The sequence below is a fragment of the Anas platyrhynchos genome, chromosome 12 (genome assembly GCF_047663525.1).
Source record: "Anas platyrhynchos isolate ZD024472 breed Pekin duck chromosome 12, IASCAAS_PekinDuck_T2T, whole genome shotgun sequence".
Taxonomy (NCBI): domain Eukaryota; kingdom Metazoa; phylum Chordata; class Aves; order Anseriformes; family Anatidae; genus Anas; species Anas platyrhynchos.
Window position 1 is genome coordinate 408569 of NC_092598.1, and position 288358 is coordinate 696926.

Here is a 288358-nt window from a genome sequence, read left to right on the forward strand (position 1 = left end):
GATCAGTTGAAGTTCAGAGTTCGTTTCGCCATACTGCATTCTCCCTTCTCTCTGCAGCTCTCATCATCTCTCTTCACGTGCAACGTTACTCTCATCTCTCACCAGCCCACCATGACATTTTTTCCCCCTCAAAGGGAGGTGATTTTACCTTCTGTTACTTCATCACCCTTCTTACCCACAAACCTAAAATCATGGAACATGCTGCAACGTACTTGACTTGGGGTGATACGTAGCAAGGATCTTGCCTCCCTTTCACAAGCTGTTAGCGGGATACAAAGGTCTATTCTTGACCTGTTCTCATCTCTTTTGTTGAAGAATTCAATACTATGCTTATGTCCTTCTAGTTCAACCCCACTAGGCCAACAGGACGCATCACTTCATGACATAACTCACTGACCCAGGCTTTGACACACTTTTCTGTTCCATACTCCCTATTTTATTTTATTTTTCTTTCTCTCCTTCAGCTGTCTTTATTTCCCATTTCCAGGACCCAGACAAAGCACACTCCAGCACTCATATCTCCAGATATTCTTCTCCATTCCTGACTTTCCTCTTTCTACCCAGGTGTTTTGGTGGATTTTATGTTGCTTGAAAAACCAGCTCTGCTGAACCTAAAGATCCTTACTTCCACTTGTCTTCTGTAGCTTCATTACTTCCAAAGGCTGTGGAGTTGCAGGAGAAAACTGCCCTGGGAGAGGGTTAAAATTTTCTCAAAACCCACAAATTTTCTCAAAACACTGCTTCCCATTTGGCAGCTCTGAATGTATCTTATTCAATGTATATATTAGACCATTCTCATAGATTCAGGTTTTAAATATAGCAAATATACCTGTGCTTCATATATTGTGTTATATATGCTCCCCATGTACATTGAGAAGGGTTTATTTTACTTTAATGGACTCGTTTAAGCAATATTTGTCATCCGGAAGCCTGCGAGTGAGACTATTGCTTAGCACATTCCTTCTGCCTGCCCTGTGAGATATATGGCCAGAGGATGCTCCTGAAGCACCTGGCACGTGTCCCACGGAGCCATTGACTCCCAGCAGAGCACATGGAAGCAAGTGCTCTGTTTGCTGAAGTGATGTATGGCTGTCATCTCACCTGTTAGCTTTAACACCACGATCCTTGATCACTGAAAATAGTTTAGAGTTTATCTTGCATTTCCCTCCATCCCAAAGCAGTGACTCTTGAACATGTTGCACCCTTCATCCAAAGTCAGGCTGGCATTTCACTATGGGTTTAATCTATTATACCAAAGGAGGAGGGGGGGGACATCCTGCCTTCCTCCTCCTGCATGTTCCTGCCATCTCCCCTGTGACACTAACCCGCAGCAGTTCTCACCCAGGCTACCTCTCTTCTCAATCTCATGCTGCAGCTGAAGGAGCACCAATACCAGCACAAGGTAGCTGAAGGATCAAAAGTTAAAGGCTAGGAAGGAAAGATGAGAGGGATGGAATTTTTCTGCTTATTGTGGAAGGTTATCTATGTTTAAATAGCTCCAGAAACTGCACCCTTAGGTCCTGAAGAAGGGCTCTATAGCAAAGACTGTGAATATTTAAGTGTTTACATGATGAGGACAGGAATCAACTAACTTGAACAATTCACAACTACAAGACAATACTGTCCACAACACCTGATTAGATCATGGATGGAATTACTGCAAAGGCACTTGTGCTTTATGATATGAAAGTTCTTTGTTTATTCTGAAACAAGAAAATTAGAAAGAACATTTGGCAGTGGACAGACTACCTTATAACTACCCACGGAAGAATTTTTCTGCATCTTGTTGAAAAAGATCATGACTAAGTAAGTTTTCATCTTTACTGGGGACTTTGAGAAACTCCAGCAGAGCTTCAGCTAGTCTTGTTTGGAAATTAAACCCTAGCTGGTTCCAGGGAGTAGAGGCTCATGTGCAGTGTGACAGGGCTCTGGATGCCTATCATCATGGAGAACATCTGAGACCCTCTTTTAACAGACAGTAACTCAGTAAACATCACTGAATTTGTATTTGGTAACAAACACAGTGCTATTATATAAAACCTTCCAAATTGAAAATGACCAATGTGCTTTTCGGAGCTATCAAAGATACGTCACCTATACTTGCTAGAAAGAAGAGAGATTTTTAAAAGCTGCTGTTAAAGCCCACTATCCCCTCCTCCCTTTTAAACCAAAGAAAAGCATATAAAAGACAGAGGAAAAACAGGTAGCTCAGATAATCTATATCTTCAGTCTCTGAAAAAGTCTTACCAAACTTATGCTATGGTTTGATATGCCATTGTTTCACTTAGCCACTGAAGTTTTAGAGGTTTCTATGTCTAGGGTTATGCCAGACTCATGAAATACAAATCAAAGTAATATGAGGGGTAAAGCAAAGATAAGGTGAGAGAAAATATTTAAAGCTTTAGCTGTCCCCATGTACTAACAGTAACTTCCCCTTCCTTTTGGCTACAGAGAACAGGGAACAGTAATGCAATAGTAAATGCAGGATTCTAGTCAAGGACTATGGGTGGCCATATGAAAATGCTTCTTCCTCACCTAACTACCAGAGAAGAAATTCCTAGAAAACAGTTGCCAATTCTCCCTGCAACATACACATTTAAAAATATTCTTCGGAATTGTAATTATATCTTTGCTTATTATAGAAATAATCCAGCTGCCCAAATGCCTTGTCTTAGTACAAATAATTCTTTCAACTTAAAGATGCCCAGATTTTAATAGTGTTTTTTGTCTCAAGCCTTGGTTTATTTTACATTTAGTCCAATATACAAGGTCAAACTAGGCTTGTGCTACTCTGCCCTTGTCACAGAACAAAGAAAGGGGTTAGCATAATTAATATGTCTCAGCTTACAGTGATAGTCATTAGAAGTTAGTGCAACTTGCCTCAGACTGTTGAGAGTCATGCCATAGGCCACATAATCTCAGTACTCTTGGGACAAAACATACAAAGGCCTAAAATTGGCCTCTCCCTGCAACCTTGCAAAAAGATGTCTCTGAGCTCTCTGAAAATACATGATACGAAAGAATAATCTAGGGTGGAAAGGACCTCCAGAGGTCACCTTGTTTAACCCTCTCCTCAAAGCAGGTCTAATCAGATCAGGTTACTCAGGAACTTGTCCGTATACCTTCAGCTTTGTACCTGAAAATGCCAATAAAAATCTACATATAAAAAAATCACAACATAAACGATTACTCTTAACTGGAAAAAGCACGTCTGCTAACACTTAAAGACAGATGGACCAGAGAGCCTGCAAAAGAACCCCAGGGGTCTACAGACTACAGGTTCAGAGCAGCTAATCTAACCTACCTGCTATTTAAATCATTAATTCTTAAACATAGAAAACAGATTATTCCTTTCCCCTTGGCAGAAGCTTCTTCATATTTGAAAGATGTTGTCATATCAACCTCCTCTACTGCTATTATAAAATTTGCACGTAAGAGCCAATAGAACAAGACAGAAAACAGTTTGGCATGCTGCCTTTTGTACTTTTGCTGATTCATCTTTTTAGAAGTATCACACAAGCAACCATTCTAGAAGTAATATTGCATTAGCACCAAAAGCTTTCCAATGTTGATTCCTGGCCTCCATTTACTTTCATAAATAAATGCAGAGGATCAGGTTGTTATATTATTATCAAACACCATGGAAGACTGGTCCAAAATAGCACTTCCCATCTAGCAAAGGGCTCCCACAGTTTCATTCATGCCTAAGAAATAATCCATTCTGTTTGTACAAGCATGCTGAAATGACTTGCTCTTGAGAGGTGAGATGGATTCCTAAAGAGTCTGACCCTTTGTGATTCATAGTCAACAGATGCTCTTGAACAAAGGCAGGTCAGGTGGTAATCCCCTCTATTTTGTCTGTAGCAAAAAAGCAACATGAGACACATCAAGAGTTTGCATTGAATTTCTGTAGCAAGTACTTTCCTATCTCCAGTAGGATAGCAGCTTGTGAAGTTGAGCACAGGTTCATATCTGAGAATGGAGAAAGCAGACATCAGACTGCAGTACAGTTATGTCTGGCCTGGTTTTAACAACTTGCAAAAAGGTATTTTCCTTCAGTATCAAGTAACTAAGCAAGCAGTACATTGCCTTTGAAGACACAGTCTTGTACATCTACTAAAGGTCAAAAGGCTTGGCTCTTACTTGGAACTCTGTTGCATGCTTTCTTTATGACTTGGATCTATCACCTGAGGGTTTAAGGAAGAACAAAGAACTTGAGTAAAATTGGAGCATTTGTCAGCCACATAATGGAAATTCTTGAAGGTATATTATTTACTATGTTTAGAAAATCAAAGAAACGGTGGAAAGAGTTATAAATAAGCAAAATAACACTAAATCATCCCAGAATGAAGAATAAATGACTAGCCAGTAGATGCTGTCAGGAACTCAGCAAGCGTAAGGAAACAGAGATACACTTTCAACTATCCCAAAACCAATGCCTGTGCACCCTAGAGGGAACCTACTGCTCATAGCATTGGGGTTTGTGGACTTGCCCTACACAGCATCTTGCCTGCCACTGCTGGAGACTGAATACTGGAATAGATGGAACATACAGGGCATTTCTTATGTTGTTCCTGTTTTTAAAAGTGACTGATATGGCTGAGTTGTTCAAAAGATTACGCTTCCTAAATTCTTATCTAACTTATTTTTAGTGCCAAAGCAACATAATACAGAACTGTGTTTTGAAGCTGTAACTCAAAAAGGTAAGCCTACAAGTGCATAAAACTAGCTTCTCTATTAGTATCATGACAGGCAAAATTCTCATTACTACCCAGTATGTCTCCCATCTCTACAGTTAGCATCTTCAGTTGACAAATTATATACATTTAATTTTTTTTGTTTGGTTTCAGTTCTTAATTTTATAAAATACATGTATGTTCTTTGCAACTTCTATTCCTTTTTCATAATAGCTTTAGGATTAGAGTAGGTAGACATATCTTGAAAATCAGCAGGTAGATAAAGCATTTACATTTATGTACAATATATTGGGATTCAGCTAGGGCAGAAGGATACATTGCAATTTGAGTCTGTGTAGATGAGGAGAAGGGTGCTTTGAAACAGGCTTGTTCCTTTCATGCTCTAAACGGAAGCAAATGGCATTGAATATCCCAACCGGATATAAAGAACTTGTCTACTGAGTATAGCACAAAGTCTCTATAGGAACCTGGAATGCTGTAAAAGACAGGCTGAGGTGCTACGTTACATTTAAAACACTGAGGATTTTAAAAAAAAAAAACAGTTCCATGCAACTCTACTGCATGGTGTCTTCATTTTTCACTGCTGCACACTTGCATGTACATTCTCTCTCCTGGTAGCTATTCTCTTCTAGTTCAGGGTAGAAGAGAGAAAGCAATTTCTTTTAAGGTCCACCAATAAAAACAGCCAACCACAGAAATACCAACAGGATTAATATTAAAGCAGGGAAGATAAATACTCAAAGCTCAGAATGATGAAGACAAGCTGTGTGCATACATTACTATCCCTTCACATAAATCTCAATTATTTCCTCAAGTCCTCAGCCTTATTCCCTGCTTGTGCTGGATGGCTGGCAAGGAACAAACCCATGTTCCACATCTGAGTGCCAATTCTGTCCGCAATGAGACAGCTGTAAGCCAGGGTGACAGAACAGGCAAGGAGAGCAGTGCAGCCCTTCTCCTGCACCTTGGATGTCAATGAGCATTTTGCCAGCAACTATAATGGGAACAAGACTGGTCCAAGATGGGATCAGTGAACACATAATTAGGTTCTGAATGAATGGGAACTCCTTCATATATAGGAATATATATTTGGACTGCAAAGTTAACTGCAACCTTAGTGTATTTTAGCATGTTTTCCATTATACACAACAATGTGAAGGTAGATGAAAAGTCTATGCATTAGCCTAATTCATCATGCATTTTCAGCTGCATCCTCTGCACAGTGCCTATTAATTCTTCAGCCAATACTTACTGTAATATGCCCAGACTTCAGGAACATAAAACAAACAAGCAAAAAGAGAAACACACAAAGAAAACCAAGCCAGTAGTGAATAGTTTCATCCTCCACTCTATTGTGGAATAACACATTCCTTCCCACCAAAATTAGTTCATTGCCTCAACTCAGTAAAATCCAGTTTCAGGCCAAAAAATGGACTTTCTACAAGAGTATCAAATCTCAATTCCAAATTCAGAATTGTATATTTAAAACACAGTTTATGTTCTCCTTTAATATATTCCAACAGTAACAGCTCTGGCTTCATCTCGAACTCCAAACAAGAAAGAAAGACAAAGTACACAATATGCTTTGTGTGAGGTGAAAATTTAAGTTTGTAGCAGTTTGCACATTTAGTATACTGTAATCACTTCTAAACAGGTTGGTTCTTGCTGGAATTCCCTTATTTTTATTTCTGCTATAGCAAACATAGAAGGTCTGGGTAAATGCTCTGTGCCTCCTTCCAACTTCTGCAGAGTATCTGGAAACGTAGAGAGAGCAGAGCATCTGCAGTGGTAGATGGTTTAACCCTGGTAAGCAACTGAGCACCACACAGCTGCTTGCTGACTCCCCATCCCATCCCAGCTGGATGGGGGGACAAGATTCAGAAGGGCAAAAATTAGAAAACCTGTAGTTTGAGATAAAGACAGTTTAATAGGGAAAGGAAAGGAAAGGAAAAAAGCGGTGCAGAATACAACTGCTCACCACCAGCTCACCAATGCCCAGCCAGACTCTGAACAGCAACAGTTCCACTGGCTAACTCCACCATTTTATTGTTCAGCATAACACCATATGGTATCAGATATCCCTTTGGCCAGTTGGGATCATCTGTCCTGGTTCTGTCCCTCCCGGCTTCTTGCGCACCCCCAGCCTCCTCACTGGCAGGGCAGCATGAGAAGCTGAAAAGTCCTTGATTCTGAGTAAGCATTGCTCTGCAACACCTAAAACATCAGTACATTATCAGCACTATTTGCATTACAAATCCAAAACATAACACCATATGATCTACCATATTATGAAGTAAATTAACTCTCAACCAAAAAAGGACATCCTCCAAACCTCCTGCAACTACAAGTACAGAAGCCCTAGTTAAAGTTGCAGGCTGGGACCAGACACTTCAGCTCCATCTCACTGGAAACAATGACAGAAACCCAGTAAAGGAGATAGTTGCTTAATGAAAAAGTCTTGTTCTCAAACTCCACACACTACACAGCTAAGCTGAAGCACACTTCCAGTGAGAAAATGTGCAACACCCCAAACACCACACTGCTTTTAAAGGAGAATGAACGCAAGCCCTCTTTATACACATCTCTCTCTTCTTCCCCTTGCTGCTATTTATGTTTCACTCCATTTCACATCTTGCCTTGAGGAACAATATTTAGATCCCCATGGGTGCTGGAGATAGCTGAGGGGATTTGCACAGTCCAAGGGCTCCAGACCTTGGTTAGCAGTGACCCCGTGGCCAACCTGCCCAGGCGCTGCTGCCCAGCGGGGCTGCTGCTAGGGCAGACCGCGCAGCGTGCCGTGGGCCGCCGGGCAGCCAGATCCGCGCTGGGAGGTGGCGCAGGCTCCGGGCTGGCTCCGCAGGCCAGTTCCTCTGCCTGCTGACAGCCAGCTTGGGAGCATGGGACGGGGCCCGGTCCGGCTGCCCCCGTCTCTGTCCCAGGCTGTGTCCCGTCGATTCCTGCCCCTGCTTCACGCTGCCGGGCACTGCTGGGCCTCCTGCTGCTGCTGTGCCTTGTGCCTCGCACACCCCAGCCTGCCCCACACCCTCACACAAGGCCTCGTCGCTCCTGTGAGGCTGCCCTCAGCAAGCACTGCCAGCCATCTCCCACCAGCAGCTCTGTCTTTCTGATCCCTTTCCCATGTATTTTCAGCTTCCCTGGGCTGCCATGTTATGGGTCCATTAGGTTACAAACAAACTTTTACTGAACACAAGCAGGGCACACACATAGAGAGCTCCATAAAGCCAATGGGCAGTACGGTAAACAACATACTTCATCTGCACACTGCCTTCAGCTTGTCCTCCTTTGGAAAATTCCCTCTGCATAAAATTTTCCCCACTCCTACTGATCACTGTTTTAAATTAAAAGTTATTTTAAAGGATGTGATTTTAATGAGTACAAGGCTCAGACCAGAAATACTGTATTTCTTTCTCCTGAGTGATGAAGTATGCACTTGGACTCTCTGCATTGATTTCTAATCTGCCATTTCATGCTCTGCCAGTGAGCCCTGTAAAGCAGGCTCATTCAGCTGTCCCATGAAGGTTTCTGTAAGTAAGAATAGTTAAGGCTAGTTAGGGCAAAAGGGAGGAACTGGCTATCAGAGTCACAACCCTTAATCAGCCTACAGCTCTTCATCGTAACAGACTGGAGTAATAATAATAATAACGAGAGAAAATCTGTATGGACTTTCATAAAGAAGGAACTCAAAGTGGAGTTCTGCTCCTCAGGAAGCACACAGCCCCTCCTCCCTTTTCCAGGGAGGGCAGAATGATAGAGAGGCAGGAAATTAAAATGGCAAGGATCTTCTGATAAGAAATGCAAAATCACGGGGGCCATCATGAGTAGACCCATACACAGGTACACTCCTGAGTACACATAGATTTTGTCTTATTTACCACATGCACCAGACCCATGGCAGGATAGCAAGCCTATTCTTGTCTCCCAAGAACCTGTGTTCCAGAATGTCCTTCAGTACAGGCATACTGCGTTCGCCAACTAGTGCAGCAATTATACTCCCTTTGATCAAAACTTGTTTTAGATTTCCATTGAGAAATGTCTATGATTAAAGTGACAAAGATCTTCCTTTCCCACATGCAAAGGAGACTTTTATTATTTGCTTCTATAAGGTAAAGTCTGGGTTTTTCATTTCAGGCACCTTTGGTTCAGAGATCAAGAATCATATTCTCCTTTTCTTAAATAAAGACGCATCAGCAATTTAATTTCCATGTATTCTGATGAGCCATGTCAGGTGCACACACCACCTTATCTGGGCCTGGCTGTCTGCAGTGCCATCAGTGCAGATGCTGTTACCCAGCTCTCAGCCACCCTCACACCACCCACCACTATCATTTTTGTGGAGCCAGAAATATTCTCTAGATTCATCCACTGCTGTAAAGTCAGAGCTGTAAAGTCAGATCTTTTCCTTCTTTAAATGTGACTAGCTATTTACTCCCTAACAATTCTGCTTCAGAGCTGATTTAGCATTTTTATTGGAATGTGAAAGCTCTTAAAAGAAGAAAAAAATCTAATCAGGCAGAAGAGATAGAAAACTTGCTGAATTTTTTCTCCCCCCTTTGCACCCCTTCAATCCTATCAAAAGCACATCTTCCATTCATTGCTTCCCGATGTCATTATGACAAGCGGCTACAAATCAATAGCAGAAGCAAAGGCAGGCCTAGCCCGCACTCACCAAGTGATAAAGATTCACTCTCAACCCCGATTTGCTAATAGCACATAATAGCAGCCATTGGCGCCCCGCATTAAATCATACATTTCACTCTGCGTTTATTATGGGATTTTTAAAACTCCTCACCAAATTGGATTTTCTCGACGGTCTCTAATTTCCACATTTATCATTTAAAATTAAACTCCTCTGTGGGGAGGGGGTTGGGAAAAGGGGAAGGAAGAGAGAAGTCGTGCAGTTCTGTATTTTCCTCCTTTTTTATGAAAACCCATAAATAATCCCAGGTATCATTGCCATCAGCTCTGAAGTTTTATATATATAAAATACCAGAACTTAGGATAGAATGGTTTTAGGACTCTGCTTACCTTCATGCAGCTCTGCAAAAGAAGAGGAAATTAAAGAGGAACCAATAAAGAAACAGATTTTAAGTAGGAAATCCAATAAACAAAATAGACAATGTAAACTGGTATGAAAAGCGTTAAGGAAAATTACTGTGGATTTCTTCAGCTGCAAGAGCTAAGTAGCAAGGATAAAATGGACCAAAAAGACTTAAACAAACAAACAAACAAAGCCTTATCATCTCTTCCAATTTGCAGGAAATTAATTTGAGAAATGAAGTGAAAACTTAAGAACAAACTCATCTTCTAAAGCAGATTTTTCTTAAAACTAATTCCCTTGTGACGAGGACCAATAAAGACAGGTGATATTCCTGAAACCATTGTTCTTTGAAATTTATTATTTCATCCCATTCATCCTACAGGCATTATCACGTATAAGCCTACTGGTCAGAGAGTTATGTTTAACCGTGTCTGTAGGAGCATACACAAGTTTTTAAGAGAGAGACTTCAGCATGAGGCAAAGATGGCTTGTGTTTTGGTAACCACTGGCCATGCAGACAGTGGAGTCTAAATGTCCCAGTTACGCCCACTGGAACCAATCAACTGGAGTTTTCATAGCTCAGGTCAGTATAAGCAAATGGTATTTCCTACGGAAGTTCAGCTTCTAGTGAAGGCACATGTGCAGATGCTGGTTAGTCATCTGATTACACCTGATCATTTTAAGTAAACGAAAGTGTTGTGTTTCCTTTAGATGATGCCCCAACTGAAAAGAACCACCTATTTGGAGGACCAAAATTTATTTCAGCCTTGTAAAGCTGACAAAAAAAAAAAAAAGATGTCATAATAATGGCAAAAGTGAGTTAAAAAAATATGCCCAAGGTGCTTTGGCTTGAGGAAGGTACAGATAAGGTACTGGTGGTTTTGAAGAGAGGACAGGGTCACTAAAGGCTTTGTCTGACAGAATGGTGTAATGTGGGACCATAAGCAACATCAAGGTGAAGAAACCATGCATACAGCTTTGGGTGTTTTTCTTGATGCTTTGTTTGGTATATTCAAGAAATGATTACTGTGGCTAGTGCCAGAAGAGGTGTTAGAGTACTTTGCTGAGCTTCTCCAGACACTCTTTGAAGCTAGGTCTGAGAGGTGCTGACTGCATGCAGAGACCGGGAGTTCAAGCTTTTCAGCCCTTCCCTTGTCCAAAGTGACTTCTTTACCTACTCAGCAGAGCAAGAATGATTTTGCAGCTGTACAGAAATAGTGCAACAGACTGTTTTTCAGACGTGGAGACTTGGAGATCATCATTCAATTGGTGCTTTGGTTCTGAAGCATAAAGCCAGTTTTCAATGCTACATGTAAATAAGCCCATTTACTGAACCCCAGAAAAGAACAAATATGACTACTTACAACTTTCTACTGTAGAGGAGCCAAAGTAAAACAGTATGAGAGAGATACAGAACCCCTCTGCTGCTCTGGAGAGAGGATGAAAGGGATGCAAACATGCCTGCAACCTGAATGGAATCTACTGCTTATGATTCCAGTTTGAAGTATGCAAGAAGCACAGACACTATGAGAAATTTTGATGGGCGGACTCTCAAAGAACTTCCTGCTTTATGAGATGATATGAATGATACAAATCCTGGGGTTTCAGTAAACAGAGATCTGTATCAGAACAGAAATTATCAGGTAACATTTTCTGTCTTCCCCCCAGTCTGCTCACATTACAACAGTTGCAGAGTTCAGCAACCGTGTGTCACAGTTACTGATCTTAGACCAAGCACAGCTCTGCTCACTTTGAGAGTATCAAAGCCCATGTTTTTCCACCTGTGTCAGCCCTGAAAGAAGCATCCAGATCCCAGACTATTTGAAGCACTTTACATTAAGAAAGGAATTCGAGTTCAACGTGAACAAAGGTAAGAAGGTAAGTGACTTCTAAAATAGAAGGTGATGTGATAATGGCATGGTGAATTAGGCTTTCACTTATCCAACTACGAGATGCGAACTCTATCAACCCACTGTCTAATATCCAGTTAGTAAAGGCACCCTAATTCACAAACTATGTAGTTTAAGAGCTCTAGAGATAATATTCCTTATAAGGCATTACCAGTTCAGCTGCTGCGCATCATCAACCATATCACAAGCAACACTCCCAACAACTTTTAGCCTTTTTGCGGCTGCATTGAATCCCAGCTGAATGCAGGAGCTGCTTTTGTTTACTTTAAAATTATCTTCTCTTAATACTTTTGATAATAGTTACAAAATTCCGGATCCTCTCCTTTTAACTGTTCTGTTACGTAAGCATCAGCTGTACTACCAGGGGTTGGAAAGTGGAAGTGCTCCTGAGCACTAGTCACCTCTTACAAAGTAAAAGAACATCATAGCTTGATTTTTCCCTCCTTGAAAGTGCTGATAACTTTCAAGGAATACAGTGGTTACTGGTTTAGAACCTGCATATTGGCCACCACTCAACTTAAGAAGCCACAATTGGATCTCTGGTATCTTCACAGGAAGAAATGTCAAAACATGAGTCTGGCAAATGCAAAACCAAATCACAACGTTCTTTCACAAGAGACATCTGTTTAAAGTTAGAACATCAGTAAGAGTTAATTTAGGCACAGAACAGAGGGAAAGAATGAAATGTTTTAGGTGAAGAGCTTTTTTTTTTTTTTTTTTTTTTTTTAAAAAACTTCAGACATCCCATACAGTAAACAGCAGAGACAGACATCTCCCTTCACATTAAGTAATTTGAAGGATATGCCGGGGTCCCTTTTTTTTTTCCTCTCTTTGTCTACTTTTTCTGTGGCATTGCCTATTCAGATTGAGGCTTTCTGTCACTATTTCATTACTTTTCAGTTCCACGTCAACATTCAGACATATGAACAGTCCCCAGGTATTGGTCTCTCTGGAAGACAGTTTTGCATATATATCCTTCCAATGCCTCTCATGGATAGCCGTACTGTTTCTTACTGCTCTAGAGTCTGAAACATCCTGTGGGTTTATTGATTCACCTAACCACGTTAGTGATTCACACTAACGCCACTGATCTTTAGCTTTTGCATTCTTCCTGACTAGTGCATCAAAAGTGGAAGTATGCGACACATTACTCTCCAACTGATCTGCAAGGTTTTAATACCACATAGTCCAAGTTCCCCCACAGCCACCATCTTTCCTTTAGCTGCAGCTGAGAGAAAAGCATCCTGAACTCAGTAACCTGAATTATAAGAGTAATTCTGCAGCTCTTGAATAGACCATGCACAATGACTTCACAAAATGGTTGCTTCCATCCTGGTCAGAGATTGACTTCCTGTGCAGGGAAATTGCCTACCAAGGACAATCGAGTCAAGAACTATCCTGCACATTCTGATCTCTGCCACTGCAGGAATACAGATTGGCAGTTACTTGTAAACACCTCACATAAGGAGGAGTTCTTCAAATGGACAGCAAGGTCTACAGGATACCCAGAAGTAAAATGATTCAGAAAAGCAATGACACAGAAACATGGTTTCAACAGTTCTGATGGTTAGGAAATCATACCCTGGGTTAGCACTTTTGTGGTAAGAATATGACAATAAAACGGGAATCTCATTTCCATGTTATAATTAGCAGAACTTGTAGATATTCATCTACAGAGAGACTAAGCAAATTTATCTCTGCATGTGTGAACAACAGCATGGACAAGGTCACCTTTCAGCTTGAAGGCTGTTGTTCAACTGGGTCTGAACTCTACCTGACCCACTTTTGCACAGATTTTTGCAGTTCCTGCTGGAGTAAACATTGATCACAAACTTTTTCTCCACAGGAATTATTTCCCCTATGAAACTTCCCAAACTAGAGTCAGTACATTTTGTTTTAAACTACTTTGTTGAGACACTTCACATTAAGAAATGATATTTACTACAGTATTTCATGCATGTTTTGCAGTAATAAAACAAACTTTTACATGAGCTACCTGTATGAACCAAAAAAAATAATTTATGGCATTAATTGGTACTGCAACAAATCCTGCATTATAATCAGTCACAGCTACCATGGAATGGCAAGTGATCTATGTCCAAGCCCTGTACTGCCATGTTCATACATCCCAGATGATCAACATCAGGCTGCACAGGGATGTCTTGCACTTTTTTCTGTTGGCACTAAGACACATCATAAAAGAAACTGAATAATCACTGGGCTGGTGTTACAGCCCAAGGGTCAAAGTAGTATCTGGAACATAAAATGGTGACGTTCAAGCCATTACTCCAATGAACACTGAACGACTTCCAGAAATGATGTGGCTGGCATTAAAACAGACTGCAAGAAGCTTGTTCAGGATAGCCAGCTCACTGATAGCCATGGCACTCGTGCAGGATGCGCGAGGCAGCAGCACCAGCCCCTGAGGCTGGAAGCAGGCAGGCACAGGCTCTGGCAACACAGAGGAGAGGCAAGCCAAGGCAGCACTTGGGTTCTTTTAAATCTTCTTTGCACGATGCCTCTTCTTCATCCCCCACTTCCCAAAAGAAACTCCCTCCCTCTGCTCCTCAGGTGCACGCTTGTCACTGCATAAGGCTTCTTCAAAGGTGCCCAACACCACCAGAGTGTTTTCTCAAACTTGGTCCTGGAAAAAGGTCCTCAAAAAGGTCCTGAAAACATACAGGAAATGCAAAACTGTTGTGTAGGCACATAGATTTTACAATACAAAATAAAACATAGCTAAAAATATCAGAATCTTAATGCTTTCAAAGCCAAAAAGCAAGGAGCCTTTCCAAAATAACTCATGACTTAAAAAAGCTTAGGGTCAGCAAAAATGTAGGATGGTGAAAGCTCCCCAAAGCTTGCTCTTATACTTATTTTGCCACAGTGAGTAAAGGATTTAGCTAAAACAAATAAAATAGAATTCCCACAAGTTGCCTTCTAATGCTCCCGCTTACGGTATCAGTGGGACATGATGCAGCAGCCAACTCTGCCAGTGTCCCCTTTGGGAGAAACAGAAAAGATTAAAGAACACAGAAGTTGTAACATGCTTTTATTTTCCTACCTCATTTGAGTGAGTGGTGACAAAGTATTTCCTTGTACCTTATGAAAAGAAAAATTCTGAAGCAAGTCTATCATTAGCCACATGCCCTCAAAAACTTGATAAATCGGTACACAGTGGGATCTATACCAGGTGTTCTAGGCCAGCAAGCAGAGTCTGAGACCAAATGTCATCGAAAACATTGGTGGCACAGAGGACTGAGTTTAACTTTCACACAGTGGCATGCTCTGTGATACTCATTAGCTTCTAACATTTCTGTGCATGATCTCAAGGATTGGAATTTAAAACACAAATAATCAACCACCCAGAGGCTGAGAGGATGCTAAGATTCTGTATCCTCTTCTGTGGAAGAAGGACAGCTGAGAGACTTAAACTAGCACACCTTGGCTCTAGTTAAACCAAGAATTAGACGGAGGGCATTTTCAGCAACATGTCCTCAGTGTTATAATTTGTTTCTTTCATTCTGTCAGTGCTCAAACTTGTTGACCTTCCAATCATACTTGCCCTTTCTATCCTCATCTTCGCTTTCAGGGAGGATAGTGGTTTTATTACAGGGCAATTGGGAGTGTTCTTAGTATAGTCATTTGTCTGAGGCAGTTACTGCATTACTGTTACTGATCAAACAGTAACAGGGAGCCAGGACTCAGGTTAAGTGGCATTCCTACTTTTGGAATGCTGAAGGCCAAACAGAGGCACATTATCAGAGCTACGAAAAAATGCCTGCAAATTGAAAGAACTCTGTGTACTGACTGCCTGCAGGTTCCAGCTGGGACAAGTCTCAATATTAAATGCATTTATACTAAATGTAAAGAATCTAAAGCAACATTTATGCTTTCTGAGTAACATGAGAAGGCAAACAATGTAAGGAACGGGTCTAAAGTGTGTAAGTATCTGCTGAAGTGATAGCTCCTGCGATGCATAAATGTAAATTGATTCACTGCTGTCTTCCTAATATAAAACTCTATATTAAGCTCCTAAACAGCTAAAAGACAGAACTACTTTAAAAACACTTATTCAAATAAGCCAGACTCACTTCTGAGTACAGTACAGTACTTCTGACCAGTACAAATTTTAGATTTTATCTAGAACATTTATTTGTTTTTAATTCAGTGAAAAAGGTACCAGTCAATAAGGATCACCTGCATTTCCACATCATGCATTGCAAGAAAAAAGGTATGAAAGATCTCATCCAAACACTGTGTCACTGTGCTAATGCTATGCCCAAATAAGCTCTGTCAAGCAGAAGAGTATATTAGTACAGGTTGAACACTCCAATAATACCACTGCGTGGCTTTCAATCACCTTAAAGAGCATGCATGCTTGCTCAAGTCCTCCTGCAATATACCTGGTAGACAAGAGCACACAGGAGCTATTCTCACGCTGTAACAATAGACAGATAGAAATGAAGACCCGTACCTTTAAATTTCTTAAGCATTAAATCTGTGATGCAGTCCTGCAATTATATCAAGTTATTCTGCCAACATGAATCTCAGAGATACATATCCAAACCAGCAAAGCTGATTAGTAGTGTGGGAGCTCCCTGCATGCTCCTTCAAAACACAATTAAAAAGAGTTTTATTCAGAGTAACACAGGGGTTATAGGGTCAGAAGAGTTTCCATTTCAAAAGGCAGCAGGATACAAACTAGCAGGAAGGGGAAAGTAAATTATCCAGATTTGTGCTAGAAATAGCATGGGTTTTGAAGGGAATTGAAGCTGGGCTTCAATTTCTTACCAAAATTTTATCTTACCATTTCTAAAGAAAGCAAAATAAATCAGTGCAAAGATAAACCCTTTTATGTTGAGACAGTGAATAACTATTGTCCCACCTACAAGTGCAGATTCTGCCATCTTGCCTTGGGCTTCCCCATCAATTCCCACAAAGAACAGATAATAATCCTTTTGACTTTCTACATTTTAAAATTTGTTTGTTCACGTGCTTAAACAGACATTGGTGTTAACAAGAGTCCAAGCATGTTATTGTGAATGCTTCCATAGGACTGAAAGGAATCTGAACCTGGAGATATAAGAAAATATACAAAGTTAATGGACTCATGCCCAATTTGCTAAGAACTCTGTTGTCCTGTCTTGCATGCAGCTGTTCTCTTGTGTGGTCAGCTTCAGCTCCATGTGTTTTCTTACTGTTGTGCTCTGTAAAAGAACCACACCTTTCTTAAACCAGCTCACACCAATTTCTGCAATGCACCTCAGACTAGTTCTTACTGGTCTATGAAATTCTAGTTTAAAAGGAACATCCCACATTCAGAGTAACTTGGTGGATGCTAGCTAAGAGACAAGCAGTAATATTTAGCAGGAAGTAATCCTGTAGTGAATATGTTACTTGCCTTTTATATATATGTGTGTGTGTGTGTGTATATATGTGTGTGTATATATATATATTAATTATTTCATGAAATTAATACATAAAACTTTGTACCAGCTTTTGAGCTACTCACTTCAACTTAAAGAAAGGTTTCATTTCAGTAACACCAATAAGCCTCAACTCAAACCACAAGAAGCACGGTATTCTTGGATAAGGTCGCAAAATACAGTGCCTGTGTCCTTTTCCTTAGCCTTGCCATTTCAGCACGCCAGAGACACATATTCAGATGCTCGACTACTTACTGGTGCCTGTATGAGACCTGGCCAAGTTGCAACAGAACAGACTAGCTGAGCTTAAGTGACAGCCTTTGTTCTTAATTTCTTGGAATTTGTCAGGCACAGTGAGACAAACTGGATTTTGTATTTAATTTCACGAAACCTTCCCCCCAACTCCTGTCCTGCAGCCTACAACTATTGCTTTTCCCACGCTTACTTCCTGAGCTCTGGCCCATGGGAAAGAGAACAAGAGGCAAAATGTTTACAAGCCACAAACTTGTCAGGAACTGCACACTTCCAAAGGTTTAGTAGCAATGTTCCTTCTCTGTCTTACTGATATTGGAGATCCTCAAAAGTTTTGATTTTTAATAGTACCAAATCAGCTTATTTTTCAGACCAACTAACGGAGACACACACATCCAGTGGCTGCCTGTAGGGCCACACAATGTTTTTCACCCAAAGAACAGAGGCCATCATAAATAACACTAAAACCTTTGTGAAGATGACTGTCCTCTCCACAGCTTACAGCCTAGAGGCTTCATTATTGCATTGACCATAATTCAATTCATCCCTTCCTAAAAGGTCTATTTCTGCAACCAACCCCCACCCTTGAAAATACGTTCAACTAATAATTTCCGATTAATGCAGTCAATTACTAACTCTCCCCCAGCCCCTTACTATCACCTGATTGGGCTAGAATGGAAAGGAAGCCGCAACTAACCAGGGAGGAATAGAAGTAGGGGTAAAATAGCAATAAAAAGTAATTACATAAAAATGCTAAACATATTACATCTGTTAGTTTTCTTAGCCCAGTGGGCTTGACAATTCCAGGTTTTTGCCATTGTCCACGCTCAGACAGACAAGAATAAGAGAAACAGGGAAAGGATCTTTCAATAAGATTATTAAATCAGTGCATGAAAAATAAGTCGTCATTACATTGCAAAAAAGGGAGAGAGAAACTCACTGAAATTTCTTTCTGCAGATTTGCCTTTGTGATCTGCAAGGTGCTGTTCTCCTGCTTACACTCTGTTACCCTGGCAACGTACTCCTGTAAAATAAAGATTATTAAAGCGCATATGATTATTTGGCCGCACAGTGAATGAGGCAGCCGCTTCTGAAATTCCTTATCAGAGAAATTCAATTTTAGGCCAAATTGTGTTTTCACTGCCTCTCAGCTTCTCCCTCCCCCCTGCAATACCAATAAAACCATCATCTCCCCAGCTGTACATGATATTTTGTCACTAACTCTTTCATGCCTTTCCTTTCCTATTCCAGGTTTTATTTTTATTCTGTCAAAGCAGAATGCTTTTCCCAATTTGTAGACTATTTTCTTCTTTACATTTTTCTTTTTCTTTTTTTTTTTCCTGTCAGCTTCAGCTTTTTCTTCCTTGTGCATGCAGCTAACATCAGTCAGCAACCTCATTGTGCTCTACAACAGCAGCAGCGAGAAAAGACAACCCTTCTCCAGTCCATACTGGGTATGCTAGTGTCAGATCTGTGGCTGGAGGAGCTCGAAAGATGAGGATGGAGTTCGGAGGGGTTGTCCGAAGTGTCAGAAAGACACCACTGCCCTTTCTACCCACACACTTCCTCAGGGATCCAAATCTGCTTTAGAGGTCTTGGCTGCCTCTGCCCGCAGTTTGTCTCAAAGGCATCTTTGGAGAGCTGGTGGCCAGCCCATGGAAATTTGTGACTAATGTTTTTTTTCGCATCAGTTGCTAGCAACAGAGCTCTGTTGCAAACCACTGCCGAAGGTGCAGGAGCCCTCAGCTCCCCACAGACGAAACCAGCAGGCCGCCTTCGCAAGGCGCTGCGTTTGCACGGCTTCGGCAGCGAGCGTTCCTCAGCACCGGAGAGCTCACAGACAAAGAGCCCTTCCTAACTACCTCCCAGGCACGTACGCCGCCGAACACAAAGCGCCGTGCGCAGACACCGCCGCCACGTTATTTCGACGCCCTGCGCGGGTTACAAAGCAAACGCGGGGGCGGCGCCCGGGGGCGACCCCCGCCGCCGGCCGGAGCCGGGCCCGGGCCCCTGCCCGCAGCGCGGGGCCGGGCGGCGCAGCAGGGGGCGCTGCCGCCCCGCCGCCGGGGAGCGCCGCGGGCCCCGCGGAGCCGCCCGCGCCGCGCGGCCGGGGCCAGGCCCGGGGGGCTCGGGGCCAGCGCGGCCCCGGCGCCCGCGGAAGGCGAGGGGCGGGCGGCCCGGCCCGCCGCCGGCAGCCTCCCAGCGCCACCGAGAAGGGAGGCGAGAGCACGGCTGGATGAAAGGCGACGAAGCGCAGGGCTCTCGTTTGAGAGGCCGCACAAATTAACTCCGAATTGCTGCCAGAGAAAAGGGGAAAGAACGGGCGCTGGAAGGCACCGGACTTGTTGCTGCACTCCATCTTGCTTTAGCGTGGCACCTCTCCCGTAGCATCTCCTGAAAGCTATCCCCTTTCACAGCACCGCGGCGTTTAGTGTCTTTTCTTTCTCTCCTGCAGTTTAATTAAAAAACAATGAACCGTTTAAGTAGATGAATGAGAAATAGAAAACTGAATTCCTCTGTTGAAACGCCCGATCTGTGTTTTGTTAGCACGGGGGGAGCGCAGAGGAGCACGAGGAACCGGCTCCAGTCCCTTGGCTCCCCGCGAAGCTGGGGGCTAAAATTAACATGAAGGTAAACGCATCTGATTCACTATGCACAAGGGATTCTGCTTCTTCAGGTAGTATTAAAAAATTACATCGACTCCTGAAAGGAAATGAAATTGCTTCTTTTAATATTGAAGCTGTAATTGTTCCTATTTTTCCTCAATGTTTAATAACTGTGAGCCTAAGCAACTAACAGTCTTTGTGCAACTATTACTGGGCAACTACACCGCGGCTGGGATGATAAAAAATTTCTGAAGGCAGTACAGTAAAGATGAAAGTGATTCTTAGAGCTAACATTTTCTTTACTTTTTAAGATGGTACAGAGAGGAGGCACAATTACACCAGATTTAGAAGATCTGAATTCAAGCCATGACCTACTGAAGCTTCCCATATCTCAGCTTCTCCTCCCCGTCTTAAAGCAAGGGGGATAGCTATTGCCTACCTTGCAGATAATTGCAAGGATAAATACCTCAGAGGCTGAGAGTTAGCTGATAAAACAGAAAAATGCCTAGTATTGTCAACACAATGTACCCCAAATGTGGCCTCCAGTTTTGTTATATTTGGCGGAAGATAACTATAATCAATAATAAGAAGAGGACAGGAAAGGAGACCAAAAGGCAACAAGTAGATTTCAACAGAAATAACATACAAAGATCCCAGTTCTATAAAGCTAATGATTTAAAATAGATAATACAGTAATACAAGCATGCAGAAAAAGCTTAACAACAGTTATAAAGACCAGACCAGAGGTCTCATCTTGGGTCTGATGGTGGACAAAAGCAGGAATCCTACAAGGAGTACAGGCAATAGGACAACATATATGATACATTCCCCAGGTCCTTTTAAAGGCTTCCTCTGTTGCTCACAATTTCCCAAACCAGGGATGGTATCTCCATACACTAAAATGATGGAGAAGAAAAAAAAATAGTGAAAAGCATTATAAGAGGTAGAACAATTAAATACAATTTATTAAAAGAGTGAAAACCAATGTTCTTATCTAATATCCCTGCAAGAAGTTGACATGACCCCAAAATAATATTTCATTGGGTATCTCCACTGCATAGGTGCAATGGAAAAAGGATGCTGAGAACCCATCTAGAAGCATACAGTGCTAGTACTACTGTCTGGTCTCTCTTACAAAAGAGGGCAGTCTTCCAAACTAAAAACACTGGACATACAACATTGCTGACTTACACTTTTGGCCTTTTCAAATTGTTTTCCTTCTCTCAGTGACACATAACACTACTTCCTTGGCTCACATTGTTTCAAAGAACTGGTAAAAATACCACTTCTCTGTCAACAGGCTTTCCAGTACACTGGAGTTCCAGAATGAGTGATAGAATTAAATAGCTTACAGTCAAGAAAACCACTTTTAACAGGATATTCAGAACATAAACTGTACTACTTGTATTTCTGAGATGAAATAAATTCAACTTATAAAACTACAATGGGATACAAAATCGGCTACAAAGCTGATACAGATTACAGTTTTTTGGTGCTTGTGTACCTGTGGATCACCTCTGGATCACCTGAAGCAAATTACATTAGCAGTTATTTAGGAACTGGAGTTAGGAAAAAGTCTCCTATAGATTAAGGAAACTATACCATGGAAATAAGAGAATCTGTTAAGGATTTAGGGAAAATGGACAAACAGTTGACTGTAAAGTCTCTGAGTGCCTATGTTTCTAGTGTCTGAACTTTTAAAAGGACACTGGAAAATTGGAGACAGTGAAGAGAAGACCCATAAAAATAATTTCAGAACTGGAATAACTGCCTCAGAATGAGAGACTTAAGGAGCTCAATCTGTTTAGTTTATTAAAAAGATCAAGAGATGGCTTGATTACGATGTATAAGTACCTTCAAAGGGAGAAAATACCAGGTCCTAAAGGGCTCTTTAATCTAACTGAGAAAGGCATAACAAGAACCAATTGCTGGAAGCTGAAGCCAGACCAGTTTAAATTAGAAATAAGGCACAGAGTTTTATAGTGAGAATGATTAGACATTAAAAAAGCTACCCTATCAAAGGAAGGAGTATTATTCATCTTTTAATATCTTCAAATCAAGACAGGATGCCTTTCAGTAAAGTAAGCTTGAGTTTTAAAAAAATGGCTTAATACAAGGGTAACTGAGTGATAGTTAATGACTTATCATAGATAAGGAAAGCCCTAGCATCTTAATTTGGATTGAAGGCTTGAAATTTGGCAGCATATAGCTTTGGCAACAGGTACACGCCATTTGCACTGTGTAAGAAAAACTGCCTACATCTGGCTATATTATTAGCCTCAGAGAAATATCAGATTGCATATGCCAATCAGAGATCTGATAGTTTAAAAATTGATATCACTTCTCATTATTTAGTACATTCCATCTCCTGAGAAGGCCACGTGCTGACCAGACCCATACCAATATCACTATAAACAAGCCTGCTGAAGCCCAGGGCCACAAGTATGAAACCATAAATGTAAATTAAGTTTCTGCATGATCACGTGGATTGGCTGTAGCTACCAGCTATAGTTAAAAAATACAATGCCAGCCATTGGATATGGAACTGGCTGCATTTTATTCCCTTTGCTGGGGATGGATGTTCCAGGACTCCCATTTGCCTGAACTTTCAAACTAATTCTAAGACCAAGTTGCTTGTGAGCAGTACTAGTTTCCTTCCAATACCTGAGCATAACCTGTTAATAAGTTTTTAGACTTCCAACCAAGCCACTTTTCTCAAGAATGCTACTGTTACCCTAGACTGGGCATACACATTGCTACAACAGTCTAAAATGTTTAATCCATCCTGGTGTAACCACCCAGCAGCTGTTTTTCTCAAAGCTAGAGCCATGTCACTAACTTCATTTCATAGTATCAGGGACAAAATTCACTAACAACTTGTGCTAGCGTACTAATTGGTTCATGCAAACCAGGAGTGAATAATTCTTGAGATGTTCAGGCTGTTGTCTGGGGTAGCAACAGATCAGTCAGTGGTAATGACAGAGGTATATTTGAATATTCTCTGTTGAAGTAAACTTAATCCTCTTGTACTTTGCCAACAGCCCTCAGACAGCTAACAGGTTAGGCGAAGAAAAATGCATTTATCAGTAAAGATACACCCTGACAGATCTAGATATTCCATGCTTAAACATTCAGGTATTGGAAAGGAGGGTGTTAGCAAGCATAACTACACATCCATTGCTAATAACCAGCAAAGAAATACAAGAAACCAGAAAAACAAAGTACGATAGTGTGTTATTTAAGTATAGAGGAGTTGCAGATTTAAAGAAGACTCAAATATACCCTAGTATAGATGAGGAAGAGTTCTTGCACTTGCATGATGATATAAGGAGTACAGAACTTCCCAGGAGCACTTTTTTTTTTTTTTTAACATTATTTTCTATCTTTTCATTGTAATCCCTCTCAAAAGGTTAACAGTCTTCAGGATTCTCATTATAGAAGTAAGATATAACAGCCTGGTCCTCTGAAGTTCCCCTTGCAGTCAATTACCCAGACACAGGAATATGGATGCTTCAGCTTTGGGTCTAAGGCATGCTACTGCAATTTCTAGCACTCTTGTGAAGACACACAGAATGCATACACTACTGAAAGTGGGGATGTTTGACAAGTGTTCCTTATACCGATGTGGAAACAGGTGTCTTGATGAACAAGAGGTACAAATCAATTTCTATCTTCACAGCAAGATGTTTACTGGCAGAATCATTGTGCTGAATGTGATCTTCACAATCAAAGCATCAGCTTTCCTAAGTGTAGACTGGGTGTCCGTTCTCCTTCATTCCTCTTTGGATACCTACTATCAGAGATTTGCTCCCTGTATGGCAAATGACTGTATCCTATTGGCTCCAGTGTCTACTGAGAGCATACCTCTTTTTGAAAAAGGATTTAGTGAGCAGATGCCTACGAAATGAATGGAGTAGAAAGATTTCAAGAAGGCACTGTGAAGCAGGACATCCCCAGTTTTGGTATACAAGACTGATGCATCCATTACTGATTGACACTTCTGGCAATTGTGAATTATCACAGTGAGTGAATAAAGAAGGAGATAGCATAGAAGAGAGCGAGACGTTGGTGGCATTTGAATGTGCCTTCTAGCACGAGTCTCAGATGTAATCCACATGCAAAGATGACAAATCCACTAATACAGTCTCCATTGAGTGCAATACAAGACATTTGCCCAAATGAAAAAGAACAGAGCTTCCTCACCCAGCTCACCCCAAAAAGCAGGCAAGATCATTCCCAAATCTCTGAAGTGGTTTGGGATACCTTAAAAGAAAAACATTTCATCTCACCCTAGAATTAAACTGAGAAAGCCAATAAGAAGGCAGATCTGTCACAACAGATTGCATGTCCATGAACACCTGAGTCAAGATGAACTTCTCCCATAAATAGCAATACTAGAGGTAAGATATGCTGCTTGAGAGCAGTCCAGAGAGATCTTCTGAGGATCCAAGTTATTGAGAAGAAGAAATGTTGATGAGAAGGCCAAGGTGAGATAAGAGAAGCCAAGACATCTACTTTTAGTGATGGAAATAGAATGAGATTTCAAATACTTTTTCCCTCACAGCACTTAGTCATGGGGTCTTTGGTGAAAGTTTGGTGAAAGCCCTAGATTGCCTCAACTATATGTAGAATTGCACTGCAAAAGTCAACCTTGTCAAATAGTTGTTATACTTCATCTGTTCTCAGTTTCATAAGAGATTTTGAGAAAGTTTTAATTAGGCTTAAAATTGCTTCTGTTTAATTGGGTTGCATTTGGAAGTGCTGCCAGGTATGAGACACCTAAGAGAATCAGAAGATTTTAATGTCTATAGCAGAACTCTCAAAGACAGTCCACTGAGAAAATAAGCATTGTCATAGACAAAAACGAAGGCAACACAATATAATTAAACACTAAGAAAACTGCAGCAAGAAGGATCAGTACCAATGTTTTTACTGTATTGGGGCACTTACTGTTCCAGTCTCATCTCGTGATGACTAAATTCCTTCTTTGAGAAGCATGGAGGAGTTACTTGCAGGAATGGTAAAAGGAAATTCTTGCATGGTAGCAGTGAGTGCAGGGATCTGGAGAAATGCATCTGTATCCATGTTGTCTGATAAGAATCTAAATAAAACCTGCTGTCATGACAATAGTACTGCCCCAAGAGCCTGTGATGAAGCCAACTGTGGGGAGAGAGAGAAGGGCTCAATAAATACTCAGAATTTCTTTTGTGCTGAGCATGATATAAGATATGGAGCTGTGCCAAAGAAACACTTGGTGCTAGATGCCAAACCATCAGTCTGCTTCAGCTTTGGCAGCACCTGACTCCTGAAAGCAAGTTGCTGAAGGTGAAAAAGAATGGGACCAGTTCCAAGTCTACCACTTAGGCTTATCACCAGACAACCAGAGCCAGAGTTTTCTGAAGCAGTGCCAGGCACCCAGACTCAACACTCTTGAGCTTCTGAAGAAAGCCTTGAAGTCTGGGAGGCCTCCATGCAAGTAACTGGTGTACTGGGTCTGGCTGGGATGGAGTTAACTTTCCCTGCAGCAGCCCATACAGTGCTGTGCTCTGCACGTGTCACTAGAACAGCACTGGTATCGTACCAGTATGTGCAATACTGGCACATACAAATACTGGAGTGAGTGTGGTTGTGGTGTTCAGTGGCCTAGCAAGGTAAAACCACCACAACTGGGAGCTAGAAAGTAGAATGGGATCAAGACCTTCTGTCCCCAGTTTCTCTGCAGATTGGTTCTAGGGACACTTACCAGGTGAAGGAACGTATGATAATAATAGCATTATTTTATGAAGTCTCATTGCCACAAGATTTAGATGCAACTTCAGTTGAGAGAGAATCTCACGGTTAGCATGACCAAGACACACTTACTCAATGACTGCACTCCAGAATTCTCACACCAAGACAGAATCTGCGCTTCAACAAAGTTAAGAGAAAACTTTGAAATAGATATTAGTTGTGCCATGGTTTTACCATAGTCTGAAACGTTTGTTAGGCATATGACAATTCCATTTTCAGGGCTAAACTATTTTACATCTTCTAATCCAATTTCAGTTAACTCAGTCAATGAATGGCCCTTCTACCATTTACTTCACACTCCTATCATGATAGGTCTTATTAAAACTTGATAATGAAGGATATTACCTGATATCTGAGATATATTTTCCTTCTTGCATTATGATCATAATACATTTCATTTGCATTCCTTAGGCCCTGTCCAAAGCAATTCTTCTCCATGGTTTCTGCTTATGCTCTTCAGATGCTTGTGGACAAGTATAACACTCTTCATGTATTTTGCCAAGATAAATATATCTAATTCTTCACATATTTCCACATAAATCATTACTTCCAGCCCTTAAACACAGCTTTACTCAGGAAAATTACTTTAGAAATGATGTTGCCGAGATCCACGGTTACTAATCTCACAGCAACTGTTCCATTATTTTTTCTAACTGCCAGTGCTTTGTACTAGCAAATTATACATATATTTTTTTTCTGTGCACTCTTAAGTAGCAGCATGAAGAAAATCTTAGGTTTGTAGTATCAAACATACATTTTCTTTATTCACACTCTTTAGCTCCTTCTGAATTTACTTTTGCTATCTTCCATGCAAAAATTAATACAAAAATCATTGAGAAATTTGCATACACACAATGTCACTATTGTCATCTCTGACCTGTACGTGTCAAACAACAATTGATTAGAAACTAGTATTTTATTTTTGGTATCACACCTAGTATATATCAAGTGTTTAAAAATTCTTCCTGTGAGTGCAAAACTCATGATCTTTAATGAAATGCAAGCAAGCTGATATTTTCAGTGGGTTTCACATGACTGTGATTGAGCAGGCTTAATTGTGTTGAAGATACAGTAACAGAATAAATCCAGCCTGGCCAATCCTAACTTACAGGAACAAGACACCTTAAACATGTTATTTTACTTCAAGTAGATAAACTCATCAAAATTTTACTGAAAATTTTACTTGTGTTATCAACACAGAGTACTTATCAAATGTTGATGCAAAAAGCCCAAAGGAGCATGTGTAAACTGACTTCTTCAGACAAAATCAAGACGACGACCTGAAGTAATTTAATATGGACACTAGGAGAAAAATTTACTAGAAACACTCTTCCAATGATGAACATATTCAACTGACAAAAATCACATATGCACTTGGAAAGGAACAAAAGAACATAAAAGAAATGCCATACAGACTATGAAGACGACTATCAGAAGACTCAGCAAGACAAATAAAATAAGTATCAGACAAACTGTATACCTTCATTTCAGTTTTGTCATAAATACCAGGACCTTAGTATGTTTGGAAAAGAACATGTGAGAGGAATTTTTAAGAGGAACATACTGAATATTTTCATATTTGATGTTAATATATTGGATATTTTCAATAGACCCAGTACATCAATTCACAGACCTACAGTGTTTAACTAATTTAAGAAGAAAATCAAACCCCAAAGTGTGCAAATTTAAGTGAATTACAAAGCTTTAAAAAACACTTGAAGTCCTTTAAGATTCCTAGTAACTAGTCACCGTTCTACTTGCTGCTGAGCACTGACCAGTGATAGTTTGTATGCTTCAGCAGGCATCTAACTGGTAATGCTAATATATATAAACACACAAAAAAGCTAGTTAGTGACTCCTCCTGAGGAATACATTTTGAATAAGCTTTTCTAAGATTAAAAAAATAAAAGAAAGTAAATAAAAACTAAAAGTGTACCCACCAAAGCTGAGATGTGTGCAAACAAAGAATACAGTCCTCCAAGAAGTGCACTATTATTTCCCATAGTAAGATCTGTACATTGAAAGCAATGCTAATACGAAAAAACATCAAAGTTGCAGTTTATTACGCCTCAATGATCTCCAGAGTAAATTTGCTTAGTGTGCAAACTGAAAGATGATTTTCTCACCTTCTAGCTATGAAAAGCTGAAACTAATTCTGTGTTCTCTGGCCACTCATGATACAGTCTCTACAATCAAAACATAATTAACAACATTGCTGTTGCTACTGATGAATAAGCTAGAAAAGTATCTACCTCCCTCTTACCTAACACTAATTTTGCAAGGAGAAAAGGGAGAGTGAAAGGCAAGAACAAAAGTGTTTTGAGGTCGAAGTAGGCAATTGCCATATCATTCAATAAGGAAGCCACTTTCTAAGTATGATTATAGTTAGAAAAAGAACTTCACTAAGGAAAAACAAAGGTCCCATCCACCTTTCAAACTTTCCTGGTTTTAAACTTGACAAATAGATAGCATTCTCTCTTATTATTGACTCAGTCTTGTTCTGAAAGGCAAATGTTATGACTGTAGCACTGAATACAGCTTCCATAGCAATAATGGCACAGAATATATTTTAAAAATAAGGTTAAGGCAAAGGGAATTGATGATGCTATTACTAACATCTACAAGAGTCTATGAGCAAACCGATGAAAAGGGAGACCAACAAGTAGAAACAGCTTTGAAAATATCCCCTACTCATGCTCAGACTTTAAATTAATAGCAGCTAAAACAAATTATAGAACCTTTCCCCATTTTTCTTAACATTTCTTCCTCAGTTTTGTTTATGAATTCAACCTCTTCTGTCCTCCCAAAATTTGAAAAACAAAGCACAAACAAAGGAAGATACATTCTCCTCCTCTCCTCTAGAATAGCACAAGCTATTCTCAACATCAGGTCAATAACAACGAAACTAGGAGAAAGCTTTTCAATATTAATTTTTTTTAAGTTAGTCCAATTAAAGATAACACCTTCAAACTCCCTTAAGCTGCATTTTCCAGGGATTTTAAAACATTGGATGCAAAATGCTGATGATGGAAGAAGCTGAAAGCTAGCTGCCAAGCTTTGCCAGGAGTAAAAACTTTGTCCCTAGGGAATTGGCTAGCAATTGGCCACATGATCCAATGTTACACCAACCTTTGTCCTATTCCAAGGGCTTCCTTTAATCCAATTGTTTAGATACAGCTTGATATTATTATCCCAGATCTCATTACCACATTGCAGAAGAACGGACTTTAAGTCCTGAATCAAGAAAGAAATACAGACTACAAAACAATCAATTCCGATATTGGCTAAACCAAAGAACTCTACTAACAGACACTCATCCTTACTTGGAGTGAAGGGTGGACAAGAGTGATGGAAAAGTGTCCATATACTATCAAAAAAAACAAAGAAAAAATCCAGAGTTCCTCTCCTGCTCCAAGCTTTTTAGGCATGGTTTGTACTTCCATGTGAAAGAAACAGGGCCAGTGTCAAGACCATATTCAGAGACCTATGCATTTCTATTGCAGCTGCAGACAATGTGCCACAAAAAAGCTTACTAATAGGTGTTCCACTTTCAGTAGTCTCTGTTAAGCAATTATTTGTTGTCCCCAGGTTATTACATTTACATTTCTAACTGTTAAAACATTGTCTAGAGCTATATTCCGCATCTTCAATTTGAGGGGCAAGCTCAATATTTTCTCTTCCTGAATAATTAGAGTTGTAATCTAATTTAGCAGGAAAGCAGAAAACAAGATAAAAATCTCAACACATTAGTAACTGTGCATACTATTTCTCAGACTTACCATTCTACACAGTGATTTCTCAGAGTCACAGGCTACAGAAAGTGTTGCACAAAAATGCATTAATATTTCTCTCTCTTGATTTTTAGGACTACTATATTATGATAAATCTTGATTATGATTCTACGGGAAGTATCAAAAGACTGTTACAACATCCATCATCAAAAGAGATGTCTGAGCCCTAAAAAGTTGAAGTCTTGAAGACAAAAACAGAAATACATTAATTTTCTCATTTAGATGAAATTCAAATAAAATCTTAAATTAAAAAACAAAGCCAGAGCTGAAGTTGGGCCCTGAGACTGCAAAACTTGATAGAATGTGGAATGAAGGGCAGGAAAAAGTTAAAAAAAAGTATTCTAGCTGGTAATTCAAACCAGACTTAGCATATGAAAGGGCATTCTTTATGTAGACTTAATGGTGAGAGAAATCATGGATTTACTAAAATCTGTTTAGTGATGTTTCATGACATACAGTATATATAACATGTTGCATAAGACTTAAAACCACTGACAATATTAGCCAAGCTATTAAAGCTAGAAAAAAGTATGAAAGGCATGCAGCAGAAATAAAAGTTCACTGAAACTCTTGGAGAGAACTGTTTGGATGTTGCATCTGCACCTCAGTGAGGGAGGGAACAGAAGAAAGGTCTAGTTCTCCCAGTGTAGTAAAGGGACCTCCTATTCCTAAAACTCTTTTTCCTTGGAGCAGAAATACCATCACTAGCTTGAGACAGGAGAAAAGACACTCTTTTCATTCCAAAGACAAAATACAGATTCAGAGTGCCCCCAGGAACACTCGAATGCTCAACCATTCCCCATAGACTGTTAGACAGGTATCAGTTATTTTTCTGAATATCCATCCTTCTAGACCCCATTTCATGCTTCCTGAATCAGAGAGATTTTTACTTATTAGTCCTTAATGAATTATTTGTCATTTTTAGCCACTGTTGAACCCATGTAAACTTGTAGCACCCATAACTGCAGAGTTCTGCAGCTTAATCACACAGCATGAAGAACCACCTCCTTATGTTTGTCTTGAACCTCACACCTTGTTTTATTTGATGTTCCCTAGGTCTTACAATAGCATAAGTGGGTAATCATTTCCTATTCATCTTCCCCATGCAACTAACGGATTATACTTCGCCATCATTCCCTTCTCTACACCCTCAGTCACCCATAAAATGTTCTAGGCCCAGAAGTGTCACGTTCTTAAATTCAAGGGACAAATCTTACACAACAGCTCTGAAACTACAAGTTTGGTGCAGCAGTAACCATTGATCGTAGTGACAGTGAAAGGATACCTCAGGGTAATACAGGGTTAAGTACATTCTGCTAATGAATATTTATAATCTAACTCAAAACCAATGGAGGTTGCTAGCAAAAAGACTGATAAATCTTAGATGGTTTGCCAACTGAGATTGAAGCAATGCCAAAAAATATGCTTGCTTATCCAATATATCTAAAACAGTTCAGTACTTTTTTTTTCCCCCCCAAAAAAAAGATGCTCTGGAGTTGTTTCCCTTCTTTGAAAGAGTAGCAAAATGCAAGAGTCACAAAGCAAAAATTATGCACAGGTATGCAGAGCTCCTCAATAGCACCCTTAAAAAAAAAAAATCTTTAAGAAGTCCCACCCACCCCCCCCCTTTTTTTTTTTTTTTTTTTTTTTTTTTTTACAGAAATACATGCAGAAGACCAAAGTAAAGAATTTTGGATCTTAATAACCTGAAGTCAAGGAAGAAAATACATAACCTTACACTTTCCACAGGAGTATTATTCAGTTTTCACTTTAGTGACTCAGCAGCAACTTTGAAAGTCTCGAATACCTGTCAGTATATATCAAAACACTTAATCTTTGCAACCAAATCTATAAGCATGCTACAACTCCACTAGCCATTTGTCCAGTTAAAAGACAGTGACTTTAAAATTGTATCCTCATTTGGGACTGTACTCAAACAATGCAGCATAGATTTTCACAGATGCTCAGGAAAGCTATGGATCAGAAGTGCTGTAACCTGGAACTTTCCACACCAGCAGTGTCATGCAAGGCTAGATGGAAGACACAGATTTCTAGAGATCAAATGGGGATGCCTCCCTCATAGCTGAAATTGTGCTGTGGACCAGATTATCCCATTAGTCCTCCCATGTGGGAAAATGTACATTTCCCTCCCCCCATAAGAAGAACAAAGACCATTGATTTTTCTGTTTATAGAGAAGGAAAGGAACAAAACAACTCATGCAAAACCCTCAGTCTTAAATAAGGGATTTTTAGATAAGCGCTTTTTTCCCCCTTGAAACAGTTGCATCTCAGACTGTGAAGCCTGAATATTCTCTAACTCATGCCTGTGTCAGTGCAGTGACTTCAGTGGCAGTCTCAGTTATAGAAACTTCTTTTCTGGAGGAGGATGTCTGGCATTGAACACTGACCATCAGAACTGGCTGTTTAACTGACAGAGGCCACAAAGCTTTAATACATTATCTGATTTATACTGCTATTCATATCTATCAAACTATTTACAGTAAGGAAAAAAATATTTACAGTAAGGAAAAAAGTATTTTGGTAGTTTCTTGGATGCACAGAGAGTCTCTGTAGCATCCTGACTAACAACAAATATATTTTACCGTAATTGAAGCAACTATTTGGTGCAAGTATGAAAGGAATTGCTGAACAGTTTCCTCAGTTACTGTGCGAGAGACCTGATAAAGCAGCAGATTTTGTGAAACATGCATTTAGAGAGCCTGCAAAGAAGTACAGCTTCAAATAAGTAACTTTTTTTTTTTTTGGCAATTCATCTCATAATGCTGAGCATGATGCCAAAAGTCATTGCAATAGTACATTAGGTCCTGTAGGATTCATCTCTGGAAGTGGACAACAGGTGTACCACGTGGTAGCATTCTATGCTTACGTAGAAGAAAAAATTCACCATTTCCCAACACCTGCTTTGAGATGAGGACTATTATACTTCAAAATATTCTACTACTGAAACAGCTGTGTAACCCAGGATATTTAAGGATTACTTGCACCAAGTTTTAATTTAGGTTAATTTAATTCCTCATTAATTTGGGGAACTTGATCTGTTTGCAAAGGGTGGCACAGACACGCCACAAGTGTTTACTCCAGGATAAAAATATTTTGTTTAGTCTGAATATGACTCTCTAGCAGCTTACTAGATTTATCTGGATCGTTTGCAAAGTTTATTGAAAAGTACACATAATAAACTCAGCAAAAAAAATCCTCATACAAGACTACTGTTCACTAAACAGAAATGCCAATATTCTACATGCTAACAGCCCCAACTGAAGCAGTTTATTTAAACAGGAGGAATTAACTTCAGGGCAGCTGGTCTCCTGAATGTCAATAGGCAGTAACTCAGACTTTTTTTTGGTGTTACAGTTCAGGAAAATGAATCTTTGAAAGCAGAAGACAGAATGAAATTGAACACACTAGCCATTAATGGATGGATTCTAATACCAATTATTGAAGGTAATTCTAATATTTGTCTTTCAGAATATGGACTTCTCACAGAAGTTGTACAGGGAAGTATACCAGCAGTCACAAAAAGATTATAAGTAAGCTTTTTTTTTTCCCCACCTCTTTTAAATAAGCAGGAAAACCAGATGTAAAAGAGCAACTCCTGATCCTCAGTTACCTGCCTCCTATAAAACAAACAAAAAATAACCTCCCCTCAAAGCCACGTCCACAGATCTGTGAGGATCTGTAAGCTGGAAGAAAGTTGCTTCAAAGCCTGAGGAGTATGATTAAGAGAAACTAGACAGGAAGAGTACACAGGCATTTTTCATTCAGTTAACATACCATCCACCTTGAAATTAAAGGCTCCAAACCTTTACAAAAAGATAATTCTATACAGATTTTGCCACTGCATTGCAAAGCAAATACTTGTGTTAACTCAGCCTTATGACTTGAAGTCATGGTCCTATGCCCCAGATTGGAAATGGAATAGTCATAACACTGCATTTTCTTCTTCTGTGTCAGTACCAAGGGAATATTACAAGATCTCAAGCATTATAATTTTTGGCACTGTAGACTTTCCTTAATATTTTCATATTCAGCCTGATGCATCTCAGTGTTATGACACAATGAAAGGGACAAGGACTAACCCAACAAGCAAGGCTGTCTTCAGTCCACAACAAAGGACTGAAATCGCTTTTTTGGAAAAAAAAATGGAACCAAGTCAAAACAAATAGAAAAAATATTGGCAAGTGATTTTCTTGTGAGCACTTAAAGTACAGGTTGAGCAGTTGTGCAACCACTATTTTGCAATTGCAGAAGTAAGTTTGAGTTGATATTTGTATTTGGCTAAAATAAAACTATATATTTAAAGGATAAATACAAGCATTGCTCTACATTGCAACATATTAAAGAGATATTACCTCAATAAATAACATTTATTAAAATTAGAAGATAATTGATGTTCAAACAAAACCCAAAAGCAAACAAAACTAGAAGTAAAAGCATTAGTGTGTTAGAACTGCTTTCCTGCATGAGGTACAGGAAAAACTTATGCCTGTTTTACTGATCTGTTAGTGTTGAAATCTCAAGAAACAGTTTTGGATAAATTCAAATAAATTTACTTCCTCTTTCGCCAAACAAGCCCAAGCAGTAAAAAATAATAAAAAAAAGCTGAATTGCTTGAGATAAGTATTTCAGACTAACCATAACATTAGGTGGGAAAAAGATTTCAGTTATCAATTTTGATTTTGAGTTTGGAATTGTATCAAGTGCTCTTCTTCTACTTTTGGATATAAAAAATGAATAGAAGTGATTTTTTGCATGAACAATCTTTCCAAAAAGCTACAATTGTTTTGGCAGATTACACACACACTATTCATCTATGTGGAATACTCTCCCATTAAGTGGGACAAATAGAGATTCTACTGTAAATTCCTTCAGAGGAATTGCAGAGTAAGCATTCATGTCATAGCCACAATGGGAGATAAGTATCTGATCTGAAATTTCAGCACTGTGGTGGTTAAAACAGTGAGAGAAAAACAACATTGTTTTGCACTTAGAAACCTGTTTCTAATCAGCTGAGCTACTCCTATGGGGTCAAATAAAAATGATTAGCTTATTAAAAGCATAGCTTTGCTATTTAATAAGCAAAAATGATTGAAAATTCTGTTCCAGATCCTGATAATTTTAGTGTTTCTAGTTAAGCCTGCAAAATTGCATTCATTATTAGTGTCTAGATTCATTAACAATTCAATTTATAGATATTAATGCTTATAATGCATGCTTCGCTTGCCAAAACTTGAAGAGAAATTGTTTCAATTAGCTTTCATGGATCATGAATCCTACCGGCTGGGTATTTTTAGACAAAAGATACAAACACATCCCCAAGCAATGCTAATGCACAGCTGGGATTCGTATGTAAGGTCAGCTAACAGTTTAAAAGGAAAAACAGTAAATGAGTTTTACACGGAAGAGTTAGACAGGAACAGAACCAATCAAATATTTGTAAGTCTTACTACTCTAATAAAAGTCAGGATTCTCTGCTTTTTCTGCTGTATTTTTAGAAAGTCAGTCCAGGAATATACAAACTAGTGACTAGGTTAAAGAATTTTTTCAGCATGTGACTAAGACATATTAGATATACATACAGGCCCAAGGCAAATTGTTCAATTCTCATTTTCATGCAAACTATACAATTAAAATCAGTAAAGATGCAGACATAACCAAGAACAGTATTTCACTCAACTCTGTTCTTCTTTCCATAGTCACTTACAGTCAAGCAGAGGCAACTAAAACCTAAACATTTTTTCGCTACACATGCCAAATAAAGGAGCCACAAGATGAATACTCTCTGAATAAAATATTCAGTAGTTGAGCTGACTAGGTTGGCAGTTCAAGAATATTATGACCACTGCTATGACCACGTGAACAGAAGGCTTGGAAGCAGGAAAGCCTTCTTCCAGTTATGCCACACCAGGAAGAGTTGAGCTCTACCAAACACTCAGATCTTGCTCAATTCATTGAAGCACTGTGCATGAACCAAGGAAAGTATGCAGCCTCAGGATAGAGATTACTGATTTTATCTGGGCACTTAAAGGAAAAGCACCCAGAATTGCTTACGTCCAAATGCTGGACTTTATTAATATAAAAAAGTTACTATAAAAATTGGCTTTTACTATTGCCAGTAAACCACTACCCTTCCTTCTCCTCTTCTAACACTGTTAAACACCGACTGGAAATGGCTGAGATTTTAAATGCAGCTGCTACATAGAAGGTATCACAAGGTACATCAGATGTCTCTGAAGTCAGGGCAAATCCTTGAAGACAAACAGATCTGTTGTTCCTTCTTCCTGAATACATGGTTACATGGCATGAGGACTTCGGTCAAGTAAAAGCCCACAGTCCATTAACTGCTATACAGCACCATAACTTCTTATTCTTGAAGATCTACTTCTGAAATTAGGCTATCTTCCAATCCTTACAGATATTAAGCCCTCTGTGATTATTTATAGAACTTAACATGCAAATACAATGAAAAGGTGCTGGCTTGGCTTTTATTTTCCATTTTGGTGGTTCATATCCATTTCTGTAGGCAATGTCTCTCAAAATGCTGTAGGTATTTCTAGTTCACCCTTCCAGCAATGGAGGAAGAAGGAAAAAAAGGCCTTTGAAATATAAACAGTGTAGCTAAGGAACAATCTGCTTTTGACTCAGTCTTCCTTTGACTCATGCCCATGTTATTTGTCTCCAAAACAGGTTTATGAAAGATGTATTCAGGATCAGGAAAGATTCAAAGAAAATTAGTATTTCTGCAAACAGATAACTTTGATTTGTCTCTCTCCTCTCTGTGAAAAAGGTTAATAAAATTCTAGGAATATTGAAAATAATCAGTGTTTTATCCAATCAGCCTGAAAACCATTCCTCCATAAAGCTGGTCTTCATTTCAAAAGTGTTTAGACTATACAGATCAAATCGTTTCTTTTGAGATAGCTTATTTTGTTTAGGGAGCAGCACTCCGTGGAATATCACCCTAATGGTTGACTGCAAAGGGGTCTCAATCATTTTCCTGCTAGGCTTGAGCAAGTCTAATCCACCTTCATTTGTAGGGCAGCATGTCAGGCCCACAATAAATTTTTCCCCAGTGAAGTGGGAGCATCTGCTTCACTGGAATTTTTCTGCAGAGACAAGCAATTAAGAAAAACATTAAGACTAACAACACAGAAGTTAGCTGGAGCTCAGTCTACATGCCAAGACTGTTAACAGCTTGCCCACAGCTCAAGACAGCTTCAGGGCCACCTGTCTTACAAATATGCCTTTACTATTAAAAAAATAGCGTAGTTAGGACTTGAGTAAAGGTAACCTTATTATAACTCAAGAGAAGGCAAAAGCAAGTAATCTGTCTTCTGCAGTTGAGCTTCACCATAAATTTGCCAGTGCATTAATAGATCATGGATCACACTCTTAGTTTGAACCATACTGCTACTGAAGCCTTGCAAGGTACAAAAAGCTGCCATAGTGAAAATCAGGATCTTCTCACAGATTCAAAAACAAAGGTTGGATGTGGTCTTTTGGACATGGTTTACTAGGTGATATTGGTGGTAGGGGGATGATTGAATCAGATTATCTTGGAGGTCTCTTTCAACCTTAACAATTCTATGATTCTAAAGTATAATCTAAACCACTGTGTTTAATGATCTGATGTCTGTCCTCATCAACATCAAGGAAAAAAAGGAATAAGCGCACAAACCTGAACTTGTACTACCCATGTTCACAAATTCATTACTTTACACTATAGCTTGAATGGTCTGTTAAAAAAAGTCAACTAATTTAATAAGCAAACTGCCTCAAAAATACATCAGAAATGAAACGATAGTGCTAGCCTTCCTGCCAACAGCTGTGGTCAGCAATGAAATCATTAGCAATACCACATTACTATTCGAGACCATAATTCATTTGGTTTAGAAAGTCCACAGAGGCCTGACTTGCTTTGCCATGAAAAACTGAGAGCAAGCAGATTCCAATTACGAGAAGATCCTGTTCTTTACCTCCCCCACTTCCTACACACATGCTTTCATATATCTTTTACCAACCTCTAAAAAGTCTGATTATTTGACTATGTGCCCAATCTATCACCCAAAGACCTCTCTCCCATGTTCATCCCTACATTGGCAAACCTCTAAGTATTTTCAGATTGATGAAGACAATGGTACAACTAAATAGATGTGTAGGCTACACTGATTATAAATAATTAGGTTGTGTTTCTCTGTGGCACAGGCTTTGCTAAACTTAGCACATCCTGCAGGGTATTTGGCTCATCTGATACTGTCCTTTTAGAGGCAAAGTCAGCATGCCTAGTAGCCAGCAAGACGTGAACCACTGTCGGAAAGCAGAAGCTTGCACGGAAAAAGTACTCAGGTCTGAACCAGCACAAATCAAAAGGCAAAGTACAGCAAAAAAGAAGAAATTAATCACCTGAAGTCAGTTAGCTAGTTTTCAGAAAGCATCTGTTTCTTCAGGTGCAGATGCATCTTTAAACATACATACATTTATATATATAGCTGGCCTTTAGACCTTCACTGTTTGCACATATCACATGAACCAATGACAGTGTCATGTAGGAACATCTAGTCAAAATAGAATGTCAGGAGTTACCTAATTACAGAACAGCTGAGGTCTCTCACCTGTTCTTCTGTAGCATTCAAACCTGGTAACTGCTCTGTAATTGTGCACTGTTGCCCTCTTTGAATCACACTAGAGCATCAAGTTTTCAGAAATCCTCAGGGTTACATGTACACATATGAAGAAGTACATAAAAATAACAGAAGGCATTACGGCATTTCAGTGTTGGTAGATTATCAACCTCTGATCTTTGGATGATTACTAAAAGGAGGTAGAAAAGTCAAAGAAAAGCAAGAGTATTAGCAGACTTAACTTGAATAATCAGGGTTTTGCAGATGTGTTCTGTTCTGAAAATTGAATGCACAATCAGAAAAAGGGCTAAGGGACTGTTCATTATTACAGAGATTTTTACTTTTAGTACCGTACACTTTGTAAGGACAACAGTACTTCCCAGATTTTGTCTTTGTTCTCTTAAATGCAGTAAGACAGTCACTTCTAAATTTTGATTTTAATCAAAATACATGTTTTCTTATTCTTTGTTAATATAAGAACATTTTAATTGTATTCTTAAAGATTAATACTTAGACAGGAGAACATGGTACACCTGTAGCATGCAGATTGGAAAAATACACGATGGCATGTAGCTTCTTTCTCCAGAGAACGTTTATGCAAGAAAAAAGCAATAAAGAAGAACAAGCTGCTTTTCAGAGTCAGACACTGAATCTATCCATGATGGATAGTTTTCTAAAAGCAGACATTTACATTTTCAGGTGCTCCTTTAAATATGAACTATTTTTTCTTATATGCTTAAAGATCTAAAAAACATGAATTAAAAATATTAATTAGCAAAGTGAAAAGAGCAGAGCTCTGGAAAAGTGTCAAGGATCAAGAAAACATGGAACACTTAATTTGGACAAATAGAGGAGAGTTTGATGGAATAGAATCATGAAATCTGAAGATAATTAACACAAAAGCATTCATAAAAATACATTTCTTTCAGTCATTTCAAAGAACATCTCCAAACCACAGTTTTATTTAAATGTGGTAAAACAACAAACTATTTACCATTAGTTTAGTTAGTTGGAAGATCCTGCTTGAAGTTACATACTTTATTTTTAATTTTTAATTTGTTTTTCTTTAATTTTCTCAGGGAATGTTTGTTGTTTTTTGTTGTTGTCATTGTTCTTAATTACATCCCTGATACACAGGACATTTCCTACCAAAGGAAACACAGTAGGAGAGTTAGTTTCCTAACAAAGGAAGCAAACTTGCAAATTCTCCAACACGCCTCCCTTATCTTCTATATCCCCTTATAGCAGATTAAGGATCTAAAGATCTAAAATAATTCTAGATAGTAAGATTTTCATTGCAGTGCTAAATCTCATTTTTCAACCTTTACAAGAAATTCTTATCTGTATTTCCTATCCCTACTTGTAAGCACACCAGCATGAGCAGATACAGTCAAACCTAGCATCTTATGATATTGATGTCTCATATTTAGAGTTTTGTATAACACCACTCTGTAGCTGACCTGGAAGCTAATTGGATAAGCACACTGAGAAAGGAAAATAACTCTGTACTGTTAGATGATGTTTAGATTCAGCATTTTAACTTGTGCATGTGTTTTTAGGTTTTGCATGTCCACTGAGAACACTGAAAAAAATGCACAGACAAGGAAACCAATTTTGTGTGTTGTTTTGTGTTTTAAAATGAACTCATTCCCTGAGCAAGCCTAGATAATAAGATCATTAAAGGCAAAGGTGTGTGCAAATGCTCCCAAATAAGCAAAAGAAGTGTATGGAGGGTTCCCTGAAGTTCTATGTCAAGAAAACCAGGGTGTGTCAAATTGAACTCATAATTGGGCCATCGTGTTCTGACTTCGCCTCAGTTTCCAGATGTTCTTCAGATGGCCTCAAGATGTTAGTAAATCTACAGCTCTTTTCAATTGTCTAGCCCTGAAGTGAGTAACCGAACTGGGGTCTACATATGAAAGCAACTATACAATTCCGTTTGTCTTATTTTGAGCAGATGGGAAACCAGCACACATCCATAGCTGTTAAGTACCCAGAAGCAGAATAAAAACTAACAAAAATAAATTAGGAACTTATGTTACAAGCAGCTTGTCCTGCTCCCTTAGAAATCCTTGCATAAGCTTCTTCCAATCTATCAGCATTATCCCAGGCTTGTCTAGTTCTCATGCAATCTCACATTGTCACCAACTAAACACTTCCCTTTCACCAGCCAGCTCACAAAAAATGAGGCAAAGCTGAAAGCTATTGGCATGTAAAACACACTAATGTATTCAACAATAAAAAAGGAGCAATATTGCATGAAAGGGGGTTAAACCAAATGACTAAGTGCCCCAAACTACTCTGTCTAATGAGTAAAGTCATTGAGGGACAACTCCATGTACTCCAAGTACTATAGATGCAACAAAACTATTGATCAATCTACAGAAGACCTGTGAAGTTACACACGCATGCACTTTGATTTATCTTCCCCCATTACTGCAAATGATCAGCAAGAGCTACCACAAGTAAACAAAATACAAGTCATCCCCACTGAATAGAGAATACAGAACTAGATTGAAAGCTGTAGCCTGAAAATCTTCCAGTACCTGCAAAACATCAACAAACTAAAGTGCTGTGACACTTGAAAGGAGCGATCAGAGCTGGAAGGTGTTTCTGCGATGCCTACCTCACACAGGAAGGGTACTAATTTGTGTTCTCCAAAACCACACTTCATAGTAGACTTTAGACTGATTTCTGCAGCTTGACATGAGACATTTCACAAGCAATGAGTCCTTTATATCTCAGGACACAAGTTTCTGCTCAGGGTGTCCACAGATTTAACATCTCCAAAAAAATACAGGTATCCAAAATTTTTCACTTCTATCTGTACTCATCTCGAACACACGATAGCTTAATGGTTAAGAATAAGAAAGATATTTATAGAGAGTCAGAAGGATCAGATTTCCAGTGACAGAGCTAGAAACAAGATTAAAAGTAATTAAGAATTGCATATAGTATGCTTAAAACAAAAAGATTACCTTCAGTTTACCTCCGCAAGAATTCCTACTGTGCTTTGTTAGCTACAAGCTGTAAACTGAGTCCAGAGATTCACCCCATCTTCCACATGACCATTTCAGACCACAAGTGTTTAAAGCTCACTGGGACAGTGACATACCTTGCCCTCTCCAATCCAGACATCTTTTCTCATCCACCACATTTTAAATTTAGTTCTCGTTTGTTTTCTTAATCCAGTAAGAATGGAGCTTTTATGATTTACCTCTTCTTATGTCACAATTAGTATTTATATTAGCCAAAAAATCAGAACAGCTGTGACATTCAAGACACAGATGCAAGTACTTACCTTCAGTATTCAGAAGATTCCTGAGTATTGAATTTCTCCTCTCAGCTCAGTTTCTAAGGGAAAACAGTCTCCTGTATTGCAGCTTCAATCATCTCTTCCTTCCACAGACACCTAGGACAGTTTAAAAATATTTCTTAGACTTGAAATATTACACAGCAATTTAATATTTTTCCTATTTTGTTTTCTTATGGAAAGCAGGTGTAAGTTTTAGACATACCAATAACACAGAACATTGGTAATGAGGAACTTATGCATGTAACTTTTCCGCTACCAACACCACCTTTGTCAATTTTAGGTGATCTTAGCATCAGAACACCACGTTTCATTATGTTAATTATCCTATCTTGCAGTTGCTAGATCACACTACCTTTGTTCACTGCAGAGAAAACAAATGGCCCAATTCCAGACATTCTCCAGTTCTGTAACAATAGCTATTTAAAATAGTAGTGAAGTCTTACATTCCCTTCCTCATCTTTATCTCATTGTGGTTGTTCTGCAGAGAAGATAAAATCTGCATTTTTACATTTAGCCACACATACAAGCTCAGTCAGAAAAGGCCTGTATTAAAATCGTGTTAGTGCCCCTGAAGTGTCTGAACACAGGGTGGGGGTGGAGGATTGGGGCAAAACCTCAAATATCCAATTTTCACCTGAACAATGCAAGGCAACACACTTCAACATGTCAATAAGTTTACAAAATCAAACAGAAGTTGAGAAACACTCCAAGGTTCCCTGTACTACCCCAGTTAATTTTCTTTGGTCATTTACACAACACTGCTGTGCAAGACTTCTGTCTCATTCAGCTCACAGTGCTAACACAAAAGGTTTTCTAATGCATAAAGCATTGGGCTAGAAACCTCAAAAAAGCATACTTTTTAACTGCTATGTCACAATTCCTTGTAAAAAATTAGTTGAAACCATAATGTATATAAAGGAATTAAATTTAAACTGTACCAGAACCTCAATATTGTGCTAATAAGTTATCAATTCTTTGAGGAAAAACAAATATTTTTACATTTCAACTCAGGATACAAAAAAAAAAGCTTCAAAACAAAGAAAACCCTGCTTTTTGATAATCAAAGTAAACTTTGATCATTAAATTGTTTATACAAAAATGATTCATAACAAAGTTGATTTTTCTTTCAAAAATGGAGCATGGGCAGTGATGACTTCTCTTTCCGTCTTCATTTCCTCCTGTCACACTAAACACTTGTGTGATTCAATAAAATGAAATTATATTTGGTAAAGAGCATTTACCACCAAAAACTGTTTCCTTTCCTTGAACATCTTTCATGCTTTCTAAACTCAGTGATTGGTTTTGAAGCCTTCGAACTTTTGCCTCTGATCCTATGGCTACACATTTCCCTCCCACCCTTTTAAAACCCCACCACCTATTTAACACTATTAAGTACAGCTGACTTCACTTTTGCATCTTATTTTTTGCAGGAGCAGACAGGGGGACAGTGGTTACAGTAATAAGGTTTATATAGTGAGAAGATGATGGAAAACAGAGATGGATTAGGCACAGAGGAAGGACATGGAAGGACATAAGCTGGACTGGTAGAGGGAAATGTTAGTCAGCACAAAGGTAACTAACACCCCTCGTTTTCACTATCAGCAAAATACTTTGCCCATTTCTTCCCCAAATGCTTCGTGCTTTTCCATTGCATTGCCCTTTATGCAAAAGCTTCCTCAGGCTGATCTTTAGACTATGTCACTTTCCCTTTTCAAGGATCTTCAACGCATACTGCTACAATGATGATGACAAGAATCAGCTGAAGGGCAACTAGCAGAAATTGTTATTTGGCACACTTTTACAAAAGAACAACAGCAAATGCACACAAAAATTAGCAAATACATTAATTCAAGATGTCAGATATCTGGCAAAACAATCAGGCTCAGTTTATGGAAAAGGCAATGGGACTACAAGTGCCCTATGTCACACCAGAGTCTCAGTGCTAAGACTTCTGTGCTCCACCCAAGAGATCACTTTTTGGTATACAAAACCAGGTACAAGCCCATGCAACACTACATGCTTGGGGCAGAGTGGCTCAAAAGCTGCTACCCAGAAAAAAAGGGATCTGGGGGTGTTGGTCGATGCTCACCTGAACATGATCCAGCAGTGTGCCCAGGTGGCCAAGAAGGCCAACAGCATCCTGGCTTGTGTCAGGAGTAGCGCAACCAGCAGGAGCAGGGAGGTGATCATCCCCCTGTGCTCTGCTCTGGTGAGGCCACACCTCGAGTGCTGTGTTCAGCTTTGGGCCCCTCAGTACATGAAAGACATTGAGGTCCTGGGACATGTCCAGAGAAGGGCTACAAAGCTGATGAAGGGTCTAGAACACAAGCCCTGTGAGGAGCGGCTGAGGGCACTGGGGTTGTTTGGTCTGGAGAAGAGGAGGCTCAGGGCAGACCTCATTGCCCTCTGCAACTACCTGAAAGGAAGGTGTGGGGAGCTGAGGGTCAGCCTCTCCACGCAGGTAACTAGAAATAGGACAAGAGGGAATGGCCTCAAGTTGCGCCAGGGAAGGTTTAAGTTGGAAATTAGGAGAAATTTCTTCTCAGAAAGCATAGTCAGCCATCGGAACAGGTTGCCGAGGGATGTGGTAGAGTCACCATCCCTGGGGCTGCTTAAGGAAAGGTTCGACCTGGTGCTTAGGGATATGGTTTAGTGGGTGACACTGGTGATGGGGAGTGGTTGGATCAGGTGATCTTGGGGGTCTTTTCCAACCCTAATGATTCTCTGATTCTAATACGACAAGCTGCATCAGCTTCACTGGAAAGATGAGCTGCACCTGGTCCAACTATTTATCTCCTCACACCACAAGAAGACAACAAATTACCTTCCTCTAGTTATTTAGAAAGGCTCAACTGCCACTCTCCCACCCCACAGGCAAAAATAAAAACAAAAAAAGAGCATTCTCAGCAGTTGTTAACAGCATGAGATGTCTGAAAAGAAAGCAACTTCATACCTCCTTGGGATTCCAGACCAAGAGACAAAGCATAGGTGTTGAAAATAGATGGGAAAAGGAGGAAGAGGAGGATTCTGAAGGTCAAGAGAATCAGATAAACTGTCATGAGAAGGAAAAGTTCTGAGTATCTCATGAGCACCATAACTTCATGTCTGATCCTCTGTTTTTTCCTCCTGTGGTAAGCTTGGCAGGCCCCTTCCATCACGGAGATCTTTTGTGCATTTTGGAAAAAAACAGAGTGGGATAATCCAAATATATCTACAGAAATGCTCCAAGTATCCCAAACAAGAAAGGGTCAATTTTAGAATTCCTAAGCAGCTGAATATTAAGCCTATTTTCAATATTTTATTTTATTCTAAACTAAGGAAAAATTTCACTTGATAGATTCCTATCTCAGAAAATCATTGATCCTGACATGATCAGAAATCCAATTTTTACCTTGTCTCAAAGGCTGGAAATTTGCAGCTTGCAGTAAATAATAAAAATTGTGTACATGAATTACTGCTTAGTTTAAAAAAACAAAACCAAACCAAAGCCACCTCCCCCCCCCAAAAAAAAAAAATAAAAGGCCCAACAACCCTCTGTCTGCCCTTCTACTCTCACAAACCCACACCCATGCTCAAGAGGCAGGGCAGGCTCCTTGCTGGTATTTGAACTTAGTAAAAGGAAGCCACTTCCTCATTAAGACATACCCAACTATGGTAATAATATGGAGAGCCAAAAGTAGTAACAGATTTATTATTACCACAGTGTGGAAATAATTTTTTTTTTTCTGTTACTCAATCCAGTTAATTATCCATGCAAAGTAAAGTTATTCCTGGCAGCCACAGAGACAAAACTAACTTCAATAACTCTGGGAGTAGAACAGTTGTTACGCAGGAGAAGAAACTAAATAGTTCAGTAAATTAGCCCAAACAAGATACACAGTGGGATTGGTCCCTAGTGATTCAAAATACCAAACTCAATGCTTTTAGGCTTATTGTACTTTTTATTTAATAGTGACATATCTGATCTGGGGCTGCATGATATCCCAAAGACAGTACAAAGATGCTTTTTTTTTTTCTCCTTCGGAGAGTGCCCTGAGGGTAACAGGAAGGATTACTGAAAGCTTCAAGCCATTCAGGTCCCACAAGTATCCCTGAGATCTGGACTTTCACTTAAGCAACAAAGCACAACCAGCAAGGAATTTGTGGTGGTTGCTGAATATTTGGACTGGTATTACAAAGCACAGCACTAAATGGTTCAATAGCCCAACATTTTCCTGGAAAAGCAGAGTATGATTTTACTGAGGTGAGGACCACGCTCAAATTGCAGCATCTCCTTGATACTACCAGCCTCAGCACAGCTGAGCCCAAAATACCCACAGCTCCCCCTTGTCCTAGGACAGGGCACTCTTCTTGTCCTAGCAGGTGTCCCCACACTCAGGTTTTGCCTAAGAAAAAAACAGTACCTATTACAAATGGAAGGAGAAATCCCACCAAACCCCCCAAACCTACAAAAAGAGCACACACAGCAACGGCTGAAAGCACAAAAACCAAGTGTTTGTTTTGACTGTCCACAGGCACTGTGATTATATAAACAATGAACAACAGGAACACAAATGAACACTATGGGAAAAGAACCCCCTCACATTTTTTCACTGTAGTAAAGCACAGACCACCAAGAACAGTTTGACTCAAATACCCAGCATCAGTTCCCACACGAGAGCTGTTATTGTTGGCTTCAACACCCAAGTCCAACAAGAACAGTAAGAACATGCATTCTGCTAGTGTTTGAATAACCCTTGCCAACAAATTGATCCCACAGCAGCAAGGCTGTAGGAGATGGTTGCAAAAAATTAAGTGAGAGGTGGGGCAGGGGGGAGGCACACGCAGCACTCCTCTTTTAGCATAACTCTTCAGTGGGAGCTCTTTATTTGCTTATTTTAAATGTGTTTTTTTTTTTTTCCTCTTAAAGAAAAAAAGGAAAGGGCATTGGTTAGCATCTGTAATTTACATCCAAGGGAGACACAACTGCCAGAGAAATACAGATTCCACAGATGTTAACCCATAGGACAGCCCAAATTAAGCAAATCTCTAAATAAGGTCTGGGAGGCACTTTCTGAAGAAAAGCAGCATTTTTCCAAAGTAGGCAATTACAGCTGTCAGCTTAACCCCAGTCCAGCAGACAACCTTCTATATTTACCTGGTTACCCTACAATAAATCCATCCCTTCTATAGGTAAAAAGGATAAACTGATAATTGAGACAGGGAAAAAATCGCTGGTGCCTTTTGTGTTTGACTTCAGTTCTCTGTCTGAGATAATGTTTTAAAATACCAAAATGTGCTCAACTAAAACCAGAAAACCAAGCTCCTCACCAGCCCACAAAACTAATTCCTTGCAGCAGTCGAGCAGACAATGCTCCCAATGCATTCATCGGCTGACAGCCTGGGTTGCAGTCGAGCTGACAGAGCCGCAGTGCTCCAAGGGCTTGAGCTTGTAGTTCCGCACCGCATCGTACTGTCACCACTACCTCAGAACCAGCTTCGGCATGTCCTGCACAATGGGGTTATAATCCACACCTCTGGATCAGTTTCATTGTCACTTTTCAAACTGCCAAGGAAGCAAATCTGCAGAAAACATACATGGAATTGTAATTTCATTCTTACATGAACATTTCTTCTCTAGGAAATAGATATGGCTTCCTTCTCCAGAAACCGGTCATAGCATCAAAGACAGTACTGACTTTCAGTCATTCTTTTTGGGTGTATCTTCATTCTTTTCTACCCCTTGAGCACATTCACCTGTTTGGTACATTAGCTCATGCGGCCCATGCATATACCCTGTGCCACAAATGCAAAGAAAACAGAACAGAGTGAATGATTAAAAATATACTAAGTTTATAATTTTGTTTTAAATTGGTATGCCCCAGTATAGCCTGTTCCCTGAAGAGATTTCACCCTTTCAAACTTTTCAGTCCTTTACAGACTCTTAATATTAAATGGGACTCTGTATCTTTAATTGTTGAAGTGATTTTCCATCTCGCACAAGTAAACCTTTTCCATAGTACAGTCTCTTTTTAAGTTATAAATAAAACACCCAACTATTTTCTTTTTCCCACAGACGAGAACATTAAAACATTGACATTTTAATCTGTTCTATACAAGAGTGAGTTGTGTCAGCACACTGCTTCCAGCTACAACAACAGAAAAACCCAAGTTTAATTAAAGACAGAGTAGAGAAGCTGCATTGTGGTGTCTGAACCACAAAGCTGCATTGCACAGTCTCTTGCGCACTCATGATCTTTGGGATCAGTTTCCTCTCGGATAACTGCTTGGCAGACAAGAGATGAGTGAAAGGAAAGGGAAAGGAAGACAAGAAACAAACAGCTTTCTGCAGAGGGGGAAAGAGAAAGGTGAGACCATATCCTGAGATTCATAAGCATTACAAATTTAATCCAGAAAACAGTGAAAGCATGGCACAGACACCCTTATCACAAAAACATACCAGAAGTCAATCACATTCACATCAGCCTTGCCAGTTCAATGCTAGGACTCCTGCTGATCTGTGCTTTAAGGCTGAACTGATACACATTTCTGCTGACAAGTTCCACTGAGGTTCTCTTTTTAAGAACAAAACTACAAAATTCTGGGTTTCTACTCCCAGATAAGCAGCAGAATATGCAAGAGACCCTGCCTGCAAGGCAGCACCCAACCTCTTCCAGTGGACATCCTCCAACAATTCGCCAGTCCAGCTGCCTCGGGTACAGGTGCCTTGTCCTGTGATGGAGAAGGAATGCTGACGAGAACAGAGCAGTTCCCTTGCCATCTCCTGCCTCAGGTTGCCACTGCCCATGCTCATTGCTGTAAAGGCAACAAGTAATGGGAGGCTGAGGCAAGCAGGGCTGTCCAGCACGAAGAAGAGGACAGCTGTCAAGCTATTTCTGTCTTTGACTACCTAGAGGGCAGTTACAGAGAAGAGTGAGTCAGACTCTACCTTCAAGCAGCTTAGAGAAAGGACTAGAACAAAAGCTATTGTCCAGGAAATATGATGTATATACAAAGAAAAGTTTTACCATACTGAGCGTGGTCAGAGTGGAACAAGTTGCAGAGGTAGGCTGTGCAGCCTTCAGCTGTGGAGATGCTGAAAAGCCACAAGGATGCCCCGAGATGTCTGACGTAACCTCAGCAGCCTTGCTCCGAGCAGGAAGCTGCACCACACATCCTCCAAAGGAACTTTCCACCAAAAGGATTTTAAGATTGTATAACAAGTCTGCCTCTCATGCACCTGCCACTATGAGGAAAATGGAAGCAGGTAGTCAATGAGCAAGTAAACTCCAATAACAAATGATGCATGACACTACAGATTGAGAAAATATGCCTTTAAGACTCACATACCATCTGCATTTAGACTGCACATGCTAGTATTTCCCAGTTATTGTAGCATCAGAATTCTTCACAGGCACTTAAAACGACTTTTATCATAGACCATGGCCTTAAGCAGCCCTAGGGCACTTATATTTCCAAGTCAAAAGTCTCACTTCAGTGTTAAAGTTTTAACACAAGTATAAAAAATAAGTCAGACTTCTTAAATTGTTAGCTACACAATGCTTGAAACCTTTGGAAATTAAAAACAAAACAGTATCTGAGAGCTGCATCTGATATCTTTTCCTGACCTATACTTGGCATCTTTCAATAGCCATCAGTTGGATGAGAACTTCTCCTTCCAAACTGCAAATGCATTCAGACTACAGTTTTTCCTTGCCCAATCAGGAAGGCACAAACATTGAGCCATTTAATATGGTTTCATTATGTTACCTAAGAAGAGGTGTTATTTCATATTTAATACACGCATGTTAAAAACACTACAAACAAGAATATCAAGAGCAAGATGGACCATTTTCTGCACCACTTTAAAAGTGGGACTCATCCTTTCTACTGACTTAACTGTGTTAGCATTTCACATCCAAATTCCCTTTCCAAGTACCTAGAGTTCTTAGTAACATACCCATTTACTCTTTACCATGTCAGTTTGCAACATTGCCACTTACTGAAAGAGATTCAGTCTCTAGGAATATTCTCAAATGTTTGATCGCATGCTCTTAAAACGTCAGTTCTAAAGCAGAAGGACAACAGTTTAGGCTGGCTGGTGTCCCTGAAGGAGACAAAGTGAACAATAGTGGTGTGAATAGCAACAAAATGGAAAGTGCATATGAAACTGAAAAACAGGCAAAACCAGGAGAAAAATCATAGTAAGACTGTTCTTTACTACAAGGATCAGTATCTAATAGTGTTTGCAAAACTCCATGACAGTCTATTTTCAATTAAATGAAGCTATATTCTGAAAATAAACCTGGAGTGTAACACATACAACTAAAACTATACTACAAGCCACAGGCAAGTTATTTGTCTTCCCAACTTCAGAAGAGAAGTTTTTCAGCTGGCAGGCTGAATAAATAAAAATATAAATAAAGATGTACAAGGGGGAGGAAACAAATATCAATTCACCTCAAAATTTTATGGTTGTTAAGCAAAATTGTTTCCAGCGCTATCTTTTCAACAGAATAGGAAATATATGTATATCAATGAAAATATGGCCAGCTGCTCAACAATAAAACCACCACCACCACAAAACAACAGCCACCCAACCCCAGAACAAAAAAACACTACAACCCAGCTCTGAGAACACCTAGAGAACAGCCAAATTTTCAAACTTGGCATGCTGGAGGCAAGTTGACTGCCAAGCTTCTTTGAAAGCGTGGCCCAGTTTTGTTCCCAGGCCTTTGAAGATACAGCCACGTGGACTGCAATCCTGTCTGACAATAATGCCTTTTCTGTTTGTACATGTACCAACTACCAAAAATGCACCTGTGTCATGCAAAAGGAACATTAAATCTTATCTTGCAGGGGATCTATGTTGAGAGTGTGGAAGTTTGCTTATACACATGCTCTCTGTAAATGAGCTTGTTTCACTATATTCCTATTTTCAAGCATGTCTATAATTTGTGTCAACTTCACAATTTTTCCTGCAGAAAACCACCCTGATATAAAACTGAGATTTTTGAAAGTTAGATTGTGAAGGAATCTCCAAAAATGCTTTCCCCATCTTCTTCTCCAGAGAAAGAAAATCCTGAGAAAGTCAGTGATTCCAAGTAGAGACTTCAGAAGTCTCCTTTCAGACAATCAAAAGCAGGATTTTCCAACCCTGCAGCTGTAGTTCATTAGATCCGCCATGGACCGTGAAAGCCACTTGCCAATAGTGTCGAAAGACTATTACTCATTTCAATCTCTGTGAAGAGGACAGCTCTCTGACAAAGCATTAGTGAAAAACACAGAGTTTGGGGCTCTGACTGGAACAGCTAAGCACACAGACGGAAGTTCAGTACTGAACACGAAGCTGAATTTCAAAGGCAGATTGCTGTCCCAGCAATTTACTTTTAGAGATCGGAGCTCCCATCTAGATTAAAGATGGGAAAATAGAGGGGAAATATTTTGGAAATAAAAATAAGATTGCCTTGGGGATAATAATCATACCATACAACCTGGCATATTCCTGAATAGCAAGTTTTCTGCACCTCTTAGGGTCTTGCTAATATCTGCAACTGACAGAAAAAGGACATAAAAAATAAAAAGACAGGTCAAATCATCTAATAATTTCTCACAATCCAGTAGAGAAATTAATCAGAACTATTAAGAAATTTCTCTGAAATACGTAAAAATAACAAGGGAGCCTAGAAAACACTAGTTTTGTCACTTTCATGAACTAAATTGCTGCATAAATAATCACAAGAGTAAGATCTCCTAAACATCTCTTAAACATAATACATACCTGGATCAGCTTGGCCCACTTAAGCATTTGGCTAGCAGATACTACAGTTGTGGGTGCAGTATCAGAACGCAAACACATATTCCCCTTTTAGTTGGTTACAATAACGTAACCCTTTCTAATACTTTTCTGAGTGAGTTTTCCATTTCTCTTTTAATGCTTACAGTAGCACTCCAGACATTTTCATAACAGACTCCTCAGTTCCAGGCAGTATTATGCCTGTGGTCAGACATCACACAGCGAGTTGTACATCTCTCTCAGAAGGTAAGTATGCCTGATGTCCAGGTCATTACTACCATAGACCATACCTATAAATATTCCAACAGCCATCCCTGAGTACATAAAATCTAGTATCCTGTATGCAATAGTGGCTAGGAAGAATTGCCAGAAATCCAGCATTCAAACTAGAGATCAGATGACAATCTCTCCATTAGAGTCTGTTAATCAAACAAACACCCCACCCAAAGCCTCTAGATATTAGTATAAAATGTAAAGCAACAAGAAAGGCTTAACAGAAAGCATTCTCTACTCATCCCTGTGAATCAATAATCCACTTCATACAGTTCACTTGTATTCAATTTTGAAAACTATGTTTTTACAGATTACCAGAAAGAACTCAAATAATTTTCATTCCTAATATACACCTTACTTTAGAGAAGAAAGTTTACAGGAAGTTGTAATAAATCATGATGCATACACAGCAAACAGCAAAATCTAATCAAATTACATAAGAAAATATTTTCTCAGGATTCCAGAAAAGTGGCAGATTATATCTTACAGGGGACATGTATTGCAACATAAGCAATATTGTGCTCATAATGAAGTTGACTTTTCCACAGTGTTTTTCTCTCATTTAAATATGTTCTCTGAAAAGGACTGACAGCATGGCCAAAGAGACAGTATTTTTGCAGCTTAGATAAGCATCAGTTTCCTCTCTGCGTGGGAAAGTACTTTAGGAAAAACCTTTGAAGAGTCTGATGTCACAAAAGCTACCTTAAATGACCTTGTATACACTTTATTAAAAAGCCAAACTCCATAGTACAGAAATGAGTAGCAAGCAATGATTGCTGTTACTGTACAACTGCATATCAAAGAGAATCCTTTCCAACAGGATGCCAGAAAAAAAGGCATTCAACAGTGAATTTTATGAGAGAAGGATAAAAAAAACAGGTAGTTCAACAGATTCCTGAAATCCCAGTAGTGGTCAATAAATCGACTTCTGCTTCACATTATATGAAGAGGCTGTACTTAGCAAATCACTCTGTAAGCTGCCTCAATAACAGCACTCCTGCTATCAAGTTTACTTGCAATGATTCCAACAAAGAAATTAATTTCTTAGATGACAAGAAAAGGTTATCTAGAATGGGGAAGACACAGGAGACAAAAATTTCCACTAATAAAACAAATATCAGACTCTGAACTGAATTCGAAGTGTGTTTTTTTTTTTTCCCCTCACTGAAAGACTTGAAATCCCTACAGCCCAAACACCAGAGCTACAAAGAAAACATCCCACAAACTGCAGTTCTAAAAATACAAGAAAAGCATAACGAACTAGCTCTTTTTCCACTATGTGATTCACTAAGGCATCCCCTGCATACTATTCCTCAGGCAAGGCCCATAACAAGAAATATACCTATACTGCAATCAAAGCTCTAGACTTAAAAGCAAGCCTCACTTAGAGCTACTGCTTGATTTACTCCTCCTCAATAAGTTTAGTACAACATAAGGAAAGCCCTACACTAAGAACTTTCCAGATTTTAGCATATGCCCTTATCGCAAGTTGCAACGTAAAGGTGTTTCTCAAGACTATAGCAAATAAAAAACCACACACCATCCTAGTCTCATCTTACTAGTTTTATTGAGCTGCTTATTCCTGAGAGACATTCAACAGGTATCCATCACCCATCTTATTTTCCATTTGAGTTACCACATTTATTTTTCATAAATCTTTCCACAAAGGGACACCATTTTACACTGTGACACCCTTTATTCCTCTTACTATATCACTCAACCTTCAGTTATTGTTCTCCTCAGGCTTGTCTTAAGAAAATATGAAAATAAAATTTTGATCTATGAGCAAAACTACTCGTGTTTTATATGCATCTCCAAAGGAAGTCTATTATAAACATAAAATCTGATGTTTTCTTAAGTCATACTAAAAAGTGGACTACCTACCTGCATTGCCAAGAGATAGACTCCCGTTGAGTTCTCAAAGCAATTAAATCATTCTGACATCTAAGAACTACATGATCTAGATATTGGTATCAAACAATTAGCCTCTATGCTAGATGGATTGATTACACTTTATTTGCATGATCAATTTCTATAGATTTAGTTTTAGCCGTAAAGATTAACATCAAAATATTAATCTAACAAACCAAAGCAATGTAGTCCATCTGAAATAACTCAGGGAAATTTAGGCCCTCGGCTTCTATCCTACCTTTGACTAGCCATAGATGCCAAAAACAATGATAAGGCCTTCAAGATCAAAATGGAAAACTTAATGCTGTCTATTTGTCCTGTTAAACTGGGGAAATCTAGGAAGCCTCATACTGATAAGGAATAATGCAAACTTAAGTCCCACAGGAAGTTACATGACTCTGCTAGATCATTTACAAATTGAGTAACTTGAACTGGGTCAAATGGGAAAGAGTTAAGATCTAGGTTTCAATTTCCATGATTAGACAAAAAGAACTTGTCTGAAGAGCTGTTTGGATCATTAATACTCATTTTTCGTGTCTTGGAAAACACAATAAATTTGAGAGGTCAGGGAGAAACAGTTACTTTTCTTAAAGGAGATCTGGTGATTTGAGTAACTATAATCTGGTCTGTCTGACACTGTTTTCAGAGTAACAGAATGACCAATGCAGGCTCTAGGTAAGAAAGAACTGGAGAGAGTAATTCATGTCATAATAGTAATGACATGAATTTTCATGAGAAACATTCTTGGACTAGCTTGATTTTTTAATTATAAGTTTATTGTTAATTAATAGCACAGATATAACATTTTTGTAAGGCGGTTGACTTGATGAAAAATGACATTTGATTAAGAAACTCAAAAATCAACATGACACATCAAGTGGGTTAGAGACTGATAGCCCTCAAAATGTAATTGCAGATGAGGATAAACACTAAATAAGAGTTTCCAGTTTGTATCAATTAAATACGAAAAAAAGAGAACAGGTTTTTTATCCCACCTTCAAGAGCTTGACCCTATATTATTCAGCAGTTTTGTCAATGCACGAAGGAAAAGTATAAGACTATTGCCGAACAAATTTACAGATTATGGAGTAATAAAAACAAGGATCAGTGACTGAAAGCCATTTAGTTTTCCTTGGTAAAGAAGCGTCAAGCAAAGATCATAGTTTTTAATATAGCTAAATGTAAGAAAACATGTCTAAGCTAAACTTACCGGCTCGTAGCCTATCCTGAAAGCAGGTATTCTAAAAGGTCATTGTAGAAAAACATTCAAAGGCAGCTTCACTGAGATACCGTGGGTAAACAGGACTATGGTGATAATTTTACTTCCAAATATCCTCCAAAGCTAAAATTACACAAGTGAGGCTTAGTCAGAAAACAGCACACAACAGCTGGCAGCGGGTAGGGCCCCTTGCTGCAGAGAAGATGAGAAAGGACCTGGCAGGCTGGCATGGGGAATAATCAACAACATAAGTCCAGCAGGCTCTCTGCTCTCTTACTTCTCTACAGAAGGGTTTGGGCTTCTTCCACCCAACCAGAACGTTACCTTGGACAAAACTCAAGCACCTGGAGGACAACTGGGAAGCCATTATGATGAGCATCTTGACTCTCGTCATACACATATGCAATCTCTTCTGCTTCTCCCCTTTGTACGTTGCCTTTGCAGATAACGCACTGTATTAACATTGCTTTTTCCTGAAATAAATATTAAAAAGCTGTAGTTATGTGGAGCTACTTACATGTGGTACAACTAAACATTTTGCCTTCTTCAAAGGAAGAAAATTCCACCATAAAGTTGTACAGCTTTTTTGATCCAATGTACAGAAATACCACTTAACACTATGCTGTTCTCCACCTGTTACAAAGCCTAAACAACACTCACATCCCACCCAGCTGCTGACAATCCCATATCAGGAATGAAACATACCAACTGCATCCAGCACATGCATTTCTTTGGTTTGATCATAAACATATAGAGAGAAAGAAAAAAAGCCTCAGAAGACTTGCCTAGTATCTCTCCATATCAGTACCATGCTCTTTCAGCTGAACCATCCATCTTTATAGATAACGTATTTAATACATCACACACCAGCTCAACAACTGAAGATCTGAAACAATGACAGAAGGAGCATATGAAATTCACAGGAACACATAAGGACTATGATAAAGCTGAGGAATTGCATCCATGGCTCCAGATTCCCAAGCTATGACTTCAACACTCCTATCTAAACCAGATCCACCACGAATTCCCAGAATCGAGGTCAGACACACAGAGGGGATTCCTCAAGTTCCCACCCGGCAGTGGTTGTCAGTAGCAGATACAGCTGAACCACGATAACTGACCAGCTGTAGTTTTAACCATCTTCAAACCAGGTACAGCATTACTTTAGTTGTGATTAAACACTAGCTCCAATACTTTCTGTAGCAGAAATCTCCCTTTAGTGCTATTAAGAAGCTCTTGTTTTACCACAACACAACCATCTAGGCATCTCCAAATCAAGTTCTTCTGAATACAGACAACCTGCCTGCGAGCTGGGATCCAGCTCCAATGAAGACATTTGTGGTTTTCCTATCTACCACCTGCCTCCCTCCGACATCAATATACAGCTTCAAAGTCCAAAGGGACACTCAAACAAAGCTGGAGGGACAGACAGGAATCAATGGCAAAACAAAACCAAATAGCTTTCAAATGATTTTTGACTTTTTAAAAGTGGAGAGTTCTTATTTTTAGACTGCATACAAGTAGCTCAAGGTGCTTTTTCTTTCGTCCCCATGACAGTAGTTAAGTGAATACACCTGCCTCGCCTTGCTCCCTTCTGATGGTAAACAGAAGGTCTTGCATTTAAGTTACAACATGGAATACTTCAGAGCAGCCCTCTGCCAAAATGGCACATTTCTGAGGGATGCAAAGGTATTCAATAAAAAGCTTTTAAAGGCATATTTTTAAACTTGCAGCAGGAAAGCTTTTCTGTGTCAAGACAGTAATTCTTTTAACAGCATTGATCAAAATGTCATTCTTTTATGAGTGTACAATACCTTTTAATGGCATACAACAAGCCATTAGGGTTATACACCTCCGTACAGCAGACAGCTTACTGGAAAAATGGGAACACTGGCCAAGATACAGTCACTAGCCTTTATGTTTCTAATAAGGTAGTTCCTTTCATTTGCCCCAGCTCTATTTCACCCTAATACCCACAAGTAAAATGATCCAAAAATTAAGTTGAACTTCTTATCACTTCCACTAAACTATTCTTTCTGCTGTAACCCACATATTTTCCCCTAAGAAACACCCGTTAAAAACACAGGGAATATTCTGGCTTTCTAGAACTGGATTCTCTCAACAAGGTCATATCCACTTCTTTCCTTTCCTCACCAGTGATCCTACTTATCCCCACATCAGCACTGACTGAGGAATCAAAGGTGGTTGAATTCCACATGATAGTTTTGATTTTCAGAAAGAGGAAAAAGAAACCACGCGCCCTTTCCGTACACTCTGAGGCTTGGGACAGACTCTGTCTACAAATCATCCAGTTCTTTTCAAGTGCACCAACACTTCCAAAAGGGTAAGAGCACAGGCGATTGCATTTGCTCTGCTTGAATGGAAGGCAAGCACAGACTCCAGATGCATTCAGCAGCACTTTATAGACTTATTTTAGTTACAAATATCAACAGGAAAGTGAATGCTTTCTGTCAGCCCACCTTCAGTGTTTTTTACATTAAGAGTAGAAGAATATTTACAGGATTTAATTGGTAATGTTAATTGAGCAGTGCCAGCACCAGAAGTACTTCATTTCACCCTCTGAAATACAAGTGGATAACATCAAGACTTCTCGGCTACTTTTGAAAGCATACCTGAGGGGCTGGTATAAGCAAATGAAAAGCAATTTCAAATTTAAACAAGGAAAATTGATGAGAAATAGAAAACAAGAAATGTAAGGCTATATAGAGCAAAAGCTGGTGTGATTTTAATTTCAATTAGGAAAAATTTAAGGGGCTACTTGTCCCTCTCTAACCTATTCAGCTCAGAAGTGGGACAGTGGCTGTTGTGCCTGTGACTTCCAGTTATCAGACTGTCATGCTGAGGTCTTTGCAGCCACGTGTACAACTCAAAATCAAAGCTAAATTTTCATACAATCTTTAAACAAACTCAGAACAATTTATGCTACGTAAGAAGCCATTATCTCAGGCAATACCACAAAGCCAACTGTGCTTATATCTGCCCCGCGTTCATTATTAATGAGAGTCAGACACGAGGAGGTCTCCCCGGAGAACTACCAGGTCACCCACAGAGAGCGCGGCTCTGCCGGGCGGCTCCGCGATGCTGCAGGCGAGCTGCCCGCGCTGCGCTGCGGTAGCGGGCTCAGCACGCTGCAAAGCACAAACTGAACACGGCGAGAGCCGCGGGGCCGGGACGCGGCTGGGAGCAGGGCAGCCAGCCCCAGGAAACCCCCGGGGCAGGGAGGGAGCCCGAACGGGCCCCTCGCGAGGTCAGCCCCTCGGCTGCCCGTAACCCAGGGGGAGCCCCGAGCACCGCCAGGACCCGGCCCCGCGGCCGCCGCCGCTCGAACGGGCGCGCCAAGCGCTCCCCGCAGCCCGCCCCCTATTGACAGCGGCGCTACCCAATCCCTGCGAGGGAGGCGCGAAGCCCCGCCCCGAGGCGCCGGGCAGCCAATCAACGCCCGCCAAGGGCGGGGACGGTGCCGGCTGCGACCACCCCCTCTCCTTCCCGCGCGCGACGCCCCACGAGCCCGAAGGGTCCCGGAGGCGTTGATGAACGTGAGCGTTGTCCAACCGGAGCTCGGCATCGGGCCCGTGCGTGCGGGCGATTGGACAGCGGAGGGAAGGGGCGGGGCTGCAAAAAAGCTCAATGGAAGCGCGTGGAGCGTCCGTTGCCATGGCGACGGCCGGGCCGGGCCCCGCGCCCCGGCCTCCAGGGGCGGCTCCGGCGGTGCCCGCGACCGAGCCGGGCCGGGCTGATCCGGGCCGGGCCGGGCTGATCCGGGCCGGGCTGGGCTGATCCCAGCCGCGCCGTGCCGGGCCGGGCCGGGCCGTACGGTGCCCTGCCGTACAGTACCTTAGGAAAAAAAAAAAAAGTAATTTACAGACAAATACTAAATCATAGGAAGCAAATGAGCTGCAAGGCTGTCCCGGCACTCTGGGTAGAGAAGCAGGGAATGAATCAAGCTTGCAGGAATCCTAAGGGCATAAATAATGACAAAGCGGTTCCTTCCAGCCAGAGATCCTTGCTAGAAGGATGACATTTTGCTTGGCTGGGGGAGTACTGGCAATGATGGAACAGAGAGTGAGAAAAAAAAAGCACTGGTCTGTGATCTTTATCGAGAAAAAAACAACGGAAATTCACTTCCGTTTCCTTCACTGGAACAGATACATGACAGCAAAACGAGAGAATGCCTGGAACTTTGTCTTCTGTTTGAAGAGAAATTAAGGAAAACAAACGTTTTTGTAATAAAAATGTAATATCCTTTCTTGGACTTTCTAATCAAAACAGCTTTATAAACTATGTGCGCATGCATACTAACCCTGCACTAATCACACTAGCCTCAGGCATACGAGATGCTTATGAAATAACAGGGCAGCTCCTACTGCACAAAAACTTCTTATTTATTTATTTATTACTTTGTCTAGCTCATCAGAAGAAAGCCCTGAGCTCAATGTACCATCACCACCACTGCATGAAAAACAAACAAACAAATAAAAAACATAAAAAGGAGCTCAACTATAAAATGTTCTTGTACCCAAGTATATGAATCACATACAAGATTGTACGCCTAGGATAACATTGTACTGGGCATGGAGGTCCAGTTCCCGATTCCTTTTCCAGACTAGGATATCATTTTAATGTGTGAAATCCAGTGAGGTACAAATAAGAGTACTGTGGGAATTAGAGCACCCCTATGGCCGCTGTTGGGCACTGGTCGTTACAATAAAATTTCATAATAATTTCCACTGCACTGCAGTTCTTTTTGTATCATTTGCAACTTTCCAACAACTTTATAACCAAAACTTTCCTATCTTGAAAAATATCTTCAGAAAGTTTTTCTTTTGATATTCCTTCAGCTGAAATATACAGGGGTCAAAAACTTGAAATTAGGCACAGCAGTGATCCTCACTGAAAAGTAAAACATTCCTTTACATAGTTTGGCTTTGATTTGCCATTCATGAGTGTATGAAATTCAGACTGTTTTTAATAAGCTGATTACGACAGTCAGGGACATCTGCTGCTATTTGTAGCTGATGTAGCTAACGCCTCAGTCAGGAAAAATCCTTTTCTTTCTCCTTCAAGGACACATTAATTTGACCAAGTCTGCAGAAATGCACCATGGGCGTGTCCTGTTCTGGTCACCTAGTGCCTGATGTCAACCCTGCAGTGTCCAAGCATGGGTGTAAGGAAGCCCACCAGAGACCGACTCCCAGTTTATTTTATTGCGACTAATAGACTCAGACCCATCGCAGTTTGGAATCAAGCCAAGGCCTGAAGCTGGAATTGCTTCCTAGTAAGTGATTTGCTCCAGTCAGTGAATCGAGAGAAGACTTCCATCTGTGTCCTCATAGACCTACAGTCCTGGCAATGTTAATAAAATAGACCCTTACCAAGGAGAAGTGGCAGGAGGCCAGGACAATGCATCAAAACCATCTTTCCTGGAGAGCGTGGTCCAACAGGTTGCCAGCGGGCGTTGCACCTCTACCTGCCTGCCAGCCGCGCCTCTGACAGTCCTGCAGCGACCGCAGCAAGCTGCCAGATGAACTTGTGAGCTGGTGACACAGTTCCACGTGCCAGCAGTAATCTGCCCATGCACAGTGCTGGCTATTCGCCACACAGTGCATGACTCCACTGCCACAGGGTGCCCTCACTGAGGCATAACAGGTTGGTGGAGCTCATTTGTGGCATGTGCTCACAGCTGCAACAGCTTCACACGTATGGACCGCAACACGTGGGCCCATAGCTGGAAACACGCAGCACTGCAAGGCATGGGAGGCTGGTCCCAGGTGGTGGCCAGAAGAGCAGTGAGTCCGCAGGTGGGTAGTGCAAGGGAGCACTTAGGCCAGGTCAGGAGGGGGCATGCTTTGAGCACTTCTCCCCCCATCCCATCCATCTACCCCTAGTGCTCCAGGATGTTTCCAGACATCCCCTCAAACTCCATTAGAAAATACTTCATTACGAAAATAGCAGAGCTCCACAGCTGAACACTCACGATGAGAAATGCTATGAAGTCAAGACTGTACGCGCAGCCCTTAACTGTGCTCCTTGCATGTCTGCACCATAACAAGAGGAGCGATCCCTCAGCTCACACACAATAGTTTGTAGTCTTTTTAATCTTTTCTATAACTTGTTTGTAAGACACCTTATAGTGCTGTCTGCCATGCAATGTAGCCCAGACAAAGGGCCCATTAAAGCAATTTATATGAGAAATATGCAGTAAATCACAGACAGACAACATGCAACTCGTGAAGTAACAGAACAGAATAATAGTGAGGATAAGCTAATACAGTCAGGATTTTAGAATTACACTACCGTGTTAACCACTGTAACGGTAGTAACAACAGCACTTATGTTTCAGTGGTACAACTCTCTGAAAATTAAAGAAGAAGAAAAAAATGAAAAAGAAATAAATGTAAAACAACTCCCCAAATGTAATAAAGTTAAATGGTTTGTTTCTGACAGCATACTGTTATTTTATATCAATGCAAGGAGATATTTTTTCCTCCAGGTTTGACTGTTGCTTGCGTATTGGCGGCATGTAGGGTCCCTGTCATGGGTCTGGCTTCCACTGCATTCCATGGGGTGCCAGCAGAGAGGTTGCTGCTGAGGGCAGTGAGCCCTCGTGCTGTGAGCTGAGCATGAGCTGAGCTGTGTTTGGGGTGAGATTGAAAGTTGTAATTTCAAACATTGAAGTGATCTTGTCAGTTTCCTTCTGCTTTCTGGGGAGCAGTGGAATAAAGAAGAAAGTTTGCTGTGATTCCTGTGAGGTGTGAGACAGTAACTAATTACTAGAGAAGATGAGATGCAGCCCTGTGATTCCCTGGAATATCTGCTAAACCTCAGGACAGTTTGTATATGTTTGAGCCCCTCCTCTACAAAGAAAAGATAAACAGAATGAAAGACAGCAAGCAGCAGCTCTGAGTAGTAACTGGTCTCAGAGTTAATCCAGAACCTGGTAAATAAAGCTGCAGACAGTTAATAAATTAGATGAATAAAGCCTAGAAATAATATTTTACAGTAGGATTAGTTCATCTAGAGGGTACCTGGTGAACTCATAGGAAGTGTGGGGAGAGACGTAAAGAAGACACTAAATTACCTTCAGCTCTTTAAATTATTTCTGCAGATCCTATTACAGGCGAGAAAGGAGAAATGGCTGCAGAACAAATCATATGAATTCCTGTATCCAGCAGTCCGACAGTCCCTTAAAAAAAAGAGAGAGAGAGAGCAAACGCAAGCGTGTGGTAGAAGCAATAAAAGATGCATTTGTGCCCCATTTATCACCATGTCATCTTCAGACGCATGCAGATATTGCTTAGCAGAGCGGGGGACAGGTAAGGATTACCACAGCCCCATGAGCTCTGCTGGGCAGCCCCCCTTGGCCCTGTTACTGCTCAGCTCATTGGAGGCAGGACAGGACCGGGAGGGCCAGTACAGTGCAAATGGCACCAGCCAAAGCATGCCTTTTTTACAAAAAATTGCAAGCCCTGAGCTGCAGAATGCCCATACCACCTCACCTGCTTGAGCAGCCACTGCAGAGGCAGCAAGGTGAGAATGCTCTTGCAGCAGGTGCCGTGTGCAGGCAAGCACAGGGAATCAAGAGCAGGACTTAAGTGTTTTATATCAAGTCCTCAAGACTAATTGCTTCAGCAAATATAGCAGAGCTTGGAGACCTTCCTCCTGCTTCTCATCTTTGTGCTTTGGCTGGCAGGGCCTGGCACCCCTTCACATACCTGACCCTGCTACAGAGCGGCAGGCAGGGCCTTCTGCAGTGTGGGTGGACACAGCACACGATTATAATGGTGTGCTGTGGCCCTAAGAGTGGGGAGGGTTGCTTGAAAACTGAATGTATTCTTGGGCGTCGGTAGCTGTTGCCTGGACTTAGCCACAGGAACGAGCTCTCCTTGACCAGCAGCCGGCCTGATCTGACAGCCCCAAGCACTGAGACTGGGCTGGAGATACAGCCACTGGGTTAGTCCCAAAGTGTAAAGGAGGGCAGCACACATGCCTAAGCTGTTAGCTAACACACCACTACTCACACCGAAGCATGCAATGAGTGCATTTTAATCCCAAAATACCAGACGTAAAGGCTCAGCCACCATAGACTCAAACTTGCCTGCAGGACAGCACTGGTCTCTGGAAAGCCATGGAGGGGGCAAGGGGATGCAAAGCCACTGTGATAGCATCCAGAAGAAGGCCCTACTCTTCTGCACCAGTTCTTCAAGTCCTTGTGTTTCCAGTAAAGGTCTGTGCACATTTCCAGACTGTGCTGCTAGTACCTCATGGTATTTTAGAGCCTCATGGTATTTTTTTTTTATGAGAGTGATTTACTGCACCTGAGAATTATATTATTTCTCAATGTCATGTCCTGCTTCATGGGACATTGATGCTCTGTCTTGTTCCTTCAGTGATCTCTCAGGTCTTCAGCAGTTTAACTGTATGTCCAGTGCAATAGACAAAGTGATCCACCTTCACCTGCATCTCTTACACCCCCACACTCCCACAATTGCCTTTGGAAAATAATTACAGCACGGAAGCTGATCCTGTTAGATTAAGACAAATTAAGAATCTAATATATAGGTTTGCTGTCAGGTTCTCAGGGTCAGGGGTCGATACAGTATATTGCAATGAGGCTATAGGTTACTCCTGCCCCAATATTTTATCATAATAAACCAAATGGGGATGAAACACCCAGCAGTAGCCCATAAATCTATTAGCTGTGAACTGTCAATGTCCCATATACCAGGGTAATTTGTTAATTCAGAGCTGGGTCTCTTTTTTCACTAGACCTTGTAAACTCCTTTCTGAAACATCAATAAACCATCTGCTTTGACTTGTTAATCAAACGACTTTATTCAGTCCAAAGCAATTTTTTCCTAATAAAAACAGAGTATTTATCTCCATGGCTATAAAAGAGGATTGTTTTCAACTGTTCACTTATAGTTAAGAAGCACATTTAGTTTGGATTGATTTCCAATGCTTCGGTCATATCTTGTCACTTCCCATTTCTTACACACAGCATCTCAGTTTAGCTCCTTAGCAGGGAAAGCACAACCTGACCCAGTGCTGGGAGTGGCACTGGAGGAACATCGGCCAGCAGCCAAAAAGGTCATGGAAATCAAACTTTAAAAAGCTAAACACATGCAGCAGTCCATAGCAATGCCACCTGCAGTGCTCCCCGTCCCCTCTGGCTTTCAAGTTGCCCCCAGCTTTCTCCCAGTCTCTAAGCAGACTTCCCTGCAGCCACACCCTCTGCTCCCTCTGTGCAGGGATATTCCTATCTCCTCCCCAGCCAGCCCAGGATTTTACTCAGGAAAACCTCCCCAAGCCTCCCATGCCCTCTTGGTGCAAGTACTGCCGATGTTCTCCCAGCAAAAACAAGGCAAGAGCCCCACCGGCCACATCTCTGCAGCAGCTGGTGGGGAGCGGTGCTGCAAAAGGGCAGGGTGCCGAGGTCTGTGGTGTGTGCGAAGAGCTGCACCCTGGCAGCAGCACCAGGAGGCCACCGGCAGCGCTCACATCTGAATTCACGCCTTCATTCCCCTCTCTGGAAGCATGGGGGTGGGGATGGGAATAGGGGAAATCCATTAGGATGCTGTTACCAAAGCATGCAATTCCCTGGTGCAGCTCAGAGGGGGGATGATGGGCAGTGGACGTGGGAACAAGGAGAGGATGCATTAGAGAAGGAAAGCACGTGTTTGGTCTGGCCAGTTGTTTTCTTTCCTCCAGCAGTGTGTCACATCTGCAGCAGGAGCTGATGAGTTTGAGCAGCCCTCCAGCACCCTGCAGCACAGTGCTCACACAGCCAGATGAGGGCCACAGCCAGCCCAGCCCTGAGCCTCCCCTGAAGCGGGATGGTGCTGGTTCCTGAGCCCTCCTGGGCACCAACACGACGTGGACCAGCCTTGTTGTGTCCACAGGGCTCAGGGAACTCTTTGCAGCAACCCTTCAGGTCCAGCGTGGTGAATGGAAGGCATTTCACACAGCTGTGGCCGTAATACACAGGCTGAATCCTGGACCCTCCTTGGGCATCCCTGTGCTCATGCTTCAGGGCTGAGACAGGCACGGAAGGGCAGCATCCTGCCCCATCCTTGCACCGGTGCCTGGCTGGCACAGTGGGACATGGACAGGCCTCAGGAGTGCCGGGGGCATGAGAGTTTCTTGTCAACGCACATCACTCAGGCACAGCTCCAAGGACTCTTGCTGGTCCCCCCGACCACCGACATGTGTCAGGCTGGGACACAGAGCCCTGTGTCTGCAGCAGCAGCTCCCTCTTCTCTCTGCTGTGCTCAGCACAACTGAGCCGTCTCCCTCTTCCTCCTCTGCCCTGTGCCGCCTGCTCACCCCTCGGCCGCCCTGGGAAGCAGAACCTCCCTCGTGTGGACGGTGCCTGCGCCAGGAGCGGAGCCCCAGGAGGAGGCCTGGGAGGCCGCAGGGACTGCCAGCCCCGTGCTGCCCGCTGGGGCACCAGCATGGCCGGAGGGGACCTGCACTCAGCGAGGGCTTTTCTTGGGGGTCGCTATGCACGGAGGCTGCACGCCGCTCAGAGAGGAAAATACTGATTTGCTTTGGGCAGAAAACACTGCAAGCTGGCAGCTGATTTTCTGAGCATAGTTTCTGGTGTTTTCTCTCCAGCAAGTCCGGCAGGAATGGCCTCATGGTGCTCCTCTGCCGCCCTTGCCAAGGAGCCCACCAGCTCCCTGCAGCCTGCCTCTCCCGGCAGCTCCAAGGAAGCGGTGGGAAGCCCTCTCCCTGAGCCTAACCAGAGCCCTCCCTGTCAAGCGCCTTCCGCTGCAGACTGAGAAGTCGCAGATCTTCCGCCCGACGCCTCCCTCGCCAGTGCCTTGTACTGAGCATGGGAGGCATTTTCTGTGAGCGCGGGGTCAGAGCAGCGGCCCTGGCTGGGTGCATGGCCTGCCTCTGCCACTGGGGCAGCCTCGTCCCCTCGCCCAGCAGGGCCCGCATGCCCTGTCCTGGGGTGCGGGCTGTCCCTCTGCGTGCCTCGCCACTGCGCCATGCCGGAACCACCATGGAACCACTACAGCTGCCTGGCCTGGCCCTCACTCAGGGCCACACAGCACCAGTGCCCAGGCGTCACCCGCCAACGTGCCACCCAAGGCACGAGGGGGTCCTCGTGGCGTGGCACCAGGGCTGCCACACTGCCGGGGGCTCCCACACGGCCACAGCTGTCCCACAACCCGGAGCACGGTGTGGCCTTGGGGATGCCAGCACTGACACCCATGGCCCCGGCAGCAGGAGGGACATGGAATTTGCAGCAAGCTGCCAGAGGAGAGGGAAGGCAGGCCATGGCCATGGCTGGCTCACCCAGGGCGGGGGCGGCTGAGGGCGCTGGGCCCCCCGCAGCGCGCTGGGTCATGGCTGCGGCTCCGCACCAGCCGCATGCTCTCCCCGGGTTGTGCAAATCAGGAGCCCCCCAGCTCCAATCGGAGCACCCCGTGGGGGGGAAGGGGCAGAGAAACAAAGTCATTTATATAATGTGTCTCCCTGCTGAGCCCCTAATGGCTGGCGCTTTTGTTCTGCAGTGGCTGCCTGTCTGTGATGGGCAGGAAGCCGCAGTCTCCCTTTGTTCCACGGCCTTATTCAGCAATTTAGATCCATCATAAAAATCAAATATGCATGTTGCAATCGCCTTGCGTACAACAGCTTCAATTTTCGCCTTCTTTAATTTGAACTCCATGGGAGAAGGAGGCAGAGCCAGGGAGCAAGGGGCAGCAGGAGATGCGCTTTGTGTTTTTGTTCAGCGGACTGTCAAAATAAGGAGTAATGAAAATACAGAATTTTTATCTTTTCCTTGTTACTTACAAAACTACATAGAAGTCTTTAATAAAGCTCCCTAGTAGAAGGATGGCCTGTTTGGGGAGCAGCCTGCATGTCCCCCATTCCGGGCACGATGAGCTCAGTGGGGCTGGCAGGCTGTGATTGTGGCTGGGGCTGGTGACAAAGCTGCCAGGACACACGTGGCCGAGTCATTGTGCCATGTCTCTCTGCTCTCAGGGACATTTTCCACAATAACAAGATATTCTTCCATTGCTGAAAGCAAACTTAGATCTTTTTAAAAAGTCGCCAGCACCTCCAAGCACTGCTTTGCTAGGTGCTGGTGATTTTGCTTCCATGGCACTGGCAGGGGTGGCTGTGTATCAAGGCGCTCGCCTGGCCCCATCCCAGAGGAGTGCGTACCCACGCTGGTGGCAGGCTCTGGCACAGGGCTGGGACTGACCTCCCCAGGGCCCAGCAGCAGCTGGAGAGGACAGGCTGCTTTGCCTGGACACAGGCTGGAGGGAACCCCATTGCCACGGCTGACTGGGCATGGTGACGTCTGGCAGTGTTGCAGTGCTGGAGTTGGCACTGGTGGCTCAGGGGGCTGGGAGGTGTGCACTGAGTGCATGACTGTGTGGGCTTGTGCACGTGTGTGCCTGGCCAGGCCGGCAGCAGTTTGGTAGTGAATCCCTTCCCCCATGCTGAGAAAAGGCCCTTTTTTGCTGTGACAATTCAATATAATTGAAAGTTTGCTTAGGAAAGAGAGTCTTTTTAACTGAACATGCTCACAGCTGAATCGATATGAATTATACGGCACAGAAGATGCCTAGGGTATTAAAACATTAATTAAGTAACATCATGCTACCATCTAACCAACAGCACAATACCATTTATAGGTACCGCTATCTTTTCTCTGGGGCGCAGTGTGAAGTCTCTCTTCCATCACAGCAGAGGCCGCGGGAGAGCTGGAGCTCCGCTGGCAGCAGCTCCTCCACAGCTTGGGCTCCCTCGGGGGGGCTGCATCTGCCTGTGGCCAGCGGAGACGGGGGCACAGCCGGGTGCCCCCAGCCCAGGCTTTGCCTCTAGTTTCTGTGCTGTGCCCGCGCCCCACTGGTGGCAGGGGAGGGCGGCCTTGTCCCACCAGGGACCAAGCATGGATACAGCAGGGATGAGCCGCTGGGGCCAGTGCTGTGCAGCCTGGCGGGGAGCCACGTCCTCGGCCAGGGATGGTGGCAGCACCTCGGCACTGAGCTGCCCCGGGAGAGCCCGTGCAGCCGTCAGATTAGCTCACCGCATCAGCCTGGGGAAGTAATGCACCGATTCTGCAATATACCAAAATAGAAAGTCATTGGAGTGAAATCAGTGTCTTCACCACATCCCCTCTGGCAGAGCGTTAATTAAAATGACTCTCTAGTGCTTTAGATCATCAGGTGTACATTGTTAACGAGCTTGGAGGAGAGAATGGGCTCCACATTTGTAGTTTAAGTACTGATGGAGTTAACCCTTCACCACTGCTGGCACAGCCTGAGCCTGGTGGCAGTTTCTCAGAGCATCTGTCTGCATTAGACAAGCCAGCTTTCCTAGCAGACTTCACATGTCATTTAGCAAAGAGGTTAATGCAGGACCCTGCTCAGTTCGGCAGGGACCTGGCTGCAGAAGTGACATGGCCAGATCTGCTGCTCTTGGGAGAGACAGGGGGTGTCCATGCTGTTCGTGGGCTGCTGCGACAGTGAGGGCTGCAGGGCCAGTCCCTCTCTGTCCATCCGTGTCCTCCTCCCCCCCCCATACTCCTGTGATGCACCGGGCTCCTGCAGCAAAGGCAGAAGGGCAGGCACTTCCTCATGGTCTCGCTGGGAGTTTGCAGGGTTTGGGGGTTTCTTTTGGTCTTGCTTGAGTCCCTGGGATCAGCCTCTTTGTGTCCAAGACACATCTACAAATGCAGCCCTTCTGTCACTTGGTGGCACTGAGCTTTGTCCTTGCTGCCTCACCTGGAGCCTGGGTCCATGGTGGGGACTGCCTGGGCCACTTCCCCAGCACAGCTGAGCCCTGTACAGATGGCAAAGTCCCCTCTTCTCCTCTGTGAACAACAGCAAACTGCAAGCTGTACTGGAAGGTGGAAGCATCCTCCAGACAGCAACTCTGCTCAAAACACATCTGCAATATTTTTGTCTTGAGCACACAAGTGATCATTGTTCTGCTTTTATTATTATTATTTTTCTTTGGGCCTGTTTTAGTGTACTAGAAAGAGCTAAGTCTCTTTCTTGTCTTTAAGGTGATGGCAGTGAAAGGTTATTAAAAAAAATCACTCCCAGTCTCCTCTTACCAGAATCACAGCATGGAAAAACCTTTTTATTTCTGTCAGAGGTTTGCACAATTTCAGCTGATGCACTACTCTAAACAGATAGGCACTCGCAGTGGTTTTTAGTTTGCGGCTTGTGCAGCTACTAGCCATTTACACCTTTCTGAGCATTAGAGAGATGCACTCTCAAGCATAGCTGTTTTTAACTGGAATTCAACCTAGGAATAAATAGCAATGTTACATAATAAACTTACAAAACTGCAGGTCTCTGTACAACACTGAAGTCATTAACGCGGTACAGTGCAAACACCAGTGGAAGGGTAGTGCTGGTGACCCCGTTCCTGCTGCAGTCCCATCTGTTTGTAGAAAATGCAGAATGGATTTTTTCCATTAGAAAACAACAGCAACAAAACAAAAACCCCACAACAAATCAGCCGGGAGGCCATCCAGATCCCCACCTCACAGCAGAGGGGAAATGCAATACCCAAGCCTGGGACAGGAGCAGGCAGCCCGGTGGCAGGGAGGAGCAGGCCCTGTGCCAGTGGCTTGGCTGCTGCCTGCAGGGATGGGAAACTGTGGCTGAGTCAGGGGGCTTGGCCTTCCCTCGGGCAGGGGGGAAGAGGAGGAACCTCTGCACCTGAACACCCCCCTCTGCTCAGTGTCTGCTCTTTGAAGTTGTTGGTTTGCAGCCATATCACTGCTAAATGCCTGGGCTCAATGCTTTTGTACCTGGGCTCTGAGCCAGGCGATAAATCCCAATAAATTCAGCCTGGCTGTACCACACCAGACCTGCTCTTCCCAAAACATGCTTAGGTTTTGTTCAGAAGTTTTTTTTTTTTTTTTTTTTTTTTAACAAATATGAAGCTAGCTAACAAATATGCACACTTCATAACTTGATTTGTGGAATAGATACGTAGCCTGCCAGACTGTGTCTCCTGAAATACTGCAGCTCCATGTGCCAGAAACGTAGGCTATCCTCAAAGAGCCCTGCGCACTTACTAGTGGAAAACCCAGCCAAGCTCTTCTATAGACCTTCTGAATGGAAATTATTTGACAAGGAAAAATGTGCAAGCAACATTGAGCCATTACACAAAGCTACAAAAGCCCCAAAGGCTGCGCACTACACAGTCAGTATGATTTTGTTGCTGTTGATGGCTTTGGGGTGCTGAGCTGAAGGGCGCATTCGAGTGCACTTGCTCTTGCTCTCTCAGAGCCTGGAGGAGCGGCACCTCCTGCTCCCAGGGCTGCGTGCTTGGGCTAAGTCCTGGATGTCTTGGTTAGGTTAGACTGTACTGCTAGGAGTCATTGGGGGCTTGGCAATTTTGACCTGCTTTATTTCATAATTCATGTATTTTTGGTGCCTGAATCTCTTTTTTTTTTTTTTTTCATTTTCTTTTTCATGAAGGCGCATCAGCAACCCTATTATTGAACTTAGTGGCTTGCAAGTCAATGTGCTGACCTCATTAATTAAAGAACACCCCCATGTCCTCACTAGCTGCAAGATTTCCTCCCTGCAACCTCCTTGCTCTGGCTGAGCTGCACTCTGCAGCTCCGGGCTCCCGCTCCCCCAGGCAGAGGAAGCCCCTCGCTGCGAAGGCAGCAGCAGACCATCCAAGGACACCCACACTAAACACACTTCTCATCCCACCTGTTTTTTTTTTTTTTTTTTTTTTTTTTAATTATTTATTGCTGCAGTTATAAATTAGAGATGAATGGTAGCCCCTGAGGCTCTCTCTTGGATGTGGCCCTTACTAATGAATTTCAAACATTTTCTGCTGCAAGGGGCAAATTTTGGTAAAAGAAATGTGCTTTTAACAGTCGGCAGTTTCAAAAGTGTTTGTCCCTGCTCAAGCTCTGCTCTGGAGATAGAGGTACCACAAGCAAAGGTAGGAGCAGTGAATCAGCTACTCACCTTTCTTACCTTCGTCTCCTTTTGGTTTAATCGGTAGAAGACAGATGGTGATTCTAGTTCACTTCTAGTCTACAGGTTTCAAGATGACCTCAACTCCTACGGGCATCATGCTTTCCCTTTAACCATTAATTACAGCAGTATGCCCAGAATTCTTACACAATCATTTAGTAAAATTGAATGCACTTATAATGTCTTTTTCATACACAATGCATCCCAAAGCCATAATATGAATTGCGCTATTTGGCTCATTACTTCCACGTTCGCATTAATTCACAGCATCAGCCCAAGCACTTCCACACTGGCGGGCCCTCGGACACCCAGGTGCTTCGGGGAGAAAGCGGATGCGCGTGTGCCTGTGCATGTACCGGCACGGCACGAGGGCTTGTGCACACGTACACGCGGCTCCGTGCGAGCACCCGCCTGTCGGCGTGGGTGCGCGGCCTCAGGTGGACGCACGAGTCCCGCCGTGCCGCGCGCCGCTCACCCACCCGACGCAGACCCTGCACCGCACAAGCGGGGACATTGGAGACGAGAGCTTTTGCTCATTTTTTTTTTTTTTTTTTTAATGTATCACAATGAGCAGGAAACATACGTGATGAAATATTTCCAAAGGAGTATATTCAATTACCATCTACAGTCAACTCAACTATGACAACAAAGTCTTTTGTGACAAATCTTTTTAAAGTTTTGAAAGTTCCATGTGGTTTCTGTTTCTGTTAGTCTCCATGTATTTTGGTACAGTTCGAGATCAGCATTGTTACAGTAACAAAAAAAGCTAACAAGACTACATTATAGAAAAACACCAAGAACATCATTTTTGGTTTCACTTGCTCTATTTTTTGTACATTGCAAAGGCTGTTCATATCCCTCTTCACCTCATTTATGCTTTCTGTTCTACCCAAACTCGCCCCCCAGAAATAAAAACAAAAAAAATAGTCAAAGCTTTGTGATTCACAGTGGGCAGTATCTCAGCGCCAATAAACCAACCAACCAACCAACCAACCAGCCAACCAACCAACCAACCAACCAACCCAATTTCTGCTTCTATTTAAAAGTTTTTTTTTTTTTTTTCTAAAGCAAAATATATTTCCACGAACACCGAGTGTGCTGGCCGTGCCGGTGCCTCCCTCGCCAGCTCCCGCCCCGCCTGCCCAGCGGGCGCGGGTGGCCCCAACACGCCTTACGCCTTACTTTATTCTCAGTTGTATGAAACTTTGGCCATCTTCACCACTTAAAAAAGCTTTTTATTAAAAATAAAACAGAAACCCGCTCAATGCTAAGTTTAAAATCTTTTCCTCATGCCCTGCTTGCCCCGCTCTGCCCGGCCCCTGGCCTTCCGACCTTAGCTGACAAGGGCAGATCTCAAAAAGGCCCCGCGGGGCCGCCCCTGCTCCCACCGTGGCTCTGCGGGCGCGGGGCTGGGACGCGGGGTCCCATGGGGCCGCCGGGCGGGGGGCGTCCAGTCCCAGCCGTCGGCCTCGGGCAGCCGGGAACGGCGCATCCCGCGGCCATCCCACCCCATAGCGCGGGGACTGCGAGAGGAGGAGGCAACCTCGCACTGGAAGTCTCTAGAAACATTTACAAAAAATACAAGGAAATGAATTTATAAAACCTTTTAGTGGGTGGGAAGGAGGAGGGGGAAGAAGGAGAGGGAAATTGCACTATGACCAAGCAATATAATTAAAAAAACAAAAACAAAACAAAACCAACAAAACAAAAGGATTTCAAAGAGACCTCGCAGAATTTGACAGATAAAGCTAGTGTTAAATTGTTAACTTGTATCACATAATCAAAAAACAGAACAAACAGAAAAATTTCTATATGATACAGACAGAGTAACATACAACAGTTAAATGGCAAAAAATATATATATATATATATTTCATAGAATTACAAACAAGATAAAATAATGGAAAAACAAAACTGTACAACTTTAGAATTTAAAAAATGTTCATCTCAAACACGGGGAGAAATACAAGAACTTTTGTTAAAAGAAAACAGTTTGTTAAAACAGCAAACGCATTTTGTGTACTTGTTTTCATTTTTGACACCTTATGCTACAACTGGATACTGGTAGGAATATTAGATGGTACTCTCTTTAGTATCGTCTACTTAAAAAACAATTAAAAAAGGAATTTGCACTGTGCATTAGCCTAGTTAGAAATATGTACAACAGTTCAGGATCTAGTCTTTCATCAAACTAAAACCAAAAATCTGTAAAAATAAAAGAGTCCCGCTAAAAAATGAAACCCACGTTCGTCTCTCAGGATGCTCCAGTCTCTTGCAGAGTCGATGAGCGGCTTCAGCCCTGGGAGGAGAAGCCCGAAGGCGGCGGGAGGAACCTGCGTTCACAGTCTTCGAAGTTCCCTTTGAAGCAGGAGGAGGATGAGGATGACAGGGAGAAGGCTCTCACACTTTCGGGGAAGAGGAAACGGGGGGGAAAGGAGACCGTTTCTGTTGACATTTGGCTACGGAAGTGAAAGCAAGCATCTATTTGTCTCCAGAATCTACATTTTAGCAGCACAAAGTTTTCCTTTCAAAGTCCAGACCACAAAAGACGTGTGAGTGCGTGCGTGCGTGTGTGCGTGTATGTCGGCGTGTTTTCCACAAACAGGAGCACAGAGATCAACGTAAGCACAAACGCCTCACAGAGAGCCTCTTTCTGTGCATCGCTAGCTGCGTCTCTGGGCACTCACTGCTCAGGCTGCCTAGCACAGGGACACAACTTCAGAACTGAAACCTGCCTTTTGGTATGCTGGATTTTCATTAAGAGTTGTCTCTCTGCTTGCAGAAGAAGCACAGATAACAACCTGGGTACTTTTTTTATTCTTTATTTAAACTTAGACTTGTTTGTTTAAATCAGAAACAAATTCTCAAGTAAAAAGAATCCTTTTTGCTCATTCTGCACCAGTGGTGAAAGGGTATGTCTTTGGATTTTATTTAAAGCATGAATTTTCTTTAGAGAAAAAAAATGTAACAAAAACTTTTTTTTTTCTTTTTTTCAAAAGAAGGAACAGAGTGCAGCCTAATTACACAAACAGAAACAAATGCTTATAGTTAGGAACAGAGTCTTTGAAGCATTTACAAAATGAGGAAAAGAAGAGGAAAAAAAAAAAAGGAAAAATGGAAAATAAGAAAGAGATAAGTGCACAAGGGTAACAGACATAGGTAAATTGTATGTATACGCCTTAAAAAGTTTCAAACCCCCAACAAAAAATATTCTGCAAGGGATCCTACTGACCCCCCAAAACCCTTTGAACTTCTTTCTTTAGTTTTTATAAAATAATTATGCAACCACCCTCTAAGAAATGAAGGTAGCAACCATAAGTGGAAGATTACAGGATGGGGAAAACGGGGAGTAAAGGTACAAAGGGGAGAAAAGCTTAGGCGAGTCAATGGATTGCAATCTATCTGGCTAGGAATGAACAAGACAACATCAAATGAGAAGCCGTCAGCTGGACCATACAAAAGCTAAATGTACACAAAAGGGTTTTTTCTTTTAAATCTACCATACTGCTTCAGTTCATTTCCAATGCAACAATCTACTCAACACCAAAAATGGTCATATCTATCATAAATACAGAAAGTCAGTTGTTTTAAAACTTATTTTTTTAAGCTCCGAGTCCTCAACACTCTTTGTGGTTTATTTTTTTCTGAAAAGTGGGAGTGCTTAACTTTTCCCCTTGAAATTGGCTTCAGCAGAAAAGCTACCCTTAGAATCCCCGAAAAGCTAAAGCAGTTCACATTGATTTTCTCTTGAATACTTTCTGCCCATTTTAAATTAACAAAAAAACAAACAAACGAACAAAAAAAAAAAAAAGAAAACAAAAACAAAAAACCCAACCTTTTCTGGAACGAAAACGAAACAAAACAAAAAACCCAAAAACAAACAAAAGAAATTATATATATATATATAAAACAATGATTCTGAAAACAGAACAAAGTGTGAGCGATTGACCTGAGAATAAAAAGACATTACATTTCTTTTTTCTTTTAGCAAGCCATTGGTATCTGAATGCTAAGATAGCAAGAAATTTAAAACTGTAACAAGGTGGGCTGCTTTCCCATACAGTGCATGCCGGCCTCTGCTGTGCTATCGACGTGGGGCGTTATTGAAAAGGGGCAATATACAAGGGGCTTAAGCTCCGAAGACAGTAAGGAGGCAGCACGGGCTTTCGTCTCCCAGACCAACAGTACCTTCGAAAGGACAAATGTAACAGATTTTTTTTTTTTTTAAGTTTTATTTTATTAAAAGGAAAGGAAAAAAGAAATGTAAAACCCACCGGCATCGTTATATGGGAAAACAACCCACGCTTTTTCTTTTTTCTTTTTTCTTTTTTTGGTTAGAAGCTTTGGAATTGCAGTTAGTCTATTTTTGAAATTGGTTTGTTATTAACTTTTTTATTTAAATTTTCATTGTTCATCTTCAAAGCTTACAATCTGAAGGTGTCCATTCCTACGCTAGCTAGACCACTGTCCTTAGGGCAGCCGGGGTCCCGGGGCCCCTCCGCCGGGCTCGCCGGTCCATCTGACTTTTGGCTAAGATCCGTGTCAGACTCCTCCGAATAGTCGTCTGTTGGCATCGAGGGCTGAACCCCTGAGGTGCTGCATGAACTTGAGGTAACCGTTGAAGATGAGGAGAGAGGAGGGAAAGGCGGCGGCGGCGGCTTCCCCGGCGGGGCGCGGGGGGCTGCCGGGGGCCAGGGCTTTCTGGAGGCGTGGGGGGAAGCCGGGGGAGGCCGGGGGGGCGGGGGGCTGTCGTTTGAGTGAGCGGCCGACTGCGAGGTAGATGCGGTGCTGGGGTCGGGGGGGCAGGCAGAGTGAGGTAATAGACTGGGGTGCTCTTTGGCGTTTCTTGCTGCTCTTGTGATTGTTCGGTGTTTGTGCGGGGCTGACTCGAGATGCTGACTGAGGGCTTCGTCCCCACACACCGTGCTCTCGCACGCCACGCACTGGTACGAGCCGCTGCCCTGGCCGCTGCCGGTGGGCACGTGAAGCACCATCTCTTGCAGGTTCGCCATGGACTGGCCGAAGAAGCAGAGGGACTTCAGGTGGTCGCTGGCCGCCTCCTGGTCGCCGAAGCCCGCCTGGCACTTGCGGCAGACCAGCTTGTACTGCACCTTCGGGACGATGAAGGGGTCGCAGAGGGAGTCCGCGCCCTTGCCTTCCGCTTCGGGCTCTTCTGGGGGTTTGGGCAGGAGGGGGGACACCTCGCGGGGTGCATTCTTCTGCTCTTCTTGCTTGGGGGGTTCTTTGGCAGGGTCTTTGTCCGGGGTGGCAGCCCCCGTGGGGACGGGGGTTTGGCTTCCTTTGGGCTGCTGCGCTTTCTGCTGCTGCTGCTGCTGCTGCTGCTGCTGCTGCGCTTGCCGCTGCTGCTGCTGCAATGCCTCCTGCAGACTCTGCTGGTATTGCTGGTACTGCTGCAGCAGGGAGCCGGGGGACAGCCCCAGCAGCGCCTGCGACAGTGCAGGGCTGTAGGGGAAGAGCCCCTCCATCCCGTACATGGGCTGCAGGTACCCGCTCTGCAGGGCGCCAGGGATCTGCGGGGCGTAGTAGGGGGAAAACCCGGGGACGAAGTAGGGCAGGAACTGGCTCGTCAGCAAGGTGGTGGGGTCCGAATTCAGGGCGGCCTGCAGTGCCTGCAGCTGGGCAGGCTCCACCGCATACTCCATGGCAGGCAGCGGGGCCGAGAGGGCACCTGCCGGCGCCTCCCCCTTCTCCTTCTTGGGCCCCGGCAGGGGGTCCCCCTTCCCCTTGGGTGCCTTTTCCTTCTCTTTTGCCTTCTCGCTCTCCTTCTCCTTGCGCTGCGGCGGGGGCGGCTGCTGCTGCTGCGGCTGTGGGGTTGTTGCCGGCGGCTGCTGCGGGGCCACGGCCGCCGTGGCTTGTGCCGGAGTGGGCGAGCTCAGAGCGGCCGGGGGCTGCTTATTTGGTAATCCAGAGGTGGGGAGTCCGGGCGAAGGGACGCTTGTGCTGGGTAGGCCCATCAGGTTGGGTTTGGGAGAAGTTAAAGCTGCAAGAGGGAGGAGAGAGAGGTGAGGAGTCAGTGCAGGGCAGGTGGCAAGCACGAAGCAGGGTGACCCCAGGACACCCCACGAGTGCCCCTGCACGCCCTTCTCCAGTGACTGTGGCAGGGACAGTGACACCAGCCCCGTGCTGCACGGCTCACGTTGGGGCACCTGGGCACCAGCCCCGCTTCCCCTGGGCACGGGGATGCCCACACCCCCCGGTGCCCGTCAGCCCTGTCACCCACGGCCACGCAGTGCCGGCTGCCCGTGCTGCTTCGGGTGAGGTGGTGTTACCATCTGCCATTTCACATAACCTAGTTAGTGCTGGATTATGAAAATACTTAACATGTATGCGAAGGAGTAGGGCAGGGGAAATGGAAAGGAGGAAGGTGGGGAATGCCAGAGGGGTGCAGAAAAGGGATGTGTTCCTCATCCTGTTCTCTCCTAGTTTATCAGCTTGCTCTTCCCCAGGGAAGAGCCGCAGCTGCCAACTTCTGTGTGCTCCTAATGCTTGGCAAAATCGACTGCTCTCTAGTTGGAAAACACTGGCTAAGGAGATGTCCTACAAAGAGCTACCATGGATAAAGCCTGATGTGCCCCTCGGTACTCCAGATCCTTGCACTGCCCCTTATCGGGTGAGGACAGACGGACAGACATCTGCCATGACCCACCAGTGGCGAGCTGCTGAGGAGCTCCCGCGGCTCAGGGCGAGAGCAGCCGGCAGCCACGGGGCTGTTTTCCCCCTGCAGATGGCAGAGGGACACCCGAGTGACCTCAGGGCTGGGGCAGCTGAGGGCATTTGGTGAGGGAACAAAGCGGATGTGTGGGAAGGCTGATGAGGAGCCTGAGGTGGCTCAAGGGTAGAAGGAGCTTTGGAGAAGGGCAGCTGGGTGAGAGCTGGTGCTGAGAGCGGAGGCACCCGGGGCAGGGGGCTGGCGTGTGGGAACCCAGGTGGCTCCTGGAGAAGCAGCTGGGCTTCCCCGGCAAGCTGCCGCTCTGGGTGCCCACTTTCCCTTCATGTGGCTGGAAGCAAGGCAGCCCAAACACGTCTCTCTTGTGATGCACAGGTGCAGGGTGACAGCAAACCAGAAAATACTGCCTTTTCGAAAATGAGTCAGTTATTCACAACCTGCTCTAGGTGGCCCTGCCTGAGCAGGGTGTTTGGACCAGGTGACCCCCAGAGGTTCTTTTCAACCTAATTTATTCTGTGATTCTGTAAACCAAAGAGAGAAAACCTCCACGTATCACAGACAGCTGAACAGATGCAAATGTCCTGAAGAAACTTACTCAACACAAACAATGCACCTGGCTTTCTTGTGTAAGTTCAGCCAGACTTTCTAGCTGTTGTCCCCTGTACAGTGGAGTTATCCCAGTCCCCTGGGCTCGTTCTCTTTAGATCAAACTTCATTCCTTTCCTGGAATATAGCTCATTCAGTAACCATGGGTGTCACTGAATTTGTACTGCTCAGAATACAGCAAAGGAACGACCTTCTTGCAGCATCATATTTTGAGTAGCAGTTGGCAGCAAAGTGGGGCACAGCAGTCTCCAAATCCTGGCTGCACTACACCCTAGTATAAACAGTTCATTTGGCTATGGTGTTGCATTCACCCCCTGGCTTTGGAGACCTGCACGCAGAGCTGGACAAAACTGATGTGGCTCTGCAGAGGACAGCCTGGTAAAGGAAGCGAGCAGCAGGGCTTGAGGAAGAGGCAGGATAAGAGCCCTGGAGAATTCAGTGATGACTGAAGCAAAGCCCTTCTGAGACCTGCAACTGCTCTTGATGCTGTATTGAGACAATAGTGATTTGTAAAGGTATGAAGTGAGCCTCGACGCAGCAGCCTTATAGATTTCAGATAAGGGGATATTATGGATAGATGCCATTGAAACTGATGTTCCCTAGTTGAACAGTCCCTGAGAGGTTCAAGCACAGGAGCAGCAGCTAATTCATAACATTCCTGGATGCACAGCCTTATCTGTTTCGACAGGCTTTGAGCTGAGATGGCCTGACCTTTGGAGCTTTATCTAAAGGCCACAAATAGTCTGTTTGACTTTCTAAATAGCTTAGTCCTGCCTAGGCAGTCACTGATTACTCTCAACATTCATAGTATGTAGCCCCATCTCCCCAAGACACATACTGATCTCTGGAGAAAAATAAAGGCAACATATATATTGAAGCACAAAAAAGTAATTTTAGATCTTGTTATAAACTTGGGGTACTAAGTAAAGAGCATAGAGCTGATCTGTGATAGGCTGACAATGTAATTTGCCAAAGTAATCATTTTGGCTTACTTCTGGCCACTGAACCAAGATCTGTTGGAAAGAAATAGCATGAAAATGTCCTGGCACAAAGATCCCCATCAGGCACATGCCTAAGACTACACTCAGGGAGCAGGAATGGGCAGCAGCCCCAGACAGAAGAGTATCTCACAGCAACTGTTTTTAAAGATGGCTTAATTACAATGGACTGTCCTACACCCATTGTCAGGAACTATTTTATCTACTCGGGGTGGGGTGGGGGTGGAAAGAATTCTGTAACTATGCAAAAAAGCCTTGCAGAGGCCCTAACTCCTAGTAGAAAACTTTTCTAGATAAACTTACTCTGATCTCTTCTGCTTCTGACATGAACACCAGCAACCACACTACAATGTAATCCCCATGCTGGTCCAGGGGAGAGAAGGATCTTGACTCCAAGAGTATGGATCATATTTGGAAAGACCAGAACCCAACTCTTGTCCATTTGCCAGTGGAAGATACTTCAGAGATGAATAGTTGTGGAGAAAAAGGTGAACAGAGCCATTTCCCAGGGGATAGAAGGATGCCTGACTTGAGTCATGGGTCTTTAATGCTCTCTTTAGGATATTATACCCAATGTCATTGTAACAACATACTAACTTCAGGTTCTAGTGATGTGATTTATACCGAACAACTCTGCAACCAGCCTCCCTTGCAAATGTCAGATAATCTGTTCCAAGTTCCACCTAACTGCTCAAGCCAGCTATTTTTTTTTAACTAAGATTTTGATTTGCTTATCCGAAGATTTACCTCCTGCATGACAAATGAAGGAGGCAATTCGATTAATATGACACTATCATGTTACCTGGCAGCATCAGCACTCAGTTCTTCTATCTGTTGAAAAAAGAACTTACAAAATGGCCTGCTGACAAAAAGCATCAGAAAGTCTTTTTGAAGACTGCTATCACTCCAGTTTCTGAATAAGAAGCCAGGAAGATGCTTAGATAATATTTATACTTTATACCAAGGATTACAACTTATCATTAGCCAATTAGTTCAGTACACTTAGAGAAAGTTATTGTTTCTGGACACAGCCTAATGGTGTTACAGCAGTATCAGTGCAGTATAGAAAACAAAGGTGCATACTGGCATATGCTGTAGCAGGACCAGGCACGACGGCATTTTCCATCTGAGACAGACTCAGCCTGTTGCTGAGACAGGACACTAGAATCAGTTCTTGGGATATCTTTGCAAATGCAGAGTGGCCCTGGTGAGAGGCAACTTGAACAGGTATCATCAAGTAAACAGAGAAGTCTGCCAACTGAAAGCAGGTCTGCTAGAGAACACCAATTAGCTCTGTCACGAGTTGCAATTCAGATGAAAGCATATCCTTGGGATGCCACAGATGCAGCAGGGGTGAAATAATCCTTGAATCAACTTTTCTAGGTCTAGTGTACTGAATAGTACCTTCTACTGATAGTATTTGCTACACATCGTATGCTTTCCAGCCCGCCATCAGGTACAAGGGAAAAGAGCATCCAATATGTGGAATTAGGCCATCCAAAGGACTATGCCAAATTTCACTGTTATGTAGTATTGTTAAGAAATATCCTACTAAAACACAAATTAGATTTATCCTACAACTACGCTGTTTTTGGTTGGGAAGGTATTTTCAGACAGTTCCCAGCTCATAGCTCAAAAACAACCCACCACCCCATCAGGATTTGTCCTGGAGTTCACTATAAGGGCATTACATAAAGATGCTCCAGATTCTGTCACCACTACTACCAGGCACATTACATTTTCCCTGGAAACAGTTCAGAATTACTGAAAACTTGTGATGGCATTGCATAAACTGAATTTAATATCAAAAGGAAAGATATAATGAACAATGCATTCAGTATATTAGTCCTTTTCATGTTCTATTTGATAAATCCTCTATTTTCCATTTCCTTGAAAGTGCATCAGAATTTTAAGTCTGTGCTAGCAAAACATAGATATGCAACATTGCTGTATTTCAGATTTTGCTAGAAAAATGAATTCAGGAATTAAAGATAAAACACCTGATGCCTATTTGCTCTCACGTAAACATGCTTAACTAAAGGGCCAAGTATCCTATTACTGGTCACTCTGAAGGGAACGTCCACTTGTGCTAAAGATGCATCAGGTTAAGCTGTGTTTCTGGGTAGTGTGATAACATCCATACCCACCTGTGTTGGATGGAGTGAAGCCTGGTAAGGATGGGCTGTTGAGGCCTGGGAGCAAGACTGGAGGGATGCCCTGTAGTGCTGGGTACGCAGCAGGAAGGTTAAGAGCTTGCAGAGGGGTGTTATCAAACATGCCCTGCTGTTGAGCTGCCAGACCAAGAACCTCATTGGCTTTTTTGATCCGGTCCAGCTCCTGCTGAGCCATCAACTGACGTACAGTAGCAGGGTCAAAATACTCCTTTTCCTTATCCAACTGGCTTCCAATGGTTTCTTTAACTTTGGAGATATGCTGTTGAGAGAAGATATGGTCACGTACAGACAGTCGAGCGCTGTACTTGATGCCACACAAAGTGCACTCTGTTTTGGGTCCCTCATAACTTGTTTGGTTTATACCAAAATGCTTGGCCATGCTGAGTTTGGACTTCTTCTCCTTTGCCCGAGCATTTTGGAACCAGACCTGAACAACTCTCTTTGGCAGTCCAATGTCATTGCCCAAGACCTCACACTCCAGCATGGTAGGTGTCCTGTAGTCATTAAAGCACGACTTAAGAACTTTTAGCTGGAGATTAGTCATCTGAGTGCGAAAGCGTTTCTGTCCGGGCCGATCCCCACTCTCCCCAGACTTGCTGGCTGAACCACTTGCACCAGGGCTGGGAGAGCAGGGATCTGCAAGGCTGGATGTTTCACTATAGTCCACAGTACCTTCATTATCGTACTCTTTGCTGTAAAAGCTGGGAGCTGGGCTGACCAGGCCAGAAGACAGACGATCTTCATATTCAGACATTGCTATCATGGCAGCTTTTGTGAGACCTTCACTGGGTCCTGATGCAGATTTGGTTTCAGTTGCAATCCCTGTTGCGCTATCGTTGTCTGCATTCCCTTCATCTCCTGTTGTAGTGTCTGTGATTGCAGTGTTGACAGAAGAGCAGTCATCATTGTCCAGCTTTGTCTGGTCAAAGCTCAGGTTGACCGAGGACATGGAGGGACTCTCAAAGTCTTCTATCCCTTCCACCTTGATGGAGGATGGACTCAGCAGAGTCCGAGGTGACAGTTCCATGCTCTTGTTCACTGGGGAGAGAGGAACACTCTGACCATCACTACTAGTTGGTGGCATGTGGGAAAAGCTTGCTCCATCAAAGATGTCTCCCTTCATCTGGAGTCCCCCATCGCAATCTAAGAGCATAGCAGACAGCGTCAAGTTGTATCCGGCTCTCTTGGCCTCATGCCAGTGGCGGGATCGGATGTGAGCTTCAAGAGCTGTCTTTGCTTTAAAGAGAGCCCTGCAGAATGGACAACGTCTATGGGCTTGGGCAGGCCCTACAGCTCTGAACTGTCCCTTCCTTTCCCGCGCACGGGTGTTCTGAAACCAAACTTGCACAACACGTTTCTTCAAGCCCACTTCATGTGCAATGTGATCCAACATTTTCCGTGTTGGGTTGGAGTCTAGCAAGTATTTCTGATAAAGAATTTCCAGCTGCTCTGGGGTAATTGTTGTCCTTAGACGTTTATCCCTTTGAGGTTCTTCTCCTCCAGTCCCACTGTCATTTTCTCCAGGGCTTGCGCTGGCCTTTTCCTCCAGCTTTCTCTTCAGTGTGTTCATTGTGGATGTTGGAGTTGATGGAGAAGTAGCGGAGCTTGCTGGAATCTGTGGTAATGTACCAGATAGCAGCTGGCTCGCAAGTAGTGGATTACTGGGATCAAAAAGCATGAAAGGCATATCCAGCGTTCTGTCCAGGAACGGGGGGTGAATAAACTGGTTTTGTGCACTCAGAAAATGAAGCTGCTGATGCTCCTGCCAATGCTCAAAGGAAGGAAATGCCAGCTTACACTGGTCACACTGGTATGGGATTAGCTGAGGAGGTAGGTTTGCCAGCTGTTGAGGGGTGGATGTGTGGATGGGTTTGAGGGAGAGATGTGACAGCTGAGATGGACTTGGGCTCGACTGTGACAAAGAACACTGAGGGGGCTGAGGAGGGGGAGGTGGCTGTTGTAATGAAGAGGGGGAGGATAACTGTGAAATCTTTTGGTGTGCTGAATTTGTCTTTTGTTCTCCTTGGTCCTGTTGCTGCTGAGACTCTTGCTTTGGTTGCACTTGCTTCTCTTGAGTTTGGTTTTGCTGTGTACTTGGAGGTTCAGACTGCTTTGGTTTCTCATCTGTAGCTTCTACTTTAGAGCTATAGGTGGAGGAATCGTCTGCCTCTGCTGTGAGCTGCAGAAAAGCTGAGGAGGTTGCATTAGCTGAAGATGTAGGTGTGCTGTAAGCTTGTGAGGGCATTGGTGTGCTGCAGGAGGAACTGGTTGGAGTCAAGAGCTCCATTGCATCCATAGAGTCTTCATTCTGGCTATCATCCTGTCCGTCTTCATCCTCATCTTTGTAACAAAGCTTTTTCTGGTGTTTAATGAGATCAAAAATGCGCTGAAAAACTAGGCTGCACTTTTTACATTGGTAGTTCAAGTTGCTTGTTCTAATGTATCTGTCATTTGTGAGCTCCCGCCGTTCTCCATCTTTGCCTTCTCCCTGATTCTCATAGTTTTTCCTAGCCTTTTGACGGGCATTCTGGAACCACACCACTATGACACGTGTTGGCAGGTTCAGCAAGTTAGAAAGCTGCTCAAATTCATCATCCTTTGGATAAGCATTGGCATCAAAGAAGTCCTGCAGGACTCTGAGTTGGTAGTCAGTAAAGCGTGTCCGGGAGGATCGCTTGCTTCCCCAGTACTCCTGCTTTTGAGGTTCTGGAGAAGGAGGCCGTGAGTCGATCTTCAGCTCTTCCAGGCTGGTAATGGGAGGATTACTGAAATTGTACGGGGAATCCTTGTTGCGCTGGCGTTCTTTGAAAAGAGTGTTTCTAAACCAGTGCTTGATCACTTTCTGGGGTAACCCAGATTTGTCCGCCATCTCTTTGATCTGTTCCTCACTTGGGGAATTGTTAATATCAAAATACTGCCGAAGAACTCTGAGCTGGTCATCAGTGATCCGTGTCCGTGGCCTCTTGTTCTGCTGCTGCTGGAGAAGGCTGGGGTTGAGCTGATGCTGGTATAACTGGGCCAAGTCTGCAGGCAGAGGGTCTACAGGACCAAGCTGGGGTGGCAGCTGAGCAGGTAATGTTTGTAGTGGCATGGTTTGCATCATAAGTGGTGAAAAGATGGGGAGCTCCATTGGCATGGAGAGCTGAGTGAGTGGCACAGATGGCTGGGCTGGTGCAATCGTAGGAGAGGTAATTGGTGGGGCAGAAGTAGGAATGGTAGGAGTAGAAGCTGGCTGAGGAGGTGCTGGAGGGAGTGGAGGTGGGGGCGGTGGAGGTGGTGGTGGTGGCTCTGGGGTCTGAGGCCGCAGCGGGTACAGTTTGTCATAGTGTTCTCTGTACTGTTTGGCAAATCTCTCTAACTGCTTAAAGGGAAAGTAATGTTGGTGAACATGCTCTTGGTGGCTCTTCAGGATGAGGATATTTGAAAAGAACTTGCCACATGTATCACACTCTAGCTTTTCCAAGTTCTCACCTTGCTCTGTCTTCCCATTTTTCTTCTGCACCTTCTGCTTGTTTTCATTATACTGAATGACAAGCTCAAAGCCAAAATTTTCTAGCAAGGCTTTTGTGGCATTCCCTCTTGCATCAGATGCAATACGTGGAGGCAGTAAAGAGGGCTCTGAATTGCTGCCTGGTACAAAGTCCTTCTTGTCTTTGGGCTTTAAGTTATCAGGCAAAGACTCCTTAGATGCTGCATTATTGTCTCCCCTCTCTGCACTTTCCCTTTCCCGTGGGGTTTCTTTTTCTTTCTCCTTCACTACAGATTTATTCTTCTTCTCTGGGTGCTGGCTCTGCTGTATAAGGACATGAGGTTGTGACAAGGACAGCTGACCTTGCTGCTGTTGTAAGAGCTGTGGATGGCTCTGCTGAGGGAGCTGAACTTGGGCCTTCAGGTCCTCCAGCAAACTCGGACCTGTGCCAGTCAGTGTTAGAGCACCACTGGTGACAGGCAAGCTGACTTCTGGATTGAGCTGGAACTCGGCACTGGGGATGTAGAAAGGAAACAGAAGATGCTGCTGTTGTTGAAGCTGCAGAAGGGTCTCAGTGGTCATTGGAAAGTGCGGCAAAAGTGCTGGGTTGAATAGCTGAGATTGCAGGAGAGCAGCTTGTTGCTGCAGTTCTTGTTGCAGGTGCGCCTGGACTTGAGCCTGGGCCTGTGCCAAGGTCTGAGCTTGTTGCTGCTGCTGTTGCTGCTGCTGCTGCTGCTGCTGCTGTTGCTGTTGCTGCTGCTGCTGCTGCTGCTGCTGCCTGGATGCAATCATGTCTGCCAGCTTCTTTCGGTTTACCTCTTTGGGCTCAGAAGGGGAGGAGATACTAGTGCTAACTGGGTTACCTATGGGAGCAATTCCCAAGCTGTCGCTGGATACCTGGTTGAGCAGGCTGGGAATGGGAGTTGTGCCCGAATTACTTGTGTTGGTAGTTGTGAAAGTGTTATTGTTGTTAGTGCTCACTGGACTTGGTGTGGATGAACCCAAAGAGAGACTGCTGCTGCTGCTATTGCCAGCTCCGTTACTACTGCCACTGCCCCCAGCTGCCTCTAGCTTGGCAGCGCGAGCCTTGGTTTGGTGCAGGACAGACCTCATGTGGATCTCCAAGGTAGAGCTCTGGCTGTAGGCCACGTTACAGGTGTTACACTTAAAGGGTTTGTTGTCTGGGCTGCTAGTAGGTTCAGGCTGCCCAGTAGCAGACTCTTGGAGGGCTCTTTTCAGTTTATGCAGATGAGAAACTGAATTGTAATGGACCAGGAGAATGTTCTTTTGCGTGAAAGATTCCTTGCAGACTGTGCATTTGTAAGGGCGAGATGGATCTAAGAATTTCTCCATAGTGAAGTTAGGGCCCTTCCTGAAGGGTAAGGCTCGTTTTGGTTCTGAGCCAGAGTCCTCTTGTACTGACCCCGAATCACTACCTGTTGGGCTCTGCTTATCTTCCAAGTCGCTCTCTTCCTCCTTATCTTCCTCAACTATTATAGTGTGGTCTTCTGCAAGCGAAGGATCGCCCATAGCAAGAAGGTCCCCGTTGACCAAAAGACCACCATACAGCTGCTGAATGTCAGCCTCACTCAGCTCCAGATGGCTGGTTTCCAAGTGCTTCTTCAAGGCCTGGAAGGTTCGGAAGCTGCGCTGGCAGAGGCAGCACATGGTGGCCGCTCGGATAACATGGTACTGCGAGTGGAGCTGCAGCTTCTCGATGGTTTTGAATGCCAGGCTGCACTGGTTGCAACGGTACTTGTAGACGTGGCGATCAGACACTGGCAGCTGCGGCCGCTTTGCGTGAACTTCATTGAAATGTGTCTGCAGGGCTGCTGAGCTCTTGAACACCTGGTTGCACCCCTTCTTCCAGCAGAGGAAACCGGAGTCGTCCCGGGCAGAGCTCTGATCAGCTGCAACAGGTTTGGGATCGCTGCTGTGCTCAGCACCTTCTGATGGCAAAACGCTCTTTCCTGAGTCCTCAGAGATCTCTGTGAAAACAAAACCACAACAAAACTGGAAATTACACCAGTGCACAAGGGCTGATCAACACCAATTTTTGCCCCAACTAGGTCAGTTTTTTTCTCTCTGCAAGACAAATAGGTATTTCCAACATTTCTCCTCTACCTTCACTCATTTATTTTAATACCAGCCCATTAACCCTCATCATGGCCCATTACATAAACCTACACAATTTACTTTCTTGTTCACTTTGAGTATCTGAGAATCATTCACACATACACATTCCCTTACTACATTTCTCACCTTTAATTCTCCCTTTTAAGCAAAGGCTGTCCAGCCACCTATCTGTCTTTGCTGTTTTTCTTTGATATCCTGCCTAATTTCCAGCAAGATTTCTCCAACCAAACGTAATATTTGAGTCTTGGTCCCAACAAAGCTAAAAACAGGAATGAAATTCAGGTCCTGCTAGCAGCAGTTCAAAGGAAGTTGTTTGAGGGAGGAAGGGAGAAGAAAGAACAAGCACTCAGTGCACTGCCGCTTTTCCGGGGCCTAACAGCACAGTTCTGCCAGAAGAGTGTGGTAAGGGTGGAGGCCAAAGAGGGGATCCCAGTGTCCAGTAAAGCACTACCTTTCCTGCCTATGCCAGTGCTGTCCCACCAGCATCACTGCCTAGGGGCTGTCTGCCTGAAAGGAAGCAATGGTTGTCTTCGTTACCACATTCCCTACAGACTTTCCAGAAGGGCATGGAAGGAAGACCAACATTGTTTCCCTGCTGAGTTTAAGATCAGACACTTATGCTCGTGCAGAATGACGTTCTTGGGATGTTCTCACATCACACTACAAAGCCAGGACTAAACAGCCATTGATTTACACCCATGCCTTCATAACACAGCATGGCAATGAACAAGGCAGAGGAGGTTTGGGCTGGATAAGCACTGCAGCTGCTGAAACCTCCCCAGTGTACGTACTTGAGCTATGATGGCAGCAGAGGTGTTAGTACAGTCTGTGGCCAGCAGCAGCAACCCTTGTGGTTTCTCTACCAATTCTCTAAGCCCTCTTACCACGTCTCTTTTTTGCTGCTCCCATCTGGTCTTCTCCTTTGCAAGGAGAATTTCCACAATTTCCTTGTGAATTGCAATGGTGTGAGAGCTGTGCTCATCAGCTCTGCCCCCCTGCAGAGACACCGGGGGCACTGTTTGTGGTGCAGGTAAGGGAAGACTGCTCTGCCGTGTGCTGGCCAACTGTGGTCCTCAGGACATAGCTGGGTATGTGGAGATTGCCCACGAGATGTCCCTAGACGCAGTCCCCAGCCAGGTGACAGGAGCTGGGGGACTGGTGGGACCTCACTGACCCGCACTCACCAGGCTGCTTCCCCAGCTCCTCGGTGGTGGAGTTCCCATCTTTCTCTGGAGTGGCTGCTGGCAGAAACATGCTGCTGGGCATCATCACCTCAGGTGTTGTCACCTGGAGACGGGGAAGTAGGGATGTAGGGAAAAGAAAAGCACAAGGAAATATTTTTAACATCTTCAGTAGCAAAATTAGACACCAGTATTGTAAAGTCAGAGGCGTCACTTTTCATAGCTCACTGAAGACTCATGTTTATTAGACAAAGCTCACATCAGTCAAAAGTGTTTCTACAGTTACATTCTGGACATAATTAGCAGTGCACACTTGAAGAATAATCTTATTATTAATATTTTTCCTTTATGTAGAATTCAGACTTTGATCACTGACAATGTTTTGTCATGGGCTGTGAAACTTCTTGTGCAACCAATTAGGTAGATAAGTTGAAAGGCCCACCTTAAGCTGCTGAAAACATAATAAGGCCCCTAATTAAATCATACCTCGTAAAGTACACTGTAATCTTGAACTAGGGAGCATTGCAGCACTGTTTTCAAAGTGTATCGATGCAGGAAAAGGAGGGGCATGAGAAAGAAAAGTACAAATAAGGAGAGAGGTGACAAAGGAAAGGATGAATAAGGAAAGACTAAAAAGACAGCAAATTGTCTGTGAAATGAAAAGCTATTGGTAACCCTTTCCTTGCTCTGACTGCTGTGTTTCCTTCGCCTCTCTTCAAGTGTTTGTCTAGAACCTGCACCATCATTACCACTGCAGTACTTGAGTACCAACATTTTTGAAGAGCTGGAGATTTTGTGTGCTTCAGCTAGAGATGCTCCTTGAAAGAGTCAAATGCTTACACTCATCTTTTTCTGGAAAACCACGCTTCTTTGAGTTTATCCAGTCATACACACCAAGTACAAACCACCTAGCTAGCAGGCTGTGTGTGGCTGTTATCGGATGTGGGACAAGGAATGCCCTTTTAACCTTCATGGTCAGTATCTCACAACAACTGAAAAGCTGCCCCACAGTCGTTGTCTCAGACAAACCCGTGTCACTGTGACCATTCGTGCTGTATTCAAGCGCATGGTGCCAGAACTGGTTACGTGCCTGCGGCAAGCAAAGGCATCCCCACAGCTCCGCCTGCTCCCCTGCTGCTGGTGCTCAAGGAGCGTGCCCTCTCACCAGCGTGATGGCACTTGGAGAAACAGAAACCAACGCTGACTTGCAACGCTTACAGTGCTTGTGCTCCCAACCTCTGACTGCTGGAAGAGTGACACAGAAACAAGCACTCCTAGACAGGTATGTTCCTAAGCAAAACAAGCCTCTCTGTCCTTCTGCCAGACACTAAGAGGGCATCTGAACCGTGGATTTCAGAAGAGCGTGAGTGAGGCTGTTACCTGCACGCATGATAGCTTGCTTTCTGCAAAGTCAGGGACCACGACTCTGGCCGAACTGCATGAGATATTAACAAATCCATGGTGAAGCTGCAGCTGAAACCCTGTAAGCCTCTGTGCAGGACATGAAACCTTCTTTATCGACACACATGTCAAATCCAAACTGACACAGACTAGACCTTGGTTTAAGTGAATGAAAGCAAAAGCAGCTCAGAAACAAAGGTTCACATGAGTGGCTGCAGACATCCAAACTGTACCAAAGGGAGATGCTGAGCTACCTTGGTTTATGTGGAGGGCAGGTGCACGAAGGTAAGCACCGAGTCCTACAGACATCTGCAGGAGAGGCAGCTGACACTGATAAATCACGAGGAAGGAAGCTGAGCACAGCAAATTCGTTCCACCTTCTACTTTAACCAGGAGCATCTGACGGCTATGGGTGGTCAGGAGATGAGAAAGGTCACTGGTTCATTCACAGTGGTGGGGCTCTGAGGAGGGGGCCGGGCAGGGATGCTGAGGAGGAAAAGCATGAAGGAACTGTCCCTCTCAGCCTTGTCAGCAGGGAGAGTGCTTTCCTAGGATCTTTAGGAATTATGAAAAATAAATCACGAGAAATTAAAAAAAACCCCAACAGAGTAGAAAAAGAATAAAATTATCTAACACCTCAGCTGCACATCATTATAGAAAACTGTGGTCTTTTTATACGCATTACAGTAAGGCAGCCATCCCCACTACCAGACTCAGTACGACGGATCAGTAATTGTTTTCATACACTTTAATTAGAAAAACTCAGATGGCTATGAATAATAATGGAAAAGAGAGACTTTTGCACTTGAAAGGTTGAAGTCAATCAAGTGTGAATGACGGCAAAAAAGAAAAAAAAAAGACACCAATTCATCAGGCCTCTGTTGTCTCGCCGCGTCTTTAATCATAATTCCTGATTGGGATTCAAGAAGGCAGTAAGCAGCGGTTCTTTGTCTGCCTTCACCTTCCGTCAATTAACTCTCCCCGAAATATAATCATCAACCTCACATGCTCCTCTGCATCTTAATCTGGGTCTCCAAACCAATAAGTCCTGCCCTATATGTGTTTAAGTAATTACCTTTATCTACCTGCATCTCCACAGCCACAGTTCTCAACCTACTTCTACCCCCCCCCCTCCACAAAACGAAAGAAAAACCTATGACTGTGGTACATTAAGTTGCTACAGACACAAAATCCCAAAAGGCAAAAAGAAAAAGGCTTGGAGAAAAGTATGGGAAACTAGAAATTCTGGGTATGGATATAGGGCTGTTGCCTATGCAAGCAGTCCAGACAGCCATACAGGGCTACCCCTGCAAAGCACAACCTTGAAAATAGGGCAACTGATCTGGACCCTGCTTTCATTCTGTACCCATTCAGCACCACGCAGGTTTCTCCTGGAAGTGCTGCCCCTCTCTTCCATGCCGCTTCCTGGGCAGGATGACTGTTTCTTCATCCTCACGGTCCACCAACCAAGCAGAGAGCAGAGACAAAGAACAGAGAAAATGGGCTGCTCATCTCAAATTGTTTTGCATTTATACTGAATTCCAGACTCCCAGCTTTGAACTATTTGCCCTTTTACACTGCAAACCTGTTGGAGTATATACCTTGTATATGCTTCCTTGTATCTGCAGAAAATGCCTCCCATCTTGTTGCTGCTTTTAATATAAACAAATAACAGGAGTACTGAGGCAACAGGAAGGTTTAGGAGGGCATGGTCACCTGACAGATAAACGAGGAGTGGTGCTCTAAAACACAGCATTTTGTACTTCAGATGTATTTAAACGGCATTAACTGTTCTGGTGATAGAGAGGAACGTGTTTACCTTGAGCACTGTCTGTGTTAGCTCGTACAGTCGTTAAGTGCTCTCTACCTCCCTCTCACCTGAGCAGGCAATACCTGGGATGTAATCCTGGCACCCATCCTTGACTGCTCTAAGCCTGCATCTCTGGGCTTAGATTTCTCTTCAAGACCAACTGTTTCACAACAGCAACAAGTCAGCCAATTTGAACTGTTACTAAAAAAACAATCCTACAAATGTAACCGAGACGAATGTGATTTGTCTTCTTCCCTTCCACCTGTACATACTCTTTTTGCTCTGTTTAGTATTAAACTGTATTCCCTTTGCAGCTGCAGCCATGATATTCTGGCCCACAAGCCACCAGCAAAGCTTTCCAGCTTTCCCTCGCAGCCAGGTGTTACAATCCACGTCCATGCACGGCCCCGCAGCGCTCGGCCCGCACCGCCTGCTCGTGCAGCCCCCGTCTCGCCCAGGCCGAGCAGTGCGACCGCACGGAACGCAAACGGTCCCCTCGGACTGCATCACTCCTTCATCTTTCTGACCAAATGAAACTGAGGGATGGGGAAGGATCAGTGGCTCACCCTTATCTGCTCTTTCTGACAGCCCAGTGACTGGATACAGATATAACGATTGGGTCCTGTTTATCAGTACTTGGACAGCTGGAGGGGTACCCCCAGGAAGGCGCGGAAGCCCTGACGCTGAGCAAGCATTTGCTCTGAGCACTGCCTCTGACAGCAGCACAGAACCAACCAAGTCCCTGCCCCATTCGCCGCACCAGGGAACCCGTCCCCCCTCCCAAAACATCTCCTTGCAGCTTGCACTGGGCTTGGGAGTGCTGGCCCGAGGGCTTTGCTGCAGAGAAGGCAGTTACCTGCCTCAGAGGGTGGATGGTTGTTGGAACAAACTACTGTGCCTCCAAGAACCCCACCCTTCAGATGAAATTCAGGTCCCTTTGAGAAGATAAAGTTCCTTGGGTGAAGAGATCTACCTACATGCTTGGAAACCCCAAATCGATGTCCTGTTCTTTAAATAATGAAGTCCAGTGACTTTTCACAAAAACAAAACAAAACAAAAAACCAACAAGGATGGACACACTGTGTCTCCTTCCTCCTGGTCTCATGAACACCTTCAGCAGATGGCATATGCTCTGACACGTACCATCAGCAGCAGACCTACCTGTCACTGGTTTGGGGGACAAAATGCAAGTTCATTCCTCACAGGTGGCAACTGCCAGCAGTGACAAGCATGCCTCCTGCTACGACCGCATCTACGGTATTTTTAAGACAATGAACTGCAGAGCAGCTTAGCGGCACAGGCCTGAGGCTCAGAGCTGCATCACTCCTGCACTGGCCCCAGCAGCGTGACACAGGCATATTCTTGTCACGTCCAAAAAATTAATCTTCGGATGGCGTGAATAACCAGCTCCCTTTACACACTGGATCTGCCTTCTCTTACTTTCCTCAGGACAAAGTGAGACAATATGTGGACAGTCCATGTGGTTCCTCTGTAAATGGCCCAAGAGTGCTGAAATCGTGTGGCTTTGAAAAGAAAATCTCCAGAAGGGGTCTGAGGAGATACATTACTATCCCTATGTCCATGCAACCTAGGGGGAAATACACATGCGATGCAAGGTTCCCGAACCAGACAAAGGAGGTAATTTCCATTACAAAGAGAGAGAGAGGGTGCTGGAGTGAAAAGCTTCATTAGACTCAGAGAGGCAAAGCGATGGCAGTATACCAAGGTCACTTCTAATTTAGACCATCTAATTGGCAAACATGGCTCCAAATGGCTATCATCTCACAGGGCTCAGAATTAATGAAGCCCGATTATTTTCATTACCTTCATCCGAGATGGAGAATGAGACACAGAGTGAGAGGGAAAGGGGGGAGTAAGAGGGGGCGAGAAGGAGGGAGAGAGAAAAATTGAATGACAGCAGAAGGGAGAGCAATAAGAAAAGACAATAGGAAAGAGGAAAAAATGTACAGATAGCACGAGGGAGAAGTGGGGATGGCAGGGATGGGAAAGAATTACTCTTAAAGCAAGGGAGAAGAGAAGAAGATGAAAAGGCAGCCGAGAAGACGCCTTAAACCGAGGAAGAGAAAACTGACAACAGAAATGATGAGAGAGGAATGTGCAGAACGATAAAGGAGGCAGGGGGAGGAGGGAGCGCTCCCGCCACCGGAGGCTCTTGGGAAGCCGTCCCTTCTCCTGGTTTGAGCCCATCAGTCTTGTCAATCGACTATGCAGGCGAACTGCACTTCACCCTCATTAAGGGGCTCTCTGCTGAAGCGGCGCGGGCCCAGGACTAGCGAAGAGGCTGCTATGTGGGAAGATGGCGATCGGACCTGTTCGGAGCGGCTGCAACGCCACATAAACAAACTTGGCCTCGTTTGTTCGCCGGCCCTGTGAATCGGCAGCAGCAGGAGATGGGGAGGGACAGGCGAGAGCAGCCTGCAGCACGGTGCCAAGCAGCAGCCCCTGCCCCACCAGGGCCTTCCCTGGCCCCCTGCCTCATGGGGGATCACTGGAGCCCTGCCGGGCCCTGCCCCAGTGGCAGGGCTGGCGGGAGGACCCGCTCCCCGAGCTGCGGCTGCTCCCCATGGGACAGCCATCGGGGCTGCTTGTTGATATGAAAAGGAAGGGGCACGAACCACACAGATATGAGATGCTGAGCATAAGCAAGCAGCCGTTTCCATGGCAACAGACATATTAGACACTGCAGGTTCCTGAAAGGCGTCTGATAAGGTATTATTAACTGGAGCCTCCTCCAAATGCCGAGTGCAAAGACACTGTGTCGAAAGGGACCTGGCTCCCATTTACTGGGCTCCAATTCACTCTCAGTGGCACCAAGACCCAATTCCCATGTCAGGCTGAGACAAGAATCTAGAATACGCAAAATTAGGAACATTTGATGCTGCCACATTCTGCACAAGCTGTACTGATTTCACCAAATATTTGTCATGTAATACAAAGAAGAGCCATCTTCTTGCCCCACACGCAACTTGATTTGAGGCAGGAGGGGCAGTCTTCCTACCCAGACATAACTCTGGGTACCAAAGCAAACAGCTACCCAGGGCTGAGGGCAGTGGTAAGATGGAATAAAAAAGGAACAAGTGAGATGGTGAGCTCCACGGATAAGCCAAACTCCACATTTCTCAATAGAAGTTCTGCATGCTGCAGCAGCAGAAGGAGGTCCCACTCCAGCACAGAAGATGCAATGACCTAAGAAAACTGTCCTTCATACTACAGCAGTTGTTTTGGTCATGTCCTCTGGGAGGTGCCCCTAAGCTCCTGAACAAGTGACTTCTGTCGGTCTCTCTGGACCCTGGAGGACATACATCTGTGTAGGTGAAGTGGTTGCACTAGTTCAACTGTGCCAGTTTCTGGACTGTGAGCTCTGCAGACAGCCTGACTCAAACAAACCATCTGCATACCAGTACCGTGCATACCCTTAAGCAAACCGGTTGCGTGTGCTGGCATGGGAAAGGCGATCAGCTTCTTTTTACCGCTTTTATAAGGTCAGAATGCCTTCCATCAATTTAGTAAGAAGCTAACAAGATTTGATCGAATTCTCAGAAGCTACTTGCACACTTAAGCACCATCAGTTAAAACAGAGGTAGGTCTCAGAGGCCCGGGCCTTTGTGACAGGACAGTTACTTAACCTAGATGCATGTAGTCGGCCAGCAGAGCAGGGCTTCACCCGTACTCGAGCCTATGAGTATGGCCAGCTTTTAAGTGTTAGTGAGCTGCTGTTGCTCTTTTCTCAGAAAATCTCTGAATATTTTGTTATTCAGAGAGTGATGGGATCTGTCAGCTTGGCTGGATTTTTACATGTTTTCAGCTGTACTGCCCACTTGGGTACACAAAGCTCTTCCGGGCAGCTGCAAGTGCTTGGTCAGACAGTGGCCACTGCAACCTTCGGCATGCATCTTTGGCTGCATCTTCGGCTCCTGCAGAGCATGACAGGCCAAAGACAAAGGGCAGAAAAATGAAAGGACAGGTAACTCATAAAGCAAAGAGGGAAGATGAAAAGCACAAAGGTGTTTAAGAAGGAGACACAAGAGGACTGGAAGGGTGATAGAAAGAGAAGAGCAAAGAACGGTAACAGAAAAACTGGGTAACACTGCATGTGCTTGCTCAGACGATGCTACAGAAGGGGAGCTGACAAGAAAATGAGTAGTGTGACAAACATATTATTGTCCTCCATGATCAGGAATCAGCAAAGAAGGGAAAAACAGGCAGAAATGGGGTTCAGGAAAAAATAATCACAAAGAGGAAGAACTGTCAGGAATTAAAATAAACACTTCTTATACTTGGCAACAAGTTCTTAAATGCAGACACAACCTTGCCTTGAAGATTATAACAACAACAACAAAAAAAGTGTAGAAAACTGACAATACATCTGATTTGTGAATTTAGAAGGGTTTTTGAAAATGTGCCTTATTAATTCTACCTGTATCTTAGACTGACACTAACAAATGGAAAGGCACACTCATGTGAAACCCATGAAAAAGGAATTCATGAAAGAGACATTTTGGGACTCAAAATATTATTTACTGGAGCAAGCACATCAGTGCTGGAGAATGTGGTAAGCCTTTTATGAGCATGTCTGTGTCGTGATGGTATGTACAGGTCTTACAGAAGAGGTTTGGCAATTATTCATACTATCCCATGTGTGCACCAGTACCTGAGAGAGATCCTCCGTCAGCAGTGCTGAGGTAAAACAAGCCAGAGCACAAAACCAGTTCTCACAAATGGCAACTTGAACGCTGCACTGCAGATTTACTACTGTTCACCAAGTACTAGCTCTTAAGCCAAATTTTGGTCTCTCAGAGACAGCACTGAAGAAGGATTCCCAAGCTAGATGCTAAAATAATGACACAGGGCAACAAAAGCTTCATGCAAACATGTTAGTGCTGAACCACAATGTGTTGTCTGAAGTTTCCGCTCCATGTCAGAAGCTGCACTAGCAGTAACAATCACAACCTCCCCCAGGCACAATGTTGTTTGACAAACTTCTAGAAGCGGAGTTGTTACAGATTTTGAGATCTATATGAAGACAGTTAACTTTATTCAGTGGTCTTTCACTCCACACTTCGGTGGCGTAACGTCCTACTTCAGAGAATTTTAACTGCGTATTCTTAAATTTTAGTTTAAAACCAGGTATTTCAAAACATTTTAAAGATGGCACTTGAAACAGTAGCTGTAATATTCAACAATACCCCAGTAGCTGTAATATTCAACAATACCCCAAGGTTTCACCTTCCTTGGGTCAGCATTGATGCATCCCTTGCTTGTTACCCTGAACGAAGTGACTTGTTACAGAACAAAAGCATTGCCATTTTGGATGGAGTGATTTCTCACTGGAATAACAGATTCAGTCTATCTCATGTGACCGTAACAATGATCCTCATTAAGTGAACAAAGTGCAGAACATGGGCTGCACAACAGGACTATCTCCCCAGCACAATGTGAAAGTGCCAAGGGAAGCTACTCTATTGGTTCTTAAAATCATATTTTAAGCAGAAACCTGATACCTAATTTCCTGTAATGTTACCTTAATCACCCTGGCTGTCCTCAGAAGTGCTAATCAACAAATGAGCACCTTCTTTCTCTGCAACTGGACCAGCACAGCGCATCAGCTGCTGCATCTCCCAGAAGCTTCTGTGCAAAATGCAGTCCCATGCAACGATGTCAGTAGCTAAAGGAAATCATGTTTATTTCAATCTCTTCACAAGGAAATTACTCAGCACTCCATTATTGCCAGTTTCCACAGTGCTCACGCACAGACAAGCTAAACTCTGGAGATGAAACGTGCAGGGATGGGAAAAAAATAAATGACAGAGTGCAGACAGATGAGGGAGCTGCCCACAGCGGCCCACTACAGCGAACTTAGCCTGTGCAGGTCAGGCCATGCCTTCACTCCTCATATTTCCTAGGAAGGCAGCAGACATGCTTCACTACGCAGCGACTTACCGTCATGATGAGCTTCTCAACGCAGTCAGGGGACACACTGTGCAGATGAGTGAGGTGCAGCTGCAGATGGATCTTGTTATTCAGCATGTCCTGGCAGAGCGGGCAGCGGAGCATGGGCTGCACTGAGTGCTGGGTCATGGCGTGCACCCGCAGCCGATTCACATCGGTGTTACTGTACTTGCAGTATGGGCACTGGTACATCTGCAGAACAAGACAAGGAATTGTGCAATTGTTACGGCAGCTGCTTTCCTCCTTCCATTAGATTTCAAGAATTTGATGCCTTCTCCTACAGCCAGTTATCACCTTTCACCCTCCTTCTTTTCTTTTATTCTTTGCTTTTGGCACATACAAAACAAATTGCCTACTTGTAGATGCACAAAAAGCTGTGTTCTTCTTTCTTACCTGCTCTGATTTGGTCTCCTCTGAAGTTTTTGACCATTTAAAGGAGAGAGGTGACTCAGAGCTGCTGGGAAATGATATTCGTTTAGAGGATGCTGGAGGCTCCGTCAGCTCCTTCTCTGCCTGGCTGGCTGGTGCTGCAACAAGAAGAGATTTACATCAGGACATCCCCAAAGAGGCTTAAGTTGGATGAAGACAGCATTTCCACTTACACTGCTTCTCTTTCTTGAAACACAAGCCACAGAGCTGGGGGAAAATGAGTATGTGCACTAACTTATATCCTACAAAGCATGCCTGGACAAAAAAAGTTCCTTCTTGATTATCTTCCACAGAAAGGGAACTGTGTAATTTACAGCTAGAAGCAGAGAAATCACAGCTACTTATGTGGGTTGCTTACAGCCTGTTAGGCACAGAAGAGATTTTTCCCGTGTTTACATCTGACACACAAATGCTTGACCAGATGTGAAGGCTGATGTGTCATTTCCATGAACAGTCAGACAGATGAGACAAAGCAAAATTCACGCTCCTAGCTCTGAACACCTGAAGTTTTGCATATAAACAGTCTGGGAAGTGTTTGCTGTGGCTGTCGACACAATGGCCTTGCAGTCCATGGTGGACGTGGTGGCATGTTGTCCCAGAAGGACAGCACTGGCTAGCTCGGCCCATGCACTCGTCTGAAGGTACTCCCTAGCGAGCGGTCCCCGCGGCAGACTGCCAGCAGGACCCAGCCTGCAGCCAGGGCAGGACAGGATCCGGACAACGACATGCTGCAACCAGCTGAGGAAAGGCCACTGGATTTGAGCAAAACAAAAAGAGGCAAAGGAGCCCAGAAGTCAACATAAAAACACTTTGCAAGTTGAGGCACTCCGAGAACACACATCCCTGACCTTTACCCCTCCCCCGAACCCTGGTAGCCTGGAGTACATAAATTTGTGGGACATCTATTATTTAAAAACTGTAAGGACAAGTATATTATACACAGCCCCCGTCTCCTCCTCCCTGAACACACATTCATAACAGTACTTTAATCTGTCTCGAATCGACTTCAAACCCATTTCGCCCTTAATGGGAGTTATTCATTTTCACTTGAAAGGTAATATATGACAGCTGGATATTTAATATGATGGATTGGCTGCCGATTAACAAGGCACTGTAGCATTCTTAGACCAGTCCCCCCATACTCTTCTCCCTTTCTCTTATTCTCTTTGTGAACTCACTGGTATCTGCACCTTGTTTCAGAAGATGCAGCCTGAGTAAAATCCTGTTAAACTGCTTCCTTCCCAAAGATCCTTCCATTTTCTGACACAAGATTTATTTCAGAAGGTACCACATCACAGTAAGAAATACACATTCACATTTCTAACCTCCTCCCCTGCCAGACCTCACCTCTAAATGTTCAGTCAAATAGAAGCAAACTAACTTCCAGGAAACAAAAGACAGGTACTGCACGTGGATAACAACATCGTTAGAGGGAGGCAGGGAGAGGAGGAGCTCTAGTAATACTCAATTTCTCCTAGAAGACTTGGCCATGCCAAAGCCTGCTTAGCAGTGATTTCCTTCCCTGGAGTTCTGTGGTGCTGCATGCTTGGTATTTTATCCCTGCCTTGTTACACAGCCACCATGCAGCCGCAAACCTGGGCAATGTCTGAAACCAAAAGCACAGGACCCCACTGTGCTGCCAATTCTGTTAAAAAGTCCAAACCTTGGGTTTCTTTGTGTAAATCAAGCCTGTGATGCAAGGACTTATGGATGCTGTAACGCAGATCCTACTCTGCTCTCTGTGCAGAATGACAGGCTTTCATTCAGGTCAAATCTGCTGGCTGAGCCCGAAACTTTCATGGGGCTGAGAACTGAAAAGTCACTGAAAATGTCTACAGAACCCAAACCGGCCTTCTTTGCTTCCTACTAATAAAAATATCCTTGGAGTGTGAAAAACACAGCTCCACCCCAGACCCGTCAAGGAAGGCAGAGGCCATTGCCACAAGCCAGCTCCGTGTCTGGCCGTGGACCACCCTGCTTTACATGCCCTGCCTGAGCTCTGCATGATATGAGTGGCCCCAGTAAGGCGGTCAGCTGCTGCTGCTGCTGCTGCTGACCTTGTCTGCTCCTGGGGGGACCTCGAACAGGGACACGCCAGCCCCCACCAGGCAGCTGGGTGTTGGGACCAGCACACGGAGACCCGGGGCCTGCCGGCACGCAGCCACGGGAGCTCTGCTCCTGCCCCACATCAGGCTGGTGCTAGAGCACTTGTGTCTCCTATGTGCTATGGGCATGTCTCTCTGAGGTTTTTATACGTCAAATGCCACTTCAAACCCTTGGTGCCAACTGCTCTGCAGAAGTACCAAGGAGTGCTGCAGTGAGCCATGCTAGCACCAACAGCTCTGCAGCAGCGGCAGGGGACACAAGGGATGACAGGAGAAATCTCTGGTAACGTATATGGGTAACCTTCCCAAATAAAGGATGAAAACACTCCCAGTTTTGGAAATGGAGTGAGAACCACTAGAAAACTGCAAAACTGCATTAAAAAAAATCTGACCTCCTAAGGCTCAAGCTTTGGCAACTTACAAAACCTCTGGTGGCCCCATCAGCGCTAGGACCTGTGTAGTGCACAGCAAGGTACAAGGAGCTCAGGGAGCCCCTTGTCCTTATTCTGTGCCACCAGCTTCATTGTGCACCATTTCTAGCAACTCACTGATGTGATGTTTTCAGGTGCAGTCACTAAATTTAGTAACCCAACTGCAGACAATTACCCTGTAGTTGCTGAACACTACCTATAACCTCTAAAATCATGACTGTATTTTCCTATTTCCTTCCTGCTGGGAAACAGCCTGCTTAGAATTAGGGAAAAGTAAAAGGCAGTTAAAATTTACTTTTATTTTCTGTCTCCAAAGTGCCCACTTTTACTAAGTGCACTTCATCTGTCCCATAACTTTAATCCTTCAAAATCAGAATTATAAATGATTGTCCAGCCCCCAGAAAAACTGTTTTGTTCCGAAAAACACATACTGAATATTCCTTCTAAGTATGATTTTTTGAGTTGACAGCTCAAATGGGAATTTTAACTCCGAGACCAAAGTTTACTGTTGATAAACAGCCAAATACACTAAGTGACACATTCAGTCCACATCACAGATCAGAGGAATTAAGAACTCTCTTCTATCTGGAGAAACGAGGACACGCTGCTCCCACCCGCTCTGCAGACGCGCTGCGGCTGCCTGCCAGCTCGCCGGCAGCTGTGTGGGGCCTTTGCACCCCTGCCTGCAGTGGACTGGATGGACCAAATGTCCCGGACTGAGGATGTCAAAAAGGCTTTGCCTCCAACCGCAGCTCAGCACTGGAGAAGGTGGAGCACGGTGTCTGTGCCCTAATTGTGTGAGATGAGGCTTACAGGTAAAGGCCTTGCAGCAAAGAAGGAATTTGTGCTTAAGGTATGATGTGTGACAATTTACCAACTAGTACTTTTATTCTTTTGACTCTTTGAGTGGATTTAGCTCAGACTGGCTGACCTCAGAAGAAAATCTGCATTTCTCAACAAATGCACTTGAAAGCCAAGTGCAGCAGGACAGTGCTGCTGCAAGCACACTGCCCCACCGGGGCACTCTACAGAGCCTACTCTTCCCATGCTTCCTCAGGAACCTCTGCTTTTCAGCAGAGAAAACCTCCCAGGTGTTATTTCATAGATGAAATGGGATCCTTTCTTTTGCAAGGTCCAGAGGTAAAAATGTAAGTGTCCCAAAAAGCTGACTGCTCTCGATCCTGGTGGACAGGGAGTCACCACCCCCAACACCCAGCCATCAGATTCTTTCAGCTAAAGTACCACTGACAGCCCCTTCATCTAAACTTCCATCTCCCAACCCAGCAACATAATGGAGAAGCCAATTAAATGATTATTAATTCATGCTGCTTTCCGTAAGCCAGAGGTTCTCATCTCCCTGCATTCCGTAAACCAGCCTGCCACTTGCCCTAGAAATTTACAGTGGGGTTTCTGCTATCTCCATTGATTTAAAAAGCAACACCCTCCCCCACATCCAGCCTACTGAAAAATCTCTCCTCCTCCTAAGTTCAGCAGCCAGTCTGGGAAAAAGTTTTCGACTGGACTGGGGAGCTGTTTTCACCGACCGATGGAAAATAAAATTCCATATTTGGTGGCGCCTCCCTCCCCAGAGCTCTCCCTGACGTTTTCTTGGAGCTCCTACTCAGCATCACGAGCCTCTGGGCCAGACAGACCTGCCTCCCGCGTCTGGACACCCCCGTGGCTGGAAATGCCACAGTGACAAGCGTCGCCACGGCGCAGGCCTCGCCGAGGAGCATCCTTAAAACGGCTCTTGCTTTCCTCTGGGAACTCTGAGAACAGAGAGGATTATTTTATCTGTTCTATGCTCGCATGGCCTTCACCTTCTTATCTGTGTAGAACGAGCGATGGGAAGGCCAGGCCCTGTGGTCCGGACCTATCTCCACAGCACGACGAGTGGCAGCCCAGGAGCCTGGAGTGAAGCTGCACCGTGCTTCAGGCTCAGCCTTCCCCTCAGACAGCTGCTATCCAGCAGAAACACAACTGGCATTAATACGGCAAGAATAAATATGAGAAAGTAACTCCACCGAGAGACCCCAGTGACACAAAAGCTGTGAGAGCACAGCTCAGGCTTCCCAGAAACAGCATTTTGGTGTATAACACTGCTACAGTGCTGCCTGTTTGTTACTTCTTGTGTTAATAATATATGGTTGAATGTTTCTCTCTGAAACGCTGTCTGTTTACATTCTTTATTCCCTGAAGGTACCATTCGTTCTAATAAGATGTTGTAGCCATACTAACAGGACTCTATATTGCCTGTTGCTCTACAGTATTTTTTCAAACCTGTGTTTGATAAATAACGTGATTGTATGATAGACAGAAGTAAATACACAGAGATTTGCAAGCACACTTTTGTACCCAGACCTTTATTGTTGCCTTTCGGAAGTATGGCCCTGAAAATGGCCAAGTAATTTGTTTTTCTAATGCTGTGTCATACCTTGCAGCTTGCAGTAAGCTTGAACAACTGAATTATTATAAAATATTCATATGACAGTACCCAGGAGCCCAAGCCACCACAGAACTCCTCAGCACAAACACGGGGCGCCCAGAAAACGTGGTGCAAGGTGCCAAGCAGCACAAGCACACATGGAGGGGACGTGGAGACACCTTGTCTGCCATCACGACCACCACAGACCTTCCCCACTGCCCTGCAGATCAGCAGAGAAGCTCTTGCTCCCCTTGGCATCACACCTGGAGGCTCCTGAAGGACCTGCTCTGTAAGCTGCTCTACAAGGTGCTAGCTTGTGAGCAAAGAACAAAGGTGATGGAGGAGAGAAAGTGGTCTGCACCAGCTGGGTGAGAGATAGTGGAGCAACAACACAAATAGCCAAGTTATGGATCAGTCCCAAAGGTTACAGGGAACCTGACTGTGACCCAGGGAGTAGATCGTAGGAAATCACCCTAACTCACGCACAGCAAGACCCCACGTTTGCAAAGTGGTACCCTAAAACACTGAACTTTTTCTTCCAGGAACGATGTCGAAGACTACATGCTTAGAACTGTGGGAAATCATGTTTGTTTGTTTTAAATTACAAAGGAAACAAGAGATAATCTTTTATATTTACTGATTTTTATGGTTCTTGAACCAGCTATCAATCTGTGTGAATATTACTGTCCAATTGAAATGAATAAATACTCCAACTAACCTACCATGTGAGTCCATATCAACTAATTTAATAAAATCAATGTGTTGAGCTTGGGAAATGGTACAAACAACAGTAATTTTAGTAACTCCTTAAACGCAGCAAGGGAGGGATGAACAGTACTGCCAGGCAGCACAGTTACTGCGGCGAGCAGGAACTACCAGCGAGGAAAGAGTGTGAACGCAGAGCGGAGGCTCCAGTGACGCAGGCACAGACTCCACTTGCTGAAGAACCAAAAGTATCTGAAAACAGCAAAGCAAAGTGGGAAGGAGAAAGAGGAGGCACAGACAGCCCTGTTTATGGCAGTGCTTTGAAAGGCTCCTCTACGACACAGCAGCTTCGGAAAACAGCAGAACCATTCATCCATCAGCACTGCTGAGATGGCCCCTCAGAGCTCCCTCGTCTGTGCTCAGATCCAAGGCAGTGTGGGCTGTTGCATGAGCAGGTTTTCCTGTGTTCTGTCACTGCTGGGAAAGGAGCAACCGTGCTTTGCAGTGGTAAACACACGTGGAGGTGCTTTCAGGATTAACAACTGGCAAAGGCAGCTGTGAGCCTGCAGGGGCAGCTCACTTTTAGGGTCAAGATGCACCATTTGTCCCAGCTAGAAGCCACTCTCTGTTCCACTAGTACCAGATTGGTAATTTTGCTGCTTGTTATTTTTTAAGTAGCCATACTTTGCTAGTATAAACACAAAGAGAAAGTTCAAAAGAGGCACAAAAATGATAACGCTGATTGCGAGGTAGAATGAAAGATGCCACGCAGGTGGCAAAGCACAGCAGCTCCCGGCTCGGCCATCCCCTGCAGCAAGGTGTGAACGCTGCCTGGTGGAGCAAGCCCGGGGCACAGCCAGGGCGGAGGCGCACAAGGCAGCCGAGCCATAGAGGTTTCACCAAGGCTGGGCACCCGGTTTGCCCCTTTCCTTCTCCCCTGGGTGTTTCTGCTCAAGCTCTGCTACCTGTGGCTCAGCTCACCCAGCGCTCAGAGGCATGTGGCTGGGGCGTGCAGTGCCAGCGAGGTTGGTGCCCCTGCATGCACCCTGCTGTGCCATGCCATGCCTTCTTGTGCCGTGCTGTGCCCTTCTGTGCCATGCCCCTCTGTGCTGTGCTGTGCCAGGATGGCACAAGGGACATGTGGTGGCTGAGCTGGCTCCAGCTGCCAGGCCTTGCAGAGCATCCTCGCGCCTGGCCCCGCGGCAGGGCCAGAAATATGGGGCACTGCTGGTGCCATGGAGCAGAGCCACCACTGAGCCATCACCTCGCCTCTGCTTCCATAAAAAGATTAGAAAAACAGCATCTGCTGGCAGTGCTAGAGCCAAGGGCTGCCCAGGTCTGAACCCTATGCACGTGACTTGGGGACAGTTTCCAAACGTGCCCTGACACTGAGACACCAGGCCTTGATCCTTTTCCTCAGTTTGAGCTAGCACCCAGGAGCCATTTGTGCTTTGTAAATCCTCAGGAAAAATCACAATTACTTCGAGTCTCTCCATCCCCATTTTAGGTTTCCTGTGCACATAAGCTAGGGTCGAGAGATGCTCCATCACGTCCTCCTGCTCTGTCCCCCTGGCTCTCTTCCTTTTCTTTGCCCTGGTCCTACTGAACATTCCAGCCATTAAGTGATCAAAATCAGCCATATATTAAAAAAAAAAACAAAACAACAAACTGAACACCCCCTCCAAAGAGTATGGGGGGAGGGGCAGTAATATATTTCCGTCAGGATGTGCCTGACCTGTTTTTTTCAATTTCAGTAATTAGAAAGGCAGTGGGCCTGTAGGAATTATTCATAAACTGCAGGAGCTGTGCAGTATACATTTATGTTAAACATGTCAAATCCGATTGAAATCATGCCTGCCAGCACCATACTCCATAAACACACTTTTCTGCAACAATTTCCCAGCTCTCGGCAGCCCATTAATACCTCCTTTAATAGCAATCTACCACGGATTCGAATCAGGGACGCTCCATTGCACTAATTGCTCTGTGTTAGGTGAGCATCATGGATTTAAAAAAAAAAATCATTAAAAAAAATAAAAGCCCTTCAGGCTAGTCCTCCAGAAATATTTCATTTCAATCCATATTTTAAGTAGAGTTTGTTTCTTGTTTATCTGAGAAAAAAAAAATCTGATATTCTACATCTATACAAATGAGAGTGCATTAAGAAAGTCTCTTTCATAGCTGGGTCACTGCAGATTGAAGTGCTTCTCGCTAGTTAAAAAATACATATAAGCCTCACCCTAAACCTTAAAAGTCTCACACTCATCTACACTGGTCTGATTCAGGCTTCAGCTAGAAACCGATGCATTGAATACTAATCATTTACTTTTTGACTTTAAAATGGAGTCAGGAATAGCCATGATTTCTTTCATCTTTGCTGGCTTGCTTGCAATAAATTGCATGTTAGTCATGATGAGATAATTTCGAAAGCTCAGACACTACAAAGAGCATCCCCCTGCTCCAGCACGGAGGTGGGCAGGTTCCTTGAGCAGAAGGAGGAAAGCAGCCTGAGGAGCGAGGGGCTGCCCTGCACTGTGCTAAGAAACTGCTTAATCCCACTACCGGAGAGAGAGCAAAGAGAGAGCAAACAGGTCTGTCCAGAACCAGGAAACATAAGCCATTTTGTCTACATGGAGTACTTCAGGAGGCACAGAACAGTTTTAGTTTCCACGAAGCGCTGCTGCTGCCTGTTTCAACTTCAAGGGAACACAGGCAGCATGTGCACTCCTGAAATCAATCTGCACTGCGCTCTGGCCAACTCTTTCAGGAGCTATGGAGATGTATGTGAGAAGCTAGTAAAAGGAATTCTTATTTGAGATGGAGTTTTCCTCATGTATAATTTAATGGAAAATATTACCTAAAAATGTTTTTGCTTAAGAATATTCTGTTCTAAAATAAGTACAAAAATGAATTGATGAATTTATTTTGCAGCTGAAACATTTTGGCAAATTTACAATGAAAGCAGAGGTTTTTCCTTTCAGTGCAAACACCAATACCAGTACAGCCTGCCACATACATATGTATGCACTGTAAAGCAGTCAAACAAACCTGACTCATCACTCGCTCGTCCATGCCAAAGGAGCTTGGGCAGACATACAAACCATTTTGTTAGAGATCTCACTGAGAAAGTGGAAAAATGACCATGCTTGTACGCAGTTAGGAAACTGAGGCACAAAAGGTGAGTAAATTGCTGAGGAACGTAATGATCAAATTGCTGCACGATGAACAGAAAACAGGTCTATCAACCTCCACTTCAACACACTGCTCACTGGCTTTGAGCCCGCACTCCTTTCTCACCTATCTCCCACTTCCACAGAACTGCAGTGCTCAAAGGCACCTCTAAAGGTCAGCCAGCCCATCCAAAGCAGGATAAACTGTGCCTGCTTCATTCCTGACAGCAGCTCGTCTAATCTTCTTGAAAGACCTCTGAGGAACCTTCCCAGAAAATCTACTCCAGTGCTTCACAAACTGTGCCAGATTTTTTTAAAGTATTATCTAACCTCAACCTTTCTCCCTTCAATGTAAGGCCATTACTTTTTGTTGTCTATATCCCGAACGTGGAGAACAAATTATTTCCTTCCTTTCAGAAGCATTTTATGCACAAGAAGACTTATCTAGTACTCCCCTTTGGTCTTGTCTTTTTGGGTCAAATAAGCCTGTTTATTCCACTTTCTCCTCACAGATGATGTTATGCAGACTATGCTCTTAATTCATGCTGTTCAGGTTTTCTGAAATTGCTCCTCAACTTTCTTGACACCCCCAAGCTCAGAAGTGGGCACAGTCCTCCAGAAGAAGGTTTCCAGCGCTGAGGAAGTGCACCTATTCTGTAATATTTTTATCTATGGCATAATACTTGAGCTTCTTTTTGAGAATGTCCTGAACAGCAGTTCCAGACTCCTTCCTAAGGAGAAGACAGAAGATGCTGACTGCACCAAGGCCTTCTTCACACAGAAGGAAATTGGGTCGTGTTGACATGATTTGCTCTTGACAAATCTGTGTCGACTGTTACTCATCTCATTATCTTCCAGTCAGTACTTACAAACAGTTGTTTGGTCAATTCCCAGGAAAATCTGGGGCAAATGAAGCTGGCAGGTGTGCGGTTCCCCAGCCACTCCTCTATTTAAAGATAAGTACCGTGTCTGTCCCCTCACGGTACCTCCCCCGTTTTCTGTGAATTCACAGGAGAGAGCAGCTGACAGATCTGGGGTTGTTTTAGTCGCTTCCTCAAAACACTTGAGCATGAAGCAGCAGGTCACTGGTATGAAAACATTTATCTGAAGTAAAAAACACTTTGCAGCCTCTTCCTTCGCAGCTGGAGGACAAGCTCTCCCCGCAGCATCACCAACACAGCTGCTCGGGTCCCTCACGCAGTCGGCACATTTAGTCAGACTGAACCCAAAGAAGGAGGCATGTTCTTCAGTTTTCTTGACATCATGGTTGATAGCCTCCCAGCTGCTGAGCTGCAGACTAACTCCTTCCTTGCAGTCTCTTACAGCAAGGCAGCATTTGAGTGCTTCCTTGATATTCCTATTTTCCTCCCTGGTTACATCTCAATGTGTGCCACAGCATTTTGATATTCCTGTACACGTGGACACTGTTCTGTGGTTGTCACGACTAACCTGACCTAGTTTCTGTTCCCTTTCATGTCTGAGGTCCACGAGGACAGGACAACATGGCCATGTGCTACCGGAGCTTGAAAGCAGAAAGAATGCAAGGCTGAGGTGTGGTGGCTGTTTTCAAAGCCACTGTACATAAACAATTTCAGAAATTCTTTTGCTTTCAATTTCAGGGATAGTGTTGTTATGTATTTGAAAGCAGGACCTGAATTCAACAAAACCATGTGCATGAACCTTGCTGAGGCTGTACACTTTGGACTTGCAATGGCTCTGGACACTGTCCAGAGCTCTGTAGGCTTACATACACATCAGCTGAGGCTACATTTTCCATTGTGTTAAGCTGTCCATTTCTTATCTGCCATTTGACTGACAAACACCAAAAATGAGTTATAAATTTCACAGGCAGAAGGAAGAAATAAGACATTCACATATAGATTTTCCGGATGAAGTGGTGTTTATAAAATAAGTTTTCATTTTTCCTTACATGATTTTCACATGTAAGAATAATCCTTTCACATAGATCAGTTTTTGCAAGTGCTTCAGATTTGGACTAAGAGCCCTACTTACCCTGTAAGAGATTTAATAAACATACGAGGCTTGCTTCTTTCTGTGACACTTCACAAAGTGTGCTTTTACTTAGAATTACATAATCCCACACAACAAAAAACTAAAAATCACCTACAGCCAAGTAAAGTTTGCATCTCTGGGTTGAAGAATGGATCTGTGGTGGGGAACGACAGAAAGAGCAAACTCAGCGAGTGCCATCTAGACTGAGAACCTGAACTTCAACAAGTATTAAGGCACAGCTTGCTCTCTTCACCAGTTTTGACACATCTTCTAACGCTCAAGATTAAAAGTGTATTAAGGTGAAATAGCACGTTTCATTCTTCTGAAGACTGTGCAAGCTGAAGTGTCTGGCTGTGGCTCGCTAAGAAGCAACCACAAACATGGCAAGAGAACGCTGACTGGAAGAAGGGTCTCTGTGCAGCTTAAGAGAGGCCTTGTACCAAACATCAGAAGTCTGCAAACCTACTTGGCTACAATGCTGAAAAAGAAAAGAGCAGTCAGAACTGCTCAGTCCTGGGTCAACCAAAATGACTACTGCCACCTGTGCTTCTATTTCTGCACCTACGCTGAAACAGCCAGAAAGTATCAGCTAGGGAGGAGAATGGCCCTCACCAGAGGAGGACAACCTTGAAGCTTCTTTTTGCTCAAAGGCAAGAATATTAAAAATAATCTTCCCTTTGCTCCTGCAAGATAGCAACTATCGTCTGGGAAAGACAGAGTAACCGAGTATCTTAAAACTGAAGTGAAATGTTTGCCAGGATTTTGCAAAGGGAAACCTTTCAGATTTCTCTAAAACAACATAAGGATTATTCAGCATCTGCAATTTCAGTTTCAGGTTGTCATGATTCCAGCAGAAAACAAGCAGTTGGCAGAGCACAAGCACAGAGTCTTTGCTCGTCTTTTCAGCATCGAAACCTTGCTACCAGAGCTAGGACTATGATGGAGAAGCAGGCTGACAATCTCTCAAGTCTTTACAACAGGGTGGGCTTTCATGACATACATTTAATCCAGCCTAAGCACTGTGCTGCCAACAGGGCCAGTCCCTTTCTTCCTGCTCCACTCCCAGCTGCAGATTCCCCCTGCCCGTTTCAGCTCCAGCACCACGTGGGTACAGGCGAGCTCTGACCCTCGAGCCCAGGGCTGGCAGCAGGGATGCACGAGCATGGCTCGAGCTCCCTGAGTGTGTCATGGAGCTACGCCCCAAGGCTTTGCAGGGGGCAGCATGTATGTCATGCTGACAGCACTAAGCAGCATGGTCATTTAAGGGAAGATTCCTTTTAGACTACTGCTCTACAACTTCCCATCTTCTTTTCCTGGATTGAAAGTGAAAGAGGGACCAAAACCCACCTGTCCATTTACTCTGGTCCTTGTCTCCTCCGCTCTCTTGCTCCTTGGCAGGCTCTTCAGCATCAACGGCTGTTTCATTGGGCCCTTCCACATCTTCAATGGCTTCTTCTGAGAAACAAGAAGCAGAAAGAGTAACATAAAAAAGAAAGTCAAAACGGAAGAGCAATTAACTGCCATTGAGGAACAGAGCAACAGCCAAAGCTGGAGCACAAGCGTTGAGCTGCAGGGATTGCTGTCACCCAGCATTCTCCCAATGACTACCTACTCGCTGGTTAAGAGGGAAACTACGGATGAAAAAACTGAGAGATGAAGTGAAGATCCTGACCTACCTCTGCCACTTATACCGATATCCCCTGCAGTGTAAGGTACAGCAAAATAATTGCCAGGTGCAGGAAGGATCTACCCAGCCATGCTATGGATTAGGGAACTGTTGAGGTCTGACTGGTGCCTCCAGCACCTTCGGACTCATCCTTCCCCCTCATCCCCAGCTCAAGCTCTTTGGACCAAATAGCACAGCACAGTGCTGAACCTGACCACCGAGACCCCCACAACCACTGCAGAAGCAACACGACGCGCTTCTGCTCAGACAAAGCAAGGAGCAGCAGACATGGCCCTGACACAAGGCACGGGAGGAAGATGCTGAGGTGTCTGATTTTCATCCCAGCCACAGGAAGGGTTTGAGCACGCATGTGCTATCAGTACTGGTGCAAAAGCATGAAGGAAAAAAATATACTCAGTGCTGAAGTGAAGTGCTGAAAGCTTGGAACAAAACACAAAGTGCCACTGCCCCAGCCGTGAACAAAAGCACTGGTGTGCTGCGGCTGCACGGGGCATGTCGACACGGCTCGGTGCAGCTCCACGCACAGCCACCCTCGTTAGGTAGGATACTGGGAGTGAGACAGCTGTAGCTGCCAGACCTCTCACACCAGGGTATAACGACTACATTATCATGTCATATCTTGGGTATTTATGTATAGTGCAAGCAGCTCGACAGCTACCATGTAATTGACGGGGGCTACATCAACAGTGGGAAGAAAGGGTACTTTTAAGTCATTATATCCTCTTTTAGGCAGGACAGTTCATAATTTTAACTTGCATTATCTGGTCATGCTATATCCAAGGCTATTGTAAGGTTTTATCTGAACTACGTAACTAGTTAAAGCACTCCCCCCGCCCCCCCCCAAGCCTCCTCCTAACAAAGACAGGGCTAGAAATCAGTTTAAAACATATATTAGGAGACTGCAGATACTCAGCAGTGCACTTGGAGAATGTGGAAACTTAAATGAAGGAGGAACTTGAAAAGCATCAGAGATCAGCAGTGATTTATACTCTACCCCTTTCACTTTTTGAACAGCTAAAAGCTCCTGAGAGCCGCAGGGACCCCAATGGTCTGCTGGGGAAGCAGGACCCCAGACTAAGGAGTGTGACGGGTGGCAGCTCTAGGGAGACATCTAACATGCAGATAAATGCAAATTATCGGTGCAGAGGTGAGGTGAGCAGTCTACCTCATGAGATGAAGTCAAGTTTGCAGGATAAGGGCTGTGAAGCCATCAGCTGGATTCCCATTTCGGAAGGTAACATTCCAATCCCCCCCTGCAGAAAGCCAGCCCCCAGCCCCACCTCGCCGCCCCCCGAGCGCGGGGCGATGCCGCTCGTTTGGCTGCGGCAGCCCCCCCGCTGCAAAACCTTGGCCCGGCTCAGCCCCCCCGGTGCCCCCGGCCCTCCGGGACAACAAAGGGCGCCCGGCGGCGGCACTGCCGGCTGCGACCCGGAGGTGTCAGCATCGGCATGGCAGCACGGGGCCGGCGCTGCCTGCCCGGCTCCAGCACTGTCTGGGCTCTAACCCGAGCATGTGGAAATAATACACGGCTTCCAGCGCACTGTCTGGTTCGAGGGAAATGAAATCGGACATTCAAAGGCAGTTACGCCATCTGTCTTTATACCATCATCATCAGCAGCGAGGGGAAAAAATAGCTCCTTGGAATGGATGGAAGCCCGGGCTGACGGTAACCGGAAAAATGTGAGCTATGAATACCAATAAAGATAGAAAAGGATTAAAAAACAAGGCTACAAATGGCAAATCCTCCTGCCCTGCTCGGTGTGCAGCCCCCTCGCCCACAGGCACAGCCTGCCGGACCCGCCAGCCACCAGCACCGAGCCGAGCCCGTGGTCCTGCCAGGGATGCAACCTCCCTCCCTGCCTCCCTGCCTCCTTGGCCCAAACACCTCTGCTCTGGGCAGGCAGGCTGCAAGAAAGCACGTGCATGCTCCCAGAGCTTTTCCTCCCCCCTCTGGTCTAAGCACATCTTTTCTGAAGGGTGTTTTTCTAAAGCAGAACGGGAGGGGAACAGAGCACAAGATGAACCTGCCCCGGGAGGTTTGTTCAGGCTCCGTATCAGGAGGGAAAGCTCCGCACACCGCTGCCTTGGCTGCTCGCTGCCAGGCCCTCGCTGAGGACAACCACCATCCTCCTCTCTTGCTCCTGACCCTGGCCCAGCCGGGGGCTCCTGCAGCCAGCAGCTGCCTGGCGCGGAGCCTTGGGGCAGGGGCAGCGCTAACTGCTGGCTGCCTCCTGATGCTCTCCCAGCAGCCGTTTGGATGGCTGGGTGCAGCTTTGCTCGCTGTGCTCAGCCTAACTTGTCTCGCAGCCCTCAGTGTGTGATGGTCGGGACAGAGTCCTGCCCCACAGCACTCAGCCTCCAGGAGACTGCACACCACGTACGAGCGTGTGATCTGATCTGACCCAGCTTTTAACGACGAGATCCTCCAACACTGGAAATAAAGTGCAGCAGGACTCGTGCTCCCGAAAGCTCTGTGCCCACACAGCCACGGTGTCCCCCGATGGCAGCTCTGCAGCTGCTGAGTTCAGCTCCAGCACCAGGGCTCTGAGCGGGCAGCGGGTCTGGGCAGCAAACACGTGCGAACTGCATCTGCCTTTCTTCGGGGTGTATTTCTGAGAGGACAAGGCCAGCAGCACCTCTGGCAGGGAAAGGTCTGTTTTTCTCCTTGATCCGCTGTGCACGCAGCACAGAGTTTTTGAGCTCCATTTTCCTGTTTTAATCGTCTGCAAATCCACACAGCACGTTGCTCCCATGCTGCATTCAAGCAGAGTTTGAGTCTTTTACCTATGTCTGAAGAGCCCCATAGGACACTCCTTCAGATGAGCAGCAAGAGTACCTCATGGCCAACTCCTGCAGGCCGAATGGTCAGCAAGACATGGAAATTTATTTCCAAATAACTGTGATTCTTTTGTTACTGTCTGACCACACCAGCCTGAGCCTGTAAATACTGCTTGTTAGGACTGATTCACCTTGCAGCTTGACTCTGCTTTGCTTAAGGAGATTGATAAGGACTCCACAGTCACTTGGTGATTAAAAAGTACTCAACTCATAGTACATCCTACAAAGCATCCCAAGTATGTCCTACAAAGCATCCCAGACTGAGCTGGTTCCCAGGGGGTGCGATATCCCTGCAGCATTTCAGAAGCATGCTGGAGTCTCTGACCAGGACCTAGAGCCTGGTGGGGGCACTGAACGCAGAGGGGTGCAGGTCCTTCGTGAAGGATGCTTTGTAGGAGGCAATGGGGCTGACTCCTGACCTGGAAGGGTCTCTGGAAGGCCAGAGATGCTATTCCAGCCCCTGCACAGAGGATGTAGGGGCCAGATTGGTATCCCTGGTTTCCATAAACTCCAGCTATGCATGATTTATGAGTTCATGGAGGGTAAGTGGGCTTCATCCTCTGCGAGCAACTCACCAGGGCAGGCACAAGAGCTGTTGCTATGGGATTTGCATGAGGGGGATCGTGTCGCATTGAAATACAAATGTTACAACCTGGCCATGGGTCACCGTGCTGGTGTCATCCACAAGGCACGTGATGCTTTATTCATAAATTTTCTTAAAGGAATTTTCCAGCCCTCCAGCATCGGTCAACACCAAGAGTGAGCATCCATAAGTACAGGGCACCTGGAGGGCTGAGGAGGCTGCTCTTCCATCGTACAGAACCTACCCCATGCAAATTCCTAGGAAGAGTCTTTTCTTCCTTTGTGAATAAATCATTTTAGACAGTGGCATTTCCTTTTAATTTAAAATTAAACCAGTCACTAAGGGAAGGAGGGGAGAGCAAAGAAGAGGGGGAGAGGAGTCTGGAAAATCATGGGCATCTTCTGACGTCTGTGAATGCTGGGGTCTCTGAGCTCGGTCAGGCACTGAGAACGCTGCCAGGTCCCTGCACACCACCACGCGGGATCGCCGCGCTGCACTCCTGCCCCCTTCCAAGCTGAGGAAGTTTGCGGGTGTGGAGAACTCGGCAAATGCTGACCCGGTCCCAGCCAGGCTGAACAGCCTGAGACTTCCCACCTCCCCCTCTCTCTGCCGTGTCTTCCTTAACAACCCCAGATCTCTTATCTAAGGGGATAAGGGGCATGTCAGGGGTGGCAGAAACACAGGGATGGGAGAGAAAGGGCGCGCATTTGCCTCCCCACCCTCCGGCAGGCTCAAGAGCTGAGAAACATTAGCTGTCACGAACCACAATCAAATCAGGTTTGAAATATTTAGCAGTGGCTTGGAAAATGCGGTGGTGCAGCTCTGACAGGCGAGATGTGCAGACACCCATTTTCCATTATAATGGAAATATCAAGCCTGTTCTGAATATGTATAACCTAGAAAAATGTATTGATTTTTCATTCGGCATTAAAAAAATGAAATACCCTGCAGCTGTCAAAAGCCTTTTGTTAAAAGCTCATCTTTCCTGGAATGAGGTTTACCAGAAACAAGTTTTAATTGTACACAGGGTCTCTCCTTTGAAACAAAAAGAATTTCTGATGCTCCTCTTTTTGGGACAAGAGACCAAAAAAGAAAGGCAGGACTGAGACCTGGCTGATTTTTGCAAGCCGACCCTGGCAGGGAGCTGTGACAGCGATGGCCTGCCCCCAGCCGGCACTACAGCCACCCGTGTACAGCGTTCCCCTGCTGTGGGGAGGTCGCAGCAACGCATCCCAGGGCAGTCCTGGCATGGTTCAGGGGTCCAGCTACTCCAAACCTATTTAAATGTGAGGTCCAAGAGCCCAGGGAGATGTGTTGTGGTCCAGGTCCTTCTGGAGATGTGTCAGGAGCCCCTAGGGTGGATGCCTTCTGCCTGCACTCTGGGAAGCCCACGAGGAGCTCGGCTCCAGGGCACAGCGCCTGCTCTTCTAACAGTGCCTTTTGCTCAGCTGTCCCCAGGCTGTGACCACGCAGGACTTTGGCACCGGTGCTGAGAGGGTTTCCCACTCCCGGCTGAAGTGGCTGTGGCGCTGTGCAACTGGGGAGGGGGCTGGGGGGCATCGGTCCTGTGCCGCACCCAGTCCATGCACTGGGGGTGGAGAGCAAATACAGATCCTGGAACAGAAGGCACATGAACTGGGGCACAATGCAAAACCTCCAAGTCCAGAGGAGAAAAAAGTGGCTTGTCTTTTGTTTTTCTCCCTCACCTGCACCTGTGAACACTTGCTCTGCTAGGGGACTTGTTTGGTGCCCGCTGCCGCAGGTGGGCAGAGGAGGGATGTGTGCCTCTGACGGTGCCAGTGACCTGAGACGGGAACGCCGAGCTGCTGAACCCCACTGCTGTCTGCCCTCTAATTTGTTAAAATCTGAAAGAGTTCTGCCTCAGAACAGTATTGTGAAAGAAAGATAAACTGGCTTGGGTTAGGACACAGAACATCACCCTGGAAACAATTAAGGTTATTTGTTCGCAACCAGCCCAACAGAAAAAAAAAAAAAAACAAACCTCAAAACATTTCCACCTCTGCCTGGCTTGCAGACTATTTGCATGTGAAGACAAGACAATCCCATCCACATGGAAATGCAGGTAAATCCACGTTCAGGTTTTTCTGCTCTCTTGTATTTCTCACTGTGCTCAACTCATCTAGGGCACATCTCCTAAGGTAACCTTGGCTACCATGCAGTTACTGCCCTTGCAGCTCAGATTCGAGATACGTACGTATATATACAAATATATACACACACATGTGTGTGTGCACAAAGACACTCTGTGCTGTCTCCTGACTGGATTGTTCTACAGAAACCTGTTTATTTCCTGAAACGAAAAGCAAGACCCCAAGCAGTGAAAAGAAAGAACCAGGCACAGATCATGAGAAGAATACCATGCAGCTCCAGTCCTGATGCAAAAAGCTGGTGGGTGAGTCCCATCGTCTGACAAAAGGCTGCAGAAAAATAATAAACCTAAATGTACATGCGTACCTTGGATTAATGACACTTACTTCCAAGATGGCCCTGTTTGTGAGGATGGTCTGAGTGTACCTATGCTGCTTTCACTGACAAAAAGGAAAATGGTGACAATGAACGTGTCCCAGGCTGATAAAGACATCCTCAAGTGTCCACCTTCTAAAGGCAGGGAACGTTTAGCTGGCCTTTGTGCTACTGTAGAGACAAGTGTTCAGATGAGTAAAACAAGAAAGTCAACAGCAAAAATAATAAAAAGTTGAGAACTTTTAGCTTCTATTCCTTTGTTTTCTACTCCAAAGAAAAAATTCAGAATTTTTGGCCAGTTCCCATGAACAGATCTGAAAAATCCTACAACAGCATCCAGGTCACTGAGTATCTCCCAGACAAGCTCCTTGCTCAAACAACATAAGACGATCCTCTGCCAGATGCTGACAGCTTCTTCTTAAATACAGATGCTTTTACTAATATGGTTATTACTTTTGTATTCAGCCACTTTATCTGATTTACCAGCTCCAGTCAGAGGCTCCATCTCCAAACACTCTGGGCACTGCTCAGAGGGCTCATTCCGCTGAGAAGTGACCACAGTCAGGGTACAGCGGGGAGGATTGATAAAATCATGCAACCTTTTGCTTTGTGATTTTGGTAACAAGAACGTAGCAGCACTAAGTGAAAGAATAATGTTATGAAAACAGCTAATTATAAGAAAAAAACAATTTCTATCTTACAAAAGAAGGCAGTATTAATGAAACTTGCCACTGTCTTCTATAAAGAAAAATGAAAATAGGACACCAAACAAAAAGACGAAGCATACTGATGCAACACACAGTTACTGCGGTCAGCTTTATGAGCGTAGGAGTTGAAGGGAATCTGGATCTCAGACATGCAGGGAATGAGCTTGGGAAAGGCCCTGATTGCTCTGGAAACCTTCACGTGCCTGGCAAAACAGGCTGAGCTTTACCATGCAAAAAACACAGTATGGAAAAATAGCTCTGTGCAAACACGGTCAGCTTTCAGATGAGAGCAAATGAGGTGGGATGGGCCCAGCTCACAGTCACTACCCCCGGGCTGTGTTTGTCCAGCAAAGAATGACTGAGCCACGGATCTGGGCGATACTTCAGGCACACTCAGGGCTCCTCGCAGTGCTGGTTCCTCAGTTTACCTTCCAAAGGATTTTGCAGCACAGTGACCGTAACTGGAGGCACCTCTGGAGGAAGTTCTCATCTCCACGTGAAGAGACTGAAGTCCAAGAACCCGTTCCCTGAGCCTGCACCAATTTCTGTCTGTGCATGAGATCGAGGGTGTCCATATTTTTTGTAAACTGGTCTGGATTTTAAGTCAGCAGAACCCAAGAGGGATTTGCCCCCTTGAATATCATCAGAACTAGAAAGGTTGCTGCTATTTTCACACATGAAATGTAAAAAAAAAGGCAAATTCCTTGAGCATGTTTGTAGTGGAGCGTGATGTGATTGTGTTGTCATTTATGGGAAATAATCGCAAGCCCATCTCTCCCTTTCCCCCCATTTTCCAGTCCAAATAACCATGAAAAATTACACTTCAATGTCAGGAGGACAACAAAGGAGGGGCTTTCTCCTGCGGCTTGACGGCTTTCCACCCTCCCAGCCCCCAGCCCTCCCCCCCCCCCGGCTTCTTTGGACAAAAACTACCTTCAATTCTATTTCATTTTAAATGTGATCTAACAAATGCATGTTGACAAGTTCCTTTCTTTTTTTCTTTTAAACAGCATTTTGCACAGTTTAACCTAGCTCCAAACCGGAATCAGCTGGTAAGGAGACTCATGCAAAAACAGAAACACAGATCAAACAGCAAAACAAAAGAAAACCCATCTCCAGCTTCAGGTCTGCAGGGGAAGGACTGCTCGGCCTCCAAGATGGAGACGTGAGGGAGGAGGGCCAGAAAACAAAGGGAAGGGACCAGTGGAGGAAAGAGCCTGGAGGAGATGGGGTGGCAGAGCAGTGATAAGGCAGGGCTGTGGCAGAGGGTGCTGGAGGACGGGGAGCAGAGCGCCCAGCGCGGTCTTAGTGAATGAAGGGACCTGTGCCAGCCCCGGCCACTGCCTCTCGGCCCCGCGGCCTCACCAGGACCAGACGTGTTGGGCACTGCCCAGAGCTGCCTCCCTGGCAAACATCAGTGCTGGGCTGCCCTCATCGGTGATTTGGCCTCCAAAGAAACCTGCTCTGCATGAGAGGCCCTGTGCCATCGCCCATTTCTCATCCTCCCTCGTGTGCCACCTCCTGCCTCGCACCTCCTGCCCCCTTCACCATCCCCGTCCCAGCTCCCTCTGCCCAAGACGCAGGAGCTGTCAGTGTGGGAAACCACGGCTTCCCAGAGGTGTGACAGGAGGATGCCAACGCTTCTGAACTGCTCCGGGCTGGCCACAAACTCGGTTCTGCATCACCATGTGGGCTAGGCTGAGCTGCACTGGGAACTGGCTTTACTGACCTGCTGCAACTGCTGGAAGACCAACGTATGCTTTCAGAAAGGCCACGACGCTGCAGGAAATTCATGTTCTATGTTTCAGAGAAAAACAGCTCTGCATCCACCGCATCTTCAGCTGACAACATGGACGCAGCGAGTTGTCTAACGGGATGTTTTACCAAGGTGCTTTGTAGCGAGTATTAATAACCTCCCTCTTAGAGAAACTTTTAGGATTCACAAATAAAAGCTGCATTAAAGTTGAGCTCACATTAAAGTTAACTTCAGCAACTCTGGGACAAGTTACATCTTAGGAATACTGTAACCTGTAACAAAAAATAGCTATAATTAATTCATGCTTAGCATTATGGTTTGGATATGCACAGGAAGTGCTCCCAACAACCTTAACGCTGCCCTGTAACACCATCATGAAACATACTGGGATCAAACAGGAAAATGACCTTTTTCTGATTTTTGTTTTGTTTTGTTTTTAAATATATGACTCCTACAACTCCCGCTCTGGTCTCACTCTCCACAGTACCGCTCCAAGGAAAAGTTAATTAATTTGTTGCTGACCTTTTTTCTCCCCCTTCCTCAAGCGTTTCCTGACCTCAGCATGTTTGGAGTTCTTTTGAGCTTAGTGAAAAACTTAGGAAACCCATAATTACAGTGCCTTGGTTCAGAGACAATTAATGTGTTGTCCTGCAACACATGATAATACCCTAAGTTATGGACATACACTCTGCTGTAACTCCATCTTTGTGTGGTGTGCCTGAATTTTCATGCTTTTTAATTAAAGATGAAAGAAAGCCCAGAACTGCTGTATTTTTAATAATGAAAAATCATCCTTATTACAATATAAAACATCCACATTGTTCTCCCTCATGCAGCTTCCCTGGGTGAGGGTCCTTGCTCCCCAGTGAGGAAAGGTTTTCCATTACAAAGAACGGGAAAAAGTGATCAACAGTTTCGAGCACTTCTTTCAGGATGGTGGCACAGAGTGAATCTGAGGACATGGGGAGCCTGAAGTGTGCGCTCTACCTGTAAAACACTTGGGACAAACATGAGGACCCAAATTTCCACGAGACTGATTTCTAAGTTAGTGTGAGCACCTGCATCTGTGATCAGATTTACTTCTATTTGCTCAAAGAAATTCATCTCACATTCCAAGACTCGTCCCAGTTGTTCTGGGGAGGGCCTACTATACTAGCTATGTATAATGAAGTGGAGAAAACCTGCACCTAAAGTGCAAAACTCGGTTCATTCTTGTATAGATCACAGCCCCTTTGGCTGCAGCGCTGTGTAACCAGGCTTTTCCTGGAGCTTATTTCCAGGAACTAACAATATGTTTGAATACAGAGAATAATAAATGGCCATAAATAATAGGTGCATGGGGTCTTTCAGGATCAAAAGAGGATCAATTTTACATTTTTCTTCAGGAGCAGCCTGTATGAGAGGCTCAAGGACAAAATTTGCCAGTGGAATATGACGAGGCAAGGTGAGATGTTCAGCTGGGTTCTGTTTCATCTCATGCTGGGAGACCCGACACGAGAGAGTAACAGGATCCAGGGACAGGACCCCTGGCCCCAGGAAACAAGGCAAAACCCAAGTCCCTCAACTCTCTAGCTCTAAAATGGAAATAGTATTTGTCTGTCCTTCGGAGGTGCCAAGAAGATAAACTTGATAGCATTCAAGGCCCAGACACTTCAGTACCAGGGGCCATGGCACAGCACATGCAGATGCAATTGCAGAGCATCAGCATTTTCATCTGGGGGAAAATAATCCCCGCACAGATACATCTGTGCTGGAGGAGGCTGCGAACACTGAAGCAGGCAGCAAGGCTGGCCAGTGCACACGCTGCGGGAACAGGACTGGGTGAGGAGGGAAGGAGCCGCGTGCCACGGGGCAGGGCCTGCTGGCTGCGCATAGCCTGACGCTGAGCACAAACCACACACCGGGGGCTCACCTCCACCCCAGCCCTCGCTGGCTCCTTGCAGGAGATGGTAACTTCACAGAGAGCCACCCCAAAGCCTTGCGGCACTGCAACACGACCAAAGCCTGCTGGAGACCCTGACGGGTCCAGCTACAACAGTCGAAGCACGTGCTGTAGCTGGAACCTGCTGCTGCCCACGGGCAGAGCTCGCCTGGGTCAGGAACAAACCAGGTTACTTTCTGCTAAAGCAGATGAGAAGTGCAGCTGTGCTGCAGAGAAGAGGGGTGGTGGCAAGCTCTTACATCGCCCCTGTTTCTGCAGGGAGCCTCATGGGCTTTTAAGCGGGTTTCAAGGCGAACAGTTCAGAACTGTCCCCTGAGGCCCGTGAGAAGGACAAGCAGACGTACCCAGCGGGTGTGGAGAGAGCCAACATTACGGCCAGCCAGCTGAGGGATCACCACCACATGCCACCTTCACAGGTTAGCCAGACGCAAAAAATCAGCCCAATGTGAAGTTGAATGCCAAAGCCTCTTGGTGCGAATGGCTGCGGTCCCACCCCTCTGCTGCAGGAGAGGAGCCATGGCAGGAACACAGCCCCGCAGAGGCAGACCTTTGCCTTCAGCCCCTCCACTTCTCCTGCAGCCATCCTCTCCTTGCCTTTTTCCATCCTCTGTCTCTCTGCGCCAATTTCCATCCTGGTACCCATTCAGCTTTCTGCCCGGCCAGATTTCACACAAGCAGAGCAGCACAGAAAGGACACCAGTGCCAGCCTGCTGGAGAGGACAGGGCTCAGCACAGAGACGGAACTGAGAAGCTCTGAGTACTGTTTGTGATGCAGCCCAAACCACCTCACAGAAAAATGCTCCTCAGGATTCAGTTCTGCTCTTGGTAAAATGCTGTAAGATGTCCCCAGCACCTGCACTTGGTAATTTATAGACAGAACATGCTAGCGAGGACTGAAATATCTCTGTCCTGATACGTGTGTCCATGCAGGCCCCCCACAAGAAGCCTAGAACAGACAGCTGCACTTGTGATCCATATGGTAAATCATTATATTCTTCTCCCCTACATGTACCAGTTACACTCGACGGAATCCTGGCGTATTTCTGGTGACTCCTGACCTTGCTGTCACGTTGACAGTTTCCCGTGAAGCAGGACCAAACTATCTGGATCGGTGCAAAAAGGGAAGAAGATAACGGAGACGAGCTCTCATCTGCACAACAAGCACCTTCTGACGCACACAGGCAGTGACGACCCAGAAAACGCCGTTTCAAAGCCCTGGAGTCGTGTTTGAGGACACTCTCGAGGAATGCCATGTCCCCCAACAAGGCAGAGATGACCACGTCCGAAGACTGAGCTGCCCCTTCCCTAGGTTTGGGCTAGTGGCACGAACAGAATGTCAGTAATTGCTTTTCCACTTTTACTAATAAGCTTTCAGCAGCAGCAGATTTCAGCTTCCTGGAGCCAACAGGCCCTTTTTCTCCACCTCTCTTGGCTTCAAGTAATTGAAAGCGACTGCAATCTCAGCCCTGGCTCTCCAGTATTCAGCTGTACCAGGGAGGTCACAGTGTCAAGTGAAGCCTTTCCATTCACCTCCGTACCACCGGCACTGCATTAACGGCAGCAGCCTGCTCCACAGCCCAGAGGAATGTGCAAAATTACAGGGGCTGCTAACAGCCACGGAAACCCTACCACAGCTTATCTGCAGCAGGGAGGGAGGGCTACCGGCTATGGCTCTGCATGAGGGGCCAGGAAGTTACATCTGTGAAGCCCAGGTGACTCCTTGACTTTTAAAATTAAAACAGGACTGCTTTTACTTTTTTTTTTTTTTTTGGGTGAAGAAACTACATATTCATACTTCGTATTTTTGCAGCAAGCAAAACACTTTCCCCTGTGCCCATGTCCTCTGTCACACAACTGGGAAAGATCATCCACTCACCACCAGATCTAAGAGAGACGGGTGTTACGTGGCTCTAACTTGTAAGTGGAACACGGGGGGCTGAGTAAAAGGGAAAGGCTCCTAAGGAGACCCCGGAGGTGCTCCCAGGGGCCTGGCCTGCGGGCCAGCCGTGAGGCAGAGCAGTGCCTGTTCAGCCAGCCGGGAGGAAGCAGCACCTCAGCTGCCCAGGACTCTGCTCAACCCCGGCACCCCTGAGCTCGGCTCTCCAGAGCTAACGAGGGAGCACCAGGTGCTCCGGGGATTCGCAGTGTTCCTGAAACCTGGACGAAGGCGCACGTACAGGTGGTGGCTCCAGCAGAGGCCTGTGATAAGAATTTATTTCTTTCAATTATGAGCTCTTGTCCCCAGTCTCAGTTCATCAGCGAGGCGCAGCCGAGTCAATGAAAGCTTTGTAATGCAGTAATCAGATGCACAGCGACTTCCTGGAACCGCCGGCTGCGCGCAAGCAGCCAGCGCTGCTCTCGAAACAAGCAGCAACTTTCGGAAGCGGGTTCCCAACCCCACCACCCTTCTGCTCCCAATCCACAACTCCTGTTTTTATGGCCAATGCAGATGCAGTTTCACTGAGGCGTCGCCTCCACTGCACGTGATGGGCACACTTGGCCAGGAGTGGCTGGGCGAAGCAGCGCTCATCCACACGCTTTGCTTCTGCTGCCCACACACATCCCTCTTTAAAGGAAGGCTGCCAACGGCGCTCACGTATTATAAAATTATTATGTAACGTGAAATTATGTCTATCATTATTACATGCATTACGAAATACACACATATTTTCAGATAAAATTTTTGCGTTTAATTTTTTAATGGAGTTTGATCTGAAAGATTTGTTTCCTTCAGCCCAGCACCATTCTCAAATACTTGTGAATATCTCAGGTGGACAGAGAAGGAATCTGACTATTGCCATCAAAAAACAGACACTGAACAAAAAGTCAGAAAAAATATCACTGTTGAGATCTCTCCTATCCTCAGAAAAAAACAAAGTCCTGCTTTTGGAAGCCTTTATCGAAGATAGGCGTGACAGGCTGTGCATCACAGGAGGGAAGGGATGAAGTTGGACACGGGCCGTGAAGTCCCCGGGTCTGCACATGGTGCAGGCACAGCAGCCTCGCCATTCCCGTGTGATGCTGCTGCCGCCGGGCTCTGCTTGGTTGCTTTAAAATAAACAAACAAAAGCTCTTCCCTTAATTCCTCTTCCGCAGTGAACCACAGGAAAAGGGTGTCAGTTCGAACAGCACTGTGACTCCGCTGCAGCACAAGCTCCCCTTTCCCTGGCATCGCTGCCACCGCCGCCCGCACGAAGCAGTTGCCGAACTTCCCAAAGCATTAACCTCGCCCAGAGAGCGGCGCGGGGGATGCTCTCCCACTGCAGGCTGCTCAAGAGCTCTATTGATCCAACACACACTTGGTGCCTTCAAAGTTGTTTATGATCAATATGCAAATTGCCCATGGCATTGATCTGGTATTAATTTTCAATTAGGGAATCCACAAGGGGTCTCCCAGGGTCAATACCTAACAATGCAAGGTAACTCCGCAGTGGAACAGTGGGACTGATGCTGCCAGGCACCAGGGCTGCTCCTGCAGCGCCTGCCCCCGATCTGCCCGGATGCCCCCGCACGTCGCCACCTCCCAGATGGGGACAAACGCCCGAGAGGCCTCCCGACGCCCCTGCTCCAACCCACACCGGGGAACAGCCACGGCCCAGACTCGCGGAGGCACTCGCAGGCATTTTGCAACCTAGCACCCAGCTCAGCACCTCGCCACCACCGAGCTACCGAAGGCAGCGCTGCAGGCAGAGGGCTGCCCTCAGAACCCCAGGCTGGGGGAGTTGTTTGATAACAATTCACAGCCCTTTACCGACGGGACAGCACAGCCCCGCATCCTCTGCTCTTTCCCCGGTGCGCTGCTGTCCCTCGTGGTGGAGAAAGGGGAAGACCTGAGAGCACCCAGCAGCTCCTGGAGGCCCCGCTCACACAAACCGCTCCTCCACAGGGATCCTGCCATAAACCAGGTCACTTCCACACTTGTGACATGAGGAGCAATGCGGATAAACAGCTGGTGGTTATCAACTTAAGGCAACCCCACTGCAAGCATTTTTAGACAACAGCCTTCGATACACTCATTGTGTTTTCTGCACTAATGCAATTATTAATGTGGATGGTGCAGAGAAAGCATAACACAATAGTGCTTAGAGCAGCTCCTGCAAGCTAGACAGAAGAGTTCAGGGTCTAGGCAGAGCACGCAAGCAGCTTTCCAATGAAAGCAGGTAAACAAACATCATGTTTTGTTGTCTGAACACTAAGTAATCCTGCACATCTCTGGAAAATGTGTTAGTAATGGCAAAGATCCTCATACGCACTACACAAAGGTTAAAAAAAAAAAAAGAGAAGGAAAAAAAAATCATTGAAATTGCCTCATAAATCTTGAGAAATGTGTCCCTTCCCAGAAAAAGGGACCCATCCCATCAGCCATCCTCTCAACTTTCTTCCTCTCAAGACAGCCCAGAGGAAGCCATCTGCTTCTCTCAATCCCACAATCGCACCGAAGACGCGCTGCCCTCTTCGCACCGGATGGCCGGTCTGCGCACACCCACTGCTCTGCCACTCACTGTGCTAACCAGCACATTAGCTACCCAGGCTAATTGGTTTATGGATAACATTAATTACCATGTTGCTCATTAATGGATGAAATCTTTATTGGTTCCATTGATCAGCGGGACTTGTTAGCCGGCCTCCTAACCAATGGCGGATGTAACAAGCTCTCTTATTGGCATATCAATTAATGCAATCAATTTCTGGCCAGCGGCTGCCATTCGCTTCCCTGCTTGTTAGACTGTGGAAGACAGAGTCATGTCAAGTAAGCATTTATTTAAAGGGTTTCTAATTCTTCTTGAGCTGACTTCCCAGCAGGCTTTCTGCCACACAAGGGTTTTCTGCCTCCAGAGACCTTCCCCTTTCCTCCTGTTGCAGAATCAGATCTATAACAGTCACTGCAAACTAAATCATTTCTGTAAAAATATTTATCAAGTTACGCAACTAGGACAGCTAGAGGTGTCAGATTAAGAAGTTGGACCTGTACAACTGTCCCAATTTCACACATCAGGGAGGTGGGTAGGAGTACAAACCCACTCCCAAAGGACACGCGAGGGGTCCAAGAGCCATGTCGGAAAGCCTCCCTGCACGCAGATTGATTTTAATTACAGGGTCCGTTCATCACAGTTAGCACGGTTTGTCAGAGAACAGTAAGCTTGTAAGATCCCTGCCCTATGCCGCCTTCCAGAGCGAACCTGGATGACTTAGCATCTTTACACAGTTTTGTCACAGGGGTCCATAGGTACCAACATCCCCGTCAGAACCTCTCCATCTTCCAAGGCCTACTGGCCAACCGGATTTCAACAGCAGAACATGTTTGGGAAGAGCTTGAATACATTGTACTTTGGTTTAGTTTTCCTCTGCTGGTGGGAGGCCACACTTTGCAGCGATCTTAGCTAATTTCAGCATCTGGCTGCCAAATTTTTAGCTGTCACAACTGGACAGCCAGGGGTCAGGTATGCCCCAGCACATGATGAGATCCTGTAGCCCAGGAGGCTGATGCTGCTCCGAGATGTGGGCTTGCTGCCAGAGAAGACACCAGTGTGCCTGAAGATGTGCCACATTAACCCTCTTGATGCAGGAGGTTTTTGTTTTTCTTTGGAGCAGGCGTTTGCACTGTGAGTCTGGTAAATGGTCCTGCAGCTACAGCGCGGGATGGAAACGGCAGCATGCTGCCCGGCACCGCCGGCCTTTGTCCCCCTCCCCAGCTGCTGACCTCCTTGGTTCTGCCTATGCAGCTGCACAAACGAAGGAAACCCAGCGGCTAATGGATCTGCAGGACCTCGCAGGTGAAACAAACACATTTTTCCTATAGAATTAGACTTGGTAATTAGACTGTGGAAATCACTGTCACAGGATGCTGCTGTGGCCAAGAATTCAGCAATATTCACAAAAGGGATTAGATAATTAAGGTTAATGAGGATATGTAAAGATGTAATTGCTAAATCTAACAGACGAATTTGGAAAAAATATAAATGTACAAGCTTTAGGGCATATATGAACCACCTTCTCGCTGTGAGGGCTGACGTGGGCACTGGCGAGGCAGCAGGCCAGCTGGTAGATGATAGCTGGCAGCTCTTCTCTCTGCCCCTGCTCTTCCAGCACCTCCTGCTCCCCTCCAGCCAGGCGTGCACTACTCAGCGCCCACCTGCTCTGACTGTCCCAAAGCATCTGGGCTTGTATTGCCCCAAGTGACAGCTTGTGACCTGAGGGGATGAGGCCACGGCGATGCAGTGAGTGCTCTGCGGCACTGCCGTGCTCGTGCCCTGCAGGCAGGGCGCAGGCTGGGCAGGCGGCACCACAGGGAGCTTGGTGTGGGGACGTGAGATGTGAGATGTTGGCTGTGGCTGGGGAGCGCAGGGATGGGGCTGAGGAGCAGCAGGAGGAGATGCAGCCGGTCTTTTCCCACACTGCGCCTCCAGGACCTGAGGTCTGGGGCCATGTCCCTGAGCCCGGCTCCAAAAGCCACCTCTTGCCCCAGCCGTGTTTGCAGCAAGTTAATTCAGATGTATAAAACACGACAACAGCGTAACGTTCCAAATTCTTCCACACAGCAGAATGTGGAAGAAGCGCTGCGTGAGACTGGCCTGGGTAGCCGGGGGAAGAAGGGGCCCTGGTGCAGGGCTGAGCCTGTCCTCCAGCTCAGGTGAGAAACCACGGAGCAAAACCACAGTGGGGTGGCAACACGGCGAGCAGACCCTCACTCTCAGGGCTGCCAAGGTGGCCAAGCCTGTCCCTCCCTGCCTGTCCCTTCCCCTTCCTCCCTGCTCCACTCGCTGCCCTGAGCCGAGCCCTCGCTGCCTCCTGTCCTTGGCCCAGCACGACCGCCCTGGCCCAGGACACAGGTTGGCCACAGCCCCCTGCCACCACCACCAGAAGTGGATTTTCAGAATGCTTTCCACAGGAAATGGCATGTTTAGAAGCTGTATCCTGCAGAGGTGGGATTTGACTCGTTTCCTTTCTGAAAAGCCCCAGAACAGAAGCGAGATCCTGGGGCAGGCGTCCCGAGGTGCCGCAGCCCCGACACAACCACGGCTCGGGTGCGTGCAGCAAGGACACCCAGCCCCGGGAACCCGCACCTGGCAGCGGTCGTACAGAACAGAAAGTCAATGTCAGATGAATGAAGATCTCATCTCCTTCAGGCAAACCACTTGTCAACAGCACTGCTCTCCAGGGCTGGCGTTTCCTCTTTCTTGGGAATGCCGCACGTTACATGCAACAACCACATGTGAGTATTGAAACAAAAACCAACTGTCGCCGTGAAAAGATGAATAAAAACCTAAATCAGCTGCATGTACACAAGGGACACCCAGGAGCCGCTTGCCACGCACGGGGGCGTTTTGCTGTGCCAACCCCTTCCAGTCCTTCTGCAGCAGTCCTGCCTTCCCCCCCCGGTGATCCCTGCGCCCCATCCTCGCCCAGGTGGCTGTGTAGGAAGGATCTTCCCCACCAAACACAATAATAAATCAAACCTTATCGGAGCTGAACTATACATCTACGAAGACTCCGATAATTTCCAGCCATGGGAATAACACCACAAAAGTACTTTTTAAACTAATTACTCAGATTCCGAAGTGCTGCCCTAATGAGCCTTCCTTCTGCCCAGAACTTACTAAGAGAAAAAAAACTACCTTCAGCGCAGTAATTACTGCTTTCCCCTTCAAACTTCTAACTGGAGATCAATGCTGCATTTTAAGACTCATTGATTTACAATTAGCCTGGCTTTCCTGCTAAAGTGTTTTTAAAGCAAGAGTTTACTTTTATTTTATTTTGAAATCTCAAAGATCTGGTTCTTGGATTTTACACCCTCATGAGAGGTGTGCTGGGAACTAAAAGAGGAAGGCACACATCTGAACAGAGAAAGGAAAACAGGATTTTTGTTAGGTTAAGACTAGAAAGAAAGAAGAGAGACACTTAGATATTTAAGGGCTAAAGATGAAAAAAGAAAGGCAGAGGGAGAGAACCAAAGCTACGAGAAAAGAAGGAAAGTAGAAAAAAGAAAATGCAAACGCAAAGAGAAGGAAAAATGAACTGCAGGCTAGGACAGCAAAGCCACTGTCAAGCGGATCAGAAAGCACTTACTGCCTCTGCTGTTTATTAGCATCCTTGGGAAAAAAAAAAAAAAAAAAGCAGCAGCTTTGTGCATCTCTGCAAAACAAAGCGCTAGTTAAAAATAGTGTGTACAGCAGGGACAGTGTGCTAACATGAGGGTCCTGGCAGCTCTTGCATTTGTACAATCTGTCCCACGAGGAGAGCAGAAGTAAGTGAAGCAATTAAGAATTCCATGCTGATTGCTTCAAACATGTTTCTGTATGCCATAAAGATAATAGCATCACGGATACATCCGCCTCCTCTCTCCCTGCCTCTTCCCATCCCAGTAACTTCTAATTCACATCCCTTCGCTTGTAATCCTGGCTCTGGAGGAGATGCCTCGAGGGTGCTCAGCCACCAGAATGGGCCTGCAGAGCAAGGGGATCCTCCGTCCTTGGGAGACGTTTAAAACCTGGGTGGACGCTGCCCTGGCCACAGTGCGATGGCTGGCCCAGCTCCGAGCAGAGGAGCTGGACCTGGCCAACCTGCACGCTTCCACGGAGCGGTGATTCCCCAGCTCTGCTTCTCAGCCTCACGGGAGAACTTGGCACGGAATTGGTTTTGTGTCGTTTCAATAGGAAATGAGCTATGCTGGACAATCCACCTCAGTGCTCCTCATCCCTCCTTCTCCTAGTTCTTCCTCCAAAATAAACATTTGGAAGGCCTTCTAGGATTAGCATAAGCAGCAACATGACAGGAGCCAAACTGAGAAGCAGAAAAGCAAAGAAAATTGCCTACAAGGGTTTACAATTTTGGAGCTGCCATAGCGCTCTAGCCTGCCATTTCATTTGCTCCTCTCATAAATTTTGTTCTTTACTACTGTTGGGTCCCAGGAGTCAGTGGCAGATGATGATCCTAGAGTGATGAAAGCAAAAAAAGAAAATAGAAAAGCCAGTAACATCTCTCCTTTTTTATATTTTATATTAGAGAAAGCTGCTTAGCCCCATTTCAAAGACTAATATGAAAAAAGTGCAATTAAATCCTCGAAAAACTGACAGATCAGCAAAACAAAACCACCCGGAGGAGAGCACGATTGAGCCTCATTAAGAAAGAGTTCAGTCTGTTTTTAAAACCTTTCTTAACACTTAGCTGGGTACCTCTCAGCAGCAACCGCTCCCAATGCGCCTGGCATAATTAGTGTCAGAACGGAAAGGAAAAAAATCAACCTAGGAAACAGAAATTAAAACACCAGATTTAAGTGAGAGAAAAAGGTTCAGCTGCAGCGAAACCATCTAAATTCTAACAATAACCCCTCCTTTCCGTCTGCGGCAAAGAGCTACAGTTCCACTATGTGCATAGACAAATACACGCCAATTAAAGAGAAAAGTGGCTAGGGCAAATTTGTGCTGTAAAATTTCTATCGCTAACCACTCCCAGTCCCCAAACAATATCTGCATGGCAGTCACATCCACCCACGAGGTCAGGTTAATGACAGATGGACAGTAAATTACACTGACCTCGACAGCAATTATAACTATCACAGTTGACAATAAGGAAATTGAGATACAGGGACAAATTCTGTGCACTTTCAGTGGCCGGATCCTTTTGCAGGCTGTGCATGCAGACACACACACGTACCCTACATGTTAAATCGCCAGCCTATAACAAGGAGCCGTGCAGCCGAGATCTATTATTTTGCGGTGGGGGTGGGGAAGAAACGCATGGGAGATAGAAAAGATGGCAGAGAGATGAAGCCATTTTATTAAATCAGGCAAATTCTAATTTATTCTGGGGAGATGGAGGAGAGAAAATGGATTCACTCTCAGCATGCTCCCTCTGTACCGTCTGATCCAATCCCCTCCGCCTCGCCAGAGGGGGAGGGGGCGGCAGACTTCTGCAATTCTCCCACAATCTGAGAAAAAGATTAAAAAATAAGGTGATTTTCCTTTCAGGATTTGCAGCAGCCATGGGAAAAAAAAGCTTTTCCTGGGAACGTGAGGCACCGAGCCCTGCTGCCAGCCGTGCCGGGGGGTGCGCAGGGGCTCAGGGGCTTGCTTCTGGGGGGCGTCAGATCAGCAGCACGAGGTCTGAGGCGTGCCACAGCTCCTCCACGGCGCGAGCAAGCACACGTAGGCACAAGCACCATAGGGGACGCCCGGGTGGGAAGATGCCCTGTGGCCCTCCTGCTCTCTCCACCACGTTTGGTGTGTACCAAAGCACGCAGCTCAGTGTGTTTGGGGTGAGCAGCACTGTTTCTCATCGCTGGGTAAGAGAGGCTGGGGTACAGGCGGGCAGTGCTGAGGAGGTCCCCAGGACCCAGCTGTGCCAGACCCGCACGTAGCGCAGAGCGCGGCTGTGCCACCGCCACCGCTCCATGCGGCGTCAGCACTGCGCCGCCACGGCTCGCAGCAGAAACCGTGCTCCAACACCACCGTGAACGTGGAGCTGAATCCTGCTGCCGCCCCAGCTGGCGCCTCGGCAGCAGAGCAGCCACTAGCACGGCTGGGCAGCAGCGGCTGGAAGCCACGGGCTTGTGCACGGCTCGTGGCTGAGCAACTGAGGTTATCTGAAATGACACGCAGAACCTGGAGGCCATCAGGAAGCTCGCATGCTGGGGAGATTGTCGTGACAGCCAGGTGTGAACAGCTCGTTCAGAGATGTTCCCAAGCGGAGGAGCTATGTGAGCTCCATGCTTTATGGAGGGGGGGTGACACACAGCTGCCCACCGAGCAGGACGAGCCCAACAGCCCCCGCCCCTGAGACCAACAACATTTGTCCAAGCCCAGAGCAGAGCAAGTGCTGCACAAGCACAAGGACCCGATGTCCAAGCGTCAAAGAGCCACAACAACATCACAACTGCAGAAGCAGCAGGAGAGGACACCCATGGTCCTCACCCCCAGTCTCTACCCAGGCTGAGCAAACCCCCACGCTTTGCTCGCTCACAAACGACCCGTGGCCGTGCAGTTCACAATCCACCGCTGCTGCAAGAAGCAGGCTGCACCAGCGGAGGAGGCAGCCTGCGCCTGGCACCAAGGGACCTCACCCTCCTCCCTGCTCACCGCGTGCCCCCTGCCCAGCCCCAGCAGCCCCCCAGGGCTCCGCACCGACCTCAGTGGCGAGGCCGACTCCTTGCCCCCGCTGCTGGCAGCCCGGGTCGCGGCCACCCAGCCCTTCCCAACAAAGCAGCCCCGGCCCCTCTCCCACCCGCCCGCAGGAGCCTTCCCTGTGCTGGGCAGTGTGAAAGGAGAGGCAGCGGGGCAGAACTAATCCCTGCGCCGGCAGCGAGCTCCCCACCCTGTGCTGCCGGAGAGGCCCCGAGCCCGGCTCCCTGCCCCACGAAGGGGAAGCGGCAGCGTGGGGAGCGGGAGCGTGGGGCCGGCCGCGGGGCCGGGGAAACGCAGCTTGGCAAAGGACCGAAGGCGCGAGGGAGCAGGGCTGAGCGGCGGTACCGCCAGCACGAATTCCTAATAGGAGAAATTCCTGTTTTGCATCCAGCTCCAGTGCGGGCAGTGAAGCTGATTTTATGACTTATTTATTTATTTCGTCTTTGATGAACAGAAGGTTAATATAAGAACAACTCCTTGGCAAACCTTTAAGGGTAATTCAAGCGACACTGATGTGAATCAATGTTCCCTTTGTGAACGCATTACTTGGCAGAAACTGGCTTTTTGTAACCCCCTTAAACCTAGCTGGCAAAACAAAAAGAAAAAAAAAAACGTCCTTCAAACAAAAGGATGAGGTGAAAATAAAGAGAGAGTCGACTGCACTTTATTCTCTTTCATAGAAGCAAATGGATTTGGTGCTTTTTATACATTAATCAATCAATATCACTGACTGTACATCAGCAGCGCAGCCAAGTTATGAATGACCTTTCTGGCAAAGAGGACACTTTTAATGCTCATAAGACTGCTCATAGCTTAGCAACTTTCCGAATTTATGCCTGCATGATTACCCCTTGGAGGCAGGCGCCCGTTAGCGCTGCACTAGATATGACAAGGTTAGTCCTTGCCAATTTGTGCAGAAGAAAGGAAACTGTTGACTGTGTGCGCGCGCTTCATTTATGCAGTTGGCTGCTGCCTTCTGGAAGGCAAAGGACAGCCTGGCATCACCTGCGCTGCCGCGTTCCTCCAGACCAGGAGCCTCAGCTGGGGCCCAAAGCCGGCTTTGGACCAGCAGGTGAGAGTCTTCTTACCCAAAATACTCGTGAAAGAGAGGACAGGAGCTGAGCCCCGCACCGGCTCTCCTGGAGGCACGAAGCAGACCCGGGGCACATTTCTGCAGCTGCTGAGAGGCACAGGGCGCGTGCCGGGGCTGGAGGCCAGAGCTTGAACAACGTCCCCCGTCTGTCACTGCCCCTACGGGGCTGGAGCTGCTCTGTGCAGAGGCAGAGCACGGCTGTACGCTGTCACCGTAACAATGGACTCTGGGCAGCAGCGCCCAATCTCTCAATTCCTTATTACAGTATTTAAAAGAAAACAAAAAAGGATCCAGGCCTCAGACTGCCAAGGGGTCACCACGTCCCTGTAGCCTGTGTCCCTGCCCTGGCAGGCGCACAGCAGCAGCTGGGGTACAGCCACACGTGAGGTCTCTATTTCACACTTCTGACCTGCAGTTTTCAGAGTCGTGCCTGCCCCCAGCCAGCTCCGCAAGCTCCCCACCTGCTCCCAGCACCAGATTCCTCCTCCCTACAGCTGAGAGGGAGCACGGGGCTGCTGCCACACCGCTGCAAGAAAGGGAGGGGAAGCAGAGGAACTACTCAACTTGCTCATTTCAGAACTACCCTTATTTTTTAAACAGCATTCTGGCTTTCTACTCGACTTTTAACATTTATTTTTGCTCTTCATACAACATTGCCATCCTTTTCTTGTTTCTTGCTGTAACTTGTACCATTTGGAGCAACCTTCCATTTGACAGGTGCTTAGCACACATCTTATTTCATATTAATTACCTTTTGGGGCTAGAAGTTGATTTTCTCCTTTGTTGCAGCTCTCAATTGTTCCTTTCCAATGGCACCCCGCTTTGAGGGGCTTGAAGCTCTGTCTAATGCAAGATGCAACAAACCCACACGGCATCGTTCAGACAGCACGCCCCTGACGTTCAGCTGTTTCCTGCCCTTTCATTTCTTTCCTACTTCTGCCATTTTAGAATGATCCTGGCGATTCTGGTGAAACCTCTCTTTCCCTCCCTCCCTTTCCCCAGCATCTGGAATCGGCAGCACCCCGGCCCCGCAGCCCTGGGCTTTAGGTAAGAGCCACCCAGAGGCACTGCCCAGGGGCAGCGGCCGTGCCCTGCACCTGCCTCATGGCCACCTCGGGGGTCACCACCGAGCGGAGGTGGCCCAGGGCTCGGCCACGTGCGGGGGCACAGCCGACAAGAGCAGCCTGACCCCAGCCCTGCCGCGGCACCGACCCCGCTCTGCTGGGCCTGAGGCTGCAGGGGGACGCTGCCTGCAGGGGCAGGCCCCTGGTGAGCCTGAGCAAATGCCCCCAGGGCTCGCCCCCCTGTGAGCTCACACCTGCCTTATGCTTGTTTTAGGGCATTTTCTGCATCTTTCTGTCCATTAACTAGAAGCTCTCATCTCTCTGCGCTCTCCGCCTTCCCCACATCACTGCTCACAGCACTGCTTGAGTCCTAGGGAGAGGGAGCGTCTGGGGAAGGGGTACTGGGGGCACGATTTGTCTCCCACCCCCCGAATCTTGCCAGTCCCACAGCATCCAGGGATGAGCTGGCGAAGGGCTCCAGCGCCCGGGCGCAGCAGGGAGAGGTCTGCTCGCTTCCAACTACCCACGTTTACTTGTGCTCGGCATCCCGGCTGCGACCTCTAACCCCCTTCAAGGCTGGAACAAAATAGACCCTGAACAATCCTCCACACCACACACACAAAAGGGAAGGAAAAAAAGAAAAGGAGAAAAGTGAGTAGGTGATGTGGAAAGGAGAGGTGGCTGCACAAGTGAAGTGGAACGGACAGGCACTGTGCGCTGCCAGATTGCCTGCCTGCCTGCAAAGGCCAAAATTAATGCCATTGTTTTGCCACAAAGGAGGCAGCAAAGTAGCAGCGGAGGCCAGAGAACAATCCTAAACACCAAGCCCTAATTCACCCTTCGTAACAATAAAAAGGAGGATGGAAAAGGCCAGAATGCTTCAGCGTAATTGGTAACCAAATGAGAGCGTAGTTCCCAGAAAAGGAGCAGAAGCTTCTACTCTGCATGAATGCCAGCAAATCAGAAAAGCAAAGAAAAATGCTCTTAAGTCACGCTCAGTCCATCCCCACTTTCTGTCCAGGGCCACTCTGTCATCTGAGCTTGGCAGTGAGCAATAGCAGGGGCAGATCAGGGGCCCCGCACACACCATTTCAGAAGAAAGAGGAGATTTAAGGGCTCAGGGTCCCAGCACACGAGCAGGAAGGCAGGCAGTGGCGATGCATCAGTGCATCGTGCCAACTGAGGATAGGGCCCCTGCAGCCTCAGCTAAGGAGATGGACACCTGACGTGCTCTGTGTGAAAGAAACAACACGTCAGGACACACGTGGAATGGGATGGAAAAACTCAACGCTGTCATTTAATGAACTGGCCTCAGATGAATGAAAAGGATGAAAGAGGGGTATGAAGAGGCATCTACACAGAAGAGGAGAAGATTCGGGCTGCTTGTTCTGCCAAGAAAACAAAGCAGCCTTGACAGGAGCATCCAAGGAAGCCTGGTTCAAAGGAGCTGGACCAATACCGCTCCTCTCGTCTTCCATTCCCTGGAGGACTGATAATGAACATGGAAAAAATGCAAATTTGGATCAAATATGGATAATACTTTCTCATACAACTCCCAATTAACCTTAGGAACTTGTGGCCTGAAGAAATCATTGAGGTCAAAACAAAATACATGACAAGGGCATCAAGATGTATAAAAATAAAGACATAAAAAAGCAAACTATTTGGAAGAAACACAAACCTCCTTGCTTAAGGGCAAGAACTAAGTGGCAATAGGGAGACCACCTTTCTTTGAGTTAGGCTATTACTTGTTTATGGGCCCCCATATTTCCTTCTGAAGCAGCTAGAGCTAGACACTGGTGTTGGCAGACAAGTTATTAAGCAAGATTTTAGTGGAAAAACAAACAAATAAATGCACTAGCACCAGTTCTGGGGACCTTAGTGCCATTCCAGGAGGATCAACAGGCCTCACAGAAGGAAAAGGAACCAAGCATATTTGAGAAATATACACAGACACAGGATGGCCAGCAAGCACACAGCAGTGTCCTCCTGCCAAGGTACACCCAACGGCACTGCCTGTGCTGGGGCAGCGAGGCCAGGGCTTATTCTAGCCCTGTGCCAGCTGCTGTAAATCCTCGTTTCACAAATCTTCCCCCCAATAAGGTACACAATCTCATTTTGCCTACAGCTCTTAAAGAAAAACAAAATCAATTTCAGAAACCAAGCTCTGTATCTCTCGCAATTAAGCCTATACTCCTAAAAAATGAGCTGCAGGATGAGAAGACGCTCCATGTTCATAACGCCTCATCTGAACAAAGATCTCACAGCACTTCTTCATTTAGATCAGACGCTGTCCTCCAGTCCTGCCAGTTAGATAAGGACCAGCAGACCTGTTGCTCCTGCAGCCGAATGAAGAATGAGAGAAGCAGCACAGGGAAAAGAGAAGCAGAAGGGAAAGGAATTGATGCTTTGCAGAGAATATTCTTTGGGGGCGGGGGGGGGTGGAATATGTTCTCCTCCAGCATTCAGCTGGGCTCTGTGCATTTGCACTGTCCTTTTTAAATGGTTCTCTTGTACAGGGAAATGAAGCCTGCACCATAATCCCAAATCAGCATGTTTAACAGCACCAAGCTTCAAATTCACCTTTCAAGCAGGATGGCACACGAGTGTGCTGATGTGAGGGTCTGGAAAGGCTCTTTCACGCTTGCTTTCTTCTTGTGGAATTGCTTCAGCTGACCAGTTGTGACAGAAGACTGCTCTGGCTAGGACAAGAAATGGTTCGCCTGGGAGTACTCTCCTTGAGTGTTTGGCACTTGGAAGGGCAAGTTTCTGCCTCGGAAGATCTAAAGGAAAGACCATTAGAAGGGACTCCACCTCTCCCGTCCAGCTTTCAAAAAGCACATGGCAAAGCTCAAGGAATTCAGTTTCACAACCGCTTTGAAGAGTAAGCAGATATTCTCGTTCCCTGGATGAAACCCTAAATGGAGAAGTGACATTCTTCCATCAATTTATGCCAGAACCCTGACACTGTTCAGATTTCTGGAGTCTCAGTCCCATCTTTTAACATCTCTGAGAACTGTTAAAACAAATTAGCAACATTTTTATAATCTCTAAATGAAAAATGTTTAAAACTTCAAGGACAAATACAATGCTAATGTGTGCTTAGTGTCTTTTCTAATCCAAGTCCTGCAGGTTGCTTCTGGACCCTGGACCACATCCTTCAGAGGTTCATGCAGTGACCTGTCCGTTGTGATCTGCACTGCACACCTGGCCAGGAGCTCTCACTGACGGCAAGAAGCCAATGGAACCTGGTCTCTTGGAAAACCCAAAGGCAGATTCGGATCCAACCCATGGTGCAAAAGCACCACAGGAGGAGGAATGAAAGGATCTTGCTCTGCAATTTCCACTTTGATGAAAAGATGGAGCTGGAGACCAGAAATCCAGCGCAAACGTACTGTGTGATGAACAGAAACGATTCCACAGAAGCATCCTGTGCATCCATTCTAACCACATAGTTTCATCTTTCACAGGAAGCGTGGATTTGCTCTCTCCAGCACGCACTGCCATGGCCCGGGGACATCTGTTAGTGCCCCCGTCAGTCTCAGGGAGAGCTCGACATTTAGACTGGCTCAGATACTCTTTTAAGAGAAACTGACATCCTTTACATAGAAAAGTGAATCGTTTTCAGGAAAAAGGGCTTAGGAAAAAATACAGAATTACAGCTACACTGAAGGAGACTCCGTCCAGCCTGCATATATACTCCTTGCGAAACAGAAACCATCCCACATCCTCTTTCCCTGTTCTTCCTGTGCTGCAATAAAAACTTAGTAAATAAGCTTGGCACTTCTACCTAGCAGTGTCCTGCCAAAATGCAATGTATGAGCTACCAGTTACTGAGTGAGGCTCTCAGGGACAGGCCTGGGGCCCCCTCAAGTTGGCAAGCTCCTGCCCACCGCCTCCTGATGCCCTGCTGATGCTTGCTCTAAAAAGAAAACTGTGGGACGTGGCTGGTTCTGAACGGCTTTGGCACCAGCATCACAGAGGTTTCAACCCAGTTCCTGACCCTGAACCTCCAAAGAACAGCAGCAGTCTCAGAACACGGTCAGGAGTCTGCACAAGACATCTGGCTTCAAGCACAACTTTCATTTTTTTGGCCCATCACAGCAAACAGCCAGGAAGGTTCATTACTGACGACATGTGCAGATGGGCAGGAAACAGCTGAGTGGATGGGGCTACTGGAAACTCGACCACCTTAAAGTGGTGCTGCTGTGCAAATCCCATCCCACGGAAACCGTCTCAGCCTCTGACACCACTTAAGGGTGCGTCTGCACGACTGAGGGGAGACGAAATGGCTGGGTACCACGCTCCCAAACCTGCCAGTACTCTTCAGAAGTCATTAGGTGAGGCTCCACGCTGCTGACACCAGAGACCAAAATTAAGTGTGGGTGGAACACTGTCAGCTGCAGCAAACCCTGCAGTACCATCTGGCAGGCTAGGGTCCTGCTCCCATTTCCTACCTCTCCTCCTGGCACGGGCCCAGCACGCTTCTGAGCTGGGGCTGCACAAGCGGGGAGGCGGCAGGAGGCCAGGAAGGCCGGTCTGGTCGCTGAGCCTCGCAGGACACTCGGACGCCGTAATGGGGCACGGCTGCGCCTCCACACGGGGAGCAGAGCAAAACCCAGGAAGCATGTGCAGCGCTGATGGTACAGCCTGGAGGTTTGCTCTGTCTCGCACGGAGTCAGGCAAGGCAGTTGGTTTGAAACAGAGTTCTTGTTCTGTGTCAGTAATTACATCCAGTAATCAGCAACTGCCAAGCCCAGCTGCTGGACCTTGCCATACCGCAGCTCCTCAGCGAGGACTCGAACACAAAGCCTGACGGCAGAGCCTTCCCTCGTGCAGCCCCCCCTCACCCTAGCACACTGTTTACTTATAAGCAAGTTGAACATCCTCATTTCCTTTTAACAGAAAGCTTCTCTCCAACTGAACGTGACTAAGAATTTTTCTTTCTGCCACTGTCCCAACCTAATGCGTTATTGGGCAAATTAGCAGGACAGAGGCACCAAGGAACCAGCGATATCGTGTGCTGGAGCTCCAGCTTTCCTTTTCCCCTTGCAACTTGAATGCCAAGGCAGGGAGCTCCGTTAGACACCCTACCTGATGAAGGGCAAGGATTGAACAGGAGCAGCATGGCTGTGCAGAAGAGTCTTTAACCATGAGCTGAATTTGATGAATCCTGTGTTGCTCACACTGACGCCTAACCCTTCTCCAACACATCGTGGGACAGGGTTGTGCTATCTACAACCATTCAACCTGCAATGTTTTCATGGGTTTACTGATTTACTCCAAAAAAAAAGGAGTTCTTCACTCTTGAATTGAACCAGCACCACTGCAACAACCACCTGTAGGTCCCCAGGACAGAAGTTCCCTATTCTAAAAGTGAGAGAGGAGAAAAGCGTGAAGAAGGAGAGAAGCAGAAGGTGCAGCTGGTGCCAGCAGCAGGGCTTTTGGTGACCAGGAGCGAGATGGCAGGTTCAGGACACAGCTCGTCTGTCCCAGAGGAAACAGCTGCTGGCCTGAACTCAGGAGAGAATCTGCTGACAACCTGGCTTCAGTCTGGCTCCAGAGTTTGTTTTGATGGGGAGAAAACTGTAGAGCAGAAGAGGGACCGAGATCTTCCCAGCACTTTACTACAGCATCTGGTGATGTTTTTCCCTTTACTTTTCTTAAGTGGAAAGGGCTTTAAGATGCAGCTGAACAAGAAAAACATTCTGGAACAAGTCAGCCGTCAGAGCTTCCTCTCTTTCTGCTTAATGAAAGCCATGAGCTCCCAATGACAAGTGTCTGCTGGAGCTAGATGGGGAGTTTATGAGATTCCTGCCACGTTTCAGTGATATTACAGCATGCCTTTGGTCTGCCTTCCCCAGCCCAGCTATCTAACCACTTCCTTCCCGCCAGGCGCCTCCCATTAGAGAGTTTCATTAAGCGAATGCTTGGGGGTTTGTGTAGATTTCTGTTACCCCCCCCCCAATGCATTACCAGGGGCACATGAAAAAGTCATGATAAACTTTAATAAAAACAAAATTAAAATGATTAAACCTTTCATATCCTTTAGAGATTATCTATACGCTGCTGGTTGGTCAAAACAGAGCTAGGGCACAACTGCTTTTTACTTTAAACTCAAAACCAACCCAAAAAATAAATAACAAAGGAAATCTGCCTCTGCCAGATATTAAAGGGGAACAAACTTTATGCCTGTGTTCTCTGACGCCAGACCAGACCTCAACAGTCCCATGATGTCCCATGAGCACAAAGACAGAAAGATGCCACTGGAACAGCATTCAGAATTTGGGCAGGGGAATGCACAGAAGCAGGGAACAGTTATAAATTATGCTACAGAATAATGCCAAGACAGAGAAGTCCAATCAGGCTTCCAAAGGGACTTTCTTATACACGTGGCTCTATCCTCACATTGTTAGACCTTCCAAGAGAACTGTCTGCAGCAATCCTGCCTGACCTTTGGCTGCCAGTAGTATATTTTTTGAATTTTGATAACCATTAAAGTGACACAAAACTAAAGCAGAATGGTAAGTTTCAACCTTACTCTCTGTTCATAACGGAGAGAAGCTTGCTACCTGCCTGGTCTCTGAAAACACACTCCAGAGGAGAGACCCAGCACAGAAACATGGTGACTCCCATGAGGAACTTGCTGGAAAAGGTAAAAGTTCCTTAAGCCATTCAATCCACAAAAAAAAAATTAAAAAATTCCAAGGTTCATCAGAACAACAAAGGGGAAAGCAACAAGCTGTCCTCCCGTTTTAAATGAACGCACATGACATGAGATCTTGGAAAACAAGATGATAATCCTGCATGTGGGGGTATTTGGTGGGGTTGGCACAGAGATCAGAAATGCTTCAGTAAAGGAGAATTGCAAATTTAATCAGCTTAACATACATATCGCCAAGAGCTGTTTTCCTCTCTCTTGCTATTTCACGTATGTTATTGCACCGTGGGTGAATGTTTTCTCAAAACAGGACAATAGCTTGTCTTACTCCCTGTGTCTGAGGACGAGATGACAGAAACGGATTTCCTCTTCAGACAACAAAGCCATTGCACACCCTCACTGTAGGAAACAGCCCCCAGCCTAGAAAGCTGGGTGCACGCGACCAGGCACCCAGTGGCCTTTCTGGCCTTCTCTCAAGTACCTGCTGAGACCGGGCTGCTCACGGAGCACTCCTCTGATGCTTTATACACCAATGATTTGGTTGCATTTACATGCAATACTTCAGAAACAAAGCCTGAGCAGCCTGCTGCCTTCAGGGGTTTACAGATAACATATTGGGAAAAGACAATATTGGGTTGCAGGGGGAGAGAGAGTGAGGTAAAAAGCCCGAGAGAAGCTAATGAAGCTGGGCAGCATTTGATGTTTGCACACAGGAGCTGAGATTGTCATTTTGGTTGGCAGATTATTAAATGTGTCAATCAAGGACAAGCCTGGAAATGGCAAGGGGAACCACGTGAAATGAGTTCAAACACCAGGGAGGAATCCAGTTTTGAGGAGGAGAGGGAGACTGGTAGCGGCGTGAGACAGGAGGACTCCTCCAGTGACAAGGGACAAGGGCAGTGGAGGGGATGGCACGAGAAACTTCATTTTGGAACTCTTGCTTGCAGTAGATGGGAAGTTTGACACCAAGTTCCTCAACACGCACCTTGCACATTGCTCTTCCCTAGCCCACTGCAGGGGCTGTCGTGCTGCCAGGAAGGGCTGCACCGTCAGATGTTCCCACCAGGTAAACCTGTGCGGCACCAGAGCAGAGCCGTGGCGTGCGTTTGGCTGTGTGCACACTGCAGGATTCATTCTGCTTGCTGTTCTCTGGCAGACACTCTACATGTAATCTGCTTTGGGAAGTTTTTAATTGCTGTGCGCAATTATGTCCGATGGAAAAGAGGAGAGAGGCTTATAAAAACAAACTCATTATTCCTTTCTGAAACCCTCCATTACCTCCATCAGATGGAGGAGAGCAACACGCATGTTTCTCCAGCATCAGTAATGACCACAGCTTGTTTACTTGAGACCAAGTGCAGGACATCACATATTAATAAACCTGGGTTATTTCAAGCAGGGAGAAGTATCATCGGGCATTACCAATTTTAATTTCCAAAGTCTCTAAGTTCTACTGGAAGTATGGAGACTACAATTGTGGAAATCCACTCCAAAGGAGCAAGTCTCATCCCTGTTGTAACATGTAACATTTGTAATTACTCCAGCTCAATGGCTGTGAATGAGAAATGCCTCATGTGTTTGCCACTCTTCAAGGTGAGAAAATAAGAGGAGGGTTCCCCTCACCAAAGATTTCCATGGAAGATCTCCTTCCTCTTTCTCCACAATTTGCTTCACTTCATTTTACAGATGAGCTGATCACAATTCCTAAGTACAGGGCATGGCCACTAAGGAAAGTAAAGGGAGGAACTAAAGAGCTTGGGTAAGAAGGGGAAATTCAAAGAGCAGCGGCTTTGGCCTCGAGGACGAGGGTAACATTTTGTTCTGAGTCATAAATTTATACAGGGAAACGTGGCTCACATCAAGACTCCCTTCTGCTAAATAGAAACTTTTTGTCTAAGAGAAGCCTCTTCATACTGCAAACCGCATCCTGAGTATTTCAATAACAAATCTGCTCCCGATCACGTGGGAACTTGCTTCCGTTCCCATTTACCACCACCTCCCTCCCAGCGACAATGCCTTCGTATCCTTGGTGCAGTTACAGAAACCGCTTTTAGGAAAGAGGAGCATTAGCAAAGTCTTTCACACGTCTCAGAGTAAAAACAGAGGAGCAAGAAACATATGCATCCAGCAGTCTGCAACCACCACAGACAAAACCACGCTGAGCCTGGTAACTCCTATTTTAAACCACATGGGATTTTCTCATCTGGCAACAGCTTTAGCTATGTTTATTTACATACTTGGTTCATTAGAAATTCACATCCTCATCTCAGTTTGCAGCCTTTTGGAAGGCTCAGTATTGAAATACGAGCAACACGTGAAGGGACAGTGCACCCACCTCTGCTCATGGGACAGGGGCAGGCAAAACGCAGGAGCAGTGGGGTACCCCCGTCTCCCAGGAGCTCTGCACACAGCCGTACAGTAAAGCTATTCCTCTAGATAATTGCAATCAACCTGATCAGGGTGGGGAGAGCGGCCAGTTCCTTGCTGTTTGCTGCATTGTGAGCACCGTGGACATTCCTGCAAGACCAGGATGGGCAAGGGAAGACACGCAGGCAGCGATCCTCCTGCTGACACCACGCTCCAGCCCCTTTCCTGTCCAAACAAAAGGTCCTTTGAATGCACTTGGCTGAGTCCAGCAACTGCTTCCAGAGAGCCTGCCCTCGTTCTTCACATGCAAGGACGCCTAACAATGACTTTGTGTGTTGGAAGAAGATGCTACTCAGGATTTGGCAGAGATTAGTAGAATTGCTGAAGCAGTATGTCCAACATAAGGGATGGTTCTCAGCAGTGCAATGAGGAGACTGCAGCATGCCCTTATATAAGCCCAGGAAAATAATTTTTCAAAAACTACAAATGGTATCTCTGGCTGACTTAGCCTCGTCATCAGGGGAATACTCCCATGTGCAAAAGGACAGAAGTTCTCCAGAAGCATATGGTGCTAGGAAAAACCATCTACAACCCCACTGAATAGAAGATACTCTTTTACCTTTGCAAAATAGTCTACGGGGTAACTCACAGCATTGAGATATAGTCAGCTTTTCCCACTAAATATTACATGGCTTCTACAAGTTATCCTATTTCTACTGCAAAACTCTGTGATGGCCTCCAGCACAACTGTCAAGATCACAAAATTTGACTTTTTTGGAGCTTACTTGCCATGTTTTATTTATTTATTTTTAAGAATTCTCACCAGTCACATAGATTATGTCCAGACTGCGGTATTCAAAATACCTTGAAAACTGAGAAAGGTGCACAGTTTTTCCATGCTGCACTCTGCTCCTTTCTTGGACAACATGCTCAGCTTCCAATGTTGGTTGGCACCTCGGGGCAGGAACCTCTCCTCCACGTGCACACCTCCTGCTGTCCTAGCCACAGAGGAACTGCAGAGCTTGCTTTTACCAAAACTCCTTGGCCGTGCTGTATTATTATCTGCATTTAAATCTACTAAAATCTCTGTTTCTCTTTAGAGATTCAAAGAGGACAATCAAAACAAAATTCCTGGACAAGAGGCTACACCATCTCTTGACTAAGCTTCATCCGCCCCTTCTGGTTCTAGTTATTCTGCTAAACCCAAGCACAAGGTGCTGCCACCTGGGGGGCCTCAGCTCAGGTCAAGCTCGATGCAAGCAGCAGGACTTTCTCCTGACTTCAGGCTGACCCTGTCCCATGCAGCTTGAGGAAGCACCCGTCCTGGGTTAGGAACAGACCCCTGACAGACCCCCGACAGACCCCCGACAGACCCCTGACAGACCCCTGTCCTACACAGTGCGAGGAGCGGGCAAACCCTGCTCTGCTCCTCCCACAGAGGACAGCGATGGGAAAGGAGAGCACAGGGAGATGGAGGAACAGGTAAAAGAGGAAACATTAGTTATGAGCAGCACTTGCCTACAGAGAAACAGGCCCAGCTACTGGGGCTGTAACAAATCCACGTCTCACGTAAAGAGCAATGCGATGGGGTGAGCTGGCTGTGCGCGGGAGGTGAAGCAGCAGTCCCACTCCGGGCTGGCTGCTCCACACAGGGTTGTCTGAGCTATACAACGGGCTGCCTGTGCTTGATGCCTTCTAGAAGGAAACACTTTCAAAGCCAGAATGAAAATTTGGTGCAGGTTGTTTCATTCTTTTATTTCTATCATTATCTAATGAGTCATAAGTGCATTCATCCCTACATCTTGAGAAGCTTTTTTTTTTTTTTATTATGTTTTTTCCTAACCCCCCCCATCATTAAAAATCAATTAGCTTATGGGTAACGTTATACAGATGCTTCTGCAGCTAGGGGCTGACATCTGCAGTGGCAGCAGCCCAGATACTACAGCAATAGATGTCCAAAAATACCCCATAGAGGAAAACAAACTCCCACCCCTAAAGCTGTATTCATTCTGATCAACAAAACAGCCAAACGTCCAGCCTGGGCCCACCTCCCTTTCTCCTGCATAATTAGCACACTTCTCAGAGCAAGCAGAAAAGTTTAATTGTCTTTAATTATTGAGTTCAAGGAGGACTGGGTTTCTTGCTTGATGTCCATATAATTTCCCTGCCAATGACTTCATCATCCCTTTACTGGAAGTGAAGTGTAGCTTCTAAAGCTCTTTTCCATAAAAGACACAAAAGTTTCAGTGAAGGCTGTGCTGCTGGCACAAGCAAAGAGACAAAGGTCCTTGTGTCTACAAGGCTGCTGCTTAGACTGCTGCATGTGTTTTTCTGAGGGGTGGGAGGGAATGAGTTGCAACTAATGTGCAATCAAGAACCATCACAATTACAAATGTAAATGAACAGGCAATTGGCACTGACCTTTGCAGATTGTTAGAGGACTAATTAAGGTATGATCAGACACTCTCTTCCAACAGATTGAGATGCTTCTATACAAGCAAATATCTACGTACCACCCCAGAGACAGCAATGCTTCTCCCTACACACTTGCACACAGCAGCGCGTTAAGTACACACAGACACGCGTTTAACCCTGGCACCTTGTCCCTGCCACAGGGCAAAGGAGGACAGAGTGGGAAGGGGAACAACGCCACTCGACTTACTTGGTCCACGCAGTCCCATTTACGAAAGGCTACAACGAAAGGGCTAAGCTACCTTCTATTGCTGTAACCAACAGCTTTATGTAAAGTTAGAGATGAGGAGACTGGCAAAAGTTGGAAGAATTTAGGGGAGGAAGAAAAGTGGTAAAGGATCTTTCAGCACTTCTAGCAAAGCCACAGAGATCTCCGGCACCAGAGCTCACGATGCTGGCTGCCACGTGCTCACTTCAGCAGGGGGATGCCAGCACCTCGCCGTGGGTCACAGCTTGCCTGGGGCCTCCCTTGGAAGCAGCCGGCTGGAGCCCATCAGCTCCTGGGAACTCGGGACCCCGTGCACCACCACCCTACCTGCCCACCTTCTCTTAGTGGCAGCAGACCGAAGCACCAGGAGCAGGATGAGGCTGCACAGCACTGCCACAGCCACGCAGCACCTGCACAGAAGGGCACGGAAGGGAGCTGCTCTGCCACGAGCACCGCGCGGGGACATGGCCGAGGCCCTGGGCAGGGCTGGGCCACCATCCGCGAGGACGTTTTGCAGAAGGCAGATGAGCTGCGAGGAGTAAAATGCTTTAAGAGTCCACAGCAAGATCAGTGGTAACAAAAGGGGACTTGCTGTGGAAAAAATGAAAGCTGCTACTACTGTATTTGTAGGGGAAACGAATTCTAAACAAATATAATTAACTAGAAGGGGAGAGAGGATCACAACGATGATTACCGGGGAGTAATAGCAGGCATCAAAACAAACTACTACACTTGTAATGCAGCAAACCAGGAAAAAAGTCACTCTCCCTGCGGGCCCCATCGACAGCGAAGTGTCACAGATCAGAAAAGCACATTCTACTCAAGGCGTCTGAAACACAGGAAAGATTTTCTCGTGTTATCAGTTATCACAAGAGACTTCTCATCAAAAAGCACTGAGGAAAGTCTGCCTAGCCCACAGAAAAGAGGATAAAAAACATAAGAGGGATACAGTAGAGACAGCATTGTATTATACAAGAGGAATAAGTGCAGAGAGCAAGCTGCAAACAGAGCTGCAGCCCTGCTCTGGGAGGAAGAGCATGTCCTGCTCTGACAGCATCGTGCCCAGCAGGGATGGGAGCGAAGCCCCCCCAGCGGCACGCTGCTCTTCTGAGCGGCTGCACTACAAGTGCCGTGTGCGTGGTGGCCAAATACATGGACAAACTTCAAACCGAGACAAAGCAAACCCGTCAGGAAAGCGTAGGTATGTGTCTGTTCCTGCTCAGCATCACTGCGGCAGAATAACCACAGCCAGCTGAACAGTAACAGCAGCATTTTATGGCACTGCAAGGTTGAAAGTTGTAGGAAAAAGAAAAAAAAAAAAAAAAGGAAGGATCAGCCCGTTCAGAGCAGATCTTTTTGTGCTTGAAGAAACTGCACCAAATAAACCCAGTCTGAGAAACCAGGTGTGGCCTGCACCAGGCCAGTGTCGCTTGCGGTGAGCGGCGTGCCCAGCGCCTCGGGTGTGCCGGCAGTGACCCCGCTGCATGCCCTGGCCTCTGGCCTCTTCTTGCTGCCTTTTTGTAATTCATTTTTTGTTAAAAAAAAAAAAACAGGCTTAAAGGAAATTATCTCAAGCTATTTGAAAAAGTGAAGTATTTTCCAACTGAGATTCCCTTTTAGCGATTAGTTAAGACTTTTAGTTAAAAAAAAACAAAACAATAAACTCTTAAAATGGTTGACAAACTCTTCTCAGCTAGTCAGCTCCTGCAGTCTCAGTATCTGCAATGCCATAATCCTGGCAGACATATGGGGGGGGGGGGGGGGAATTTCTGAAGTAAAAAGCAAGTATAAACAGAGAGTTTCAAGACTGTTCTGTGTGTCACAAAAGGGCACAGATGGTGTCTCCTCTCTACTCCTTTTAAGAAACTCACAAACCATACAATACTGGTCAATATCGTCTTTTGAACTTTTTTTTAAGTGGAGCATCATGGGGAAGCAGAACTGCTGTAAGAGCTGCAGTCCCCTCCAGCACGGTGCAGCAACCACAGCGCGCTGTCCCTGTCACCGCGACCTTTGGGAACGCGTATTCCATGCACTTAACTCCACTGGGCCTCCGAGTTCATGGACCGGTCACGTTTTTCCATGAGACTGAATTTAATTCCTAATAAAAAAAACATCCGGGTTCCTTGTCTCTCACTATGGCTATTAATTGCAGAACACCAGTTCCTCAGAACACCTTTCTGTAAGAAAAGCCACTTCCACAGTGGTCATGGATCAGCCTGGCTGCAGCTCAGAGGAGGGTTGTGATGACTTCCATTTGCATCCCCCCGCTCCAGCACCGCACCCCTGACACACGTGCCAGCCTTCTTGGGCAGGCTCTCCTCCTCCCTCCAAAGAGGACTTTATGAGATCTTGACTTTTCCTAATATAAAAAGCTTCTGAATCCTTTAAATGATTAAACAAAATGTAATTTCTGTTTTGCTCACACTAACTATCCCCATCAGGGCACATTTTCTGTTAGATTCACAGCTCTTTCCCCACTCTATGTCCCTTCTCCGTGAGCAAGTGCTTGCCCCATGCCATGTCTCCATTTGTCAAGAGGAGACGCAGAAAACTGGCAAACACATTTGCCACATCTGCCCCTTCTTTCACTCACCCCTCTCAACCAGCTCCTCAAGATCCATTGTGACTGACGGACTAAAAATTAACAAACAAGCTGGGACAGGAATGCAGTGGTGCTCAAGACGTCACCTGACACAATGAAAAATATCTACAGAAATTATAGTTCACTGATCTGTTAGAATTGTCCGTATGTTGCTGTATTAGACACATAATATTCCACAGTTTAAAACAATAACCTGAACGTACACACTTCTCTGTGTGTCAAACTTGCATTCAACCCTACTGGAACTGAGAAAATTATCTGCGAGTATGAAATGAAGCATGTGTATAACTAGGCAGTGCTTCAGAGCCACCAACCGTAAGCCCAATGATGCAGAGCAATCCCTGACACTGTAGGTACAATGGGGGTCCTGTCATGCTTCAGGACATGTTCCATAACATATTATTAATGAAGCATCAACCCCAAAACAGGGAGGCATCAACCCCAAAACAAGAAAGTCACCGAGCTCGCCAAGAAACTCTGCAGACAGCCTAATGCTGCTAGCCAAATACTGACACACACGAGCTGGGAGCCCAATGCTGTTCGTGCAAGAGAAGCAGCACTCACCAGCATCAGCAGCTGGACACTTGCGGATGGTGAAGATCTGTCCCAAGTCTTCCTCTTCCTCAGGGAGACCCTTCTGGAGGCGTTGCAGCTTACGCAGGCTTTCACTCCGTTGGTGTTTCATGGAGCGTACGTGCTGGATAAGGTTCAGCTTGGCCTTGGTGGAGTAGTTACAGAGGACACAGTGATAATAGCAGCTTTCACCCTCAACCCCGCTCTCATGATGCTGAAGGTGCTGTGAAGAACAAAGTAGAGAGATGTGAATTTCCTGCATCATCTCCAATCTCTCTGGGTTAGTCCACTGCAAATTGCTAAAAGCAACCTGGGAATTAGGTAAGAAACCACTTTTTGAAAAAGAAACAGTGAGATCAAGACTGTTTATTCTCAAGACACCACACACTCTCCCACTTAAAAAGCGAGAAAAACATAACACACTGAATTGAGCACAGGAAAAAAAAAAGAGAGATAGGCAAGATCATCTTCAGTGAAAGAAGATACAAGATCCAGCATTAACAACTATTCACAACATACACATGGCTAATCCTTTCATATTTAAAGCTTATCCTGGGAGGGCATCCAACCTCACGTCAAACAGATAAAGTTAAATTTAATAAATCCTCGCTGGAAACCAAGAAGGATAAAATAAAAGCAATTTTAGAATGCAATGAACCCATTACATGGAGAGGTCCTGAAAACAGTGTATGGAAGCGGAGCACGGCGCGTGTGCCATCCTACCACCTGGCGCTCTGCTCCCTGGAGTTTTGGTTTCACTCCCTCAAATCTGGAAGCAAGCAGCAGTCTGGCCCAGAAGACAGTCCTGACAGCAACCCAGACTGAAAAACCAGCGGTAAGCACGCAGCTGGCAGTCACCACAGGAGGTCAGCGCTTGGGAAAACCACTTGTCACCCTCCAAAACTGTGCAATCACAGCCAATACAGCTAATTTGAGAGTACGACGCCCTGATTGTTTGACAAAAATCTATCAGTTGCTTAGCACAGTGGTCCACACTGCTAGGGAAATGAGTTAACTATTTTATGTTACGGATCCCAAGGATGCAGCAATTATTTCTTTAAACCACAAGGAAGAATTCACTGCGTACAGCTACGCTGGCAGCCAGAGCACAGCCGCTCCCCCTCAGTTCGGGTACTGCCACGGCTGTTCCCAGAGATTGCCCGGTAGCATTCCCGACTCCCACCGTAAGGGCTTGTTGCAATGAGAAGAGAAATGGATACCAAAGTCAAACGACATGGAAGACTCCTCAGTGAATGCTGTTTGGTGTTTCCACCACGTACCTGTGTTACAGCTCTGAAATAATCCACGTCAGCTCTTACCGTCCAACCTCAAGGCCTTTCCATCTCCTGAGTCACCTCGTGACACTCCTTCCTCACCACACGCTTCACTCAAGGCACATAGGAAGGGTGATTTGGATATGATCTCCAGGCTTGTCAATCAGAAATATTGTCTACGTGCAGCCAGGACCTTCTGGTAAAATTTCTGAAGCGTATTATCTCAGTTACAGCTAAGATAAGACTAGAGACATATTACCCAGCTCTGTATGCTTAGCTAACACGGAGGAAGGAGAGCCCTCTGAGTCTAGGAATGATTAAAAATAGGATAGGCGCTGATGCTGAGGCTTCTGATTGGAAGTGCGAGGGAAGAGAATAAATGTATTCTAGATCTGGCTAATTAGACTAGCCTCTTTGGGGATCACGATGTATTTAATTAAATTCACTGTAATATTTGAAGAATCCACCAGGGCACTAATCCCACTGGTGCCCTCAAAAGATTTTTTTGCTGTTTTCCCTCATAAGAACTACTTCTTCCTCTTATTTCTATTGTTTGCATGCATTACCCTCTTCCTGAGCCAGAAACAGAGCAACGGCTTAAGACATAAAAAGCCAAGGTTAGAGAGACACTCACAAAAGCTACACGACTGGCTCGCCTGGCCCAGCTTAACCAGCCTTGTTCTACTCCGTTAGATCCAATTTCTGCAATGAAATCTCCCCACTGTCCCATCTTCCTGTGGGTTGGAGCTTCTGCTCCAGCAGACACGCTACCTCTGCTTCCTTCCTTCAGCTGAGACACACATCAGGGAAGCCCTAGTCCTACCGACAGCACGTTCAGGCTTGGAAAGTGTGAAAGAGCTCAGGAGCAGCTCTTCTGCACGAAGGCACGGGAAACCCCCGGTGAGCAATTACAGAAAAATCTGGTCACAGGTTCAAGGAAATAGCAAGGACGTGGTCTCTGTGGGAACCAGAAGCACAGCCTGAACTGCTCTGGTTTAAAGGACGATTTTAGGAAAACATTTATTTTAAACAGTTTAATAGATGTGCCTCATTTTCTGTTCTTCTTTTGCTCCCACTCCACGGATATGAGCTACGTCCAGGAGCCTCTTATGCTGGAGTAGTGGAGACACAGAGATGCCAAAACCACCAAGACCACAATGTGTACGGCACATCTACCTCAGGATCTGCGTCTGTCTTTCAGCAGAGGCCAGAGTGAGCCCAGGCACAGGAGGATGTCCTAGCTGCAAGCTACTGGAAACGATGCAACACCAGCCAGTAAGCGTACCGGTATGACGGGCAGTAACTGATCTTCCCCATTGTGAGAATTTACCCGTACCTCAGAAAACAAGTTCAAAATATGAAACCAGGACTTCCTTAGAAGACAAATCAACTTGAAAATCAAAGAAATACATTGTTCCTAGGAAAACCAACCAACTTCTGTCAGAGAACATTGATTTCTGCAAGTCTGAGTGGGGTCTTCACCCCCCTCCCTTTCAGTGATAGGAAACTTCCAACATCTGGTTCTTCACGCATGGCATGCAAAATATTGATCAGGTTTAGTCAAAGCTCCACTTTAAATCAGAAACAGACAGAAGAACGCTCTGATGGAAACCATACGGCTCACAAGTAAAGCTTCCCAGGGGGACAAGGGCTGTTCAAGCACTGACTGCAGCGCACGGCCGTACCGCTCACACCTATCCCGACACACAAATCATACCAAATCCGGCCCATCTTACATTTGGGAAATGCTCGGATCTCCGTGCAAAGCTGTGCTCTCACAAAGAACGATTTTACTCAAAGACCCAATTTCTTTCCTTTGCCATAATCTTACCCTGCTTCCCCCCGAACCCTTACCACAGACCTGCCCTGAGGAGTACCAGTTCCTGCGGCCACGCGCCTGCCACCAGCCAGGAGGGCTCCAGCCCTGCCCCGAGCCAACGCCAGGTTAGTGTTTCGGACTGGCTGAGGAAGTACTGCCCAACCACCCCACCTTCCCTGCTTTCTGGGCTTGAAAAAGCAGCATAGTCAGGGGATTTGGACATGAAGACAGCTTAACAAATTTGTGCTTATCTGGGAGGTGGCTGCACACACACACACAGATCGGAGCGCAGGGCTGCCAACAGCCCGCCAGCACGGGGCTGGCTCAGGAAGCAGAGAAGCAGGAGAAGGGGCAGAGCAGGGCAGGAGACACCTGTGCAAGCACTGGGACGTGTGACCAACGCCGGACTGATGGGCTGCCTCTCCAGCCCCTGCTTGCTAACATCTGGCTTGGAATTGGTTTCTTCTAATAAACAATAGCGTGATAAGTGCTCATAGCATATGACTATGGAAATCCATTTTTTAAACAAACTAAGGAATGATGCTATACTCCATTTTTCTTCCTCTCCACCTCCATCCTCCATATACCCCAAATTTTGTTTACTTTATCATTTATCTTTTCCCCATCTAGCACTTTTTCACCCGCAGTATGTTTCAATGATCGTGGAATTTAATGAAACAGCTGCGTTAATCTGTCTGGCTGCAGGCAGCCCTTCTCACCCCCACGCCATGGATTTGGACTGACTTTTCAGAGATGAGACCATTTTAACGAGAACTAAGGATTCATGTGGCTACCACCGCACAAGTAATAAACTCTCCCGCTGGATACCTTTGTAGGTGTTTTCTGTATGTAATGCTTACTACTTCATCCAATTTCTAAAAACTTTTGTACGTACTTTAAATTTAAAGAGAAGTCAAATCCATGCCTGCTTGAAAGCTCTTCTGCATCAAGTTGATTACAGCCACCATGTAAAGGGCTCAATTCCTACGGCAGCGTGAACACACGAAGCTTGTGAACACACGAACGTGAACTGCATCAGAAATCAAATTGTCTCTTCCCCCCCATGTAGCATTCCTCTTACCACTGAACTCGGGACGACAACTATTCTGCTTGCATGGGTAAAATTAATAATGATTTAACAGAATTGACAGATGTGACAGATGCAAGCAAGGAAGATGGAGCCAAAAAACTGCTGAGGGGTGACAAAAGCCGTGGAAGGGAGCACTGCCGTGGACTTGCACCGCTCCTACGTCTTCCTGCAAGCACCCACGGCCAGCCAGCACCAGTCACCAGCCAGGGCCAGCAGCACCCCCGACAAACCTGCAGTAGCCACTAGGCATGCAGAACCAGGGAAGCACAGCAGAGATTACGGGAGATATTGAACCACACGTGGTTCTTGTGAGAGCCACCACTGGCAAACACCCCTGTGTTCAGGAGGAGTTGCTGGAGGCACGCCAGCGCTATGAGCAGATCCTCATATCCTCAGCAGAGAAGGATGTCGTGGGACACTCTTCCTCAGGGTAGGCAGACACAGGTAATTAGTAACGGGCTTGGGAGGAAACGTGTCATATGCCAGCAAGAACCAAGCCTAGGACGATGCACTCCCAGGGAGCTGGGTGAGAGATGAGCCTTACAGCAGAGCTAGAGGTGAGGCTACAGGTCACCAGGGGAAGGGACCAGACCCTGCAGCAGACCTCAGAAGCGTCCCTCGGCCCCCATGTGCCTCTGATCTGCTGCATGAGATAAATCACACATTCCTAGAAGAGAAGGATCTGAATTTTTAATGAAAGTCATGTGGAAGCAGCTGTCTGATCCTGGCCTGTTCCAAGTACTCCATAAAAGTCAGAGCTGACCCATCCGTCTTGCTCTCCTTTCACACCTGCAGGCCTGGCTGGAATTTCCTGGAGCCGAGGGAGGCGCTGGGGAGGCCGCGCGGCAGCGAGCACACATGCTGGAGAGGCGCTGAACAGGCGGGCGAGCACACAACCGCCCCCCGGCCCAGATGTTGTGAAAGGAGGAGAAAATTGATTCTCCATGCAGCAGGTTCAAAAGATGAACTTGTGATCTTTTGTACTTCAACGTCCTGCCATTGTTTACTGCTTCTGAAGAAGTAATGTTACAAAACCTTTCGCTCCTTCCAGCCTCTCCAGCTCCTTGCGTAACAGCTCCCTTCTAGCAGCTTGCAAACGCTGTGAAGTGCAGACTCGTGGCCACAAGTTTTTGCAGTCTAGCCCACGGTAACTTGAGCAGCCCTAATGGTGAGCATCACTCTTCTCCGCCCCTAAAGCTCTGCAGTGTCACCCAAGTCCTTAAGAACACCACCACAAGATGAGGACAAGGAGATTTTGCGCAACAAAACTGGATTTTGATTTACTTTTTGGTTTCTGATCTTTATTTTCCTTTTCAAAAGGCTAGAAACGTAGTACTCTCTCCTGCCAAAGAGGCCAAAATACTTGATGCAAGTCCCTGAATCACACAGTAAGGCTTCAAGAATACCACCGAAAGCCCCAGCTAACAACCAGTCCCTACCTCCTGAATATGTATTTTCACATTCAGAAACAACTTTCCTCAGGAAGGATCCCAGCAGCAATGCATAGGGCAGTTTAGCAGAGACCTGGCATACTTAGGGAAATGTCAGTAATATCGCCAAGGGCAACAACAAAAAAAATAAATTATCAGTATCTGTAAGTGACAGCTGATGGCCCTTGCAGCATGGAAGAGCTGTCCCGGTCCGAGCCAGGCAGGTGGTGCAGGCCAGAGATGCTCTCCCCAGTGGCCGTGAGGCTGGTGCTTGCCATTCTGAAGTGCTTTGGGGTTCCCCCGCAAACAGCCCCAAAAGCCATCCAGCAAATTGGGTTTGCTCCACCAGCCCTTGAAGTCTCATTAAAAGCCAAATATTGCTCAGCTTAAAGATGGAGAGCTCAGCATGGATTTTACTGAACGTTAAATCAACCAGCAAGCGTAGCCAGCAAACTCTGTGGCACTTTAACTTTAAATAATGCAATAATTATTGAATTTCCTTTTTATAACTGAAGTGCTGGAATGTAAACAATGGGGCTGTAATTGCAGGAAGGGGGGATCAATAGAGGCAATCGTTTTCAGCCATGTTAATTGTAAATACAATTGCTCCAAGATGTCAGCCTCGTTCTTCTCGCTCCCAGAATCATCCTAACGGATGACAGAGTCCAACTTTCCCATTACAGCTGTTCGTTCCTTTAAGAGGTTCTCAATCAGGTCTGATCAATCTGTCAAGATAATGCATGGAGTAAGTAAGACTCTTCCAAACACAAGCTCCCAATCAATAGCCCGGACCTGCTTAATGAGGAGGGGCTAAAGCCCAGAGGGAGGTAACAGTCCCAGCTCCTGCTCATCTCTGGCAGCTAACTTCTTCACAGGGCCTTGCTAAGCTGATCAGCTCTTAACGAGGACATTGTTTATGCAGGCTGTGATGAGCAGAATCCCCACATATTCACAGTCCCCCAGGGTCGGTGGACAAAAAAATGACACAGATTAACAGAAAACGAGAGCCAAGAAAGGTTGAACTCGCATTCACAGCACTCCCCCCACCCCTTTTAACTGTGCAACAGACTTGAAAGTACTAATTAATCATTCGTTAGAAGAGATCCCAAAAGATGAAAATCTGCATAAGACCACTGGAAATACAAAGGCTTCATCACTAAGATTTCTCCTGTACGCTTGAAGCAAGACAAGTCCACACGGGCAGCCGTGCCAGCCATCCCCCTTCACTGCAGCACAGACACCAGCACTGGAGGAACCGTGATGGTACGTCACCTGAAAACCTCCCAGCAAGGCAGGGAGATGTGAATGGAGCAAAGGTAACAGCCAAAGATGCCATTTTCTGTCTGTATGTAATTCTGGTAACACACGTGTACCCCCCTGTACCGCCAGGCAGCACGCTACTTGCTCACTAATCAGGCGCCTTAGCAGCCGAGAAAAGGATAAAAGAGAAATGTCTGTTGGTGTTGCACCACCACAACACTTTGTCTCCCGTACTGCCTTACAAGAGCTGCCGTCACAAGAGCTCTACTCCTGGGCAGTTGCAACTTCCTAGAATTTTCCAGATCCCCAAAATCTACGCAGCTCTCCCCAGGGAGGCACAGGCGTAAGCACTGCTATATGTGGAGATGAATAGGGGAGTGTGTGCATTGATCTTGCTAATTATAGTGATAAAAATAAAGTGCAGTTGAGAGTACATTTCCTATCAGCTGTTCTAGAAAGTGCTGCCCTCAACCTTGCGTGCTCCTGCTCCAGCCCGAGCTCTCCAGGCTCCCACTGCAGGGCCCAGGACAGTCCTGAGTGCCTGCAAGGGGATTTACTGCTACTCACTGGTGTATGTCTGGCAAACGTGGTCCCAATAAACTCCACATGAGACACACTTTCCTGTTACAAATGAGGAGTGCCAAACCCAAGTGGAGCTTTACTTGGCAGTTTCTGCAGGGCAGCGCAGTGGTTTGGTGATGGTGGGGTTCTTCTGGAGCGCTGCAAGCTAACCAACATCTGGATCGGTGACATTTTGCTCCTCAGGAAACTACCATTTTGTCCTTTCATATGTTCCATGGATGCTGTCATCCTTGGGGAAATATGACAGAAAAGCCGTGCTTTGTTTTTAAAAGCAGTGCCTGGAAAGTATTGTATGGACAGCAACAGGATGAAGTTACAAAGACAGCAACAAAATTTTTGCCATGACAGAGTCATATCACTAAGCAGTAGGTCAATCTTCTGGTCAGGGCTTTTCTCAGTCCTGGGGACAGCCAAGAGCTGAGGAATTCAGGAAGCCTTCCCTCTTCCAATGGTTGGAAAAGAAACAGGAAAAGAATAGTTAACGTGAAGACAAGACAGTAACCAAAAGCAGGCTCAAATATCCCGTTACCGACAGTTTTTCTTTAACATATTTTGTACATATACTTGAAAATAATGAGATCAGCCCAAGTTGTTAAGTTGTGAACAGTCAGGTGAACTGGAGCAGCCTGTGAATATGGAAAAGCATCGGATAAAAAGCAAATTATATAATCAAAAGAGCTGGAAAGAAATCTGAAAAGTCAGCAGGATAAAAATCTGTTGTCCATATTGTAATTATATGGCTGTTGAGTGATTGAAAAAGGCTTTCTGTAACACAGAAAAGGACTGGCACTATCCGTACAGGTGATGTATAATTTCCTCCAACAGTGACAGGAATGATCCATGTGTTACCCTGTGAGGGACCTCCGAGGAGACCCCATGCACTACGAAGGCACAGCCACAACATGTGCTTGGTATTGTGCCGACAGGGCTGGCTCAGAGATAAAGCAAGTATCCAAAACCCTCTCTGTATGTGTGGAGACTGTTTTGAGAAGATAAAAATTAAACTAAAATAGCATTTTCCCCCATATTAAGTCTTTGGGGAAGAAACCACCGCTTAACTGAAATAATGTTATTTCAACAGTGGAACTTGTGCTTTAACATCACTTCAAACTTCAAGTTTCTTGCTAAGCCAAGAACTGCTGCTGGAGGGACATGGATATTGCTTTGATGCCATTTGCTGCAGGTATACTTGATTTTTCACTAAAAATAGTAAACTCAGAAGTCAGATACGTTGGCATAGTTGATTAATTCTTTACTTTGAAGATATAATAATTAGTTACGAAAAGGAATTCCAGAACAAGTAGGAGCTCACACGCTATTCTTGAAAACAAGTTTCAGCTCCCATGTTTGATTTTACTTCTCGGACCCCTCCAGCAGCAGGTGCAGTATTCTTCCTCTTCGCTTTCAGCCCTCCTTGCTCTTTCTGTTAACAGAAAAGCTCCCTGGTCCCCCACAGAAAGAGCCACTTTACCCTGCAGGGAAAGGCCCCTATCGAGAGCACAGCTCGGAGAGCACTCCTTCCTTCAAAGCCATTATCCACCATTCCAAGGCTTTCAAGAATTCTGTACATTTTTGACACCTTGCTTGCCACCTGAAGGACAAGGCTGAGGACCGTTCGCACCCTGTGAGCTGCTCACCACAGCCAGCCCAAAGCTGAGGCACCAGCAACGCGCTGGGGAGCGCCGCAAGGACACTCATGCCCAGGGGGATGTGGCCCTGATGGCAATTTGCTGATGTGCTCCAGTTTCATTGAGGACCCCAGGCCTCGGCATGCGGAGGGAGGGATGAGACGTGGGATGCTCCCCAGGAAGCCCTCACCAGTCCTTTCAAGCTCTGGTGCAGCCCCAGCCACCCAGGGATGGTGCAGCCAGTCCATGGAGCGTGCCGGCGGCCGCGTCCTCCTGCAGAGCCACGGGGCACAGGAGGGCGATGCTGGCAGCGCTCCCGCGGACATGCGCACAGCAAGGGGCCATTGTAATAATACTCCAAAAACCATATGGGAAATTGAACGAGCCACAGAAAACCACACTGAGTTCACGTTATTTAATAAAATACTACAGACACAGATTAACTTCCCTCGCCCGGTATTTATTGTTTCATCTATCTCTAGAGAAGTTACAAGCGTTATGATAGACTGAAGATTTCCTTGTTTTCATATAGCTTCTTTATAACTTCCCACAGCAATGTACCACATTGAATCCCAACAGATAACCATACAATAACAACAATACACAAGACAATTTTTTAATCCTCTCCATAAATCGAAGAATATCAATATCAAAGAGATGGATGACACAACCTCCCTTCACACAGGCCAACGAGAATGCATTTAGGAACAACAGACCAAGCTCATCCTTCGTCACCAGTCCTTGCAGAGAAACACTCGTGAGAAATGCTTTTCACTGTTTCCAGTCAACAGGAGAACTTTGTGCAACCTTGGCCAATGAAAGCCTGAACTCTGTCCTCCTGCCTCGTCACAGCACCCCTGCAACGCAGCAGTGCACAGCCCTAGGCACAAAGCCACCAGCCCTTCCAGAACTCCATCTGCTGCAGTACGTCCTCAACGTCATCAGGAGCATTGTGGCCTGTCGGTACTAAAAGGGGTCTCATAAAAAGGATGGAGAAGGACTCTTTGCTCAGGTAGATAATGATAGGACAAGGGGGAACGGTCTGAAACTAATAGACAACATTTAGATTAGACATTAGGAGGGAATTCTTCACTGTAAGGTAACGAGGCACTGGAACAGGTTGCAGATGCCTCATCCCTGGAGATCTTCAAGGCCAGGTTGGACGGGGCCTTGGCCAACCTGATCTAGTGGGTGGCACCCCTACCTATGGCAGGGGGGTTGGAGTTAGATGATCTTTAAGGTCCCTTCCAACCCAAGCCACTCTGTGATCATTACCTTTGCTCTGCTCCCTTCTCCAGCATCCCACACAGCACCCACCTTCCCTTTATTCAATGCCTCTGCTGGGCTTACAGGATCAGCTCAGGATACACAAGAACCCTGGACAAATACAATGCACTGTTTGCACTTCTGGGACTCCTCCCATATTGCCCAAAGGAAGGTGCACTAAATGAGTGTGACAGAACAGAAGTGGAAAGAGGAGATATATAATAATTCCAAGAGATGAGAGCTGGGCCTTGAAGGTGAAATGAAAACTAGCAGAGCAAGATAAAACCAGTGAAGCCCTCCCAGTAGAGCAGCCCTTCTTCAGAGGTATAGACCACAGGGCTGGGCACCAAGCTGGGCATCTAAAATTACAACCTTTGATGCAGTTCTTGTGCTTCAGTATACCCAAAACACAAGGATAAGAGCACCATCTGATTTCAGACGAGCACTGTGAAGGTAAGTTCATTAAGTGTCTGTGAAACATACAAACAGAACACAGAACACCACAGAAATGCCCATGAGAAAATAAATAATTCTTCATTCAGTGAAAGCTTTGGATTGTATTAGACAAAGCCTGGGGCAATGTAATGAAAGAGGAAGATAAAAAGAAATGGAATAATTACTCATTCACAGAATGAGGCAAGAATCCTACTGGAAAAATATGTATGGAAATACTTATAATTAAAAACTATCGTAATGCCTGCACACAAAGGGATGAATTAAGGCAACCTGAAGTATAATTTTCTATGTTTAAGATGGCTGTGAGTAGTTCCATGAACCGAATGGACACTAATGTGTCACAAGAACTGTGTATATAAATTCAGGCAATTGTTCATGGCCCATGCCACTGAGCAAACACTCTGCAAGGAAAGCCACCAAACCAAGTACTGTTGGTGAGAAGCCTTCCAGCTGCAGTTCGTCCCATATTTACCTGGAATATCTGCAACAGACAATGGTTACCAGCACATTCTCAGGTCTGGTTTCCACCAGAAAGGACACCTCAGTGGCCCATAACAATTCACAGCAGCAGAAGTTTGGCTCATGTATTACATACATGTCTCCCAAGCAGTTTGTAATCCAAAAGTGGGTTAAGCTCTGCTGCTCTAGCTTCACCTACAACCGTCTCTCAGCTTGCACAAGCGCCAGGAATAGGGGTAATGTTTTTCCCATAACCCCAACTGACACTGGTACAGTAAGTGAAAACCCAGACTAGGACACCCTGAGTGGCTGGGGCTGCACAGCCTCGCATCCTTGCTGCAGACTTCTCCAAGCTCCTCAGTGGAAAAGGTCAACATTTTGCACCAGCAGTAGTTGTTGTTTGTTTTTTTTTTTGTCCCTTTTTCCCCTAAATCCCTTCATCATGAGCCAACACCCTGAAGAGACACCATCCTTAACAGAAGGGCAGAAACTAAACAACCTGCATTTCACAGCCACAAAACTAACAGTGAGGGTGACTGTACAGAGCGAGGGAGCAGCCTGTGGATTTCTGACAGACTTAGTGCTGGCACAACCTCTTAGCGCCACACAGACAGGAAACTGAACCTGAAATAAGAGACAGCCGAAGATACCTGCTACCCCTTTCCTTGCTCTCAGTCTTCGTTTCTGAACAGTGTAAGCCCATGCAAAGCAGCTGACACATGTGAGGGGAGTGGGAACAGGGAGTGAGGGCTCATGATCAGAGCAGCCCGCTTGATCTTGCTCTTCTTCACGCCCACGTGAGCTGCAGATCCCAAACACCAGCTCAGACTTTGTCCTAAGGACAAAAAGGCTTCGTGTAGCTCTGAAAAAAAGGTTGCTGGCTGCAAATTCAGTTCAAACTACTCAACATGCTCCAGTCTTGAGAATGAATATAAAACAACCCAAAGTTTCCTTCAAATCATTAGAAATGCCCCATGTGACACTCTTTTCCTTTCCCCATTGTTTTTCTTTATCAGTTTCATGATAGCATGACAAAACACCACAAAAGCTCCCAGCAAAAGCTTTGCCAGCATAAAGGTAAGGGCTTATCTGCCATTAAAACATTACAGGCATATGATGTGTTTAAGCCTCAGACGTGCATCCTGCACTATTGAATTGCTGAGACAATTGAGAAACACACAGGCAAGGCTTCGAGCCTAGTGCAGCCCAAGGGAGTGGTGGACTCCAATACTCAGCAAACTCGGATCTCGGGTTGAATGAACAACGCACATTTGTGCCTCATTCCTAGTTTTATGCTCTCAGTATAGGACAGAGCCAAGTAAGCCTTACGGTGAGATTTCGGTTCAATCTTTTTACCTCGTTCAAGAGAAATTAAACAACAATATGATCATAGTTGGCAAGTACCTGTACAAGAAACTTCCCATAGTAAAGGTTTCTTTTATCTTTAGGAAAAAACAAAGCAAAATTCAGTGCTCATAACCTGAAGCTAAGTAAGTGCAGACATGAAGTGGTGCGAGCATTTTGAACAAGGTCAGTAGTTAACTCATCAAACAAAAGGATACACCAAGTTCTCCTTTACCTAGGGCTTTTTAATGTGAGATTTTAGAACTGGAAACAAGTTTGAGACTTCATTCAGAAAATAAAAGGTAAGATACCACAGCTTCACTTCACGGACTGTAATGGTCCCACCATTTTTTATTTTTTAAAACAAAGAAACTCCACCCCACAGGAACACACACAGAAATCACAGCCTTAAAGGATTTCAGCCCTGGAAAAATTACCATTGCTTTGCTAACTATCCTACAGCTCTCACATAATACTGGACATGACCAAAAATGAGGAGGGATTTCTGTGCCTGAACATATTTAGATTTCCACTAAGACTGAACCTCTACCTTCCCGAGTTTATACAGCACTTTTTTTTTTGGTGTAACTGTAACACTGATTTGTGTGCAAAATTTTCTACATGTGTCTAAAACTTAATTCCTTTGTGGTATACTTCTACAGAAGGACCTACCTGAGGTGAAAATTGCTCTGAATATTGGTTCCAGCAATTCCCTTCAAGAGAGGCTACAAAAATGGAAAATATGGAGCTCGTGGAAGAACACTGAAGAATAAAACCTGAGATGATAAATGCCTCTGCTCTTTGGTGCTCTCTTTGTTCAAGTGTATCTGCATCCACTCGTATTTGCTGTATACAGGTAAAAAAAGCTCCCGGGAAAAGCGAGGTGCACTATTTATTGGTTTTAAGAATTCTGGATCTGCAATCCACAGTGTGTAGCCTGTGAAGACATACACAGGGTAAACGGTAAACACTAGGAAGGCAGCACTGAGCAGCACTAAGAGCACTTATTGACTACTGCAATTCAGAAATAAAACGGAAGCAGCAAAACCTTTTGGAGGAACAGTGTCCACTCGCAGCAGAGGAGAATTGTAAAGAAATGGCAGATTTCTAAAATCCTATTTAATAAATTGCAAGTGTAACTTCATTTACTTCAGTAGCCCTAAGATTCTCATTCCCAGTACCATGTGGGATTAACTTTTTTGCAAAGATACTTGCTCAAGGCTGGTACATTCTATTAAGAGGCCAGTATGCTGCTTTCACAGCTTGCCTGATCTACGTGCCCAGCCCAGAGACAGATGTTTTAATAGGTCTTGTTGGGCAATACAGTGGATACACCAGAAAATCCAGGCGAGTCAAAAATCAACAATAACAATAGTTTTGTGAGAAGGTATAAAAACAATAAAAGCAGGGTTCCTACCCTGTGGGACAACAGGAAACACAGACAGACAAAGGCTGTCTGTAACACAGACCCTGTGACTTGAGAAACACCATCTAGAGGGCTCCAAAGTCTCGACTCTCTCCCACCTATTGACAGTGCAAGCTCAGCAAGTGGCTCTGGGACACCTTACCTCCCCCAGAGGACTTGCAGCAGTGCATATGTGTCAGTGTCTGCTCAATTTCAAGGAATGCAGCTGGTGGCCAATGGCCAAAAATGCTCATGAGTACCATTTCTTCATGCTTCCTCCTCTGGGCATTGATCCCAGGCTCACCAACAGGTACCGCACTCCGTGGCCACCTGTGCAAGTACAGACAGCACCATCCCAACGTGACATGACTGCATGCAGCACCCCTGGAGCTGTGAACCAATTCCACAAACACTGCAGGCATCACAGCTCGCACTGGCAGTTCTCATGTTGGGGCACCCTCAGGCTTTTTGCTGGAGAGGCAGCAAGTCACACCTGAGTGCAGGGAGCTCCCTCCTCTTCACTCCTCTGCTTGCCCTGTCTAGGGATCCTCCTTCCCCTGGCACATGCATGGAAAAACAACTACTTTGAGCCAGTTTCAAAAAAGAAAGGAGAGCTGACCACGAAGTCACGACCTGCTCAATCAGGATCTTCTCTGCAGCACCTGCTGGGGAAGGTAAGGACAGGCAGAGGGGGACAAGGATGCAAGGAGAGCCAGCAGGGTACCAGGCAAGGGACCGACCTGCCTGCAGTGTGACCCAGGGGCAGCTGGGGAACCTCGCCGCAGCCTCACCACAGCCTCACCCACACGAGCCCTTCCTGCCTCTGCCTTCCTCCCAGCCCCGCGCTGCTCCCTGCTGAGCGAAACACCTCCTGCCAAGCATTTGGCGTGACTGCACAGCTGCTCCCTGACCAGCCATCGCCCTCCTGCTCCTGATGGAGGAGCATGATCCACACCCCGGCACTGGGACACGAGGACCGCCTGGTGCCGAGGCCGAGCATGGCACCAGCAAGGCGCTGGCGGCCTGCAGCTGGCCCTCGGACACCGGCACGACTCCAGCAGCAGGCGCAGAGAAGCAGCCGCCCCTCGCAGGGACAGGGAAGGAGGCTGCCCAGCCCCGAGGAGGGCAGCAGGCCCAGCACTGCCGCCGTGAGAGCCTGGCTGGGGCCGCGGAGGCCGCCCACACGCTCGGCACCTCAGGGTGCCCCGCTGGGCCCTGGGGCGGCCGCTGCCACGCGCACCTCGAGCTTGGGCTGTGGAGCTGCCAGACACGGTGCCAGCGCGCCGGCTGCGAGAGACGAGCATTGTGCTCCTTCCCCACCAAAAACCCCGAGGCCTCCTGCGTGTACGCTAACCACAATCCTTTGAGAGGCTCGTGTATTTACAAACTGAGGCATGTTGAAATCAAAGGGGATACCATATGACATAATTCACATTAAAATGTCAACAGGCTGACAATTTATAGAGCCAATCCACCGAAGGTGGGGAGAACTAAGACGCGGTAATTGTTTAATTCCCGCTTAAACCAACAGCAGCTTTACCTTCAAAGGCGGTACAATGTGCAGGCCTTTCAGGCGCGCTGTCAGCCAAGCGATGCCAGCAGCTGGCACCCGGCCAGGCATTAGATAACGGCTTTAACTATTTATAGGCACTTCTCACCGGCAGCGAGAGGGCGCGGGGCCGGGGAAGGCAGGATGCTGCTCTGAGAAACGCAGCTCCGTCCTGGCCACAGCAAATATTTGCCTTCGTGGCAAGGACAACCTGTTTTTCCACGAACACAGCAGACTTTCGCTCGGGCGCAGCTCGGAGCCCGGCCGCACATGCCCGAGGCGCGGCTCTGCTCCCCGGGGGCGGACAATGCCCGGCACCGCGGGCAGGGACTCACTGAGCGCTGCTGACACGGTGCCTGGCACAGAGTGGCCCTGACCCCGACCGAGACCTGCAAACACCGCTGCAGCAGAACAATGGAGGAGTGAATTGCCCCAGCCATAAATTAGTTTAGGGCATATGTGAACTTTTTACCCCAGGTAGATCTTAGCGGCTTTGCCCACGGACCGCATATTGTGCTGTCTTGTGAGACAATGCTTCTGGGCCACCTTGACTTGCTCGCAGCCCTTGCCCGCAGTCAGGCTGCTGGTGACAACTTGTAGCCTGTAGTAATGCACAAGGAAGGCACGAGAGAGAAACATGCTCTAGCAGGAAAAATCTTACCTGAGCAAACCACAGCCAATAAATTTTCTATAAACGCCAGCTAATGCTGTCCCTTTGAGAGCAATGGAAAGGGACTGCTTGGACTCCAGAGTCCTCTGCACAGACTCGCTGTCTGTACATAAACAGTAACACCTCATTCTCTCTTCTACCTCATTGACTGAAACGCATTAAAACAAGTGTGCATTGGGAGCAGAAAATGAGACTGTTAAACCAAGCTGATATAATCCTCATCAGCTGTGGGAAATGAGAACACATCCATTACGCTGAATCAAGTACGCCAACTGTGATTTACCGATAATGTTAAGACCCCAGAAAGATGCTCTTCCCCCTCGAATGTCTCCTTTCATACTACACAGCTCTATCCAGTCTTTAAGGCTGTGTCACTTGTTATATTCAAAGCAGTGTGTGCATATTCCGATTCCAGCAGCCACCCTTTGAGTACAGTGCTGTTGGCCGTTGTCCAGCGCTGCAGACAGCTTTGTACAAGCCTTTTGTCCCCAGAAGGTATGTTCTCACTGTACCAGCAGAGCTGGGGGCTGCCCACTTCTTAAAAGTGGAAGAAAACGCCAAATCAGAAGAGCATACACCCAGAAAATGGGACATTTAAGGATCACAATCTCAAATCAGATTACTGTTCAAGTACAGTTTGGCAGTATTTAACAACAACATACTTTACCTAGGGTTGACAGTTAGATACGCAGTTTGAGCATTCACAACTTGCCTTAGTGTTACCAGCCTTCAGAACAGCGTGAAGCACAGCGAACAGCTGGGCATCACCAGTGCCAACAGCACCATGCTCCAAGCATCCCCAAATTCTCCACTTTGGTGATCGAATGCAGCAGGAGATCAAACTGAGGGAGTGTCAGAAGAGGCAACAAGAGCTGTCACGCAGTGACAACTGACCCTCAGCTCCACTGGAGGATAACAAACTGTTCCCTTCTCCTGGTGGACAACCCCGTACACATTCACTGCCCTTACAAGAAGGCACTTGGCTCGGGATGTTGGAGAAATGTTCATTTATTCTTTCCCCAGGGAGACAGAGTAAGGGAACCCTCCTGACGGCACAGGAGCTGCTGGCTGCAGGACCAGACAGACCACATTGCTCACCCGACAGTCAAGCAGCTTCAGGCACTACAGGGCTGCAGTGGATTTGAACTGCTGACCTCAAGGAGAGGCTCAGGTTTCCAAATTCTGTTTTCCTCCAGTCAGACTGCACTCCCGGTACACCAGGCAGGGGTCTCTCCTCCCTGGCGTCTCCACCTCTCTCCCATACATTTAGAGCAGGAATGTAAACAATCGCTTTAATACTTGCAACTGCTATTTCAGATTTTTCAAAACAAACCTAAGTACGGAGCGGCATTTCACTCTGGGTGCAGTCTGTTTTGAGTGAAGTCTAGACTGAGCTCTCCAGGACTAGTTTCTCGATACCAACCTTGGGGAACTAACAGCACGCACCGGGTTCTGAAGCGGCAGTCTCCAACAGCCTGTGCAGGCATTTTGAACAGGGTCCATGAAGTCTGTTTAACCAGCATGATGTGTGCAACAGAATCACAAAGAAACAGGCATTTAAAGTGACATCTGTTGGATTAATTAGCTGTGTAATTAGCCTCCCCTCTGTGGAAATAGGCTTTGTTACTGCTGCCTGAAACTTCCCCAGGTGATTTTCTTTGTAACTATCGTTCTCCAAGCATAGGAGGAGTGGGTGAGACAGGGCTGCAACGCACGTTCAGAAAAAGAGGTGGAAATAAAGTCTAGAGGCCATTAGGCAGCTGAAGGGAAATAAGTGACAGCAGGTCAGAGAACCATAACCACCAAACAAAGGTGCTGAAATCCAAACAAATCACGTCCATCAATACTTGCAAATTCTGTAACCATGCGTGGCCCTGCAGAAGGGATGAAATGAATGGATAAAATGCAAATTTTTACATTCTTTCAAATCAGATAGAGCATCTTGGCCTCTGCCTCTTGCATCAGCTCTCCACTCTCCCCACATCTCCAGTGTGGGAGACCCCAAGCCGACAATAGAAGAGTCAAATCAGGCCCACAAAAAGCTGTGTCACAAGACAGTAACCACATCTCTACCCAAGCCATTGCAACCTGTTCTGCAGCACAGAAAAATTCTGATGTTTAGAGCAATGAGGCAACCAGGATCCTGGGATTAACTGCACTTCACTGATGATTCAATGGCCAATAAGCATCTCCTTAAAAATCCACGTCCCTGTTTTAAATGCAGAACCAGAAGGAAAAAAAACAAAAACAAAAACCACGCATTTTTGGTGTCAGGACAAAAGCAGTATAGCAGTTGAGGTGTAAGACAACTCTGACATAAATCAAACTAGTACTGACACAAATATTTTTACTGCAAGTTGATCACATCAGCTTTACCACGTTGTACCATAACATCCAGACTGTTAATTCCTTGCGGCTTCTGGCGATGGGAAGGATTCAAAATACAGCTGAGGGAAGGCAGTTTTAGAGAGCAATGATACAGCACTCTGTAAAAAATCAACTGACTCCAATGCCTGCTTATCATCTTTACTCTGCACAGGCACGTCAAGTCCCTCCCAGAGCCACGCGAGCGGGAGTCCACTCCTTGCAATGAGTCACCCCGCTGGCTTACTGTGTCCAGGCACAGGGACCTGCAAACTCGGTGGAGGAACAAACCAACGTGAGGTTTTAAAGAAACACTCACTGAAAGCTGCTGCCATCTCCCAGGTGCTGCCAGCACCATTCAGGCAGCAGTGCCTGGGGCACGGCAGGGCCCACGCAGCCGCGTGCTCCAGCAGCGACAGGCTCGTGCTCTGCCCCGCAGCTCTGCAGCGTGGGGAGCAGTCCTTGGCAGGGAGGCAATGTAACCTGGAGACAGGTATCTTCAAACAGCTGCAATAAGGTTTACCAGAGCTTGTCCAACTGTACCCGAAGGCACAACTTTCAAAGAACCTGTTGCACAAGCGTAACTTATTGCCTAATTTGAATTGCAGAACTTGATTGCACATAATACAGTGCAAGACCAGAGTCTTTAAGGACTGGCAAGTACGAGAAAAAAACACCACGGTATTAAGTTATGCATTATGCATACATTATTTATTGTAATCTAATCAATTTCCTGGAGATAGCAAACCTAGAACCTCCCATATCACTTGCACTGTAATTTTTGGAAGTTTAGCTGTTAGAAAATTTTACTCAAAAATAGCTCAGTTATCTGGGAGAGCAGAAGACAAAGCACCTTGTAACCTGGTAGAGCTAATGCAGCCCAACAGAAACCATGACTCCAGCCCACATCACGTTGAACAGGCTGGGGAAAGCACTCGATAGGTCCTCCCCAGCTCGCCAATCAACCCATTCCTCGAGATGGACATTAACAAGCAGACATCCATTATTTAACAAAGCGTGTCATCAAAAAGCCTGCAGCTGCACTTAGTTACCTGGCAAGGTCTGCCACCCGCCGTACTGGAAGTCTGATGCCCCTCTACCCCTGAAGTGGGAAAAGGAATTAACAGCACCTCCTGGTCTCCAGTGCACACCACCCACAGCAGAAACTCAGCTGCCCAGCTGGGGGCACAGGACTGCCCAGTGGGGGAATGGGTAACCACCTGAATGCACTTCTTCAGCAGACCCTGGCAAGCACGAGCTTACAGCCCTGCCACACAACCCCACGTGCCAGCCTCAGCCTTGTACAAATCACTTGCCCAGCTCCCCGACCCACTCGCTCCAGCACAATCACACCCAGGCTGTTCCAGTCCCATCCTCTTGTCTTTGACCGCGTGCATCAGGTGTCTGCAGGGACACCAGGCTGAGGCCCCACCAAACAGGCTCAGTCCCTGTCTCAGACCAATCTCAGCCCAGCTCTTCTGACTGAAACTCCTCTTCGCAGTGCTACATCTGCACGCAGGAGAGCAAGCAGACATTTCTGCATCAGCCTGTACTCACAGTGGCTAATTGGCTGGAAAAGTAAAATAAAAGGCAGGTCTTTTGGATCCAGACCAGGATCTCTGAACACACATTTACCCTCCACGCTCTCCTCTGCAGAGAAGCAACCTCCCACAACAGTGCAGGAGGGACAGCAGGCTCCCCAACAGCTTACACCTCCACCACAAGGCCTCCTAGAGCTTCTGTCAGCAAATCAGAGCAATGGCCACAACCACCTTATCCTCCATCCTCCCACCATCTAAAAATCTGTACTGACAAACACCATCCAACGGGGGAGAAATTCCTGATTGGGATGTACAAAATTTAAATATCCATTCATGTGCTCCACAGCTACTGGGATAATAAAAATACACAAAACCCACAAATGCAGATAAAACTGGCATCATGCATGAAAAAAGGTCATGCAAGGTGCACATTTCTGCCTCATCAGAATCGTGACACCTAGTGAGATGAGGGCTGAGGTCCAGGACAACTTCACAAGACCGATCTTACTGCCCAGCGCCCTGCCTCATCGCAGCACACCCCAGTCCTGGTGAACAGAGAGGAACCAAGCTGAGCTACCTGCAGTTGTTCACAAGCAACTGCTACAACGCCATAAAAAATATCTCAAATTTACACAGATTATGGTAACAGCTTGTCAAGATTGTCTCTGGCATTTTTTTAATCCATTTTCACAAATGTTTTGAATTCTAAATCTTGTTTCACAGTGAGCTTTTGGCTACCTATTTCAGTTAACTCCTAACGCTGCTACACCGAGCACCTGCTCCTGGCTCCTGTTCCAGTTGCAGGATCTCTCTCAGTTGTTGCTGTTATAAGGTCATTTCCTCGCTAGGCACATGGCACAGTACTTACTGGAAAACTGTTGAAAGAAGAATGTAAGCGTCTGAAGTCCACGAACAAAGCATTCAGCAGGCAGTGCTTTGCATTTTCAATAATTCAGATTTCAATTAGATTTCAGAAAAACCGCAATCCCATGAGGGAGGCTACTGGAAGGGTTAAATGGACCTGACTGTTTTTTGTATTAAAATACTCAGCGAACCCAGTAGGATATTAAAACAGAACTGGATCATCAGGGTTCATTCCTCCTGTAGAAGCAGCCAGCTCTGTGTAGAAGCCCGTCACAGTTTGCATTTCTCTGAACGGGAGGCAGGCACCAGGCAGAGCCGCCGAGACGCACGCTCCGGCTCAGCCGCCCACCCCTCGCGGGGCGAGCAAGGCTCCGCGCTGATCCCCAGGAGCTCGGCCAGGCTGGCCCGGCTCCAGAGCCCCCCTCAGCTCTGAGATCCACCATCTGTGCAGGCCGGGCTGCAGCTCAGAAAGTTTGTCAGGCTACGAGCTCAGCAAGGCTCAGAGCCCATTCCAGACTTCAGCACGCTGTGGTCCTCAGAACTGTTTCGATTCACAAGCTTATCTTTCATCATGAGTTTATCCCAGACTAGAGGATGGCAGATTTGAATTAAAGGTTTCAGAGACCAGCTTTAAAAACAACTTTGTGGGGAGACTTTTAAATGGATATTCACTTGTGAAGCTACCATTGGAATTTTAAGTTAGACCTTGCAGGAAATCAGTTAAAAGTCCCTTATAATTTGTAATTTAAACAGGCTTCTGGCAAAATCCATGTTACTCATGAGTGTAATTCAGAGCTGTGATGCTGCATCTGTAGTTCAAAAGATAAACTTGCAAAAACGAACTCAAAACACACAGAAGTCAGACAGAGAGTAAATCAAAGGTTAATACATCTCTAAATCCTCTGTAACACGCACGATAGACTCTTTGTGGGCAGCTTTACCCTAAGAACCTTAAAAAGCAGAGACTGAAGGAAGTTTTTGATAAAAATCAAAACCCAAACACGTTTCCTTTTGCCTACGTTAAATCATTTCAGTATTTCAAAGCTGAATCACGCGAACTACACACAGCTCTGGCAATGCTGAGAGGAGCTCTCCTGCAGGACCCCTAGGTGAGGCTGCAGCCTGGGCTGGTTCCAGGGTCTGAAAGCAAAGCCACCACTTGATGGCAACAGCCATGGATTAAAGTTTTCTGTACTGCGTGTGACGACAGATCTCTGCCAGCAGGTGTAGAAGGACAGGACTACGTAGACAGTTTTCCAAACTTCTGGTAGGCTGATTAAAATGCATGAGGAAATAAAGAGAAACACAAACTGCTTTCCACTTCAGTCTCTCATATCGTTTAGCCAAAAGCCAAGTACTCCTTTCATTTGCTTCTTATTGATGCCATTAATTTTCTGATTTTTTTTCTCTACAAAACTCGAAAACCTACGATAACTCTTTATAAAACTCCTTACCTGATAAAATGTAGAGCTTTTATACACTGACGCCCTACAGGAAACATCTACTGTCAGCCACACGGTGAGATGAGATGACTCTCAGCTTTACTACACTGCAGAACATTGGCATGCTTAACTTGCATTAATTCCAAAAGGAACGGCAACCAGATTTTAATTAGCTAGCAATTTCTGATACCTAAAGCATTTATCTTACGTAAAGGAAGACAAACAAAACCCCAAAGATGACAAACAGTATTAACAAAATACAAAGTCAGGGACAAGCAGCAAGCTGTCATGATGTGGATGCTGGTGGGCAGGAGTATTTATAACAACGTAACAGCAGCCATAATGGGTGATGTCAAGGATTGATCCATCCAAAATCCATTCAGAGAGCAGCCACTAGCAGTGGAATTTCTAAAAGGAAAAAGGGTGGATATAAAGCAATCCTTTCCCAGTGCATAATCAAAGTTTCCAGCTACCAGCTATTTGAGAATTCACTGAGCCAGAGTTTGCATCTCAATTACCGTTTAATGAGCACCAATGTACCAACTCCTCATGTATCTGTCCAGTTCCTTTTTCAATCTACCTGCATGTCTGCTCTCTACAACATCCCACAGCAATGAAATTCACATGTAAATGAAGTGCTGTACAAAAAACTGTTGTTGTCCCCCCCCTCTATTTTAAACCTGTTGCTTATCATACCAGATGTTCCTTATTTTCGTGCTAGGACAGTAAGGTGAGCAACTGCTGCCTATTCACCTCCTCCGCTCCCTTCTGGATTTGTGCATCAAGCTAATCCCAAAGTCTATTTATTGCCTTCACAGAAGTCATTCTATCCAGGTATTATCTCTGCTGCTTTCTCTGGGCTTTTTCTAAACAAACAAAAAAAACGACAGACATGCACGTTAGGGCTGTCTACCCCCATTCCTCTAACACTGCGCCACCAAATTTCATCTGTCATTTCCTGTGAAAGCACGTCGCGATGGAAACTTCTCTTGCAACTGCCATCCAGCTTAACACTGAAGTGGTCTCGAAGCGATCTACACTTTTTTTTTCCTTCTTCTTAAACTTATAGCAGATTTTTAAGCTTGCTTTTTAAACCATTTCTAGATCACTTACAAACAAAAACCACACGTTTTTCTAGCCTTTCTTCTCCATGGTGAAAGTAAGTTTTTGTTTTACCTTTTGTTTCATATCCTTATCTGGCTATCCATTCATGGATCTCTTCTCCCAGTGACAATACCTGCACCTTTGTTTAAGAGCTATTTAATGAGAACCTTGGCAAACATGCTGGAAAAACCCCCCGGCCTGCACGAACCACACCAACCCCATCTATGGGCTGGCTGACACTTTCAAATAACCGAGAGAACTTCCTCTTCCCAATGCCTGTTTCTTCCCTTTCTAATCCATATGCCTACTAAGACTTTTATTACACTTTTTATCCACTTGTTTACTCAGTGCTTTGCAGTTTCTGGCACATGTTACTGCCCCAAGTCTGTATTTTGCAAGCAGGTTCCTGCAGAACTCGAGTGAAGAGCCCTGGTAACCCCAGTGACTTGCTGCTGCACTGGCACCTCCAGCTGAGACCGCTGCTCAGATTTATCCTACGTAAAGAGACATCCTTGAATTCTTCTCTGTGAAATATGGGCAAAAGTATCACTCCTTCCCCACCCTGCACTGTGGTTGTCCTCCTCTTTTCCTTTTCTACACATCCCCTCCTTTTTTTTTATTTAATCATGTTAGGCTTTGGGGACTTTTTCTTTTTTTTTTTTTTCCTTCCTATTTTCATGTTTTTCTCATGGGTAGCACACACTTAATCCAAACACCTAATGTGGACTCAAGTAAATCCCCTTGACCTATGCACGCTGCACTATTTTAACTTCTCCTTAGCAGTAGCTCACCCATCTTCATGTAGTTTTTACTTCAAAGCTTGGTTACAGTAGATGGTCTTTTTGCTTATTTTTATTACATAAGGACACTGAATTTGAATGCATTATCACCGCTGCTATTCAGTAACTGCCTCTTACACAATATTCCACGTATCACTTGAGAATTAAACCTTTTTGGAGTTCTGCTTACTAGAGTCAAGTAAGTTAATGTGCACTGTCACCCTAGCTCCTGTCACACTTACGTGTTCTGCACTCTCACACTGGAGTGTCCTTGGAATTATCTTCCTCTCCACCAGCTTTCTCAAGTGCCTATTTGATCAGTATCTTCATTTATGACAAAAAGTGCCTCCACAGCTCTTTAATTTACACCACACAGAACGTAAACTTTTGGTTTTGGCCTGCCTCATATGCTGAGCTTAACTGGATCTGTAGAAGCTTGCCTGCCCAGTGCCAGCACAGCTCAGCACCTCGCTGCAGCTGCTCCTGCTCAGCCTCTACTCACAGAAGATGCGAACACTGCTGCGGCACCCACGGGACAGGCAGGAGGAGACGCTCGGTAGGAGCTGCAGTGGAAAGCAACTCCACCATCTTCGGCTGGGTTTGCAGCTGCACCTTGTGTTCTCACAAGGTTCACTGGCCATCTTCATTTCTTTCCAGCGCAGCGCTAGGAAGTTTCATTATTGCTGGTATCTTGAGTACTGATATTAAGGAGCCTTTCTCCTACATGCTCTGCCTCTCCTACATAACAAAGAAGCTCTGTGTAGGGTAAAGTGTAGCCCAAACCCCCTCCTTCAGACCCCACAGTCCCTAAAAAAGTTACTTAGCACTTGGAAAGACAGAAAAATGAAGATGCTAAACGAACTCCCTGAGTGCACTCATGTGGCAGCCTGGCCAGCAATGTGTTTCTTCAGTAGTTCTTTGTTTGAACTTCTGATTGAGTTACAGGTTTTGAACTCGATTCTCAGGAAGTTGTAGGAAATATCCAAACTTGGCTCTTGCTCTAGCAGATTAATCCCTCCTGGAAATTCCACCTGTGCAATAGATGTTGGGAACTGGTGCCTGACCTCTTCCAGATGTGGGGCACGCTGCTGTGCTCCAAGCCTGGCCTTGTGCTGACGAGGAGCCAAGACTTCGCTTCTGCTACAGCAGCCCTGCACTTGTCAGGAGTTTGCACAATCCCCACCTCTCTGCTTACAGCCGCTGACACAACCCAGCCCCAGTCGCATACGATACTCATCTGGCTGTCCCAGCTAGGACATGAGGGGCCTTCAAACCTGTCATCTACCTCAAAGCAGCACAACCACATCTTGACATCTCAGAAATTTAAACTCACATTTACCGTGGCACTCCTGCTTTCCTGGTAGTTTCTCTGAGAAAATAAAAAATACAAACCGCACACAGGAGGTAAGAAATCATGTTCAGAGGCACAAGTACGGCACTCCCCCAAGTAAGTGCCAGATAAACAACAGAACTTCCTATTTAGTCCCAGGATTTAGGGGAACAAGAGGATAAAGGATTACCAGATCCTTCCAGTTCCTCACTGTAAGCATGGACCCCACAGTTGCATCGCTGCCCCCTCATCGCTGCCCGGGGAGCAGGACTGTAGCAAGCTATTACGATGTGCAGGGCGAAGATGGCAGCAGAAGACCAAACCTCCTCCTCTGGCACTGGAAGCATTGCAGGAGGCAACTAAAAGGTTCACCAGACTATGGGCTAACAGCGTCTCCAGACCACATTTCTGGCAACAAGTAGCACCAATGGAAGAGGTTCTTGGGCAATGCAAGCAGCCAATAACATGTAATTTAAGGGGAAAATGGCAAAAAAGCAGAATAAGGAGGATTGTGTGTGATAAGCCTAGTGCGCTCTCTCACCCAGCAGCATCTGGAGAGGATTTTCTCCAGCAGGCAGGGAAGAACTCGATTACATCCAGTTAACTGTGCTCTAAACTGATTATGCATGTGCCAGGCTAATGGATTACATTAGCAAGAGGAAAAATAACATCCAATCAATCTCAATTTACTGCAGACCACACCAAGGCCTGAGAGAAGAGAAACCATTCTGTGAACTACCCCCACTCCCACTGCATCTTTTCAGCTATCAAAAGAGACACAGCATTACAATCACTCTGAAGACTGCAAGAATTGCACCGAGGCCTCAGCAAACAGCTCGCTTTATCCATAGAAAGGTTTTTCCATGAAGTCACGGATTCCAGCAATGCTGGTGTGAGACACTGCGAATCCTACCTTTTGCTGTCCCCTACCCCAGCAGGCAAGTGAGCAGCCACGCAGAGCAACATGAGCTACACTTCATGATAAAATAGTCTGTGGTTTATCAAAACAAAGAAAGTCCCATACTGTGCATTTCACAGGCTTTATGCAGACACACTAGAAAGCTAATATGTGGACTGCACAACAGACTTCACTTCTTTGAAATGTGTTTTTTTTTTTTTGTCTAGTATCTCACTGCTTTTGTGTCAGAAGCAAAGCAGTACTGTAGCAACTCTGAGACCTCCCCAGGCCTCTTATGAACCTGAAAACTGACAATTCCTCTTCACCCGAGGAAAGCATTTCAGGAATCTTTATTACATAGATTTATGGCTGGCCCCCAAAATCCGATTTAATAATAAAAAAAAAACTTTTTTTTTTTTGAATTCCAGTTGAAGTGCTTCAATTGTTTCTTCCCCAGTTCCCCAGTAGAAACCACTAGAAATGAAGGGGTCCAGACCTAGAATTTTTAGTATTTTTAAGAGAACAATGTTAAGTGTTAAAACTCATAATAGAGCTTTCAAATACCTCTTTTGTACCCCAAATTCAGTATCACTGAGAAGATTTGATTCCTTGGCTGGCTTTTTAAAGCCTCGGTGGGATACTCATGACCCCAATTTCCAAGCTGATTTTTATTTTCTCAGGTCTCCTGCATACCTGAGAGCAGAGGCATAAAGGGAGGTGTGATCACTTTTAGAGCCAGACTCTGCTGCGCTATGTTGATTCTCAGCTGATGATGGTAACAGTGATCGTCACAGAAACCTTGGTCTCAACAACTCACTCACTAGAAATGTTTTCTGCTGTTCTTCTGACCAGTCCCCTATCAACTCCAGGCAAGTCCAACAACCACATTTCTAGACAAACTTGCTATAATGCTGCTGGTCACATCTTTCCCCTCTGAATTTGCTGAAACGGTGCATTCCCAGGAAAAATCCAGGAGTATTGAAATCTAATGCACCTGCACCGTGACGTGGGTGGGATATTGTACAGTGTGATGTCAAGTTTTAAAGTCCCATTACTTAAAGAAAAACAATTGAGAAACAATTAGGAAGTACAAAATATGATCTGCTCGTATATGTACCTTCATACATGAAGGGAATCTCACTCAATTTGGGGAAAATCAGGGAAAAAAAGGATGAGGATAGAAAGAATATAAAAAAAAAAAAAGAGAAACAAGAAGGCAATGAGTAGGATAGGATGTGTGAATGCAAGGTATGCGGCTGCCTAGATTTATGGCAATTCGTACCTGATTGTTCATACTAAAGCCATTATGGGATGATTAGAGAAAAAGGTGAAGCTTTAAGTCCAGTGAAAATCAATAGAAACGTCTGGAGCAATTCTGCTGCGCGAGTGAAAGGACTATTTACTGCATCCGGAGCTCCTCTTGGGTTACAGCCCAGAGGGTTCAAGCAAGCAAGGGGAGAGGGGCTGTGAACAAGAAAAGTACGTCAGGAAAAAGAAGATGGCGATAAAGACACAAAATGAGGCCAAAACAAACAAACTAACAACTAAGAAAGGAAAACAAGATGGCAGTCACAGGCCAAATGTTACCACGGAGGAAACCCTGCAATGCCTCCTAACTGACCATAGCATGGCCAATACATGCACGCACACACAGGTTTCTCTGCCCACCTTCAAGCAAGCAGCAAGCACTTCCACTTTGCTCACAGATCCCAGCATTAACATACAGAGCATTAGAGCACAGTGATGGCAGCCCTCTTCTTCCTTCTCTCCCTGCTCCCTCCACCCAGCCCTCTCAGAGCCAGAGTAACCCATTTCTCTGAGAGCAGCACAGGCCTTCAAGTTCTCCTCAAGAACCTCATACAGCTTAATGACCCACCTTACGGAACAGAGCTGACAGAGGCTAGCACTGTCTTGCACAGTATTTTCAACAGTGATTGTTATTCCTTGTGTGTAAAAGTTTAACACATACACAATACTTGTAAGACCTACAAGCCCCCATGATAAAGTGCCTTGAAATGAACAGTCAGTGGCCTAAGGCTTTAAAACCCACAGCTGCTATGAGAACACGAGCTGAGGAGCTGTATCATGCAAGTGAGACTGGGTCCCGCTGGAGAGATCTGAGCAGCTTGTCTCCAAAGGATCGCAACCCACTGTGGATCAAAACAGATTTTCCTTTGTTCCAGCACTTGGGCAACGAAAGATGAAGCAAAGCCAACCCTTACCTTATAGAGCTTCAGGCTGGCCTCATGCCTCGAGTTCACCGTGTGAAGACGCAGCTTCTCTAGACTGTTGGTGTAGTAGTCACAAGCATTGCATTTCAGGTGTACTGGATTCCCAATGGCCACGCACTTCAGCCTCCACTCGTTGGCCTTCCCACCCTCCTTGATATGTGCTACCAGCTGGTATTTCTGCACATGCTTGTCCGTCTTACAGTGGAGCTGGAAGTTTGCCTTGAGCTGCGTGTTGTAGCGGCACAACTTGCACTGGTATGAGTCTCCCATCACTGCCTTCCACTCGTCTTCAGGGAGGCTACGCTCCACGTTCATGTGGAGGCCCAGCATGTCCAAATTATCTGTAGTGAACTTGTTGCACACAGCACACTGGAAGAGCTTCAGTGATGGGTCATTTGTTTGCGTGAAACTCTCACCCAAGTTCATTAGCTCCTCAGACACCAGCTGTCCACCGCCTAACCGCATGTCCAGGGGGATCTCTCCACCCACTGCACGAAGGAAAAAGGGGAAAAAAAGAGGTCAGAAAACCTAAATTCTTTAGTTGCCAGGAGAGAAGCATAGAATGGAAATCTGCTCAATGCAATTCTTGCATCCACCAAATCCACAGCAAAAGCCAAGCACAGCCGTCCCTTCATTTATTCCTCTTCTGCTGGCCAGTACCATATCTGACAAAAAAAAAAAAAAAAGCAATAGCAGCCAGCATGTAAGGCTGGGAAAGGACTGCAGTAGCCCTTGCTACCTACCTTGTAAATGCCAAACTCTGAAAGAGAAGCATCCAACCCTCTGCCCATGAAAGGTGGCATAAAAAAAAAACCTGCTTCAGACACAGCTCCTGAGGAGGACAAATTCCTTAGCATTGCACTGCAAGTCTCTGTGGCCATATCAAGAACAGGATAATGGGTCTTCCTGTGTTTTTCTTGCCTACCTGGAGAAGCAAATGTTACCTCATGCAGTACCTAAGCACTATCTCAACGTGATCTTGGCCACAAGTTCAAGCAATATGAGTATTACATAGGTAAGTCACCACGCTGCAGTCAGAAATGGGCAATGTGCAGAATATGGCACATACAAATCCAGTCTGAATGGTGCCACTCCTGCAGTATTAGAACTGTTCTCTCATCCAACAGTTCAAAAATGGAAGACAGTCTTCCAAAACCAATGTTGATAAATGCTTTGAACGCACAAGAAAAAGACAGCCATTATTAATAATGTGAGTGCAAGAACATGTCAAGGAAAGCCAGCAGGATGCTTGCTGTCTTTAAGCGTCATAGATCTCCTCTTCAAACCAAGAGCTGAACTCTGTTCAGTTACAGTAAATGAGTACAGCAAGCTCTGATTTACATCAGATTACTTTGAAGATACGGACAGAGACTTTTTTTTAACATTAACTTTTTATGTCAAAGCACAGAGACCAACCACCAGCCTTTTCTTAGGACCTTTGCTCCACCTTGCTCTCTTTTTCCATAAGCGAAGACACTTGTGCTCTCATCCTGCAGCCTTTTGGTATTTTACCTTGATCTTATGTCATAGCATGGCGTAAAAGTCTTATTTTATCAAAGGAACCTTCAGGTCAGCAGTTACTCAGCCAATCAAAAAGTTTCCTATATTTCAATCTGTTTGCTGAGAAAGAGCTAATAGTGGGAGGACACTCCAAGTTCAGGCAGATACCCTAACTCCATACTAACCTTTCTGAAAGCACGTCACCACAGCTGGTGCAGGCTGCAGCTTTAGGCAGCATATATGCTACTATCTTTCCTGCAGAAATACAATACCGTGATGTCCATTACAGTCATAAGCAGGAAGAACTACAGCTTACAAGAAAACCTGACTGCTGAGTTTGTTAGAGGGTACCTTGTGCTCACACAGGGAAGAAGTGGCTGGAGAAAAAAAAGTCCCATTCATGTGGAACAAGCCCCAGTGCCAGAAACCTGCCTTTGGCCAAAGCAGTCATGATCCTTGTTCTCAGCCGACTCTATCCCTGCCTGCCACAGCAGAATTACACCCTGCACACAGTGACTCCTGCATACCTGCTCACCAAACACACCAAGAGGAGGAACAGACCACTTGCCTTCTATAGTCCACATCTCCAAATCACAGTAATTTTCCTAAGCATTCTGCTTAAGATATATCCTGAAATCTTCTCTGTGAATCAGCCTACTCTAAACACATCATACAGTAAAAACATGAAAGCAGTATCTTCTGATATATTAATAGCCTACTCAAACCCAGTTTTGGACTGAAGTGTAAAAATGGAAAAAATCTGTTTCACTTCTAACAAAGTCCATAGTATGTGTATGAGTTAAATGAGCTGAGCTTATGTCAAGTGCTTTTTGACATGGGGAAGGGCCTCCCTCCGTGATCTTCAGCTTGAGATCTGTAACCATCAAGTGTACTATTCACAAATCACTTTCCAGGCAAGCTCGTATACATTCAAGGCCTTGTCTTGCACTTTAAGAGACTTCAGTTAAAATACTCTCAAATTCTCTCATGCCAACCTCCCTGTACTTCAGCAAGGAGATGCTATGAGCTACAAAAGGGGTGCATTCCAAGAAACCACCCACAGATGACTCCTTAACTTTACATGCTACTACAAGCTACATTGCAAATGGCTGTCAGTTTTATCTGTTGGCAACTCAGTGCTACGGAAAATATACTGGAAAAGATTATGTCCTTGACCTCCCAAAGATGCAAGCTGGGACACCAAAGAAAAAATTAAGATAATTAATTTATAGTCACTTGAGTTCCTCCGTCTTCATTTTTTTAGTATCTTGTGTTGTTGTTCTCTCATATGACTTTCACGTCCTTCTGGACTAATAAGCTGTACTATGAATAGCTGAAGGAAAGGAGAACATGCATGAGACCAACGAACCAGTAACGTAGCGCATCAGTAATAATAGCATCAATGGATGGACAAGGTTAGAGAGGGCAGAGTGCAGCCAAAGAAATTAGCTCAGAGGGAAGCAGGTAAAGTGGCAGATTTCTTTTCACATACTTTCTGTAGGCACTATGAAAAATCCTCAGCAGTAACAAAAGAATGTAGAAACAAAAGTCATTTCAGCTTTCAGCTGCCATGCCCTAAGTGCCGTGTGGGACTCTGTGATGAAAGCTGAAATACAACAGTGCTGCAGCGGCTGCCACCAGTCTTGTGCAACGTAAGCAGCACTTTGGAAGAACTTAACTGGAAACTGCCCCTACCCCATTCTAACTCTTGGGCTAAATTGTGTGGGGATAGGGTGTGCTCCCCACAGTGCCAAGACAAACATGATGAATGCTTGTTTTCAGGAAAAACACATTTGGTAATTTATTTCAAAGTGCTTTTGTCATTTGATGAGCAAAATAATCTTCTTTCTCTATAGCCATTCTTCAGATTAATGACTCTCATCCGGTCAAGCCTCAAATCTTGTATATCATGCTGGCATCAGAGGAACATTTCAGTGCAGCTTCTTCAGCAGAGGAACATATCCCCTTCTACCCAATTCATCACAGCTCTCAAAACACTTACCTTTTCTTCTCAGGGCAACACAACTTGTAAGACACCAACTCAATCTCTGCCTCTGAGAGCACTAGCTGCTGAGCGGACAGCCTCACAAAGCCACCCACCACACAGTACTTGCACCCCTTACCGAAACAAGAAAATCATGAGGAAACCCTTGGAAAGCATCCTTTCTATAGTAATGAGGAACATTTAATGCATGTTAGCCGTAATCTGTATCTACTACTTTATTACCTCCTTACCAGAACTTTTAGAAAACATACCAAGGAGCGACATACTTTCCCCAGATGAGAGAAACTGTCGTGAGGGAATGCAGAAGACAAGTCTCTACCGTGCAGACTCCATCCTTGACCATCACACACAGGCAATTCACTGCGCTGCAGCACACAGCGAGCCGCACAGACAGAACAAAGAGTTTGGCACACAGCGTGCAGCCCACACATGAAGGTTTTATGGTAACACAAACACAATCCCTCCCTCACACACAGGAACAGGGGAAAACCCTTCAACCTCACCTAGAGATGGAGTCATCGTTGCCATGGGGTTGGTGGGATCAAGCTGGAATCCACCCATCATGAACTGTGCATCTGACGAAGTGCTATCCATCTTCAGGTTGGGAAGGTTCATGTTCTGTGCCAGGTAGTACTGGTAGAGCTCGGCCTCGGCAGGGGACGGCAGGCTACCGAGGCCCAGGTGCCGGTTGTGTTGGATTTGGGACATATTTTGCTGAAGCAGCATCATATTGTGCATGTGCTTCTCACTGGTCATGTGAATACGAAGGTTTCTAGCTACGTTGGTCTCATAGTCGCACACCTCGCACCGCCACGTGGGTTTGGTTTTTGGTTTGGTGGGGGAGGGGGCCCCACAGGTGCTACCAATGTTGGCGGCTGCAGCGGCCGCGGCTGCTGCAGCCGCTGCTGCCGCCCCAGCGGTGTGGCTGAAGACTTGCTCTCCCCCTCCGTTCTGCAGGTTTTGCATGTTGTTGAGATGCTTGTCAGACTGCATATGAATACTGAGGTTGCCTTTGGTAGTAGTGGAGTAGTTACAGACCTCGCAGCGGAAGGGCTTGTAACCACAGGTGTAGCTCTCACCCCGTGCCAGCCGTGGGTGCGGCTGCCCACTTTTGCAGTAGACACAGGAGCCACCCGGCTCAGGATGTTTCTCCTTCATGTGCGCCTCAAGCGTCTGCTGGTACTTGTAGTGCCAATTGCACTTGGGACACTTGAGTGTCTTACATGAGTTGCGAGAATGCATCATAGTCATGTGGCCACCCAGCGACCGCGAGGAGCCCAGGACCGTGTCACACTTTGGGCACTCCACGCCGCTCCCCGAGGGGCACTCCCCACCCCCAAGTTCACAGAGGGGGCCAGCATGCTGGTGATGGGAGATGTAGCTCCCGTCCTCGCCCTCTGTGCTCTCATTTGGTTCTGGTGCTGTGGCATTGTCTTTATTGGCACTTTCATCGATAAAGTCCAGCCTCCTGCTGCCCTCTGCCACGTTGGCTCCACCGCCCTCATTGTTAAAGCTTAAGTGATTCCTCCTGTTTGCACCATCAAAGACAAAGGAAGAAGCAGAATTAGAACTAGTAGAAGCTGTGCCCCGCGACAGGGTCTGGAGCACGTTAGGCATTAAGGGAGAGTTAGAAATGCTTTGGTTTGAGAGAGCAAGGTCCTTTTTGCTGCTGCTGCTGCTGCCGCCTGCCACAGCCCCAGAGTCCTCCTGGGGCCTGTCCTCCAGTTCGTCCTCCAACTCGCTTGGAAACAGTCCTTTGCAACCCTCATCATCCTCATCTTCTTCCTCTTCCTCCTCCTCCTCTTCCTCTTCCTCCTCCTCCACCTCCTCCTCTTCTTCCTCTTCTACCTCTTCAACTGGCTCTGCCTTCTCTGAAAGGCTGTCCTGGTCGCCCCCTTCTTGCTTCTCCCCCTCTGCCACCCCAGGGTCCTTCCCCTCTGAGGATTTGGTGGGACTGGAAGCCAGCGGGCCCAGGGGGACTGAGGTAATTGGAGTCTTCAGAGCCGAGCTGGTCAGCCCACCCAGGTTGAGGAGCGTACCAGGGGCCAGGACACCTGACGGCGGCGGCTCCGCTCCGCCGGCTGGCCCAGCCTGGAGGGCCTGCTCGCCTTCCATACGAATGCCACTGAATTTACCATAAAAACTGTGTCCAGGGCCTATGAGGTTAGCTGTGGAAACAAGAGGGTGCTGAAAGGTTTTGTTTTTTGGTTCCAGAAAGCTGACAAGGGGTTCCTTGTCTTTGCCTATCCCTTGGATGATAGCGGAGATGTTCTTATTGCTAAGAATTTTCCGCTCCTCCTCACTCAGAGTCATTCGGTGGTCGTGCACCGCATGGGTCACGAATGAGCGGACATACCCAAAGGAGAGCTTGCACAAGAAACACATCAGGATGGGCTTCCTCTTCCCGTAGAGCACAAAGCCATCGAATTTGGACAGGTCCACATTGTTGGGAACATCTTTGGATACGCAGGAGCTTTTGGCAGAACCATCGCTGTTCAGGTAATCCTTGTTGCTTTTGTGTCGCACATCGAAGACGCGGAAGCTGTGCAGGACGGGGCTGATGCCCGCCAGGGCTGAGGTATTCGGGAAGGCCTGGTCTGAGCCCTCAAACCACTTCCCGAAGGATGAGGCTATGTGGAAGGTGTTGATGATCTGTGGGTAGACGGGGGCGGCGGCGGAGGGCTCTCCCTGCTTGGAGAGAGAGTTCGGGAGCAGCGAGGGGAGAGCCCCGCTGCCACTGCCACAAGCGCCCCCGCTCTGCACCAGCTGGCTGAGGCTCTCCACGATGTAGGCCGAGCCATCCGGCTGGTAGACGATCTCACCGGCCAGGTTCTCCACGTCGCTCTCCTCGTCCCCGTCCTCGCTGCTCTCGCTCCCGCTCTCCCCCCTCAGAGGCGGGGGCGGGCGGGTGCCGGCGCAGCGGTGCTCCATGTAGCTCTGGAGGCCAGCGAAGGAGGCCGCGCACTGGCCGCAGCTCACCTCCTTGCCGGCGGGCTCGGTGCCGGGGCCGGCCGCGGCGCTGCTCTCGGGGACGCGCTCAGGGAAAGGGACCCTCAGGCTGTCCAGGGGTCCGCGGCTCTCCGCCGCGGGCTGCTCCATGCTGCCGGCCGTGTCCGGGAGGTGGGTGCTGTTGAGATCAGTCCATTGCTGGTGCTGAGGGATGCCGCACCCATTGTCCTTCCCGGGGATGACGGGCGAGTCACAGCCTTCCATGGCAGGGCCGGCACGGAGCGCTCATTGCACCCGGTACGGCTGGGACCTGCAGGCAGGGAGAGAGGGAAAAACAGGTGAGTCAGAGAGAAGACCACACGGCTCCCATATAAAGACCATGCACCACAAACGCCCTGGGGATCCCGCTCTTTGGGAGCACCAGGGATGGCACGAGAACTGGCTTCCCAAAACAGGCTCCAGGAACAGAAGACCCAACCGAGGATGCTGCGCTGGGAGTGCAACCACAGGAAACGAGCAGCAGCAACCAAAAGATGCTCGTCCGCTTCCACTTTCCCTGAGTCACCGAGGGGAGCAGGGAAGGCAAGAGGCTCATCAGAGAAAGCTGGAGGGTGGGGAAAACCTCCCCCTTCACCCTCCCTGAAGGGGGACAGGAAGATCGTAGGAACTGCATTGACACCCCCAAAGCTTTAGATCTCCCGAAAGACCTTCAAAAAATAAAAATAAAAAAGATTAATAGAAAAGCTTTTGAGAGAAGCAGAGTTCAGAAGCTACAAAAGAACACTGTCAGAACTTCAAAACTTTGTAAAAATTGTACATCCATGTCTGTGGCTTCCCAAGTCAGATGCAGTTATGTCCAGGCGGTTCCCCTCTGTTAGCTGTTCTGGGAGCACAGCGAGCACCCTGGGCTCAGCCTCACACATGCACCTCTGTAGTAGATCATGAGACCCAGAGCAAGAATTTTGGAGTCACAGCTTTTAGTATGCACGGGAGATTTATTTGCTGTTTTCTGGACAGAGTTTAAAAGGAGAGACGTCAGGAGAAAAACCAAACAGGAAATTCCAGATCTGACAAGGGTCCATCCTGGGGATCGGAAAGTGGTCAGCTCAACATGCTTCAGGAAGCTCCCAGAGATCCTGCAGGACACAGCCTGAGCACAAACTGCTTCCCCTCAGCCCCCAGACACAAATAGACGATACAGGTCCTGCAGAAGGATGGACACCCCTCCCACTATTTCTGTTCCACCAAGTATGAGACCCAGAGAACTCACACCAACAGCCAAGCAGTCGGTGAGCACAGGCTGCTGAACATGGCCAACATCCACAGCTCCCAGGTTCGCTGCAGCCTGGGGTTCTCTCTTATGCTGCAATCCGAATGGAGTCTGTTAGGCAAAATGAGCCTTCCTAGAGGTTACAGACCTATGAGCTTAGGTCCCCAAAACGCTACTGTTATGAGCTAGAGCATGGATCAGTAAGAGATTGCCAGTTCAGCTGCAAACCTAGTAAGAATTCTGCGTGTAAAGACACGTCTCTATGGTCGTCTTCCTATAGAGAAACGCCGGGCAAGCCAAATGGGAAGAAACACCCTCAGAAATTAAAACCCTGCTACCTCAGCTGCAATAGTGATGTTCAACCTTTGAACAGATAAAAGCATACAACAAAAAACAACTCAGGGTCAAAACTCTAAAAGCAGAGGAGAACCCCACATTCTTAGGGTCAACAAAACACTGGTACTCTAGATCTGTGGTTATCAGTGCCAGGGAGGAATTTCTACATAGAGTTCTATCTTCTACCAACTAAATGCAAATGCAAGCATGCTTGTGTACATGATGTGTTTCACAACACAAAAACAGATGTGCTTTTTTTTTTTTTAGCTCTTATTTTGAGAAGTCCATTCACATTAACAGCCTGCTACCACCCTTTGTCTCTTTCAGAGACTATTAGCATTTTAGGTTGTCAAAACACTACCTAAACATTAAATACTATAATTAGAGTTTGAAAGTTTTTCCAGTACTTTCTAGATTGATCTGAGTCCATTAGACACAGCAGACTCCTGAGAGCTCCTTTAGAGCAGTACCTGTAACACAGGCACACCTTGCATCCAACTGTGCCAGCACCTTGCTGCTGCACAGATGTGCAACTGTTACTTAAACAACTTAGAAAAGAGAAGGAAAAATATGGAAAGAACTAAACATTTGTCAGAGAACGCCTCATCAGCTGCAAAGCTGTTAACATACGACAGGAGTACGGAATGAACTATCTGAACTAGTTCAAGCAAAACAAAATGCAGCAAGGAAAGCAGAAGCTCCCCCTGCTAGCACCAGAAAGCCCTCCAGTATTCAGAGGGAGGCGTCTTCTGTTTTGTCCTCACCCCTGCATCAGGGATAACACTCCGCAGCACCCAAACACTATTCCTGCATTGTGGGAATCAGAAGTGGAATCATCAGACAAAAGCAAGTCTGACTTTCTTCTTCACACTGCTGACCACCAGATTTGGATTCTGGACATCCCCACCTGAAGGTATCTGGGCAGTTTTCCGTTCTATTTTAGTTCAGGCAAAACTTGAGAAAAACTATTTACTGCTACCTATGAGGTCAGAAAGCAGCAGTTCTCAAAGCAAGCGCAGAGCAGCTGCCTACACAGGGACACAGAGGCACGATGGTTTTACGATCTGAAGCGTTTGTACACATGGCTTTGTAGCATTTCCAGTTCCCGCTTTCCTTGGACCTTATGCCATGCACTGCTATCTGGGTGGTTGCATTGGGAATAAATAGCAGCTTGATCTGCGATAGAAATAACCTGATGCATGGAATGGAATAAGAAAGAGGAATACCTTGATTCTGTTGACAAAAGGCTCAGGCATCCTAGACACCGTTTTGCTTACCTAAGCTAAAGTGTTTTAACAGTGCCTTGTAACAGCTCGTGCTTACTAGCTCTCTCCCACTGAACATTTGTCTTTAGCTATGCATTTTCTTCAAATTGATCCCAGATTCTTCTGTAATGAGGTTACATATTCATCTTTCCACAATGTGACATATCCTCTCCTCCTAACTGCTACCTTTGTATTGACAACTGTGATCCAAATCAAACTGAAACATTCATATTGGGTGAAAACTGAGTAAATGAGGAACTCCATGAGGCTTCTATTTCTGCCAAGAAAGGTTCTGGGAATATCTGTGCAGACTTCAAAGCACAATGTGGAACAAGAGTGCCCCAATTTCAAAACACCTTGACAAAAAGCATTCAGTTTGCCAGCTTGGACAAAAATTCCCTGGCATTAAATAATTTAAAATCTGAAAATCAAATAAATAAAAAAAATCATCATTAAGAAGACAGTAAAATAGCAAAGCACAGCCAGCTCCCCAGGAACCGTGCACAGACAACACACACCATGAATGTGAGCATCTCCATTATCAAGAACTCTTGATTGACAGGAAGATGCCTGACTGACAATTGGGCCAAAAGGGTTAGCAGGGCTGATGGGGCGGGAGGGTTAACAGCCTGATTGTAAAATCAATGTAATAAATGCTTGGTAAGTTACAGGAACATGCGGGAAGAGAAGGCCGCGATTGATAAAGGACTGCGGCTTTGATGCTGCACTGGGGACTTGTTTATTGACAAGAAAGCCAATCTCTTCTCCGAGCCAGGCCAGGCCAGGCAAACCTGCAAGCGCTTACCAATTAATTGGTGGGCTTTTCTGCCTTGGGTTGCTTTAACATGTCTCCCCCACTCCAAGTTAACCAGCTCAGGAGGTGCTGCTCTGAAGGAATCCTTCCTCTGTTTGCTCGGCACGTGGCCCTGTTGGGGCATGCGGAAAGCGCCGCAGTCCGAGCACGGCCTGCCTGCCCTGCACAGCCCCCAGGCACGTGCCAAGCCCCTTCCAAACCCAGCGTCATTTCCAGAGCTATTCCTAAAGAACGATGCTGAAGGAGGAAAAGGCACGGATTTGTTTCCATTCACACCCGAACTGTAGGTATCATCCCTTTAAACTGAAAAGGGCGATTTCCTTGTTAACGCAAAGCAGACTTTTTGCTGGAGTACAATGTAGGCCACTACCAGGGGCCCTGCATCTCCCTCTGAGGCCATCCCTAAATGACCCGGGGGGACGCGCAGAGCTGTTGAGGACAGACCAACCCCTGTGCGCTCCACACCTCCCCATCCTCTCCCCGGCCCCCCGCCCTCTTTGCTCTGTTTATCAGCCAGTCAATAAGAAAAGGTAGTTCTTACTTAAGGAGGCAGAAGTCAACTCGTCAGGTCGATCAGCACTCTGTCTGTAAACATGGTTTCCCGTAAAATCAATGAACTCCAGTTACAGAGAGAACAGCCTGAGCGCCAGAGCCTCCCCGTGCCCCCGCGGCAGGGAAGGGCTCTCCCTCGCTCCCTTCTCCAGCCTCATGTCCCGAGCTGCTCCACGCAGCTTGCAGCCGCCCGCAGCTCCCATGGCTGTGCTTGCTGTGCCTCCCCACAGGCAGCCCACCCAGCCCCACAGCATCGCTGCACCTCGCACCCTTCGGAGCAGGTTTGGGACGTGGTGGGACAGCTCTCCCAGGCACCGGCGGGCAGGGAGTTCCTAGCAGGGCAGGAGCAGTGGCCACAGCAGCCCAGAGCTGAACCACAGCTGCAGGGCCCGGCGTGCCCAGAAGCACTGCGCTGGGCCCCACATTGTCATCGGGAGTTTCTACCAACCACGGCTGCTCCGTCTGCAGCCGTGCTCTGTCCAGAGCACAAGTGAAGTCGACCCCTGCTGCTCCCCGTCACCTCCTTGCAGCTCCTGTCCCACCCTCCACACCTGCAGAACTGCCACCTTACAGCAACGCTTCCACCGCCGAGGAGGGGGCCGCAGCTCGCGGGGCAGCCCCCAGCCCGCAACGCCGCGCATCTTCCTCCCCAGCGCGGTGGCAGCGGCACGGGGAAGGGAGAGCGGGAGGGAGGAGGGGGCTCCTGCTGTTGCCCAGGCTTCCCGAGAATTAAATATGAACAGCCGTGCTGTGTAATTTTAAATTGTTAATTAGCACAGGGTTAATTAGGCGGCCCTTTCACAAGAGGCTGTTTGGCAGTAAACCAAGACTGGAAGCAATGAGGAAGGAGGAAAACAAAAGGAGAAAGAGACAGTGAGAAACTGTTCCCTCAGCTAATGACCCACATGGCACCATGAAAAAAGGGTGCTGAGGACAGGGAAAAGATACAAGCAGATGCATTACATCCACGGCCATTACCCTGGAAGATACCCAGCCAGGCACCCCACCCCCTGCCTATTCCCACAGCCCACACGGTGCGGAGAAGTGCTCAACCTTGTAATGAGCAGGGTCTGCTCCTTCAGAGCATCCTGGCAAGCAGCAGAGCCTCACAAATTCCAGCCAGCTTTTGATTTTTAAGCTTTATGCCATGGCTCCACAGGAGACATGGCTTATGCAAAGGCTTACAGTCAGCAACTGGACCCGAGCGCTTCCTGTTGCAGAGAACTGCACAACGGCCTCTAAACTTTGCAAACACACACCTACCTGTTGTGCCAACAGACGCTCTATAAATCAATACCATAAACACAGGCTGAGAGACTACCCTAGATTAGCTCTAGCACAGGTGCTGGTGATTCGCAGGGGGAGAGGAACAGGTCAGAGGCAAGAGGACAAAGAAAGCGCGGGGACTGAGAGTGGCCTTAGAAGCTCTGTGCACACCCCTCCGTACTGGCTCATCGTGGCATTTTAAGATGTTTAAGATGTTTAAGAAGGGCACGGCATGGCAAGATGCTAATGGCCAGGTCAGCCAAGAAGCTCCTGGCTCAGGAATGGCACAGGATGGCACTCGTTTCAGCCTAAAAAAAATAGGGGTGGACATACTACCGAGTAGCCAAATAACTGTGTAATCCCTAAGTCCAGGTACGCTCAAAGCTCAGTGCTCCTGGGATCAGAAAGCCTGGGAGGGGGGAGAAGGCGGTTACCCAATCCGTCTGGAGTGGTGACACAACGAACACGGAGCATCAAAGCCTCCTGCGTCACTTCCCAGCACCTGGCGTGCTACAAAGCACTCTCGTAACACTTAGGAAATTGCATGTGGAAAAACACGATAAAAATCACTACCTAGAATCAAGAATCCAAAAACTAAGGAAAACCAGAATGTATGTTGTTGCCTAAGCAACTTTAATTTTTCTCCTCTATACATATGCATTACGACACTGCCTTTAATTACACGATCACGCACTGCCTCACTTAGTAAGGAGAAGGGTCACATACGGGGGTAAAAACAAAGTTGCGTGAGCATGTTGTCACTTTGCAAGATTTATACAGTAGCTGTTATCACACAAATACGTGGAAACTCACTTCCTAGAATAGAAAGATCTTTTTCAATTTCCTAAGCAACAAGGGCTGGATATTCGAGCTTGGTGGCAACACAGAGATAGCTTCAGTTCCCAGCTTCAACAAAACGCGTTACGTTCCAACATACAGAAGATACGTGTGCCAGCTCTTTCCCATTCGTTAAGGTACCAGAAAGGTTGGAAGGTATTATTACTATGCAGGGGAATGTTGACGAGTCTGCTACATTACTTGAAATATTAGGATAAAACGGTATAAATGAGCCAAAAATTACATACAACAGTGAATGTGGATTCATGGCTTGAAGAATGATTTCTAGCTATGGTTTTCTGTCCACATTTTACAATGTCTGTGCTCTGAGATTCTTCTTAAGCAATTCCTAACAAAAGGACTGAAAATAAGGATATTTATTTGCTGAGTTCAACGCTTCAAAAAGAAGTTCTAAGCTCATTTCCCTTTTTCATGTATGAAGTTGCATCTTGCATGTTTCCAAGCAAGACAAAGTTGTGTTTTGGCATACACCTCATCACAGGGGAGCTGCCTCATCAACAAATGAGTTTTGCTGAATATTCACAACCAGGTGCCAGTCCTGCCAAATCCTGAAGGAACTCTCTATCCAGCCTTCTTCCTCACCTAAGGTTTGGGTTTACCAACCAGAAGCTCTCAAGCTGCTTTGCACCTCCTGGCATTTCTCTGCAGACGCTGCTCAGCACTGCTGTTTCTGTCTGGACACACGTCCATGCCCACACACCAGGAAGCCAGCAGACGTGCCCCTTGGTGGAAGAAGGGTCCAACCACCAGCACCCCACAGGTTCAAATACCTGTTGACAAGAGTCCTGGAGCTGCAAGTACTCACGAACCCACTCACTATCCTGCCAAAGCCCAGAGTTCACACGCTTCTGCAGAAGTCCCTGTGAACACCACACGTTCTCCCTTCCAACCAGCTGGTCCTGAAGGGCACAAGGTCCCCAGAAAGGATGAGGTAGGACGTGGTGGTCTACAGAAAGGCAAGATTCATCAGGCACCTCTAAAGGACAGGATGGTCTTCTCCCTGCAGGAAGACAACCACATGGCGGGCTTGCCTTTGGCAGCCGACAGAGCTCCAGGACTGGCGTGCTGACAACACAAACAGGCGCTGCTCTGCGCACGCTCGTTAACGCGGCAGAGAACACAAGCGCTCTCTTACACACAGGCTCACATGCATAAGCACAGCAAGTTCCTCAGATCTTCACAGGATCATTAGCATAAACAGCTTTTCAAGCAGCAGGAAGCAAAGGAAATGCTGAACAAAACAGGACTGAAAGCTGTAGGGCTCAAGCACTTGGCATGAGACTAAGAGAAAGGGTCTCCTTGAGAAGGTGAACCTTCTGCATTATCCACATTTTTTCCTCTGTCCTTCACACCAGCTAAAGTTGAGCCAATGAGGGAAATGCAAGGTTCAGGGAGCTTTTCAGAGAACATTTTATGAACTATTATTCCAAGTTTGCTGATCCCTTTGAGCCAGCTACTGTACTACACACAAAAATATTTATATAATCACCAACCTACTGCCATTGAGAACAGAGTAATCCAGAGGAGTGCCAGAGGGTTTTAAGTGAGCAGCTGGGGAAAAGAGCGTTTATTCCTCCAGAGGCACTCTTTGGAGTGGAAGTGTTTTGCAGTGGAGGTAGACTAGCTTAAGTCCCATTTCTCTGCAAAACAAAGTCAAACACTTGCTTAGTTTATACGTGGTGTGTTATTGTCATGCTCCCAGGACACGGAGCTTGTTTTCCATGTCCTGCACGAACCTCGCCTCTCCTATGTTGTTCATGACAAAAGTTTCAGATTGTGTTCCCACATTGGTTTGTTTTAAAACATTGCACATTCCTTGATTCTTCAGTTGTGCAATTTACCCCTTTGCTCTAAAACCCCAGCGTTTCTTGTCAAATGTCATTTCCAGACTATGTTGCTGAATAAATAGCTACACTTGCATCTGGTTCACATATTCAGTGCAGTGTTGTTGACCTAACTCCAAAATTAACCAAAGAGCTATTGGGGACAAGCCGCTTCACTCAGCTGCACGGACTCCAGTTCCCCAAATCCCATACTTAGGGAAAGTGGTCTCACTGCTCCTTTTGCTGCAGTCTGAAACTTGCCCTATTTTGCCCCTCCTTCACCTTTATCCTAGTAACCTGTCCAACGAGAGCTGTCACAGCTCCTCTGCGGCCACCTGTCCCTCACCACCAAGCACACTTACACCCAGCAAGACCACGCACCGGGTAACACCTACACTCATCCAATCCACACAGATGCCCTGAATTAAAACTTGAGCTTTAAACACTAACTTTGATAGTTTGTATGCATTTAAATCACCAGATCTCTGCCACAGCGTAGCACGTATAGTGAGACTGTAGGATGCAAACCAGAGCAGCGACTCCTGAAAGTGAGAAATTCCAGCTGGCTTCTGTGGCTTTGCTGATGGTTCATCCTCTCCCCTCCTTCCAGTTACTCGATGTGCTGGGCAGTCCCACCCAGTAAGAAACTGGAGGCTTTTGCACTGCTGTACGGAGAGCTAACTCTTATAAACCACCACAGCCAAGCTCCAACCAGACCCTCAACAGGACTTCAAAAGCAGGCAGAGCCAGCCTCAGATGGTCCGGCTGGAAAGCCAACGCTGCGCTGTTAGACAGCACCCTCCCAGCAATGCTCCTCGCAGCACACAGCCTGCAGACTCTCATGCCTGGGAAGAAGCCTGCCAGCACTCCTTCCTTTCTGCTCTTTTACCCAAACAACATATGTGTTCCAGACTAGTGTCAAGGGCCAAACAGAGGGTAAGAGTTAGATTCATAAGTCATGCCGATCTTCTCTGCCAGGGCTCAGATCCAGTCCTTGTTAGGAAACAGACGCGCTGCCTGGTCCCGGGCTCGGTCACTGCTTCCCACCCCTCGGGGAAGCCTGTGCTTTGCACCAGCAGAGCACGCTCAGAGACAGGAGCTCAGCATTCGGTCATTCAGGAACCATCCCGCTCGCTACCCCGACAAACACCGCCGCTGCCTGACGTGTTCGCACTGACTCACGCTGGTGTTGCGAAGCCCCGTTGCAAAGGTCACAAGCACACGTGCTCGGATGCGCTGCCAGCGTTTTGGCACGGAGCACGTTTTACAGTGCTGGAATGAAACCTTCAGAAATAAATAAATAGAGAGCCCCAAAACAGGTGAAGAACTCTTTCAGCTCGCTTGGGAAAGCTTCTCGGATAGACCATTTTATGCCAACTTTTAGCAGATCAGAAAGGTCCAGGGTTCCCAGGTTCCCACAAAGAGCATCTGCACACTCATCTGCTTACAAAACACACTGCCCTGTTCTAGACTCCAGGTACAGCACGAGGATTTTCTTTATCTGGTCAAAATAAACCCTTCTGATTGCAGCAACCAACGGGCGTCAATAACTACACGCTGCTCAACGGGCTCAAAGTCTCAAGTTCATGCTCTCCAGGGCCACAGAATGCAGCCACTCTATCAGCAGCGACATCCCTGTAACACTTCAGAACAAACACATCTCTTGTGAAAGTTTAACTGTCTCACAAGGGAGAACTGACACGGACTCAGATAAATACAAGCTCCAAAGCCCATGCCCGGCGGGTCTGTACAGATTCCCAAACCCAGGCCCATGGGCACCACGGCACACCTCCGTAGGACCAGGCATCCTCAGAGCCGTCACTTCAAGGATGGGGAAGGAACTTGCTCCGCGCACTTCGAGACCTCCAGGACTGAAAGCGTTACGCTGATGCTTGCCCTCTTGCTAATTGTGGGTTTTATTTTTATTTCCTATTACCCTCTTGCACGCCTGATGAGATTATCTTACCGGAACTGACACAGCTGGAGGCTGTAGCCATACATGGAGCCTCTCAGGAGGCAATGCAATTTTATTTTCATTGATCAGAAATCAGCAGGGCAGTAAATGATGGGAAATTCCATTAGGAGAAATGCTGGGCCATGAGACTCAACTATCTAGGTACACCCAAATCCCACAAAGTCCTGTCTTAAAGTCCCATCTGGATCCTGACACAGTCATCTTTCTTCCTCCCAAAATGGAGTAAGCAACTAACCCGATATTCTTAATCGCTGACTGCTCTGCTGGAAGCTGAGGCAATGCTGTCAAAACACCCCCAAGGGTTCACTTAGCTGAAACAAAGTCTTTGGTACACACAGCAGCATTTAGCTCTCCCAGCTCAGCCTTGCTGGCTGCTGCAGGATCAATGGAGTTTTACGAGCAAACGTCCTATTCCACAGCCACCAGATAGCATTTGCTGTCAGAGGTCAGGCGGGTACGAGATGTGACAGCACACCCATGAATTACCCAGCCCTCAGGTAGTCCCAGCAGACCCAGAAGCAGCCGAGGGCATGCCCAATACACGCTCCCATCTCGGTCCCGTTCTGAGCCCAGGGCCTGGCACAGCGTTACAGCCTCACTGCAGAAAGTGCAGCCTTTCTTCTTCAAGGACAGCCCCACAGCGCGTGCACTACTTTGGTGAAACCCCTTCCAACAGAGCACGACAAAATTCCATTACAGGCCCACGCTGATCTGAGCCCAAACCATGAATCACATTTCAATCCTTCTATTTTAAAATACCGCGTATGCAGATCTTTTGTATTTAATTTCACATTCCCGCATTAAAATCCTACCATCAAGCATCTCCAAATAAAAGCTCTTTTTGACCCTGTCCACTGTTAAACATCTGCAAACACTGAGGTTGAAACCCAAGTCTTTTGCCTCCTGCAGCAGGCCGGCCAACCCCACCAGGAGAGCACGGGTTAACAGAAGCTGACCGCAGCACAGTTGTTAAGGTAATCAATACCAGTGAGATACTAAAGCAGCATAAGCCACATTATTGATTGCCAAGCAGATGATAAAACTGTTTATTATGATAATTGCAGGGTGCCTGCAAGATGCTTCTAGCGCTGTCTTGAGCTTTTTACAAAAATAAGCATTGCCAGGTCTTAATCTTCTGTCTGAGGACCTCCTGGACCCTGGTAAAAGTCCTCCACACTCTGCTATTCCAGAGCACTAACCCTGAGCCACCTTCACCTCCAAGCTCCTGCTCGGATGGAGAAGGTCACCTTGCTAGAGGTAGTCCCTGAACTATTTATCATGCACACACCCGGCATCGTGATACCACTCTTACAGGCACAGACCTGTGCTCACCTTTCTCTTGCGCAACCCCTTCCAGGGAAGGAACAGAAATACCAAAACCTCTAACTTCAGTTCTCAATCCTCCCTCTGATCAGCTAAAAATCGTAACTCCTAAATTTCCCACTTCAAAAGATTTTCTCCAGGATTTCAATAACTTTTTTCTTTAGACTTTCCAGTTTATCTAGGAAGTTCTTCCCTCTGGGGCTGAAATTATTGTGCAATACATTAAGAATTTTTTTTAGATAACTGAACTCCAGATATATTCAATTTGGGAGATTCACCCCTATGTAACACTGGGCATGTGCGCATGCAGGCCATACCACAAGGGGGATGGCAGCAGCTCGGCACCAGGTGTCTGCAAGGTGAGCAACTTATCTACCTGGAAAGAGTAAGACAACACTACAAGTACCAAAAAGCTTCTCCTGAACCAAACACAGTCACATGCACCAATTAGCCTACAGCAAATAAGCAAAATACAAACTGCCAGACTGCATCTCCTCTGACAAAAGCATCTCTTACTTCAACAACAGGAGCAGGAATGGAAACTATAACATAACTGGGCTCCATGCTAACGCTGCTATCAAATCACAGCTGAAAATGAGTTTTAACAAGGACTGAAGCTCCAGGGTTCTGTCAGCAGCTCTACAGGAACTAATTATGAAGCACAGGTCCCATTATCTCCCAGTATGGACAAGGCTCTGACAGCTTCATTTAGGTATTAACCCGAAGGACCATATGCTACGGGCTGCACGCGGGACTTGGTGCAGAACCCCACTATTCTGTTCAGCTGCTTTCAGCCAAGCTGGGTCACTTTCTCTAAGTAAGCCGAGTCTGTATTTGCTAAATAAACGTCATGCCAGTCAAGGCAGTCTTACTACGGACTGGCCTCAACCTGTATCACACCCCCGATGGTGCTTCTGGACAACGTTCTAGCCCTTCCTTCCTCCTCCTCACATCTCCCACCACCACCGGGATGACCTCCCTGCTCCCTAGCACCTCCCTGCCCCAGGCCCCCTGTTCCCTGGTGCCTCTCCCCAGCCCTTCCCTCCCCACTCCCCTCTTTGTAAAGGCTGCCACAAGCACAGCCAGAGAAGGATACACGAACTGCGGAAAGCCACGTTCTTCAGCATGAAAACCAGAACATCATCCAACCCTCCCACCCTTCCATTGCTAACGCACCCTTTTGTCTAGGCTGGTCTTTCCCATGCACATCTGTATCCTAAGGAACTGGTGAGGAAGGTATTTTACTCCTCCAGCTTGCTTGCAGAGCAGGCAAAAGGTTAATGGTGGAATTGACAATGTGATCAAACTGGCACTTCAATGAGCAAACAGGTCACAGCACACAGACACTGCTTTAGAGACTGGAGACCTGGCCAAGAGCTTCTAAAATCTGTCCCCGTTCACCCCCAAGCACTGTTGGTAGGCCACAGAACCTCACAAAACTCATCACAGAGGTCTCAGGGGGCTGAGGCTGCTCTTTCTTATCAGCAATCCTGAAGATAAGCAGGACCAAAACAATCTTTTATAATTAGAGTCTAACGAACTGGAGTAGATATCCCTCCCCATCATTTCTATAAGGGCCAGCCACTACTATTCCCTTTCCCCCCAGGGCCAGAAGGAGCCAAAGAGTCGACTTGCAGCCAGCACCAAGCACCAGTGTGTCAGGCTCCCCAGGACAAGGCATTCTTTGTTTTTCTTCGGAAATCCACTATCATTTACAGCCAACCCCAGCTTCACACCAGCCCACAGCTGCAAGCCTTCTGAGAGCTGACTTCTCCATCTGAAGTACTAACACGCAGCTCAACTCTACACGTAATGCGTCTTGTTTTATCGACACTTCGCCAGAGTGAGCAAACATCCCCCCTTCACACAGCATTTGGCAAATGGCAAGGCATGGCACGACCCACAGAGCCAGAGCCCGGCAGGTCCGCCCCGGGAAACGTGCTGAGCACCACTGACCGTATTCACCAAGACATGGCAGAAGCACTTCCCCGAAGGCTTGCTTGGATTTTTATTTCCTCTGTTCTAGAACAATATTCTGTAAGACAGTTCTTGTTTTGTGAACAACTTTGTTCTGCTGCTCCGTGCAATCAGAGGAATTAGGGGACACTAACAACGGACGGAGCATCTGCACAGCTGAAAGGCAAGGAGGGACAAGTAACAAGTGTGTCTCCTGTCACCTACTGAAAGCTCCACAAAAGATACCAACTTTCACACCCTTTCTGGCAGTGAGAAAAGGCTGTCCTGCAGCACACGAGGACAAGCCAGATGACAGTCCTGAAGGTGACTACAGAACTGCAGCCCTTCCCTCAGGCACCCACCATCTCCCTCTACAGCCGGGGAAGGTCACCATATCCTCAAAAACCAGGCAACGGGGGAAACAGACCTATTTTCTAAAGACAAAACAAAAAACTAACAGCAGTCAAAAAGGGACAATAAAATTCCATGTAGTCTTCTCTACCTCCTGCCTTGTTAATACCTCTGTGCTCAGGATTCGGGACTGTGAGGTGCTCGGCTGACTGCTTCAGAGGAGCCAGGGACAGCAGAGGGGTGTCCCAGCACCACTTACTTCTCTTGAAAACATCTGTTTTCATTATCACTATTGCTTTTAATTAGCGCTTTACAGCAGCCTTAAGCCCTCACAGCTGGAGGAAAGTTCTGCTCCTAAATGAACAATTAAAAGGTGCACTAGGGGAATTTCTTTCTCATCTTCAGAAATGCCTTTCTCAGCAGAGCTAAAAGGCAAGTCACCCGGTTAAACGAACCTCCCTTGAAGGGGGATCTCGAGGCCGTGCTCAAAGCCTGCGGGTCACCCTGGGATTCCCACCGTCTGAGCAGGCTGCTGAAGTCGGGAACTCGAAACCCTGAACTTCAGCATTGCTAATGAAGGGGTCTTAACGCTGCTGCCCTGCATCACTCGCTGAGTGGCCTCCTCTTCCTCACCTGGTCACAGTAATTGCCCTGAGGAAGTCAAAGATTTTAATGCCCATCTCACCTGTGGAAGGCCCCTGTCAATTTAATTTACTCAGAGTTCAGGCCAAGTACAAACTGTAATGACAGAGCCCTATTAAATGCATAAGAAAATAGGTCCATATGAAGCACAGTTACCAGAAACGTGGTCTCCAGATCAAGTGTTTCTTTGTGAAACCAGAAATGAGAACATCCACAAAAAGCCCCAACAGGCTGCCTTGGCCATTTTTAAGAAAGCAAAAGGATGGAGAAGGTGAAGGAAGGCATCAGAAGGACACCACAGCAAAGGGCTGTCCTAGGGGCACCACGATGTCCCCATCCCCAGCATTCATACACAACAGGGTATCGAGATGAGCTGTGAGGAAAGCATAAAGAGATCAAGCTTTAGTTAGAAACAAGCCATGAAGGGCCAACATTTTTCAATCAACGTTGATGAAAATAAGGGTTTGGCCATACCTAATATCCTGCTCTCCTGTTCAGTCGGGACTGGTATTGCAACACCACACTGTCCTAAAACACACGAGCCTTGGGCACTCTTTTAAGAACCTTCACCTGAACTCCGCTCCCATGCCAGGAGGGCAGAATAAAAAAATATCCAAAATATGAAGAAATAATAAAAGGTGACAAAGATGCTTCTCCCTTATCTTCTGCAAATCCAGTCCCTGTCTCAGATTACAGGACTGAAATTTTACAGGACTTCACGTACACAATAAAGTCCAAAGGTCTAACGCATGTAAAGTGAACAGGTAAAGAACTAACGAAGTTACCAAAACAATGAACAGCTTTCATTTTGCTATTACAATTGTACTGAACGCTGAATCTAAGAGGTACGTTTTGTTCCTTCCCTCAGATTCCGTGTGTCTTGGTAAGCTCCACTGAAGCAAAAGCTACCCAACACCACTACGTTTATGGCAATTTAGCTTTGTATTTGGGATACAAGACATCCATTAGGCAGGGTATTCCAGACCCATATTGACAATCCTACACTTTACAGAATGAGAAGGTTTTAAACGCCGGCGTAATCATTTCCACTCAAATCTGTAATGCTGCTCCCCTTTGCATTTTCTTCCTTGCACTCTTCTCTCCTCCCCTCTTCACGATTCTTTTCTGCGTACTAAGTTAATTTCTGTGTCAGTGAAATTCTCTGATAGATGGTGAAAAGAAACTTTACTTATTTAAACTTTGTTTCCACCTCCTGTTTTGGAAAGCTTACTTAGCCTGCACCGGAGGGATATTATCTGTTTGCAGCCTGCAGTAAAGGACAAGAGAGAGCACAAGAAATTCTGCGGGCTTGTTTTGAAACCAGAAGCACACGGGAGCCAGAGGCAGACTCAGCAGGAAGCCCATCGCGCACCCCTCAGCACCGCACCAGGTCTCACACGTCCTGCACCACCCCACCCCGGGTGAGTACCAGCTCCAAGCCTCCTGCCCTCCCTCCCCAGGCGTGCCGTGGGCCACCTACTCTCGAGAGCATCGTTTCTTTCCATCCAGCACTGGCAATCCGGTAAGAATATGCACACTGCTGTTTTCATTGCCTGAAACTGCTGAAGGCTCGGATGCCGCAGAGCTTGACACCAGCTGCTCCATCCTGCTCTTCCAAAGCTCCTGCGTGCCGGCAGCTAAACACGTCTCAGTCCTGCCAAACACGGGTGTACTTCCACGCTACCCCACTGCCGCCAGCTGCAGAGCCACGGGGAGCCCAGCGAGTGCTCAAGTGCGAGGATCCCCCTGTGACCCACTCCGACCCCCTGCCTTGTGCTCAGGGACTCCCTGGCTTTCCACAGGCTGCGTTTCCAACACCTCTCCCTGGAGAAGTGAATGCTTCCAGTGTCCAACGAGCCCAGATACCGATCAGACCACAATGCATCAAGGGGGAAAAAAGGAAACACAAAACAATTAATTCTTGGCTTCTTGTTTTAGCTCCAGGGAAGGGAAGGTGCACGGCAGAGCGCGAGGAGACTGAAACACGCGGAGGCTGGGACGTGCTCCAAGAGCCCCAAGGCGACAGCGCTGGCTCCCAAACCTGGGAACGCAGGGCTCCTCTCCAGCAGGTGAGGGCTCAGTCAGGCTCCTGGGGGAGAAGGAACAAAAAACTTTTTAGGCAGCGTTTCCTTTGACTTTTCTGTGCCCAGGCCAAATGGCAACAAGCCCCTTACAGAGAGGATGAAGTTCGCTATAAAATAAATCCAGCCTCTGCTACTGAGCTTGAACGCAGCCTCCTCCACACCTCCCTTCCAGGAGGGCAATGCTTTCTGCGTGAGACAACTTTAAAAAAAGAGCCTCACGACTGCATGGTTTTATTCTATTTTTGGTGGGTTTTGTCATTCATCCAGATGATTTTTTTCCCCTCTGATAAGATTAAAACCTGGTCTGTGCGCACCGAGACCTACCTACACCATGTGCTGCCAGGGTCAGAAACACCACTGCGGCAGCTGGAGCACAGCACAGGTGTTCGCCCAAGATGATACTAAAAGGCTGGCCTGCCTTTTGAATTAAATCCTGGCAGTGAATCTACAGGCTCACTGTCCAGTACAGAAACGTCTCAGTGATCTCACAGACTTCGAACACTGAAAACACTTAAATCACTGCTTTTACTGCAACAAAAATTCCTTGTATGATGAACATTTTAAGGATGAAGCACTCAGCAGCTTTCTAGGAGGCTTCAGGGGAAGACGCGCATCTGCAGCAGCCATACCTTAGCAGGAGCGATGGGAGGAAAAGCTTAAGAAAACAAAAATAAGGAAAACAAGTAAAGGGATGCGCACTATGCTTGCCCCTGCAGGAAGTGAACTGCTTGTCACAGAGGAAAACTCCCAAACACGTGTGGTGGAGCAGACAGTGGATTACCTGGGCTCCCCTGTAAAACCAGTCCCAGTGATGGAAACCCCTCCATGGGATCTACAAAGGACCCAGACCAGCACAGTTTAGACTAAAGCCAGAACTCCCCAACACAGCATGTAGCCACCTAAGGAAATCCACGCAGCACAGCACGCAGAGATGTTTCTGGTTAACGACAAAGTCAACTGTGAACTGGAATAGAAGTGAAGTGTCAACAAAGTACAAATAATTTATTCCTTGAGAAATTCTTTAAAGCGTGAGAAAAAATAAGAAAAACTGCAGATAAAAAAAACAGGTGGGAAGGAAAAAACCTGTTCAACAACTGAACTAATCTATACACTGATATAAACAAAGGAAGGAGGTGGAAGAGAATGACCCGAGAAATCCCCCACTTCTACATCAATCTGAACAGGAGGCTTAAAATCCAGTCTCCGTTTCTAAAGATAGCTTTTTTCTCTCTTTGTCAAGGTTCAAAATAGAGAGAACAATGAAACTCTTGCATAAATCATACTCAACCGCTAGCTGTGTCACTATGCTGCAGGGATAATGCCAGATCACTGTATACGCACAGTGACCATGAGCAACACTTCTGAAGTCGGCAGAAGTCAGACAGGTCACCTTCACTGAAAGAAAAAATCCCAGCCATAAAATAGTCTGGAACACCGTGCACCTTTTCAAGACTTGTAACTTCATTATTACAAGTCAATGAAGATGCATTTGCTTTCCAACAGCCTCCCCAAGAAAACTGAGGGCACTCTGGTCCACTTTAACCACACGGTGCCCAAGCTGAGAGCAGCATTAACCTGTTGTGAGAATTTGCACGCTTGATTTTATTTCCTCAACCTCAAAATTCCAGGGCTCTGCCATTAATATTTTGACACACTTGCTCCAGGCCAGACATATGCGTCAGCAACAATTACACAAGAAAACTCTCAATTATCCCTTGAGCCATCAGTACATGAGGGCTAGGAGAGACCGGGCTTCCTCTTAAACCTTTTGTAACAGAACGTGCTGCAGAGCGAAATCCTTCTGCAGGGCTGAGGGCATCTGTCAGCACACAGTGAGAGGAGTGACAAAAAGCACAGCAAGGGGAAGGAGTTTTTGTCCTCCCACCTGGAAGATGGGAGCCAAATTGCTGGGAGGCTCATGGCCAGAACCAGAACGAGCCCCTGCCTCACCCCTTCCCCGGGGCACCTAACCTCACAGCGACGCTGGCCCCTGCCCATCCTCATCTCTGCAGCTCTTGGGGACTGGAAGGTTTTCAGCCACGAACTGAAGCAAGCCTGTTTGAAGGATGACCTGAGGACAGCGATCCACCAGGACAGCTCCTGTGGAACACGCTGCCCTGCAATTCTTTCTCAGGAACACCTCCCAGCTCAGGCACCTTCCTAGGAGAAGCAGGAAGGAAGAACTACTGCCAAACTCACTCATCCCGGAGAAGCCCTGCCCAGCGCTCAAGTCCTGTGGCTGCCCCCCGGAGCCATCCAACAACAGCAAAGCTTGTTTGCCGTCTCTTTACTTCCCCTAGCAGGGTGAATAGTCACAGCACGTGCTCCAGAGCCAAAGCAGACCCGTAACACTGGGACCAAAAGGGCAATACTTCAATGAGAACTTTCAGAGACAGGCAGGAGTCCATGAGTATTTAGCAGTATTTGCTTGATCTTGCAGTCAAGAAGGTCCAAATCCCAAACCTAGGGATTGCTAAGAAGCCCCACCTGGGAAGCTTCATCTAATCACGCAGGACATCTCCTTTGCATGACTTCCTTCTGCTGCTCTCTCCTTGCACTTCTCTCCTCTCTAGCCGCAAGGCAGATGTACCGGCTTCACAAGTCAGACAAAGAAGGAATTAATTTACAAAACAACTGTTTAATTTACAAACTCTCTTCCTCACCACATCTCTTCCCTACCAGGCAGGGCGAATCAGCAGGCATCTTGCCATGTACCTGCAGGTCAGGTTTTAGCTACTTGGGTAAGTGAGGATAAGGAGCAAGCCTTCAGAAAGCAAGGCTAAAGGAATCGTATCACCCAGTCAGCCTCCTGCATAGCAAAGGCTAAATGACCGTGACTCTTCGTCAGTTATTCCCTGAGATGAACAGTTTTGATATACAGACCTGCAGCACCTTCTGACCGTCCGTCTCATCCTGTCCAAACGTCCTTCCCTTTTTCCTCAGTTTGATTCAGGTCCTTCCCTTTCAGTGATACCACGAGCCAAAACATAGCAAGAGTCAGCTGGAGCCCAGCCAGCCGTGCGTTTGATCTTCCTTGAGCTCCAAGGGGACATAAAAACAGCATTCAAGCCTTTGAAACCAGTCCAACCCATGACAGCAGCGTTTGGTGGACCACAGAGCTCATCTCTTGCCACAGATGATGCCAAGACCCTTCCCTGGGCTCTCTGCAATCTGGAAATGCCACTTTGGATCTAGGCACCCACCAATACACCGTCTTTTCAGGCCTCGGGAGAATCTTCTCCTCACCCCCTAACTGTTAAAGGGATGCGATTAAGTTATAAATTTTGTACAAATAAAATTTCCTTAAGTCTGTTAACAAAATTATTTCCTGATGCGGACCAAGAGGCAACAGGCACAAACCGAAACACGGGAAGTCCGGCTGAATAGCAGAAAACACTTTTTTCCTGGGAGGGTGACAGAGCACTGGGGCAGGCTGCCCAGAGAGGCTGTGGAGTCTCCTCTTCTGGAGGTATTCAAAACCCACCTGGATGCCATCCTGTGCAACGTGACTGCAGTGACCCTGCTTGGCAGGGGGGCTGGGCCAGACGTCTCCAGAGCTCCCAACCTCAGCCACTCTGTGATTCTGTGACCCTGTATTACAATAGGTAATACCATGGATAATGCTCCATCCTACTTTAAAATATCTCTGGCAGCAACAGTTGTTGGAAAAACAACACATCACAAAGTGGGAATGGTAAGAAAAATGAAAACTAAGACTGCACAACCACCCCTTTTTCCCCCCCAAGGACTACAGTTACAGAAAAAAAAATCAGCTTGTCAGTATTTTGCATTTGGAGATGCTCAGTATCCATAAAATACATGCGAACTGAGACCATTGGGGATCCTTGACTAGCCAGTTATTTGGGTAAAGAAGCACACCTTTCTCTTCCCTCTGCTCATCCCATGCACAGCATCTTCCACCACTCCCACCAGGGCTGGAGGAAGTTCCCCGATTTTGCACAGACAGAAATAACAAGAACCACCTGAAGACCTCTGCCACCCGTCGAACAGTTTCTCTTCACAGCAGGTACACGAGATGCCAAGTTAGATGCTCTGACAGCTGAGCTGCAGACCAGGTCCCTTTGCTAAAGGAGGGAGATGATCTCAGCTGCAGCCACTGCCCTGAGCTCGAGCTGTGAGATGCACGAGGCCTTTGCAGGCAGTCTGAGCACAGCCCAGAAGCTGATGTGATGGCTCTGAAATCCCCAGAGGGCCAAAGACGTAAGGGAATTTCCTGGGTGTCATCATACAGCAACAGTAATTGCAAGAAATTGCATTTCTCACCCTCTGGCCTTCTTTTGAAGCTACTCACCAGTGCACTGAAGGAACAACCAAAAATCAGAATCCAAGGGTCTCCTGGGTCTCACCTTTGTGTCTTCAGGCAGGGAAAATTTGGGGCTAACTGTACTAGTCATAAAATCAGACCAGCTTTCTGGTAGCAGCCTGAATCAAAGACAACCCTTGGGCCAGTCCTGAGCCTAAGATCCTCTGACGAGGAAGAAGCTGATGTATTGTGGGCTGTGAAATCACTGGCACCGGGGTCCAGGGCGACAGTGATTGATTTCCTTTTTGGTCATAAGCTGCAACTGCCAGAATGACCAGTCAAAACCACAACTCGGTCTCTGTACCGAGCACTGCTGGTGTCAAGATGCCATACAAGCCAGAAGCTGGCATGGGTACACAGCAACCAGCTTGAAAAGATCGAGGAGGCCTAGAGCACAAGGAAGCTGCTGAAGATCCACCTCTGAAAGATGCAAGGCACAGCTCTGTGACATGGGGTAGGTGCTGAACGTGCCTAAAGAAATTATTGGGGTAAGACTATTGTCCTGGCCACCTGCTGCTTTTAACTTGCTCCTTCAGCAGCAGGTTTGGGAGACCCCTCCAGAGGACGTTGGCTTTACCAGGATTTGTGTTATTTCACGTTTTAAATAAGATAGGTGATTACAATTAAGTTTCAATATTACACTTACGTATTTAATGCTTACTGTCTTACTCAGAGGAAAGTAGGGAGAAAAGTGAAATTTCACTTTCACTTTTAAGCTCACAGTGCTGGTTACAGCCTCTTGCCAGCGGAACCTCAAGGTCTGCTGCAGCACCAAGCCTCTTGAGAGCCCCCAGGATCAGCACAAAAAATGTGACCTTGGTGCTAAACTGGCCAGTATTGCTCCGAATTGTCTCCTCTGGAACTCTATGGTAGCAGCATTTGAAGATTTAGGGATCTTGCACGAAGATCTAGGGACAAATATGCACAAACCCTGTGAACTGCTAACAGCATCCTTCCAGGCACGGTGAGGTGCATCCGCAGGAGCACCCACACAGCCTGGAGCTCAGGAGGGAAGGGCTGGGTCCTCACCCTTCCTGACCCCCAGCTCATTGCAGCCAACCAAAGAAACACTGAGTCCGGAGCAGCTCCACCACGCGATGGCCATTCCTCTGCTAGGCCTGTCCGCAGGCAGCACAGGAGACTGAACTCTTCCCCCCGCCTTTTAGGGCTGTGTCCAGCCTAAGCGAGTGACTCCGACAGGTCCACAACAGTCAGATGGCAGTAACTCCCAACACACAGTGAACACCTCCCAACAACTGTCCCCAAAATATTGACAGATCATGAGCCAAAAAAAACCCTAACACATAGCAGAGGTCCAAGATTACCCCACGTTTCTTCAGGAAGGCTGAACTCACAGAGGAGAGCAGCAGCACCTCTCAGGGACACGGGCACGTCGCCTTCAATTCCAGTAACCACACAGCAGGGTTATTCATCAGATTCCCAGCTAACCAACATGATTCATGCTTCCCTCAAATCCAGCAACTTACCTAAGCCTCAAAACACGCCTGCCACAAAATTAAGGAACTTGTGTGGCTCCTTTCGCTCCAGAGACAGACCTTCTGCTGTTCAGGAGGTGGGGAGGTACAAAGGAACCGTCCCCAAAGCAGCGGCACCCAGCACCGGGGAGCTACAGCTGAGACAACCGAAAACAACCTCAGAATCAAGCCAAAAAAATCACTCCACATTCACTGCCCTCACAGCAAGGCCTGTGGGGAAAAATGTATTTTTTTTTTTCGTGACTGCGAGAGGGAGGAAAGATGTTCCTCCCCATCAGGTGACTTAATAATGAAAGCTTGCTATTTAGAAACGGAGGTATTAAACAGAACACATTACACCACAGACTGCACATCTTCAGCCGATTCTCCAAGCAACAGCAAAGCTCACATCCAGATCCTATGGCAAAAGCAGACTGTGGTATGGGATTTACCACGGACTCGAAGGAACGCCTGGGCCTTGTTGTAGCTTGCTGGGAGAGAACGGGCTGCAAAGCTCAGGATGGGCTGCAAAGCTTACACCAAAGGAACGAGGAACTACTGCTGAACTAACTATGTGTTCGCATTCCTTGGGCTCTTGAGTTCCCAATGACTGTTCTCCTGTTCTTCAGCAGATTCCAGAAATTCAGTGGTACTGGAACATTAACACAGAGAAAAACCCCGAACTTGCATCTAAGTTCTTTCCTAGCGTATGCCTCAGGGTAACAGCAGCACACGGAAATGCTCTCCTCCTGCTAGGTAAGAACACGTCAGCTCATTTCACCCAGCACCTTAGCAGAGTGTGCTAAGAAATGAACTCCTTTAGGAACTGAATCCAGGTACACCTGGGGAACTCAACTGGAGAAGAGGGGGACAAACTAAAATTTAAGATATAAAACTACATCTAGAGAGGACAACAAGATGATTTAAAGAAAATCCTGCCCGGGGTGGAAGTTATTTGGAATGGTCTTGGGAATCATCTTTCTAACCAACTTCACTGATGGCCTTGCTGCAACAGCCAGCAGAGTGATATTTGTTGATCAAATTAAATTGGGAAGCACAACCAATGCAGTGGAAGACCAAAATATTACACAAGAAATTATGATTTGAGGATCAGAATATCAGGAAAGGAACTAAACACAACAGTGTAATGGGAAAAAAATGAATTTCTGCAATAAATTCAGGGTTTACCAATAAGGAATTATAAAGGAGGAGACAGACTTGTGCCAGGCAGGACGGAAGAATTAAACAATGCAATGCAGCTGTGAAAATGGCAAGGTCTGATCTGAGTCTGCTCTTTGGGGTGCTCCTAAAGGAAAGGGAGCAACAGATGGCATCCTAAGGGCACTGCAAACGTCAGCTGGAACTGCATGTACAAGTGTGGCCACATCACAGAAAAAACAACTTAGGCCTCAGCAGACGCAGAAGCAGCGAGCAGTGGCCACGGGGACGGATGTTCGCAGGATGACCGCGGCGCAGGACAGCACAAACCCACGGGGTCTGAACCGTCCCGGCTGGAAGGCGGCGTGTGCGTGCACGTGTGCATGGGAACGTGAGCAGCAGCAAGGCGGCCGAGCTCAGGAACTCTTCCAATGGAAGCAGCAGGGCTGCAAACCACGTCCGAGCGAGGAAGTTGTTACATCAATATTTAGAAAGAAACGCCTGCACCAGCAGCAGAAGGGAGACAGTCTTAATGACCCAGCATTAATGTTTCCAACAAGAGGTAACTCAGGCAACCTAAATATACATAAGATCTGTTCTGGCAGATTTACATTTCCACTCTAGATACCTTTTAGTAAACACTGACTGAGCAGCTTTCAGCCTTAGACACTTCTGCTCAAGAAAATTACTAGGTTCCTGCGGACACAGCCAGACGGGGCTCAGAGCTGCACTGCAGAGGCATCCTGAAGAAGCACGCAGCGAGGAGACTGCTACAACCAGCGGCATGTATGAGCCCCGTTACACTGTGCCTACAGCAGTCCTGTTGTCCTGTATATTTAACAAGTAAATATTTCTCTGTTTCCTTTAAGTTGAGCTTCTGGGAGACATCAGGCCAGCAGTCATCGTGCAAGCCTCAGGCCAGGCTAACGCAAGTGCAATAACAGTTTATTGGTTTATAAGTTAACTTTCCTACTTTCCCCTGTTTATTTCTTTTGCTGGAAGATAAGTCAACAGGCCAAAGTGATTGTGTCGTTTATTATGCAATTGTTTGTCAGTTAATATTTGTGTTCCAGTGAGGCAAGGACCAGATAACTGATGCCTCAGCAGCTCTGCAGGCCCGCAGAGGTACGGCCACGCAGGTCACGAAGCGGCTGTGACCCCCTCAAAAACCTTCCAGCCTGCACCCGGGTGACTGCCCCGACCCCTGCACGCATTCACACTGCTCCTGCCGGGTACCTGCCACCACTTACGTTCCTACACCTACAGGACAGCACGCACATGCAGACAGGCTTTCTAAACTTAACTCTGCTTCTCCTTGTTCCAGCCTCTCCTGCTATAACGTGAGAATAATGGTGACAATCTCTTCTGGCAGCGAGCTGAACTGAAAGGATTAATCTGTTACATTGCTGTAAAATACTTCGGTAATTAAGAGGAGCAACTGCTGAACAAGATTAGCAACAGACTAAAACAAAACATAATAAGCAATGGGGACCTCTGCTAAAGCAGGCACCGCGGTGTTAACCTGCCAGCCTGGCCATCAGCATCCCAAAGCATGCTCCTGTTCCCTCACCCTCTCCACCGATGTTCAAAAGGCATCCGATGTTATTTCTTTTACATTCTGCACTCCCCTCCACCACATGCCACTGCTGCTCTTCCGTACGTGTCACCAAATCCATTTTTGTGTTGCTTTTTGCTGGACACCTCACTTACTCAAGTTCATGAAGGAAGCCAGCCCTGCTGAAAGGCTTTGCTGACGCTGAGCAGACAGGTCCCCGGGGCTCCCCAGCTCGGCTCCCCAGCCGCGTTGTCTCCTAGCTCTGCTTACAGCCATCAGACACGGCAGCAAGTCTCCGGCACAGGCGCTGCTGCGGCTCAGGACCGCGCATGGGAACACGTGCCTCGGGACGAGGGTCAGGCTGGGGGGGGGGGAGAGGGGAACAGGCACACTGCGTCTGGGGCTGGCTGGCAGGGGAGATGCGTTCAGAGAAGACAGCAGGTCAATACCTGACTGGCAGCCAAGGACGCGACATGATTTACCACGTGCTGGGACCACAGGCAGCCCGCGCTGCCGCAGGAGGAAACACGCACAGCGCAGACACAGGGCAACCTGGAAAACCCTACCTAGTGGCGTTCCCCATCTCAGCCCTGTCCTCGGCAGAAGTTTAAAGGAAGGGACACAGTCACCTTGTGTCCCCCTGCGTCCCAGCAGGCTGCCGCCAATCCCTGTCCTCGGAGGGGGCTGTGTGACAGCCACGCGGCGGCTGCTTTGCGCTTGTAACTCCGCGAGCCTTTGGGAACAGCTTGTGCCACACCAGCAGCAGAGGTGCCCTCCTGCACGGCGTGCTGCAAGCAGCTGCTGCCCCGGCTCCCGGAGCACTCTGGTTCCTCTCCACCCTGCCAGCCAAGGCAGCTGTGTGCACAGCCACGGCCGCTGCAAGCACAGAGCAACGAATATATTTAAAACATGACCTGCTAGATGACCTAAATTTTACTTCTGCAAAATGTAAATTGTAGCTCCAAGTGTCTTCCTCAGGCATCACATTTGCTTTGATTCTTTTTATATTTAGGACACAGGTTTCCTACCCAGTTGGTAGTTCGGGCAAACAAATGAAATGCGCAGGGAATTGCACCAAAGAGCAACACCACAGCTAATGGGAAGGTTTAGTTTTCTTTTTTTTTTTTTTGGGGGGGTGGGAAGGGGGAGCACTGTTTAGAACTGCGTGCCAGGTAACACATTAAGACAGCAAGAGCCACAATTGGAAAACTGAGAGAGATTCATTGCCCCACTGCATTAGTGGCTGAGAGAGCTATCCACTTACATCTTTAAGTCCTCAAAAACCAGGATCCCTGCAGAACTGCAACACCAGGACCTGATGTCCCACAGCAGAATACACCATCAGGTAACAAAGCCAAGATACAGACTCCCCATTTTCTCTGTCCCCTTTCTAGCTGTCTTGTATCATCATTCTAGTTTTGTTTCCATCCTGTCCTTACTCCTCCAGGTGTTATTCTCCATTTTAGGGAGCTGACTCTTCAGAGAAATATCCTGGAAGTTGTTTTTCTCAAAAGTATTTGGCAGCAAATGATCCTAAGTGTTTCTTACAAGGTACGTATGGATGCAAGAAAAACCATCAGAGCTTGTCTGCACTAGTCCCAGGAAAACAGAGCAGCAGAACAGGAGGAATCCATCTGTTCTGACCCAAAGGTCTTGGATGCTTCAAGTTGTCAGGCTTTGAGATGGAAGGGCCAGGACACCCATTCCCCCTTCAGCACTCCCCTTTTTCACGGAATACATGCATGAAAATGAAATGTATTTGCATGAAGTTAATCCCATCTCCTTTCCAGCGTAAAAGTTCCCCTTCACCCCATAGGAAGTTGGTCTACACCCGCCGGTCACAGCAGAACAAGGCACACGAGAAGGGGGCATGAACTGGTCCTCTGCTGTCCCCCGCGGGTGGGTGTGCTTGGAAAAGCATCAGCTCTGCTCATTCCCTCACACCTGCATCTCTGAAGTCAAGGCAAGGAGCAGGTGTTAAGGAGAGCCCAACAGTGGTTTAGCAGGAGCTGCACCTCTGGGAATGGATTCGATGTCAAGTGTCAGCAAGTAAATTGCTATTGGCTTCTCAATAAGCAGCAGTAGTGAGCTAAGTGTTTCCCTGTGTTGTGCAGGCTCTCTCCGACTCAATACAGCAGTATTGACAGCACAATCACAGGGTAATCCAGGCTCCACTAATATCTCAGCACTTCCTCATTGAAAATACACTTTCCACTTGGACATCAGCCCATTAGTGCAGGCTCGAATCATAAGCATCTCCTCCGACCCGCCAGGACGCGGAACGGCACAGCCCCCAGCTGCTCCCTGAAGCACAGTCGCAAGAACCACAGAAAAGGGGCTCTTTTTCCAATAAGAAGTCACCAGTGCAAAAAAAGGATGAAAGGTAATCAAAAAGTCTTTATAACTCAAATCTCTGTAGCTTCTGGAAAAAAAAAAAAAAAAAGGAAAGGCATTTCCTTGCCGGACAACAGAAGCTCATTCAGGGAATTAACTCTTCTCTTGCCCCTTACCCTCCATCTGTCAGCCTTTCCTCCTATCTTATCTCTGAACTCAGACCATGGATTCCTCCAGGCAGGAGCCTCTCCTCTCATTCACTGCAAACCAGAAGCCTGCTCCAGCGCTGCAGAAATACCTGCACCAAAAATTATTTTTTTCACTTGTTTTGGGCTGTGTAACAGAAATCAACAGGTCCCAAATACATTGGGGTATTTTATTTTGTCCTAATGTAGTGCTGTCACCCATAAACCTCAACACAGCAAGAAGGGAAAAAGCAGCCCTATTTTACAAGTTGTAGCTGTGTTCCAAGTTCAATGTCATTGAGAAAGTGGGGCTCAAAGCGTCAAAAAACGTCAGTCAACTTCACCAGCTACATCTGTAGAGAATTTTGTATCTTACAACGCGTACAACTCCTAAATGGAAGCATCACAGTGCACAGTGTTTCCAAAAAGGTTATGAAGGCTTTCTAAGAATATAAACCATAGTTCTAACTGGTAATTGGACACAGAGGTTGGTTGCAAGGCAGAAGTCTTAAACAGAAGCACCAGAAAATACAGATTTTCCCTAAGACAGCTGCTCTAGAGCTGTAGGCAACACACAGGGCCCTGGAGGTTCACCAGGAAGCTTTTGGGACATTCTGGTGTGAGCAGCCACTGCTAAACACATGTACGTCAGGAAAACAAGATCTTAAACATTTGTGCTGTAGCTTCTTGGTTGCCTTACTAGTAACTTACTGGTTACTTTAGCCGTGCAGATCACCTTGAATTAAGTAACAGAAATGTCAGTTTGCTCATCTGCAACAACGCGAACACAAGAGCAGAAAGTGAAAACCCCCAGAGGTGCTCCAAGAGGTCCCCTCGGGCTGGGCCGACCACCCGGGAGCTTGCCCTGGCGGCACGTGAAGGCGGCAACGGAGCAGCCCCAGCAGCAGCACGCACGGCCTCAGCCGCTGCTCGCTGCCCTACATACCGGCACGGGCACACGGCCCCGCGCTCCCGCATTCAGAAGCTGCATTCATGTGGAAAGCTGGTGCCTCACAGCACACAGCAAAGAAACGGGACTGCAGAATGGGCTGATACATTCAGTTTAGCTTTAATCTATTTTGGTAACAATAACAGCAAAAACAGGAGGACAGACACTTCGGGGAAGGCCAGCCACACAGCCACACAGCCAGGGCCTCCTGCCACCCCCTACAACTCCTCCTAAGGACAGTCCCGCAGTGATTTCACTGCCACTGCTGCCATGTAAACCAAACTAATCCAAGCACACTTCTTCATCCTGCAACCACATCCTGCGATGCCTGGCACAATGCCAGACCTTTAACCAAACTGATTCACTTCCCTTATCTCTGAGCACCCATGCGTAGCATCTTACTCCTCACCAAAACCGTACCAGCGGCAGAAGAGCCACAAGCTCTGAAACGCGGAGTGCTCCCGGCTGCAGCACACCTCGCACCCCAGCTTCCAGGCAGCACAGCACTGTCCCGCCGTAGGCAGCACACTGAAGGAGCCAGCAGGAGCGTCCGGAGAACCCCTCCAGCGCCCAGCACAGCACGGCTGCCCCGGCAGAACCCTGCCAGGATTACACGGCAAGGTCAGGGAGCCTTCTGCTGCCAGCAGGGAAGGTTTCTGTGCCTGGAGTCAGATGAAGAGCAGAGATCCGGCTAGGAAGAGGTTAATGCTGCTCCAGCCTGCGATCTGATAAATGGCTCTGCAGAAAGCAGGTTCTCTCACTTTGAGATATGATGTCACTAACCTTTATTGATCCACAATCAGAGAACTTTGCTTATCTCTCTCCTGTGATATGCTGCCCTCCTGTACTCAACTAGTGTTTAATACACTGCTGGGCATCTTGCACTCTTTATAGCTCACACCACACCTCCGCTAGGACGCCGGGGACAATATTTTACAGGCTGTGCCAGCCTGGCTACCTTGAGGTTACATCGTGGAGAGAAGGCGCAAACGGTGCAGACAAGGCCCAGCACGGCCCGTACAGCCTAGCGCACCGTGGTGGGTCCTCAATCTGAACCTGCGGTGAGTATCGTGCCCCTGGAAGTTACTGTTCCTGGGGGAGTGTTTATTTTTACTCAACTTTTACCATTTTACAACATCGATGCTTTCCTTTTAGCCTCAACTTCCTTTTAATATTCAAGGTGAAACATTAAGTTCGGTGACTAATAGAAGAACTGTAAATCAGCCATTTATTACTGCATGGCAGCGGAGCATTTACCATAAGGCTGTGTGCACCAAGTACAATGTTTTGCTTCAAATATACCAGTGATTCCTGGAGACCAGCTGAACAGTCAGGCAGGAAAATCTGTAAATTAAACAATTAGATCAGTCACGCGTAGAGACGAACAGAGAGGAGCCTCAGAGAACCTCACAGTGGCAGGTAATTCTATATGGCGTTCTTCTGCTAGATAATACACAAAGAGATGTCTATGAGCTACTCGTGTGCATTTCTAGGTTTTTAATTAGGTGCAGCATCACAGGACAAAAGCCTGTGCCTCGCTGGGGGCAGAGCAGCGAACACCTCTGCAGCAGGGGCAGTGCAGCAGGACGGGGAAGCAGCCGCACAGCACCTGGAGAGCAGAGCCCGGCCCCAGCCCAGCTGCAGGTGGCTTGGACGCTGCACATGCAAAAAGCTCGGAAACCCTGAGATTTCGGAAATGAGGGCGAGCACAAGGCAAAAGGACAGGCATGAATAAAACAGAGGTATTCAAATGTAACAAGGGATAGAAAGAAGTAAATCAGGTGCTCCTACCTTACGCTACCAAAATCAAAGTGACACCTGCTAACAGTGAAAGGCAACGCTCGGCCACGTTCGGAAACACCATGCTGCCAGCCACCGCTGCAGCCAAGAGGCAACAGAGGCCTGAGAACATACAGGAGGTCAGATTTGTAGTAAGACACTGTCAAGGTTTGTTCTGAAGGTTATACAAACCTTTCTGTTTCAATGAATAATTGGTCCTGTAAAACTTTGGAAAAGAACAGACAGTGATATCTTTTCCAATATATAGATAATTGTTATAAACAGCTATGACCTATTTTAGTCTTTATCCATCAAGACAAAAAAAAAAAGCTCTCTCGTATCACCTCAGAACAAGCATTAGGTTAGGAGTTAAGGTTTTCCCTCCAACTACAAGTGATGAAGCATGGGCACAAGCTATCTAGTGAGAGGCTTTAAGGAGAGGCAGCCTTGTTCTGAGCAAAATCACTCTTTTGCTAATGCAAAAGTTCCATTCAAAGCCTGTGTTTTAGGACTCTATAAATATACTGCTACACAGGTTGGAAAAAAAGAAAATAAGGAAGAAATATACACTTCACACAGATCAAATTACTACAAATTACCGTTCTGATCCAGTCTGGTGATTCTTATAGTTTCAGACACGCACTGAACTTTCTTTTTTTAATTAAAGGTCTTTTGAACCACATGCTTCTTGAAATAGTAAATTACAGCCTTCATCAATTTGTGGAAATAAATTAGGAATGCCGTCTGACGGACCAGCCTGGACAAAAAGCATAAAAATCCCAAACTTAGGTTTCCTGCAAGTCAAAAATTAGAGGTTTGGGACTGTAACCTGTTCATACTCTTGCTCAGTCGTTAAGTTCACATACAGAGCACTAAATATTTCAGGATTCAAAGAAGGAGAAATGTGAGGGCTGGCTGCTGAATCATGCTCTGTTCCTTTAACAGCTGAAACAAAATCACCACAGACCAACCAGAAAAATGTTTCAGCTGATCCCGATCCTAAAAGCAAACCCAGATAAACACAGAGATGCTGCTAATGAATAGTTTTCATCCTAGTGCTGTCTCTCCCTGTCAAATGCCACGTAATATTCATGATGGAAGTCATCCTGGGTTATTCCTCTACTCCACTGAGAGGTGCAGAAAGTAGTTACCAGCCTTTATGAGCAGAAACACGCAGAAAAGCACGCGGAATTCCTCGTCAATGACTTGTACTGCTTAAGATGAGTGAGGAGTTATCTGCTGGACTAAGCTGTGAGAACTTGTGGGTGGCACTCAACCTTGAGACTCCCGGGGAGGTAGCACGGCACGAGCAGCTGGCTGGGAGCTGGGCCCTGGGGCAGGGTCCCAGGAGGCAGCAGGAGGCAGGGAGATGCTCCCACCAGGCCTGGAAGAGGAGACGCTGCACCACACAGGCACTGATGGCCTGGGCACGGGCCCATGGATGCACAACCCAAAGGCCAGAGCCAGCCTGCGCATCCCGCACCACCCCGCGCCTCCAGGAGCAGGGATTAGCACCCGCTGAGACAGAGCGAGCATGTACTACCTCCAATTACATCAACCAATTACCTTAAAACAATTACATCAGCACAGGGGGTGCTGAAATGCCCTTTTCTGTATTGACCACAACGACACGAGTCAGCATTATGAACCCCTTCGCTATTTCAGGCCATCCACTAGCGAGGTAACTGAGTGTCAAAAAGCTGCTGATATAAAGTTTGCATTTTCAATTAAAGACTGGGGTGTGGAGGGGGTAAGAAAAAAAAACACAACACCCTAAAAACTTATTGGGAAACAGCAGAGAAACCTTGTACCAACCTGACCTCGCATAGGGAATCAGCATCATCAGGGTGAACGGGATTCAAATATCTCAAATCTTACACAATGAACTGAGTCAGCTTCAACCTCTGTGTCTTCTTTTTTGAGGATCTGCTCAATACTGAAGATTTTCTTCAGCTTTTCTATTGTCACCGTTTCAGTAATTTATACACCTCTTTAACCAGGGGAGGAAACCTCGTGCCTGAAAACCTGGTACTCTAACTTCACCATTGCTGCTCGTATTACACGTTAGGCTACCAGAAATTTAAAGAAAGCACTCAGACAGTTTGACTGCTCAGATGGTTCCTCTATACACACACAGAGAGGGAGAAAAAAAAAAAAAGCTTTTGGGGTAAATATATCCAACTGCAGCTCAGCATCTCCACTCCATTACGGATAGATCATGAGACTCAGCAAATCCCTGCCAAGACAGCAGTACTTGGAATAGTTACAATTTTTAATGTACATCCTCTGCGATAACTTCACAACATCAGGGAAAATACAATTCAATACAGCTAGCACAGAGGTGGCCATCTAAATAACTTAATTTCTGGAGGATATGTCTTTCAAACACGAGCATGTTCCCGGGCAGTCTGAAGGAGCTGTCTCGTACCAGTCTCGGCCACTGATTCCTGCCGAGATATTTCTGGAAACTGGATCTGCCACGAAACGGGCACTGCAGGACACACAGCAGCAGAGAAGTTACCGACCAAAGCACTCTGCACAAACTTCAGAACAAAATTATAATACTATGGGTATACACTCCACCAGCTCCACAGCGTTACTACAGCGAGTACCTTCACTTGACTGGATTTAATGAAAGCATTACTACTATTATATATTTTAAATCGCTTCACTTCTTAAATTACGCTACCACCGATTTCGCCACCAGCTCCTGGTGCTCTGCTCTGGCCGTTTTTATCTGGGTCACCCCGCGAGCCCTCTCAGGAGCCCGGCTGCCTCCAGCCCTGCGAGCCCCACGCTGCTCCCACTGCCTCTGCCCCACCTGCAAACTCGGTCCTGGAAAGCCTCGATACGAGATGTGACCGTGCTGCTGTCCTTTGGGGATGATTTGGCAGGAGCCAGGGCTCTGCCCCAAAAGGCAGAGCAGGAAAGGGAGGGCTTTTTCTTTTCTTTATTTAAAAGGTGCTGCTGGAGGTAGAAACACATGAAAGTCTGTGTAGGACAAGGGAAGGAATTATCCCTCCCATTGATTTTCGCTCTGGGGTATTAGAAAGAACACAGCATTTATCTGGAGATTTCTTCCCAAAGCTAACTACGGACTTTCAAACGTAAATGAGACTTGAAAGGGGCTTATCGGGCAAGCGATCTGCTGAAACCATCATCGCTGAAAGTGGGAGCCCCGGCGGGGAGCTCTATGATGCCATTGTTCCTCTCCGGACATCTGAAAGCTGCCATTATTGTCCCCAGCTTCAAACACACAGCCAGGAGGGCACAGCTGAGGGACAAGAGACCCGAGAACCGCAGGGATAGGGAGGTTTTCCCACATCTCTTCCCGAAATCATCTCCTCAGCCTCCCTTCCTCTCCTGGAAGGTTCCCTCTGGCAGAGCCGAGGCCGCCCTTGACCTGAGCACCGACTGCATCGTGGCTTGCAGGCGCTGGCCACCCGAGCTCCGTGCCATGCGAGGGGTTATTGAGCACCGGGGCAGAGCACCCCAACGTGCGGCCTGGAGACAGGGGCTCACCGTGTCCCTAAACCGCCTCCATCCTCACACGGCCTCTGCTCTGCCCTGGTGTAAGGGCAGAAGGCGCAGGGAAGTCCTGCAGTGCTCCCACCCGCAGCCCCGCGCGGCCACCCCGATTCCTGCCCGCGCCGAGCCCCGCGCCGGCTCGCCGGGAAAGCCTGGGAAGCCTGGTCTGCCGCCCGCTGCCTCTGCCAGGTAGCTGGGAGGTTGTAATTGGTGAGGCAGGAGATTAGAAATATCGGCAGCCTCTAAGTAAGACTTTAATTTACTGGCAGATCAATAGCGCTAGGGTTATATTGGCAAAGTGTCTACAACTCTATTGACTCACGCAATTCCTCTTATCAATTTATCAGAAATCTGGAAGCCAGAAGATATTGTTTGAAGAAAAAAGGCAGCAGGAGTTTGAACACTTAGCATAGGCTGCCCAATCAGGCTCTCAGCACTAAGCATTTTACAGCAGATGTATCTACGGCAAAGGAGGCTAATATATGATATGATTAAGAGCTAACTTGCTTCTTCACATGCCATGCAGCCTTTTCAAGTCACTTCTTACCTCAGACCTTTGCGCTGAGAGCACCACTAGGACAGAAACAGTCCAACCAGCCCAAAGAAAACAAGAAAAAAAAACGTATTTTGCACTGCAATACCCTAAATTCAGATCTCCTGTCTGGACCATATCCAGTCTGAACAACATTTCCTATAGAATGAGCTTTATGAAGTTAAAAGACCCCTACAGTGCTGCGAAATTGCTCACAGGGGGTTCAGAAAAATCATCACTTCCACAAACATACAGAAAATGAGAAAGGGGGAGATTTTCCCCCCAAACCTTAGCTCCCACTCTCAAAGAGCTGGATGCACAGGGACCACTTCCTTACCCCAGTTACCGCCTGACAGCCTTGGCACAGACAACCTGCATCGCCGCGGGTAGGGGCCGCGCTGTTGTGCTGGGGCACAGGGAAGGAGCCAGCAGAACCACCGCCTGCCCTCTCCGCTAAGCGCCTCGGCAACCCCACAAATCTCCCTAACTGTTGTTGTGTGAGACAGGACACAAACAGTACCGAAGCAGTAACTGCACCAAGAGGAGCGCTCAGCGCACGCGGCCACAGCTGGGGCCCTCCCGGAGCCCCCCCAGGCCATGGTGCCCGCAGACACCGTGCCAGGGCTGGATCCTTCCAGGGGCACCCAGATGCTCGCCCTCAGCAGAGCAGCAGCATGCTGCACCAGGCAGCACCGCCGGCTGAAATTAACCCAAATTAAACTTTGAGGTCCATCAGCAGCGGGTGGGAACACATCCCTTCCCACCTCCAAGCTGAAGGCGATGAGTGAAGCGTACAGGGTGAGACCTCTTCTTCCTGCTCATCCCCCTGGCCTCTCCCCTGAGCAGGGGTCACAAAAGCCACCTCCTCAAGGACAACATCCCGCAACTTCACTGCACAAGGCCGCCCTTGCTCCTAGGCAGTTACAAACTGGGTGTTTAGCATCAGAATGGAGCAGGAACGCGAGAGACGCTGGGGGCCTTCCTCATCCCCATTCACAATCACACTCGAGTCTTTAACAGGGGAAACCTGATGCCAGGACAGTAGCTGAACTATTTATATTTGCTTAACGCTCCTGTAAACAAATGAAAGCTACGAGGTGCTACCAAGACCCTCAGCAGAGCTCTGCACACGTTTGGGAAGGAAGCAGCTCACACTGCAAGGCTACAGAGAGCGCCAGCCCCCAGCTCTGCTGCCCCCATGGCATCCCCCTGCGGCACCGTGGCTGGAGGCAGCCCAGGGCGAGGCCAGGCACCACGGGGCAGGAAGGACGGCTCTGGTGGTGCTCGCACCACTCCTGTCTGCAGCCAGCCCCCCAAAAAACGGGGAGCACTCCTGGGCCCGCTCATGGGACAGACGGAGTAGGCAGGGAAACATGAGTCCTTCCCAGCCACGTCCATCCATCCCAAAGAACATGAAGGGAAGTGGGAGAGGCTGCCCCTGCAGCCCCAGCCCAGTGGTTCTGGGCATTCTTCAGAAGGATGCTCCAGCCCTGCCGGCCAGGACTTGGCTGAAGGACTGGCTCAGCAGACACCTGTCTCAGGAGAGGAACCCGAGAGGCTGGGGCTGTGCACCCAACCTTGGCCAACCGGCAGGACGGTGTGTGAAGGCAGCGCTGCACCCACACCACATCCGAGTGGAACAGGGCCTCGGTGAAGTCCTCCACTCCCACTAAGAGTGTGCAAGACTTCAAATGAAGCAAAAATCTGAATTGTCCTGGAATTCACACTCAGGAAGAAAGTCCCCAGGTGCCACCTTTGCTGGCCAGCGCTCCGCTCAGCGCCCTCCAGGCCCCTCAGCCCCATTGGCAGCAGAGGCCATGCAGCACCCCGGCAGCACACAGGGGCTGGACATGTCTTAAGCAAGACACCAGCTCAGCTGTAAATGAAGTTTCAACTTGATTGGAGACTGTCCCAACTGCTTAATGGCCCTTCTCTTTTTAAATGCAGATTTGAACTCTTCACCCAGGGTCAGGCAGCTGGAGCCCGGCCGGCCCCAGCAGGGCCCAGGCGCCAGAACCACTCTGCCCAGCGGCGCGCAGGGTGCGGGGAGGCCCCGGGTGGCTGCCGGCAGTGCCAGAAGGATCCCCCGTGCCTGCAGCTCTGCTGGGGAAACTCACACCTCCAGGGCAAGAGTGACTGGGCCAGGCTGTCCCGACCTCGGCACAGTCAGGAGGTGCTTGGCAGAAAGCAGAGAGTTAAGGAAAGCCTCATGGGAGACACACCCCTGAGCTGGAAGGGGCCATTTCACCGCGGGCTCCACACCGGGTTCTCACAGCCACAGCTAAAGCAGACCGCTACAGCCCAGAGCACAACCCAGCGCTGCCAGCCGGTGGTATGGAGACAGCCAGCCCCCGAGAGCGGTAATGCTCAAAGCTGCTACTCGGGGAAGGGCATCACCTGCTTTCCCAGGGAGAAGTCGAGATGTCCAGCTGCTCATTAACTTAAACAGGTATTTACATCTTACCGCATGGCACTGTGCCACCCAGACCCCACACAGAGCAGCGGGCAGCTGCCACGCACCGCTCCCATCGCCTCGCGGGAGCAGCAGCCCAGCTTCACCAAAAGTGACACCTCTGTCCCTGCCCTCCACGGTGAGACAAAGTCTCTGAGCTCGACTCTTCTAAAGCTTGGGAGCCTGTGGGCACCATCCCAGCTATCGCCCAGCTGCAAACCCTTTCTGCTCCTCTTTCCAGCCCATCTGAGGCAGGTGGCCACAAGACCTGCCTGCAGGACAGACCAAAGCCACCAGCTCAGCGTTACACCAAGCGCTGCACAGCCTTCTGAGCCATGCCAGCAGGGGAAGCCCTGTCCTGGGGCAGACAACCACTGCTACCTGTGTTCCTGTGACAGCTCTCCTGCAGGAAGCACACATTCTGCAAGAAAAGTCTAGAAACAACAAGGAGAGGAAGAGGGGCAGGAGGAAGGCATCTGTCTGTCAGAGCCTCCATGAGCACTGCTACAAAAAGCAGCAGTGACTTGCCACAGTGGATGAGCTTTAAAAAAACACCCATGACAAGTGTGGTAGGAGAGTTTCGTACACCAGGAATAATTGCCTCTCCTGGAGCTTTAATCATCAGGGTTGCTACGAGAAACTGACTTTTCCCCCCTTGGATTAATCAAAACCATGTTATCCAGCATGGCAGCAGGACAGGTCTGCAATTCCACGTCCCTTTGCCTTGCAGGATGTGAAATGGAAAAGTAACAGTAAAGGCAGGGGAAAAACACATCATCTCGGTCTGAAACCCAACCAATGACAAACACCACTGGGTTAAGAGGTTCTTCAATGCAGAAGGGTGTTACAGCAGGAAACCAAAATAAAATACTCTACCCAAACTCTTTTGTTTAGTAGCCATAAGGTGATGGTGAAAATACGTGGTAATCAGGGCTTCAGGAACAGGGTGAAAGACTCCTGACCACTAGAAGAAAGTGACCACTTCTAGTCACTTTCATATCAGGCTGCAGAGCTCCATCCCTGGGAACATGCCCCTCTTCTTGCTGACTCCAACGCTGGAGAAGTTACTCTATCACACCGCAAACTCACTCTTCCACAATCCCACGATAAAACAAGGCTCTAAACATTAGCACAGTGGAAAAGACTGAAGAGAGACAACCTAGGGACAAAAGCTTACCAATTTCTGCTGCTGACTTTCAGTGGCCTCACACTTTGTTTCCTTCCCAGTACCTAGGTGGGACCTCAGAATGTCATATTCCACTTAAGGCGTTTTATTGCCCAAAGAACTTGCAAGCTAACTAGCATGCAAATAAAACATACAAAAATCAGTAAATAGAGCCGAGAGCCTACAACACAGAGCCTCGTGCACGGGCTGTCAGCATGCAGAGCCCAGGGACATCAGCCCCTGCCCCAGCCAGGCGGGGATGGTGCCGCTGCTGCCTCTGCACAGGGCGAGCCACGGCAGCGGTCAGAGGCTGCAGCACTCAGGCTCCTCCGCCCTGCCCCTGCTGCTGAGCAGCCAGGGCCCTACCTTTCAGGGCGAACACAAAGGCTTAACACCACCAACAAATGTTCTGACACAGTAACTGAAAAAGGCCTGGCTTGCAGGCAGAAAGGAGGAAGGGAGGGATGAGGAAGCAGAGCAAGAAGCGGTAGCAGCACAGGACACTCACAGAACCACCCAGGCTCCGCAGCCCCTGTGCTCCTCAGCGGGGTGTCCGCAGCCCCCTGCCCCGGCCATGGGGCGCTGTGCTGTACCCCCTCCTCCCTCTGGCCCTGAGCACGGTGAGCAGCTCATCGACGTGCAGCTCTGGGGAAAGCAAACACCTGCACAGACCACAAGAAGCGAGACGGAATGAGAAACTACAAGGAGCAAAACCTCGAGTCCGAGCTAGCACACAGACACGCTGTTCCCGGGAAGAGGAAATGCCTGCCTGCCCCTCCCCAAAAGTGAAAACCGAACTCCATGCTGATGTCAAAGGCCAGCGGTTCCCACTCCATCCTTGTCATGTCCAGGTCACCAGACAGGCCTTCGGAGCCTCTTGTCTGGCGAGAGTCATTCATCCGACCGCAGCTATCGCTCTCCACCTCCACATTCAAAAGCAAACACTCCGCCCGTCCAGGGAGGGAGGCTGCCTTGGTTTTCCCCAACCGCACAGCCACAGCCACCAGGGCCAGCCGGCAAAACGCTCACCGTGTGCCCATGGCACGGAGCTCACCCAGGCCGGGCACTGCTCCCGGCGTCGCCCGCGGCAGGGTGGCACCCGGCAGCCACGTGCAGTGCTGCTGGGGGAGCGGGGGGCAGGTCAGACACCCGAAATGGGGAGAATAAAGACCTTTTGCTAAAGCTCCAGGAAGCAAAGAGAAAAAACGCTAATTAACTCAGCAGCAAGTTGTTAGTATTTGCATATAAATGCAGCCACAAATCATTACAAACAAGCTAGGACAAGCCGGGCCCATTAGCATATACAAATCCAGCCCGGACAGCCGCGCGAGGTGGGTCGGAGCAGAGGCAGGCTGCCAGCCTCCTCCTGGGGGGCAGAGGGGCCTTATCTCGGTGAACACTCCCATTACCAGCAGCAACAGAAGCCACAGGGATAAGGTTTCTTTCCATATTAGAAAACAAAACAAAACACAACCACACACGTTAAAAAAAAAAAAGGCAACAAAGAAATGGGATAAATTCTCCAGTCTCACCTCAGAGCCCAGTAACCGCACCCCTTCCTCGCACCCCTCAGCAGCCGGGGCCGGACACGTCTGGGTGTCACCTCTTGGGTCGAGCCACAGCAGTCTCGGCCCAGGGAGCATAAAGGTGGGCAAAGGGCATTTAGGGGAACCTGGAGATCCATCAGCTCGATTCCCTGAGATGCTGTGCACCTGCAGGAGCCTTCTCATCAGGGCTCTTCCTCCAGGGAGGATGCAGAAGGCAGCACAAATCATTAATAACAAATCCCACACCTGAGACAACAGAAGAACGTCCCAAAGCCAGAAACAGTAAAAATGACCTGAAGCACCCAGGGCTACTGCTGCAGCTCCGCAAGCTCACCCTTCCAAACGCCAGGACAACAGCGGTTTGCTTTATCACACTGCCCTTCGGTGCAGCTTCCCTCCCTGCTCCTGAAACTCCCGGCACTTCTGGGGTGCCAGCAGCACTGCAGCTGTGCTCAGCCCACGTCCTCCCCAGCCCCTGGTGAGGAGCAGGACAGTCTGATCTCTTTGCCCACTGCCTAACAATTCACTTGTTACCACAGAAAAAGACTCACTATTGTAAGAAATTCACTATTTTTCCTCTCACAAAAAACCAAAGCCTACAACTCCACTGTTTTTTGTTTTTTTTGGGGGGGGGGGGTTCTGCTTGTTCTCCCCCCCCCCCAACTAGCATCTTAGGATTTAAAAGAAAACTCAAGCAATTACCAGTTTACATCAAGGCTTAAAAGAAAAAAAATCCACTTTCTAATTTTAAACAGGAAACTCTCCCTGGCAAGATCCCAAGAACCCTTCCACAGTGACTTTTATTAAATGCAAGTTTCTCGTCACTGTAACTCGCAGCGGTCTGTCAGCTCTAACAAAGCAAACCAGCAACGTCCTGGTCTGCAGGCTGTCCTGGGACTGCCCACGTCTCCCCCATGGATTACACGAAGCCCCCCATAAATGGGAACCATCCATTAAACTATGCCCAGGCAGGCATTTTCAGAGCAGTGTTTAGAAATTCATTACCTCCTTATCTGCAGTCAGTGAGCATGCCTGGTTTCTTAGAGAGGCTGCAGCATGACACAACTAAACAGGAGCCAAGTTTGAACAATCAAGCAAGATAGAAAGGCTGAGCTTCTCTACCACAACAGATAATACATGCCTACGTGGTTTTAAGAGTATTAAAGTTGAGATATTCTAGACGAATTTTTTTTTTCCACCTGAATGTAAAGAAATCACAGTTTCTAACAGCAGCTCCTACTCTTGTGTCCTTCACCACCTGATTTAGAAACCATCCTTCTTGTTCAACCTCTCGAGTATGTGTTTGCAGGAGTAATGAGTCCTGACTTGGAAGCCAGTTGTTAAGCTCACATTTTCACTCTGGGGTATAAAGTTTTTCTTCACTAATGACTCTGTACAGAATAAACCACTAAGAAATCTTCAATCTGTAGCAACAATCAGAATCTGATGGCTTTATACAGGAATTACTCTTTAATGACCAGGAAAATGGGCATCTATATAAAGATGTCCATTACTGTTGGAGGACAAAGCTGAAGTGATGTGAAACTGAGCTGAATGTTGTACCGATGTAGCTAAATCACTATAGCAACTGATGGAGGTAAATTAGTGCAACACCCTGCACGGACGTTCAATCATCAGCCAAAGGAGGACGCGATAAAGCACTGCACACAAGCGTGTCCACGGGCTGGGGTTGCATCTGTTTATCCCCATCTGAAATGTTTCAACAAATCTGGTAAAATTTTCTCACTTGGGCCTGTCTTATCACACAAGTTCAGCTCTGAGTCAATAAAAAGAGAGCCCTTCGCTGCTGCAGGTAGCAGCAAAGCATCAGAGGTCCCGACGGGCTCAAGTCCAACAGCACATTTGCACAAGCAGTACCCAGCACTGTCGGGTGCGTGGCACTACACCCAGCTCCACGCAGGCGGACGCCTCGCCTCGAGCGAGCTCCCCGTCAGCCTTTGGTATTCAGATGTGTATTGCTGCGCAGCCGAAACACGCTTGACTTACAAAGACAACAGGAATACTATGCAAACACAGCTGACATCCAGGAGCAAAATCCAGCCCCATACAACCTGCCTTCAGGGAGAAGAACATGACATGTGCCGGTCGAGGCAGCTCTCGGCTTTCACCGGCGGCCTGCACGTCCCCCTGCCACCCCCTCCACTACATGTAATTATGTTCCAGGGTGCTGCAGAGATGTGAAAGGCTGCTTCTAAGCGTTATCTTGCAATTGTTTAAATAAAAACAAAATCAGTTTTGAAATCTGCAGCAAGTATTTGTTTTATAACTGCAAAGAACACTAAACAGAAGAGTGAAGGGTTCAAAGAGGACTGGGACTATCAGAATCCTGAAGATTGGAAGTCTCTAGGTCAGTCTGGCTGGAGAGACAGGGAAGAGGACACGGAGATACTCAGTTAATGAACACCTTGGAGAACCAGAGATAGCTCCTTCAGAGCAACACCGACCACTGCTACTGCAGAAGACCAGAGGGAAGCAAAGACTTCGTTTTATTTATGTATTTAAGGGGGACCAAACCAGAAGTAATCTAGGCTAAACAGCCGCTCTGACATGCCTGCCTTTGGCAGGAGTGGGAGGTAGTGACAGAAATCAGTGGGGCACAAAACCTGCAGCAGAGGTTTGCAACAGCACAGCTGGAGCTGCACAGGTGCAAAGCACAGCACTGCCCGTGGGCAGGAGCTCAGCCTGCAAACAGCCCAGCTGCACGCGTGCTCCGGAGGGAAAGTTGCTGGAGAAACTCATGATTAGAGGCAGGAAACCCCACACAGCCGAGTGCGGAAGAATTGCCACTGCAGATTTTAGCAATTCCTGTCTGCAGCCACAAGCAGAGCTGCTGGCTCCCAGCAGCCAGGGCCCCAGATGGGGAAGAACCTTCGGAGGGGCTCAGCTCTCCCTTCCCAGAGAGCTGCTGCAGGGAGAGTCCTGCAAGGCTACGCAGAAATCCTCTGAGCTACACTGCACTGTACTCCTGAAAGGAGAAGAGACAAAGAAATAAAAGGAGACAAAGAAATACAGATCACTAAAAGCAGTGCCTTCCTCTACAGCAGCCCCGCACCAGATGCATGTTCAGGCCCTATTTCAAGGCACACTTTAAGCCCACACGGTAGCAAAAGAAACGGCCCCAGCCACCACTCGTGGGGAAGGGCACTCTGTTCTGCTTCTGCGCTACCCCCACTGCGTTTCAGCACAGCAGTTTCTGCAGCGACACACCATATCACACGATTATTTCAAATTAAAGGGAAGCTGGCAAAAAAAAGAAAAAAAAAGACTGAGGAAGTCTTTTTTTTTCTCCTCTCCTTTGGCAGAGTTTTTCTTACCCGGGTCTCTTCCCTAAACTACTTCCCTATGCCACCGCACCAAAGTCCTGTGCCAGCAAAAAGAAAAAGCATTCAAGGCAAGAGTGCTCTAAGCAGCAGCACTGGCTTCAAACAGATGCAAAAACTATGGCCTCTGTAACACTTCTTGCCTCTGACTCCTCTTACCCCTGCATAATAACACAGGCAGCGCTCAGCTCTGCGAGAGATCTCCTTGCCAAGTCTGTGTATACATGAGTAAATGACAAATTCATGCATGCGAATGCAGCTTGATTTTCTCACCATGGTATAAGCCTGCTCGCGGACATTCTTATTTTGGTTTGAAATCAACTAGCTTTGGTACAGCTTATAACTGTTTCCAATTCAATTAAGCCAAACTAAAATAAACCATTCTTGAACTGAAAATAATGTCCACGGGGCATTCTAATGTGTAAGTATTTCCTTTGAAAAAAAAATAATAAATCAACGCAAACTTCTCTAAGTAGGAAGGTTTGCTAGTAAGATGAGCATATTTGTTATGAAAATCTTTGAAACAGTCAGAATTAGCAACCAAGCGCAGTTTTTCACAAGACACTTTTAGAGCTGAATTGTATTGTTTATTTAAGACAGTTAAAAGGATATCGCCAGCGTGAAATGAAGTCAACTTCAAAGTCACACAGTTTCAAGTCCTAAACATGCCACAGCAATCTCGTTTTAAGAAAACACACGCTCTATTTTTGTTGTGTTTCTCTTCCTCTGCTGTGCAGGAGGCTCGCACAAGGAAGAAGGAACCTTCAAACAAAACAAAACACATTTACACTCAACACAATGAAACTGCTAAAGAACAAAACCTCTGTCCTCTCTGTTTGCTACCCAAAGTAGCTGCTTCCACCCAGACAAGCCCTTTTGTACCACAATCTGCTCTGGTGAACGATCTGCACTGTGTGCCTCTGAGTCCTGTGTTATATCTAGTTGTCAAGAAGGCATGAGCAATCCCCAGAAGTAGTGACGAACAGCAACTTTGCAGCTAAAATCGACCCTGGGATTCCCATGTTTTATCCCTTGTGTCTCTGCCTTACACCTCCACCCAGGCTTCAGGGAAGCCACAACGTTCTCCTGGGCCGGGGCTGGTGAGCTTCCACGGAGGGACAGGGTCACCAGGACCCACTCACAGAGCCCCCAGGAGCCGGCCCCTGCTCCCACCAGGGTCCTGAACCCAAACCCTGTCAGCCTCAGTAGAAGCCCAGGGAAGCCAGAGCCCAAAGCTGGAGGCACAGAACAAATCCTGCAGCAAACAGGAACTTTGCTCCCGAGCCCCACTCTGCCAGTTCGTCTCTGTCGAGGTGGCACTTCCCTGCCTGCCTCACAGCTGTGACTGCAGGACGCGCTCCCTGCTTTGAGCGAGCCGCTGCTGGCTTGTGCCGAGCAGGTCCAAACCTCTGCAAAGCTCCGAGAGGCAGCCAGCTCCTTCTGCACAGGCCGAGGCAGGCGGTAAGGAGGGAGGTGGCTGCTCGCGTTCTTTGCTTTCTGTAATGAGCCGCGCACTCGGGTATTTCTTCCGTGGCCTCAGCAATTCAACAGGCTGTGCCCTGCACTGTCCCTCCCCTTCTCACCAGAAGAGGCCTGAACGTGCTTTTGACAGAGGACTGAACACGGCAGACGGCTGTATCAGTGCTGAAGACCAGCAACAGAGAAACCACATAATCCACAACCTCCAGAGCATAGCCACGGCTTCTTGCAGAATCTCATCAAAAGCATCTCACTAATCGTCGCTGCTTCGGGGGCCTGATACCCAGCAGGGCTGTGAAAAAGACGGCTGAAGGAAGAAAAAACAGAGTCCTGACATCCAGGTCCTGCCCCAAGTAACCAGACCGTGTTTCACCAGATGGATGGAAACCTCTTCTGCAGACAGCATCCATCACCGCGCACTGACGTTACCCAGAGAAGCACCAGCGAACGAACACTTGGCTGGGACGCTCCCAACCGCGTCGCCAACTGCACTAGGACCTCGCAGGGGGCTTCTGGCAACCAGGTCCATGGCCCCAGCACAGCTGGGACATCTCAAGGGAGAGCGAGTTACGTTCCCCCTGCCTGCACGCTGACCCCAGCCAGCCCGCGCTCCGCAGCACAGAGCTAAGCCTCCCTCCTCGGCTTGTTTGGAGCAATTCCCTAGGCACTTTCAGAATTTTGCTCTGCTGCTTAAACATCTGCAGTTTCAGGTGGAACCGCTGCAAGCCTGACATGAAGGGAGCTTTTCACGCAGGGCTGCTCTGGCACCAGACCCACCTGGGGAATTTCCAGGATCTCCTGCAAACCTCCAGGACTTCCATTCTGCTCAAAATAACAAGAAAGCAGGGGAGAGACTGCTTAAAATAAGACAGCCAAGGAAAAACTCTGCGGCAGCTCTTTCAGGCGCTCCTGCCACTGGCCAAGCAAACGGTTTCTGAAACGGCAGCAGGCAGGGGGTGGTGAGGTGCCCTCCCTGGGGCCAGGCATCCTCGGCCAGCACGCAGCACACGTCCCACGCACGACCGTGCAGCACGTGGAGGGCACGGAGCACGCAGCACTGCCCGGCACACCCTGCCTGCCCTCCTCCAGCACCAGCCAGCCCCACGGGCACTTCTCCCCCTTCCCCACCCCACGGCCACCAACACGGCCCAGCTGCCGGCCCGCACCTCCACACAGCTCTCCCGTGGGACAGGGGCCAGCAGGACTCCCATACGAGCTCATCCTGAGGAACACGAGTTTGGGAAGTTCACCTGCCATGATTTCATGTATCACACTGCTGAAACTCGGAGCCTCCAGAACAACAAACGCTGACACACCAGTGCGGTGTGCTCCAGACAGCCGCAGAAACAGGAAGGCTGAGGAGATGCTACCAAAGGAACACCAGCGCCCACTCCTCCAGCACAGGTTTGAGGCACGACCCAACTCCATGGAGGCCCCTCCAGGAGAACCCCTCTGCCCCCAGGCCCACTCCTCAGCCCCACGGGTGCTCCTGAGCCCCCAGCCCAGGCTCCTGCTTCCTCTCCCCATCCCGGTGGAGGTGGGTGCGTCACGGAGCTGACGGAAAACCCGGCTCAGCAGGGAGATTCACGCACACGCAACCCCTATGCAAGGTCAACAAAACCAGGACTCCAGGCATCTGCTCGTAGCAAGCCTACAGAATGCGGCCTGCAGCAAATGCAAGCAGTAACTGCGCCCACTGCAAGGCAGGGAAACGGGACGCATGCCAAGAAGCCCGGAGGTACGGCCACGCACGAGGGGCAGGTAACGTGCGGCTCTGGCTGCACGCGGAGCTGCCACCACGAGACATCACCACAGCTGTCACCCCAGTTGGCCACCCTCCTCTTCTGAGATGCCAGGACAAAATCCCGCAGCACATTCAAGGCATGGGGAAACAAGCAGGTCTACAGAATGAATTAATTTTCTATGTATAACGTGGACAAAGGAGGAAAGGACATCTTTCTCCAGGACCTCCTACACAATCACAGCTAGAGCCCTGCAGCTCCAGGTAGGAAGATATTTATGTATGTACCTGAAAGCAGCAGGAGCAAAGCACAACAGCTTGTGAATTGTCTGGAAGAAGAAAAAAAAAAAGGGGGGGGGAAGAAAGTAACACAGAACAAAATTTAAGGATGTAACAATGCTTTGGGTATTTAAGATACATTATGATTTTTCATAACAAACCCCCACTTACAGTCTCTGCATGTGAACCAAGTATTATCCCATTTCATACTCCAGCTGAGGCAAACATTTGGTGGCTTGCCCAAAGCCAGCGTCAGAACTAAAACGGATCCTCTGACTTCCAAACAAGCTCACAGTGTTAAGCTGCTTTCAACTGTGCGAAGATGAAAAACAGCCAGAAGAAAGGAACTTGGAAAGGAAATATGCAAAACTAAAAGGGACAAAATTAACAGGAGAAAACAAAAGAGGACAAATTTAGGCTCAGACATCTGTAGGAGCTTTCGAGGAGCGAACGCACCAACGCTGCAGGCCTGTCTCCACGAGGAAAGGCTGGGATTCCCTTTCCTCAAAACCGAAGGCGAAAAAGCCGACTGCAGCATCCTGCAGGAGCCAGCAGCGCCCCGAGCCCTGTGAGTTGAGGGCGAGGATCCATCAGGCTCCTTTCACCTCCGGCGGCTGCGGCAGGGCCAAACAACGCCCAGGCCGCTCGTCCGTGCCCCTCGTCCCCACCGCTGCTCCAAGGACGGGAAAATCCCCTCTCCCTTCCCCCAGTGCCGGAGCAGCTCTGCCCAGTGGCACGGGCGTCCGGCTCCAGCTCCCAAGGGCCACCGCCGAAGCGCTCTTCCCGCTGCTGGCTCCTCCTAATAGCTTTATGTAAATCACACTCGACTCTCGCAATTTGCCAGTGTGCATTACACTGGGGGGGCCGGGGGGCGCTTCGCGTTAGACATCAACAAAGCAGAAGGTTAATTTGAAACTCACAGCCCCGCTGCTGCGCGCTCGGCTCTCCCTCGCCCTCCCTCCCCGCTCTCCTTTCTGTGCAAAGCCTGACATCTACAGTTCTGTCTGGCACAGTCAGGGGCTGCTCATCGGAAATGCACGCAAGGACACGGGCACAGCCAGGCGCTCCGGCTCCAAAGGGGTGTGCTGGCTCCCGGACCAGGCGGGCACAAAGCAGCCCCAGGCCAGAGCAAGGGCCGCCCGGCACCGCTCCTCAGAGGGCTCTGAAGAACCACGGTGCTGAGCGGTGCCACCACGCAAGCTCATCTGCACCCAGCTCCCACCACCACATATCGACATCTAACGCTGTTGAACAGAGAAAACCTAAGGAGAGCGACGGCCTCATCGCGTCATCTCAGCAGCTGGATGCAGGAACTTAGCAGCACCCCAGCACCTCAGGGGCAACCCTTCTGCTCTGCTTCTGGAGGGGTCCCAGCTTCTGCAACACAAGAGGTACAGGTGAAACACACGAGCTGCTGTGCACAGCCTGCATTCAAAACGCCTTCAACCTGCAGGAACAGCTCTGAGCGGCGAGCCCTGTAACCCACAAGCCTGTGACACCACACAGCTCTGGGCTCCAAGCACACCCCCTGCTTGGCCTCCTGAGCCAGCCTCCAGGCCTTCTAGCACACTTTCCCATTACGCAATATCTCACCAAAAATACCTTGATGAAGGATCCCAAACAATACACACCTGACCTCAACCCTCATCCCAAACAATATGCACCTGACCTCAACTCAACCAGCTGCACCTGCACGTCCTGCTCGGCTCCCCCTTCTTTGGGGTCAGGGAGTCCAAAAGCGATCAGCCCATCCCCAGCCACCACAGCCACTCAGGAAACCCGGCAATCCCACCTAGTGTGACCAAGCACCTCACCACGACGTTACTGTGAGCATTTAAATGCACGCTCTGAACTCCCCGGTGAGCACTGTACCGTTTCTGCAAGGCAGTGGAGAGAGGAGGGTTAAAACCCCCGCCACCGACCCCAGCCGCCCGGCCACGCTGGAGCCAGGCGAGCACGGCCGCGAGCCCGACGCCAGCCCCAGGCGTGTCGGGCGCCTCGCTCACAGCGCAGCGGGGTCCTGCGGTGGCCCCAAGGTGCTGCGGGGACGCTGCGGGGTCAGGAGCCGCTCCTGGAGCGTCACTGCTCCCCCCAGGCAGGGGCTGGCTCTCCGCAGGTTTGCTTGTGCCATCAAAATAAACATTTACTGAGAGCTAACGCGTTGCAGGCCGCGAAGGCTCAACTTTCCCAGATACGGGGTGGGGGAGGCTGGGAGAAAAGCTCTTACCAGAGCTGCTAAATGCATCGGCTGCTCCAGCATCAGCTCCCATCAAAGGCACCAGAATAACTCAGCCCTTACGAGACTTCAGATCTAAAAGCCAGGGACTGCACCTTCCTGCTCCGCAGCAGTGTGAACCGTACGATTCACATCGCTGGGAAATGTTTGTTTTCTGGGGACAGGGGGGAAATCACTGCTGCTCCGCTTTGCCTTTTATTATCGAGAGGCATGTTTGGCACTTGTGACATAATGAAATTACAATCAACAGCCAAGTATCTTCCTCACGGCAGCAAACCCACGAGCAAAGCAGGGCTGCTGGCGGCGGAGGAGAGCCCTGGACAGAGGCCGTCCGGCAGCCTCCGAGCCAGCGCCTCCGCTGCAGGCGGCTCCGTGCTGCTGCCGGGCAGGGCCGCACCGCGCCGCACCGCGGGCCTCCTGCCCCGGCCGGGAGCCGTTTCAGATGGGAACCAACTTTTAACAATATTTACGCTCCGTCTCTGAAAATACACAGAGCGCGCACCTGGCGCGGAGCACCGCCGCTCGCCAGCCGGCGGTTGCTGTGGAGATGAACACCCACCTCCCCGCGCAGACAGACGGACACGTCCGTCCAGCAGGGCAGATGCTGCCCAGCCCCAGCGGGACCCACAACATCTGGGGCAGGACGAGGAGGAGGAGGAGGAACAACACCGGCAGAAGCTGGTGCCTGGCCCGCTGCCGGCCCCACCGGGCAGGCTGGGAGCAGACACAGGCACCCACGTCCAGAGCAGGCGAGCGAGGAGCCCCAGCTTCCCAGCCGCCAGGGAAGCCCTCCTCATCCACCTTTTTTTTTTTTTCTTTTTTTTTTTAACTAGCTGGAATTTATCTGTTTCTCCAATCCCTGCCTACACACAAAACCGACCTCGGGAGCAAATAAAAATGCATGAATTGCAGATCAGAGACAAAGCAGGAGGCGGGACGGCGGCCGGGCTCCCTCCTGCCCTCACCTCACCCCTCGGCGCGAGGCGGTTATATTTAGGTACGCGCCACGGTCTGCGGTGCCGAGGCCCCCCTCGGGCACGACGCAGAATGCAGATTTTCCAGACAACAGACCACAACAGCTCCGTCAAAACCATTAGGGGCGGCTGCGCCCAGGCCTGCGCACAGCTGTCCCGATTCCCACTCCACTGTGGCCCTCGACAGCTCCGCCGCCACGCGCTGGGCCCTGCCGGCCCCACTCGGCCGCAGCGCTGCTCTCGCCAGGCCGCTCTTTTCCTCCTGCACACGGAGGTGTAAACCTCCCGCAAGGGCCACGACACCGCTCCAGCGGGGTGGGGGGCTGGGAGGGGACACCCCACTGCAGGAAAACAAAGGGAGAGTGAACGGGAGCAGCTCTGCAGGCTTCCCACGCCGTGGCCCCCAGCGACGGTCGGTCACGGCACCGCACCAGAGGGGCCCCAGGCGCGACAGCAGCACGCGGAGAGGGCACGGGGCAGGAGCCCACGGCATCCGCGTGCCAGCTCGGCCAGGGCAGCCCCACCGCCGCACAAAGGCCAAACCTCAGGCGTGCTCCGGCGGAGGAGAGCAGCAGCGTGACACGCTTGGTCTCTCTGAAATCGTACTCATCTCTCCCGTGCAAAGATACCTTCGACTTCAAACACTGCACCCGGCCCGGTATTCGTGCAACCACCGCCAGCGGCCACGAGAAGATGGTTGCCGAACGGCTCCCGCTGCAGCGAGCAGGGCTGGCACCGACGGGAGGGAACGCTCGCTCGGGGGAGCGAGGCGCCAGCAAAACGCGGTGTCTGAATGAAGTCCACGCCAAAGCCTGCTGTTTGTTTTTCAGCTTGACCACGCAACAATTTTATTGTTGTTATCACTATCGCTATTTGGGAAAGCGGAGGGAAGCGCTGACAGGGAGCCAGCCGCAGCCGGCCACGCGTCCGTCGGCCGGGGCTCCTGCATCCCCGCCGAGGCTGCCGGGCGCTCCCGCAGCCCCGCCGCCCCTCACCTCCCGCACGGCGCCGCGGGGCTCCCGCAGCGGCACGGGGGCGGCCGGCGGGTCCCGGTTGCTGTCGGGGCTGCCACCGTCGGGCCCTGCCGTGACAGCGGCCGCGACAAGGCCGCTTCGAGGTGCCCGGCCCCGCGGAGCCCCGCGCCCCGGGAACAAAAGGCGGGGGCACGGAGCGGGGCTGCAGCCGCTGCCCGGTGCCCGCCGCGCCCCGGCCGAGAGGGACCGGCGGGGCGGGGGGAACGGCCGGCGGGCGAGCCCCGCGCCCGGCAGCGGAGCCCCCCTCGTCCCTCTCCCCTCTCCCGTGCCTTTTGTTCGCTTTTGTTCCCGGCCCGAGGCCGCCCGCGGAGCGGCACCGGGCCCGAGGGCAGCCCCGGGGGCAGCAGCGGGGGCAGCCCCGGCCCTGCCCGCCCCGCTCGGGACGCGCCGCCTCGACGCCGCCCGGGGCCCCGATCCGCGGCCGCCCCGCGCCCCCGGGCCCGTCCCGGCGCAGGTGGCGGCCCCCGCCCGGCCCGGCCCGGCCCCGCCGCAGCCCCCGGGCCGGACGGGGCGCGCCTCCGCCGCCACCGCCGGGCCCGCGCCAAGTTGGCCGGGGAGCGCGCGGCGGGGGCGGCGGGGGGCGCGCGGCCGGGGCGCGGGGAGCGGCCGGAGCGGGGCTCGGCGGCGGCGGCGCACCCGGCCGCACGGAGAAGGCGGCGGCGCGCTCCCGGCCGGCCGCGGCCCCGCAGCCCCGGCGCTGCGCTCGGTAATACCCCGGGACTGTAAATCTATAACCGCTGCAATGATTTAGTGATTAAAAACACGATAACATATTGTGTAACTGCAAACCACAGAATCCCTGCCAACTCTCCTCCGAGATACAGGAACAAAAATACAGAAAATGTGTTGCTCGCAGCGGTCTTCCTAAACTCGGCTGAAAGATTTTAATAATAATGATGATGGAAAGAAAACCAGCCCTTGACATCAGAAAAGGGCCGGATACAATGCGAAGCTGGAAAAAAAATAATTTAAAAGACAGAGTTTTAAATACGATTCTTGCTCTAACAAATTACAATCTAAACATGCCTCTCTTTTCTCTTTTTAAGTTTGTCGTAACTGGAATAACTGGTCTTGTGTGATGTCTTGCATATTCAAAGTGCTTTGTAATAGGATACGGAGACCAAACCTTATTTGCCTAAACTCAATGGGTTTTATTTTTTCCCCTTTCTCCCCCCCCCATTTCTTTTCCTTTTATTCCCCCCCCCTCTTCTCCCCCAGAAGGGGAGGGGGGGGCAAAAGGAAAAGCAGGCTTTAAGCTGTAAAGAAAATACCTGAAAGGGGAGGCTGCGACTCGTAACATGGCGAGGAAAGCCAAATATTATATATATATTTTTAAAGGCAGCTGTGGGAGTTTTGGCCTCTAAGCAGCCAACTTGACCCCATTCTCTCTATTCTCTTATTTCCCCCGTCGCAGGATTCCTGCACCTTCAGTCAGATTCGAACTCAATGTGACCCTAAGGAGGGAGTCACCGAGCCTCCAGAAAATTGCTCCATATTAAACAGGAGTGAGGAGAGGAAAAAGACAGACAGACAGACGAGGAAGACACGCGCATACATTGCACGGCCACGCAGTACTGGACGTACCCAGGAGCAGCTTCAAGCACAGCTTGAAAGAGAAACAGACCTTTCTCAGAGTCAAAAAAAAAAAAAAGGGGGGGGGGACGGACAGAAAAAAGAGCGGGGGAAAGGAGTTTAGCAATTTCAGAAAAAAAAAGAAAACCCCAAACCCAATTTATAAATAATTCACACTTTAAAAAAACATGTGTACGTGCTACATGCATACGCATATACACACACACGTACGTGTCCCCCCACACAAGCACATACTCTCCTCTGAGGTTTAGTTTCAGAAGAGTACGGCTCGCCTTCCCTCCGAAGGCGAGGAGAGCAGTTTATTCAGAGGAATCAATAGGAAAGAGCATTTGCAAATATTTAGATACGCGCTGTGCGCTTCGGCATTAAGTAATTAAAAACTGAAACTGAGAAAGGGGGGATTGGCCTACAGTGGCGTTTGCTGCCTTCACCTCTCCCATCCCCCTAGCCGCATTCTTTCCAAAACTGAGCCTGCCCGCCGAAAATAAAAATAATAATTACTCTCATTTGCAATTCTATTCCGGAGCACGTCCCGGGGACGGGGCCACGCGGGCGCCGGGGTCCGTGCGCGGGGCCGGCCGCTCGGCCCGGGGCGGCTCGGCTGGGCTCGGGAGTTCCTCGCCCCTTTGTTTTCCGCGGCCCCGGCTGCGCGGAGCCCCCCGCGCGCGCCCGGTCCCGCCGGGGCGGGGGGGGGGGGTCCCGGCGGGCGGCAGCGCCGCCTCCGCCCCGCGGCCTCGCCGGCCCCGCGCCCGGCCGCGTCCCCCCGCGGGCCGCCGGCCCCGCCGCCCGCCGCCCCATCGATTATGCAGATGGCGCGGGTCGGTCGCCGCCCGGCTCCGCTCCCGCTCCGCGCCTCGCCGCTCCGCTCCGCGCCGCCCGGCGGCCCCGCGGCCGCACAAAGCCGGGCAGCGGCCGCTCGGCCGCCGGCTCTCGGCCGCCGGGGCCGCCGGGCGGGGCGGGGGCTCCGCGGGCGCGCAGCGGCCCCCGCGGCGCCGGCACCTGCGCGTCCCCGGCGGCGGCGGCGGGGCTCCGGGCCGGCGAGCGGCACAAAGTTTGCTGGGGGATCCGGGGCGGTGGGTGGGAGCGGGAGGGAGGGGGGGGCCGGACCAGCCCCATGCAAAGCAGCCCGGGCGCCCCGAGCAGGAGGAGCCCGCGCGGGGGACAGGGCAGAAAAGTTGCCACTTACGCGGTCGCTGCTCCGGCGGCGGCGGCGCTTTTAATCCCGGGCGGCGGCGCGGGGGCTACAGATCCCATGCAGGCTGCGGCGGCTGCGGCGGCAGGAGCGCGCTCCGCGGAGGGGCCCGGGGCAGCAGCAGCGGGAGCCGGGGGCAGCAGCCGGAGCCGAGCGGGAGCCGCCGCCGCCGCCGCCGCTGCCCAGCAGCAGCATCGTTGTCGGGGAGTTTGCAGCCCCCCGGAGAGAGGGGGCCGCGGGCGGCAGCAGCAGCGGCGGCGGCGGGCGGCTCGGGTCGGGTCGGGGCGGAGCGGCGCGGCGCGGAGCGGAGCGGGCGGCGGGGCTGGCGGTCGCCGGAGCAGGAAGCGCCCGGACTCAGATCTGATGATTGGGAAGAAAAAAAACTCTTTGGATCTTTATTCTGCTAATTAGTTTCCTGCAAAAAATGGCTGATTAGTGCAGTGCGCATGTGCCTCATTACCCAGGCACGACGGGAAGGGCTAATTAGCCACCTTCTGGATCAATAAGATTCAGCCCAGGCGGCGGGGGAGGGAGCGAGCGAGCAGGAGCGGGCGGGGGGAGCGCGGCGGCGGCGGCGGCGCCGCACCGAAACTTGGGGCAAGCGGCCGGCCCCCAGCCCGCGGCGGGGGGGCTCCGCGCCGCTCCGCGCAGCGCCGCGCCGGGGCCGGGGAGGGGGCGCGCGGCCGGCCCCGCTCCGCTCCGCACCGCTCCGCTCCGCACCGCGCCGCCGGCCGGGCGCTCGGCGGGGCCACCTGCCCCCGCGCCCCGGGCGGGGCCGCGCCGCCCCGCGCAGGGCAGGGCAGGGCGAGGACGACCCCCGCCGCCGCCGCCGAAGTTTCCCCGGGAGGAGCCGGGAAAGTTGCGGCCGGCGGCGAGCGCAACTTTGTGCCTGCGCCCCGGCCCCGGCCCCCGCGGCGCCCCCGGCGCGGGGCGGGCGCGGAGGAGCGGCCCCGCACATCCCCCGGTGCGGGGCGGCCCCGGGCCGCGCTCCCCGCAAACTTTGCGGCCGCCTCTCGGAGCGGGACAGCTGATCGATACGGCCGCGGGCAGCCGCGCTGGGAGCCGGGCTACAGGTTTCACCAGCCATCGCTGGCAACAGCTTTGTCATTTTCTAAAAATAAGAAGCTAAAAGTTATTGTAGAAGAAGGGGCTTTTTTTGTCCCCTGCACAATATGCCTTTTGTGAGTTTAATGCCATTCTGGGGCTCTCTATAGCCCCGGACAATGGGGAACTCCAGGAGGCGGCTGTGCCTCTGCCTTTTTTCTTTCTTGCTTTCTCCTTTCTCCCCCCACCCCCTCCTCTTCCACCCCCCCCTCCTTTTTTTTTTTTTTTCCCTTTTTTTAGGAAAGGATGCAACATTCCTCCAGTCCCAACAGAATCTCTGGTTTGATTAAATAAATACTTCTCTGGTGTTACGGTAACATTTTTTTTTCCCCTTTCTGTTTGCAGACATTTCTAATTATTATTTACATTTTTAAAAAAATTTTTATTTCCAGCAGCTTTTCCCTCTCCAAGCCAACCTTGGTGAAAAATGTAGATGACTGCTGGGAATGGGGGATTTGAATTTTAGGAACTGAACCAGTAAAGAGCCTCGATCCAGGATTCAGGAATATGTTTTCTTCATCTTCCTATAAGAGACTGTTTTGTTACTGGCAGAAATGCAGCTGAATTAAATCATCTCTTTTGAAAACCTAAAGAAGCTTTTCAAATTGCATTTTTTTCTTTTTTCTTCTTCCTTTTTTTTTTTTTTTCTTTTAAATGGTAACCTAAATAATTAACTTCCCGGTTTGTTTCATAGCGTTGAACAAGGAATGCGGTTGCGGTCAGTTTTTCCATTTTGGAGAACCTTAATGTAGATGTATTTTATACTGAAAGGTAATAAACTGCATGTTTGTTAGTATTTCTAATGAAATGTATCAAGCTTTCCATATTTCTTAGCCTGGTGGTGGTCATTTGAAATTTTGACAAGTCCCTTTAGTGGGATGGGGGGGTAAATGAAGAGGAGAGCTTACTAGAAATTGAAGAAAGGCTGTACTAGTTGATACGTTACTGGAAGTGTCTTGCATTTGGAAGATTTAAGAATCAAGGTTTAATATGTGCCACGGTTATTTGAATATTATAAATGCAGCACTGACTGTGTACGGTTACAATGCGCATGCTGTGTATGAGGTCTTATGGCTTGTTAAATGAATAGACTCCAATGCATTGCTTGTTTGTCTTTAAAAGCTGCCCTTAAAAATCTGTCTGTTCCTGCTCAAAATGTGTGTGTCCAGCTTTATGGAGGAGTAACTGTAATATTATTTTCCCTTCAAAAAAAAAAAAGGCAAACCCCAACCCAGCAAGCCCTGAGGCAAGTAGAATTTCTCAGGGCTGCTTGGTGCGCTATCTATAAAGGTGCATGTAATTTGTAACTGTTGTTCTTACTGAATATGGAACAAACGTGTTTTGACGATGAAATTGAGGCAAGAATAAAGTAACCCTTGTCTTTTAGTAGTTGGTGTAACTTACAAGAAGTGCATATATTCACTAGAGGCTGTAGATCCAGTGGACCCGTCTGAGAATGGGTGCTGCCTGTGTACACTCTTTGCAGAGGAAAGAAAAAGTAAACATGTGGAGAAGGTGGCGAGCAAATCTAGTAACTTTGATCCTCCAGAAATAGGCACCTTAGCAGTAACACGTGCAAATGCAGAGTCTGGTAGTCATGTACATTTTCTTTGCATTTGCGTCGCAAATTCTAGTTTTGTGTTGCTGTCCTTTAATTTCCCATGACAACATATGGATTCCATAAACGCAAACATGCCGAAGTGCGTCTGTCTGGGTAGTTAACACAAACCAAACATCCCTCTTTTCGGCAATCCTGCTGTTCCTCTGGCTGTGCTGCGCTGTGCCCTCCTGTGACAGTCTCTCGCCGCTCCTGCATTCTTGTCCTTTTATGCTCCCACGGTGATCCCGAGTGCCCCAAAAGGGAGGAGGGCAGCGGTCGCCGGGGTCAGAGGCGCCGGGAGCGCGGCTGCACCCAGGAGCGGGAGGGTTGCGCGGGAAGAGGGGAGCGCACCGCGTCCCCACACCCCTCCTGGGTGCTGGGTCCAGCCAGAGCAGCCTCTGCTGCGGGGTCAAGTCCTAGGGCATCTCGCTCCCCTCCTGGTAAGGGCAGAAGATGAGGCAGCGACTGCTGCCACAGCTGCGAAGAGAAATGCAGCCAGATGAAGCGGACGACAAAGGTTTTGCCCCTCGTCCTGACCACAGGCATTCAGAGGCTGGGAAATGGAAGAGTTCCCATTTTTACTGGGGTGCAAAAAGAGGTGGCGGGGTGTGTGTGTGTCTGTGTGCGCAAAGAAGGAAGCGAGCAAGCAGTGACTGGAGTGCCAGCCAGCCAGACAACTGTACAAATAGCAAAATAAGTCGAAGGAATTAAGGAGTAATTTGTACAGTAATCATTAGGTAAAACATTCAAACACATATGTGCGCACAGTTCTCCTCTAGAAAATTAACTTCCATTAAGACTTCTTTGTTCTAGGTAAGACAAACCAGTTTCTAAAATACAGGGAGCCTACCCTCGCTTTAATTGGAAATCTTGATGTGACCTTATCTGTAATACTACGGATGCCTCTTTCTATATATGTAGCTTTACATATCCTTGGACTGGATCCTTGGTTCAAATGCCTTTTACTGTGCTTAGAAAAAATCTCTCAGTATCAGATTTGCAGGAAAAATAAGACAGATTTTTCCCATGAGAAACTTGTTAAAGACACTTGAATTATTAAATTAACCCTATTTTTTCTCTTGCAGCATATGTGACATATTTGTACACAGAATCATATAGTTTCATTTATATGTTACTTTGAACAAATGAAACTAATACCAGTGTTTTAAGGGAAATTCTACTATTTGTTAATTAAGAGGAACAATTTTAATGCAAAATGTTCAGCTTCTGAGGCAGCGCATATGGCTTTCTGGACATAACTTAAAAAAAAAAAAAAAAGCTGTTTTCTTTGACATACAGCATAGGGGTAAGCGGCCTCAGGTTCCCGTGGCTCTGCGAGGAGCCCAAGTCCTCCTGTAGAAACACGCTTGGGCTGTTGAGCATCTTAGGAGAAGATCTATCCTGAGGCAAGAGTGGGCCAGATTTGCAGGCGGCTGTGGTGAAAGCAGTTGACTACTGTGAATTTGGGGGGAGCCACAACCATATCACATTCCTCAGTCACCAGCCTGGCTGCATGCCGCCTGTTTCCACTCAGCAATACGTGGGAATTGGACCAAAACCTGAAGGTGCAAGAGGCCTGCCAGGCTGCCCGCTGAACTGACGTTAGGGGTGAATGTATGGGTGTGGGATGTGTATAGTAGGGAAGAAGTTCCAGGCTATCTTTTTAAATTCAGGCTTTAAAAATTATTGTGGAAAAAAAAAATCCTGGTTAGAAAAAGAAATCTCCATAATATCATCCACTTGCAGAGCCTTGTGCTTCTTGGAAATATGTCTAAAGAATTAGAACAAAGCGTAGAAGGCTGGAGTCCTTGAAGGAGCTCCAAATGATAAAGTCTGCCATTCATTTTAAACACAGCGTGCATTGTGAAAACACAGGTCAATTTGAAGGCATTTGTCAGATTTCCAGTTCCCTCTGCTCCTTTGCAATGGAAATTTGCAATCAAATCCCTGCACTGGAGTTGGGGTGTCTGGCTTTATCAGTTATTACTTCATACTCAAAGCAGTGTCCAGGTAAGCTTTCCTTTTTATTCAGAAAGTTTGTTTGCATGAAGTTTCACACAAGAAGGGGGGAAGGCTAACATGGATTAAACCGGAGCAGATGCATTTATTTAGGAGTTTGGAAAGGGGTGAAAGTGCAGATGATGAGAAGCGACTGATCGCAAAGGACTGTGTAAGCTGCAGAAGCGATCTGATACCATTTCAAGGTGCCCAGCAAGAGGCATGGGAAGGGATATTCCAACAGCAGCACGTTTGTTGTTGGGAGGCAGAAATGCTTAGAAACAGAGGGCTGGAGAGACGCACTGCTGAGCAATTCCAGCCAGATAACGTGCGTTTTTTCTGGCAGCGTGTCTGTGTTGTTCAGTGGGCAGGGGGCTGACTCCTTCATTGCTGAGAGAGAGGGGTGGATGTGCTAGAGGGGGCTGCGTGTATTTCCCTAGAAATACTCACGGTAGGATTTTGGAGAGATTTGAACTTGAGGGGGGAAATATTCAGAGGAACACTCGTTCTTTTGTCTTCAATATATTTTTTTACTATATTATTAAAAGAAATCTGTCCATCCATTTTGTAATCACTGCACTTAGCATAGCCACTGGGAGTGGTGGGACAGTGCTGGGCTGTTCCAGCAACCTCAGACCCTCTGGCTGGGTTGCTGTAGTCAGGCTCAGTGCATAGCCCTTAAGTCAACTAGCAGATTTTTAATACGAATTTGCTTTTTCACAGGCCTAAACACAAGATGAGTAGATGTGTTTGTGATGGAAATAAGCACTTGGAATACATCTATATGTTCTTTTTTTTTTTTTTTTTTTTTTTTTTAAGAAATGAAGAAAAAAGTCTTGGCATTTAATTAGGACTCACTAACCTGATAAATATTGAACATCATTTCTTTGTGAGCTGCTCTGTGTGCTCCGAGTACTCTATGGATGTGTTCCACAATTGCACTTGTTTAATGCCTGTATCACCTCATGCTTATTGTATTTATGTTGTCATCAATGTCAGATTTTAATTAAACAATTAAATCACTGTCACAGTAATTTCCCTAGAAAACTATTTCAAATGAAAAATCCCACAATAAATGTTTGGGAACCATCTTAAAAGGGAAGAGAGGGAAATAAGTTACAAAGTAAAATTACAATTCCCACCAAATTAGAAAAGAAAATGAAATTGTTTTCAGCACTGCAAAGAGTTCTGTTTTACAGGGCAGTTTTAACAAAATTCAGAGCGTGTCAATACGGTGACTAAAAGCACATGCCTGCCTTGAGGCCAGCCTGGGTCTTCTGAGCTGGGACTGAGGCAGAGGGACCCTCGCCCACGGTTCCTGCAGCCCTACAGTCATCCCCCTCCATGGGCCAGAAACACACCACAGCATTACACGTCTAGCACCTTTCACCCTAAGTCACGTACCAAGAACACCTCAGAAAATATTCCAGCTGCCTTCTTCCCCTCCAAATTATTTTAGAATTAAGATGGAGATTTGCAGAAAAGCCTGCATCAAATTCTTTGGTCAGTTAAGCACCAATACCAGCTGTACTTAAAACAGAGTAACCATGGACTCACAGCCTGTGTTTTAAGCAGTGAGAAACCTGCTCTGATGTAGCATCTTTGCTACAGCTAACCAAATAGTTCACCTTTACCTCTCTATATATGTACAGACATTCTTATTTCCTCTAAGACTTGAGTTTTCACAAAAGGTGGAAAGAAGAAGGGAGTGTGTACTTCGCATAAAATAAATCACAAATATGAGATGCAAAATTCATCAGACAAGGTATCTGAAAGAATCATGTTCTCAAACGTACATTCAGAATATTACCTGTATTTAACATAAGCACATTTGACATTTGCAGCACAGCCTCAGACGTGAGGCATGCTTATTTAAATTCGGATTCCAGCATGTGATTTCAGTCAGTGATGTACCCTGCAGCTAACCCTGACCCTCCCCTATTAGCCTGTATAGCTGCTTTGATTTGTGCCCTCTGAGGGCTGGGATCTGGGAACCAAACACCAGGGAGCTGCAGCAGCGGCTAAAGGAGGCTCCGCTCCTCCCTCTGCAATTCAGCGAGCTGCTCCTTACTCAGCCCTGCACCCAGGCAGAGAGAGGACAGATCCAGGGCTGGAAGGATTGCCTCCCCTGTCATGTCGTCCCCGCTCCCTCCCCCGGCACCCAAATCAGGATGGGAATCCCAGTCAGTATTTCTTTTATGTCTATGCTGCATTTTTATTGGAATGCAGCTTTGCAGATCGGTTATGCCTGGGATGCGTGTGGTTTCTATCAGCCCTGAAGTGTTTTACAGCTGGAGCTGATTTGGGGGGCACATCTAGCCTGTCCATTTGCAGCAGCCAGGTCTGATGTTTGTCTGCTGCTGTCTCTCTAATTTTTTTCTGTGTTGCCTCTATCAAAAGGTGAGATTAACTGTTTTGCACTTGGGGTGGGGGGGAGGTGGACAGACACGGTGACACCAGGCCCATCCCTCCCTCCTCCTCATTTTAGCTTGCTTCTCACAGCAATTCACTAGCAGAGCCTCTTTCTTCCGCTGGCCAGAACGAGCATGCAAGAACCGCAGAGATACCTGGTGCGGCGCGCAGAACAAAGGGGCCGGTTGTGGACAGCACGCTATGGGAGCCCCCACCCCAGCCGCCTGACTGCTGTTTAAGTCTGGGGCACGCAGCCTTCAACCAGAAGGCAGGCAGTGAATGCCAGCCAGGCAAGGAATTTGCTTTATTGGGCAATAGCTGCACCAGAGCCTCCACTGACCGCTCCGGGCACGGCCAGGGCAGAGCGGAGCCTCCCTCGGACCCAGCCAGCAGCATCCTGCTTTTGTCAAGCAAGGGGCTGCCATTCAAAGTAACTTTGCTGAACATAAGCAGACAAATACATATTTTTGTACTCTGTAAAGGAAAGGGGAAAACTGATGGGGTTGCACAGAGCCCTCCTCCAGGCAGGAGAGGCTGTGCTGGAGGAAAGTATTGCTCATAATGACACTTAAGCCCAGACACTTGAATGCTAAAGGTTAAACTTACATTCTTCAAGAAAGGGCTCCTTGCCAGCTTGAACTGTGTTGTGTGTTCACTATTGCCTCCTCCTCCTCTTCATCCACTCTCAATCCACTTTTGGTATTTGTTGAAATAACTGAGGCTATTTTTTTTCTTTTTTTTTTCCTAATGTATGTTCTCTATGGCAGTCCTCAGCCTTGTGTCTGTCACAGGGCTAAAAAAAAAATAATAAAAAAAAAATCAGTCTAGTGCCAAGTGCCAGTAAAAAAAGTAAAGTTGTTTTTTTTTTTTTTTTTTTCTTCTTCTTAGCTGACAACAACTATATTCACTTCAAAAAAGACCAGTCTCAGTACATTTTCTATCCTCTGGTATCACACAGTCCATAGAACTCCATCCTCTAATTCCTGTGCTTAGCTTAATAAGCAGAACGCATATTCTGAAAGTAAGGCTAAAAAGTTAATATGGATTTAAAGTACAAATTAAAAGGCTGATATAAATATAATAAACAATAGAGCAGAGAAAGAACTTTTGGAGACATTAATCACCAGGAAAGGAGATGAAACTATTGGCAATGCTTCCAAACGTTCAAGCAAAAAAAGGACAAAAAGGGAAATGCCCACATAGGAGCAGCACTTTAAGATGAATTTCAGCATAATATGAAGAAGCACACATGCTGCTCGGATGCTACATTTAGATCTTAATGATCAGAGAGCACCTTCTCCATATACTTTCATGCTTTTCCCCAGGGATATTTCCCATTAAAAAAAAAAAAAAAAAAAAAAAAGAATGGAAATAACATTACAGTTGTGTATGGCTTCTGAAGCAGCCCCATTTACACAGCATCACGTAGGCTTTCCAGAGAGAGCCACTCCTGGGTGAAAGAAGGTTCCTACTCAGCAGCTGCTGAGGTGGCAGGTAGAGAAGACCCTGGCTGGAAGGCTGGGTCAGTCACTTTGAGGAGGAGCGTGGAAAAGAGCCAGAGCAAGATTTAGGAGGCAAACACCATTTTTATTTGGGTTCACCAATGATAAAAGGCTGGTGATGTTCATTTTTCCTACTTCCTGCAGCACGGGAACAGGGGGTGCGCAGTGCTCTGCATCCCTTTAAACAACTGCTCGCTGCAGTGTATTTCTTGGCACGGCCCTAATTGTATCTGCTGGTCCCAGTGGAAGTTCACACTTTTTAATATCTCTTCTTGCTTCTGCAACTGCTGCCACCAGTCAGCAATCGCAAACAGGAAGCAGTGACTCAGCACAGCCACAACCGGCACACGGACAGTGGCCGGGGGGGACGGGAAAGTCCTGCCAAACGCCGCTGACGGACGAGGGGCCAGCCCCACACTTTGTCTCCAGCAGTGGGCCGCGAGCACGGTTACTTTGCGGCCTGACCCACGAAGGCGTCTGGAGACAGAGCTCCTGGCTCGGTGCTCCAGCTTGCACCCAAACCTGGGGACAGGAAGGCCCCGTGACACTCGGGGCCTGGGCGCAGTGGCAGAGTCTGCCCATGGCTGGGGACCGATGGCTTCACGCCCCGGGGACCATCACAGCAGCAGACCCCGGGCTGTAGCCTGCACCGGGAGGACTGGGACCACTGGTGCCTGGTCACCCCTCTGTGCTGCAGCGAGCAGGTTTTCCCCAGGAGGGCCCAGGCAGGGGCAGGAGGAGGGGAGCCCGTGGCCAGGAAACGCCAGCGTGGCCCCGCTGGGGCAGCGGCAGAGCCAGGCACCGCGCCTCGCGCACCGCGGGCGGCGGAAGGTCTATTCCGAGCCTGGTCTCATCTGCGTCCGAACTGTATTTAGCAGCGAGTTTACTCCAGACTGAGCCTGCGTGAGTAAGTGTGTATGTAAGGGCTGAGGATTGGCTGCGGCAGGCGGAGGGCTTGCTGAAAGGCTCGTTAAGGAAGCACTACTGACCATGCAATCCAATTACATAATGCTTCAAAAAATAACCGTGCTGGGAGCCTCGTCTGGGCAGCGCGTTTCGGCAACAGAAAGAGGTATCAAATATCTGCCTTCCAACCCAAGGCTGATAGGATATTTGTGCCACAATCCGACACTGCGCTTCAGCTGTAAACTGCTCGAAAGAGGAAACTTGCTTCCAGGGGAAATGTCTGCTGTTCCCTTTCAAGGCAGTGCTGCACCCTGCAGACCGACGTTATTTGAGTCCTTGTAAAATTACCACTAATCTCCGCACTCAGAATGCCTTGCATTTTATGGGTACTTGCTATGACGGCAGCTTTGTTTTGTGGGGGTAAAGGAAAGTGCTGAGCGGGCACCTGGCCATCAGCAGTAGCTGTGGCAGTGTTTTCCCAGCTTTCTGCTCTTGCAGTTTCTCTCTGCCACTCCAGACAGGACACATGTGTGGATGATGCACAGGATCACACTACCATGCCTGGAAAATTCCTGAAAAAGTACTCCATCATGCCTGGAAAAGATACGGCCCCTGTCCCAGAGAAGAACCTGCACGGTGCCGCGCATTTTGTCTGCTGAGGTCAATGAAAGCGGGGCAAGCCCAGGACTCGAGGCCAGGCTTCCTGCCTCAGGAGGCGGCTTAGACCACGCGTTATATTTTTGATGAGCAGAGATTTAGAAAAGCCTGTCTCCAAGCAGCACTGGTAGTTTTTATTGTAGTTACTAATTTAACTGCCAGACTGCTCTGAGAGGCGTCACAGAAAAGGCACATTTCTAGTGAATGAGGAAAGAGCCAACTAAGAATATTCTTGGCACTTTACAGAGTTTCTATACCTGAACTTCTGTTGTTCAGTTGCTGGGAACACTTCACACGACGTAAGTGAGCCTCTATGCTTGCAATAAATGCCTCAATTTTAACCTGTTCCCAGCTCAGGGCACAGCAGGGTTCCCTGCTCAGTGAGGCGCGTTAGCTGCAGCGCCCACCTCCGCCATCCCAGCCACTGGGCTCCTGCTGCCAAAACGGGGATGAAGTAGCCCTGCTGTAGCCACCCCATCAACAACCTCTGCCTGCTCGTTCTGCCAGCACCGTCTCACAACGTGGGCACTACGTTTTAAACCCGTGCTACACAAGAGTCCTGGCTTTGCTTCCTTGCACATTTTCCAGCTCTGCCCCGAGCACCCTGCTCCAGGCCAGGAGAGCTGCCTGTGATGACGGCTGTGGCGAGGAAAGGGTGGAGGCCGAGCTCCAGCCCGGCTGCACGCTCCATCCGCTGCCTTCCTCCCGTCTATTTCTAGACTGTTTACCTGGCAGGCGCACACGACCGGCCCAGAAGGAAGCGCTGACATCACCCCGCTGCCGTGCCCGCTGCCCGCGGCTTTCAGCCCCCTCCAGCAGGACCTCCTGGGGCCGGGCCCCTCTCGCAGGGCCTGGGGCTCGGCGCTGTGTCCTTGTGCGGCTCGCAGACACGTTGTCCGCCCGGCATGACGCCGTCTGACACCGCTTTTCCCTCTGCAGGGCCGTGACGGGCGGCCACCACGCTCAGGCAGGGACTCAACCCACGGCAAACCCCACACCGTCACCCGGCAGAAGCACTGCTGGTGGTGGGTAAAGAATGCGTCTTTAAGTGCTAACATCCCATTCACCTGGTGCTACAGACTTAAGAATATCACTGCTTCTCCTCCCCCAGCTCCAGCAGCTCTCCAAACCCCCTCCACACCGACGCCAGCCCTCCCCGCCAGCAGCACCAGACAACCTCTGCTGTCCCAGGGCGCTCGCCGTCCCCTCCCCACCCACCTCGCTGCCACGTCGGCCTGTGTCGGTGAGCAGAGCCGCACACGGCCGTGCCGAGCAGGCGCCCTCGCGGCCTCTCGGCACCGTGGCCAGGCCGAGGCGGGGGCAGGTGCTGGGCCCCGCCGGGGCTGTTTATCCCGGGCAGCCGGCGGCCGGACTCCGGCCTTGAGCTGCTCTGTGGAAGCTTTCTTGGTGCACTTGGGCACGGAGCCAAAGTATGCAGCTTGAAGGAAATGTTTAATAAAGACGCAGGAGCCTCAAACTGTTTATTTTTCCTCGCAGAAAGGTGGAGGGATGATGTCCCTGGAAAGGAACTCCTGAGGCAGGCGGAGGCTGGCGGCCGGGCCGGAGCGCTGCCGTGGCGTCTGCGGGACCGAGCGCAGCCTCCAGCCTCTCCCTCCCCTCACAGCTCCGGCCTGCAGGGTCATAAACCGTGGGGGAAAAGGCAGCCTATTAGTAACTCTATTAAGTCTCCATTAGTTAGGTGTGAACTCATTACCCTAATATACTTGGAGGTAGGATTCCACTGGCAGGACATTAGCACTCTAATAAGCACATTTACCACTCGGCACTGGACTCAGCGAGAGGAGGGAAGCACCTCAAAGGCTGGAGCAAACACAGAGGCTCTGTTCCCCCAGCGTTTGCCCCACGGAGGCTGTGTTCCCCTCGCATGGGACAGCCTGACCCTGCACAGGAATGGCCTCTGGGCTCCCAAATCCTCCTCAAGCCCTTTTCTTCCTGTGACAACTATGGGGGGAGTCACCAAAAAACACGCTGCCCCTCACATCTGTTCATCTTACAAGTAACTGCATGTCCAGAGGAAAGCAAAGGTGGTGGCCAAATGATGTGTGATGGGAGGAACAGAGAATGGCTGTGGGCAACGGTGAGGACTGGGGACAGAGGATGAATAGCAAACACTACTGGGAATCCGAGGCATTTAACCAAAAAGAAAACGATAACCACAGCATGAGCATGCCATGGCTTGTCCACTCATCTACTTGCTTCTTGCAGTGCTCTTTCGCCTTTGTCTGACTTGGCATTTTTGGCGTGTTTGCTCTTTGTGACGGGAACTGTCTTCTGTTGCCTGAAAAGCCATGCACATTGTGAGGATGTTACAGCAATTGAAGTAACAAGCTTATAGGAAATCAATTAATTAATAATAGATAGGATGCAGGAGCAGGGCTTCAAATGAGATGTTGAGTTAGCATAATAAAAAAATAACCATATGTAGAAAATCGGTATATTTCTCCAGGCCACTGTGAGCATTTTGAGTAAAGGCTGCAGCACTGAGGCTGGAAAAGCTTCAGCATGCTGTAGGCCAGCTGTCATTGGGGTTTCTGGAAGCTTCTTGTGTGTTAGCATCATTTTAATTAAAATATTGGTAAACTGGTGTACAGCAATGGCCTTGCTGTATTTTAAATATGAAAGATTTTGTGTTTGAGAAAAGAAAGATGCAAACAAAACAAAAGGGGGTACAAAAGCACAATGTTTTGTCTTTTGGAGACAGCAAAAAATGAATCTGAATCTTACGGCCATTAAAAGAAGCCTTCTACTGCTCCCCCGCATTGCTACCCAATGGCTACGTTCTGCCAAAGCTCTTCTCAGACTCTGCAGAAGACAGAGACTCTGCACCATCTTCCCTGTATACTTAGTCATACTTTAAGGCTGTACAAAAGCACTGTACACTCACAACTCTTCACAAACTACTTTTGAAGCCCATTTGTTCTTAAATATGGCCAAACTGCACACAATCCCTGAAAAACAGAAGTCCAAGATCACATAAGTATGATTTTAAAAATTATTTCAGGAGGAAGCATGATATTGTTCCTAAGCACTTTGGCCAAAAAAAAAAAAAGTATAAAATTAATGGTATTATGTACCTAAAAATATTCTTGAGGATCTGGGAGTTGGAATAAGGGCCTGGCTTCTATTCCTAGCCATGCCACAGACTTGCTGCCTGTACCGAAGGACCAGCCAGAGCAGTACGCACGGCACACTAAAAGTGCCCAAGACAAAGGTATACGAGGATGGACTTCAAAACTCTCCTCTGCTCTTTGTCCTATTTGCCTGGCCTGTAAAATGGGAATAACACTGACTTGAGGGATCAGAGCATAAAAGACACGATTGCATAAATTCTCTTGATGTGTTTCCAGATGCACAGACAACATCCATATGGGGTGCCATGAAATCTTACCAATTTACAGTGCATCACTGAGCGTCCTCACTTACCCCTTTCTTACTTTCTTAATTCCAATGAATTAACTCAAAAGACTCAAAATATCAGCAGCTCCAAAGAATTATGACTAAGATCGACCTCCTAGAAAAAAGAAGTGCCTTCTCCCTCTCAGCAAACACAGCACCTCCTAGCAATGGCTTACTGGGCAGTGGCAACTTTTCTGCTGTAAGAAGGACTCTAAAATCCAGTATCCTGCAACATTCAGGATTAAAAGTATGTCTTTATTTCACTGAACAGGATAGCTATGCATCCTCCCAATGGGATCCAACAGTTGCTTTTAGCCCTGGAAAATATCACTCTGTGTTGTTCTCCTCTAAACTAAGGTACCTGTTTCTATGTGAAATGCAATACAGAAATGGATTGAAAAAAAAAGGTGAAAGTTTCTAAAATTTGAACAACTCATAATTGTAGGACACAATGATACAATAAGAGCTCATTAGCAAACACCTGAGCTGAACTTACTGGTAGCTTTTCTACTAATCAAAAAGGTACATCCTGAAGTTTATTTGACAGGATCTCATATCCCTGAAATTCCCTATGTGTCTCAGACATGAAATAACTTCTGGCATAGTCATTTAAACTATTAAACAGAAGATTCAAAATAGCACACTTCAGTAACAAATGGGAAAGTTCATGCCCCAGAGTTGCTCTTTCAGACTGATTAGTTTGTAATCTCACCTCGTCTCTTGAAAGTATTCTTTAGTTCAAAGGCTAATGGCTGTTTTGGTGCAGAGAGGGGGAAGATGAGGAAGAAAGATGGCAATGAGATGGGACAAAATCCTGAGGAATAAAGTTCTGTAAAGATCCCAGACTCTGCAAGTTTTTTTCATCAGTAACAATACTCCAAGAGAAACACAAAGGCAATGAAAACCTCTGATCGCTCTGCAGAAGGGAAGATACTGACGTTTCCATGTGGTACTCTGTCTGATGAAATCAAGTATTCAAATGACTTCTGTTTACATAGTATTTTGAGAAATAATGCTAATTTGCAGAATTGGCATCTGGGGTACAAGTATATGTACCCTGGGAGAGCACTTACAGAGCCTTTGTGAAGCTAAGTAATAAACACTTTGTCTTCACCACACTATTTATGGGTTGCTTGGGGGCATCCTGCTCTCTTTCTGCCCTACCTGGGCATAAAATTATTGTAGAACTAGGTTTTAATAAGGCCAACAGTAAATCTGAATGACCACACATGCACAGCTATTCCTGCTCCCCTGATCTCCAGCATTAATTATAAAGTGGAACTGTTTATACAAGTACATACCACTTTCCTGACTTCTTTCTTGTTTATGTCTAAACCTTTATGGACATAAAACTTTGGAATTTGCTGTTGGAATAAAACTGCAATTGAAACTGCAGTAACTGTGCTAGAAAACAACTTTGCTATTGCTGCCCCGATTCTGTGGTCACGGTGGGTTTGCTTCTCCCCTGGAACCCTCTCCTGCTCGGTGGTGTTGTTTCAGGTCACCTCCTCGCTGTCCCATCTGGATGGCTCATTAGAAACTCGAGCTCTGGATGGCTCAGAGCAAATGCTCCAGTTTTTCCTCCCGTCTCCTCTGCTTTTCTCTTCACTCTGCACCACTTCTCAGCCCACTACGAGCTTCCTTGAATCCTGGCTGGGGGGTGATTTGCAGTACCTCTGCTGTAAGGCTGTGGTTAAATTTGTCACTCCTTTTATGATGTATTAAAATGGCAGTCTCTTTGTTCCTCTGCATAAAACACTTGTCCATGCCCTCAAACCCTCCCTCTCTCACTCAGAACTTTCCTGAGAGAGAAATTTTTCTTCTGCAATAAGTTATTACAAAAACAAGAGACTTCCATCTGATGGAATGCACATGTGCATATACCAAACTAAAGTAACTCAGGCTCCATAAGCCCTAAATTATTCCTTGTTGCATTGGCCTGACCACTTGTTTAGTTGGGCTGTCACATTATAAATTAATATGTTTGCTGTTTGGGGCTGAGAACTCTTTTTTTCCTATTTGTTCAGTAAAACAGATCCTGTACACCCTGGGCACTATATAAAAATAATAAATTATTGTAGAACACAGGTAAGGTATTATTTTTGTCTTTCCTTCCCTTTGCTTTATCCCCTCCATCCTTTGCCCTTCCTCTGATCAATTAATCTTCCATTTACTTTCTATTTCCATCTGCAGATTTTACTCTAATATGTATTACTCCAATATTCCAACCATGCCACCTGCTACAAAAGTTCAAGCACAGAGGATTTACTAAAGTGAAGGAGAGGGAATCAGCAAAAACTCCAGAGGAGAAGAAGAAACAGTGAGTAAATTAAGAAAAAGGAGTCGATTCTCTACCTGATACTGCCTCTTCCACTGACTTGGATGCCCTGTGATTTCTGTCAGACTCTTTCTTTACTCTTTGCATGCAACATAGAAACACGGAGACTTTGTAGCCGGTGAACTTCATGGACCTCTCCACCTAGACTAGTTTTCAGTGAATTAGTAAGTGTTTGACCCAATCTCCTTTGTAGGTTAAAATATCTTTAAATTCTGCTGGGCTTTGTTGGGATGGGAATGAATAAACTCTCTCTTAATTTTTGTGTCCGGCTACTGGAAGGCTCTACGTTACGTCTGTTCAAATCCCTTGCCTCCATGGCAAGGTTATCCTACCTTGGATAGGAGAAGGAGAAAGGAAAATTAAAATTGGGACTGTGTTTGGCCTCTTACAACTTCAAAATCTTCCCCCTGTTTGTACATTCCACTTTCCTGGGCACAGTTCTGACCTCAGTTTTAACATGTACCCCCCACAAAAGCACCCTTATAATAATGATGAATGATTAACTAAGTTATCACTTAGCACATCATATTTTACAAGTCATACAATCTTAACTAATACAAGATCAGCATATTTTACTTTTTGTTCTTTTTTAAAAAATAAGAAAAGTATCATTTTAATATTTGTTAAAAAGCTAAATATCGCAGCCTTGCACAGTTATTGGGAAGAGATGCTGTGCAAATAAACCCACCATGAGCTGTTTCTTCCCGAATGTCTGAGCACTGGCCTGCAGGATGCTCTGATGATCAAGGCCCACACTGTACAGGGCTGCCCATATGCCTGTGGTTGTTGCAGCTCCAGACCTGTCTCTAGAAAAGCTTCTCTTTTTTCTGGCACGTGCATTGCCCAGGCTCTCATCTTTCTTCCTTTTCCCTTCATGTTAAACACTATGATGTAACCAGGACACAACTCTAATTAGAATTTACAAACATTAATCAAATATTTTGACATGAAAACTGGCCCTAAGCCTCAGGAGGAAACAAGACGTGCATATCCTCGTGGATTTCCTTGTGCTCCTGAACTCTGTGCTGTGCGGACTGCTCTGCGCGGCGTGCAGCGCCTTTCACGTCTGGGATCAGTTGGTGGTTACCAAGAAGGATTTCAGCAGAGCCGTGTGTGTGAGCCAGCCTTTGGACCTGCCAGGGATTTCAGAGCATCGGCACCCCCAGGAAGTTTTAGTGGGTGAGGTTTGGTTGCGTGGAAGTGAAGGTTTCCTGCTTCCAGCACCTTATTTCCAACCTTCCTGTTCCACGTGGCCATACATTAGTGACGGACAGTGCTAGCAGATGGCAAAGTTCGAGTTGGGCTAATTAAACATACTGAGCTAATAACCTTCCATTTTGGGACTGGTATAATTCATAATTTAATGTATTGCTGCTGAGACATTAACCTTTCAACAACTGGCACGGTGCCCACAGCAGCCTTAGTGCTGACCATCTTTCAGGAAAATGAGTATTATTGTTAAAACAGGTATAAATCATTCATGGCTTCAGCTTTTGTGTCAAACTGTACATGAAAATAAGTAGTAGGCTGGGTAATTTATTTACCTTTTGGTGGTTATTCTTATGATTTCATGATCATATTCCATGATTCATAAACATTGGCCAAGTGCCATTTTGTTCTCGCTTTACCTTTCCTATATTGCAGAGGTTGTTCTGATTTTCATCTTTAACAGACTGATGCAGAATTATTTGAACTAAACACAAATACCCATTTCAAGGAGGAAAAACTTATTTTAAGCTAATTCCACAATATTCAGTGACTAACAACTTGTAACATTTCTGTGTTTTGCTAAAAATAAATAAATAAATACAAATGTATCTTTGAAGACTTGTGTATAAACACAGATTAAAAGACCTCTTAAAAATAAAGCCGACAGCATATACCACAATATGAATAATCTTTGATTGAAAATGACATAGGGGACTGGAAATATGAGACTGTAAAAAGTTGAAAAGAACTCAACAGTCCTGCAAAACAATAAGACCAACACATAAGGCTTAGTTTGGGGAATATCACAGACTCTGGAGATCCTTAGCACTGACTTCTGGGACACTGCTGACTGATCACATCACCTTTTGTTTCACAAACTACTTCTGCATTGACCTTTCTTTTTCAGTGAAAGGAGAATCAGAGATAACAGACACCTGTACCGCAGAGCTGGCCTGGTGATTCACTAGTGTTGAAGGCCTCTCATACAGCTCCATGAATTCCAGCTCTTGCTAATGTGGTCACCAGGTAGAAATTGCTGCGATGAGCTTATCACAGGTTCATTATCTGCACCCTGTACGGCAAAGGTTTTCAAACATTTTGGACTTAAAGACTATTTTCAGTTCTCAATATTTATCACATATTGGCATGTACGCTAATCAATGCTAACTGAAAACATTACAGAGCTAAAATAAATTAAGTGCAAAGTAAATGAGAATGAGGTCCTAAACTTGTATTTCAGGTACAGACTGACCACCATTTGGGATGATAAGAGTGCGAGGTGAGACCATCTAACTTTTAGATGGTGATACATCTGGAGAGATCCCAAAATATTCAGCCCATCCCAGCCACCATTACCGGACAGACCCACTGGAAACAAATCCAGTCTAACTTGTGCAGCAAACTTTGTCACGGTACACAGGTGCAGAACAGGGAAGATCAGATCAGAAGGAGCTGCTTACTGCATGTACCGGTCTCACCAATATTTCAACCCCTTCCCCCCACCCCATATCTGGGAAATTGTCATTTACCTCTTGAAGGTATGAAACAGCACCCTGAAAGCTAAGACTCGTCATTGCATCAGCCAGTTCTCAGATATCAAATATAGCACTGGCAGGAAAAAAAAAAAAAAAAAAAAAGACTTCCCTTTGTTCTTCTTAACCTTAATTGGAGGAGGGAGTACTTAGTGCTTTTTGAAAGGAAACTTCCTGAAAAATTTCGGGCTGGGGATGGTTTTCAGAAAAACACTTCTCCAAGACATATTTCACCAACTTTCTGTCTTTTCTTATTTTTTATTTCCAACTAAAGCTGATTATTTTTTTTTCTCATTTGCAGTGTCCTCTAAACAAAAACAAAGCAAAACAAAAACCTCAATCTAACAACCTACATTATACCTGACAGTAACATTTATACAGCAGTTTCAAGTCATGCTTGGGAAAATCTGGCACTACAAAACTGGCACTTTTTGTTTGTTTGTTTGTTTGTTTTTTGGGGGGGGGGGTTCAACTAGATGGTCTTTAAGGTCCCTTCCAACCCAAACCATCTTATGATCCTAATTGCACCTCCTGCAGGATGGACAACAGCAAGTGAAGTCTTCTCACTGAAAGGACTTAAGCAAATCCCCTCTCTCTGCCCTCAAAACCTCAACCCAAACAATTAAATCCATCTTCTGTCTAGAAACTTGCTTTGATCCTTCAAGCTAACAAAAGATAATGTGAAAACACACTTCAGGCTCCTTGTACTAAAGGAAGTTTTCCAAAAGTAGATGATTTTGCCCATTTAGACCTACTGGGGTGTGTGTGCAGTATTAGAGCCCAGGCTGGCCTGCAGGCTGGGACTGAAGGTCCCTGATGGAGCAGTGCGTCTAATGCTTTCCCCAGGCTTTGCTCCATCTGCAGCATGACAGCCTGTCCCTCACTTTTCTCAGCAGCTAATCAATGAAAATTGAAGTTTTTAACTGTGGTGTGAAACTTGAACATTTGTTTCTCAAATTCTTCTGCTGTTTCTGCAGAGCCAAAATAGGACAGGAGTAGCTGGAGTTTCTTCTCATTTTTAGCCAGACTGCAATTGTTCATATGAATGTAACAGTTTCTCACCTTTTACTCAAATATTCACTCAGAATCGGAACGGCAGCTCAGGCTGTGAATTCCCTCAGTTTCGGTATGCCACGATCTGTGCACTGAGCAGCCAGGCAGCTCACACGCACTCAGGGGCTGGGAATTGAGCTGTGCTACTGACTGACAAAAATAGTCCGAGAGCAACGAGCACAGATCTTACGTGAGTCCATGGCTGTAGAATTTGCATTTTACTATATTGATGTTCAGAAATTACATTTTGAGTAAAAAACAATAATACAACCTTTTTTGTTGCTGTCGAAGATACAGACACAACCTTGATTACACAAACAGTGCACAAATGGATATCTGCTGAGCCGGCGCCCCCACACCATGGGTTCGGAGGAGCACAGCTGAACCAGCAACAACTGGACCAAAACCCCAGCAGCTCCTCTTCCACAGACGGTAAAACATCCCCGCATTTCACTCCCTCTGCTGGCCCCATTTTATACACTGAAGTTTTGCAAGACCTTAAACGCGTGCAAGGCCAGGTACATCTGAATGTTCACCGCAGTTTTCGGGATCCTCAGCCTGCTCAGCTCTCCTCTCCTTGCCAACACCACGGATGGCAGGGGACAGGAGCCCTCCCGGCTCCTGCTCCAGGCCCTGGTGTCCCATGCTCCGCGCTGGGGCGTGGAGGCACCACCAGCCCCCCGGTTTGAAGCCGGGGTGCGAAGTGCACAGCTCCCGCCTCGCTGCGGTGTTCCCAGCTCCAAAAGGGAGCAGCCCCTCACCCCGACAGCTCAGTAACTGCTGACTGCAAAGGCACCTGTGTATGTACATGCAACCCATGTCTGAGTGTTGTCACAAGCCATACGAATGCTGCCAACGTGCATTTACTTTATGTGTCTTCCAGAGAAAAACACAGCCTATTAAAATATGTGCCCTGGACGCCGCTCTGCAGGGTGCTCCTGGAGTTTCGCACTTCCACACGTTATTTTATTGATCATTCCCAGTAACATGACACACTCCAGTGAGTGGCCATGCCTGCCGTCTCTCCTAGGAGCAATTACAGAAAACTTCTGCTTAGTCCTTACAGCGACACCTCTCCTCCTTCTCACCGTTTACTCACTGTTATTTTTACTTCTGCGGTGATGACCACAGAACAGGACAAACACTTGTTTGGAGCTGGTCAGAAGAGGCACGGCTGGAAGATGAATGCCGCCTGCCAGCAGTGCAGCAGTTTTTGGCACTGCCAGCTTCTGCAGCTGTGTCTTCTGGCCACCCAGCGTCGGCTTCACCCTGCTCGCATCAGGCCTCAGCCAAGCACGGCCAGCTCGAGGGGACGTGCGAGGACGTGTGCCACAGGCGTGCTGCAGCAGGTGGAGCTACCACTACCCACGGTCACTGGAGGACTTGTAGGGGCCAGTAATGCAAAAAAAAAGATGCACTTTATACTTGACTCGCAAGGCACAGACAGCCACTCCACAGAGGTCAGCCTGCTCGTACTGTGGTGAACTGGAAATCCCCTGGTGCTGCTGACCAGTCACAAATTTAAAAATGGACAACCCCTGCATGTGATTTTTTTTTTCTTCTTGGCTTCTTGCATGGCACTAGTATTTGCTTTCTTGCTATAGTTCCTGTTGAAGAGGAAACATGTGACAGTTCTCTTCTCTGCATGCAGACATATATGCTGTGATGGGAAATGGCCTTCAAATGCAATATTTAAAAAAAAAAAAAAAAGCGGAAAAAAAAACAAAAACAAAACAACAACAAAAAAAAAAAAAAACAAAAAAAAACACAACTGCCAACTTTAACTCTGTAATATTTTCTAGAAACACACTTCTTCAGTTTCAAATAATACAAAAGTTAACAACCTACGGGCACATGTTAGTGGTGCAATTGCTCTGTGTAAGGGCTGCAAAGGCAATGCTTCCGCCAGGCTGTGAGGAGTGTGAGCCCTCCTGGGCAATACCCACAGGTGCAGCTGTGCTACTCAGCTGTATTCTTGTGCTTTTTTATTTTATCTATCTATTTATTTATTTATTTTCCAGTAGCCACATGACCTTCTATGGCAAGAATTATTTAATGTGTAGTTCCTGTCTGAAATGTCCCATAGAAAATTTTCAAAACAAGTTTCAAACTAGCCAAGTACCTCCAGCTTCCGCATTTAGGCAGATATTATTGTTACTTTACAAATGGAAAAAATGAGGTAATTGTTTTAAGGGGGGACAGATGCTGCAAGTATGCTGGCACCTGACATCCTCAGTGATTGCCTAAAGCTAGGAAGAAGCATTGAAAAACAAAACAAAACAAAACAAAACAACAGGTATGAAGGAGGCTGTATGTTTGGGTATGATTCCCCCCCAGACCATGAGTCCCTTTTGCCATACACATTCACCCTGCCACAAAAACTAGCCTTATGCCTCAGTGTTTAAATTCAAATGCTCGCATGCGGATATTTTAGATTTCAGATTTTCTGTATTTCTTCTTCAGCAAGATACTAGGCTGCATACCCCAAAGCCAAAGCAAAAGTTACTGTCTACACTGTGGTTATAAGGGAGTTAAAGTTCAGGTTTCTAATTGCTCTCTTGAGGCCTTATTACTTGTTGATTAGGTCCTTTTGGGAACAGCATCAAACCTATAATAATAAACACTCATTTCACTGGAAAGTTTGTAACAGCCCTGCGGGCCTTATGCCTCTGTAAACTGGCACAGGTATAAAACAACCAGAAAAGGTGGTTTGCTTGCTGTAAAGTTGGGAACTTCTCTAAGAGAGGCTTTCAGGACTGGATGCATCTGATCTACAGGCTTCTCAGACTGATTAAGAACTGCATATTTCACCTCTGGCAAAGGCTCCTGCTTTTCTGTATGTTCCTCTCCGCCTTCCAAGCCCACACATTAAGTTAAGGGGTTCTGATTCAGGCTTTTTCTTGTGGAGCAAAACATAAACGTGCAAAATGTGCACAGGCAGCCTGAGCAAAGCTCTGCTGGGGACCGTGCTGTGCCTTCTCTGCAGCCACCTGACAGCTCTCCAAGCTTCAGGGTGGGCTCCTTCTCCCTCAAAAGGATGGTGGAAAAAAAAAAAAAAGAAACAGCCTCAGTTTGGATCGGCTGTCTGATGGAGTCAATACTTGTGTCCGCTGAGCAGAGAAGCTGCGGCGTCCCCATGGAGCACGTGGGGATTGCAGAGCCGTGGTCCTGGGGTGCCTGGTGGCAACAGAAGAGGGTCCTGCAGTAAGAAGCTGTGCTGGGACAGTCAGGAGATGCTTACTGACCAGCTGGGCATCCCATCCCCGTTTCTAACCAGCACTCAAGTTCTCAGTTTTCAGAAACTCCTAACTAAAAGAATGTGAAGTGTAAATTTCAGTCTAGGTCTTCTGAAAGTATTTGGATAGCACCATTTTTACAGGCTGGATTTCAGAAGAAACAGGGAAAATAGCACGGCCTCACACGCTCTCAGGCAGGAGAGAAGTTGCTGTCGAATCTCTGATCTCTGCGAGCCTCTGAAGTAGGGCACCGGGTCTCCTTGAAATCCGTCCGTAATGAATTAGCCTGAAGTAAAAGTAGGTGTTTATCTCAAGTCGTTGCCTCAAATAGCTGGCTACCTGTTGGAAGAAGGGTCTGATCGATGCAAACTAAGGCAGCCATGCGTGAGCTGTTACACAGTGGTTAGTATTGATCAGAGCTAACGGCTGCCGATAGGAATGCGGAGCAGACTGACAGGCGGAGAAGAGGGAAGGAGGAAACAGCCTTCGCCGGTGGCAGCCGTACAGAGGAAAGCCGATAAAAAGTCAATTCCACTTAACGGAATGGCTGCTAACTAAATATTTTTGGGGCCAGAGCCTTCCCAGATAGCAGCTGGAGCATCTCCGTTCCGGAACTGAGACATCAAGCGAGTGTGGCATCGACAGCGGAGATAAGAGAGGCTCGTGACGGCCGGCGGAGCAGCAGAACCTGACGGGCCCGCGCGCCAGCCCCGCGACGGGGCCTGCCACCACCACCACCAGCAGCAGCAGCAGCAGCAGCTCGCCATGGCAGGGACGGGGAGCGGCACGGGGAGACGAGAAGGTTCAGGGAGCAACCACTGTGGTACGGAAACACTGACTGACTTCCCCAGAGAGAAAGTAATGATTTAATTTCAGCTCCTTTCATCTGCGTTCGCTGCAAGGCCCAGTGCAGGAGCTACCTGTCGGACAGGGACACAGCACAACTCTTCCAGCCCCAGCCCTGGAGATGCTTCACGTAACAGCCCAAGACCAGCGACCACCACAGAGCCTATTTCAAAGTCTCAGGTGTTTGGGCATGGTGAGAGGTATGGCTCACCAAAAGCAGCTTCAAAAAGCTGCGCACGTGCTTTGGGGGCTGGCTTCAGCGTCAGCACTGCTTCTGCCTGCAGCTGCTGAATGGCGTGGTCGTGTTCATGGTCCTGTGTTCCTGTCCAGGGGCATCTCTGTGTCAGGAAGGATGTGAGAAATGAAATTACATACATAACCATTTTCTAAATGATGCACCGCATCACAAATTTTTTCTATGTGAAAGGTGCTTAGACACATGACAACGTTGCCCCACATCAGGAGGAACCGAGGAGCTCTGCGTATCGCTGTCTGCTTCCGTCCTCAGCCCAGCAGGTCAGATTTGGGCTGCCTTCCTCTCCGAACTGCTTGCACTACTGCTGCTTTGGGGTCTGGTACGTTGTAGGGTCACATGTTCTAAGAGGACACAAAGCAATCAAGAATTGTTTTTCCTGGGCCCAATGCTCGGTGTTTAGGCTATGTTTCAGGCCAACTTTTAGTGGACTGGATCAATGCTTAAGGCACCTAATATAAAGTAATTCTCCAACAGTTTGATTAATAGTGTCGTAGTCATAGCTTCAGTTCAGGTTCAACCTTTTTAACGTTTCATTATTTTACAAAGTAATAAATCAGGACAGTGGGAAAAGACAGATGTAGGACTGTCCCTGTCTATCCATCTCTTCAGGAAGACAATGGGTCACGGGATAATTGTTTCCAAGGTTGGGGCAGCTGATATTAGAAAATCTGCTAAAATGCAGTTTGTAACAGAGCTGGCAGTACCCCGAGGAAGAAAAAAGGAAGCTGAAATGTGGTTAGTGTGTCCTACAGAGCTGACAAGGCAAGGAGTAGGTTGGGGCTCCAGGGGAGCCAACCAAGATGAGATGTCCCCTTGCAGAATGCAGAAAGGCAGCCGTGCTAACCCTGCCAGCTGTCCTGGAGCACAGGGGAATGCTGCCTTTTCCATGGAGCACATGAGACCATTTGTACCCCTTCAGGACCAGCGGCGGCTGACACAAAGGTCCCTGCTGAGGCCAGTATCATGATGATGAAATTATAGGAGACTACTTCTTAGAGAAAGAAAAGTCAAGCCATGTAGGTTCAGTGCAAATTTGAAGAGAAAAAAGTAGACTCTTTGCACTTCAGTTTCTGCAAAGTGATGTAGATGATACAGAGAGGTTTGAATGAGATTAAAAATATAAAAGAAATGAGTGTTCAGATTCAATCTCTGATGAAGCTGATGGAAAGACTGCAGTTATATGAAGTTAAACAGGATGGAGAAAGACTGAAAGTGATGAATTGGAGCTTGCTTTGTTAGGAAGGAGGATAGAGAAAGGACAAGAGATCTGAAGGTATAAAATGGCCAAATAAAAGACTAGAAAGAGTGTTACAGCAATGTATTTTATATGGACTTAAAAGCGTGGGATGACAAAAAAAAAACAAAAACACAACACAACAACACCTGACTACAGGAACCTGGGCAAGAGATGAGGTAGTCTTGGAAAAGAGATTTTGTTGTTTGAACAGAGACTAATCAAATCATTAAAAAATTGTGAAGGGTAAGGAATTTGGGGGGAAAAGTGGAATTCTGGTTTGGTCATATCAAGTTAGAAACTCCATGGAAAAGTAACACAAATCCAATGGATGTACTTTGCTTCTCATATCAACTGATCTGTTATGTGAAATACTAATTTAGAGATAGCACATATAGATGAAAATAAATTCATGTGCAGCACAGTGAAAAGTCAGACTAATGTTTGAAATTCTGGCCCTACATGTACAGCTTGTTTCTCATACTGCCGAGCAAAGCAAGTTTTATATAGAACAAACGTTTCACTGTTTTCCATCATACTTTAACAAGATTTAAATTTACTTTTAAATTTTATTTAGTCCTGTGAAGGAGCCTGACAGTCGTATTGTATAGGCATTTAGCAATTACTCACTATTGTAATTTACAGACTGTTAAAAGAGGAGTAAGTCATAAATGAGGGACCTGATTATCAAAATATTGTCATCAACTGGTCTCTTCTTATGAGTATATTTGTATCTGTGCATATTGCTATTTTAGGTATTTATAAAACAAAACTATTGCCCTCATTTCTATTACTGTTAATTTAAATGCATTTGATTTACATGCAGCATTTGCAGTCTGAACTGCCTGGGCTACAAACATTGTAAAAGCACACATTTACATTCAGAAACCCTACAATTTGTACATAAATGCTTTTTAAAGAGAATGTTTTGAAACCTTATATTTTTATACTAAAATAAATAAAAGTTAAATGTGAGATTTCAGCCACTTGCTGTTAGTGAACCTTTAATTACATAGTGCAGGCACTGGCAGAGCTAGATGACTGTCTTCAGTATACACATAACACTTGCTGGACAAACAGCAAAATGATACAGAGAAGAAACCAGTTCTATATTTCCATATGTTTTCTGCAAAATAGTATGCAATTCAAAACTGGATTGAAATCCACATACTAAGGCTCAGCCTATTTTATTCTGCTTTCTTACGAAGCTGCATCCCTATACTGCGTTATATTGTTATGTTTTAAAGCCGACACAGTACAGGAAAAACTAATGAAATCTATTAGACTTACAGTACAAAAGAAGAGAGATTTCTAAGAAATACTGCACAAAAAAGCACAGATTAAAAAAAAAAAAAATGGAAGCAGCAGAGAACAGCAACTATGTGCCACAAAAGATAAATACAAAAAGCTCTGCTCTCTCTTATAAGACACCCACAGTCCTCCATCTGTCATCTCAACCCTTCCTCTCCCAACTGTTCTTAAATTAAATGAATGCTTCTAATGGGAGATTTTCTCATGAAAGCTTATGAGAATTCATCCAAAGACAAATTAAAACAATGCAGTGTAATCATGCAATTCACCTCTCTAACAGGTTGCCTGGATTCAATGTTCACATTTAGAAAAGAAAAAAAAAAGCAAACACAAAAACAATAAGACACCCAAATACAGAAAAAAAAGGGGGGGGGGGAACACAAACAAAAATTAAAGAGCAAATCTTTCATTGACTGAAGCTGATATAGATGCCAGTTGATATCTGCAACCATTCTTACAGTTGTATAACTGAGACTAAAGGTTATATCTTATATAAAACCACTGTACACATCTGATTTAATGATTTTATTCTTCATAGGCATTGCAGTTAGAATATTTCTAAAAGGATCAGCAATGTTAAAACGGTATTTTTTTTCTTTATGTAAATAAAACTAGCTTATGCTACTAACTCTAAAGTGTTTTTAAAACATTTTCCTACTTATCACATACTGTTTCAGTTGCTTTTTAGCAACTTATTTAGGTTGAACAACATGCTGAGACTTTCTATTTTCACTTTTGTTTCTAGTTAGCTTAATTTTGGGGTTGTCGTACAGTAATATAACTCTTCAGTGTTTGGGTCGAATTAATTTAGTTTCTACCACTTGTACTCTAGATAGCCATAGTAGCAAAACTGCAGTGAAATATTTATATTAAAACCAGGTATAAGGGAGCATACTTGTAAAAGAAACAGACCTTAAATTTGGACATAATCACCTGACAGTTCTCCTTTAATAGCAGGTCTTAGTTTCCTCTGTATTTCACAGTTTTGCTGTTTGAATTCACAGCAGGTAGTTTGATACCAAATGGGTTATTTTCTTAGCTAATAGTCACACTAAATTTAGATCTAGCCACACAAACGAACTTAAAAGAAGACAGACCATCTGTGCCATACAGAGAAGTTCCCAGCACCAGGAAAAGTCTGAGGCTAGAAACCCAGTGGCTGAAGGACACGCTGTCAGGGCACTGCTCCTCGTGGCCGTCAGCCCCACAAAGGCCACGGTAACCTCAGCCTGGGCGATGCTGAGCAGGGTCCTCACCTGCTGGGAGGACAGGATCGACCTGACAGCCTCCGAACGGCTGCTGCAGCTCCGGCTGGGTAAGCCAAGGACTACATCGTCAGTCACCTTCGCTCTAGCCCTCTGTTTTGCTACTGCAGTTGCTTTCTTTCCTGTTCTCTCTCAACGCCTGAGTGCAATGCTCAGTCAAATTAAGTCTCCTTGGATTTCCTTTGCTGTTCAGTTCAATCTCTCCTGCTCCTTTCTTGTTCTCTCACTCTCTTTGCATGATTTCTGCACTCACCGTCTTCATTACCAAAGTCACTCAGACTGCCCGAGTTCACCCTGAAAGGTAACTAAAATCCTCCCCAGATTCTCCTGTCTCTGTTACTTTCTGCATGTGCTCTTTAACAGTTTCTTTTACCGAAGTCCCTCACTGTTGTACTTAACCACCGTGAGTGACAGAAATCCAATGCTGACCACTTCATTATCTGCCGACCTTGTCCCCCTGGCCTCCTGGCCCTCTATCTCTCTTGGGCAGTCTGCCCTACGTCACAAGTCCTTGTTAAAGGTCAGGACCCCAAACCATCAGAATTGGTCGTGTTGTTTTACTGTATCACCAGAGAAATCAGGCCTGTCGGATCTCATTAAAGCCCTATTTATGGGTGGAACACCACTCCTGGAGTGGGATGAGATGCTACCTTTGAAACGCAATCTTCACCAGATCAGATCAGTATAGCCCAGGGATTATATTCCACCAGTCAATCTCTCATAATCACTCCCACTCTTATTGGCATGGCTACTGCTGTCTCTGCATGAGAAAGGAAATCCTCTTAAACAAATACTCTCCGCGGGAATAAGGCTTCACTTCCCCATTAAAAGGCACGGGATCAGGTGGACAGGTGACCACACGGACTAGGAGCCTGATCAATAGGCACAGCGCGTTGCGTCGCTCCTCGCGTAGCAGCTAACCATAGAGACGCCTCGTCCTTAATATAGTACAAACGATGGAAATGTGTTAACCGAGCCTTTCAACACTCCTTTGAAATAAACAGGGAACTATCACCACGGCTCTGCGGCAGGGAAGTGACGTGACTTCCTGAGTATGACAGAGCAAACTAACGACAGCTCTGAAATTACAGTTGTTGCCAGCCTTATAAGAACTCCTTTAAATCACAACTTGTATTAGCTTCTTATCTGGCATGAGCATTACAAAGGGAGAGAACGTTTCTCTTTAGGCTTATGCCACAGTTTTAAGACATAACCCATGGTAATGTGACTTTGCACTAAGGAATTTGCAGAGAATGATGTCAGGTACAGAAATGGGTAAGTTAGACGGTAAATAACATTATGCTTCTTATGTCAATTCCATGTTTTAAATAGAATTTCAGAGTGGCTCTATGTTGAATAAGGCAAAAAATGATGCAAAACCATTCTGTGAATTCTGAAGGCAATGAGAAATCTCAGCGGCCTAAATGAGAGCAAGTCAAAAAGTAAGCACAGAGAGCAGACTGTCAAACCCCACGGGAATAGAATTTAGAACCAGATCATCTCTGGACAGGGCAAAGAAATCTCTGTACAACACGACAGGATGGAGAAAGGCAGCACATTAAAGTCTCTAACTGGAGATGTTTCACTTATTTATTAAAAACAACAAAAAAAAAAGCCTAAAAAAGGGGAAATACTAAGAAATTCATCTCTAGACAGAAAAATAGGGAAGATCATAGCAGGTCTAACAGACCTAAAACCAAAGCACGTAGATTCGATGTAATTTATTAGAGTTTCAAGAGAAGGCAATAACTGTACAGAACCACAGAGTGATCCACAAGGTGATTTATCAAGAGCTCAAAAACCTGAGAATATGGTCCTGATCACAAGGGAAGGCTACACCTACTTTGCATAATTCTGAGCCAGGCAGGTGTATTTGCATTTTTAAGAGTGTGTGCGTAGGACAAGGATATAATATGTATGAGAGGTGCAATACCAAATAGCCTTAACTAAAACCAGCATACAATTTACTTCAGATTCTCAGGGCGGCTTTGGGAACTGAGAGAATAACTTACCACATGTAAGAAAAAGCCAGAAGATCTGTTTTCTACATAGGTCACTAATTCTGATGTTTTTGCATCAGTTTGGGTCACCTGGGTCATAAAATATCACCTTTCCATTTTGCAGAGTTTCTTCTAAGCCATTTTTCTAAGAGCTTCTTTAATCTGTTCTTAACTAGAAACAGTGGGGCTATCTCAGTTGGTTTCCTTTTAAATTTTCATGCCCATTTACAGACACTTACAAAAAAGAGGTATGATTTTCAGTAGGAGAGGAAAAGCTGAATTAGGTTAAAGCATGTTTTAATTTAATTTAATATAGTTTTTGCTAATACTAAAAGTATACATATATTATATCTGACATTGTTTAAGATTTCATTACTTGCTTAATTAGCAACGCCAATGAGAGTGAGCTATTCTTGATAATGGCGAACATGTTTCTTTTGAAACATGAAGAAGAGGTATCTTTCTATCCCAGAAGAAAAACAACACAAGATGTTCGCTGCAGCTCCCTTTATCTGCGAAGCTGCAGTGAATTTGCTGCTTGACTGCAACACTGAAACTATCTGTCAAGTCTACAGCAGAAAGGGAGTTTGAAAGGCAAACGTGATCTGTGATCAATATCCTAACAAATCCAAAGGAAGCCCCAGCTCCCGAAGGGTTAATCCAGAGAAGAAAAGGCATCCGAATGTTTAGTGAGCTAATGTGTTTATTGACGGGCAGGCCTTTAAGTCCTCAACAGGGAAAAGCATAGACAAGTGAAGTGGAAGTTAGAGTCAGCCGTGCTGGTTTGGGTGGATCGTCGCCGTTAGGTTTTGCGGCTGCTTTGCAGTTGGGATTGCTCGGGGCGCCCTCACGCAGGGTGCTGGGGCTGGGTCTCACCAGCACATCGCCCTGGGACTGGCACCCAGGTTTGCCAGCCCTGGGCACGCCATGGGCACTGGTCCTGGTGTAAAGGCCTAGGATTCCTTCCGCACGTATCGGGCACCTTTTAGCATCTTCTGTCTGAAGACAGCGTAACTGCCGACCTCAATTCTGCACTCAAAACCCAAACGCTCTGCTGGGACATTCCGTCGCTGGCTCGCTGCTGAGAGCTCATCCCGGGCTGGTGCCTGGACAGCACAAGGGTTTGTGTTCACGCTGCGGTGCCGGCATCGCTGCCCACCCACCCGTGTGGCTGCTCCTGCCCAGCACTGCGCAGAGCAACTGCACCAGACCACCTTAACGCCCCCGCGGCCACCGCCAGTGGGCTGCGCGGTCAATGCCAGGGTCAGGGGTCGGTGTCCCGCCTGCTAATAGAGTGTAAGCTAACATTGTCCTCAAATTGCTGGAGTAAAAAGACAATGCCCACCTCCTGCTGATGGCCTTACCCTGGGGGAGGGGGGTATTGGCTTTATTGGAAAACTGCCAGTCTCAGAGGTGATGGAAGTGGCTGATAGCAGCTAAAGACTGTTTGATTGTTGCTGGAGAACTGGTCGGAAACCATCTGAAAGGCAGTTCATTGACTGACCCCACGAGCTGCTTATTGACGGCCGGGTTTTCCTCACTTGATGAATCTCTCCAGCTCCGCGTGCAGCTCAGCCTCGCTCAGTGAGAAGGCAGCTAGCCAGCCTGGGAGCCTGGGCTGGCTTTCCCAGTACCAAAAATTCCCAGTGACCAGCTCACGAGCTGCCGCAATGCCAATCACCACCTAACCATGGGACAGCCAGACCCTAAGGAGCAGCGCAAGCACCCCATGGTCAGACCAAGTGCAAGGGAACTGTGCAATACATACGGCGCCTTCTGCAGTGGCACCATTTGAAATTGCTTCAAAAACAAAAAAACAAAAAAAAAAAAAACACAAGAGAAATTACAAAAACAGGAGGTGAAAGACTCTGCCAGAATTTAGGATACCAGGATTTTGATAAATGTAGGGTTTTTGTTCTATAGGATGCACCTAACTCAAGACAGGACTGAAAGGAGGACTCAGCAGATCTCTCTTGATGACAAACACGATGCCAGTGCCATAGCTGCTACCATACAGATACAGTGACGGTACATTCATTATGGTTTTTAAGACCTACCGTACTGAGAAAGTATTGTAACTGAGCTAGATATATCAGTTAAGAGATTATACAAAGAAAATTAAATTAATGGTCCATCCAGCCAATATCCTATCATCAGCAGTAACCAGTAACAGCCCTGTAAGCAAGAGCATGAAATAAGCGGACAGACTACGATGCGTCCCCAGAAGCCACCATCAACCTGTGATTAAAGGACTTTCTGAACTACAAGTCAGGTTCCACTTTTTAGTAGTCCTCAGTGGATTTTTCTTCCATAAAGCTGTTCTGTCTGTTCTTGAACCCATGTACTGTCAGCATCTGCAGCCCTGCTACAGAAGAGATGTGCAGAGTAATTTTGCCTCGTGTGAAGAAACGGCTTCATTTCTTGATCTGCCTGTTTTTAACTTTCTGACTGCTACTTTCATGTGATGCCCTCTCAGCCTTGTACTGGAACAGACGGTGGACAAGCATTCCCTATTCACTTTGTCATTGAATTATGATCTCCTGGCTGCCACCATATCTCATGACAGTTGTCTTTTCTGACTGATGGGACCTAGCCTGCTTTGTACTCTTCTGCAGTACTGCAGATGTGCCGTGCTTTGATCACCTCTGTTGCACTTTTTGTAACATTTTCCCATTCTCTTATAAATAACTTTACTTACCAGAACTGTAAAGCTTATTTAAGAAACAGACACATAAGAGAAGTATACGTTGGCATCATGATATTTATGCTTTTTTCTCTACTTATTACGATCCCTAACAATGCTTGATCATTTGATTACTACTAAGCACTGAACTAATGTTTTCAGCGAATTCTTTGTTGTAGCCACAAGATTTGTCATCTGAGTGGTGACAGCTCCACCCTATATATTGCCTTCTTCTGTCTTGTCCTTTTTCAATAGACAATTCCAGATTCCATGGCTGCTATGGAACAGCATCTTGGATAACTTTTGCATTTTAATTTTACTGCAGGAATACTGTGTTGTATTACACTGTCAGAAGCTCTTATGGTTCTGCTCTTGTATGCAGAGATTATCAAGAGACACCAGTGTCCCAAGTGCCTATTCAGGAAACAAATAAATACACTGGAAAATTGTTCCCCATAGGCCTGGCAATCTGGTTTAGAATAGACATGAGGAGGCATGTGAGGAGGAGCACCACAGTGGCCTCAGGGACAAGAATGGGCAAAATATGTACTTGTACCTCTACTGATGAAAGGTGTAAATCAGAAATACCCGCGTTTGAGAACTATTTTCTCAAACATCTGAATGTTTTGGTAACTTTGTGTCAGTGCCAGTTCCTAAAGACGTTGGAGATCGTACTGCCTATCAGCTGCAGACAGAGCAGAAGTCAGATCTTTTAAGATTTTCAGGAAAAACTGAGCTATCAATGACTCCCGATTTGTTACTACTGGTAGCACACATGCACCTGATGCCGAGCACAGGAGAGGGCTCACAGCACACTCAGGTGCTGCATGACAGGGTTTCGGAGAGCCACTGGCAGGTCTGTCGGGTGGAGCTGAGTCAAGGCGGTTTCAGTCCTGTGTTGCCTACCACAGCTCCGAGCCCAGAGAAGTATTTCCCTTCTGCAGCATCCCGCGCCGAGAACAGGGCAGAGGCACAGCCTGGGCAGACGAGGGGCATGCTGAGGACTAGCAGTGAGTTCGGTTTTGAGAGTCATGAGCTCAGGATCCAGATTCTTCACACTGCTCAGCAGCCGAAGCGACTGATGGACTGACTGGCATACCAAACGGAGCACCCTGGGCGCCCGCTGCTCAGACGTCTCCTTGCCTCGATTTGCATATTGAAGGGTCGCCGTCGAGGCCTGGCTGTCAGAGATGGTGACAGTTGTGGGGGTTTTTTAGCTTTATCAAGGGGGATTATTTTTAACCCAAATTATTTTGCATTGTAAATGTTTAAATCCACATCAAATCCAGATTAATGCATAAAATAGTCCAAGAGGGTATTTACTGAAAAAAATAACAATAAGTCAAATTATTATGGCTAGCTCCCCTCCAAAGTGTTTTAAAAATGGGAAAGTCTGAGATTTTGGCTAAAATATCACTTCAAGGAGAAGAGTCGTATAAACCTCTCTCCAAGAGATGGCTGAAGTTTACATGCAAACTGGAACCCTCAGTACGATTTCACAACATGCCTGGAATTAATAATGCAGATAAATCCTAAATAAATCGGGATTAGTGTTAACTACGTCTTGAGGTTTAATACGCCATACGAAAATGAAAGAGGGCTGGCGGGGGTGGAGGGAGGGAAGGAGCTTTGACTTAAACCTCACCCGAGAGGGAGCAGCGTGTGTGCGGGCGGCGTCGCCCACCGGGGCCCAGCTGAGCGGGGCAATCAAAGCACTCCTAATCACTGCGCTCGGGGACGCCTTCAAAGGGCCGGGTCTGGCCACGGCCGCGTAAGGTCACCAGTGAAACGCGGCTGCACGAGAGGGGGAGGGGTGTCTCGGATTTTTGGACAGCCCGGCTATTTGGTTCTGTCTTCGGGAGGTCAGCTGGGTTGCGGTATTTTACCATCTTATCAGCAAAAAGATTAAATTTCTCCTCGCGGTTAAAGAGCTCAGCCCCACTCCAAGGAAAATGTAACTAAGACCGCCAACGCGCCCTGGGTAGGAGCCGTGGCAGGGCACAGAGCCTCGCTGCTCAGCCTCATCCCGGCGGCCTCCTGCCGCTGCCCCGCGCGCTGCTCCCCAGCTGCCACCGCCTCCCCCAGCACACCCAGCGGGGTGGCTGCCGCTGTCCCCTGTGCTGCCAGGGACACTGAGCCAGGACTGTCCCCTGCTCTGCACGCCGATGAAGCCTGGGCCGATGCGGTGCTCTCACTCTCCAGCACAATGCAGACCTCTGGTTTGCCACATGTCAGAGCCAGTGAGGAGCTGCGAGATGCTCCTCGTCTGCACTTGGGCACCTGGAAATTTGCCAGTTCCTCTCTGTTTGTGCTCTCTTGGAATCAACGGAATCATAAAGGTTGGAAGAGACCTTCAAGATTACCTGGTCCAACCGTCACCCTACCGTCAATGTCACCCCGCTGAGCCATGTCCCCAAGCACCAGGTCCAACCTTTCCTTGAACACCCCCAGGGACGGTGACGCCACCGCCTCTTCTCGCATTCCCTGTAAGGAGAGCATTTGCTCTGCACTTCTCAGGTGTGAGACTGAGCTGAAAGTCTCAGAAATCTGTGGACTTTCAAGAAATCTCCTCTCCCATCTGTTTCCTGTTCCTTTCCTCAACACTTCCTCAGCTCTCACACCAGCTCTAAGCTCCAAAGAGACAGAGGGCCAACTCCCATCTGCCTTCAGCCACAGCTAATTACTTACACCTGTGCAAAAAGGCTATTAAACGCATCAAGTAATCACAGGTTCCATGCTGCTGCTGCTGCTGTTTGTGTTTGCTGTACACAGACGTATGTGGCGAGTGCATAAAACAAGACAGTCCCTACGGGGCTGGGATTGGAGCTGCACACGTGGACCCAGGGTAACCATTTAAAAAGAAACTTGGAAATGTGAACTCTGAGTCTATTTTTTTTTTTTGCCTCCTGAGCAATCTTTTGCACATGATAATGTATGGCTGAGTTTACAGTGTTGCTTCCTTCCCGCTGTTGGCATCAGTTGTGTCAAAGGTGTGAGACTGATGTGCTGATTTCTGAACAGGTATAAATTTACCAGGCTCCAAGTAAAGATCTGTTCATTTTGAAATGAAAATTTTGATGGCACGGCAAAGATCTAGGCCAGGAAACAAACAGACATGCCAGCAAAAGCCTATACCTAACAATGCTGACAAATGTGGAAAATATTCCAACTCTAGCCTTACAGCAGTCAATACGCTATACTTCAGTGATGACTCGTTCTTTTAGGTTTTATGTGAAATATTTACATATGGTTAAACATTGGCCAGTAAGCAGCGTTGGTTTCCAATAATTTTTAAATATTTAAAAGCTGGAAATCATCTCTTTTTGCAATGATTGTGCTGTGTCCAGGCCAGCCTTATGTGAGCTGGCACAGCCTCTGCAGAGCACCGCCGACCTCTTCCAGACCAGCTTTCTGGCTGCAGAAAACTGATTCTGGAGGTTTTCCAGGATTCTCCAAGTAAATGTTCAGAATCCATGGGATATTAATACAGAATATAATCTATTGTATTTATATAACGATGTTTAGAAGTTTAGGCTTTGCCTTCATCCATTTTCAGTACCAGAAAAATAAATAATAATAAAAAAAGAATAAAAAAGGCGGGAGTGGGAGGTGGGAGGTCACTGTGACATGAACATAGAGCTCAATGTGACATGGCAATGTGATATTAAACCCTCATCCGAGTGGGCAAAACTGAAGTGGATTAAAGTTTTGCCTAGTGGGGAAAACTAAAGCTGCCAACATGCAAACAGCCAAGCCTGGTTATATTTCTTAGAAACAAAGCAAAACGAAAGAACTAAACAAAACAAAAAAGCCCCACACATTAGTATTTGCATGTCTTTGAATGCAATGCATTTCCCAACACTAAAGAAGACACCTGCGTGGAATAGGGATTGGAAAAAATCACGTAACCTGAAGACTTTCTGTGAAAACTTGCTAACATCTCAGAACAACTCACTTGGAACCCCAAAAGCTGCAAATTTTCATTCACAAGGAAGTTTATACATCTCTGCTCAGAGAGGACATGAAAGCAGTTATAAAAAACGGGACTCAAACTATAACAAATTAAAAAAGGAAACATCTGTGACAATTAGTGTAAGCCAGAAGCTAATACACGTGAATGACTTGTAAGAAAAGCCAAATGTATCATGCCCTATCAACAAAACACTCACAAACCACAGGGATTTTTGAAGTTCACCTGTAAAAATGCCAATAATTGTGGAAAACCAGGTTATCTTCAACAAAACATACATACATACAACATATCAGCTGTAAACCAACTAGTTGATGTAAATATATAATGAAGGTCACGTAATAGTAAAGGTGTAGACTGAGTAGCATCTGTTAAATCTGAAGATTTTTAAATTGGCAAGGCTGAACACTTGTACTTAATAATTTTAACGGAATAATTTGGAAACTCTTCAAAGACTTCCGGGTAATCCTTAATATGTCTTAAAAATGGAAAAGTCTCAAGGAGATTTGGGAGGAAGTTAGGTTGTGTGTCTTCAAAAAGTACACGGGGTTGACCTATGTTTTAAAAGGTCAACGCTTGACATGTGTCAGCAAAGAGATGAAGGATGGAAATATGCTTAATACTAATGAGCATTATTGCACTGGAAGTACTTTTTTTTCCACTGCCTCAGCAATGTTTGTTGTGAAGACTCTTACGTAAACATTGTAAAATAGTGTCAAACCCTGATTTCCCAAACAACGTCTTTCAGAAAATCTTCCAGATCTCCTGTCAGAAACACTCTACATGCAATCCATAGTCCATGTGGCAACAAATGACACGTGAGTAAGCAAGCAGAGCACTGACAAAAAGGGCCCAGGAAAGCAAGACAAAGAGCAGTAGTTTACTTGGATAATAGAGCCATCACATCGAAAAAGCCATGTTCATTACCACAGGGCTCAGCAGACTAGAAAATGATACTGCTCTTAAAAATATTTTGATCTGTAAGTAATAATAATTCACTTTCAAACAGAGTAACAAGATCACACTGACCACGGGATGGTTGAGGAGGCAAACCAGAGGAGAGCTCTGCTCGGGAGAGATCAAAGGGGGAGACGAACAATAAGCTCATGCAAAAGGAAGATTTGATGGAAGCTGGCCTGAAAGACGGTCAGGGAACCAGGGGTACGTATCAAATGACTTGCTTAAAAGTGAATCAAAATTTGCTGACAGTCAACCAGCACTTACTTGTTGTTTGCTAGTATGGGCTAATTTCATGGGAAGTTAACCAATTTGAGGAGAGGACCAGCAGGAAGGAAACCCATGTAACATTGTATTATGCTAGCTAAATCTCAAAATAAAACTTTTGGCAGTGACTCAACATGTAAATTACCTACGTGAAACAAGTCTCCGTATTGTATATCAATTCCTGATAAAGTATCTAAGGACATATATATTCTGGGAACTACCGGTGATGAGGGCTGTAGGTCACACTGACATGACCAGCAGTCTGTAAAGCACTCAGTCAGTCTGCTTGGAGGATCTGATACTGGAAAATGCTTCTTACAGCATATCAAAATAGTTTTTTTCCTCTTTTTTTTTAGGTTTAAATAATAATGAGGAACTAATTGTAGTTAAGGGAAGCTAGGAAACAAGGATCACAATTCAGTTAGATTTTTAAACAGTATAAAAATTAACCCTAATAAGTGAATAGCAATTATAGTCAATTTCAGCAAAGCAAATAAGGAACGAGAGAAACATTGGCCAGAACTGAGTATAATGAGGCAATAAAAGAAAAGTTTTCAAAGCAAAATGACAATGGACCTATTTCAGCAACCTGATTAATTTTGATTTTCATGGGTTTTACGTATATACTTAATATCTTTCCTGAATGGATATGGATTTTTAATGCAAGTATATGTGCTTCAATGAATTGGGGCGTCTGTCTTCCACTAGATAATTATGAAATTAAACAGCAAAATGAACAGAGAAGGAAGAAGAATCTGATTTGACCAAGGCATGAAAACAGACAGACTACGGAAACAAAAAAATTTTAAAATTAAAATTTTACACAGAACATGTACAGATTAAATGTTTTAATTTACATAAAGAAAAAAGATAAATAAGTATTTCTGAAAGCTCTTAATACAAAATTCACTAATAGATCAGTTAGGCATTAAAATTACATCTGATTTTTGTTTGACTTTTCATAAGGAGTTTCTTTTCTTTGACAGAAAAGAAATATGAATATTAAAAGGAACCGTGGTCATGCTTTTATGAGAAAATTGCTTTCTTATTTGAAATTTTGACTTCTCTGAAGAAACGTCTGTATCATTTAAAAAAAAAAAAAAAAAAGAAAGAAAGAAACACCAAAAAACAAAACCAATATGCTCTGCTACCTCTTTCAGAATGCAGACCACACTTTTCCATTACAGGCTGGACTCCCCCCAGCCCTGTGATGCAAGACCTTGCCAAGTGTAGCCATAAAACAATCAAGCCAATAACCCCCTGTCCCAAATCCCAGGATATAAAACCAAATTGGTCATGTGAAACTTGTGTATTTCCTTTCATTTGGAAATAAGAACCTTTCCTCCCAGTCCTGAGGACAACTCTTTTCTGCAGTTACTTAGCAGAGTGGAGTGAACCTGTACACCTGCCTACTCCAAAGGACCTGAATCAGAATACAACAGTGCTCTGACTCCTGCAATGGGATGAGACTCAACAGCTCATGGGCAGCAGGACATACACATGTCTACAGACTTTCACTCAGTGCTCTCTCTTAATTTGTGAATTTGGCTATTATGAGTGTTTGTAAGAATTTCTTCTTTTGTTGCACATCATGTCAAAACTCAAAAAGTTTTCTAAAAGATTCTAACTTTGTAAATGAATGTAGATGAATGTTAAGGTGCTTTTTGGAGAAAGGGAAGGAATATGGTTTTGCACACTTGTCTTTGCAAATCTTAGGATGATATTTTTACACCTGGACAGATAAAACTAGTGACTACTCAACCTCTTTACTTGTTGAGCTGGCTTCCTGATGTCTCTCATAGCTGATGAACATTCTTTTATGACTGTCTATGAACCTAGGAAATGGTCTTAGTTCTCCACCAAAATGTTGGAAATAAGATGTCTCATTGGAAAAAAGGTATTGCTTTTAGAAAAGTTGAAATTAATTACATTTCAATAAAATTTCAGATTTCTGCATGTCTATATTGAATTTGATCTTCCTTAGTTGTTCCCTGAGGATCTTATAGCTCAGCTCTGCTCTGTCTATATACAGTTCCTATAAAACAACCTTGCTTATACCAATCAATTTTTGGTGTAACAAACAGCAGAAAACTGAGTGAGCTCATTTTCAATATCTGGTATCATTAAAACTTCTTGCATGCAGAAAAAAAAAAAAAGGCAAAAAAAAAAAGCTATATTTGAGGCTGCTGCTTAATTTGGCTGAACAGATATTGCTTAATGTTTAAAATGTATCAGAGGAACTGATAGAAGCTGTAAGTCAAAGAAGGCGTCTGTTCTGAAGATATAATTCATAGACTAACCTAAAAATTATGTTCTTTACTTCCAGAAGCAGTTCAAGTAGTTCCTCTGAACACTTACACTTCCAGATTTGTTGTATTTTTTTTTGCCACGTAGAAGTTACATTTCTTTGGTGTCCACACAACAAATAGTTAGAAAAGATAATCCTTTCATACAATACAGAAGATGCATCATATCCTATGATGATGATTATTATTAATTTCTTGGCAGACTTTTTCAGTTTTGCCATCTCTTATTTTCCTATTTGCTAGTCAGAACATGCATCAGTGTTTCTGAGTGAAAAAAAAAAAAGTATACTGTGTACATGTATGTATCAGTACATCAGAGAATGATAATCATGTTATAAAGATCAGTACAATCTTCTGGCTCATCTTTCTTTTTACATCTAGTGCATCTGAAAGATCACTGAGAGAAGCAATTTCTTGCAAAGCACTGTTAAAGTCAGTGTAATAGAGTCTTCCCCGCACCTCCTCCTATGGGTTTTTCAGCTCTTAACCAACTAATGATTTCTCTTTTCTCTTTCCTTTTTCTCCTCTGGAAAGAACTAGTTTTCTTACTTACATTCTCCTCCTCAGAATCTGTAATAGAGCAATAGATTTTTATGTCAGAAGAGATAACAGAAGATTTAAGTACAGTTGCTCACGGTGCAAAGGTCCCTGAATGAGGGCTATCAAACTCGATCTGGAGCTGGAAGCAGTACAGTTACTTATCCATGCTGGGTCTAAACCCTGGGGACTGTGGCTCCCATGTCACCAGGAGCTCCCCGGTGCTACCATACCTGTGCACAGCGTTATCCTGCACCAAGATGCATCACATGATGGAGACAAGTCTCTTGAGAGCTAGCTCAACCACTCTGCATGCACAAATGCAGTTCTTTCATTTGTTCCTGCGAGACCATTATGTTTCACGATGATAACATTCAATCGTCAATTAAAAACACTGTGACATAGATTCCTTCATCTACCTAAATAATTTGTACTAACAGGCTATTGGTTTCATTGGATAAAATACCTAGATGAAATTTCATCGATGTATCACTGTAAAGCAGATTTTCCAAACCACCAGTCCTTATTCTAGCTCCTCTCTAAACTCTGTGCAGCTTCCTTTCTGAGGCAGTCACTAAAACTGAACTCACCGACGAGAGTCAGAATTGTGACGGCAGTCTCACCAGTGCTATAATGCCCTCTGTTATGCCCATTTGTACACAGCCCAGAACCTTGTTAACTCTTACAATCGCATCACTCGTATTCAGTCATCCATAGCGTGCCTAGGTCTTTTCCAGGGTTACTTCTTTCTAAGATATTCTAGTGTTAGCTGCTAAATAACAATGACTGTCTGAAAACTCAGGTCCCTTTGTAGCAATTCAACCTGGACAACCAAAATGAGTAATTTCGGTTACTGACAAAAAGGGTGGTTTCTAACCAAAGCAATGTAAGTTGTTATACCAAAGGGCAGAATTCAGAAACCACAATAATACGTAGCAAAGTGGATGGAAATACAGAGAATCAGGAAAATAAATAAATATTAAATAAATTAATACGTGAATAATAACTGACTCCAGAGGCAGTGTTTATAGGAAAGGAGGGAAGTATTGAGAAACATGGAAAGCTAATGTTTTCCTATGGCATTTATAATGCAATATTTGATTTGGAACTATCTTCTGTGTTTATTCATTATGAGGATGTCATCTTCGTCTTCATCATCTCCTTACCTCCGTAAGTTTTACTGTAGTCACTTTTATTTGGTCTTAAACTAGAGAGTAGTATTTTCAGAATACATATCTCATTTTCCCCTGAGCTTACACATCAGCAAGCACTATGAAAACTGCATCCTGACTTGTATGCTGTTGTCAGAAAAGTAGTATGTAGTAACAATTAATAATAATAATAATGAAGAATACTACTACTACTTCTGCTGCTACTACTACTACTACAATAAAGGCCCTCAGTTGAGGTCCCATTATCATTGCAAAACTCAATTCACAGAAACTGAATGATAAAGCACACCACAATACTATAAACAAACCAAAAGGCACAGTATTCTTGCTACAATTTGACAATGAAAAAAAAAAAAAGTATCAATCCGAGAAAAACTTCACTGATAATTCAGTAAGAATCTATTATTATCCCATAGATGCTTCCTCTATCACTTCTACCCTAAAAAACATATGTATAGATGTATACATATATGGATACACACATTTCATAGGGAGTACACCAAGAAAGCCAGGGTAATGTCTGATGTTAACATTTTTCTAGGGTGGTTAAATGAATGTGGATGTACTTGGCACCAGCAGATTAACCTGTACAATTTTAATAAAAGAGACAACACTGAATAATAAAGTAAAGCATAAAGCATTATACCCCCCCTTCCTGACCCCTGCCTTACATTATTTGGCTGGATTCTCCATATGGCTAGAAGGAAAAGCCATCTCCCATTTGCCCACGAAACCACATATTTAATCCATGTGCTTATGTCAAACTTAATTACAGCACATTTGGCATAAAATAACAATCCACATCCTTGGAGAGGGGAATTTAAGTAGTTAATATGTGTGATTCAATGAAACTGCTTTGCTGAATGTTTATGAGAAACCCAAGACGAGTGAAATGTGGTGATATTTTAACCGTTTAAATACCAGCTGTCCCCTTCTGTGCGGGAGCTCCCCTTGCCCCCAGCAGCACCTGCCCAGCCACGGCACGCTCTGACAGGAGCAGCATGCTGACAGAAGCTGTCTTTTGTACAAAGGCCAGCCCAACCCACACCCAACAAACTCACGTCCTCCTAGCAATAAGGTCACTAGATCACAATGGAGAGCCTGGGATACCCACTTGCACCCTGCTTTGATGCCCCCATTTTAAATGGCACGAAACTTAGCCACGAGGAGCTAGGGATTTCTCTACAACAGCGACGCAGTGGAGATGCTGTGCTAAGTGCTCATTTGCTCTGGCCTGGAGGCCGATGGCTCAGCCTGAGACCTCCACCACAAAGCTGTCACCCCAGAGCAGTCCCATCCCCTGCAGCATCTCCAAGTACCAGAAGTGAAAACGCAGCCCTAGCTTCAGCTACCAAACTAATTTGGGTTGAACTGTAACTGCTGCAGCTCCTACAAGCACTACACAAAACCCATGCTCTAGATTTTAAGATCCTCCGTGACCTTGCAATCTGACTTCCCATAACACAAAACAGAATTTCGCAGATACTCCTGCACCGAGCTTCAAAGCCATGTTAAAGCTAAGTTGTTTTACTCACAGAGGAACAAAGACTGATTTAAAGGCTCCAAATAAAGTTTTAGTTTTCCCTTTTTCTTTTTCCCCCCTTCAGTGTACAGTGAGTGGTTCCCCTTTAGAGCAGATGCTGGCCCACTGTTATTTCCTATCACTGTGCGTGAAAACGAAGATGGCATTCCTGGGGAAGAGCTCTGGCTCCTGTTACCTGTGTGTCCTGTTGCTGTGCCACTCCTCATGGGGGTCTGTCAAACTGCCCTCTAATCACCCATTTACAAATGTTGCTCTGAGAGATAATAGGAGTCTTTTTACTCTTTTGTCTCATTCTCTGCCTTAAAATTGGACTCGATGATCTTGAGGTCTCTTCCAACCTAGAAATTCTGTGATTCTGTGAAAAATATCTGGGTCCTTCTTTTCATGCCCGTTGGTAGAAACCACCAATCTGCCAAATGAAAATCTGCTCTCTGCAGTCCCCAGGCTCGCTATAGAGGCACACCTAAAACCTGACAAATGGGCCTGGATTTCAGCTACCCAGGGAAGCTGAAAATACTCGGGAAAGGGATCAGAAAGACAGAGCTGCTGGTGGGAGATGGCTGGCAGTGCTTGCTGAGGGCAGCCTCACAGGAGCGACGAGGCCTTGTGTGAGGGTGTGGGGCAGGCTGGGGTGTGCGAGGCACAAGGCCCAGCAGCAGGAGGCCCAGCAGCGCCCGGCAGCGTGAAGCAGGGGCAGGAACCGACGGGACACAGCCTGGGACAGAGACGGGGGCAGCCGGACGGGGCCCCTCCCGTGCTCCCAAGCTGGCTGTCGGCAGGCAGAGGAACTGGCCTGCAGAGCCAGCCCGGAGCCTGCGCCACCTCCCAGCGCGGATCTGGCTGCCCGGCGGCCCACGGCACGCTGCGCGGTCTGCCCTAGCAGCAGCCCCGCTGGGCAGCAGCGCCTGGGCAGGTTGGCCACGGGGTCACTGCTAACCAAGGTCTGGAGCCCTTGGACTGTGCAAATCCCCTCAGCTATCTCCAGCACCCATGGGGACCTGTGGGACGCAGGACGCGGTGGATGCTGGCTCTGGCTGACTCCCTGGCTCATCACCTTGGGGACGGGGAGATGTTGCCAGTAGAGACTCAGCGCGTGCTTCAGAAAGAGATCAGCATTCCCAGTACTGACGTGGAACGCTGACAGGTTGGAGGAGTTTAGTTGGAAAGCCAGAAAAATGGTGGCTGTGTGATAATGACATAAAAAGATGGAGCCAGACTCCTCATGTGGGTACACAGTGAAAGGAAGAGCAGCAACAGACAGAAGTTTGAACAAGGAAAATTCTGAGTAGACACCAAAAATATGGTTTCATGAAAGTAGTCGAAAAGTGGAACAGGTGTCCAGAGAGGTTGCGGAGATTTTTAATGCCTGACTGGAGAAGGCCCTCAGCAACTTGATTTCTGTTGGCCTTGCTTTCAGCAGGGTTTTGGACAAGGTGACCTCCAGAGGTCCCTTCTAACCTAAATTACACTACGATAACCAGGAAGGCTAGAAATGTGGAGGTCACTGCAGTCAACACCTGAGATCACAGAATGTGGAGTAAAGTTTCTGTATAAGAAATGGTTTCTGTAGATAGCACAGGGGAAGAATAAAAAGTGTTCAGCAATGACCTTGATAGAAGGAGCAGGAACAAAGAGGAAATAGCTGAATGTGGCAAGAAGGTTATGAGCCCTGGTAATGGCCTGCTCCTGCTCTCATACAATGGGAATGGAAAATCTCCTATTAACTTCAGTGACACTAGACCAAGCTCTAAAAGAGCAGACGCTAAAGTGGATGACAGTGTCAGAAAATAGAGGAGGAAAGAAGGAAAAAATTAAGTTTCACTTTCATCATGCTGAGTATGAGTTAACTGCTGAGATTCTATTATTCAGTATTAAAAAAATGAAAATAAATAGTTTGCAACAAATACTGAGGAGTAACTGCTGCTGAAGTTAATTGGGTCTGTATCTTTAAAATGATGGCATGACTCTCTTGTTGCCAGAGATTAATTCCTGATGATTTATCAGAGTTAGTGCGAGTTCTTCACCCTGCCCTGGATATAAGAAAGGTGACAATAACCTAAGAACTGTCAGATCGGGTGTGAAAACCTAAGGAATGCACACGATGGCACAACTTAACCTGAGGAACACATGTTGGATTTTACCTCACCATCATTAGACTTCTCACCGTGCTAGTAAAAGGGTTGGGGAATAGTTTGAGCACTATCTAACAATGTATATGTATATGTATATGTATATGTATATGTATATGTATATCATAGTGGTAGCAGGATTATGGAGACTAGTTCTAGAGCCTTTGATTTGTAAATAGATACTATACAGTTGTTTATTTCTGCGTCTGACAATAACAGCACATGTAGTTGTGCAGTTTCTGAAACACACGTTTTAGCTGGTGTGGCTGAAACACTCACTGCCTAGACTAAAACATAAATTATATTTTTCAGTATAGGGAAGGTTAAAATTGGAAAATACCAAGATTCATCAAAACCCCTTTGGAGCAAAGCTGTTTTGTAGCCTGGGGTTATTGCTAGCTGCTACCACTTGTTCTGTTTGTTGTGGTGTTTTCAGTTATTTACGCCTGGTGGTCTTTTCTTTTAGATCTACGGGACATGCTCCCCCATGCCAACACAAAGCTGAACAGCAAATACCTGCGTGTCAAGGTATAATAGTAACTGAGCACTTCAAAACCAATAAAAGCTATGCCACTAAAACCAGTAATAGCCATAATCCTACAGCACTGTCCTATGCACTAGTATCAGCAACACTTTAGAGAGACCAGCCTAAACTAACACCTACATTTGGTCCAAGTCACACAGAAAGGCTGAGGCTGGCCTGGGAACTAAAGCCTGGGCTCCTGGCTCCCAGGGCAGCGTTATACCACCCAGAAGATACTCCTGACACTTACCCATAATTACCCACCGTTTCAAACCTTTATTGGTTGCAAATAGAAAAGTAACTGTCCTGGCATCTCCCAGCCCTTTTTCAATTATGTTCTGGCATCTGCCAAGTTTGATGCCCTCTTCCCCTCTGTGCTGGAGTTTAATTCCTCTTCCCACGTCTGCTGGAAACCCTGTCTGCTCTGCTGGATCCAAGATTCCAGGCAGAGTTTTCCCATGCCATCGTCCCTCAGAATAGCTGTGCTCTTCGTATTTTTAGCAAGACTCTAATGGGCCAATATGTTTGATTTTCCACTGTTTCCACTCTAGCTCAAGTCTCGCGCCTAGGCAGTTTCCCTGCATTTCTGCGGGTATGTTTGGCCAGTAGTGGTAGGGAAGGGGGACGCAGGGTGGAGTCTTGAAGATGGTAGCTCTAAAAGCAAGAGCTGCTTTGCATATTTGGAGGTCTATAAAGCTGATTCTCTGAGAGAGAAAAAGAGAGAGAAAGGGGTTTCTGTAAGAAGCTGAGACAATGAGAACAAGGCAGGCACTATGCCAAGCACGGGATGGCTGCCAAAACACATATCATTAGCTTGGACCAGCTATAAGCAAGGAAATGAGAAACATATGTTGGAGAGCAAGGTTAGGAGCGAGGGACTATGGGTCAGTGACAGTCGTCCGAAAACTTTTCCCTTGTTCTTCAGCTGTGGCCTGATGGTGTCAAATGTCATTCTGACAGCCTTCATTTCTCATGACGGTCGGGCTTATTTTGGCTTGGTTGTTTTTTGTTGTGTTTTTTTTCCCCTCCCCTAATGGGAGTTATTGAGAGGAAGAAGAGAACAGACAAGAAAGCCTTTGCCATTTTTTTTCCACAGTTATGGGAAAATAACCTTGTTTGCTGCGATGTTCTCTGAAATCCTCACCCCTTTATAAAATAACGGTGTCTCAGGACTGGAATTCTGTCTGGCCCTTGTGAAAAGAAAAGGGTGGGTAGTGTATTCCTAAGTAGTTCTTGCTGTTCTTTCTTAAATATAATTAGATGCACCTCATTACCTCAAACTAAAGGCCTTTTGTACTTCTCCAGGGCTGTATTTCCTGAAAGCCACGGCATGCCACAGCTTGTAGCGTCCAGTCTTATTTTATCACATTAACAGTGTATTTTTAACATTTTTACCCTTTTTCCAAGCTTTTTGCAAATGATTTCATTTTCCTCCAAAGACTACACCCAGATGATGTGTTACTCACTGACATTTAATGAAGTGTTGGAAGTTCCTGCTCCCTTTCCCAGCACCATCACGCCTCTCCTTCCTTTGAAGGAACTTTCATTAGATAGCACTAGTTGGACTTGATGATCTTTGTAAGTCCTGTCCAACTGAACTATTCTATACAGTCTATACTAAAAGCCCATTGCTACTTCCCTCCCAAGGCTGAAATATTCCCAGGGAGAACAGTTTAATAGGAATCTTAGACGATACCCCAAGAGACTTTTGTTTGACTACTGTTCTGAACCAGACTACATTTTAACTTAATAGGTCCATCCAGACCATCAGAGCAGTGCTGCGGGATGAGCACTTGTAAAATCTCAACTGGCATCAAGTCCAAAATATATAGAAGAGGTTCACTCTGCTCATGAGCTTGGAGATTTGTGCAGAGTGGAAAGAAAGGTGCTGAAGCAAGAAGGAAGACCAAATATAAAAAGCCAAGCACCATTCTCCACAGAAGACCCTTACACCAATGGAAGATGAAACACAAATGGGTGGAAACAGTCTTCAACCTTCCCTGCAGCATGGCAAACAGCAGGGAGCAACACGTACTGTGTGCAAGGTGTGTTCCCCTTGTCAATCTGTGCGTGTACACAACAGACTGGCTGAGCAGCCAGTGGAGTATCGACAGAGGGCATCTGGCTTCAAGACGACCAGTTTTCTTTTATGTTTGGACTCCTTTTCCTGGAAATTGTATGTTCTTCTGCTTCTGCAAGCATTACAAAGCAGAAAACCCAACAATGTGAGAAAACTTTTGATAGCTGAACGTATTATTGGACCCACATGGCATAGAGTCTAGAGCTACTTAGACTGCAGAGATGTTTTTTGCAGTCACTGTTTTGTTTCTTTTTAAGGCTGAAGACTACCTACCATCTTTTTCTTTATTTAAAGAAAGGTTGTTTTGTACAAATTTGCCACAATGGTTTCCATTTACAGCCAAATAATATAGACTAAACTTGAGATGTATTATATCTTGAGACATTATATTTACTTTATTCTATTTCATTTGTTTGTTTGCTTATATAGGTAGAAGTATAGGTAGAAGCTTTTTCTTCACCATTTGCTTTTGCATCTATCTCATGCAACCAGCAACTGTTCTTTGCTTGCACACTATTCAGCTTGACTTGGAGTAAAAACTTTGTTCCAAATATGTCTGAAGGTTGAGTCCTTGTTGAGAATATGATTGCTTTAGTGTAACATTTGCTGTTTTCCCTCAAAGGACATAGTTTGCATGATGTAAGAATATCTAGAACAATGATTTTATACTAACTTCTACAGCATTGGCTCTGGTTTGCCTGATAGTAAACAACCTGCTCATATCTCACCTTACACCTTGGTTATACTTGCCCTCTGTCTGAACCCCTATGTAACTCAGTCTCTTTAGAACAGAAATATTTTAACTGTAGTGTTTGGTCTCGAACAGGGATGTCTCACTAAGAACTGACATCTAATGCTCAGTAAGTCAATCCAGAGATCTCTTTCTGGTCTAAGTTTTAAGAAATCACAGTATGACAAGAATTTTAAACAATACCTTTCCCTTTACATGATATGACTATGCAAGTAGTTTAAAAATAAATACCTCCACGTGAACATGCACAGTAGGAAAAAAAAAAAGAAAAAAAAAAAAAAGCATGCAACGACCGGGGAATAAGCAACTCGAAGAAAAGGCACTGGATGGACAAAACTTACCAGTCTTAAATTGTGAATTACTTCCAGTATGACTTCGGCAACATAAAACCTCAGGTCTAAAAGCTTCATCAGACTGGCTCAGTGATAAGCCATGCCAGGCTGCCCTCAGGACACCATTACCTAGGAAAGTTCTGATAAAAGAGCAATGTAATCATGCCTCAAGTTTTGCAAAAATGATTTTCATTTTAATGTTTCTTAATCACTTTCCACACCTAAAACTGAGAAACCTGCCTACCCTGCCTTCAGAGGGCTGGCGGGCAGACCACTGCGAGGCTCCTGCGGTAGGTCTGAGGAGCAAGCTTTGAACGAAAGAGATGCTAGATCAGATCTGAAAGAAAAAGGTCACACATGGAGTGAGAAGAGAAACCAAGGTCAGATATGAACTGATGGGGAACCTAGATGAGGAGAAAGACAGACTCAGGCCAGGGAGGTTGATGGGGATGGCTGTCACTGGACTTTACTCATCACCTGTGCTACCTCCAGCCAGGGGAAGCGAAGGGCAGACTTTATTTCTTAGAACTTTAACTCACCAACCTCAGGTGAGTGACCGGCACTGCGTACAGACGCTGACATTCATTTCCTCTCTGGCAGAAGGCCAAAATGCTTGAAAATTGTATTCTTCTCTCCTCAGTTCTGGACCTTGGGCTGGACACAAACAGAAGCCCACTTTTCACAGTAGGAGGCACAAGTCCTTACAAATCCTGCTGCTTCCTCCCCCATAAATCTCTGGTCTGAAAAACATCTGCATTAAAATTTTTAAAGGGCTTTGATATTTTAACATACTCTCTGTAAATTTGATACTTTGACTTTTAAAATACCATTAGAAAGACTTGCTGGAATTTTTTTTTTAATTAAATGGGGGAAGACATGCTGACTGTCAGTTTTAGAAAACCGCCTGCTTGCCACACAGCCTTAACTTGCAACGTGAGATGATCTAAGATGAAATGTAAGGTTTAAATCTGGGAGACATGGTACTTCAGCTCGGAGCACCTAACCAACTTCACTTACTCAACCTCCCACAATTTCCAATTATCATGGCCTAAGAGGCAATAATTGCTTACTTATAATTACACACAATGTTCCTGGCTTTCCTCTCTTCTCTTTTTGTTTGGGAGGGCGGGGTATGGGACAGGGCAAGAATAAGCTATAAAGAAGAGAGTAGAATGGATATAGAGACCCAAAATCAATATATAGCATAAAAACTAAACTGATATTCTTAATATTATCGAGAAAATATGTATATTTGAATACAGTAGATACGTTCCGCCATCAGGTAGTTTGGTCTAAGAGTCTAGGTTCTTCACACAAAAAGATTAACAATACTCCTAACTTAACATTTTCAGGAACTCTTAAGAAAGAAGATGTTGACTTCTCAGTTAATAATAAGTTAACTTCCAAGCTGATGATATGCATTAGTTCAATTACATTGCTGAGTTCTGGAATATTATTCAATATGGAGCACACTTCAGCTTTCATGTTCTATCCCTTTCAGGAATGCACCTTGTGGCAAGCACTGAGTATTTTCAAAAGCTTAATTTTCTTCTCAAAACTTAAAATCACATTAAGATGTTTAATTCAGATTTACAAAGCAGAAGGTCACATTGAGATAAGATAGCACGAAACCAACAATTTGGATTTACCAACAATTTTGAACAGGAAATTACAGGGTTCTATATAACCATTAGTTACATTTAAAGGCAATGACTTCAGCATAACTTCTTCCCAAACTCATAATCATTAAGATTTAATTCCGTTTTCTCTTCTGCTAAGGCTAGGTTAAGAAGGTCCAACCGTTTCCATGCACCCCTTTATTTTTGGAGATGAAAGGGAAAGCTTTATTTGGCTGTTTTTTAAAAAACCTCTGTCAACTCACTTGTGGTTTACAATATGTGGCTGCAGAAAGAGTTGTATCAGCACAATTGCAGAGATGGCAAACTACAGCTTGGGAATGGGAATATGTAAGTATAGGCGAGGGGGCCGGAAGCCGTAACGCTGAACTTCAGCCTCAATGTCGGATGCTCGTTCTACAGAGAAAGCAATGAGCCTCACTCACATGCCTCATGTCTGCGGGTGTCCAG

At 46.5% G+C, this 288358-nt stretch overlaps 1 protein-coding gene across 8 annotated transcripts; it reads right to left on the bottom strand.

The window, feature by feature from the left end:
- Positions 1 to 71260: 71260 nt before the first annotated feature.
- ZFHX3 (zinc finger homeobox 3) lies at positions 71261 to 237279 on the bottom strand. 8 transcript variants are annotated; one of them, XM_038185565.2, is made up of 11 exons: positions 231603 to 232520; positions 231379 to 231493; positions 181333 to 184088; positions 177316 to 177812; positions 148531 to 148762; positions 109727 to 109834; positions 97495 to 97628; positions 97093 to 97293; positions 87924 to 88026; positions 81108 to 86591; positions 71261 to 76669 (listed from the first exon to the last, which is right to left on the bottom strand). In XM_038185565.2, exons 3-11 carry the CDS (start codon positions 184040 to 184042, stop codon positions 75093 to 75095), a joined length of 11046 nt encoding a protein of 3681 aa, XP_038041493.2. In that variant the 5' UTR covers positions 184043 to 184088; positions 231379 to 231493; positions 231603 to 232520; the 3' UTR covers positions 71261 to 75092. The 8 variants fall into 8 exon arrangements, with proteins under 8 accessions (XP_038041493.2, XP_038041494.2, XP_038041489.2 ...); XM_038185566.2 differs by lacking the exons at positions 231379 to 231493; positions 231603 to 232520 and adding exons at positions 199690 to 200298; positions 208961 to 209124; XM_038185561.2 differs by lacking the exons at positions 231379 to 231493; positions 231603 to 232520 and adding an exon at positions 237140 to 237279.
- Positions 237280 to 288358: the final 51079 nt, after the last annotated feature.

Excerpts from the sequence above, each read along its gene's own strand:
- ZFHX3 (XM_038185561.2), bottom strand. The coding sequence starts at position 184,042 with ATGGAAGGCTGTGACTCGCCCGTCATCCCCGGGAAGGACAATGGGTGC. Across the intron at positions 177,813-181,332 it reads AACGATGACTCCATCTCTAG|TGGGTGGAGAGATCCCCCTG; the intron begins GTGAGGTTGAAG and ends TCCTTCGTGCAG. Across the intron at positions 148,763-177,315 it reads CCAGCCTGAAGCTCTATAAG|CACCTTCAGCATCATGAGAG; the intron begins GTAAGGGTTGGC and ends TGTTCTTCACAG.